We start from the raw sequence: 237,602 nt of genomic DNA on the forward strand, positions 1-237,602 counted from the left end.
ATGTTTGCCCTTCATTCTTTTGTTAAATTTTTTTAAAATTTACAGCAATGGGGTTAAGTGACACAGCTAGGTCATTATTAAGTGTCTGAGGCTGGATTTGAACTCAGGTCCTCCTGACTCCAGGGCCGGTGCTCTAACCACTGCGCCACCTAGCTGCCCCTTGTCCTTCATTCTCTTTTGGGGGGGCTTTATAAACTTGAGATGATAAAATTTAGTGGCATTATTTTCGCTACCTTCAAATAACAGAAGGGTTGTAATGTGGAAAGTTAAATCATAAAATTAGAACATTGTTTCTTTTTTCTTTAAGATTTTATTTATTTTGAGTTTTACAATTTTCCCCCCAATCTTGCTCCCCCCCCCCCCCCCCCCCCGCAGAAGGCCTTTACTTTGGTTCCACGTTGTACATTGATCTCAGATGAAAGTGTTGAGAGAGAAATCAGATCCTTAAGGCTGAACAAACTGTTCCCCAGTGGAAGGCTAGTCCTTCATTCTTTTTTGTTTTTTAGTTTTTGCAAGGCAAATGGGGTTAAGTGGCTTGCCCAAGGCCACACATTATTAAGTGTCTGAGACCGGATTTGAACCCAGGTCCTCCTGACTCCAGGGCCAGTGCTTCGTCCACTGCGCCACCTAGCCGCCCCCTTGTCCTTCATTCTTGAAGAAGACCCCGACATCAGGGAGGGGAGGCCATGACAAGAACCTGAACTGGATCTGAGGAGGGGAGGGGGCTGTGCTAGGTCACCAGCCTCACTTTCTCCTCCAGAATCATCTGGATCTGTGGTCAGGCCTGGAGATGGCCCCGGATGTGGAGTCTTCAGGGTGAAGTGACCTGCCCAAGTACTTGGCAAGTATCTGAGTCTGCATTTGAACTCAGGTCCTGCTGCTTTCAAGACAAAGAATGGGTTGAATCGGATTTAAGCTGGCTCTCCAGGGAGACCAGGAGATGGAAATGCAGCACAGCAGCCCCAATCTCTCTCTGGAACAGCCTAAGGCTCACGTCTCTCACCAGGTCTTCCTTTTACAATTGTCTCAAAGAGAATCTCTTCCTTAAGGCCAGCCCTGATTGCAGCCCGCCCCCACCAGGCTGTCCACCAATGGATCCCCTGCACCCCTCCCCCTCTCCAAAGCCTCTCCCACGATGAGAAAGACGCTCCAGACCTGGCTGGCCTTGGTTCCATCCTCCCTTCCTTTAGACTCCCCCAGCAGAGGACCCACAGGACCATTGCCTTTTCTGAGAAAACAGAAGGTCCCTTCCCCAGGGAGCTTGGCCTTCCCAGGTTTCTTTCTTCCTCTCCAAGGCCTCAGCAGCTGATTCAGGGACCCTGAACCCCTCGGGTTCCCCCCCCTCAATTCCCCTCCTTGGGTCCTTCCCGACTCAGTTCACAGCTTTCCCTCTATTGGGGGCTCCCATAGACTGGAGGCGCCTTGAAGGCAGGGGCTGGGCCTCAGACTGGGTAAAAGGTTCAGATGCTTCCCAGAGGAGAGACTTGGAAATGACTTCATGTCCCCCGCCCCTGCCCCATTGCCTCAGTGTCCAGCTTTGAAATGAGATGGGAGGGAGGGAGAACAAACTGAACTTCAGAACTGAGGAGTCAAATCCCAGCCCCCGGCGTGGGGGGACCTACTCTAGGCCTTCCTGCCCTCAGGTGCGAATTGGGAGGAATTAGAGGACTGGATTAAGAGGAAGGCGTGGGCCAGCTAATCCCCCAGGTTCCCCCCACCCCCAGCCCAATCCAGCCGGGGAATTGTGCTTCCTTCCCAGGCGGGTCACCTTCGGCTCCAGGCCTGAGTCTCCTCCTTCCAGGATCCTCCCTGGCCCTTCCCTCCTGCAGGGGGATTGGCTCCCACTCCCCCCTGGGCTGGCCTGGTGGGACCCTGACCCAAGGGACAGGGAGCTCATGGGAGTCTTCCTGGCTTTTTAACTTGCCCTCCAGCCGATGGACAGAGCCACCTGGACTGCAGCAGATGGCCTCCACTCCAGGAAAGGTAGGCAAGGTGGGCAGCCTGGACCCGAGGGGTTGGAACGGGGTCTCTCTGCCCAGGTTGGGCCAACGGGACTGGGCCTTTTCTCGGACAGGTTACTGCTCTGGAGCTTTTGAGGATGACCTCTTCCCCAACAAAGTCCATCAAAAGAAAACTTAGTCTCAACTCCAAATTTGTCTTGGAAGGTCAGTATGGCTTCACTGTGGATTCAAGGAGGTGCCCAACCATGATCTGACCTGGCTGGACTCTGACCCCCAGGGCAGCCTATGGCCTCCCCCAAGCCCTGCCCTCAGGATGGGGCTGCAGCCCAGACAGGCTGCTAGAAAGGGTCCCCAGGATAGAAGCCAGGGAGTCAGGGTGTCCTCCAACAGTAATGTAGACAGAATTGTTTGACTTTGACTGGTGGCGCAGTGGTTGTGGCTCCCTGTTCCAGGGGACTAATGACATCCCAGGGCCAGATCCTATCCCTGTCCCCCAATCTTGGATGGGCCTGCTCCTGGTCATCCAGGAAGAGCTGGTGGCTCTTCTGGCCCCTTCACTGGCCCCCTCTGCTTGAGGGAGGGAGGCTGAAGAAATGTCCCAGTAAAGGCAAGGAGCTGTATATTGGGTGGGGGGTGAGGGAGACCTGGGGGGAGAGAGCCTTAGCCTATTGCAGGAAAGGGGGGCTGAGAGGCTCCTGCAGAGGGAAGGAGGCGTCCTCTGGACAGGCGAAGACTGTGGCAACAAAAGCCCAAAGATGTGGGGGCCTTTTGCATGGCGGGGCAGCATTTGGTGGCCTGGAATCAGGAAGACTCATCTGTCTGACTTCAAATCCAACTATGTGACCCTGGGCTGGACGGGTCACTTCACCCTGTTGACCTTCATGTCTTCCTCTGTAAAATGAGCTGGAGAAAGAAATGGCCAACCCAGAAAATCTCCCAAAGACTCAGACAGGACTGAACTTGCCTGGAGGGCAGCAGCTGGGGGGGGCAAGAAGGGTCCCTTTTGGCCCCATCCCAAAGGACAGGAAGCAGGTGATGGGGTCCTTTAGAGTGGGGGACAGAGACAGGTGGCCTGGACAGAGGGCCATGACTTCTCAGCCTTCCTTCAGCGGAACTGAACCAACCTCTGTTTCCTCCCAGATGATGTCCTCTACTACCAGGGCAAAGGGAAGTTTCAGAAAGTTCTCTTCACCGCTGAGAAGAAGCGGAAAGCCTTTGAGGAGTCCCACATCATCTCCAAGGACAGGCACCATGGCATCCGGGCCACAGGGGTCAACATCACCAAGTCTTACTACTGGCCAAGAATCACCCTCGATGCCAGGCAATGGGTAAGTGGGGCTGGCTGAGGGGCTGGGGGGAGGAGGGGCCCAAAGGGACCCTTGGTTCACTTAGAGCTGGCATGTCTAGGCCTGCTTTGAACCATAGAACACCCCTGAGGGGTGGGAATGAGCCCCATTTATAGATGAGGAAACTGAGCTGGACAGCATCCCATCCAATGAGATGGACTGGGAGATCAAGAGGAATCTCCATTGCAAGAGAGACTGTTTCCTGAGGGGAGGAAATCTTGGGGAAGGGGGACGAGTTAGGGATGGAGGGGGGGCTCCAAGCATCTAGGAGGGCATCTCAGCTCTTCCCTCTCATGGGGGTTCCACTCTTCTTCTCCATGCCCTTGCTCCTCTCACACAACACTTGCCCTCTGGGGCCTCCCCAGATTGTCCCCAGGCTGTCCACCAAGCCCCCAAGGCCTCCTTGGCTAGGAGGAAGGCTTTGCTGGCTGGTTTCCTTCCCCTAGCCCCCCACCCAAGTTTCTTTCCTCTCTATTCTGTTGGTATGTGACTTTTTTCTATTATTCTCAGCACCCAGCTAGCACATGGTAGTCACTTGTTGATTGGTTGGATATTTGGTGGTTTCGCATCCAGAACATGAAAGGATTGGACTCTCCTATTCTTGGGTTCAGCAGCCCTAACCCTTCCATTCCAGCAGCCCTCTGCTGTTTTAATGGGGGAGGGGGGAGGGGAAGACTGGTCAGCATGGACCTCCTCATGCTATGTCCAGACCTCCTTTGACCCAGGTCATATTGTAAGGCAAGTAAGGATTGGGCCTTGTTAGTCCCAAGCACCTCTAGAGAGTTCATCTGCTTTCCTAAAAAGAATGATTGGGAAAGGGACAAGGGGTCCAAGGGGTGGCTGAGGGCATCTCAGGAGCCCACCTCCCTCCATCCAACTTGGCTTTTTCCATCTCCAGGTGAAGGAATGTAAAAAATGCCAGAAGGACAGATTAGCAGAGTTGGAAGCTCAGAAGGCCCTGGTAAAGACGGTGGGACAATTGTGCAGGGCAGAGGATGGGAAACCAGGGCCCCCTGGACTGCCCCCAAATCTTGGGAAGAGGGTTGGGACTTCATCTTTCTAGGTTGTGCGGGCATCACCACAGAGGTCTCCATTTCTTTCCCAGTTTAGAACAAAGCAGCCTAAGAGGAAATGGGGCCAGGAGCCTTGGGAGGCCCAGCCCCTGGCCCCCCAGGTCACCAGGAAGCCTTCCATATCCCCCAAGATGAAACTCCCACCCCCTGGTTTGGGAAAACCCAAGAAAACATCAATGGCCAAGGTACTTGGTTGAGCCCCCAGTTTCTTCAGTGAGTAGGGTCTGGCCAGTCTTCCATCTGACAGTCAGCAGGGGAGAAGAGAGGCCTTAGACTTGGCCAGGGATTCTGCACCTCAGAGGAAATCCATCACGAGAGGGCTGAAGACCAGTGAAGGCTGGCAGAGGGTGGGAGGACACAAAGCAGGCAGCAGTTCTCACCTTTGTCCCAGAAATTAGACAGCCTGGGGAAGAGGGTACAAGGTGAGGGGGGAGGACAAGGCAACACCACCTGGTTCTTTTCTTGGGCCCTTCTCCCACAGTCCTTTCTCAGGTCATGGGGATGGTTTTCCTTCAGGCCAATAAGTCAGAAAATCCTCCTGGGTATCATCCTCAACCCAACATGGGCAGCTGAAAAATGGAGACTTGGCACATTTTGTTTTTTGCAAGGCAATGGGGTTGAGTGACTTGCCCAAGGTCACATAGCCAGGTGTTTGATACTGGATTTGAACTCAGATTCTCCTGACTCCAGGGCCAGTGCTCTATCCACTGTGCCACCTGACTGAACCCAGCTTGGCACATTTTGTTCTGAGGTTGGCAGGGCCCAGTTCACTGGCTGACTGTAACTGCAGTAGGACCAGGGTTCTTGAGGTTCACTTTTCTTTTGAGCTGGGGCTCTGTTCCTAAGGCCTTGCTAATGCTACCACTTTGTAGTCCAGTATTCAGACAGGAATCTGAAACCATTGTGGGGAGTCTTCTTCAAGGTCATGGGGAGACAGATCATGAGACTGGCACCCAAACTTCCTGCCTCCCAGCCTCTACTCTTCTCTTTTTTTGTTTTTTGCTTTTCCAACTACATGCAGAGGTAGTTTTCAACATTCATTTTTTGGGCAGTTTTGAGTTTTACATTATTCTCCCTCCCGCCTCCCCTTGTTGGAAAGCCATCTTACCTACGCTCTATATTTATAATCAAATTGATCATGTTATGAAAGAAAAATCAAATGCAAATGGAAGAAAAAAAACTTTAGAGTGGAATAAAGTGCCATAATCCCTAAGACAACTCTTAGAAATTGAAGATAGTCCGCTTTGGGCTTCGGTGTTTTCCATCACAAGTCTTTTAGAATTATCTTTGGTTATTGAGTCCGTAAAGTGAATGTGTCCATCATGGTTGACCATCGCCCCATGTAGTTGTCGTGTAGAACGATCTTCTGGTTCTCTGTCCGTGCAGTTGACTGAGGCTTCTCTCTGTCCACTTGCCCCCAGACCCCCCAGGCCAGAGGTCTGTTCCACCTCATTGGCCTTCAGCTCGTGGGGCCCATGCAGCTGACACCCAGAGGGGCTCGCTTCATCTTCCTGGTGGTGGACCACTTCACTCGATGGGTTGAGGCTGCTCCCATGAAGACCTGCACCCCCAAGGAGACAGCGGAGCAGGTCCTCAAGTTGGTCCATCGATTTGGCTTCCCAGAAAGGATCATCTGTACCCGGAGTGGCGAGTTTGTCCGTCAGGTAGGTATCGCCCATTGGCACTGCCCAGCCCAGAGCTTCTGGAGGACTTAGCACAGTGTCAAGGCCTTTGGGTACCCAGGTATAAAGAGGACCAGAAGGAAGTGGCCACCCTTGGTAGGAGATGAGGTGGACTGGTTGGTCAGGATCAGCCTCAGGTAAAGCAAAGATGGGGATTTGGGGGAGACTTGGAAGAGGTTGCAGAGGAGGAGGATGGAGAGGCAAGAGGAAGAGAAGCATGTGAGCAAAGGCTTGGAGACAACTTGGGGAAGCCCTGACAGCATTTTCTGGGTTCTAGACATGGAAGGGACCTTAGAGATATTTCATTTCAGTAAAACCTCTTCACTTTGCAGAGGAACAAAGGGAGAAGATACTTGCCCCGGGCCCAGTGCCCTGCAGTTGTTATCTGGGAGCCCAGTTTGGACCTGCACTGAGGTGGCCTCACAGGGGTGGCTTTGGTGTCTCCCTTCCCACCCTCCCATTTCTCCTCCCCCATCTCTTACAGCTCAATCAGATTTTGAGAAAGGAGACAAATCTTCAGTGTGACCTTGTGGCTGCCTATCTTCCCCAAGCGCATGGGCTCCTGGAAGAGACCAATGCCTTTGTGAAGAGGTGAGCAGCTGGCATGGCCTGGGCAGAGCACTGCTGGGCACCAGAGGATGCCCTCCTCCTTCAAGCTTGGCCTTGGTCTGGCTGGCCCTGGTTGACCCTAGGGAAAATTGTGGCTACAGGACATAGCTGGCTACTCCACCTTCAGGCTGTGTCTTTGGTTTAAGAGGTTTACTTGAGGGCAGCTAGGTGGTGCTAAACATTGGTCCTGAGTTCAAATGGGCCTGCAATATTTAGTAGCTCTCTGTGACCTTGGGTACGTCACTTAACCCTGATTCCCCACCACAATCACCAGAAAAAGAGAGACCTAACCCAGGTTCTAGGGTTGAATCCTTAAATGACTTGGTCCTCCCTTCTAAAGAAATTTTACAGACCATTTGAGGAAAGTAGAGACAAGTGCCTGGAAGACAGACACACACACACACACACACATACACACACACACACACACACACACACACACACACCCTTACGCTGGGTCTCAGTTTAACTTGTAAAAATGAAGGACTTGGACGAGGTCTTTCTCGTCTCTTCTGATTCTCAATCTGGGATTCAATTATGAGGTGACTAAGGGTGTCATGCCCCGGTCCTGTGAGGGGCAATGCTCTTCTCCCATGGATACTGAGGCTCAGACAGTGGGTGTATGACCTCCCCACTCTATAGAAATGACTCATTGGCCCTCAACCTTGAAATCTTAACTTCTGAGAGACCCACCTTTGGCTGTCTACAAGAAGTCTGTTTGTTGTGCCCCAAGTCTAAAGGAAGGGCAACTGAACTATAGGAAGGGAGGATGCTCCCCCCCCACTGCTTCCTTTCCCCACTTCTGTGGAACCCCACCAGCTTTGGTTTTTAGGTTGCTCACCATGGTGGTGGAAAGAAGCACCGAGAATTGGGACCTCCAGCTACCAAATATTCTCTTCCTGCAGAAGCAGGTAAGGGCCTCCTCCTGCCTGGGCATCCATCCATTCATCCTCTGTCCATTGATCTGCCCATCTGCCATCTATCTGTCTGTCTACCTGTCCATCCTCCTTTCTTCCACCATCCATATATTTGTCTGTCCATCTTTTTCTCACCTCTCTTGGGAGAAGGTCTTTGCTGCTGGGTGCTGCTTGGGGACAGTCTGCAGCAGAGAGAGGTGAGTGCCAAAGGAATGGTGGAATGGTGGGCTCAGCTAGCCAGAGATAAGCTCCCTGCCATAGCAGTAGGAGTCCCAGAGTTCCTGCCTGTCCTCAGCTCTATGTTCTTCCTGCACCTGGGGTGAGGTGGTGTGGCATGGGGTGGGGTGGCATGACTGGGCCTGGGCAGGGGAGGCTTCCCAGGAGAGGAGAGAGAGATTGGCTTTGGATCTCCTTTAGTATTCTTGGGGCACTCGGGTCTGCCCTTTGCCATGGCACAGTCTGTTGGCTAAATGGAAGGTTGCTTTGCCTGGAGCTGAATGGACTTAGCAACAGGCCTAGGACTCCTCTGGTCAATGGGGTTCTATTAGGAAGGAAGGGCACTGAGAAGTCAATCATCATCGGACCAGGAGAAAGACTATGTTCTTGTGACAATCAAGAGGCTTAGTTGAAAGACCAAGAATCACTGAGCCCAGGACCAGAGGGGCTAGGATAGCCATCTTCAAAGCCATAGAGATGTCCGTCTGCCGTTGGTTGTGGGGCAAGTGGGTCGAACTCAGGACTCAGAATCAGGAAGACTGAGTTCAAAGTCCCTGCCTCCGACTCTCTTAGTTTTGGGGAGTCACTTTACTTCTCTGCCTCAGTTTCTTCATTTGTCAAATGGGGATAACAGCAACCACTTCTCAGGGTTGTGGGGATTAAATGAAACTTCAGCCATCATGGGGCTGTTACTTGAAAACATGTGGAAAAAACATGTGTCGATCCCTTGATGCTATGGAAAAGACAGGACCACCCCAAAATGATCATCTTTCACCAGAGATTGCTGAAAACCCACTTTTCTGCCTACCAGTTGGAATACAAAGCCTTATTTCTGATAATAGCACTTTTTGAATGCTCTATCACATAGCCCAAACAACTCAATATACAAAATAAAAGTGATAATCTACACAATCTTTTTTCTTGGTTCTAATTCTCTCGAATTCTGAGACCTCCTGTGCCAACATCTCAATAAACATTGATTTCAGGCAATATTCCCTTTTGTTAACAAATGGAATCTCCAATACCCTACATACTGTAGGGCAAATAGATTTCTTAAAACGACATTTTTGAATGAGTCTTACCTTCCACTGTATTAGATGGTAGTGTGAGAGCATTGAATGACATGTCCAGTCTCCTACTGAAAAAACCTCTCTATCTTGGCCGTCCTCTGAAAACTAAGAGTGAGGTCATGGGGCCGGCAGTTGTTGCTGCTGGAAGATGCAGAAGGTGTGGTGGTGAGGTCTCCCCGTCATGGTTGGTAGATGGTGTTGGAGACTGGGAAGGAAGTGCCTATTGTTTTTGCAGATATAACCAAACCAGATCCATGGCCAACGGCGACGGCAGCTGTAAGTTCTGGCTCAGGGGCCAAAGGCCTGTACTATGCTTTGGGGGTGTCATTGCAACACAAAACTGGATTTTTAGAGACAATGAAATTATGCGATGATTGTGCCATAGCTCTTTAGAACAGGCCAGCAAACAAGGACAGGGGACATTTGCGTGTAGCCCTTCCCATTTCTTCTCTACTGAAGCTCGTGCAGTGGCACCAATGTGACAGTGAAATGAGGCTACTGGAGAAGCTGGGCAATTCGTGATGGTAATGGAAGGTCAAAGCCAGAATGTTGAGGATTGACCAGATTTCTAAAGTTTGCAAAGCAACTGCCCAGCTCTAGGAAGGCCAGCTGTTATTATGGGCACATAGGATTCGAAGGGGCCTTAGAACATGCTCCAGGGCCTCGAGGAGATGAAGCAAAGGGAAGTTTAGTGGGTGACCTGACTGAGTCATTAGAGGTAAATCTAGAGGCACAGGTGCAGACTTATCGCAGAGGCATGGAACCCCAAGCAAGGCAGCTCTGCCCTGGTCTGGTGGGTAATGGGGAGCCGTGGTGGGGTTTCTCACTAAGGACACATGAACAAAGGGATGATGCAGGAAAGTGCAGTGTTGGCTGGGGGAGTCCTCAAGGCCAGGTGTGGGGCAGTGGCAGCAGGAAGAGGAATGGGACAGCGGTAGAAGAAAGATCAAAGGAAAGGAAGCCTTTTGGGGGGACCAGGAGAACCAACAAAGGGGCACAGGCGGGGGGCCTGCCTGTGGGCAATGCTGATTCCAGGGCTTGGGGTTTTGCACTTCTAGGTGGAGGATGAGGCTGAAGAAGAGGACCTTAGCTCAGAGGATGAGTCAGAAGAAGACTGGGACAGTGATGAAAGCTTGCCCCAGGCTCCCTTTCCCACAGCTTCCTTAGAGCTGCCTCCAGAGGAGTCTGAGCGCATCACAGCGACCCTCCTCAGCCTGGAGGACATTTGTCCGTACTGTAACCAGCTCCCTGACAAGGGGAACAGTGATCTTTTCACCATGGTGAGTCAGTGCCTTTACTTCCCTTGTTTTCCTGGTGGCCCCCTGCCTTGGGGGGGGCCTTCCCTTTTCCTCCCATCCCAGGATGCTCTGCCCCTAACTGGATAGTAGCAACAACCTGGAGAGCTACCAATCTCCAGGTATGTGGAAGGTCAATGATGGAGACTTAGATGAAGCTTGTCCTGTTCGACCCTGAATTCAGAATTGGGAGTGATGGGGGAAAGGGACAAACTTGGCCCACGAATCTGGAACCTTAGCTTGGAGTTGTCCCAAGGTTGGGTGGGCTTCAGGCAGTGGCCAGGATGTCACTGAGTTGGGGGGAGGCTCCTTTCACATATACCATATAGCATCTTTCTGGGCTCCATTCTATGACTCAAACAAGAAGACTCCCTGGTGTTAGACCAAAAGGAGTTAGGCTTGGGGGGGGGGGGGGTCTGGCAGCAGCTGGGAACTGGGGAACAGAGCTTAATTGCTAATTTTTCTTGACTAGAGAGGAATAACACCCAACTTAATTCAGTCCACATTTATTAAGTGCTTACTGCCTACCGGCGCACCTGCCCTCAGGTAGCTTACCATCTAACAGGATTTGGGGTTTCCAGCTGCAGTGCCTGGGATGTGGGGTCTGGGCCCACCAGACCTGTGTGAAGCAGTGGCAGAGAAACGAAGACTGCAAAACCAGGTTCCAATGCAAAACCTGCTTCCCTGGACAGTGATGGAGTACCCCAGGTCAGCGCTGAGCATGGGGAGTGACTCTACTGGTCATACTCTGGTCAGATCATCAAACACCCAAGTGATGGCCTGCCTTTGTTCTTCTCCTCCTCCTCTCTGAATTTTCCTTTGCTCTGGAAGTTGGCCCTCCAATGGCCCTAGAATTCTCTCTGGCTGAGGGGACTCTGGAAAATGGGGCTGACCCTGGGATTGTCATGCCATCCTGAGCTCTCAGAGTAACCTCCATCGAGGCCTCTCCTGCGGTCCAGAGGGAAGTCCAAGCTGTATCTCTCTGGTTCCCTGCCCTTGGCCATCACACCTCCCAGGATGGGCCACCTTTCCCTGGATTCAACTTTGGGCCTGGGCCTGGCCACTTCCCCTCACCTTCTGGAAATTTTTTAAGTTAACAAACATCCACATTCAAACAAAGAGGATTGATTTATATGAAACTGTGAACTTGGGTTAGAAACAGGTTTTTAAAAAATTGTGTAGTTTTTTCCAAAGGAACAGAATCAGCTAGTTGGTTTTCAAGCCCCCTCTGAACCTTTCTGGGTGAATGGTTTGGTTACATTGATGGGTTTTTTTTTTTGATCCAGCAACTATTTTTTATTGACATGAATATTAAAGATCCCTGAACATAAGTGGCTACCACTTAAAGGAAGAATGGAATTGATATTCACAGTGATATCACTTTATACATAGCCTTTGTGATTAGAGTTAGGGTTAGTTACAATGCATTAACGATACACTTTTAAAATGAAATTAATCAGTGAATGCCTTATTAAAAATAAAGGAAGTCACAGACTTACACACACTTTGACAAACATCTGCCACAGTTTTGATCTGTTCTCCACATCAGTGGAGGTCCTGATGACAGAGAAAGAATTTGAAATGTTTAGAGAAGCTGAGTTCAAAAACAGAGTAAGTGTAGAAGTTCTAGAACAGGTGTGTCCAACCCATGGTCCACTGGTCACATGTGGCCCTAAAAGCCCCCATTATATTACATTATTACATTTTATTACTGTATTGGTCACATGGGTTGCATTGTAGTCATAAATAAATATTAAATTCTTAAATTCTAGTTTTTGTTGGGCAATGAGGCCTGGAAGACTAAAAAGGTTGGACACCCATGCTCTGGAACATCTTAGAAGAGCTAACACTGGAGCAATATTTCCAAAATCCCCTACTTCAACCCCCTTCCCAAAACAGTAATCAATTTCTGCAATGTCCCATACGAGTGATCTTCCAACCTCTGTGACTAATTCCAGTAACAAGACATTAATAAATTCAAAAGATAGTCCGTTCCATTTTCTGACAATTCTTTAGGAAATTCTTTTCGTTGTTGATAAATCCTCCTCCCTCTAATTTCCACCAACTCATTCCTGGGCTACATGATTCTCTTTCCAGATGTTTGTTTTTTAAAAACGTGTCCTTTCTCATTAACTCATTTCACTCCATTATTCCAAGTAAGTCCAGTCTCCCCAAACTGAGCAGTTTACTGACTCTGAATGAAAAGTGGGGTCATTTTGCTCCTGGTCCCTCCTGCCGAGGATGCCGATTCCATCTGGAGACGTCTGGGGTCTCACATTGCTGGCAGCAGGGTCCGGCGGCCTTCTGAAGTCTTTTTGAGGTAGCCTCTGCTCAGTTTCCATGCTACTCCTTGCTACCTCAAAAGTCAATAAACTGCACTTATTGAACTGTGTTCTAGTGGAAAGGCAAAAATGAGACAGTTGGGGACTGGGAAAGGGCGAAGGGAGGCCCATCCTTTAAAAACAAGCAAATCTAAGATATTTAGAGAAAGAAGCGAGACTACGGAGAGCTTCCCCTAGCTGGTGTCACCTGAGCTGAGGCCTTGAAGAAGAAACGGTGTGGAGGGAGGCATTCCAGGTGGAGGAAAAGTACTGGAGATGGGAGATGGCCAACTTCTATGAAGAATGGGGGGGGGGGGGCAGGTAGGTGGCGCAGTGGTTAGAATACCAGCCCTGGAGTCAAAAGGACCCGAATTCAAAGGCTGCCTCAGATACTTAATAATGACCTAGCTGTGTGACCTTGGGCAAGTCACTTAACCCCAATCCCTTGCAAAAAAAAAAAAAGAATTGAGGCAGGGCTGTTTGGTGGAAAGTGAACCATGATCTGCTGAAGCCAGATGGAGGAGGGCTTGAAATGTGAGACTAAGTTCTGACTGTTCAAAGTAGCCAGAGGAAGCTGCTAAACATTTATAACTGGGTACTGCCGTATGTCCAGGCTTGAGTTTGGGAAGCTGATTTTGGAAGTAGGATTGGTGATAGAAGAGCTCAAAAGGGAAACAGAGAGACCTAGGAGGAGGCTTTCCCCAGAGGGGAGAAGGGTCTGCACCAGGTGGGGAGGGAAGGGAGCAATGCATGGGAGGCATGGCGTGGAGGCTGAATGATTTCCCTGAATCTTGTAAAGAGTTGTGGGGCTTCCACTGACCTTGGGGGATGAGGCTTTAGACCCTAAGTTTAACACTTTCACTGCTGTTTTCAGCAGGGGGCTAATGGAGCCCCATCAGTTTAGATTCCTCATGTCCCAGCAGTTTCTTTAAAGTTACCCATTGTGTCCACACCAGAAACAAGAAAAGGGAACTCTGAATGTGGGTTATTTTACTGTGGAATTAGCATTGTGATTACTGGGGGGGGGGGGGGACTGCAGCTTTGCCAGGGGAAAAGAACTACCCAGCCCCATCCCAAAGTCCTCAATGCAAAGTTGTGAATTTCTAGGCAGAGTTTATGAAAATTAGGCGGCAGCCCAAGTGGGCCTCTGTTTCCTCCATTGTGAAATGGAGGAATAACACCTCCCTCCCAGGATCGTTGTAAGGAACAAATGAGATATTTGTAAAAGGCTTAGCCTCTTTGGGGTACATATTAGATGCCCATATTAGAGACGATTATAATAGAGGTTCATATTGGAGACCATCATATTAAAGGCGATCATATTGATTAGAGATGATCATACTAGAGACGCTCACATTAGAGATGCTCATATTGGAGTGACCATATCAGAGGCTCATATTAGAAATAATTAACAATGTTGGTTTTGGACAAGCTGAATTTTAAGCCACCAGCTGAATGAGTGTGAGGAGCCATTTGGAGATGTGAGGAGGTCCAAAGAGTCGATGAAGATGAAGTCAATTTGTGAATCATTCACAGAGAGAGGCCAAGTGAATCTGGGGGGGGCTGAGGTGCCCCCCACCCCCCAGGTGAGGGAGGTTTAAGGCAGAGCTCTGGGGGACGCCCTATGCAAGTGGGGGGGTGGCTTGGATAGAGATGCAGCAAAGGAGCCTGAGAGGATTCAGTCACATACCGGGAGTTGTGGAGGCTTTGTGAGTCGGGGTGTAGGGGGCAGTTCTACTCCAGCAGGCAGTCCTTCCCACCCCCATCTCCTCTGGGACAGCAGGAGCTGCAGAGGGGCCCCGTGACAGCAGACTCCTGCCTTTCCCCAGGAGGATCAAAAAATCCCAGCCTCAGAAATAGGAGACCCTGGTCTTGTCCCCTCCTTGGGGCTCTGGGGACCCAGGAGTCACCTTCCATTGGCCCTGGGGGGACCAGGATCTGCCTTTCCAGCTTCTTCCTTCTGCTTTTCTCTTTGGTCATTTCTTCAGGAGGTTGCCCCCCCCAATCCCTGCTTAGTTTCCCAATGAACTGGATGGAAGTGGGCAGAGCGGGGGATGGCCCTGGAGGCAGGGAATGGCCTTGGCCTCTTCCAGTCCCACTCAGTTGGGAGCTCCTCAATGAATTGTTCTCCACCCCCTCCGCAGGGGTTCCCCGGGCATCTGTAGCCTCTGGGGGTGATTCTTTTCCTCGGGGCTCTCTGGCTTTTTGTCTGCCAGATGCCCACCCAAACCTCCATAGCAAGGCAAGTCCCGAGTCCCAGGCCCCCAGAAACAGGAAAGGGGGGGAATGGTGGGGAGGGGGGAGGGGGAGGCCCATGGGGCGGGGCTGCTGAGGGTCTGGAGGCAGCCCTTGGGCTTAAATAGAGCCTGGCCCTGCCTCTCCTGAGTTCTCTCCTCATTTCCGGAGGGTGAAGGTTCCCGAAGGATGGAGTCCCTGAGGAGGGAGCGGCAGGTGAGCCCCCCCAGCCCAGCCAGCCCAGCCCAGCCAGCCCAGCCCAGCCCTCAGTGACTCTGGACTCCTTTCCCTTGCCAGGCCACAGCTCTGCAGCTTCTGAAGACCGGATCTTCCCCAGAGGACCTGAGAAGGCAGCTTCTTCAAAAGGCCAATTTCTTTCTAGAAGGTCGGTATTTTTTCCCAGATCTCCATCTTTTGGGGGGGCTGCTGACTTCCCACATTGGAGCCCTGGCCTGCTTCCTCCCAACCCTAAGAACCCCAGACCTTGACTTTAGAAGAGTTTCCACTGGATCATAGGCCCCCCCCCCAGGGGCTGATCCTGAATTTGGGGGACCACAACCCCACAGTGACTACCTCAGGAATTCTATTAAAGTGGCTGATTTTATTAACTTGATTAAGGTCACAGGAAGCTGGCATCATGGCTGCGGGACATCCCAGATTACCTCCTCCAGGCCCTTGCCTTTGTGCTTTTACCGCCCCAGTTCAGCTGCTTTCCATTCCTCAGTTGTACAAAGATGGAACTGGTTGCTAAAAAATGAGTACTAGGGGCTGTCTCCCCAAAACTGGCTGTGGTGAACCTCCTGAAGGGGCTGGAGGTAGATGAAATGTACCAAGCTCATAAGGGGGCTTGTGATGTGCCAGGGACTGGGATGGGCATGGGCAGTAGAGAGACCAAAGTGAAGTGCCTATGCTCATTGTGTTTGGGGGTCAGTTTAGAATGTGACCCCCCAGAATATATGCTAGGAGCTCCGGGGTGGGTCAGGAAAGCAAAGGGAACAATGCAGGAAGGGTGGGAGAGACCCGAGATGGCACAGCCTGGGCCAAGCCAGGGAAGGTTGCCCCAGAGGCCCACTGAGGTTGGGCCCTAGGTTGGAAGGGCTGCGATGGTCAAGCTGGGGGCTCCTATTAGACCCCAAAAGGAGCCCCTGAAATAGAGCTGGGCTGGAGCAGAGTTAGGATTCCTTTTGGTGGAAGCAGTGGCCTTGAGGGAGGCTGGTGTGGTGGACTCTGGGGGTGTCCAGAGAGGAAAGGGAGGCTGGGGGGCAGTCACTAGGGTTGGAGTGGAGAGAGATGGCAACATTCTCCTCATGGTGAGTGTGAGGGTTCTAGGTAGATGAGGAGGTGGGGGGGGTTATTTGTAGAGGTGTGCGGGCAGGTTGAGTGTGAGGGTGGGCCCGTGTGTTGGGAGATGACATACCCCCTGTCACAGGCCAAGAGGACTTTTCAACTGTTCAAAAGCCAGCTGACCCTTCTGTGGGTGAGAGGAGAGCCAGGGAGGGTCCGAAGTCTAGGTGCTATCTCTGGCCACTAGCCTCTGGTACATCCCGCAGCAGGGAGCCCCTGGAGTTTACTCAGTGGGGAGGTGGGTCAGAGATCCCCCCCATCCTTGAAGCCTCGGAGTGGAGGGTGGATGGGGGAGAGGGACCAAGGAGAAAACTATTGAAATAATTCAGAAGAGAAGTGATACAGCTACCACCAATCTGGTGACCCTGGAAGTGGAGAGGAGGGGGGCCCTAGAAATGGGGGGGATGGAGTCAGTAAGGAGCCCGAGGTCCAGACCTGGGTATTTGGGGTCGGGGCCCCCCTCCAGAAATGAGGAATAGGAGTGGAGAAGAATAAATGGGAGGAAGGAAAATGAGTTTCTGGAAAGGGCGTTCCAGTGGACGGGCAAGGTGGAGAAGCAGACACTAAACTTGGGTTCTCCATGCTTCTTACCCCTCCCCTGCTGGGGTGCAGGAGGGTGGGCTGCTCTCTGGCCTCTGCTCAGTCCAGACTGGCATGGCCAGCCTCCCAGCACCTTGGCTCACACTTCTCTCTTCCCTCCCCTTCACATAAAGGCCCTGAAGGACAGACCCGGCAGTTAAATATGGAATCAAAGGATGGGGGGAAGCTGCTAGGTGATAAAGAATCTGGGGGGCATCTGGTCCCCAGTCAGAGTGAATGAATGCGATCCAAGGGATCCACTCTCACAGACACATGTGAACACATATGTACCTGTGAACACGTGTGAACACATACATTTCTGGTAAATGCACCTAGCTTTGCTTTGGTTTTTCTCCTTCCTTTGCAAGGAAATCACCTTTATTACAAGGGCAGAGGGAAAAAACAGAAGATTCTTTTTACCCTTGAGGAGAAGAGAAAAGCCTTCCTGGAAGCCCACATCTCCGAGGAGGGCCACCTGGGCATCCGCAAGACTGGGGGCAATGTCACCAAGTCCTACTACTGGCCCGGTGTGGTTTATGACTCCCGAAAATGGGTAACGAGTTCGGATTTAGAGCTAGACTTCCCAGGGATTCAGTTGTCAGGGGGCAGGCCTGGGGCTGACTGGGGGATTTCTGGGCCTTCTCAAATGCCAATTGACATGGTCTGGACTTCAAATGGGGCGCTTCCTTTTCCAGAAGGCTTTGGCCTTCCTCCCCCTGCCCCCCTTGTTTATTATACAAATATAAGGGGGGGGTGGGGTAGGGGAAGCCCAGCACTTTTTTTTTTCAGGTTTTTGCAAGGCAATGGGGTTAAGTGGCTTGCCCAAGGTCACACAGCTAGGGAATTATTAAGTTTCTGAGATCTGATTTGGACCTAGCCGCCCCCCAGCACTCTTTATAAATCAAATCCCATCTTATTAGACTCTTCAAAGACCTCATTCCAGATGGAGATTCTTCTTGCATTTCCTTGCATCTTGTTTCTGAGGGTGGCCTGCCATTTCAACTCTGAGGCTGCCTTCCCTGGCCAGTGTCTCTGCCTACCCCAGCCCTTTTTTGGGTTTCATCTCACTTAGTGGAGTCAATTATTGCTGTGTGACCTTGGTCAAGTCACTTAACTTGAGACTCTGACCTTGTCTATTCTAAATTGATCCTTGGGAAGATTTGTTTTCCTTGGAAATTCTCTATGTGGGGGTGGATTTTAGCAGTTTCTTCTGAGAAGGGTCCCTAGGCTTCCTCACAATGATGACCAAGGAAGGGCAGTGACCCCAGAACAGTGAAGGATGACTTCCTCCTTCCCTTACTGTCCCTCCCTCCTGGTAGTTTGCCTCTTTTTAAAAATAACTCAGAAAATAGGTTCCCCATCCTTTGTTTTGTGCTGCAGTTCAATCTGGACTGCAGCCCCCACCCCCTTTGGTGTCCTGAGTCCAGAACATTCTTTCCCTCTCTCTACCCCACCCTGCTTGGTCCTGGCTGAGATGGTTTTTGCTCCCCTTTCCCTTTTTGTCCACCTGGATGGACCAGTTAGAATCTTGCCTCCAGTTTTTAAAGGGAGATTGTGGGGCTGGAGGGAAGGCTAAAATGTCTCCTTTTAAACAATGCCTTATCACTGTAAGGGCTTTCTTTGAAAAGCCTTCAGGTGACCAGCATTCCTTCCCTGGAGGTGTCCAGGGCCTACCTTTGTTTCCTTTTACCTGCCAAGAGCCGGTGCTTCCTATTTAAAATTTAAATGGGCCCGAGCTGAGGCAGTTTTAGAATAACAACTGCTCCACCCAGCTGAGGAGGCTGATACAAAATCCCACTATCTGCTGCTGAAACTGGGACCCTTCAAACCCTTCCTCCTGATGGAGGTTTTCTCTCCAGCCTCACTTGGAAGGCGATTTTTGAAGCTAGAATACCTGGAGCTTCCAGCTTTTAATGCAATCAGAATCCCTCCTTACTTGCAGGCTTCCCCGACAGAGAAACCAGGAGAAGGTGGGAGGCAGGCAGAGGCAGGAGGTCCTCATCTAATACTTCTGTCCCCTTAATATCTCCTGTCTTCTAGCTTAATCTCTGCTTACGCTGCTTGCCCTGCTGCCTTCTGCTCTCCGGCCTGCCTGCTGCTTGCCCTCCTTATGTCTGCCCTTCAACTCCACTGCCCCCCCCCCCTTGCCTGCCCACCTACCCGCTCCCTGCCCTCCTTGGGAGGAGATAACTGTCCTCCCAGGTTGTTTCCCAGTTAATGTGTGATACTGTTTGTCACTCATATCATATCCTTCCTCCCAAACTGAGGAGAGTCTGGAGGGGATCCTTCTGGGTCACAGGGTCTTTGAGGCTCCTCAAGTTTCTTTGGAGAGTCCAGTTATTCTCTTAAGAGTTTTTATTTGGGTTATCTCTAACGACCATATGAGAGGTTAAAAACATTTACATTATTATGGATCCTTTTTTGTTTTGTTTATGCAAGGCAATGGATTTAAGTGACTTGCCCAAGGTCACATAGCTAGCAATAAGTGCTTGAGGTTGCATTTGAACTCAGGTCCTCAGTGCTCTATCCACTGCTTCACCTGGCTGCCCCATTGACATTAGTAAGAAATGTTCGAGGAACAGCTAGGTGGCGCAGTGGACAGAGCAACGGGCCCTGGAGTCAGGAGTACCTGGGTTCAAATCCGGTCTCAGACACTTAATAATGACCTAGCTGTGTGGCCTTGGGCAAGCCACTTAACCCCATTTGCCTTGCAAAAAAACCCCCCCAAGAATTACCTAGCTATGTGACCTTGGGCAAGTCACTTAACCCCACTGCCTTGCCAAAAAAAAAAATTCTAGCTGACAGAATCCTGGAGAGGTTCTTAGGACCCACCTGGAGCATCCTTTGAGAACTGTAGGGCTAGGGTAACCCCTGCATCTGTGGAAGGATATTTGAGGTTTGGAGCAGGCCAGTGACCTCCCCAGGATGCCTAGCTGACAGTGGGGCTGTTGGGACTTCTCTCCAGGCACACAAGCTCATGGGCTGCCGAGGACATTTCAGTTTTAAGCATCTTTTTGCCCATTCCCCTGGGAAAGATGCCGGCGGGTACACCCAACACCTTCATAGGGAGAGTCCTGTGAGCTGGGTTGGGGTGTTGGGGTACAGACTGGGTGCCACCCTGATGGGCAGCCTGGACTGGAGCCACCTTGCTGTGGAGTGATCTTGGGTGAATCACTTAATTTCTGTGACCCTCAGTTTTTTCAGCTATAAATGGGATCATCAATGCCTGTGCAGGTCTACCAGGCTTTTCTATATATACCCTCAGACCTTTTAAAACGTGACTTAGTGTTTTTTACAAGTCGCTTCAATAAACAGCCTGGGTAAATGTCTAAGAAACAAAGGAGAGCAAAGCTCTAGAGAGGAGGGGGTGAGGGGAAAGGTTGAGCCTCCTTCTCCTCCCTGGTCTTCTCCCTTCTTCCAGGTCAAGGAGTGTAAGAAATGCCAGAAGGACAAGTTAGGAGAGAAGGAGAACCGAGGGAAACGGGTAAGTGGGTGTCCTCCAGCTCTTGCCTTGGGGCTCCATTCATACCCGCTCCCACATCTGTACCCTCCAGGGGCTCAAAGCTTGAATGGTCCCTTCTTAAGACTGACATGGCATAGCATGGCATTCTTTAACCCATGGGAGGGCTGAGGCCAGCCTTGTACTCTGTCTTCACAGACTGGGGAAACTGAGTCCTTCAAGAAAGTCAAGCCGACCCGTGCTCCCAAGAAAGAAGGCACCAGAGCAGGTCTTAAGGCAGACCCACCCTTGCCACTGAAGGCCAAGAAGGAGCTTGTCCAATCCCGAAGGGAGCTCCCTGCAGCCCAGGTATTGGCTCTTCCTTGGGATCAAGGTATACTATATAGAACCTCCTGAACCAAAAAGGAATGGGGGTCCCTCCCCCAACCTTTCCATTGGGTCCCTTTGTCTGGGATATGCTCTCCTCCACTCACTTCTTTGGTTCTCATTCCTCTGATAGAGAGGTCTTACTTTGGGTCCCCATTTTCAGGTATGCAATTGAAAGGGAGACTTCCAGAATTCAGAAACCATTCATTTTCTATGAGTCTGCATAGCACCCACTGGGGGGTGGGGGTGGGGACCCAGCACCAGTCTGAGGACCTGACCCAGGACAGCACTTTGGAGGAGTTTACATGTGAATTATTAGATGGGCATGGGACAGAGGTGTCTATCCCTGTCTGTGCTAAGGAGAAGAGGACAGACCAGGATGGTTGGAAGGTCATTGATTGGTCAAGGGGACTGACCTGTCTGGTAAGCTTGGAAAGGAAGGCAGGAGCTGGAACAAGGCAGCCAGATGGGGAGCCCTGGGCACTCAGGAGGCTGGCCACCCAGGGTTCTGGAGCCCTTGGCACCCTCCTCTTGAGGCACGGGCTAATACTACCATTCAGTGGTGCCAGGTGGGGTGTTCAGATGAGGAAACCTGAGACCATTAGAGGGAAGGCTTCCTGCAGGCCAGCTTGACCCTTCTGATCTTCTGGGCATGATCTACCTGCTGGTCATGCAAGGCTGACTGGTTGTCTCCACTCAACCATGGCCATTGTGCCCTCCAGGCGAGAGGTCTGTTCCACCTCATCGGCCTTCAGCTCGTGGGGCCCATGAAGCAGACGGCAAGGGGGGCTCGCTTCATCTTTGTGGTGGTAGACCACTTCACCCGATGGGTCGAGGCTGCCCCCATGAAGACCTGCACCCCTGAGGAGACAGCGGAGCAGGTCCTCAAGTTGGTCCATCGATTCGGCTTCCCGGAAAGGATCGTCAGTACCCAATGCAGCGGCTTTGTCCAACAGGTAGGGAGGTGTCCTTTGGCACTGATTAGTTAGGTGCAGCTGAGGCATAGGTGTGACAGGGTGAAGATGGAGCTGAATGAATCCAAAGACCCGGCCTTTGTGAGGGATACACATTGGGCATAGTCTTTGCTCAACACTCCCTCTACCAGGTGCTGGGGGAAGGATTGGGAGATGAGATCTTGCCAGGTCTGGGGACTTGAGGGGTGGGCAGCGTGGGCTTGGTTCCTCAAGCTAAGACAGAAAGGGAGGTGGAGGATGGGAGCAAGGTCTTGGAGATGGGACTGTGTCCACCATGCTCTGGAGATGGTAATGACATCTAGGGGTGCTGTCTCATCCCCTTCCCTTTGCAGTGGAACAAATGAAGCCCATGAAAGGGAAGTGTGTTTAGGGTTACATAGAGAAGTGCAAGAGCTCAGAGGCCAAGCCAGTTCTGAATGTCTGGGGCCCCTGCCTCACAAATGCCCAAGACTCACTCCTGCCTCCATCTTTAACTTCCATGGCCCCTTTGCTTCTCCCCCTACAAACTCTTGCAGCTCAATCAAATTTTGAGAGCAGAAACAAAAATCAAGTGTGACCTGATTGTTGTCTATCATCCCCAAACACATGGGCTTCTAGAGAAGACCAACTCCTTTGTGAGGAGGTAAGATTGGGAGCAGATCTGGGGGAGGAGCTAGCACCTTCTAGCTTTCCCCCCTTCTTCCCTTCCTTGGGCTAGCCCCTCACCCCAACATGGTTCTGTTAGCCCATGGGTGACCTTGGGTGAAATCAGGGAGAGGGAGGGATCCAGCCCCAGACCTGGCTGGAAGCTGGGGCCAGTGGGGCCATGGAGGGAGGTGGCTTTCAAAGAGCTTTCTTAGTCTAGCTGGGGGAATACTTGACTGGATGAGTGGCCTTGGACAAGTGACCTGTCTTTTGGGTCTTGGTTTTTCCTTGAACACCAAAGGCTTGTGAAGTATTTCTCTACAGAATCTGGTGAAGCTCCACCAGCTCAGGGGTCTCATTTCCCCCACTTCACAGATAAAAGAAGTGGAAGGGCAAGGATCTGTTGTGCAGTCAATGATGAAGCCACAATTCAAAATTAGGGACCTCCAGTTCTGGCTTATTGGCATCAGTTCTGTCTGGAAAGCCTTCAGATTGGAGTCTAGTGTTCTTCAGGGGCTTTTCCCCTTGGGGAGATGGAGGCAAGGTCCAGGGCCAGGACTGGGTGAGCCAAAGGTAGGAGAAGGGAGGAAGAAGAGGCTGGGAGCAGTCCCTTGAGGCTGCCTGCCCTGCCTGGGCCCAGGCTAGCTCATTCTGGGTGGGTCTCATGCTGGTGTGTTAGGGTCCCCTCAGCAATGGCTCTTGCCTTTGTAGCCTGCTCTCCCTGGTGGTGAATCTAAACCAGGTAGACTGGGACCAGCAGCTCCAGAAGATTCTCTTTCTGCAGAACCGAGACTCCTACAATGTAAGTGATCTGGCCTGGCACCTTCTATGGGGGGAGGGTTTCCCCTTTCACCGAGTTTCATGGTCAACTGACTCCTTCATTTGCCAAGTTCTGTCTGCAGATGTGAACAGAAAAGGGGGTGATGGATAAGCTGGCTCAGCTGGTCAACCAGAAGCTTGCCTTGTTGGGTCTGCCATGGCATTCGGCATCCTCCTTTGTCCTGTTTCCATCTGCTTTGTCATGCCGCTCTCCTGTCCTCTTCAGATGATCTGGATGCCACATAATCTGCCCTCCCCCACTTCCTTCTTTGTATTCTCCACCCTCTAACACATGGGTTGGCCTGCAGATAACGGCCATGGGGTTTCCCCCTCACCCAGGACCTGCCACTGTCTTGACCACTTCTAATGGTGGTAGGGGTGAGGTAGGGTTGTTATAACAATTCAACTTGATATTTTTAAAGCACGGTGCCCAGAACATGCGATTGTTATACAAGACAGTTTAGAAAGCAATGTATGAAATTGATTCTATAGTTTTGGGGTTTTTTCTGCAAGGCAATGGGGTTAGGCGGCTTGCCCAAGGCCACACAGCTAGGTAATTATGAAGTGTCTGAGGCTGTATTTGAACTCAGCTCCTCCTGACTTCAGGGCCAGTGCTCTATCACCTTGCCACCTAGTTTCCCCTTGATTCTCTACTTTTAAAAAACTAAGGGGTATTAAATGGAACTTTATGGTTGAATATCAAATCCTTTTTTTGTTTTGCTTTTCTTGTGTATGTGTAAAGGCTATTACTATTTTTTTTTGGTGTTTTAAGTTCAGGATAGAAAATGAGATTGAGTTGGGGGGGGGTTCTTGGTCTCTTCCTTTCTACACCTAGGATGATGAAGATGAAGATGAAGAGTACCTGGACAGCCTGGAGGAATCCACCGAAGAGGACTCAGACACGGATATCTGGCCAACCTTCGTTAGCCTTCCAGAAGCTCTGGACAACACTCAGGAACATGACAAGGACAAGGGTCCGGCGGTAACCGTCAGCATGGATGACACGTGTTCCTACTGTAACAGACTCACAGATGAGGGCAACAGTGATGTGTTCACCATGGTAAGGATGCCCCAGGAGTGCTGGCTTCCATCCCATCCTTCCCTAGGGACATTTCCACTATTTCTCTTTTGCCTTCCTACCCAGCCTGATAACTGGGGTTTGAAAGGCTTAAGGGGGAGTAAGTGGGTAGGTGGGTGAGGCAGAGGGGGTTGTTCCTGTATGTGTGAAGGAAATGGGGAGAAGAAAAGGTGAAGGGACATGAGAGCTGTCTGCTATTGGGCAGAATAATGGGAGGGAAGAGGGAAATGCTGCCCCAAAGGACAGCTTAGGAAGGTGGGGAGCAGCTCCCCATCACGCAGGGCTTCGTTGAGCACTTGGACTTTGGGTTACTTGTGCACTGACCATTATTTTGTGGTTCCAGGTAGAAAAATCAAGTTGCTTGGCCCTTTCTGGAGGCTTTTAAAGCCCTTCCCTTTCCTCTTGGGTGGAAGGACTTGGGGAAGGGGCCAGGTAGCTGTTTCTCCTGAACAGTTTCAGTGGCCCCTACCTGTGCTCCTTGGTGATACCTTTATCTGCCCCTCCCCTCCCCTGTTTGTGCTTCCCAGTTGCAGTGCGAATCCTGTCGGGGCTGGGTTCATCACATGTGTGTGAGGAGAGAGCATGATGATGAAAACTGGAAAACTCGATTCCAGTGCCGCCTCTGCCTACCAGGAACCTCGGCACCCTCATCCCGAATGATGGAAAAAGAGTAGTGGGGGGGGGGGGGAGGCCCCAGCTGGGTTGGATTGGACCTCTGGGAAGGGTGGAGCCCCCAACACCTGGGGGCAGAATTCCCTGCTTTGAAAGGCCTTGTTCCTGTCCCCCATGCCAGTCACAATCTAATGGATCCATTGGTCCCCATACATTTCCCCCACCTGCTCATATTTTTCTCCCCTTTTTACTTTCTTGATTTTTCTTTTCTTTTTTTGTTTTATTAAAGTTTTTATTTTGAGTTTTATAATTTCCCCCCCCAATCCCTGCCCATTATACTATCACCTTGGGCAAGGGCAAAGGAGAAGGTCCAGACCCTGGGCTAATTAGAAATAGGTGGGGCAGACCTGGCCTAGTCTTGGTTTTTGATCAGATGGAGGCCAACTGCTCACAAGACACCAAGATGGACAGAGCCCAGTTGTTGTAATATAAACCAACACCCCCACATTCCTCATCATCTGGGTGCACAGGCTTGAAGGGAGAAGCAGAGACCCACTGAGGTGTCTGTGGTAACCCAAGTGGGGGCAATGATGGGAATCTGCTGTGAGCAGAGAAGGGTCAGGGGAGAAATGGGGAGAAACAGGGTAGGATGTGTCAACAGACTGACTGGGGGAAGGGAGGAGGCAGGAAGGCCTTGGGATAATTAAAGGCCTTTTAAGAATGGGGAGTATTCTGGTGAAAGAGAAAATTGAGTTTGAGAGGTTTGAGGCCCTGAAGCTTTCCAGAGTCACCACTGGGTTTTGACTATGTAGAGAGTTGACCCCATGGGAGCAGATGGGCTTCCTCAGAAAGTGTGGGTTGGAAGAGGACAGATCCCCAGTTAGGGGTCTCCTAGATACTGGCAAGTCCTGAACTAAAGCAAAATCATGTCAAGGAAGAAGGGATCTTTAGTTGAGAGAATGGGTGGCGGGGGGGAAAGCTGCCACTTGGGGGGGATATCCTGTGAGTGCAGAGATTTGTGAAAAGTGCCTCATAGGGGTACCCCTGGAGCTACCCACCCTGGAGACATTAGGACTCGAGTACAAATCCAACATCCTACACTTGACATACTATGTGACTTTAACTCTAGTTAGGAAATACTCTAGGGAATATCCTGTGAGTGCAGAGATTTGTGAAAAGTGCCCTGGAACTACCCACCCTGGAGACATTAGTACAAATCCAACATCCTACATTTGACGTACTATGTAACTTAACTCTAGTTAGGGAATAAAGCAAACCCCAGACTTCCCAAACAAATTCTTTATACTCTGTGAATGAGTCAGTAGAAGGTAACAAGGCCTGGTCACGAGATTGTCCCTGGCAGTCAGTCTACCTTTCTTGTTTTGCCCTTCAGGAGGACATTGGAAGCTTCACCTTGGTTCATTTACAAAATCTGGTTGGATAGGGAGGTGGGGTGTGGGGGAGCTCAACCCATTGGAGAATTACTATCCTAAGAGTGTAGACATAACTGAAATTCTGACCCTAGGAGGAAATTAAGTCCATGTTGCATTTGATAGTAACAATTTCTGTCATACCAACCATGTTCCTGACAATACAGACCGTGCAAGCAGACTTGGGAGGGATGGTCTGATTGCATATCAGGACAGAGTATTGTCATGGAAACTGGGAGAGGAGAGCCAGCCCCAGGGTTATCTGCTGAGTATTGGGAGGGTGAGAATGGAGAAGAGGGCACTAGATTTGTCCACTAGGAGACCTCTTGGGAAACAGCCTTGGAGAGATTGGCTTCAACTGAGCCCATTGAGGTCAGAAGATGGATAGCAAAGGGTTCCAATGAGAGATGTGGAGGCAGAAGTGTAAATTATTGGCTGAGACAGGGAAGTGGCTAGGTCTAGAGAAAGCCAGAGAAAGGACCAGGAACTAGGAGAGACTGAAGGCTGGGATGGGGGCTGAGAGGGGGTGCAATATGCTGTTGAGGAAGGAGAGGGGATCCCCTGAACACAGGGATAGATAGCCACTGCTAAACTCTGGAGGAGGGCTTGCCAGACTGGAGATTTAGGGCCAGAAGAGACCTTCCCTTTGTCACCTGACAGGTAAGAACATCGAAAGTGGCAGAGTAAATTAGTCAGAGGCACAAGGTGGCAACAACACCAGGGCCAGGATTTGAATCCAGATCTTTGACTCAAACTCTACTGCTTGATAGTGAAGAGTGGATAATAATTGAGGGCTGGCTGAATGAACTTGGAGACCTGGCCTGGATGCCTCAGGAGGAACACTGCCTGCCTGTGTGGCCTTGGCTTGGTTTATGCCAGAGGGAAATCCTGGGGCAGTGGCTGCAGGTGTGGTGGAAGGGTGGTGGTTGGGAGAGCCCAGGCTGGAGGAAGACCTACTACGTAGGCTGAAGTGGATACTACTGGCCTGTCAGGTGTACATGAGCCTCAGTAACTGCCCAGTTCCCTCCCAGCTCTGATGCTGGGATTCTTCCAAAGTACCTTGAATGTGCCCTGAATCCATGTCTGGGCTCTGCTTGGGGGTGAAGCCAGGTAGGCAGGGAGAATTAGGATTAGCTTAACACCTTAGAAAGATAAATAGGAATAAATTCGGTGGGATAGTATGACTGCATCCATTTTGTGATTGAACTTGGGGATCAGAATGGTATGTTCCAGCCTTGGTTCTCCTTAAACAGAATAATCAGAAGACCCAGAGCAGAGAACTAAAAGGAGTTCATTTTATTTGCTATTCAAGAAGAGGGCACAAGCTCCATGACATGAGTTACAGCTCTAGGAGTGTGGAGGAGCCAAGCCCACTTTTACCCTAGGTCACCATGCAGTCCCCTTCCCTGGTGCTACCTGTTGGTGCAATCGTTCCTCCAGTCTCTAGCTCATCCTTGCAAAGCATTTCAAGTCCGGTTTGTATAATTATTCAGATCCAGTTTCACCCAATCAGCACGATAATTCTGTACCTTCCAAATATGGGGTCATTCAGCAGTGCTGCACCTGACCTTGGGGATGTAGAAACTTTGCAACCCTTGTGGATTTGGAACACCAAGGAGGCTTCACTCAGGTACAGTCCTACTCATTGTTTTGAGTGAAGTGTTTTTCTTTTTTCTATCTTAATAGCATTTCACCCCCCCATTACATTTGGAGATGGTTTTCAACATTTATTTTTGTACAATTTTCCTTTTCTCCTTTCCTTCCCCCTCCCCAAGGCAGGAAACAATGTCATAGGCTAAGCATGCACAATCCTAATACCCATTTGTATATTCACTCTTTAAAAGAATCAGAACAAAAGGAGAGAATTGCTTTCCAGAAATATAAGCACTAAGAACTGAAACACTTGTAGGTTCATGTGGGTTCCAACAGCCACCAAGGAACAAAAGCACCAGAAACAACTTCACCAGTAGCTTACGAATTAAGGAACTACCACTAATTTAACGGAGTGCCATTCAAATTGCAAGCCACTTGGGAACCTAGTGGCGTGCTTGGCTATGAATGAACCAGTCTTTCCTGACTCCAACAGTCCAAAGTTCCTGGGTGAGGATTGACTGGACTTGCCCTTGCCCAAAAGGGAACCCTGGATGGAAGATGCAGCTGGAACTCTAAGAGGAGACTTAGGAGGGCTGCTGGTTATTTTTTTTGCAAGGATCTGTATTAGTAAATCAGTTATAAGCAAGGCCTGAAAGCTAATTCTAGAAGGAGACTCCTTCCAAGTCTTCCATTTATCCTATTCTCTATCCCATAGGTCTCTACCCCAGGAGGCAGATTCCTTCAAGATTCTTTGTAAGCCCAGGTGCTGGTTAGGAAGGCTGGCCGGAAGTTACTGTAGACATCCTGAAGTCCAGAAAAGCAAATGTGTTCTGAATCCAAATTCAGGCAGCAAATGCCCCTTAATAGTTCCCCCTCCCCCCATTCACCGATCCCACTGTGGACACTAACCATCCAAAGAGCTGTTATGATGCTCTGGAGGCTGCTTAGGGGCCAAAGACCATGAGCTACTCAGTGCTGATGGATCTACATTGACTGGAGATGGGGACATGGTCCTAGAGCTGGCTCGGCTCACTTCAATAGTGTTCTCAACAGGACCTGTGCCTGTCCATCTGCCCTGAGTTGAAGTTCTAACGAAGACTTTGAATGTCATTCACCCTTTCAAGTGTCAAAGCACCAGGTGTTGCCTGAAAGGGGTGGCTAGGTGGTGCAGTGGATAGAGCACAGGCCCTGGATCATGACCTACCTGTGTGGCCGCATTGCCTTGTAAAAACCTTTAAAAAAAAGTTGCTGGAGAGGTTCCAGGTTATATATGACAAGGGGAGGTTATCCCCTGGGAATTCAGGGAAGGGTCTGCCTTGTGCAATCACAGGGTGTTTCTCTCTTAGTCACTGCTGGTAAGATTCCTGCTCAGAAGGCTGGTCCTTCACCTGGAAAACGGTCGCTAGTATGACCTCGGAAAGGGCCGAGCAGTCACTATGGTGTCTGCTGCCTGACCACGCTGGGGCAAGAGCAGGACGGGGGTCTGTACGCAATGTTTGCGACCGAGGGCCCTTGGTACCGTCACTGCTGTGGGCGTGTGTTAATATCATGGGAAAGGTCAGTTTGGCTGCCCAAAGTGTGTGTCAGTTTTATGACAAATGCGGCCTCGGGCACTCGCCGCTTCCTAGCTGTGTGGCCTTGGGCAAGTCACCTAACCCTGACTGCGTCGCACCCCGGCCAGGCTCCGGGGGTCCTGGAGAAGGGGGGCCGGTGGCTGGGCGCAGCCCCCCATCTAGGTCACGGGCTTGTCCCGCCGGCACCCCCCGGCCTCCTCTCTCACCCGGGGGCTCTCTCCAGGCGCTTGGGGCCCGGCTCGGACGGCCAGGCCGGCCCGGCCTTCGTCACGCGGGCCCCTCACGGGCCCTCGTGGGCGAGGGTCCCCCGGGCCCATGGGCTCCTCCGGCTGCTTTACGGCTGCGACCCGGGGCCCCCCGGCCGGCCAGGCCCCAGGCCCCGGGCCCCCTCCCCCTCCAGGCCCCCCGCCCGCCCCGGGCCTCCCCGCCCCCTCCGGACCCCCCGCCCGCCCCGGGCCTCCCCGCCCCCTCCGGACCCCCGCCCCCTCCGGGCCCCGGCGCTTTTTAAGAAATGTTTTATTTCCCGCCAGGATCCGCAGGGCTTGCCCCGTCACGTGGCGAGGGCGGAAGCGGCCTGGGCGGGGGCGCGCGGGGGCGGAAGGGGCGGAGCCTCGGCCGCGGGTCACGGCCCGGAAGCAGTTCCCGGGCGGGAAGCGCCCGCCCCCCGGCTCCTCCGGCGAAGGATGCAGCTGCCGCCGGGGCTGCGGGGCCGCCTGGGCCCGGCCCCCGCCGCGGCGCCCCCGCTGCCCGTCCGCCGCCCCCCGGCCGCCGGGGCCGCCCCCTTCCGCTTCTCGCCGTGCGCGCGGCGCCTGCCCCGGGGACACCCGTTGTTCGAGGTCACGCGGGGGGCGGGCGGGGCGGGCGGGGGCGGGGCCTGCGGGCGGGGCGGGGCCTGTGGATGGAGGCGGGACCTGCGGGCGGGGCGGGGCCACCGGCAGGGGGCGGGGCCGGCGGCGGGGCGGGGCCGGCGGGAGCCCCGCCCCTGAGCCCGCCTCCCTCCGCAGGACGGGGACGTGCAGCGCCACGCCTACCTGCAGGACGCGGTCACGCAGGTGTCCCGGCCGCCCGAGCGCCCCCGCGTGGCCGCGTTCGGCTGCCACGTGGCGGGCTGCCGCCAGGAGTTCTCGGGCCTGGACGCCTTCGAGCACCACTACCGCACGCTGCACACGCACGTCTGCTCCGTGTGCCGCCGCGCCTTCCCCTCGGCGCGCCTGCTGGACGTGCACGTGCTCGAGTGGCACGACTCGCTGTTCCAGCTGCTGGCCGAGAGGCGGCGCATGCTGCAGTGCCTGGTGGAGGGCTGCGCGGACACCTTCGGCAGCAGCCGCGAGCGCAAGGAGCACCTGGTGCGCGCGCACCGCTACCCGCCCGACTTCCGCTTCGACCAGCCCCGGAAGGCCCGGCCCGCGGCGGCGGCGGCGGCGGCGGCGGCGGCGGGCTGCGCCTGCGCGGGCGAGGCCCCGGAGGCCTGCGCCTGCGCCGGGGAGGCCTGCGCCGGGGAGGCCTGCGCCTGCGCGGGCGAGGCCATGGAGATCTGCCCGGCCGAGGCCCCGCCCCCGGCCCCGGCCCCGCCCCCCGCGGGCCGCCGCGTCCCCTCCTCCATCTGCTTCGGCCCCGGCGCCACGCGGGGGTTCAAAAGGACGAAGAAGAGGGGCGCGCGGCCCTGAGGCCCCCCCAGCCCCGCGGGGCCGCCCCCAATAAAGTGTACACCGAAGGCTGAAGGCGGAGGGCGCTTTATTTCACTGACCGAGCGGAAAGGAGCCTCCGGGGCGGGGGGCAGGCCGGGGCCCCGGGGCCGCACAGAGTCCGCAGAAGGCTTCCTGGAGGGCAGGGCCGGACCCCGCGGCCCAGCTGCGCAGGGACACCCCCCCCGGCCGGGGGCCCCGGGAGGCCCGGGCGCGGGGCGCGGGGCCGGGGTGGCCGGGGGTCCCTGGGGGCCGCCCCGAGCGGCCCCGGGCCGGGCCGGCCACAAAGTGCACAGTAAGCTACATTTGGCTTCAGCGGTTCGGGCCCCGGGCCCCCACGGGGGTGGGGGCGCCCCCGGAGCGCCTCTACTTCCAGACGTAGTTGATGAAGAGCTGGCAGGTGAGGAACACGCAGAGCAGGAACCAGCAGCGGGAGCTGCGCAGGAAGCCTCCGGGGCCCCTCCTGGGCAGGGGCCTGGTGCTGAGGGCCCTGAGGTTCCTGCGAGGCAGAGGGGCGGCGTGAGCGGGCCCCGCACCCCGGGGCCCCCCTTCCCATCCCCTGCCTAAGGGACCAAGGAGCCCAGACCCAAGGCTCCCTGGGGGACGGGGACAGGGCCCTCCCCGGCCCCAGGCTCATCCTCTCCCCCTAGGGCAGTCAGCCTGAGGAAGGTCGTGGCTCCACAGGCGGCACCCTTCCTCTCCCCCGGCTGGCCTAGCTGACCCCGGCCTGCATTTGGAGTAACTGGCTCCATTGTGAGATTTTCAGGTGAGCATTTACACCTGTGAGCCGACGTCGCCAGGCTTGGCTTATTATCCGTGGAGGGAAAGGCTCAGTCAAGTGGAGTATGTTTGGGTGGGCACAGAGACCTCCACTGCTGTGTGTGGCCACTCACCTGTGGATGTCCTGCTGGGCCTTCTGCAGGGACAGCACCGCAGTGTGAATCTCTCTCAGATGCTGACTCTCCTTCCCACAGTGGATGCAGGAACTTTCACAGTCTGGGACCACAGAGCAAGAAGGGTTATTTCTCCCGGTTAAGGCTTCCAAAGAGAGTGGATTGGCGGAGCTCCCCTCCCCATTCAATCAAGGCAGGAAGCGGAGGAGAATGGGGAAGGGGAAAGGGAAGAGGAGGAGAGGGGAGGTGAAGGGCCCAGAATCTCAGTGCTGGGGAAGCTAGAAGCTCTCTAGGGCATCCCAGAAAGTGACCTTCGGCTCTGCCTTGAAGACCCCTGGTGAGGGGGAGCCCATTCCACTGAGGGACAGCCTCCTCACACGGAGTGCATCTCTACCTTGGCAGCTTTCTGGCAGACAGACCCCCCCAGGGCCAAGCAGATGCCCCAGAATCTCCAAGTCAGATGGGCTGTGCACCTGAGGGAAGTGAGCAGGAAGCTGGCAGGCTTTTGTCCCTGTAAAGGCCAGGGGCAGAGATTCAGAGTTGTGTTTAGCAAGCAGGCCAGTTAAGGGCAGCCAGGACAGGCAGGGCTTGGCATCCCAGGCCAAGGGAATGCCAGGGGCTTAGCGGAGAGAAGAGAACACTGGGCAGACCCTGACAGCTGCCTTGGGCTGGCTCTGGGGGGCTACAGTGGGACAGAGCTCTCTAGCCCTCAGCCTGGGCTGAGGAGCTTCCTATGATCCCAGGTCAATGATTCTCTGATTCAAAGCCACTGGATTCCATGAGTCTGGACAAGATTTCCCTCTATGATAACAGGCTAGCAATATTCTGATTAGCAGAAAAAGGGACCTCCTTATAGAGCCAGCTGGTGGCACAGGAGCTACCAGCTTCCCCTCAGGAGCTCTCCAGAGCCTGGGTGCTGATCTGCATCCAGCAGAAATAGAGAATGTCTGTCCTTCATCCTCAAGAACCTGACATCAGGGAGGTGATGCCATGGCAAGCATGTGCACTGGAGTTGAGTGAGGGCGGCTGAGCAAAGTTCCCAGCCTCATTTTCTCTTCCAGAGCCAGATAGAAATCCAGTTGACTGGAGACAACGCTGAATGTGAGACAGTCTGGGTGAAGTAACTTGCCCAAGGTCACACAGTCTGAGGTTACATTTGAACTCAGATCCTCCTGAATCCAAGGCCAGTGCTCTATCCACTGCACCATGGAGCTGCCCCACATCCAGTGCTCCTTCTACCTAGGCAGGAAGTTCCCTTCCTCCTCAATTTTACCTCCAGGCTTGAAGTCTTAGCTCAAACCCTGTCTTCTATCCTGAGCCTTTCCTCTGAGCTAGCCTCCAGTTTACCCAGGAGGCCTGTGTTTGCTCATTGTCTCCCAGTAGATAGAGAGGTCCTCAAGGACGTAGTCTTTGAAATAAATGATTGTTGACTGGACTCATGGATTCTCTTTCCTCTGAAGTCTTCAGGCAGAAGCTGCATGGTCATTTGCCATTCTTCATGCATGATGCATGCATGCTCCCCTTCTTCATGTTGATGACTTAGAATTCCTGGTGGGATGAATTCCTCATTTCAGTGATTCTCTGACTTCAAGACTTCTCTCTAAGGCCACCTTTGGCATTTAGGCCTTTCCTGGATCTCCCAGTGCTCTCCCCAGGCTATCCTCTTTCTACTCTGTACATCCTAAGTGAACTGCATGCTGTCCCTCCCTTTGGAATGTAAACTTGAAGGCAGACAGGACTGAAGCACAGTGTTTGGCATACCAGAGGCCCTTAATAAATGCTTACTGATTAATTGTTGCTCAGGAGAGGACTCCTTTTGAGGTATACATTGGCCTAACTTGTCCCTAAGTCCCTCCTAGCTTGAGTTATTATGAATAATACAAATAATGCTAGCTAACATTTATATGGCAGCCAGGTCTTTTATATATATACTGACTCATTTATTGTGAGAAATCTGCGGTAATTAGGTTCTCAAGATCTCAGAATGGCTAAGTGTATTTGAACTTTGAACTTCAGGAGAAGAGTGAGCTCTCTGGTGTGAGGTCTGTCAAAACCTTTTCAGGGCTGCTTTCTGAATCACCTAGCTCTTACCTGTGGCTCCAAGGAGCTGTAGCTTGCACAGTGGCCATACCCCAGTAGACTGTTTTGGCTGGCAGCCGGCTAAACCTTTGAGGGTAACAGGGAATTTCAAACTCCTTGGTGAGCTGATGGGAGTGTCAGCCCCAAATATGTGAAGTCTTTCATGAGTGAAATGGGCAGATGGGACCACTTCCTGCCAACACCATGAAGACAGCTGAAACATGCTGTGGAGATCTTAGAGCTTAGACAGACATCGAAGACACCAGGATCATCCACAGCATCTGGAGCCATCACCAGTTGTCTTGACTGCCTTGCCAGTGGATCATGATGGCATTGGAAGAGAGAGTGAGGCTGACAACTTCAAGCAACTCTTGCCTCACTTAAATCCAATTTATGCTTGAATCAGAAGACATCTTTTGATACTATACCACTTTACCATTCCTATCTCAAAGTCCTGAGGCGACAGATAAGTGATGAAGCAGCAAGTGCAGACACACTGGGAGATGCAGTTGTCTCAGTGGAGACAACCCTGAATGTTGAGGTAGTCGGGGTGAAGTGACTTGCCCAAGGTCACACAGTCTGAGGTTACATTTGAACTCAGATCGTCCTGAATCCAAGGCCAGTGCTCTATCCACTGCACCATGGAGATGTCTCCGCCTGCACACAGGCGGCCCAGGTCATAGGGTATTTCTCCACTGAAAGCAGCAGGGAGCTTCGGCAGCCCCTTGGGTGACTGAGCAGCACTTTTAAGCATCGCACTGTCCACCTCCTGATGTGAGGAAGGGGCTAGAAAAGGTGCCCTAAAAATTGCTTATCCACCCGTGGTCTAATTATTTCAGCAAGTAGGGATCCCACAGTGTGGTTGAGACACAAAAAAACCTACAAAGCTTCTTCAAAGAAGATTCCATTCACCTTCAGAGCATGGAATGTGTGCACACTCATAGACAACACATGATCTAATAGAACAGCGCTTATTGCAAGAGAACTCAACAGGCATCACATCCAAATAGCAGGCCTCAGTGAAACAAGGCTGGCAAATGAAGGCCAGATTCCTGAGGTCAGAGCTGGATACATGTTTTTCTGGAGTGACCGCAGTGAAGTCACCATAAAACTGGGGAAGGTTTTGCAATCAAAACTTAGTCCACAAGTTTGAATGCCTACCAAAAGGAGGGAATGGCAGGCTCATGACAATGAGATTGCCACTTCCAGGAAAATGCCATGCCACTATCATCAGTGGCTATGCTCCTACCATGATGAACCCTGATGAAGTCAAAGAAAAGTTTCTGAAGACTTGGAAGACCCTTATCATCAATGTACCAAAAGAGGACAAACTTAGAATTCTGGGTAACTTTAATGCTATTGTAGACTCAGATTAACAGCCATGGCAGGGAGTCCTTGGGAAGAATGGAGCTGGAAACAGTAACATCAATGGTTATCTACCACTGAAGACTTGGGCATCTCAAGACCTCATAACAAACACTGTCTCCCATTTACCTAAATGCAATAAAACTTTCCAGATGAACTCTCGTAGTAAACATTAGCATCTAATAGATTATGTGATTGTGAGGTGAAGAGACAGATGTGAGAGTGACCAAGGCAATGTGGGGTGCAAAATGTGGAACTGATCAAAGCTGTCACACCAAGACAAAATGAGTAGTAGAAGAGAATGTCAAGAGATTAGAGCATCTCTCTCTGAGAGGGAACAGTTGTTAACTTGGAGGGAAACTGAGCCAATATGCAGTTGGCAACAGTGGAATAGAAAAGGAGGGGGCAGCTTTTAGAGATCTGGTGTACAGCACTGCATTTACTTCTCTGGGCCAGAAAACTCACAAACACCAAGACTAAAAGAAAAATGACAACTCCACAGGGTTAATGGATACCAGCAGGATAGTTCATCCATTTCTGTGAAGGTGGCATTTAGTTCCATTAAAAGCAAAGCCCAGGAGCAGCTAGGTGGCGCAGTGGATAGAGCACTGGCCTTGGAGTCAGGAGTACCTGAGTTCAAATCCGGCCTCAGACACTTAATAATTACCTAGCTGTGTGGCTTTGGTCAAGCCACTTAACCCCATTGCCTTGCAAAAAAAAAAAAAAGCAAAGCCCAGGAGCAGCTAGGTGGCACAGTGGATAGAGCACCTGCCCTGGAGTCAGGAGGACCCGAGTTCAAATTTGACCTCAGACACTTGATAATTGCCTAGCTGTGTGACCTTGGGCAAGCCACTTAACCCCATTCCCTTAAATAAATTTTTTAAAAAAAGTAAAGCCCAAGGGAAGCATAGAGAGATACAGGACTTTTGGCTTAGTAAGAAAGAAGCTGAGATTTAGTTTTATGTAGATAGTAATAATCCAAGTGCTGTTATGATGCCTTGGAGGCTGTTTGTGGGCCAAAGATAAATGGTGCATCTCAGCTACTCAGTGCTGATGGATCCACATTGATTAAATGGGGACATGATCCTAGAGAGATGGGCTGAACAGACCATCTTAACAGACCATCATTCATCAGTGCAGAAGCCAGTGACCATTTACCTCAAGTTGAAGTCAATCTTTCCCTGACTGTAGTTCCAACTGAAGAAGAGGTGTGAATGCCATTCATTCTGTGAAGTGACAAAGCACCTGGGGCTGATTCTATTCTAGTTGAGATCTTCAAGGTGGGGGAGGGGGTCCATCCAAAAACTGACTGAAATGTTTCAGGTTATATGACAAGAGGTGGTTATCCTCCAGGAATTCAAAGAATTGTCCATCTCTCTAAAGGTAAAGGGGATAGTCTGTTCTGTGACAGAGGGAGATTTCTCTTTTATTCATTGCTGGAAAGATTCTTGCCAGAGTCCTTTCTTAATTGGCAGATCCTTCACCTGGAAGATGGTCACCTCCCTGTGAGTCAGTATGGCTTTAGAAAGGGTCTAAGAGCAGGCAGTGTGGTGTTTGCTGCCCAGCCACTCCAGGAAAAATACCAGGAACAGAACAGAGGTCTGTACACAATGTTTGCAGATCTGACCAAGGTCTTTGATCCTGTCAGTTATGAGGGTTTATGGAAAATTATATGAAAATTGGGTTGCCTGGAGTTAATCAGTATTGTATGTCATCTCATAGCAGTGTACTTGCCTGGGTTCTGGATAGTGGGTCATGTTCCTGGTCACCAATGGGGTCAAACAAAGATGTATCCTTGCTCTCCAGGCTTTTTAGTATGATGTTTTCAGCCATGGTATCAAGCATCTTCAGCTACCACAATGATGACAGGTTCTTCAACTGGAGAAGGCTACAAGCCAAGGCCAAAGTAGAGGGAGTGTTGGTACAGGATCTTCTGTTTGCAGATGATTGTGCCCTCAATGCAGCCTCTGAAGCGGAGATGCAACAAAGTAGGGATCGATTCTCTGCTGCTTCTGCTAATTTTGGTTTTACTATGAACACCAAGAAAACCCAAGTGCTCTATCAGCCAGCACGACACCATCCATATGTGGAACTAGCAAATGGAGAAGTTGTAAGGCCTGTGGACAAGTTCACTTACCTTGGCAGGGTTCTTTCCAGGGAGCTACACATTGACACTGAGGTTAACACGTTGCCAGAGCTAGTATTTGGAAGACTCCAGAAGAAAGTGTGGGAGAGAAGTAGTATTAGGCTGACTGCCAAACTGAAGATATACAGATCCAGTGGGCTGTCCTTATTGCTAAATGCTTGTGAAACCTGGACAGTCTACCAGTGCCATGTCAGGAAACTTCCATTTAAATTGTCTTAGGAAGACCCTGAAGATCACCTGGCAGGAGAAGATACCAGACCCTGAGGTCCTTTCTCGATTAAACTGCCTAGCATTCCAACATTGCTACAGAGAGAGTGACTACGATGGTCCAAACATGTTGTTAGGATGCCAGGTGTTCCCTTGCCAAAAAAACAAACCAAGCAAAACTATTTTATGGATAACTCCCACAGGGCAAGCACTCACAAGGAGGTCGGAAGAGACCCCCTAAAGGTCTCATTGCAGAACTTGAGTGTGAATCGTACAGCATGGGAGACACTAGCACAGGACCGCTCAGCATGGCTTGCCCTTATCAGTGAGGGGGCTGCCCTCTATGAGGGAGGCAGAATAAAAGCAGCTCATAGGAAACTTGGCATCAGTAAGTTTAGAGTACCCCGACCTGTGGTAGAGCATTCCAAGCTCATATTGGTCTGATCAGCCCCAATTGGACACATTGCAATTTGTCTCAAACACAGTGATGTCACTTTGGTCTTCTTTGACAAAGAAGGACAAGAACCAATTAACCAAACAGTATTTATTTTGTCAGACCCTAGACTAAGCCCTAAGGAAAAAAAAGGCAAGTCAAAAGTGGCGCCTGCCTTCAGGGAGCTCAAAGTCTAATGAGAAATAGCCATGTACAAAAAGTGAGGTCAGAAGAAGTGAGTTAGCAAGGATCTGAAGGAAGCTGGCCCAAGTTTGGGGGTGGGGGGAGTAGGGGCATAGGGGATAGGGGTGACAATGGAGGGTGGGAGTTGGGGGAAGGGTGGAGGTGGTCTCCTTACCTTCCTCCCCTTCCTCATCAGACAGGTCCTGCACAGACTCTGGGGTAGAGCAGCTGCTTTCTGTGTTCTGGCTGTGGTTGGAGGGTTGATCACTGGCTTTTCGGTGCCGACAGTCCTTTCCTGACCTCTGTGGGAAGACAGTCATCATTGAAAGCCAGAGTCACTAATGTTTCTAAGTGGCTTCAGATGGTGAAGGCTTCTATAAGTGTTGGAGCTTCAGGCCTCTGAAGGCAGGTTCCCAAAGACATCCAAAAGCATTGTGGGTATTATGGAAATAGTAGACAGGTGGGAGCTGAGGCCCTGTTAAGACCAGTGGCCCAGCCACAAGTTGGGGAAATTGAGCATAGCCTGGCTTTCTTTCTTTCTTTCTTTCTTTCTTTCTTTCTTTCTTTCTTTCTTTCTTTTTGCAAGGCAAATGGGGTTAAGCGGCTTGCCCAAGGCCACACCCCTAGGTAATTATTAAGTGTCTGAGGCCGGATTTGAACCCAGGTCCTCCTGACTCCAGGGCCAGTGCTTTATCCACTAGCCACCCCCTCTTTTCTTTTTAAATAATTTATTTATTTAGAATTCCACAACCTTTTCCCAGATCTTGCTGCCCCCTCCTCCACAGAAGGCAGCCCTACTCTTTACATTGTTTCTACGGTATGCATTGATCAAAGTTGAATGTGATGAAAAAGAAATCACATGGCCATTAAAAGTAAATTGAGGGGTGGCTAGGTGGTGCAGTGGATAGAGCACCGGCCCTGGAGTCAGGAGTATCTGAGTTCAAATCCGGTCTCAGATACTTAATAATTACCTAGCTGTGTGACCTTGGGCAAGCTGCTTAACCCCATTTGCCTTGCAAAAACTTTAAAAAAAAAAGGTAAATTGAAGGGGGAGCTAGGTAGCTCAGTGGACAGAGCACTGACCCTGGAATCCTCCAGCCTCAGGCACTTGATACTTAATAGCTAGCTGTGTGACCTTGGACAAGTCACTTAACCCCACTGCTTTGAAAAAAAATACAAACCAAAAAGCAAACTGGAGAATCTCATGAACTTGGGAGAATTCTGATTAAGGGGTTGAAGCTAGCCATGGATGAGAAGGGCTATTTTACTTGAGAGATTTAGCTTTATCATCATCATCATCATCTTCATTAGCAGTAATCTAGTGCGTTAGCACTTTACAAAGAATTCCATTACTCCTCTCTACAACTCTGAGAGGTGCAATTTTCTTCATTTTACAGCTGAGAGAACTGAAGCAAACAAAATGAAGTGACTTGCCCAGGGGCAGGCAACGGATATGGCTGAGGCTGGATTGGAGCTAAGATCTATCCTGACTCCAAGTCTAGACTAGGCTTCTAGAATAGTGGGGACAATCCGCTGAGCTGAGCAGTGCGAGTAGCTAGATTGCCATCTGATGGCCAAACCATGGAATGCATCCCCTGATGGGTGGGCCCAAAAGTTCAAGTTCAGACTCTAACAGATTTTAGGGGATAGTCAGAAAGAGGCCTGGGTCTTCTGAGTTAGAGGAAGACACAAAATGTGCACAATGTCCAGCCCTCCCTCTCCCCCAATATCTCTGAAAAGGACTCTCAGAGAAATGCACATTAAAGCTTCTCTGAGGTACCACCACCCACCTCTCAGACTGGCCAATATGACCAGAAAGGACAATGATCAATGTTGGAAGGGATGTGGGAAATCTGGGACACTATTACACTGTTGGTGGAGCTGTGAACTCCAACCTTTCAGGAGAGCAATTTGGAATGATGCCCAAAGGGCAACAAAAATGTGCATCCCCTTTGATCCAGCAATACCACTACTGGGTCTATACTCTGAAGAGATGATGAAAAAGGGTAAAAACATCACTTGTACAAAAATACTCATAGCAGCCCTGTTTGTGGTGGCAAAGAATTGGAAATCAAGTCAATGTCCTTCAATTGGGGAATAGCTTAGCAAACTGTGGTACATGTATGTCATGGAACACTATTGTTCTATTAGAAACCAGGAGGGAGGGGAACTCAGAGAAGCCTGGAGGGATTTGCATGAACTGATACTGAGTGAGATGAGTAGAACCAGAAAAACACTGTACACCCTAACAGCAACATGGGGGTGATGATCAACCTTGATGGATTCGCTCATTCCATCAATGCAACAATCAGGGACAATTGGGGGCTTTAATTTGGGGGAAAACCCTGATATCTTATTGTCTGATCTTGCTATCTGTTATACTTTATGTTTCATCCTTAAGGATATGATTTCTCTCTCATCACATTCAATTTAGATCAATGTAAAGACAGGCAAATTGCCTTCTGCGAGGGTGGGGGGAGGGAAGTAAGATTAGGGGGAAAGTTGTAAAACTCAAAATAAAATCTTTAAAATATGAAAAAAAAGGACTCTCAGATAAGTCAGGGATGAAGAAACAGAATTAAGCCTTCCTTCAGTCCCCAACCACTTAGAGGGATAGGGGTCACCCAGCACCTGCCTCTTCTAGAACAGCACACACTCTGAGAAATGGCCCTTTCGGTGATGAAGAAGGGGAATGATGGTCCCAGAGTTATCAGGCACTCTTGTGGGAAATCCAAGTCAGTCAAAACTCTGATCATGGAGGCCCTGGTCTATTGGAACCAAAGCAGGGGATGGTCTCAGTCAGCTATTGGTCACTGTACAGGGTTACAGAATTCCCAAGATCCCCCAAGACCAGGGGATAATTCAACATCCAACTGAGGCCTGTTAGGGCAATAACATCGAATGGAACCAAGGAAAAGGAAACTAAGATGGAAGAGGCCAACATCCTCAGGATACTATGAAGAGACTGAGACTGAAGTCATGGCTTGTGGTAAAGGTGGGGGAAATAGCATTGGTTACCCCAATCAGAGGCAGAGTCATCCAGGCCACAGAGGGGGTAGAACCAAGCAAGACCTGCCCATCCTATCTCAGCCCTGTCAAACATTCCAATTCAAGACTGGAGGCTAGTAATAATAAAGAATGAATGAAAACACCCAGCACAATGAAGGAGTTTTCTAGGTGAAGCCCAAGAGGTAGACACAGAGGGAGAGACTAATTCTACAAAAAGCAGAGACTCTGATAAAAAAAGAATGGCTTGGGTCGTCAGGACTGCAAGCATAGATGGAAGAAAAGAAGGAAAACAAAGTATCATGAAACTAGAACTGAAATAAGAACTCCAGATTGGGGAGGGGGAGAAGGAAGAGAGGGAGGAAAACTTATCATCCAAGCAGTGGATGAAACAAACAAACAAATAATAAACAAACAAACAAACAAATAAAATGAACTAATCAGAGCTCGATGACTCCACGAGGTAACAGGAAATATTAGAGTCAAAAGGTTGGAAAAAAAAGGAATAGATGGAAATGTCAAGTGACTAGTATCACAAAGAATTGGCCTACAAAATGCATGGAGGGCAGAGAATTTCAGACCCACAGGATTCCCTGAAAAAGATGACCAAGCAAAACAATCCAGATTCCATATGTCAAGAGACCAGAAAGGGTAAGGCCCAGATCTATGAGAACAGAAGGTAAATGGAAACAGAATCCACAATCACCTCTTAGAAGAAACCCCAAACTGCAAACACCCACAAACATCGACTTCCAAGTGACAGGGAAAAACCCCCCAAATTGCAGTGGTGGGGGGAAAGAGTTCAGGTCCTGCATCATAGTCATGGCCAAGGCCACACCAGGCCACTACCACTGCTTCACTGTTAAAAAAAATTCTGGAATACAAAACACCAAAGGGAAAACAGATAAAAATAAAAGCCAACAATCTGAGAACACTTTACCCTTCAATACTGAGCGTAATCCTCAGGGTTGGGGTAGGGGGAGAAATGGACCTTTAGTAGACTAATTGGTGGGGTCAAACTCAAATAGGGACAAAACACAGGCCAGTCACTGTATAATAAGGATCCCTGAAGGCTGTTGAAGAATTTAATTTAAATTTTAATTGATTTAATTAAAAACCTAATATTCACTTGATTGTATTTTTATTCATTTTAATATTTCTAAATTGTATTTTAATTTGGTTCAGGCAGTGAAGTAGTATGTTGCCAGCTGTGTGGAGCCTGCAAGGTTGCCTGGCTGATTGTCAAGCATGTCTGGCCAGAGGAGGGGAAGGCAAACACAGAAACCTAGAAACCTAGAGAGATAAGGTCATTTGAGAGCTCTAAAGGGAGGACAAAGGGTGTGCATCCTAACTGGGGAGATGACTCCAGTGTCTTCAGATTCTCATCCCGGAAGGTATGAAATCCCACACAAACATGGGTCTGGTGGTGGTATGGTTCTGGTTCTTTGCTTTAAGGGAAGAAGGAAAGGGAGTGAAAGAAGTTTTCTATGGAAGAAATGGGGGAGGAATTGCCTATTCTGCATAATTGAGGTAGGAGAGAAGAATATGCAGCATGAAGGAAAGGGAGAGGGCAATCCCAAGCACAGCTCATTTCTCTCGGACCAGGAAGGTTTTACACACACACACACACACACACACACACTGGATTATATGGAGATTATATGGATCAGGAAAGCCATGAAGAAGATCTGGGCCCAAGTTTCTTCTCTGTGATCTTTAGCTTCTTTGTGACTCAATGATAAATTGAGGTTGGACTTGATAGCCCTCTAGAACCCTTTGAGTTTTAAATTCATGATCTGAGCAAGAGGTCACAACTCTAAAATACTGAGGGAGACTAGATAACACTTGGCAGTGGACTGATTTGGTAGTGGGAGAGATTGTGACAAGTGAGGGAAGAGACTGGGGTTTCCGGGCTGGATCACTGGGAGGAGCAGGGGGATGGCCTTGACAAAGGAATGTTAGGAAGGGAGGAGGAGGAGGACTTTGGGAGAAAGAAGCTGAGTCCAGTTTTGGATGTGCTGAGTTTGAAGTGTCCATAGGCAGTTGGAGAAATGGGACTGGAGCTCAGGAGAGAAGCTGTGGCTGGACAGATAGATCTGGGGGTCATCTGCGAAGAGATGAGGAAGGAACTCATGGAAGCTAAGAGTTCACAGAGAGGATATGGAGAGAAGAGAAGCAAACTCAGGAGCAGTCAGACCATGGGAGAGAAGTCAGCAAAGCAGCCTAAGGAACCCCCATCAGAAGGGCAGGCGGGGACCCAAGAAAGAGTGATGTCACAAAAGCCAAAAGGAGGGGTCAGTCATCGAAGTCCAAAGCAGAGAGAGGTCAAGAAGGTGAGGGCTGGGAAAAGGTCACCAGATTTGGCCACTGGGTCCCTGGTAACTTTGGAGAGACATCGAAGTGTGGTTGGGGTTGGATGGCAAGGAGTAAGAGTGAAGGAGGCAGGGGCAGAGTGTGGAAAGCTTTTTCTAGAAGTTTTGTTAAGAAAGGGAAGTGAGCTAGCTGTGTGGCCTTGGGCAAGCCACTTAACCCCATTTGCCTAGCAAAAACTTAAAAAAAAAAAAAAGGGAAGTGAGATTGAGGATGAGGGGACAGGGCAGGTTAGACACACCCATAACCCTCTTCCTGTGGCTCGTTTCTACCCCACCATCCAAGCACCCATTTGAGGAGAATTTCACAACTTACAATAACTTTTCCTTTTACGTTTTTTTGTTCTATATGCTGTCCCCTCACATTGAGTCAATTTTTTTTTTAGGTTTTGGCAAGGCAATGGGGTTAAGTGGCTTGCCCAAGGCCACACAGCTAGGTCATTATTAAGTGTCTGAGGCCGGATTTGAACCCAGGTACTCCTGACTCCAAGGCCGGTGCTTTATCCACTACGCCACCTAGCCGCCCCAACTTACAATTTTCTTAAAGTTTCCTGAAAATCTTATCAAAAGGGCTCTCCCTTTTCATCTGAAATGACTTTATATGGACTTCTCTGGGTGCATGGTGCCCTCCAAGGGTAGATTGTTTCACCTTTTCGTGTGTTCAGCAGGTACTGGAGGCTATGGAACCTTATACTTATTTCTCTTCCTAGACTCTCCTGTCTCTGAGGACTCTTTTTTACTTATGTTTCTTTCCTAGTTTTGGGACTTGGCATCTGTGTTTCTTGGGGCAAGGCATTTCCCCATGTCTGAGTCTCAATTTCTCCATCTGTAAAATGGAGATAATCATACTTGTGTCCATCTCCCTTACAGATAGGGACTGGTTGTGAGTTCTTTGGTGGAGGGGACCCCAGGGCAGGAAAGTCTCTCTTCCAATGCAGGTCAGCATTCCCTCTACAGCCTGGTCTTATGGTGTTGCCTGGGAGCAATGAAGGGTCAAGTCATCTGCCAGGCTGGAATCCATAGTATCACCATAAGGAAGACTTGAACCCAGGTCTTCTGACTTCAAGACAAGCTCTCTATCCACTGAGCTGCCTTGCCTTTACTGGGGAAAAAGTGTTGCAAATGACAGAGCTCTTGAACCTTAGAATGACCGGTCATTTTGGATGGCGGTGCCATCTACCACTGCAAAGTCAGGGAGCTCTGGCCCATTTAATTATTCTCAATGGAAAGGGCCTAGACAGGGGCACTGATGGCCTGGCAGGAGCGAAGGAAGATGCGCAGCCCGCCATCTTGTGCCCAAGTGGGTCTAGGATGTGTGGATTTAGTAAAGTGCCCTCCCTTCATGAATGGTGGCCCTGTCTTTAGACATTGCAGTCGTGCAATGGAGAGGGTCTCACCCCACTGGGTAGAACCACCTCACCGAGGATCAAGAGAGAGGTGAGGTGTAAAGCACCCAACAAATCACTGCATGATCAGGATCAGAGAACACCTTATAACTCTGGGGGTCCCAGGAGTGGGGCCTGGGAGGCCTCCTGGTCCCAGATTGGGGGTGGTATAAAGCAGGAAGGATGGCACTCTGGACAGCCCCTCCTGTCCCCCAAACATGCTGCCTCCCATCGAAGTTGGATTTTGTATGTGGTTTGCTTCTCAGCTTTCCTTGAGGAAAGTCAACAAGACACAGGGGAAAGAGCCATGGTTCTGAGGCCCAGGACCTGGGTTCAAATTCTGTCTTTTGTGATCTCTCTAGGCCTCAATTTCTTCATCTATCAAATGAGGGGACTGGGCATGACAGCTGCTAAGATCCTGCCAGCTTCACATTTATGTCCTCATTTTATCTCTCTGGACCTCAGTTTCTTCATTTGTAAGATGTAGGAGCACTAGATGGTCTCTGAGGTCCCTTATGACCCTTCATCCTTTCACATGGGGAGCTGGGGCTTGGTCCTGGACATCACCCCCTTGGGCTCAGAATCCCCTGAATGAAAGTGGAAGTGAGGTGAGACTGAGGACACAGAGGCGGGCAGAGGTGGCAGGACCTGGAGCCAGGAGGTGTGAGCTCCAATTCGGCTTCAGACCTTTACTAGATACTAGCTGGGGGACTCTGGGCAAGTTACCTCCCTGCTGTCTGCCTCAGTTTCCCCAACTGTACAAGGGATAGCCACAGCTCCTACTTTCCAGGGTTATTGTGAGGATCCAGTGAGGGCAGAGGTACAAAGTGCACACAGTAGGTGCTTAATGAAAGTTTATTCTCTTCCCTCTCAGCCACTGTGTAAGCTACCTGAGGACACTGGATTGCGTCCCTCTTTTGGGGGGTTTTCTCATGACTCAGCCTTGACCGCTGGCCACAGGGTGGGCTGGCAGATGGGTCAGATTTGGCTTGGGTGCCTCTGAGTGAGTGTGTGTGATATGTGTATATGGGGAGAGGAAGGAGAGAAGAGGAGAGACAGAGACTCAGAGACAGAGAGGGAGAGAAAAGGAGAAAGAAAGCCAAGAGAGACAGTCAAGAGATCCAGAGAGAGGGAGAGCAGGGAGAAGCTGGGTCCTGCATTTCAAGTCTTGACGGGAGGGCTCCTGGGAGGGCTGGGCCCCTCTGGCCATTATCTATGATGCTATGACCAGAGTTCACTGGAGCCTCCTGCTGTGGGCGGTGGGGACCCACCAAGGAGCTCTTGGTTCTGGCCCCTGTCCCGACTATCCTGACCGCCGCCTCACCAAGGGGGCCCTGCTGAGAGGTGCTCAGCATACAGAAGGTGCTTCAGAAATGCTCTGGACAGAACCAGCCAAGGGCGGGTTGGCAGCAGCTCACCTTGTGCCGGGCCGCTGGTTTCCGAGTGGTCAGCCTCAGGGGTGTGCGCCGGCCCATCGTCTGCAATCTGCCGTCCTGCTCAAACTGGGCGATGTCTGTTAAAGGGTCCCAAGGCCTGAGGCTGAAGGAGGGGAAAGGGACTCAGGAGGCTGTTCCATGTGCCCTGCAACATGGGCAGCCCCCCTTGGCATCTGTCCCCCATCCAGAGCTTGCCTGGCACGCCAGGGCCGGCAGGCTGCCCTCAGTCATTGGTGGCCTCACTGTGACCCTGCTCACCTGGTAGACCCCGTGTTTAGAGTCGGAGTCTGACCCATCAGGGACATGGGTGTGTGGCCCAGTCACTGTCTGGAGAGCTGCCCACCAGGGTCTGAGAGACCCCCCATGCCCTTGGCTGGCCATCCCAGGTCCACCCACTCACTCCTCGTATTTGTAATGCCACTCCTGGGAGCTCAGGTCTTGGAGGAAAAGCAGCGGCTTCCAGTCTAGAAAGGCCTCCTGCCTCTCCCGGGCCTGTCTCCTCTGTTCTTCCTCCAGCACGAACTTCTCCTGGGTCGCCTTCACTTGATCACCTTTGTTGATGGCGCTGGTCACGTGTTGCCAGAGTCTGTGGGGATGGGGTTGGCCTCAGCCTCTTGCACCCGGGGCTGGGCGGGCTGAGAGGGCCCTGGCCCTGCCTAGCCTCTGCTGAACCTGCGGGGTGACTTGGGGCACGTCTCCTATCTCTTCCAGGCCTCCCCTCTCCGCAGCTGCGTCCTGGGGGGGGGGGCGCTCACGGAGGACCCTCGTCCTGAGCCTTCCCTGACTCAGGGGGAGGCCCCTGCCCTGGGGGACAGCTCAGACGCTCAGTCCACAGTGAGTGGTCCTGCTTCTGCCCTCTGAGGACAAGCAAATGTCCACCTCATCGGCCCTTCCTCAGCCCCCTCCCCACCAACACTGATCTCCTCTCCATCCTCTATTTCCCAGACTAAAAGCCCCTGGTCTGGGACAACTTCAGGACCCTAGTTCCAGCCTTCCTTCCCTCCTTGGGGGAGATCTGCCTCAAGGGAAAAGCATCCCGTGGCTAGGAATGGCAGGGGTGAGGGACAGGGCGCTCTGCCACCAGTGGCCCGAGAAGCCCTGGCCCAGGTCCTCCCCCACTGTGGGCCTCAGTTTCCTCTTTTTCAAAATGGCAACAGGTGGGAGGCCTTCACATGTTCCAGGCCACGATCCTGCCCGTCTCAACCAGAGACTATGGAGAGACTACGGTGGAGCCTCTGAGAGCTGGGATGCGGGTCTTAGCCCCCTGCCCCCCGCCCCGGGGGCACTCACCTCTCTGATTCCAGCTCTGTCTGCTCCTCAAACAGCACAATGTGGCGCTTGAGCCTCTGCCTCCGGATGTCTGCTGTGGGATTCCAGAAGACGTTGGTGGTGCTGCCCTTTGGATCATTGATGTACACCTCCCTGTCCTGTCCAGGAAGACCAAAGGAGATGCTGGGAGATGGGGCAGCTCAGCCTCAAGGCCTCCCCACCTCGGCCCCAGGCTGAGATGGCCCCATTCCAGCCAGCTGGGGCCCCTCCCATCCCCCCTTCTTCCTGAGGCCACCGGGAGGCGTCTGTCCACAGGGATTTGTCCAGCCCTGAGTTGTGGGGGAGAAAAGCTGAGTTAGCCTTCTAGGGATCTGCTGCCCAGAGTTCCCTGGGACCCGCTAGGAGCGATCAATCCTATACAGAGCCAGTCTCATGGCCCATCGGGGTCAGCAGATGCCCAACCTGTTTTATTTTTCTGCTCCGGCCAGGCCTGGTGTCCAGTGCATTCTCATTCCCACCTCCACACCTTTGTTCAGTCTGTTCCCCCTGCCTTCAAGGCCTCCCTCCCTCCTTTCTAGCCCAAAGGCCTGGCTGAGGCCGCCTCCACTAAGCAGCCCACCCTGGTCCCAGCCTATGTCAGTCTCTGTGTGGCTTAGGTTATGTGCCCCCTTGCCCCCCAGTGGGGCCTGGCACCCAGGACAGTCCCACAACATTAACGAGTGTCTCCTGTGGGTTCTACCTGTAGGTCCAGGGCCTCGGTCATTGGAGGGGGGACTTCCTTACCCAGTGTCCTTCAAGGCTTGCTAGAACGTCCTCTCCAGACTTAATCTTCCCAGAGATCTGGTTAAGACCGGAGTTGCCTCCGAAGAAAGGCTGCAGGGAACAGATGGGCCCAGTCAGAACCCTTGGGATTAGGGTGTGGGAAAGAATGACCATAGCCTCAGGTCAGGGGCAGGGTGGGCCCAAGCTTGGAGAGCTCTGGAAGGTGCCTCTCCCCTTTCCCCCAGGCTGCCATTCTGGGGACTCTCAGGAAGTTCACAGAAAAGTGGGGAGACCTGGGGGGGGTCCTCACAGCTTGGTCACTCGTGTGCTGTGTGACCCTGGACTAAGCTTCCCTATCTGGGCCTTAATATCCTCCACCATCAGATGGGGGCAATCAGAACTGCCAACCTCTTCTCCAAGCCCAGGTGGAAAAGGCTCTGGGGGCATCAGTACAAGGCAGAAGCCAGGCAGGGGATGCCTTGGCCATTGCCTCCTCAGCCTCAGGAGAAAAGGGCCCAGGGTGGGGGTGAGGCTCTCAGGAAGTGGAGAACGCTCCAGTCAAGAGCCGAATGTCAGCAGGGATCACACTGTGCCTGGGATTTTTGGGGGACAAGGAGCTTGTGTGTGTGGGGGTAATCCCTCCCCCCAAGGGAGGCCTTTTAATGTACGGCTCTAGAGACAGAATGGGCCAGAGTACGGACAGGCTCTGTGTCCGCCCAGGGATTTGCCATCAGGATGCATTGTGGGAGCGAGGGAGCTCATGGTCCTTAGGCAACAGCCCTCACTGTACAGGGCTGGGGGTGCGGGGGCGCTGAGGCCTTCCCCAGGGTCACAAAGGTCTTAAGCCCTGGGGGCAGAATTCACCAGTAGTCCCCTTGGGTCAAGCAGCCCTCCTCCTCGTCAGCTTCATTGCTACCCCCTGTCCTAATGGACTAAGTGGTCTTGGGGGGCTTCCTTCTGCTCTCTAATATCCCTCCCATCTCAGAGATGCCCTCTGTTCCAAGGTCCCTCCTGGCTCTGACCCCGTACACCATTCCAAGAAGGGTCAATTTAAGATAAAATCAACATTTCTTCAGATCCCTCTCCTGGGTCAGCCTCTTTGGGTGACACTCAGTGGTCTCCCCAGAGTCTCCTAAGTGGCCCAAGGATCCCAGGCTCTGAGCTGAAGGGTCTTTTAGACCACTCCTTAAAGAAGGGACTGGCCCAGAGGCACCATGGTAGGAGAGCTAGGACAAGGACTCCATCCCTAGTGGCCGTGGGCTGCCTTTCCCTGGGGGAGGGTTCCCAGCATCCTCCGGGGCCCACGGAGGATGTGGGAGAGCTCTCACCTTGAGCTTAAACTCCAGTTCTGCTTGGTAGTTGTTCTTCTCACACTCGATGGTCACTTTGCCACCCAGCTCCATCGTCATGGTGCCATATAAAATTCCTGAAGAGAAATCACCGGACAAGCTGGGATGTAGGCAGGCGGCTTCGTGGGGGGCTCCTCGTCCCTCAAACCACTCCCCTCTTCAAGTGAGGGAGGGCTCCTCCTCCCTCTACACCCCTCACCCATCGGTGTTTGTAGACAAAACTGACTCTTCTATCCGATTTTCTCTTGCTATTTACATTATTTCTATGTCCCCAATGAAATGCTTTTGCCGTTGGATTGGAAACTCTTGTCTGGTCCACTGAATCGTGTTATAAGGGATGTGCGCTTAGGACTGGCCAGGGCTGTCTCACCGCTCTGGTCACCTCGAACCTGGGAAAGGCAGCAAGGTTTGAGGCCGTGGAGCCTTGAGGAACATTTACATCTGTCTTGTGGGGTTCTCCAGGGATAGCCTTGTGGCTATCACAAGGATGATTAGGTAGAAGCCCCTGAGGTCAGGCACTGCTACCGTTTTGGTCCTGGTATCCCCAGCACTTGGGCATACAGCAGGTGTTTAATAAATGCCTGTGTTGATTGATTAAGACTATTTATGGTGGATTGGGCTAAACTGAAACTGTGTTTGAATATTGCAGGAATCCATGGATAATGTGTTTGTTTATTCTAGTGCAGTCTTCAGGGTTCCTTGTAGGAGTCTTAGCAGCGGCCAAAGGGCCTCTTGTCTATATGGCACATCCAAGTGGCCCCATCTCTTCCCATTATGCATTTTCCCCACGGGAGAGAATTTAGTGTCATGGAAAAGACCAGAATAACTGAGACCAGAGATGAGAAAACAGCACCACAGAGGACCCCGAACCCCTCCTTGAACAGACTCATGAACTGCCCCTCTTCCAGCCTCAGCACAATCTTCTTTTAATGTTTTTATTTATTTGTTTTTCCAACTACATCCAACAGTAGTTTTCACCGATCATTTTTTTTGCAAGGTTTTGAATTTTACATTTTTCTTCCTCCTTCCCTTCCCTCCCCTCTTCCCAACAGAAAGCAATCTAACAGAGGCCATACATGTGTACTTATACTTAACATGTGTTCATATTACACATGCCGCTGCACATTCATTCTTAAGGACCTGAGAGTCAACAGTCCCTTCCTGTGGCCTCTCCAAGCCCGGCACTTAAAGATGGGGATGAAGGCCTCATCAAGGCCCGGGTGCCCCAGGACCCCCGCCTAATGACCTAGGCATAATCCATCCCCATGCATCTCAGGGCCTCTTCTCCTATTCCTCCCTGCTATGGGCCCCTGCTCTAGCTGGGTTACTTGGGCTAGTGGTCCTGCCTTTGCCCAGGCTGGGGCCTCTGCTGTGAAGACCCTCCCACCGTTTTCCCCAGTCCTAATCCTGCCCTGGAAGATCCAGTAGAAATCTGCCTCCTCTACTTGGAGGCTTTTCTGATCCCTCCAGTTCAGGAGAATCCTGCTTTGCTTTGGGCCCAGATTCAGAATGACAGGACTTTTGGGGACAGAAGGGACCTTGTCCTCTACACTGTGCTTGGAGACTGTTAGTGATGGGACGCTCCATATTCCACCATCTTTGGCGGCTCGACTCCTCTAAGAGGGGCCCCAAAGCCCTGAACACATCCTGGTGGACACTTGTTGGCCTGAGCCCTCCCTCCTCCCAATTCTGCTGGGCGGTGGACAGAGGCTCCCAGCTCTAGTGTGGCCTCCCCGGCCCATGGGGTGACCTCTTACCTTTGCAGTGTGCGTAGGGCATTGTAATGATGTAGTCTTCCCCTCTACTTAGAAATGTCAGCGTGGCTTTGCCATCGAGTAAGGCTGAGAGGGAATTTCCTGGAGCCACAAGGAAAGATGATGACAATGAGGTCACCAGCCAGCTAGACCCCTTCCAGAATCTGTCCCCCCAACCTCCTTCAAGAAATTCCTCTAAAACTGCTTTCTTATTGTCTGATCTCGCTATCTCTTATACTTGATGTTTCTTCCTTAAGGATCTGATTTCTCTCATCACACTCAATTTGGATCAGTGTACAACAATGGAAACAATGGAAAGACTGGCAAATTGTCTTCTGTGGGGGGTGGGGGAGGGAAGTTGGATTGGGGGAAAAATCGTAAAACAAAATAAATAAAATCTTAAAAAAAAAAGGAATTCCTCTAAATCGACTCTTTCTCTAATGACACAAGTGAGCTAAGTGTGATAGCCCCTTACTAGTGGGACAGTGGCTGCAATAAAACAACCCAGGAGGAGAAATCTTTAAACACCGCCCCTTCCCCCTCCTCCGGGACAAGAGACCCAGCCCTCCTTACCCCATTCCCTTCAGGGTTGAGTCTCTATCTACACTGACTGCACAAACCCCCTTCCTTTAGCCTCTCACAGGACTCACGAGTCCATCAAGAACACAAATGTAGATGGGGGTGCTGGAGAAACAGTTCCCACCCAACCTCAGCTTGGACTGGACGGCTGCTACAAAGTCTCGTCCCTGTATTTCTGGTCTGTGTCCCTTACTCCCTGAGTGCATGCATGTATGGACACACATGTAGACACGTGTGTGTAAGTATCCAGAGCATGTAGGAACCTGCCCTGACCTGCTAGAACTTTCCCAAACTGATTTTCCTGAAGTCTTGCAAATCGAATCATAAGCATCTTGAATGAAAAGGGAAACAGGAGACACAAACCGCCTGGAAATCTCCACTGAGCGCCATCCATTAAGAGTAACAAGTAGTAGGGGGGTTAGCACTACGTGTTGGCTGTAACTTCACAGGCAGCAGCCATCTAAGGAAGGAGCTGGGAACAACCCCCCAAGGGTTCGGATGATTCTACAGAGGCAGACAAAGGATGGCGAACAGTGCATGGGGGAACCCACCCCAGGAGGTCAATGGGGCTTGAAGGGCAGGCACGCAGCTCCCGGGGAGGTGACCGAGTCATCACACTATTGTCACAATCAGCTGAAGAACTGAGGGTAATTTGGCAGAAAGAAGACTGCAGCAGAGACCTGGGAGATGATCTCAGACATTCGTGGGAGAGGGCTTAGTTTTCTCCTGCTTGGTCCTGGAGGGCAGAGTCAGGTGCTACAGGTGGAGGTTATAGGGAGGCAGATTTATTAAAAAGTGCAATGGGGGTGCTGGGTCTCCCTCCTCGGGGGCTCTCAGCAAGTGCTGGAAATCTGTTCAGATATAAGCTAGATGTCATGATCTCTGAGGTTCCCTGGCCCCCAATGCCCCCTGATGGTTTGTCTTTCCCCTTTCCAGCCTTCAGTCCGTGGGACATGACTCAGTTGGCTGAAATGATGGCTAAAATTCCTTTCATTCTATAAGACTTCTATGATTCTGTTGCTTCAGCACAAGCAATGGAAATTGTCTTTGTTGATTCTCAAAGGATTTTTAAAATAAACAATCAGCAAATTTGGACAATTTTTGTCTTTTTTTTGGGGGGGAAGTATAAGAAATTATCTTTTTTTTTTTTTTGCAAGGCATTGGGGGTGTTAAGTGACTTGCCCAAAGTCACACAGCTAAGTATCCTGTTTCTGATCTCAAATTTGAACTCAGGTCCTCCTCACTCCAGGGCTCTATCCACTGGGCCACCTAGCTGCCCCTCATGAAAGTGTCTCAAAGAATATAGGAAAGGGGAGGAAGAACACCAATACCCAGCATTTATTGGGACCGAGAGTCAGGGAGCCTAGGTTCGGATCCTTGTTCTCCCATGTGCTGATGAGGTAACCTTGGGCAGCTCGGCCAAAAAGATGTCAGTACCATGGCCAGTTCTGCCCCCCACTCCCAGGTGGTAAGGAATGTAATCTGTAACCTCAAAATACTTTTTAACTAGGACTTGATTTTCTGTTTAATAGGATTTATCTCATGGTGTTATTTAATTTTGTATCATTTTTGGTCCTGTTCCCTCCACAGTGGTGTTTGGGGACAGAGGACCTGGGCTCAGATCTGTGGACATGGGCCATTCCCTTTCCACATCTGAACTTCAGTTTTCCCTTCTGCACAATGGGGACGTGGATTAGATGATCTTCCAGCTGTTAAACTGTGTGAGATTCCATAGCTAGACCCTGCTCACTGAGCACACTCCTTGAGGGTTGGGGTGAATCAAATACAATCCCTCTTAAAAAGAATGAATGCACAACGGAATAGGGGATGGTGGTGGGGTGGGGTAGAGAGGGGGGAACCCTCACTGACCCCATGAGCAATGGGCAGCAGCTACGTCTCAGCTCAATTACAAGCACTGATTCAATGTCCCATGGTGCTAGGAGAGGAGAGATGGAGGAAAGGCTCAGACCTGCCTCCCAAGACATGACCCAGCACTTGATTTGTTTTTCATGACTATACCTGTTTATTAAAAGGGAGGGATTCCTCCTGGGGAGAGGGGGAAGGCAGGCTGGTGGGGAGTGAGAGATGAGGGTGGGAAGCATTTCTATAGAGGAAAGACAGGGAGGTGGAGAAGGGGGCAAATGGAGACCATGTTTACTACCGGGTTCCCTTAATATTAATTCTTCTTCTCCTGATCCCCTCCTTCCCCACTGTACATGGCAGACATTCCACATTTCTGATCCAGTGAATGCTCTATCAGGGCATGGGACTTTAATGGTTGGTGAGTTCCCAACAAAACGGCAAACGAGAGTCCCCGGCCTCAATGAGCTTGCCATCTATTGCGGAGAATTAACCATGTGCACAGAAAAGTAAATGCAAAATTATTATTATGGAGAACAATAATTAAAGTCTGGACCCATGATTTAAATGATGAAGGGGATTGGTCTTCCCAGTATGGTGATTGACAAAAGCAAGTAATATTGAGAGATGGATGGTTGACTGGGTAAATTCTCCCCCTCCCCTGCCCTGGCCTTACCATAGAATTTGGACTTGGCCAGGATGCTCCCAGTGATGCAGAAGCCATCCTTCCTATTGCTTACATGGAAAGCAGACACAGGGGGATGATGGGAGACCTGTGAGGTAGAACAGAAATTGGGGTGAAAGTCTTTTTGAACCTTGGGGGCCTGGCTGGGCTCAGACCCAGGGCTCCACCTGATCTGGGAGCTTGGGGTCAAGTCTGCTTTTAGGTCATTCCAAGTCAGGGCCACATTCTGAAGCTCTGCCTTCATTCCTTCTCTGGAAGGCTTGGGAAAGATTTTCTCCTTCCCAGGTAACATGGTGGCCTCCAAGGTCTCTAGAAGCCTCTGCCTGGTCTCCCTTGCATTCCTCTTGTCATCACTCCTCCACTAGCTGTAAGCTGGACAGATACAGTTGAAGAATATCTTTGGACCTTGGTACTACTAACTGCCTTTCACATAGTAGGTGTTCAATGAATGGGAGCAAAGTGGGAGTCCTTTAACTATTCTCCCTTTCAGGTCATCTTTTACAAAACATCAATGACCCTGGGAGGCCCTTCCAGAAGCACACAAGGGTAGAGTGTTCCTACAAATTTCTGCTTCCAGAGAGGAGGGCCCAGGGCAGTCTGGGAGGGCAAGAAGGTTGTGCTGGCTGAAATTCTCTCAGCTCCCTCCCTGATTGGGCTAGGCTTGGGGAATCCTCTCTTCCTACTGGCAATTTTCCCCATAGCCTGGGCTATCAAGTTCTCCTGAACATTCTCTCAGCTTAACCCTGGGCAGCTATCTCAGCCACAAGGCCTAGACTGGCAAGGGTTATGGGGAGGGGAGAGAAAAACATAGTCACAGCCAGGGAGAAGAGTGTCTTCGATTGGTCCCTATTTTCAAAGCAGACAGTGAGAAATCCAAGGGCTGGACCCCACACTTCAGGTCTGGCAAACCTTGGGGGGCACTGTCCCTGGGCAGAGATTCTCTGCTTCCTCTTAGCACCAAAAGACAGACAGAAGTAGAGGGGTTGGCTCTTGGCACCCATTCACGGAATAGAATTAGAGGCCAATCTCCCTCAGGAAAATAAATCTCATTTTCAATGGGTCTGTGGCCTAAACTCTGTCTCATGGCCAGAGAGATTTGTCAGACAGTTCTGTGTGCGGACAGACTCCCTGAAGAGAGAAAGGAAGGCTCTGCTTGCCCAGACAAGGCCCAGACAAGAAAATCTTGTTGGGAAGCCATTCTTCCTTCAGCTGGGCTTTGAGGGTCACCCGCAGGACAGCCCTGAAGCCGGCTTCAGGGTCAAGCCACTTGAAGACTGGGGTGTTTAGGGGCAAGGTTAGGAGGGACTTGCCTGTTCAGCAATGTAGAAGGTATGGCTGTTGGTCTGTGGGTGGTACCAGCAGCAGCGAAAAGTCTCTCCAAGGATGGGATTGTAAGGCTTCTTAATTCCCTATTAGAGGAAAAGGAAGCTTTGTTTCAGAGAGTGCAGTTGGAGCTAGAGCCCACCCCCCCCCCAGCAGGCTCGAACTCAGGGTGCTCCATGAGCCCCCATTGCCAGCTTCACTTGTTGGCTGTAAGCTGGACAGATTCACCTAACTGCTTTTGATCCACTCCCTTATTTTGGATGAAGGCAAAAGATGCTAAAATCAGAGTTGAAGCTGGAAGGGGGGGCTGTGGCTCTCATCTTCTCCCTTCTCCGGAAGGGAACAGATGACCCACAAGACTTGACAATCACATGGGACAACGGTATTTTGGCTGTTAGCTCTACATTGATCTTTGCGTGAGTGGACTAAGAGGTGGAAGGGGTCAAAGTTCAATTCAAAGTTTTCCCCAGTGGGAAGGGGAGAATTCCGGATGCCCTCCTCTGTAGTCCCCAGGGCCCCTTGAGGGGTTTAAGGCTTTCTGCTAATGGGTCACCACATCAGGAAATGAGGAAAACATGTCACCTCCTAGTTTAATATACTCTAAGGGAGATAGCCTATCTCTCTCGTCCATGGGAGGATCCTCCTGTGTACTGGGGTCTAGTTTTGGAGTTGGGTTGGTGGGAAGATGGGGGGAGAAAATTGTAGTGGTATTGAGGGTCTTGGTTGTAACTGGATTGTCCTGATCATGAATCATGCGGTTCTTTTTACCTTTGGTTTCTTGTAGAAGCCAGACAGATACCATCGCACAACTTGCTTCATACGACTTAAGGGATCTTCTTCCAGGACAGCTCTGGCAAAAGAAGAAGGGAGAAGAAGAAACTCATTTAAATAGGAGAGGGGTTCCATGAGTTGTCCATTTCCCAGCCATCCCATGCATCCAGAACTGTGGGAATACCTCATTAATAGGGCTCTGGCCACTCTGCAGAGTCCATTGGCACAGTCCTGGCAGATGTACTCAGGTAAGGAAGCCAAACTCAATTAGAATGTGAAGGGGTCACTACCCACACAGAAAGACCTCTGCCAACAGAGGCAGAGTCAGAGTCAGAAAACCCCAGATCACCATTATCTATGCTCTACTGCAGAGTTGCCCAATTACACTTTCATCTGGTTTGGGCAGCACTTGGAGAACTGAGGGATTATTTCTGCAGATGGTGTTTTAACTCCTTTGGTATAGAGGATAGAATACTAGATTTGGGTTGAGGATATCCTGGAATGGAATCCCACCTCACATTCTTGCTAGCTAGGGAACTTTGGGCATGTCAAACCAGCTCATCATGCCTCACTTTCTTGGACATGATGGCCTTTCAGGCCCCTTCTGTCCCTAAATTTTTGGTCCTCTGATCAGTTTATGTAGCAAATATAGACTTTCCCATGAGCCTTCCCAACGGCTACCTGGTCCTGCTTGACTGTAACGGGTAGAACCAGGAGTAACTGGGTGAGTAGGTAGAGTCAGAGGAAGATTTAAGAAAATGCCAACAATGAGAGCTTGGTGCAACTGGAATGTTGATAATTTGGCTGACTGAAGGAAGATGGAATATGGAGACTGGAGAAGAGAAAATTCAGGGTGGGACATAAGAGTGGTATTAAATTATTATTTTTTAAAATTATATAAATATTTCATTTGTTTTCTAATTAGATAAAATAGTAGTTTCTACCAATCATTTTTTGGTAAGGTTTTGAATTTTACAATTCCTCCCCTTCCCTCCCTCCCACAGAAGGCAGTCTGATAATCTTTACATTATTTCCATGATATGCATAGATCAAAATTGCATGTGTCGAGAGAAAAAAACATATCCTTGAGGAAGAAATAAAATATTAGAGCTAGCAAATTTATGTAGTACATAAGATACTTTTTAAAAAAAACCGAAGGTGATAATCTTTGGTCTTTCCCTGGATACAGATAGTATTCTCCATCACAAATTCCCTAAAATTATGCCTGATTGTTGTACTGATGGAATGAGAGAGTCCATCAAGGTTGATCACCACCCCCATGCTGGTATTAGGGTGGAAATTGTTCTTCTGGTTCTGCTCATCTCGCTCAGCATCAGTTCATGCAAATCCCTCCAGGCTTCTCTGAATTCCCATCCCTCTTGGTTTCTAATAGAACCATAGTGTTCCACCACAGATATAAATGGTGTTGCATTATAAGGAGGGCTGTCCTGTGGAAGAATGATAGACTTCTTCCATTTGCTTCTGGATGGGAGAACTTGGAACAATGAGGAAAAACTGCCAAAGATAAAACTTAGATTTAAAATGACTAAGTTGCCTTAGGAGGTAGTTTGGTTCACCTCTTTGAAATCCTTTGAAGACTAGATAGCGACCTTTGAGGGGAGAGGTTGAGGAGATTATGGCTCAGAGATGTTGTCAAGCACAGATTCCTGGGTCACTCTACTGGAGACTTCCTTCTACACTGGTATCCAACAGCTTATGACTACCCTGTGAAGGGCATTCAGCAAGGTCTTTATCTACTTAATTGTACTCTATTGAGCTGCATGAGAGACTTGCTGAAATCCTTCCTTGTAACTGTCAGCCAATCAGATCCAATAAAACTGGTCTGGCCCAACCTGTTTTTGAGGAAGCCATGATACCTCTCTGTGATCAAGATTTTTTTCTCTAGATATTTCCTGTAGGGAACTCTGTAATTTTGCCAGCAATCAGCATTTTCTCTAGTCTCTAATTTTCCTTTTCCTTTCTTTGAAACCTGGTACAAAGATGACCTTTATCAGAACTGTCCAGCCACGGACTTAGGAGGCTAATGAGCTACAAGGTCTGCAAGCAGCGTGTCAGGAAAGCCCCTCAGGGATCTTAGGGTGGGTTACACATCCCACAATCTCTGAGCTGGATGGGACCTTGGAGTCTGAGTCCAACTGGGGCCTGAGTAAAACATCCCTCTACCACAGAGAAAGGCCCCAGTGGATGGGTGAGGTCATGGCAAAGGGTTCTTTCATGGCTGAGATTCTCTGCTCTCTTCAAAGTCCCATGGGACTAAGTGGAGAGGAGCATTAGTCCTAGTTAATCCATTAGACTTTGCTTTAGGCTGCCCACTAAATTGGAATCCCTGAGGCCCTCTGAGAACTGGCACTGTGTCTTTCCAACTTTATATTCCGTGCCTCCTCTCTGGCCACCAAGTGAATCACAGCTTTCTCTGCCCTTTTTCTCCATGTTTCCCCCGTTTTGTGGAGTGCCTCATCATCCTTTAAAGTTCACATCTAAAATTTGCTCCACTGAAAGGATCTTGACACTGGAGCTGGAAGTAGAGCTGGACTTTTACCCCAAGACTCTGGACGATACACATTTGCACTTTCTATCAGAGTAGAACACTGGGCTGGAGTCAGAAAGTCACATCTTCCCGAGTTCAAATCCAGCCTCAGACACTTTCTAACTGTATGACCTGGGCAAGTCATGTTGCCTTGGCTGCCTCAGTTTCCCCATCTACAAGGTGAACCGTTGAAGGAAATGGTAAACCACTCCAGACTCTTTGCCAAGAAAGCCCTAAATGGGGTTATGACACAACTGAAATGATCTAGCAACAATAACACCACCAAGCATAGGGTTCTGCATATCACAGGTGACTAATAAATGTTTGAAGACTAATTAGATTGACTTGAAACTTCAAAACTAATCCAATTCAAGTCCTCGGGCCCTTCCTACCCAGCCCATCCTACCTTTAAACCTCAGCCTTAGTTTTCTCCATTTTTCTGCAAACTGGTGAAATGGTCCTAGGTGCTGCTCCTCACCCATGATGCTTCATCCATCTCTCTCTCTTCTCTGGGAGCTTTTGCTGGCTATTCCCCACGCCATAGTTCTCTCCATCCTCATCTCTGTCTCCTAGCTTCCCCAGTTTCCTTCAAGTCCCAGCCCAAATCCCTCTTAAGGCTGGAGCCCTCCCTCTGGGATTGCCTCCATATTATCCCATCTGTGGTTTGTTGGTACATACTTGTTTGCATATCATCTCCCCATTAGAATGTGAGTTCCTTGTGGGCAGAGGCTGCCTTTCTATGTATCTCCAACCCACAGCATAGTGCTCAGTATACAGCAAGCATTTAATAAATGCTGGTTGATGACTAAAAATAGAACTTTCTTCTGGTGGATGACTAAAAATAGAACTTCCTGCTCTCATGTTTGTTGTAGGCTGGCCAGGTCCTCAGGGATGACTAGCTACAGACCTTCCACATCTTGAAAACTGTAGAAAATGGTGGCAGATTCCTGTGCCCCCTTACTTAGGGACATGTCCCTTTTGATTGCTCTTGTTCCAGATCAGTTCTTTCTCATACCCAGTAGTTTAGATGCTCACTCTGGACCATGCCCTATATGTGTTTAATGGTCTGAACGGTGGATCCGTGAAAACCACCAGCCCAGCTCCCTCTAGAATGTATGGGCATCTCAGTGCCTGAGCCCCCAGTGGCCTCCAGAGACAACGACACCTACAAACAGGCCAGAGAAGAGAGACCTTGAAGACTCCCACAGGCCTGGCAAGGAAATCTCCCTCAGCTTTCTTATATCTCTTGTCCATTTTCCCATGTAGCTTTGCAGATGGCACTCCTGTCTGATACATTAGACACCATTTTCTTCACCTCACCAGCATCCCAAACCCTCTGCTCAGTGACTGGGTGAGAGCCATTTCCCATTCCCGATTTACCTTCACCTTGCCTTGGTGGTTTCTGATTACTAGTTACTAAAAACAATCCTCCTTCATGCCCCCTCACAGAACTTTTGCTCCAGCCCTTGGTTAAAGACTGAGCCTCAGCCCTCAGTGCTTGGGCTGATACACTATACTCCACAAAGTCACAATCCACAGCCTGTGAGTTCCAGAATCTGAAATCTAAGAGCTTCCATTCTTGAACACCAATCTACCTAACCCACCAGATGACCGCTCAGACAAAAGAAGGCTAGAGAGAGGGAACAATGCTCCTTCCCACCTCACATCCACCCTCAGTTCATGCATAGCAGGAATTAAGAGCTTTGAGGGACCCCAAAGATCACTGAGCCCAACCCCCTAATTTCATTACTCCCCCCACAATCTCAAGGGAAGTGAATGGCAGAGGTGAGATTCAAACCTAGAGATTCTCCTATGAATCTAGGCTTTCCAGCCTCTCTGAGGTGGCTGTGACCTCCAAACATGTTGGAAAAGGGTTTTCCATGTCTTCAGGCTGGGATGCCTGGGTCAGGAAGCACACAGAGGTATAAGCCTCTGGGGCCTAGGACCCTTCTAGGCTCCACTGGGTCCCAAGGCCCAGATCCCAGATCCCATCCCTCCCATGCTTGAAAATCCTCTATCATCTTTGTGCTACCTCTGGGATAAAACCCAACTGGCTCATCCTGGGATCCTCTCTCCATCCAAGTGGGCTCCTCCCTATCTTTTTTTTTTAGTTTTTTTTAACAAGGCAATGGAGAGTTAAGTGACTTGCCCAAGGTCACACAGCTAGGCAATTATTAAGTGTCTGAGGTTGGATTTGAACTCAGGTCCTCCTGACTTCAGGGCCAGTGTCCTCCCTATCTTTGAAGCATTGTTTCACATCACTCTCAGCCCAGCTCAGTTCAGCATTTATTAAGCTATCGCTATGTGTGCAAGTCCCTGGGGTGGTGGCAAGAAAAACAAAACAAGGCAGAGTCTCTACTCCCATTGGAGGGTGACAAGAGGGGTATTCTTCTCCTGACTCAGGTCCCCAGAAACGTTACCTCGGCTGCAGGTCAAGTACCTTACTCACAAGCCCCCACCCATGTGTCCACTTTTACTAATTAGCCAGAACATCAGTGATTCAATAAGAAAAGTCGCAATTCCCCCAACTCCTGGGGGGACACTTCCTCCCTGCCCCAGACCTTGAGTTCCCTTCATGAATTATTGGTCCAATACACTAGCTTGTTTGTGGTTATCCAAAGGCAAGATGTCATCTTTTGTCTTGGAGCTTTCACAGCGCTCTCCTTCGCCTACCCCTGCCTGGAGCCTAGTCCCTCCAGGCCTCGGCCCCAGGACTGGGTTCAGCTCCGTTCTCTCTTGGGATGTGACTATAAGCTCCTTGAGGGTAAGGACTAGCATCCTCAGCATCCAGAACAACCCTGGGCCCCCAGAAGGTCCTAGGCCCTTGGACACTTACTGAGAGAGCAGGTCTGCATGATAGTAGTAGTCGGAGAGCTTGTTGAGGAAGGAGCGAGGTTCCAGGATGAATGTGGGCAGCACCACCCGGGACAGATCCATCCCTGGGCGCAGCTGCTTCAGGAGGATCCAGATGAGGCTCTTGTTTTCATCTGAGACAGTCTCAGTCTGTGATGACTCTCCTGTCTGAGAACAGAAGAGAAACTCCAGTCAAAGGGGCAGGAGTCAGAAGAGGAGGATGGACTGACTCTGGATTTTGCCAAAGGGGACACCCTCATTTCTGCAGGTGAGCCCTCAGGAAAGGGCTGGGTGGGACAAGAGGCCTCCCAGCTTCATGAGCTCCATGCCTCTGTCCATGGTAGAGGTGGTGCAGTGTATAAAGTCCTGGACCTTGGGTTAGGAAGACTTGACTTTATATTCTATCTCAGACCCATCATCTCAGTGTGCCTCTGTTTCCCTATCTGTAAAATGTGAATAATAATAGCAGCCACCTCCTAGGGGCATGGAGATTGAATGAGGGAACATATAGAAAATGTTTTTGCCAACTTTTAAGAGTTCTATGGTTGCCAGCTGTTATTACTGGAGCAAGACAGGAATGTTCAGGGCCATTGATCTAATAGATCTCTTAAATCAAAAACTTACTGACTACACAAAGGGCCTTTGAGGATAAGTGGGAATCCTTTGCCACAATAAGAGGGTGGCTGACATTGGAAAGTCCAGGGAGGGGGCAGCTAAGTGGCACAGCAGATAGAGCACCCGCCCTGGAGTAGGAGCACCTGAGTTCAAATCCGATCTCAGACACTTAATTATCTAGCTGTGTGACCTTGGGCAAGTCACTTAACCCAACTGTCTTGCAAATACCCCCCCCCAAAAAAAAACAAACAAAAAAGTCTAGGGAGAAGAAGCCCAGAGTCTGCCACATAGAAAGGTTTTAGTGGAAGCATTTAATAGACTTGCTGAAGGGACTTGAACCAGTCTAGTCAGTCACTCTCTGTAGACCTCCTCAGCCCAGAACTGCATCACTTCTAGGTCTGCAGGGTTTGAGCCTAGATCCAAATCAAATCACCAGAGGGCTAGAGTGAATGAGACTGGGGTTTTAGACGGCAGGGACCACATGGAACCAACACTGGAAAAGGAGGCAGTGTGGGGCTAGGGAGGTAATGGTTAAGAGCATAGGGTTGGGGTGGGGCTGGAGACTGGCTCTGCCACTCTCTGACTTGTGGCCTTGGGTGTGATCTTCCTTTGGCAAGGAGGGAATAGCAGAGTCCCTTGGGGGAAAGCCCACCCCCAAATCAAACCACAAGGGAAGGGCAGAATGATAATGGCAGCTGACACTTATGTAGAGCCTTAAGGTTTGTGAAAAGCTTTGGACTCCTGATTTCATTTAATCAGAGGCTACCAATCAAACAACCAACCAAGTCAAGGGAGTGTGGAGAGTGGAAATAAGCAGAGGCTTGGGATCGCCCTTTCCCCCAGAGCTTCTTTCTTTTGTGGTCGGTCATTTATATCTAAAAGTTTGGATGATATAGGACATGGTGTGAGGTGGGGGAGAGGAAGACTGGAAGCTGGGGTGGGGTCAGGAAAGACCTCACACAGAACCAAAGCTTGTGTTAAAGGAAGCCAGAGATGACTAGGGGGATGGAGAGCTGGACTGTTACCTATGAGGGACAGGATGAAGCCAATTTGGCTGGACTGTCCAGTTGGGAAAGGGGAGGAATGTGTGAGGAGGCTGGAGGTTGGGCCACACTTGTCACAAGCAGTGAGGTCTTAGGTTGAGCCTCTTGCCTGACACTGGCAGAAGGCTGGGACCAAGGATAAGTCCCTTTGCCTTCATCAGCCTCACTTTGCTCATCCAGAAAGTGAGGACAATCCCATCTCTCTCAGGGAGGTGGCCCTAAGACAGCGTGCCGACCATAGTCTAGGCCCAGACCTCCCTCTCCTACCTCCCCAAACTCCTCGTAGATCTGCTCGATGTATGTGGTCCCTTTTTTCTCCTGACTGAGCTCCCCGGGGGTCTCTGATTGGTCACTCTCACTGTCATTGGTCTTTCGACTGTTTTCTCTGGTGTCATTCTCTGACTCCTCGATGGTATCCTTTTCCGACCTGTCTGAAAAGGCATCGTTCTCCAGCTGGTGGTTCTCCAGGGAGGTCTCATTCAGTCTGAAACACAGAGGGAGGCCTCAGGTTCTCCATCAGAGGCCTGGGCCATGCTGCCTACCCCCAAGAAGCTCCTTCCATTGGCCAATGCACTCCTAGACCAGACTTGGGGGGGCCAACATTCTCTGGTCACAAAGACCTCCCTCTCTTCTGGCTTTGGGCAGAACAAAGGAGAAGAGGAGGAGAGCAGGCCTCACTTGTAAACAGTCATTTATAGACATGATATGAGCATGGGAACAGAATTCAGTCTTTGGAGGGACAGAGGGAGAAGAAATGCATCAGAGAGAGAGAGAGAGAGAGAGAGAGCACGAGCATTCCCTGCCTCCCCCAGATATACCCCATCCAACTTTTCTAGTAGAGTATGCTGGGTCTGAAAGATCTGAGTTCAGATCCTGTCTCAGCTACTAGCTGGGGGACCATGGATAAATCACTTCACTGGCCTCTGCCTCTGTTTGCTCCCATGTCAAATGAGGAGACTGGACTCAATGGCTTCTAAATACCCCTGCAGCCCTAAATCTAAGGTGCTGTGATCTTCTGTCATCCTCTGTCCCTCCCCTCCCCCCCACCATTCACATTGGTCTCATCCTTCAGGGATTCATACACAGGATTCATACTCAGCTGAGCTAAGGGGAAGGTCTGCCCCTTAGTCAACCTTGGGCCATTCCCCACAGTGGTGCCTCCAGTCACTAACCAAACACAGTACTTAGTGTCCCCTCTCCCCTCCAGCCAGGAGGCAGGGGCCCTGCTGTTTGGCTCCCTATCCTCAGCCCTTCAGTACTACCTTGGAAGCCTGAAGGCTAATGAAATCTTTTGTGTTCCTTATCTCAATGAAGTCTCCTCATGATGCTATGAGGCCATGTAACCCATGAGACAACAGAGGTTCAGAGCAAGGGTCAAGAGGCAGGCTTTGAAACAGGGAGAGCAGGAGGGCTTCTCTGGGATCAGCTCTCCCACCATATTTCAGGCTGGGGTTTCTGAGGCCTATGACTGAGTTTCTCATATCCTCCAAAGTAGGATTCTCGATTGAGGTATCTCAGGTGCCAGAAGTGGGGGAATACAGTATAGCACAAGAGGGGAAGGCTGGGGAAGACAAGTGGCTGTTGCTGAATCACTCAGGGAAGTCTAGTTGGCACAGACCCACTCTGTGGACAATGGAACCCACAACACAGACCCCTCTCCCCCTGTATTTACACCAGAGAATTTGACTCACACACCATTCAGAGAGGGCAGTGCTTGGGTAAAGTGAGGCACAAATGCAAGAAGAGAATGGGGGGGAAGCAACTGGTGTGGACAACAGTCTCTCCACCCCCCCGATGAGTCTCAAGCTGGCTCTCTTTCCTGCCCTGTCTGGCCTATGCTTACTGAAAGAGATCCTGGTCTGAGATGGTCCCACCATGCAGCAACCCATCCAGGGGAATCTGGGAGGAATCCAGCTGGCCAATCAGCTCTCCATCCTTCCCCTGTTTGGAGGCACTGAGTCGAAAGAGGCTGGAGCAGCGAAGGGCCAACTCCAGAGCATCCAGCCAGCAGCGGCCTGGGTGGGGAGAAAGAACAAGGGGGACTCAGGTGTCTATCCTGCTGGAAGGTTAATCACATGTTGTCCTAAACCTTGGTCAAACATCCCCAAGAAGGGTCTGATATCCAAGACACACTTTAAAACTTATCCTCAGTGGATAAGTGGTCAAAGTAACAAACAGGACTCAAAAAACTACCCCCCCAAACCAAACCCAAACAATCTCAAACTATTAGCAATTATATGGAAGACTAATTACAGGAAGAATCCAAATGGTCACAACTCTGAGGCTACAACATACCTAATGCATTGGGCAAAGATAATTCAAAATAGAAAGGGTCAGTGTAGGAGGGAGTCGGTATGGAAGGACAGGGTGGTTAACCCATTGTTGGTGGAGCTGTGAATTGGTTTAATCCTGAAGAAAGCAATTTGGAATTCTGTAGAAAGACTGATTAAAATAATTTCTTTAAAACATTAAAAGTGGTCTTACTGACCCAGAGACACCACTGCTAGGTACACACCCAAAGAGGTCAGGGTCAGAAAGACAGACACCATAAACACCCAAATACTGGTAGCAGCCCGTTTGGCGATCTGGAAGCAGAATTGGAGCTCACCGACTGGGGAATGGTTGAAGAAGCTGCAGAGCATGACTGGAGTGACATTATGTGCATTCTCTGGGGGGATACAGAGGGAGGCGATCTCTGTCCTCCAGCAGCCCGCGCCAGGGTGCCGGAGGGAACCATGAACAAAATGACTACGAAGAAGCTTTGGAAGACTTGGACCGACTGATGCAGCTCTGAGAAAGGAGCAAAGCCACAAGCTAGCTACAGCCACCGCAACAATGTAACGAGGAGGGACACAAGGAAACATTGTAGCGGGGAAACAGGGGAGGAGGGAGGGGCTGGGAGTGTGAAGGCCGGGCAGGGTGGCCTTTCCCGGGGGCCCGATTCCTTGGACCTCTCTCCCTTCTTTACAAGGGGCAGAGTGGGGAGAGAAGGAAGCTTTGGAAAATGGAGGGGATGTAAGAGCTGAAGGCAAAATGAAGATTTTATTGAAGGAAAGCTCTTTGAGGCCAGGGGCCAGCTTGTGTCTATGCCTAGCACTTGGCCGAGTCTGGAATCAATGATCATCAGTGTGTTAATGCTTAATGCTTTTTTCATTTATGAGTTAAAAAAAATAAAGTGTCTTCCTCACAGGAAGGACATACGGTTTTAATATGTAAATGAGAGAATATATATTTTCTATAAACTAAATACAAATATAAAACACACACACATACTCCCCCAATTATATATTATTAAGATGACTTATTTTAACATTTAGATTTTTTTTAAAGTTTAGAGTTCCAAATGTCCTTCCTGCTTCCCCGCTCCTTCCCTGAGATAGTAAGCATCACACAGAGGCTAGCCTTACAAAATCGAGTAAAACATTTCTGTATTAGCCATTTGAAACAAGCCTACCATGTGTCAGCATACTGCCCTAAGTGATACCATCTCTTTACAGCCTCACAACCACCCTGAGAAGCAAGTAGGTTATTATTATTCTGATTTTATAGTTGAGAAAATCGAGGCAGACGGTGGTTAAATGACTTCTCCAGGGTCAGAGGGTTAGCAGGGATAATTAGTCCTTTGACTGATCATCAACTCCAAGATCATATCACTTTGTTTCTTCCCCTCTCTCTCTCTGCCTCGGTTTTCTCCTTTGTCAAATGACAGTTTGGGATCAGGGGCTTTCCTTCCGAATTCTCATCTGGTGAGATCCTGGATGTTGAACTCTGAAGCAGCCTGGCTGTTTCCTCCAGGTTCTTCTGTTTGCAGGGGTCCCCTAGATCCTCTCTGCCCTCCCCCTCCCCTACTATGTTCTTGTTGGACACACATTCCTAGGAACCCAACCAGGGTCTGGTTGCTGTGGAGAGTGAGTCTGGTGGTCGGAGGGCTAAGGCAGCTGCCAATATTCCCACATTACTCCAAGAGCTGGGATGAGGGGTGGGGTGGTGGGGGAGAGGAGGGGAAATTTTTTTGATTGAGTCAGAAAAGTCATCATCTCAATTCATGTCAGGCCAATTTTTCAAAAGGGAAAGAAATGGCTTTTCAATCAATCAATCAATAAATTAACATTTATTAAGCACCTACAGTGTGCTTTGCACTTTGCTAAGACCTGGGGATCTAAAAAGAGGCAAGAGACAGGCCCTGCCCTCAAGGAGTTTATAATTAAATCATCTGGGAGACACCACAGGAATAAAGGACTAGGAAAATGGGAAACAATTATTGGGGAAGGCATTGGAATTGAGAAATCTTGGGAAGGCTGGCACTTATAGGAGCCAGGGGGGCCCTGGGACTGTTTGATTTGGGGTGCTGGACAAGGGAGAGGGACATCATTCTCTTTCTGTTAAGCAAGGTCACTTCCCCCTTATGGTTGTGCTATTCTTCAAACCACCACAGGAGGGTGCTGAGAGCAAAGTTATTTGCTTTGATTTTGGGGGGGGGGGGTGTGGATCCAAGAGTGACCTGAATAGGAGCAGAGACTCGGAGGCTGGGGGGCTTGGGTTCTAGAAATAGAAGGGGGCCCAGGGAGAGGCCTTGGAGTACATCTCATCATCTCATCCAACTCCCTTATGTTACAGGGGGGAAATTAAGGTCCAAAGAAAAGACCCAGAGATCGCCTTGTGAGGCCACATGATTTGGCGCTCTCTTCTCCAGGTCATTTGATTCTCTCAGGGAGGTCCAGGAAGAGCCACTAGGGGAGCATGGGCTATGTGGCCATGAAAGTGATGTCCATGAGGATGACCATTGGGGTCACCCCAGATAGTCCAAGTCCTGGGGGGAAGTACCTTGATGGACCTCATGTTCTTACATACTACCTAGAAAATGACCTGGTGGTTCTGGGTCTCTAGTCTAGAACCCACTGCTTGAATAGAGAAGCTGTTTAGTAAATGTTGGTTGACTGACCACCCGACCGACTCCTGCCCTCAAGTGTGAGATGCGGACAATTGGCAGCCCAGGAAACATGGCCCCCCTCTCTGCTGGGTTGGACCTGCCAGAAGCTGCTGGAAGGTAAGCCCCAGGAGAGCAGAGGCTGTTGTAGTTTTGGATCCATATGCAATGGCCCCGGGGCAGAAGGTGCTGGATTAATGCTTGTTGACTAACTGTAGGGTCTGGAGAGAGTGAGAGCCAGATAGCTGAGCCAACCACCCTTGTGGCCCTGGCAAGGCCTCAGTTTCCCTGTCTGCAAAATGATGAGGTTAAAGGACTATTACCTTTAATTTAGGGAAAAAACCCTGCTCTCTTATTGTCTGATCTTGCTACCTCTTATACCCTCTGTTTCTTCCTTAAGGATCTAATTTCTCTCTCATCACATTCAATTTGGATCATTGTGTACCATGGAAACAATGGAAAGACTGACAAATTGCCTTCTGTGGGGGGTGGGGGAGGGAAGTAAGATTAGGGGGGAAATTGTAAAACTCAAAATTAATAAAATGTTTAATTAAAAAAAATGATGAGCTTGAATTGCATTCTGTCAAGAGTCTGCCCTGGCTACAAAGTTGAAGGTGCTGAGGTGTTCAGAAGGCACTTAAATGCTTGTGGTGGTGGGGAAACTGAGTCAAGCCTGACCCGTGGAGAGCACCAACACCTAGTAGAATGGCTGCTGGGTGGTCCAGGGGCTGGATGTCTCAGGAGGGGAAGTCTGGGGTTTCCCAGATGAGGCTGGAGGGGCCCAGAGAGACTCCTGCTATGGTACAAGCTGGCACGACTGGGATGCTGAGAGGTGTGTCTGGCAGCGTTTTAAACCGACCCAGAAGGAAGTTAGGTGTAGGCAGGCCAGGGGACTTACCGTCAGACTCAGAGGGTGCCCTGAAGATCAGGTAGCTGCTGGGGAGGGGCTGGGTGATGGAGCCCACGTTCTCACCTTTTGGACCCTTTGGAAGCAGACACACAAAGCAGAGTGTGAAGGAGCTGAGGAGCCTGGCACCACCCCCTCCCATCATCTGAGGATCAGGTGGAGCCCTCGGTCTGTGGGAGGGACAGACCATAGTGGCATCTGGCCAAGCACCTCCCAAGCCTCCTGCTAGGGAGGCACCTAGCTGGACTTGCCTAGCACCCATGTCACCTGGAGGATAGTGAGACCCCTCAGACCTTGGCAGCTGGGTGGGACAGAGGACAGAGTTCTGGGTTGAGTTAGGAACACCTGTATCCAAGTGGACCTCAGGAACTAACTCACTGTCAGCTTTAGTTTATCACTTCATCTGTTTGCCTCGATTTCCTCAACTGTAAAGTGGGGCAAATAATAGCTTTGACCTCCCCAGGCAGTTGTGAGATCTGAGATGATCTTTACCAAGGGTCTAGCACAAGGTAGACACTGTATAAATGTAGCTATCATCATCATCATCCTCATCTACCCGGTGGTTGAGTGACTGTCCTGAGTCACTGTGGCATGGCTGCCACATGGAGGCCCTGCCAGCTGGGAGATTCTGGGATCTGCGAAGGCTGCTACTCCAGGGTCCAGGGGACTGACTGGGCATCAGTCAAATTGAGCTTCTGTTCAACCTTACATGCTGTGTGACCTTGGACAAGTTCCTGCCCCTCTCTGCTTCTGTTTCCTTCCCTGTAAAATGAAGGTGCTGACCTTGATGATCTCTAGGATCCCTTCCAGCTCAAGAGTCTATGAGAAGTGGCAGCTAGGTGGTGTAGTGGATAGAGCACCGGCCCTGGAGGACCTGAGTTCAAATATGGCCTCAGACACTTAATAATTGCCTAGCTGAGTGACCTTGGGCAAGTCACTTAACCCCATTGCCTTGCCAAAAAAAACCCCAAACCAACCCCCCCCCTGAAAAAATGTCTGAGAAGCTATAGGACCTGGCCTAGTGACGATGACTCCAGAAGGCTGTGCCAGGATCTCACCAGCCTTGAGGACCTTGTCTGCCTGGACACCCCATGTGGCCCCATCTTTGAGCTTCTTCGGGACAGGCTTGCACTCACCTTCATGGGAGCAGCTAGAGGTCACAGGAGGGAGACAGACTATGCCTAAGCTCACAGCAGGAGCCCCCAGAGGCTAGGATGAGCGTGCTTACTAGTGTGCTTGCCTACCCAGGAAGGATGGGGAGGCTCAAAGATGGGGCCAGGTGGGGGCACTTAGAAAAATAAGGTGTCAGCTCAAAGTTCTGCCCCCCAGAGTTGGGGAAACTGAGGCCCTTGGGAAGCCCTCGACTCATCAGTAGGAGGGTGCGGACGAGGTGGTTGCCTTGAATAGTCTCCTGCCCCTCAGAGTCTCAGGAGTGACCCAGCTGGGAGAGGAAGGTGAGGAGAAGGGGTGGATGGGGGACCAGAGGGGGGAGAGGAAGAGGAAGGTAAGGCAAGAGATTCGATTAAAGAGGCCCAAAAGGATGCATGGAGAGAATAAAGAGGAGAGAGGACTCAGAAACTCCTAGAATATCAGAGCTGAGGGGCAGCTGCCACAACAGAACAAGAAACATTAGAACGGGGTGGGGGGGGGCGGAGAATGTCAGAACCTGGAGGGAGCTCAGCAATTAGAATGGGAAGGAGAACACAGAATGCCTCAGAGCAGCTCCAGGGCTTAGGACAGCAGAGCGCTAGGGTCCTGTGCCCTGGGACCTCAGGCCCTCTTGTTGGGCCCTCCATTTGGAGGTCTGGTGCCAAAATGTTTTTCCCCAGGCCCTGACTTCCTCATGTCCACAGCACTCAGCTGCTGCCTAGTCCCTGGCCTCACCAGTCAGGATGAGGTGGGGACCTGGCTGACCTTAAGGCCCGAGGGGAAATCCTGGCCTTTGGAGTCCCCAGGGATGGAGACTAAGAATGGGAAGGGGACCAGGGGGTCTGTCTCCAACGAGACCCAGTTAAAAAGTGAGGGGAGGATGACAGTGGGGCAGCTGGAGGGTGGCCACCCTCCTGCTGAGAGATTAGGAGACAGGGACCCCTTCCCTGGAGGTTCTGCAGAACAGCTAGGGCAGCTAGGGGCCTGAGGGTAGTCTGTGCAGGCCCGCCACAGGCCTCCTGCCTCTCCAAGCCATTCTCCCCTTAGAGCCTTGAGAAGATCCAGGAGGGCTGGGTGGGAGGATTCCTTCCATTATACAGATGAGGAAACTGAGGCCTGACTATCCAATGAGCTCTCTCTTCCAGGGGCTCTCCCTCCTTCCCTTTTGGGGTTGTTTGGCCCCTACCCTCTGGCCAGACCTGCTTGGCCTTGGGTTTTAGACTCTGGCTGGTTGCCTGGGCCCGGGGATCTGGCTATCTCTCCCTGGCTGCTAGCCCCTCTTGGGGCCTTCCCCAGGGCCTTCCTTACCTTCACAGCCCAGATGGACTGGTCCAGGGGGTGAAAGAGCTTAAAACAGAAGCCGTCCTTCTTGGAGGGTCTCTCAATGAGCTCACAGGAATGGAGCAGGATGGTGCCCACCCACTGGCCCACTTTGGGCGTCTTGTACACCAGGAGCACCCCCGGCTTCAGAATGCACCAGAGCTTGGTCCAGCTCTTCAGAGTCCCCCGGATCTGAGCCATGGAAAGGAGGAAGAGGATCAGGGTGACATCTCCTCACGACCCCCATTATCATCCCATTATACAGATGAGGAAGCTGAGGCTCAGTGCGGCTTAAGGGCAATCCAGAAGAACTTCTCCCAACACTCTCCCTTGTCCTGATACTTCCTGATTCGTGCCCATGCTGTGCTATTTTTATTTTTATTTTTTTTAGGTTTTTGCAAGGCAAAGGGGGTTAAGTAGCTTGCCCAAGGCCACACAGCTAGGTCATTATTGAGTGTCTGAGACCGGATTTGAACCCAGGTCCTCTTGACTCCAGGGTCTGTGCTTTATCCACTGCACCACCTAGCCGCTCCATGTGTTATTTTTCTAGGCGATTAATGTATGCTTACTGAAGATGTGGATGATCTTTTTTTTTATACATGGGTCAGTTCTTATCTCTGGGGGTTTCCTATCACCTCCCAAGGAGAATTCTGCTCCTCTGCCAGGCCCTAGCCTTACCCATAATTAACCACCTCTAGATACTTAAGCTCCAGCCAAGTGGGATGTCTCTTCTCATTCCCCAGAGACAGCCTTGGCTTGCAGTGTTCCTTGGGCCTAGACTTGACCACCCCCTTCCCCCTTCCTTCTACCAATGCTGTCTCAGCTGTTAGAGTCCAGCTTGGATGCCACTTCTTCCAGGGAGCCCTCCCTGCTGCCCTCAGCCAGGAGTGGCCTTTTCTTTGGCCAAAGGGTTGAGCCTGGTTCTTCCTAACCCCCTTGGCACATCCTACCCAATGCCCAGTTCTCTGGATCAGGGTCTGACACCTTGACTGGCTGGAAGGTGCTGTCCCATCTGCCCATCCCCATTGGTGTCCTAACTCTGGGAGCCCCATGTTGGCTCATGGAGTAGCCCATTTGAGGGGGAGAGTGTTGTCCCTCCCCTTCCACAGCCCCTTCTCTCCCTTTCCCTTACTCCCAGAGCAGAGTAAGGTCCATTCTGTTTCAAATGACAAGCTAATGGCACCCAGCACCTGACTGAATTTCTTGGTGCCAGCAGAGGCAGCCTGGCTTGGGGGGGGCCTGTCCCCAGAAGGTTCTGGTGCCCCAGACTCTTGGAAGAACCCATTTAAATTATTTTGGAAGGGGGGAGCTAGGTGGCGCAGTGGATAGAGCAGCGGCTCTGGAGTCAGGAGGACCTGAGTTCAAATCTGACCTCAGACACTTAATAATGACCTAGGTGTGTGGCCTTGGGCAAGCCACTTAACCCCATTGCCTTGCAAAATAAATAAATAAATGAACAAATAAACAAACAAACAAACAAACAAATTATTTTGGGGTTGGGTCCTCAGGGGGTATCCTGGTCTCTACTAGCCCCCAAGTGACCACCACAGTGACATGGTGGCCCAACTTCCCTGGGGCTGGAGAGAGAGTGGACCTATGGCCCTCTTGATTGATCAGTGCTGACCACTCCCCTTCAGAAAGCCATAGCTATTTTGGCTGTTCCTCACAACTCTCCCACTCTCGTCTCTGGGTGGATTGGAGGGCGGCTGCAAGGCCCAGCCTGGTCCTCCTAAGCCATGATGTATAAGGCCCATGTGACTCCCATGAGAGGCCTTTCCTGATCCCCCCGCCCCAGCTGTCTCCCCTCTTTAGATTTAGTTTGTCTATCTCTTTTGATAAGAATGTAATCCCATTGAGGGCAGGGACCAGCTCAGTTTTCTTTATTAGGCAATTATTAAGAGTATGATGAAAGATTTGAACTCAGGTCCTCCTGATTCGAGGTGTTCTATCCTCTGTGCCACTGCTCAGTTTTCTCCTCCATAAAATGAGGGGCTTGGTCCAGAGGCCCTTGAAGTATCTCACCAAATCTTGGTCCTAAGAACCTGGGGCTGATGTCGAGAATCCCGTACCTTCAGCCAGTCAGCCATGATCACCACGCTGGGGTCCTTCAGCGCACTGAACAGCTGTTGGGTGGCCCGCTTCTTCTCCTGGCGGTAATTCCTCTTTTGGACCTAATGGGAGAGGAGGCTCAGGGTTAGTCATGTTAGGGTTTGGAGGGAAGAAAAGGGAGAAACGGGAGAGCTGATGAAGAGGAGAAAGTGGAAGAGAGGAAGAGGAGGAAGAAGCAAGAAAAGGAGTAAGGAAGGTGGAGAGATGGGGTCAAAGGGGGGGGACCCGCTTCAGGGGAGTCTCCCAGCCATCTGTCTCGGAACCCTAGTTTCACCCTTCCCCTCCCTTGGGGCTGATGTCAGAGGAAAGAATAGGGAGAGGCCTCAAGTGCCCAGAAAAGCCCCCCAGGAGCCCTCCCCCCCCCAAATTGCCTGGTCTCCCTTACCTTGAGAGTCTCTTTCTTGGTGACTTTGGCCGTTGGGGATAAGGATTCTCTGTCAGATCCATTGCAAAGCCTGTAGTCATTATTCTGTACAGAGGGGAGACACAGAGAGTGGTCAGAGCGTGAGGTGCCGCCAACCTCTGGGGACCTGGGCCCCTCCTTAGGAGGAAGTGGCCTCTGGGGCAGGATGGGCAGGGACATTCCTTTATCTTTTCCTGGCTTAAAAAATTGGTGGTTTTATTACTTGAAAACGAGAACTGGAAACAGTTCTGACAGCTCGGTTCCAACGGATTTCCCTGAAGTCCTCCTGCTGCTCTTTGCAGACACAAGGACACTATTTTAAGGCAGGACCGAAGGGTGGGGCTGCTTGATTTGGAACAAAAAGCCCCATGGAAGACGCAGACCCATTTGTCTCTGGATGTTGGGCCCCAGCTGGGCTCCATTAAATGACAAGGTAGAACTTCTGACCCCAATGCAGAGACCTTCTGGATCCTCCAACTTGGAGGAGGGACCTTCTGGATCCTGAGCACCATCGTCCTCATCTCTGCCACTGCAGCCATGGCCTCTGGCCTGGGGCTCTCATAGCTTCTTGCTTGTATCTCTTTTTTCTTTTAGGTCTTTTTTGCAAGGCAATAGGGTTAAGTGGCTTGCCCAAGGCCACACAGCTAGGTAATTATTAAGTGTCTGAGACTAGATTTGAACTCAGGGACTCCTGACTCCAGGGCTAGTGCTTTATCCACTGTGCCACCTAGCTGCCCCTTCTTGCCTGTATTTCTCAAAGGATGGGAACAATGGCCAGGATCTAGATTTTTCTCATGTTTGATCTGTGAGCAGAAAGGGCTTTCCGAATGACAGTATCTTTGGGCTAGAAGGGGTTGCTTCCTTACCCAATGGAGGCATTTTCTGCAGAGCAGGGGTGGTGAATATCTGTGGAGAAATCTTTTGGCCTGGTGCTGCCATGCCACCACATGCAGGACTCAAAATTCCATACATCTAGGAGCTTTTTAGGGGTGAATTAGTTCAATGTTTAGCAGGCTCATTTTTAAATTGATAATTTTGTCCAGTCCAAAAATGATGGTATCAAAATCCAAATGGCCTTTTTAAACTAAGTATTACGTGTCTGAGACTGGATTTGAATGCAGGTCCTCTTGACTCTAGGAACAGTGCTCTATCCACTGCACCATCTGGCTGCCCCAAAATGCTCTTTGGCAGAAAAAAAGGTTGCTCATCCCTGCTCTAGAGGGACTGCCCAGCCTTGACTTGAGGACTTCCCATGACAGGGAGCTCACTACTTCTCTCCCAAGGTTTCTGTTGCTCAGGCAGCATGCCACCACCTGCCCCTGATCCTCCACTCTTTCTCTGGCTGCTACATCACTCGTGCTCCATGTGGCCCATCCATGGTGTGTCCAACCCAGGAACCGGGACATCCTGCCCCCCCACATCCTCCACCCCCCCATACACCACCTATACACATATACACATACCACCCCCACACACCCTACATACACTCCCCCCTCACATATACCACACCCACATTGCAACTCCATCTGGGGAGACTTATTCAGCACATCCCATGCCCTTGGCCTAGGTGTTTGGAGAAGGGGGCAGCCTGAGAGCTCTGAGCTTGGCTGGCAAAGAGTCGGAGACAAAGGCAGCACCAGGCTGGGGGCTGAAGCTCCCAGTACTGGAGGCGGCTGGAGCCAAGTAAATGACGCCAGGCTCCTGAGGCCCAGCCCAAACCTGGCACTCTGTCGGTGAATCACGGCTCAGGTGGCTAGGGAGGGGAGGAGGAGGAGGAGGAGGAGATGCCAGTCTGCCAGAGACATTGAGGGCCTCCACCTCCCCCAAGCAGTGACTGCAGAAGCTGACCCAGGAGAGTGATAAGAAGGGAAGAAAGGCTGAAGAGAGGGAAGGAGAGGTGTGGGGGATGAAGGAAAGTGAAGGGCAGGGGGCTAGAAAGGAGGCGATGGAGGGAGTGAGGAAAGACAAAAGAAAGGGAGAAAAAAGGAGGGAGTGAGGGAGAGAACGGAGTGAAGGAGAACAGAAGGGACAAACGAGAGAGGGGAACAAAGGGAAAGAGGGAGGCAATAAAGGAAAGAAAAAAAGGCAAGGAGTATAAGGAGAGGGAGGGAGAGAAGTGGACAAGGAAGGAGATGGGAAAAGAAGGGGTAGATGTGGACAGCTCCACCCAGTCCACAGAGCCTTGCATCATCTGGAGGGTCTTGCCCCAGGACCTGGGCCCTCCCAGCTGGGTTAGTCATTTCCTATAGCTGGGTTACACAAAACTCTACCCCCCCCACCTGATTCACAATCTCACATATGCTTCCTAACTACTGTATGAGGCCCTGGGTCTGGCTCCATAGGTAAGGGAGGGCCCGGCTTCTGCCCCTCTAGGGGGTGGGAGGAGGGGAGAACATACACACACAGAGCTCGGCCACCTACTTCTTGTGTGACTTTGGACAAGTCCCTTCCCTCTCCAGGCCTCCATTTCTCCCTCTGTTAAGCTGAGGGTTGGTCCATCCAAGCTCTGCAGCCTCTGCCCTGCTCTAGCCTGGCTTTGTGGCTCCATGAGCCTAGAGTGACCATCTCTGCCTGGCTCAAAAGCCACAGGGTCCCAGTCACCCTGTTGGGCCCCACTCTGCTCTCAGTGCACGAAGGGGTAACCTGGGTTTGAAGCCCCTGGGCTGGGTGGGCTCCGAGATCTGTGTCTCCTCAGGATGGGGTCTGGAGGCATCCAGGAGCCCTTTCCCAACAAGGCTCCTGGCTGCCCCCTTCTGTCTCCCATCCCGGCTTCCTCTAGGTGATGGGAGCCAGCTGGAGTCAAGGACGAACAAAACATCCTCTCTGACTGAAAGCCTGAACTCAACCAAGCCTCCACGTTTCCCAGACTTGCTGATAAGGAACCTAGGAGAGCTTGGCATCGCTGTCCTTTGAGGGGGACACAGGTCACGTGAGGTGATTCCTCCCAGCTTGGTCCTCCCTGCTCCACATCCTAAGGTCATGGCCATGACTAGCTTTGGGTTAAGGCCTCTTCTGGTTCTGATGGTCCATGTTCCAAGGTCCCTCCCAGCTTGACTTTCCATGTTCTAAGGTCCCCCCAGATTGGACCACTCCTGTTTGAAAGGAAGGCCGTCTCCACTCTGACATTCTCTAATCTCTAGTTTTTTGGTTTTTTGTTTTTGTTTGTTTTTAGTTTTTTCAAGGCAAATGGGGTTAAGTGGCTTGGCCAAGGCCACACAGCTAGGTCATTATTAAGTGTCTGAGGCTAGATTTGAACTCAGGTCCTCCTGACTCCAGGGCTGGTGCTCCATCCACTGTGCCACCTAGCCACCCCTAGTCTCTAGTTTTTCCTAAGCCCTCTCCACCCCCAAGCTGTGATGTTCTGAGCTTGGTCTCCCCCCTTCCCCTAAAGACAGTTGCTAAGGTGCCAGAGGCAAGGTTGACTCAGAAGGCGACTCACAAGCTCTGGGCTTCCCGATTCTGTCTAGAACTGGCAGGTGCGTCAGAGAACCCCCAATGGCCCCACGTTGTAGAAGGGGACCCTGAGGCTGAGAGGAGGGAAGTTCCCAAGGTCCTTCACACCAACAGACTTCAGCAGCCCTGTGAGCTAGGCAGGCCCAGGAGTACCATCCCTTTGACTTGGGACAAGGGGAGGGTCAGATCCCAGGGTCCCGGCTCCCAATTATGGGGAGCTGACAAGCTCTCTTGCCCCTGGCCCTCTCTCATCCTAGTCCCATCCCCTGACTCACTGGGGCTGCCTGTCCTCTCCATTCTCAAGAGAGTCTGACTGGGTCCCCTTCCCTGCAGCTGGGTCAGTCCTTTAGGAGTCAGTAAGCCAGGCCAGCTCTGGGTCCATCCCTGAATGTTGGTGGGATGGGGTTTGGGGGCTTCTGACAGCCTTGAGATTCTGGGGCCTGTTGCCTCTCTGTGATCGCCCCTCCCCCATCTGCCATCTGGCTAGTTTTGGGTGAGTTGTGGCCGCAGGCTTGGTCAGGGCCTTACCTGAAGGGCTCTGCTCATGGACACCGGGGTCTGAGGTACTTCGTCCTTCAACAGGGGCACCCCATTGCTGCCTTCCATGTCTTTTCCTGCAACACAGCAGCAGTGAGCGAAGGAGCCGTGTTCTTGGATAGAGGAGGTCTCCCCCATTCCCCCTTTCCTCTTCCTCTCCTCTCAGCCAGGCAGGTACTCACATTGCCCATTAGTGGGGAATCTTGGGGAAGGAATTAGGACTCGAACCCAGGGCTCTTGCCTCCCAGACCAGGGCCACCCCTCTATGCCTCTGGCCTTAAGCCACTTGAATTCTCATCCTATCATTGTTGCTGTCACAGCTGTACCCATAGCTGAACATTCCATGAACCAGCTTCATTACCCCCATTTGACAGAGCAGTAAACTAAGGCAGCTTTGAAGTATCGCAGTCAGGATTTGGATCCAAGTCTTCCCAACTCTATGCCCATTGGGAATTGCCCTTGGGCATCAGAGATGATTTACTGATAATCAGAGATTTACTCATTTACAACTTGGTCTGACTCAGTGAATCATTCAAAGGCAGAGGGGAAGAGAGTGTGTGTGTGTGTGTGTGTGGGTGTGTGAGAATATGTGTGTGTGTGTGTGTGTGTGAAAGAGAACATGTGGAAGGAGCTCATTTCTGGTTCCTTCCTTCCCACAGACAGGCATTTCCTAAAGGCCTCCTGCACTGGGGACCCAGAGGCCTGTGGCCATCCACTGTGAATGAAGCGTAGCTGCTCTGCCCAAGATCATCACTGAGTCAGGATTCACATCTAGCTGGACCTTAAGATCCTCCTCTGTCAAAGACAGGATGGGACCCGATGACTTCTCAGGTCCCTTCCATCTCTGGGTCTGAGACTATGACACTGGATAGAAGTGCTTCCTGAACCCCAAATCCCATTTCTTTAAAATGAGAGACTAGACTACATGGCCTCTCAGGTCTGACCATGGAGCTTTAGAGCTACGATCCAATGAGGGTGATGCTCTCAGTGAACATAGGCAGATCGTGTTTCTCTTAGCACCTCAGTTTCCTCTTTAAGTCAGAGAGATAATGCATAATGGAGTGACTAGGGCACTGTGTTTGAAATTAGGAAAGTCTAGCTTTGAATTCCAATTTGGATACTGAAAAGTTGTATCACCCTGGGCAAGTCACTCACACCTGCCTCAGGTCCTCTAATCTGTAAAATGAAGGGGGGTAAACTTGATGGTGGCAACACCTCCCTTCCTTTTTTGGATTGTGAACCTCCACACTTTTGAGAGAGATGTCACTGAACTGGCACCAGAACCCGAGGTCTCTGGTACTTCATCCTGGGGCTCTTCCCCTCAGTAGCCATGTGTGTGTGTGTGTGTGTGTGTGTGTGTGTGTGTGTGTGTGTATGCTCTGTTCCCCCCCCCCCCCCGGTGGTGGGAGGCCGTGTCCTCCCACTCCCCCCTTGGATGATCCTGTGTCTTCCCGGCTAGGACTGACCTGGGCTGAGAGGATAGATCTCATGGTCTCCACTGAAGAACAGGTTCCTGGTCAGTTTCCGAGGGTCAATCTTCTGAGGGGTGGAGGAAGGTGGGCAGAGGGAAAACCTGCGCCGGAGGAAGTTCTCCTCCTTCATGGCGTGAGTTGTGGGGGTTCTCTGAAATGAAACAACACAGCAGTTCATATCGAGGGCAGGAAACCTAGAGGAAGTTCTTGTGCTTTCTGAATCCAAGCTCCCAGAACCTGATATCCCTAGAATCTCACATGGCCAGAAAGAACTTGGGCTTTCCCACAGAGAAAGAAAGAGAAGCGGACAAGGCCTCGAGTGGCTTCTAGGGGCAAAAAGCTCCATTCAGTTGGGAACGCATCCAACCCAGCCCCCTATGCTATATCCAACTCCAGGATGGGAGAGCTGGGACTTGTGCTCCCCATGGTCACCCCGGAGGTCCTGTGAGATTTGGAGATGTCTGTTGGATCCAAGAAAAATTGAATTTCCTACAAGAGACTACAAAGAGATCTTTATTGTATTTTAATGTACTTTTAATGTTCCCCAAATCTGCACATAGTTAGCCACATAACTTCTGATCAGCCTACACCCTGACTATGACAAGATGCTTAACCTCATTAAGAGCAAGTCATGACCTCTGTGGGGGGCCCCAACACACCACAATCAAAACTTCCTGAGAAGATATAAACCAGAGAAAAATTCTCACTGGACCTCTGATGTGTCTGCAGAGAAGGTGGCTCAGCAAGTCTCTTCACGGGCCTGCTGGTCCACCTTCATAGTTCCTGTCTCGACAAAAGTGCTAAGGAAGAAGGCTGGACTTACTTTAATTACTTTTGGGGGAGAAGATGCAGAGAACCTACATGTGTCTCCCAGTAGCTGCCCATGGCTGTCTCATGGACCCTGTCAGATCCTGCTACCTTCCCTCAGCCACCCAGGTCTCCTCCCCTGCCCACTCCCCTTGGACCTTTCTTTTTCTCTATGCTCCCTATCCCTGAGTCTTCTAGATTCTACACCTAAGATGCATCACAGTCAACATTCAATCAAAAAAAAAATTAAGAGCTTATTCTAAAGAAGAGATAGAAAGAGAAATTCCATTCAAATTAACTGTAGATAATATAAACTATTTGGCAATCTACCTCTCAAGGTAAACCAAGAAACTATACGAACACAAAACACTTTTCATACAAATAAAGTCAGACCTAAACAACTAGAAAAAAGTCAATTGCTCATGGTTATACTGAGCTAATATAATAATGAAAATGATCATTTTACCTAAATTAAATTATTCAGGGTTATACTAATCAAACTACCAAAAATTATTTTACAGGGCTAGGAAAAATAGTAACAAATTCATCTGGAGGGGAAAAAGGTCAAGAAAATCAATGAAATTAATGGAAAAAATGCAAAGGCAGGTGACTTAAAAACTGCTGGATAACTGGAAGATAGTATGGCAGAAACTAGGCATAGACCCATATTCCACACTCCATACTAAAATAAAAGTCAAAGTGGGTACAAAATTTAGACATAAAGGTTGATAGAGAATTTAGGAGAACAAGAAATAAGTCTGTCAGATCTATGGAACAGGGAGAAGTTTATGACCAAAGAAAATAGAGAACATAATACATTGCAAAATATATAATTTCAATAAATTAAAAAAGTTTTTGCACAAACAAAACCAATGTAACCACAATTAGAAAGAATGCAGCAAGATGGGAAAGGTGTTACAGTGTTTCTGATACAGGACTCATTTCTAATATATACAATGAAAAATGATTGAAATTTATAAGGATACAAGTCATTCTTCATGTGATAAATGATCAAAGGATGTGACTAGATAGCTTTCAGATGAAGAAATTAAAACTATCTAGAGTCATGAAAAAATGCTCCAAATCATTGATTAAAGAAATACAAGTCAAAACAATTTTGAGGCATCACCTATCAAATTGACTAAAATGACAAAAAACAAGGAAAATGACCAATGTTGAAAAATAAGGACACTAATGCACCATTGGTGGAGTTATGAACTGATCCAACCATTCTGTAGAACAATTTGGAACTCTGCCCAAAAAGCAATAAAACTGTGTGTACACTTTGATCCAGCAAAACCACCTCTAGTGTGTATCCCAGAGAGAGCATAAAAATGGAGAAAAGACCCACATGTACAAGAATATTTCTTTGGTGGCAAAGAATTGGAAATTAAGGGGATGCCCATCAACTGGGGAATGGCTGAACAAGTTATGGTATAGGAATGTTATGGAGTACTATTGTTCTGAAAGAAATCATGAGTGGCCAGACTTTAGAGATGCACAGAAAGACCTGCATGAACCGATGCTGAGTGAAGTAAGTGGAACCAAGAGGTTATCCACATCAACAACATTGTGAGATCATCAATTAGGATAGATGTAGCTCCTTTCAGCAGGTCAGTGAAAAAAGACAATCCTGAAAAGCCTGTAATGGAAAATTCCATCCATATCCAGAAAGGGCTCTATGTAGCCTGAATTCAGACCAAAACATACTATGTTCACTTTTTAAAACTTGTGTGGTGGTTTTCCTTTCTTATTGCTTTTCCCCCTTAATTCTAAATCTTCTTTCATAACATGACTAATATGGAAATATTTTAAACACAATTGTACACATACAACAGATTGCTGCCATGGGGAAGGAGGTGAGAAGCTTGCAAAAAGATAAATGTTGAAAACCATCTTTGTGTGTAATTGAGAAAAAAATTGTTTGGAATCATTTTTTTAAAAAAAGATCTTAATATCTGCTTCCTCCTTCCCATTCTCCATCATCCCCACCGTGAATCCAGGTCTTCCTGCTTCAGTCAATCTGAACTGGAGGACTCCTCTTCCTAAAAGCATTTTCACCTTTAGTTTGCTTGTTCCAAAGCTGCCAAGAGCTTCTTCTGCAATTTCTCCAGCTCAGCCCCCATTGTTGGGGTCCTTCTATCAGTCTAACCCTCCATTCAGTCCTGTTTGCTTTGATCCGCACTCTGCTTGGAAGCCACGGTGGACATTCCAGGTGTCATACTCAGGGCTGGGATATAGAGATGGAAACTTAGATGGTGCCTTGAGGAGGTTACTGAGGGATTCAGGACTCCTATGCAAATCAAGTGTGAAGGGGGCAAGGAGAGGGCCAGCTCCCAGAAAATCAAAGAAGGGAGTTTTCACCTTCTTCCCTCCATCCCATTTCCTCTAGGCCAGTCAGTGCCCTGCCTGAACCATGCTCCTGGTACCAGAGGCTTCTCCATTCATTAAGCTCTGACTTTTCTATCTTCTCCAAATCCCACCAATTCTTCAAGGTCCACTTACAAGTCATTCTCCCCTCCAAGAAGCCACCCACACATCAGCAGGGACCGAATTCTTCTTCTCAGTCTCCCCCAGGCTAGCCAAGTCAAGGGTGGATTGGGTAGGTAATACAATAAGGCCCAGGAGAAAATTGTGTCAATCAACCCAGACTGAGTCTGAATGTGGCAAAATCAATGTGGGAAACCACGATCTGAACCACTGTAGGGCATGACATCAGAAAAGCATCAGTGTTGAAGAGGAACATTAGCCCCAGTTGGCATATTCCAGATGGTGGAATGAGGCCCATGCTGGGAATCATGCAGCTACAGAGTGGTAAATGAAAGAAGCTCCCTAATTGTTGGAGTTATGGCAAATCGGAACAGATTTACATTTCTATAAGGGAGTGAGCTCCCCATCACTAGCAGTCTTCAAGCAGAAGCTTTGTACTGAAGACTCAAAATCAACTAGGCTAGGTGATTAATACATTAAATATGAAATACCTACTATGTGTTAAATAGCTACCACTTATAACACAAGTATGCTCTTTGCTAGGGGAAATGTCATGGACCAGAGGGTCTCTAGGACACTGACCAGGAAAGATGATGTAAAAAGTAAGGGTCTGAGGGAGGGCTTCTGACCTGTTCTACGTCTTCCTTATGAGAGTAGGAGAAGCTTGGTTTAGGCTGAGCAGGTCATACCATCAGAGTCCAGCTGAGAAGGATGCCCCACACCTAGGCCACAGCCCCTGCTGGCTTTATTGCTGATCCTTTGATAGAGGTTGGTTTGTCACATGGAGCACCTTAGGGACCACACGTGGCTCTGAGGGGTGAGAGCTAGAGCTAGAGAAGTCATCATCCTCAAAGACCCCCCAGGCTCTCCCAAGCTGGTACTCTATGATGATCATGAGCTCCTCCCTCAGTCCACAATGGGAAGAACCTTGAAAGGCATGAGAAGAGAGGAGTCCTTGCTCTAGGCCAGACCTTGCTCTGTAACCCACTGGGCCATCACATCCTCTCACTAGGCCTTGGTTTCCCCATCTGGGAAAGGAAAGAATTTTTTAACATCTATCCCCCACACCTGCACCTGGCTCCATGTTTTCCAAAGTGCCCTCACATCAATTCTTTCATCATGTGCCCAACAACCCTGAAAAGGAGGCAGGGCAGGTAGGGGTCATTATTCCTATTTAGCAGATGAGCAAATTGGGGCCCTCTGAGGGAAGATGGCCTTTGGCCAAGGCAAAGACCAATGGACTTAATGGGGAAAAAAATAAAAGTCCTGCACTTGGGTTTAAAAAGCCAAGTTTCACTAGGTCAGGATATGGGGTAGTGAGCTTACTGTTTTTGGAAAGAAGCTCTGGGGGTTTTAGGGGATTGTCCAGTCCAACAAAATCAACAATAATGCAATAGGGTAGTCCAGAAAAGAACATGAGAGCTTAAACCATAGGCTGTGCAAGTCCAGGAAGGGCAGAATCCTCTGCCCTAGGTCCAAGTCTTGGTGTCTTTGTTTTCTTTTTTAGGAAGGACATCGATGAGCTGAAGACCATCCAGAGGAGGGAGATAAGAATGGGGAAGGATTATGAGTCTGCTTCATGAGACCCAGGTAAGGGCAAGGGTATTTCTCAACTGGAGAAGAGAAAGCTAAGGGTGGGTAGTGGTGGTGGTGGATTAAGTATCTCGTGGTCTGTCAGGTGGAAGAGGGATCTTTAAGATGGTTATACTGCTTGACCCAACAGGGTGAGGGGAATGGCAGAGAGTCAGATTTTGGCTTGATGGAGAGATCGACATCCTAACAATGAGAGTGAACGATGCCCAAGTGAGCTGGGCAGCTTCACTGGAGGTCTTCTGGCAGAGATTGGTGATCTATTTGTTGGGTAGATCATGGCAGGAATTCTTGTTCAGGCATTGGAATTGGGCGGGTCCCTCCAGCTTCTCCAGCATTTGGAGACTGCCTCTCCTCATTGCTTGCATCATCAACATGATTGAGGGCTGATGGACCCAGATCCATGAATATGTGGAAAGGTGACCCTGTGTGGGCTGAGCAAAAAGGGCCAGTAACTGGTCCAAGTCCAGGTCCTGGGCCTGCTTCATCTCCTTCCAGGTCTATCCACCCATCCTTCAGGGCTAACGCCAAAAGTCTCTTGACTCTCCATTTAGCATGGAGGAAGAGAAGCTAGAGGTGGCTCTAGATTCTCCGGGGCCCTCCTCAGGCTCCTGGTGCCAGTGTGACTTTCTACCTCTTTGTGACATTATCCCATCCACTGCCAGCTCCTTTGTTATCAGCTGCTTTGTGATATTCTGGGATCCCGGGCTCTGCTGTCATCCTCTCCACTGGGCTGGCAGCCCAGCAGCTATTGGAAAAAGAAGGTGTGTGGTTCCAATTTCCTCCTTTCATGGAGGAGGTGAAGGAAGAGAGGGTCCAGGCTCTGGGTAGACAGGTGATGCTGTTGACTCAGAGGGGTGGACTGGGGAGACTGGGCAGCTCCCAGCTTTGAGGGGCAGCGGCCAGCTCCGCTGGCAGGTCTGAAGTGGTAGGAATTCTCAGATCATGAAGCATAATCCTGTACCTTCCCAAGACAAAGGGCATTGCACACTCGCCTGCTGGATGGCCCTGCTCTCCATTGCAGATGATGGAGATTGGATGCTCATTTTCCACAGTATGAAGTGGTTGGGGCCACTGAGGCAGTGGCACAGAACCAGCCCTGGATTTAGGGCCAAAAGACACAAGTTCAAATATTGGCTTTGCTACTCCTCCTCCCAGAAATAAGGAAATGGACTAAGATGGGTTCTGAGAATCTAAATCATCTGAATTGTTTCTATCCCCACTGAGGCATGACCCTTTCTTTAGTGCCTTTGCATGGAGAAGGTCCTCATATACTGTGGAAAGGAACAGAGGGAAGGATAAAGGTATGGAAGAAGAAAGAAGGGAGAAGGGAGGGAGGGAAGAAAGGAAGAAAAAAGGGAGAGGGAGGGTAGGGAGGGAAAAGAGAGGGAAGAGAGAAGGTAGGGAAAAAAGCAAGGTGAGGGAGGGAGGGAAGGAAAGGGAGGGAGGGAAGGAAAGGGAGAAGGGAGGGAGGGAAGAAAGGAAGAAGGAAGGGAAAAAAGGAAGGAAAAGTAGAAAGGGAGAGGAGGAGGAGGGAGGAAAAAAGAAAGGAAGGAATGAAGAAAAGGAAGAAAGAAGGCAGAAAAGGAAAGAGGGAGGGCCATTATGGCAAGAGCTGAGCCTACCTGCAGCCCAGTCTAGATGAGAAATGATTGAAGCTGGTCAACCGAGGCTCATCTCTGGTCACAGACAAGATAGCATTTGACCAATGGCCTTCTTCAAAGTTGGGGGATGGGCCCTTTTGGCCCTCTCCAGTTGCCCCTTGATCATATTTTGCCCAGGTCCCATTTCTCTTTCAACTCCTGGCCAATCCAAAGGGAAAAGGGTAGCTGAGGTCATAATGGTGAGCCCCAGAGACAGAACTAACCCTTTGGGGCTGGTTGTGCAGAGGTGGAGGCTGAGCAAGGAAGCTTGGGTTCCAGTTCTGATTGGCTGGATGACAATCTATGGGACCCTTAGGTTACAGTTCCCTCCCTGGGATCATTTTCCTATTGGACAAGACTATGGCCTCCAGAAGCCCTCCCAGCTAGGTTATTCTGTGGTCCCGAGAGGGAGGGAAGAGCTGGGGGGCAGGTGTGGGGAGGGGGGACCTGCTGACTGTGAGCTGACTCAGGAGGGCTGAAAAGGCAGGAGTCTGGGGCAGGATAGGGGCTGGGGACTGGGGTTTGGAAGAGATGAGGGACAAAGGAACCTGTAAGGGACAGCCAAGGGGGAGGGATGATGAGGTGGACAGGAGAGGAGAGGGGAGTGGGAGGGGGGCGAGGTCAAGCTTGGGCTTGGGGAATCATGGGATGAAGAGGGAAACAGGAGGAAGAAATCAGAGTGAGCAAGAGGAAACATGGTGAAGAGGTAGATGAGCATATGTGCGAGTGTGTGTGCACGTGTGGCCCTGCCTCAGAAGAGGGGGCTGCCTGGGTGTAGCGAGGAGCACCAGGAAAACCTCCGCTTGGCTAAATCCATCTCCCTGTCTGTCACAATGGCTAAAGGTCCACCATTAGTGATTCTTCATTCTTTTGCCTCAGAAGACTTTATGGTTCAGGTTCCCTGGTAAAATACAAGAGTGGCCCTTAATAGGGAGGAGACCACCAGACTCTTTCCTCCTGGGGCAACATGTGGAAGGGTTGGATGGATGGCATCCAGGCTGGCCCTGGGGTGGAGCCCAGGAGGCAGAGGGGGCTGAGAAGCTACCCAACATGGACTTTGTTGCATGGAGAGATTCAGACCCCCTGTCTGTGGGTCATTCGGAACCGATTGATGTCTAATGGTGGGAAGGGGCTAGTTTTAGAGGGGCCAGCCAGGACTGGCCCAATACTCTCTCTGAAGACTCCTCTGGATTCTACTGCTGCTTCTCTGCCCAGGAGTCAGGCAGACAGTGGCTGCCCAACAGGAAGGTCCTCAATCTTGCCAATTTAGCAATCTGAAGCCCACCAACTAAGGCCAGGCAGCTCCAGCACCCCCAACACAGAGGGCTGTGGCTAGGGAAGGGGAGCCCACCAGACCGCCCATCCCTCTGGTCAGGCCCTACCTGGTGCTCACTACTCAGAGCTCTCACATCCCGGCTTGGGGGCTTCAACCCCATCACCTTCCCTTTTGGCCTGGTGAGATGAGGTACCAGTAAGTGGGCCTCAGGCCTACCTCCCCCACCTCTGAGCCCCGGCATGGTCACCTCTAAGGAACCTCATTTTCTAGGGCTACAAAGGGCTCCCCACATCAACTCTGTAAGGGCCAGAGCTCAGTTAATGTTCTTAAATAGACTCTGCAGATGAGCAAATAGAGGCCCAGAGGTGGGCCAGTGAACTCGCCAGGGGTCACCTAGGATGACTCCAAAGTCTTGGTGTGGCCTTAAGGCTAGCCCCCCAAGGCCCAGACTCAACTCAAATCTGGGGTTTTTAAGTCGTTTCATTGTAAACTCAGCCACTCACAAATATTCTGACCCCCATGGACATGTCTGTACACGTGTGTGCTCTGTGTGTGTGTGTGTGTGTGTGTGTGTGTGTACACGTACTTGTCTACTCTGGGGACAGAGTTGAGAAGGCTCCTCCATGAGTTCACATCTGAACTCAGATATGAACTGGACGAGTCACTTCATCTTGTCTGCCTTGGTTTCCCCATCTATAAAATGAGCTGGAGGGGGCGGCTAGGTGGCGCAGTGGATAAAGAACGGGCCCTGGAGTCAGGAGTACCTGGGTTCAAATCCGGTCTCAGACACTTAATAATAACCTAGCTGTGTGGCCTTGGGCAAGTCACTTAACCCCATTTGCCTTGCAAAAGCCTAAAAAAAAAAAGAGCTGGAGAAGGACATGGCAGACCGCTCCAGGCTCTCTGCCCAACAGGAAGGACCGATGGGGCCACTGAGACTCGGACAAGGCTGAAATGACTGAGACACTGCACGGAATGTGCGCATGTGCTACAGGGACATGTACGAGTATGTCTGTATAGGAGGTGTGTGATATATACGACCTGTGCACATGTCATGGGGGTACAGGGATGTGCATGCACACGTGTACAGATCTGTGAAGGCATGTAAGCATCTACACGTGCACTTTACAGTGCTGATATACAGGCATTTGCACAAGAATGGGGTGTGGCACATGTGCGTGTGTGTCAGGCGTGTGCGTGTGTGTGGAGCATTGGAGTATGGTACATCCACCACACATGGAGAGACGCAAACTGAGGAACACAAAGGAAGGTTGATAAAACTACACTATGACAAAGAACCTTCATAAAACTGAATAAGACATTAGCGAAGTCGAGGTGGCTGTGTGGCGCAGTGGATAGAGCAACGGCCCTGCAGTCAGGAAAACCTGGGTTCAAGTCCGGCCTCAGACACTTCCTAATGACCCAGCTATATGACCTTGGGCAGGTCACTTAACCCCACTGCCTCACAAAAACCAAAACCCCACAGTCATTAGCCAAGTTGCCCTATCTGTGCCTCTTCCGGGAGGCCTATGTCTGTCTCCTGCTCCTCTCCCCACATTCACTAAATCCCCAGCAGCTCTCGCCTCCCTATCCCAGTCATGGTGACCCTGGAGCCCTCTCCACTGAGCTACACTCCCTCCCTGCAGACCAGCCTTTAAGGTCCTGGACTGGGGGATTTAAAATGCTCTGGGCCGGAAACCAGGAGCAGGGAAAGTATGAAGGGAGAAAGGGAGAGGAGGAAGAGGGAGAGGACTATTAGGGATGGGAGAAGAGAGAGTCTTCCTGGAGTGGGAGTGTCCTGGCACTGGATGGGCCCCAGAGAGCACTTTCCTCTCTCCTGGGGCCAGGCAGATAGAATCCAGCTGTTTCCTGAAAAAAAAAAAAGCCTCCCTGGGCCAGCCAGATACCTCCTTTTTTCCCTCTCCTCTGCAGATTTTAGAATATTCTGGTCCTTTCTCCTGGCATCTGTGTCCATGTGGCACTCAGAGCTGGGGCTGGGCATGCCTGGGTTCACCCAGGGGTCCATCTGGGCAGTGTGAGAACCAGGATGGGCCCCAGGCAGATTCTTGGGGCTGAGATCACTGACCCGCAGCCTTTTAGTTGTTCGGGGGCCCCCAGGAATCACCTCACTGAGACTCCAGACCCAAATGGCCAGCACAGGGAGGCCATTTGAGTCTTAGTGGGTAGACAGTGGTGAAGTGACTCACCACACAGAGAGTATCTGAGGCTAGATTTGAACTTGGGTCAACTGACTCCAAGCCCGCCCCTCTGTGGGTACCTCTTAGTCCACTGCCAAGTCATACTGACCCCTTGGGGTCACGACCTCTCCAAGTTTAAAGTTGAACCATGACATCCCACCACTTGGGTTGCAAAAGTTGATTTTCTGAACCTGTGGGGGACTTGACCTTTCTTCTGATCAAATTTCCTCTTATGCTATTCAGCTCAGCAAGGGGAACCTGTCAAGGTCTCCTGGAATCTGACCCCACCCCCACAGCAGGAGAGCGATGCTTTTATCCGGACTGTAAAAGCTCCACAAGCCAAGGATACTTTTCCTGAGGAGCTGACACCCTTTAATAACTTCTAGGGAGTTCATTCACACACCCTTAGCCTTCGTGTGGAGAGGCTTGGAGGAGAGACCAGAGCTAAGATGCGACACCTTCCCCTGGGAGCTCCCAGTCTAGGTGGGGAACAGATCCCCACCCACCCATCCAGACACACAGATAATCAGAGTATTTCTAGAAAAATGTCTCTGAGTTACAAAGTGTGGCATGAGGTTTGAGGGAAGGAGGCAGACTTACCACAGGGGGGCAACAAGCTAGGGGGGAGGGAGAGGCCAAACTCTGGAGGAGGGTGCAGAGTCAAGATTTCATTAAAAGCAGACCTCACCTGCCCATCTATGGGAGGGTAAGGCGGTCTCCCCAGCAGACCGGGTCATCTCACTCTACCTACTGGCTCCCCGCCCCTTCCTCCTCCAGGGGAGATCTGGGAGGCAGAGGATGGAGGCTGGAGGTAGGATCTGACCGGCTTGTCTCACCTGCTCCTACCATACCTCCTTAAAGGCCACAGACACTATTTTCCCATTTTACAGAAGTGGAAACTGAGGCCTTGAATAGTGACCTGGTCAGGGGGACCAACCTGTCTGTGCAAAGCACTCCCTCTTCACTCTTAGCCCAGAGCCTGATGATCCAAAGGTGGTGTGTTAATTAATGTTCATCGTCTGCTGGCCTGCCCCGCTACCTGGCCCTTCCTGGGAAGGCAGTTGGAGCTGGGCCAGCCTTGGCACTGCACGCCTCTCTACCTGGGCATCCCTGTTCCTATTTCTAAGGCTGGGACAAGGATGGTTGCTGAGGATAATGAACAGAAGGCTGGCTGTCCATTGTGGTGGGGGGCTCCAACACAGTGAAAAATACTGATGAGAAGGGGAGGAGGTGCCAGGATTCATGAACAGACTCCATTCTCCACGTCTGGCCGTGCTCCCTGGACTCCTCCCACATCCTGGAAGTGTTCAGTAAAGCTAATGAAAGAGGAAAAATGGCTGCGCTGCCTGGGGGGGTGGGGGGTGGGAAGGAGGAGGGAGAAGAGCTGCCCTTCAGTCCGGGCTCCCTGGCCCATGAGGCCCGGTCCCTCGAGGCCACCTCGGACCCAGGCCCAAAGATGCAATCACCCGGTGTGAAAAGAGCTCAGGAGTGGAGGACCCCTGCTCTACTGAAAGCCTGCTGGTGATGGGGAACTCACCACCTGGGAGCAGCCCATTCCGCGGTTGGGACAAGCTTTTCTTGTATTGAGCCAAAATAAACTTGCGACATTCCCCCACCTCTCTCTTCCCTCCCTCTGAGGCCAAAATCAAGTTGAATCAGGCAGCCGTGCAGACAGCGCAGAGCAGGGCTGGCATTCAAACCCGGCTGTCCGGGGCTTCGGGCCATTACGCCAGGCCGCCATCTTGGGTGAGAAAGAGGGTGGAAGGTATCTGGTTTGCCCAGTACCCGAAGCAGCAGCTCCTGTGTTTACTTGCTGAAGGCACCAATCCATGTCGGCAAATGTCTGCCAAGAATAATCCACGTGGCCCCGAGGGGAGCTCAAGACCCCCCTCATCTGTGAGATGCGCCAGGACCCTGGGGCCAACGTCTCAGCCCCTTCCTTCGGCTAGTTGGCGTCCTCCTCTGGGATTCCAGATTCTGAAGAGGACTTGTCTGAGGTCAGAGGAGGACGTGGCAGAGACCGAGCCAAGAGCCAGGCCTCCTGAATTCTCTCCTCTCCACCACTGAGGACGATGCTCCCCGGGTTGCCCAGGCTCGGAGTCCAAGCTGCCCACTTCTAAAGAACAAGAGCCCCATTTTTCCAGAACTGAAAGTCCATCAGAGAGAGGGGACTTGTGGGAAGATTGGAATCCTAACCAAGGGTGGTTCTGGGCTCAGTGCTGGCAAGACCGGCTCTGCCCTCCCCTTGCCTGTGTGGCCCAGAGAGCTGGGTTTGGCATTGGGTAAAGAAGGCTCTCGGTGATCTTTCTCCTGGAGCCTTAGCTCCACAGTGGGGAATAGGGATAATAGCCCCTTCCCTTGACCTGGCCCCCAGGGACTGCGTGATGAATGAGGCGGGTCTGGCAGCCCCATCTGGTGAGAATCATAAAGCGCCGGAGGCCTGTAGGTGTTAACATGTCATTAGCTATGTTTGGAACCTGTCATTGGACCAAGGCAAAAGGGTGGGGGAATGGCCAGTGCAACAATGCCCTACTCCCACAGCAGACTGGGCCAAGAGCCGGAGGGCAGAACGCCGGCCAAGAGCTCTGGGCCCTGGGTCAGGATGGCCTGGGCATGGTGGTCACTGGGTGGCTCCTCCGGGACAAACACAGGGAAGTGGGTAGATGGATGAGGAAAGGAGCTAGTGAGGAGCCCCAGAGACTAACTCCCTAGCCTGTCCCTTGCCAATAAAGAAATGGAGGCGCAGAGAGGCAAGGGGTTCCCCCCATCTCCATGAGGGGGGTTAGTGGTGGGCCAAGCCTGGAATCCAGGTCTTCTGACTCCACAGAGGCGGGGGCACCCTCCTGGCTGCCCAGTGTGACTGTCCTCCCCTGGGGCACAAGCCCCTGCCCTTCCCAGGATTCCCCTAATGGGCTCACAGGAGTGACTGGATTGGGGTGGACTTGCTGGGTCCAAGTCGGTCTGGTACCTAGGAAGCGCTCACTATGCGCTGGCTGGCCCACCTAGCCCTGCCTCCACGCAGCTGCCCAGTCTGGACCAGCTCAGCCCAGTCTTGTCCTCAGTCCTTGACTACTCTCTCTTGGACTTGGTTTCTCCAGGGAGGAGGGCGGCGGGTTGAGTGACCATTTTTCTGTCTGGCCCCTGTCCCAAATCACAGAGCAGGAGTCAGGTGGTCGGGGAGGGAGGCCGAGATCCAGCCTCAAGTTGGTTGTGGCGTACTTCCATTCTGGAGGCGCTGCTGGACCACAGGCAGGGCCTGGGGCTCCTACCTGGCTCTGTGGGGGGATGGGCACCTAGGCCTGGCAGGGGGGGAGGGTCTGTCTCTGCCCACAGGAGGTGGCCAGCTGCTGGCACTACTTTCAGGGTGATGTCACCTGGCTCAGCGAATGAAGCCACAAACCAAGGAGGTGGTCCTGGGCCACAAAGGTCCCTGGCTAGGCAGCCCCTTCCCTTCCTACTGGGAAAAGATTCCTAGACATGGGAGGACAAGCAGCTTCTCCTCTGCTCTAATGGCAAGTCCTCCCTGATCCCCCTCCCCTCCCCTCCCTTGTCTCTGTGTCCATCTGTCCGTCTGTCTCTACATTTCTCTCTCTTCCCCCAGTGTCCTTCATCTCCGGCCTCCCAGGGAATGACCAGAGATGCCACTTCCAAGAGGCTGAGACCTCGGGGGCTCAGGGGGGAAACCTGTGCTCTCCAAATGCCCATCAGACATCTACCCTGCCTCCAGTCGGGCTCCAGACCCCTGCCAGCTCCCACTCTGGACCTGGATGACCTTGGCCATGGACACGGTCCAGAAGGCATTTGCTCTAATGACAGTGATGGCTGGGCCACCAAATAGTCATCAAGGGCATCAGACAACACTTCCCAGACAGGAAACTTCTCCTAAACCCCCAGGCCCAAGGGGGAGGGACCCCCAGGTCACCCCAGGAAATGCCCCTCTGCCACCTTGGGTTCTCCTCAGCCTGCTCACTGTGGCCTGACAGGTCTGTTTCCTGCCAAGTGCAGTGGAGTTGGGTCATCAAGCAGGAGGTGAGGGGGTGCCAGGTGGGTGCAGGCTCCCAGTGACAGCATAATACCCCCAATGAGAATTGGGCATGACCTGGGCTTTGTTATTGGACCCCCTTGCCCTATTCTAGTAGGGAACTAGCCCTTGGGACTGTAAACTTGGGTAGGGCCCAGGTCTTCCCTTGAAGCTGAGCTAGGGCTGGACAGACGGGGGTGAGATCAAGGCCGGCCAGAGAACCAGTTACATGAGGGGTTTTCCTGGGAACAGAGGAGGGGGTCTGGGGCACTACCTCGGAGGGGACCTGTCCAGGCTGATGCAGCAGCTCCACCAGGCCGGAAGCCTGAACAGATGGCACCCCAAGAGCCAGCCTCACCCACCCTGGGAAGCTCCTCCTTCCCAAAGACTGATGGAAACACGCCTTCTTGGCTGCAGCCCAGGCGGGGGATGTTTTCCTGTGACCCACCCATGGGGAACAGAGCAATTTCCCTCCTCTGCCCAGAGGCGAGGAGGGCGGGCTACTAGGAGGAATTGGACAGGATCAGGCTCCCTTCTGTTGTGAGGGAAGCCGGGCAAGCTTGGGGACCCCCGAGGGTACAGATCACTGGCCCCTTTTTTAGGAAGGGAGAGCTGGAAAGGGTGGGGAGAGAGGCGGACTCTGCTGTCCGGGGCCCAGCCCCCTCAGTGGGGCAGAGACCCCAAGGAGAGCATCGTGCCCCGTGATCAGACCAGGCCTGACCCTGGAAGGCCAGCTGGCGATCACGTGCTGCTGGTCAGGGGGGTGGACAGATGGCTCGGTGCAGGCCCTCCCACCTCTGGAAAGGCTCCAAGCCCAAGCCCACTAGTCCAGGCCGCTCCTCTCCCCGGGGGTCTCTGCCTGCACCCTGGGTGGGTCTGTTCCCTCCATGTCAGTTCCTTTTCCTTTCTCAGTGTTTAGAAACAAGAACCTCTGGAAACACTTGTGGGGAAAAGCTGGGCCAGTCTGGGGCTGGTTCCAAGCCCAGCCCCTCCCCCCAGGCAGGGCCCCCCTTCTCCTTCTTCCAGGCCCCTTTGGGCCAGCTCAGTGGCCCCTTCCAAAAAGCCCCCTCCTCCACATTGGAGTGAAGCTGGGGGGGAGGGCAGCTAGCTCTCTGCCAGGCCCCCAACACTGAGGGGGGGCAACAGCAGGAAAAGCACCCTAATTTCCAAAGTGGCTGAGAACTTTGCCTTCCACTACGTGGCTCCCAGCTTCCTTTCCTCAGCAAAAGTTTGGCCAAGATTCCTGTCAAAAATTCACCAACGAAACCTCTACGGATGAAACCTGGGGGGTGGGGAGCCCTGGGTGCTAGGAGTCCTGTTCGGGGGGACCTGGGGCCTGAGCTGCTTGTCTCTACTTTGGGCCAGGCAGCCCTGAGCTGGGGATGGGGGCGAGAGAAACAAAACACAAAGGAGTCCCTGACCTCCTGGGGGAGGGGGAGGCCAGATGAGAGCAGCCATCCTCTTCCTCTCCAAGAATATCTGAAGAGGGAATTGGCTCTGAGCAAGGGGAGGCACAGGGGAGGGACCCCACTGCGATGCGGCGGGTCCCAGGACGTTGGGTGTGCTGAGAGATTCTGGGAGAAGCTGCCAGGACCGTCGTCCCATCTGCCTTCCCCTCTTAAAGGGCTCGGGCCGGGCCTGCCAGCCCTCCCCCTGGGCTCAGGTGAGGAACGTGGTCCTTGGACAGACCCTTGCCAAGGGCAGGGCTGAAGCTGGGCCCCAAGAAGTCAAGAATGAACATCACCAACAACCATGGACTCCAGTCCTTAGCCAATGATGCAGTGGCCTTGAGGGGACGGCAGCCTCATCCCCTCTCAACACGGGTGCCAAGGCCCTCAACCTGGTTAGCTAGAATGGTCAGAGACCTGGCCAGGGCCAGGTCTGACCAGTCAGGGGCTGGCCGAGCTCCTCTCCCCTGGCCCCTTGGCCAAGCAGACGGCTGGAGGGGAGAGGCCGGGGAAGAACCAAGGTCCAGCCTGGGGCCCTCCGTGACCTGAGGGAGGGGGAGGGAATGCCTGGTGCCAGCTTCTCCTGCCTCACCCTACATCGATCCTCTGTCCCACCAGCAGCCCTGGCTTTGCCACCTGCTTCTGGTGGGCACAGCTGAGCTTGGGGGCAACCGCAAAGCTCACCATCTGCTGGGGAGGGTCTGGAGCCAGGGGAACAGACAATGACTGGGAGACTCTCCCCTTGTTCTGAGCTCCCTCCAGTCCTACAACCAGGCTGCAGCTAGTCACTCTGCCAACTGGGACCACCAAGGCAGGACCAAGGCCTGGAAGGACCCTCTCATCCAATCCCCTGATTTACAGACACCTTGGGTGGATTGAAGAGACTATGGATTTGTCCCTTGACCCCAGGACGTTGGACTTCCAACTGGGTACTTCCATCCACTGCTCTTTGAAGACCCCCCACCCCCACCCCCACCCCCACCCCAGGCCTACTCTCTCTGGACTGGGCCAGCCTGTGCCACCCTCCTGCTCAGTTCTCAGAAAAGGGGGTAAGAAGGCCTGGCCTGGGCTCCAGCCAGCCTGGCCACTCCCCAGGGCGGTCCCAGGCTTGCACAGTCCCAGGGCTTTTGGAATGTTATCCCTTCTCCAAACAACAAGAAATAACGTAGGTCTTGTCAGAGAAGGTCACTGGGACTGAGCTGGGGGGGGGGGGGTAGTGGCTAAAGGCCAGGGCTGAGCCTGCAACTGGGAGAGAAGGACCCTCTGGGCTGGGGTCTTCTGGCTGGCTTGGCCTGGCAGTGGTTGAGCAACAAGACCGGGCATGAGGAAGTCACAGCCCCACCCTCCAGCCAGGTGCAGGGGTAGAGTCGGGTCTGGGCAGCCAGGGGAGGTGGGGGCTGCCCTGGAGACCCTGGAAGGAGGAAGGCCATTGAGCTGGACCCTCCGAAGGTTGCAGGTCTCCCCAGGCTCAGAGGCTGGGCAGGAAGGGTGGCATCCCCTGAGGGATGGTCGGGGCTCCCCACCCACATGGGACAGTCCTCAAGGACTCCATAAAGTCCTGCCCTAGAAGGGCATGTCCATCCAATCCTTCCTTCAGACAGTTATCTTTTGTGTCCAAGGCCCTGTTCTGAGTTCGGGGAGAGTCCCTGGGCTTAGAGAAGACAGCCGAGGAGAGTCCTGGGCTGCCCGATGACACGGACCGCTCGAGGGCCCTGAGCAGAGCTGGGGGGCGGTGGCAGGCTGGCCCACAGTAGGCATGCTCTTGGCCAGGGCTTGGCTCCATGACTGCTGAGGCTACTCCCAGGTCTGTCCTAAGACAGCAACATGGACCCTGGAATCCTGGATCTGGATCAGGAGGCCCCTCGGAGGCCAGAGGCCAGTCGAGGTCCAGGGAAGCAGTTTTTGCACCTGGCACCCTGGGATCCAGAGTCATTTTTTCTTTCTTTCCCTGAACCAGGCTGATTCTTCAACATAAAAGATCATGCAGTCCACTTCAATGTGACCAGTCTTGTGGTAGTCTAGGGAGAAGGGTGGAAACCCTGGATTTGGAGTCAGGAAGACTTGAGTTCAAATCTGACCTCAGACTTGACTAGCTTGGGCAGGTTGCTTCACCCCGGCCTCATCTGCCACATCTGCCTCATCTGCCTCATCAGTAGAATGCTAATACTAACAGGATAGTTTGCAGAATGCTCTGCAGACCTTCACACACTGGCTATCATCATCCTTGCCCCACCCAGGCCCTGAAGGCCCTGCCCTTGGACCACAATGGAAGGAGACATAGCTTTCCTGTCCTGGGGCCCGAGACCCACTGGACCCTAACCCCCTGTTCCAGGCTTTCCTAAGAAACCCGTCCAGGCACCACAGCCAGTTAGAGGCAAAGTAGGCATTCCAGAAACCTTGGTCTAAGTGAGGGTGGGCAAGCAAGATGATGAAGGGTCTGGGCACGATGCCCTAAGAAGAAATCCAGAGGAAGAGTCCAGCCAAGGGCAGAAGACAGAGAGACAGGACAGGGAGATACCTGGGGGGGGGGGGTGAAGGAGGACAGTGAGATGGGGGGAGGGGGTTGGAGGTGGGCTTCTTTGGTGCAATAGGAGGAAATACCTTCTGAGACTCAGAACCCCCAAAATGCACCAGGCTACTTTATGAAAAGCAGACAAGGGCTGGGAGACTACCGGGGTGGGGGGACAGGGAGGCATCCAGGCCATCATGGAGACCCAAGAGACTGAGGGGGAGGATAGGAGGAGCCTGGGGGACTAAGGGGGTCTATGGGCTCCTGGTCTGGAGGGTCAGGCAGGCCACATGGTCTGGGTGCTCAGGGAGACTGCTGCCTTTATGGAAATGAGGGAGCGTGGCAGAGGGGGGGAGGTAGCCCAAAGTCCAAGGTTCCTTCTGGCCGTAGACTTGGGAAGAGCCCCCCTATCCCAGAGGGGAGGAAGAACCAACTGGCAGTGGGGGAAGGCGTCCTCACAGCAGCTACTGGAAGGCCTCCCTTGGCCCTCCATCTCCAAGGGTGGCTCTGGAGGAGACATGCCAAGAGGCAGCTCCCTCCGGGTCTTGGGAGGCAGGGTGTGGGTCGGGGTGTGGACCTTGGGGCGAGGGTGTGGACCGGCTCCCTAGCCATCAGACCAGTCATTGTGTTTTGTTTCACTGTTCTTTGTTCCAGAGGCTCCCTGGGGAGGGGGTGGGGGTGGGGGGTGGGAATGTAGTCCATGGAGTAGACAAAAGAGATCCAGTCCAGGCCAAGAAGTGGCCAAAGACCCGGCCCTGGAATGCAGGGGAAGAAAGCCTCCAAATCGCTCCGAATGGGGGAGAGGTCCCCACTCTCACCCATCAGGTGGGTTAAGATGCCCCAAAGAGAAAAGGGGCTCTGGGGGACCTTTGCTGGCACAATGGCTGGAAGGGAGGGCCAAAAGTCAGAAAGACTCGAGTTCAAATCCAGCCTCAGACACTTCTGACCCTGGGCAAGTCCCTTAGGCCCTGCTAGCCCCAGTTTCCTCATCTATAAGATGGGAATGGTAACAGCACCTCCTTCTCATAATTGTGAAGATCTGATGCTCCTACCACAGTGCCTGGTAAACAGTCGGTACCATATAAATGTTGTCTCTTATTAGTGTGGGAGGGGGCAGAGCCAAGACAGAGTAAAGCAGGGAGATGAACAAGGTCTTCCAAATCCCCCCTCAAACAACCTTAAAGCAATGCCTCAAAATGAATTCACTGAACCAGCAAGAGGACCCCAAAGGGCAATCATTGAGCTCTACTCTCATATCGATCTAAGAGGGGGGCAACATCCATACTCGGGTATAGAAATCTATCTTACCCTCCATGTGTAGGAAAGTGGGGAGAGGGAAAGAAACGGGGGCTCTGATAGAAAGGAGGGTGGATGGGGGAGGTGGTGGTCAGAAGCAAACAGGGTGAAGGGGGAGAGAGACAGAGACAGAGAGACACACACACAGACGACGGACAGACAGATGGGGAAAGAGCAGGATGGAGGTAAATAGGGTGAGAAATTTGAGGCTAGGAGAGGACACTCCCAGCATCTCTGGGAAGCTGTTAGACCAGCCTAGAGCCAAGGCAGAGCTCCTGGTCATGCATTCGGCTGAAAAGGCCCCAGGTTACCCGCAGGCATGTGGAGGTAAAACAAAGGGCAAGGTGACCAAAGAAATGACCCGGACCGTCACCCCTCCCGAAGTGGTTTTAGCTGGGGGTGGCCAAAAACTGGCTCAGACCAGTCAGGCGATGACCCAGGATCTCTGACCCGGCAAGCACCCCTCTCACTGAGGTCCATGCACAGTGCTGTATTCCCCCCTTGGGTGACTGTGGCTCATCGCAATCAGGGCAGGTCAAAGAGGTTAAAGGGGTGTCATGAGGCGGGTGTATCTTTAAGACTGTACCCCCAGTGGTGGGGACCCATCAGGACTCAGAGGAGAGGGAAACAAAAGCCACCCTCTCTAAGGCTGGACAGTGTCACAGGCCAATCCTGCAGGGATGCTATTAATGGAAGCCATTCATTCACTCTGGACCACTTAAAACAATAATCACAACTACGAATGTGACTGGAATTAGAAATCAGAATCCAGGATACGGCAGCTAGAGCATCATCGGCCCGGCGTCAGGAGACCCTCGATCCTAGATGCTTATTAGCCGTGTGACCCTGGGTAAGTCACTTAGCCCTCCAAAACAACACCAGAATCCAACAATTTGCTATTTACAAGAGACACACTTAAAGTGGAAAGGCCTTCACAAAGTTAGCGCGGAATATGCTCCAACTGAACGTAAAAAAGGGGGTGGGGTGGGCAAACATGATCTCAGTCAAAGCAAAGCAATCTAATTAAAAGAGATAACAGGGAACCGCATTTTGTGAGAAGGCACAACAGACAACCAAGCAATGTCAGCACTAAACCATCTGTGCATCGGGTGCAGAGTATAAGTGACCTCCCCAATAAAACCAAGAGAAATCATAGGGTTATCTCAATAGATGCAGAAAAAAACACTGAAAAGCAGAGGAAGAAATGGAGCGGCCTTTGTAATGGAGATAAGCTAGAAACCTTCCCACTAAGGCCAGAGCCAGGCAAGGCCACCAACACTGCCGCTCTTCTTTAACAATGCCCTGGAAGTGCTTTCCCGGGGCCCCTCCTCCAGGAATATTGTCTCAGCCAGGTTGTGGTTGCTTCTCTAGGATTCTCCCCCTATGCCAGTCATCTACAATGACAGTACGTGTTTTTTGTCTGTTTTAATTCCTTCCATTTCTTTTTCTTCCCTTGTTGCCTTGCCAGCTCTTCCCAATGAGGGGGAGGGGAGGGAAGAAAGGGAATGTTAAATTGCAAGTCAGCCTCTCTGGCCATCAGTCTCTTCCTCTGCACTGGGTGGCTGGGTGGTCTCTCTAAATGTGGACTCTTTCTACCTGATGACCCCTGGTGAGCTTAGCCCTGATTCACCATAATTCACCCAGAGAAGCCCAGGGCCAGGGAGATACAACTTTCCTCCTTCCATCTCCCATCTCTGGATGTAAAGGGAGCCCACACAAGGACAGGAAGATGCCAGCCAAGCCCCCCTGGAGCTTCTCTGTCCTGGGAGAGGACTCTCAGCAATCTCCCCCAGCCATCCTTCACTGACATCCCCTAGTCTCCTTCAGTTTTGGGGGTGGGGGCTCCCCAGATCATCCTCAGGGTCCCATGTTCTTTTTGTTTTGTAAGACAGTGGGGTTAAGTGACTTGTCCAAGGTCACACAGCTAGGCAATTCAGTGCCTGAGGTTGGATTTGAACTCAAGTCCTTCTGACTCCAGGGTCAGTGCTCTATCCACCATGCCATCTAACCACCCCTGCCCCATGTTCTTTCAACAGGACTGCCCTGGCCCATACATGGGGCACCAGAGGGGGGAATTCCTGGGCTGTCCCCGCTGACTCCTGAGCCACAGGACCGTGGGCCAGCCTGCCCTCTTCCCCAGAGGAAGCCGAGGATGTCAATGCCCCCCAGCCCAGGTCTTTTTTTTTTATTTTGCAAGGCAAACGGGGTTAAGTGGCTTGCCCAAGGCCACACAGCTAGGTAATTATTAGTGTCTGAGACCGGATTTGAACCCAGGTCCTCCTGACTCCAGGGCCGGTGCTCTATCTACTACACCACCTAGCCGCCCCCCAGCCCAGGTCTTCATGGGGCTCCCTGGCTTCTTCATTTGGTCCTTCAGACTTCCTGGGACCCTCCCCCCAACTTCCAACCTGCCTGTTTCTCCCTGCCCTAACAAGCTGCCCCTGTTGCCCTCTCATTGGCCCCTTCCCTACATTACAGAGTTCTGGGGGGCAAGGGGCAGAGATGGGGAAGAGACCCCCACTCCCACACAGGCACGTACTGTTTTCCCTAAAACCCCTCCCACTTGCTGCTCAGAAGGAATTTTAACAAAAGCTTGTCGCTGCCCACTAAGTGACAGGCTTGAGGGTCACCCCCTGCTCAGACACCTTTGGTGACTCCCCTCATCCTGCCTGGTATCTGGGGGCATCCACACTTGGGCTCTATGGGACCCTTCCAATCCTGGTTCAAACCCCTTCCCAACAAAGTCTGCAGGGCCTTGATCAGCAGGCTGCCAGGAGAAGCTGGGAGGGGGTCTTCTGGGTGGCCAAGTGGGGAAGGGCAGAGTCATCTCAGAAAACTGCCTTGATGCTGCCAGGCTGGTGTGTGTGTGTGTGTGTGTGTGTGTGTGTGTGTGTGTGTGTGTGTGTGTGTGTGTAAGATTTGCAAAAGACCTCCTCCCCGCCTTCCCTGGGGGCTTCTCCAGCTTCGCCAGGACTCCTTGGCCCCTCCCCCATGCCAAAGCCCCCGGGGCGCCTGTGCCCACAGAGCCCCCTCCCCTTATGCAGCTTCGGCCTGTGGCTTCTCTAGCGTCTCTGTTGCAGCCCCTGGGATGGGACCCGGGGACCCCAGAGATGTTGGATGGAGCTGGGAGGGGGAGCCGCCCCTGGGGGGGCTGGGCCAGGTCCTGGAGGCTCTCTGCTCAATGGGAGGCCTGGCGGAGATGCTCATTGCCCACTTCCTGCCTGGCCAAGGGATGGTGGTGGAGTCTGTGACCAGATTTAGATAAAAAGCCCTGATTTTCCTTTTTTCCACTGGGGAGAGGAAGCCGCTGAGGAATCTTAAAAGAGAATGGTCAACAGGGAGAAGTGAGGAGGGGACGGCTCTGAGAGTGCCAGCCTGGGGGCTCGTCAGAGGCCCGTGGGGGCCTGGCATAGCCCTCCCAGCCTGAAGACAGTGCCTGGTCTATCCGGCAAGGGGCTCAGTAACAAATGAAACCTGACACTAAACCAAACCCCATTCAGTGGGTCACTATTCAGCCCACCCCCCAGAACTCTAGAGTCAAGGGGATGTGGGACCGAAGGGGGCTGGGCCAGCCACGCCACGGAGCCACGGGGAACTTTTAGACTCCTGCATGGGAGAAAGTGAGGCCTGTGCCTCCTGGTGGGTGGCCCCAGGGGGACCTCAGGGGCCGAGCGAGGGCTGCCAGGACGAGCCGGCCAGGATGGCTGGAATCTACCCTGGGCAGGAGGGACGCTGAGAGTCGAATAAATGCAAAGTTTCCCAAGGTTCAAAAAGTCAATCGACAAGTGTGAGGTGGGAGCAGTGGTAGCGCCGTCACAGGCCATGAGTTGGGAGTGACGTGGCAGCCGGGGGGGCCCAGTGCCCGGGCTGGGGAGATATCTGTCCTGAAGGGTCACCTCTCCAGGCAGGACTGGGCACGGGTCTCCCTCCTGCAAGGACAGAGATGATCACAGGAGGCATCCAAGGAGACGGCCTTGGAGTCCCTCCACCTGGGATGAAGGGGAACATGGGGGCCACCTTCAACTGAGAGACTCCAACTTCAACTCCAGAGAGACATTTGACTCATTTTGGGGAGATTTTGGGGCCCAATGGGTGGCAATGGGTGGATGGTTCAGAGAGGGTCAGCTTGCTAGTCTTTCAGCAGGTGGAACAGATGGCGTGGAAGACAGCACAGTGCCCCCGCTTTTCCAGGAGCCCCAACCACTTGTGGGGGGCCTCTAAGAAGATGCTTTATTTATGAATTTCATAGTTCTCAGCCAACACCAAGGTACCAAGATGTGACCAAGAACAAAGCCGGCCGGCTGTGAGTGTGGGCTTCTCCCGACATGACCTGCGTTTATGGAAATCTATTAAATTTAACGAGGGATGAACAAAACCGACCAGTTTGTATCCGAAGGGGACAGATTCTTTTCGGCATATGTGGGACCAGAGGATGCTCTCGAGACCTCCAAGGATGTTCCTGCTGCTCCCCGGCCTGAACTCGGCTCTCCTGAGCAGCCCCTCCCCCATATTGGGGATATTGGAATCGTTGATCCGTGGTGCCTTGCCTTGGGATGGCGTGGTTCTTGGGTTCTGCCCTATTAAAGCCGCCCCCCCCAGCTTGGCCAAGTGCTGGCCCAGCCTGAGGGATCAGTCGGGTCCTGGGAGCTACAAGATCCCTGATCAGCAGGTCCCACGGGCACCTGATGAACAACCCTCCACTCCTCAGTTCCTCAGCTCTACGATGGGCATGGCCCCCTGGCTCCCTCAGGCACATGTGGCCTGATCTCCAAAGCCCCATCAACCAGGTGTGCGTGCCACAGAGAAGCCAAGGCAAGGTCCAGACAGGGGCGGGCTGACAGGAGCTTGGACAGCAAGCCTTCGACTGACTTGTGCTGGGATGCCAGGGCATTGGGATGCCGGGGCCTGGGCCTAGTCCAGGTGGGGGAGCCCTGCCATCCCCCTTCTCCATACCTCACAAAAGGCAAATGCTCTCTCAAGTCCTGATGGGAGAGGGCTGGTCATTGGCTGCTGGCAAAGTCAGGGTGGTTCCCTCCTTGGACAGTTTGGAGACCTCTTGCTGATTCCGAGGGGGCCCTGGTGGTCCAACTGATGCTGCACAAGCAGGCTGGTTGGCTCCGGCCCCCAGACCTTTCTTGGCATTAGGTTGTCTTGCGTTGGCCTCCCCCTGCCTTGTTGGGGCTGGATCCATGGCCACAGAGCAGCCAGGGCAGGGACTGTCTCCTTTGTTTCATGTTCTTAGGGTGTGGTGCCCCCTCCCCCTGGTCTGCAATCAGAAGGGTAGGCTCTGCCAGCTGAGTGCCAGAGGCCCCCAGGCTTTCAGCACCTGGAAGACCCCTCAGAACATGCTTGCCGCTCAACCACGCAGGCGCCAGGGGCCAGGAATGCGCTTCATTTCTGTTTCTCATCCTTGGGCCCTGGTGTCCGGAGAAAAGAACCCTGTGGCCCTGGGGTCTGGTGCAGCTCCCCCTGGCCTGGGTGCTCAAGGGTCTGCCTCCTGCCTTTCTGTACCCCATGGAAGGGGGTGAATAATGCTCATGGCCTGGATGCTGAAGAGGCAGGTGGTGGGCATAGCAATGGGGGTACGGGTCAGAGCGCCAGACTCTGCTCTGGGGTCAGTTGTGAGGACCACCGAAGGGGACACTGAGAGACTGTGCCCAACTATGGGGTGTTAACAAAAACACACAGTAAACACGACCCGAGGGGGACCCAACACAGGGACCGCTTCCACTCCAGAGGGATACATGCCTCTAAGAAGGGGTCACCTAGAGAAGACCAACAGCCCTCACGCACCCCTCGCCCAGCTCCCCTCCCCCTCCAGCTGCCCTGGACAGCCGAGGCCTCGTCTCTGGCCATTACAGACGGCCCCCAGCCCCAACTCTGGAGTCTGGGCCTGCGCCAAACCTTCACAGAGTACCCCCCACCCCGGCTTCCTAGCCCTTGAGGAGTTTTAGCCCCTAAATCAGAGGAGAAGAAATGAAATTCTCTCTATAAAGCCCTCAGCTGGAACCTGGTGCATCAAAGGTGCTCACTGAAGGCTCTGGCACACAGTAGGTGCTCAGCGAAGGCTCATTCCAGACCCCTCCCCTTGAGCATTGTGGTCACCTTTCTGAGATGTGGGGGGGAGGTGCTCACAGCCTTGGCCCAGCCCACAGCCAGTCACCAGCTGGACCAGACCCCTTGCCAAGCGGCCCAAGGGGAAGTTGGAACAAGCCATGAAGGTTCAAGTACAAAACCGGGTCTTTCTCCCAAGCCCCAGAGTAACTCTCTCCTGGGGGGGGGGCTATGCCCACGTGCCCTCCATCCCCCCATCCTAGTTTGGAATCAGGGGCAGCCCCCCCAGCTGGGTTCCCAAAACCCTCAAGCCTGTTTTCTTGGCTCTCAGCAAGTCTGCTTCAAGGTCCCTGGGGGCTTCAGAAGCTGCCTCCCCCTTAGCCTGAGGGAGGACATGCACCAGAGAGAAGGGCAAGGGCGGCTCTGGCTAAAGGCACAACTCGGGGACTAGGGCGGACACATCACTTGGGATTGGGGGTCTCTGCCCCAACTGAAATTCCCCACTGCACCAGGACCCCGCCCCCCTTAGGGCTCCAACCCCACTTTCCCAGAGTCCTCTGTCCTTGCCCTTTCTCCCCTTCCTGGAGGTTAAGTTCCATTGGAGGAAAAAAGGGGGAGGGGAGGGGAGGGATGAGAGAAGGGGGAGGGGTGGTCTGTGGCTGAAGCCCCCCCATGTCAAAACTTGGAACATATAGAAGCCGCAGCAGTGACAAAGGAGGAGGGGGGACAGCTGCCCCTGCGGAGTCGGGCTGCCAGAGAAAGGTGACTCCTGGGCAGGGGCTGGCACTGGGTTCGAAAGGGACATAGAACCAGTATTCTCCCACCAGGCGGATGGACAAGGATCCGGCGCCGCTCCCCAGGAGGTGGCTGCTAAGACTCCACTCACGCCCAAGTGGCCAAAAGGCTAAAATGGAGGGCGACCTCTGGGAAGGCCCAGGAGGATGCTGCGCCCTTGTGCGTTGCAGGACGGGTCCCTAGCACCGGCCTCACCTCCACAGGGATGACGAGAGTCGTCTTCACCTCCTTCTCTAAGGGTTACCCGGGATGCCGTCAAGCTGAATGCTCACTATCATTATCCCCATTGACAGATGAGGAAACAGGCTCATGGGGTGAAGTGAATGACCCACGGCCCCCCCCCCCCCGCTGGTGCCCGGCACCAGACGTGAACTCGGGTCTTTCTAAATCCAGCTGCCCCATCACCCCCTACGATGCCCACTGATCTCTTTGTCCCCCTCTATGTGCTCTTCCTCCATCCTCCTCCTCTTCCTAAGGCTTGAGAGAAGAGGACCCTCATCATCATGGCCGGCGCTGGCTCTGAGGTCCTGGGGAGACCAGGGCGCACCTCCCTTTCACCAGTGACCCCATGGCTCCTTGGCTTCTAACGCCCACCATTCGCAGCACACTGGCTGAGAGGGGTTCAGAGAGCTGGGCCGAGGGTCAGTAGAAGCCGGCATCATCCCTGTTTTATCAAGGGCCGGCCTCTCCTGAGCCCCAGGCCCGATCCCCCAAGAGTAACTGGGCGGTGGGTTGCCAGCTTCTCTGGGACCCCGGGAGCTCTGCTGGGACCGCTGGGGCAGGCCCATCCTGCCTCTCACCTCCCCCTCCTCGGGCCGCAGATGGCACAGAGCTGGCGAGAGGCAGGACGCAGGCTCAGGACCACCAACACCGGTGGGAGGCCTCTTGTGCAAGGGCAGGAGATGGGACAGTGTGAGAGGGGTTTGACTGGAGTGGGCTGCGGGAGAACTGAGGGAGGGAGGGGGCCGCAGCAAGGCACAGGCCTAATGAAGAGAAGGGCTAATTTTTCTTATGGGCAAAGTCAAGTCTTGGAAGAGGAATGAGGAGGCCTCTGACCCTGACTTAGTCTGTGGATCCCTGCCTCTGCCTGGGCCTCAGTTTCCCCTTTGCTACATTGGGGGGCGTCTTCTCTCCCTGTGACAGTCCAGTTTCCGAGTCAGGAATGATCCACCGGGCTCAGCCCTTTCGGGGCTGGTGGGAGCCTCCTGGGAAGCCCCCGCCCCACCCTCTCACCAGTCAGCCTTGAGGTGAACACAGGGCTGGCGGGTGCACCCTGGGAGGGCTCACCAGCGTTTCTTTTCTGCCAAACATCAAGAGGACGGGGATCAAGCAGCAGCCCGGCTCCTCCCACCTGGCAGCGGTCTCCTGCCTGTCCTGCAAATGCTCCACCCCGCCAGGATCAGTCCGGGGACCCCCAATTCTCTGACCTTCGGCCAGGGGCAGGTTGGCTCCGGTTCCCACCCTGCCGGGGAGCAGAGCAGGCTGTGGGTCGGGAGGGTGGGCCCCCAGAGTTGACAGGCCAGGTTCCTTTCCCACTCCTTCAGAGGTCAAGGCATAAAGGAGAAGATGGGGAGCCCACTGACTCCAAGGATCCCTAGCAGGAGCCCCACCCCGTGAAGGGGCCCTCCTGGCAGCCCGCTGCCTCTCACCTGGGGCCGACTCCTTTCTCTTTGGTGACCCAATGGGCAGATGGGGCACCCAGGGGTTTCCCTGCCTGCCGACCCTCTGCTGGAAAACGGCTCGTGAAAATCATTCTGAAACTCCCCAGAGTTCCCCTGGGGTCCTCATGGTTGACAAAGGGAGCCTGAGCCCCGACACCCCAGCATCGGATGCCTGCCCCTCCCCCCGACTGCACACTGGCTCAGATCCAACAGGGAGGGGGAGGGGGACAGGCCCCCCCCCCACCCCAAGGCCAGCTGGAGCAAAGGTGTTCTGCCGAGGCCCTGCTAGAACATTCTGTACCTCAAATGTTCCTGTCCCAGAGTTGGAGTTGCCTTGGGCTGGATGGGCCAGGTCAAGTGAGCAGACATTTTACTCAGCCCAGGAAATGAAGAGAAAGCCCCAACCTGCCCCTCCACCCCCCAAGTCGTTCATAATCTAATGGGAGAGACACCAAACGACCGTACTAATGAGACAGCGCCGGGTCAGGCGGGACCTCTTGGGGGGGGCTCCCTGCAGAAGCAGAGATTTCAAGGAAGCCAAAAAGTGGGGGGAGGGAAAGCCAGAGAAGATGGGAGACGGGGGTCGGGGGGCCAAGGAGGGAAGGAGGAAGGAGGGGTCGGGAAGGGATCCAACGGCCAGGTGGAGGCGCCAGGGGGCCGTGGGGGGTCACCGAGGAAGGGTGGGGTCACGCTTTGGTGCCTGAATGAAGGAGTGGGGGGACTGTGCGGGTCGGGGGGGCAGGCCAGAGGAGTTTAGGAAGACAGGACTCCAGGCTGCCTTCACATCCAAGAGCAAAATGCTTATTTCAGTCACGAGGATTTAAGTTTTTATTACTGTTCTTTTTAAAATATTTGGGAACATTTCAAAAAATGAATTTACTACAGACATATCTAAGTGACGACAAAAATGATTTGCCATAAATGATAAACTGTTCACGGCAGAAAATGAAAGGCGGCCGACACCTGGCTCCCCCAGTTTGAGGCTGCCTCCTCTTGAGGAGCCGCTGCCAACGGCCACAAATGGGGTACACCTGCGGAGGCCAATGGGGCGGGGCAGCCCAGGGGTCAGAGCGCCGCCTTTGGAGGCAGGGGGCCCTCTCGGCCTCCCCATCACCACCATCGCCAGGCGCACCGGTGGCCTCTGATGAGCGAGGCCCATGACTGCGCAGCCTCTGGCCGAGTCAAGGCGTCATCGGGATGCCACCGGAGCTCTGGAAGTGGAGGACAGCCAACGACCCATGACAACCGGACCAGTAATAAGTATCCAGTGAGATAGACCAGACCTCAGGCTTTTCTCAGTTTCCCACCCACCCATCTCTCCTTCAACACGATACAAGCTCAGTTCTGGGTTCAAATCCTCTGTCTGACAATTACTGCCTGGGCAACCTTGGAACAGACTGTGGCACTGCCCGGTCCCCTTTGGGTCCTCACATTCTCTGACGTGTTATCACTACTCATCAGGGCAATGGACAAATGGCCAGGGGGATGGAGGGGCTACTGCTGGGTGTGCCCACAGTTGGGTGAAGATGGCACAGCAGAACCCACCCTCCTTGGCAGGAGCCCCTCTGGATGCAGCATAACGGCCTCTCGTGTTGGCCGGAAAAGAGGAAAGCTGATTGGACTGCGCTCTCCAGCCTTCCTGTCTGGGCTTCCTCCCCATCCAAAGGGCTCTGCAGCAGCACTGGACGGTGGCCAGCATCTGGGCTGCCAGGCAGCCCTGGCGCTGCATGTCCGAGGGGAGAGCTGAGGCCTGGTCAACGCTCACCCATTAATCTGGCACAGCGTGAGGGTGGTGCCTTCATTCAGTTTGGCATCCTGGGCTGACTGACACCCAAATGTACCCTCCCCAGTCCTCCCTGAGGGGTACAGGAAACGGCTGTCCCCCAGAACCAGAGGGGTCTGTCAAGCCAGCCCGTCTCACTCCATCCCACTGGTACAAGCAAGAACCATTTGCCAAGGGAATGGCTTGTGCCCATACTTCCCAGCACAGCACCTGGCATGCACGATATGACCTCCTCCCCGGAGCTGGCTGGGCTCGATCCTAGTCTGGCAGCCTCTGGCCTCCTGAGCCCTCCTACCCAAAGGCATCGTATCCAATGCCCTCTTGAACAACACACCCCTCTGTCTGTGTTCCAAGAGCATTAGTCAAGGGGGGCTTTTCTTGCCTGGATGAGGACTCCCCCTCCCCGGAATAAGTTCTCACAACTCCTTGGCCAGGGCTTGGACCCTCACTGCCCCCTGTCCCCCGAGACGTCACTTCCAGGCCCCATGGGGCTGTCTGTTGCTCAGACATGGTTCTTAACCTCACCGGACCAATCTTGTCACAATATGGGCGGCTGCTGCGCCGGGCCAGTGGAGGGGATGGAGAAGCCCTTGGGAGGGGCTCTGCCTGGCTTCTGGCTTCTCCCCTTGACCAGCTGTGGGGAACAGGACAGCCAAAAGCTTCCTCAGGTCCTGGCTACCTGATGTTTCAGTTGAGGGCTGAGCATCCCTCGCAGCCCTCTAGAACCAACCCACATAGGAGGGCATGCAAGGCCCTGGGATGGCATTCAAGGCCCTGGAATGGCACACAAGGCTCTGGGATGGCCCCCAGCCTCAAAAGTCTCGACACCAGATCTCCAGTTAAATGAAGAGGGCTTTGTCTAGCCTTATGCCACGCTGACACATGGCCAGCCCCAGTCTACAGGCGACAGGGGCGAGGCTTGGGGATGTGCCCACCTCACCCACAGAGGGCATCTGGCCAGGGACATTTTACATCAAGTCTAACCCTGTTCATGTTGGGAAGATCGGACCCATTTGACAGGTGAGGAGATGTCTGGGGCCACCAGTGGTGAGGACTCCCAGACCCGACCAAGGCTGGGGGTAGGGCAGCTTCTAGACTCGGGGGTAAAGGTGAGCAGTGTCAATCATAGCCACGGGCTGGCTGCTGTGGCAGAGGGAGATGCCATCTTTACCCTGACCCCGGAGGGTGAGTGGGGGGGCTGGATGACCAGTCGGCACCTCAGACTCTTCCACCTGGATGCAGCCATCTTGACCGGTGCTGTCTCCAGGCCGATCTCATTCCTATAAGGAAGGCCAGTGACTTGCTCAGGGACCCATGGCGGGCAGCAGCTGGGCCGGGCTTCCCAGCCAGAGTCCGATTCTAAGCTGAATGTTCCGGATTGCTGGGGGGGGGCGCCTGATACACTCAGAGACCAGAGGGAGCTGCGAGCCACTCTGGGGAAGGGGAGGCAGGAAGCAAGAAGCACCCTTGAGGTCTGGGCGGTCCATCCTGGCACCAACTCCGGAATGAGGCGCCCTCGCAAAGGAGGAAACTGAGCCAGGTGGGGGGTATGAGTCGAATCCGGGTCTTCCCAACTGTATTGCGTGGCCTCATTATCAAATCTGAAGTCACAGATCCCCTGGGAAGCTGAAGGGCGACCTCTGCCCAAGCTTCATGAACCCCTTAGCCCGGGCTCCGATGGTGTACAACGTGGATGAAGGGAGGAGAGGACTAAGACTCCGAAGGAGGACGTCGCTTGTTCCAGGCCACAGGGAGGGTAGTGAAGGAGAACCCGGGGTCCTGACCCTGTGGTCCCCACTTCTCTGGAGTCGGCTCCTCCCCCAGACCAGCTTGGACACTGGTGGAGCCCCCTTTCTGGTCTGGGTGTCTGCGGTCACTTTGGGAATGACCCCTTATTCCCCCAAATTGTGCTTCAAGAGGAAACTCCGGGGTGGGCGGAGCAGCCCTTGGAGCACAGATGGCGCAGAGAGCCGACAGCCACGCCCGGGCAGCCGAGGCAGAGGGAAGCACCCTGCCAGCCAAATCTCGGTCACCAGGCCACGATCTAGAAGACGCTTCAAGCCTGGCTGGTCTGGCACCCAGCCAGTGGGGCGAGGGAGGGGTGGAGGGCTCCCCACCTCTGACAGCTCACATTGCTAGAAGGCGACCTCCCAGGGACCACCTCCATTTACCAGGTGTGGGGATGCCACCCCACCTTAGACATGAGGAAACTGAGTCTTGGAGAGGAAGTGTGGGGTAGGATTCAAACTCAGATATCCTGATTGTCTTCCCCCACCGCCCCTCAGGAATAACAAGAACGGCCGCTGGTCACTATGGACTACACGTAGAGCCTATAGGAGATTGCGTCTGTCAGGGGAGGGGAAAACATAAAACTCAGAACCCTAAAAAAAAAGATTGGTGAAAACTACTGCTGCCTGTAGCTGAAAAATAAATAAAATGTTTAAGTTTAAATAAAGTCCTTTACAAGTGGCTCGTTCTAGACCTGGGAGTTTACCGGACTGAATTTGGGGATGTCTTGGGGGACACCAAGGCAGGAGGAGTGGGTTGCTCCGATGGTGCCGTGTCTCACTCCTGAGTCAACTTGGAAAAGTCACTGTCCAAGCCAGGAGTCCTCCTCTGACCATCTTCTGAACCTGATGCCTGAGCCCTCTGGCACTTTTTGTAAAATGCCAGTCAACAGGTCCCGAGGGAGCCCGGGAGCTCTGCGTGGGTTGAGGGCCCGCTGGCGCAGCCAGGCATCTCAAGGCGACCTCCCAGAGGAGAGAAGAACTGGGAGCCTTGGGCTTGGGTTGCCTGGGCTCAAGGTAAGGACCGATCAGTGGGGTTCCCTTATTCCAGTCGTGGCTGACTCTGACTCCATTTGGAGTTTTCCTGGCAAACGTAGGGTGGTTTGTTATTTTCTTCTCATTTTGCAGACGAGGAAACTGAGGCAAACCTAAGTGACCTGCTCAGGGTCACACTGCTGGTGTCGGAAGTTGGAGTTGAACTCGGGTCTTCCTGACTCCAGGTCTCCTGCGCTTCCTCTGGAGGTCGCCATTCCCTCCTCCCTGGACGGCGCATTGTGTTCGGGGGGAGCAGCCCTGGAGGTCCTTCTCCACCCCAAACCCCTGCCTCATTTACTCAGAAACTCCTACTAGAAAGTGAGCCCCGGGCTCATCTGAGGGAGTCGCCAAGACCACCCTGACATAGAGAAAGATGCCCCAGGGAACGAGGGGAATGGGCTGGGGGGCTGGGGCTCAGGCCTTGGGGCACCTTTACTGCCTTTCCACTGACTCCCACCAGACCCTTGAGGGCAAGTAATGGGATGAGACAACAGAGCCACATTGATGGAGAAAGCACAAAGAGCAGGGGCAGTGGTGAGAGACCAACAGGCTGGGACTGACCCTGGGGAGCCCGGGGCCTCCCAAGCCTGTGGCCATTCCCCCGGGAGGCCTGTGGAAAGGGACCTGGAGGAGAGCTACCCAAACACGGGGGGCCCTGCTGCACTCTGCCCTCCCCTCCCCTCCCCCAGTGACTCGGCACCCCAGCTCCCCCAGGGTCTCTTCGGCCTCCCTCCCCAAGAGAGACGAAATGCAGGGGGGACCAGGAGTGGGGGGCTCTGTGGCTCACAGACCATCTCAATTCATCTCAACTGCCATTTCTGAAACGCCTCCTCTACGCAAAGCTGAGCCTTCATTTTGTCAAGGCTGCCCAGGGCCTCGGGCCTGGAGCCTGCCTCTACTGTCCGAGCTCCACCTCCCCCCATGCCCCCTGGCCCTGCCAGGCCAGCCTCCTGCCTGGCAGTTCCTCTTGCCATGCCGGCCTCCCAGTAGGGCCTGAAGGCGTGGGCTCTCTCACAGGGTGGCATAAGCCCTCTGGGGCCACTGCCCAGCCTGGCGGAAAGAGACGCTGCTTGTGCCTGCGGCCCCCACCTCCCTGCCCCGACACTAGGTACTCCCTCATCCCCGGCCCCGGTCATTCTCTTTATTACTCTGGGTCTCTGCATCAAGTGAGCAGAATGGCCAGTCAGACAAAGGAGAGTCTCTGGGGCGGTGGCCGGCTGGGCCCCAGCACCCTGACAAAGGGCGGTCTGGGCAAGGTCACCCCACAAAGCAGGGCTGAGGAGATGAGGCAGAGGGAAGGAGGAATGGACTCTGGAGGTTCTTAGGGGAGGTCCAAGCTGGCAGCTTCCCAGGAACCAGGCGGTAAAGCCCTGCCCAGGCCAGATGGCAAAACTGTGGGCATGAGACGGCTGGCCAGGAGGTCTGGTCAGCAGTCGTTGGCTTTCTCAGTGCTCCCTTCACCACCCCCAGGGCTTCATCCTCAACAGAATAAAGGGGTGCAGCAGCCCAGAGACCCTGCACCCTCCCTGCTCCCCTACCCATGCCAGCTGACACTGCTGGCCAACAGGACGCCTCTTTCGTCAGCCTGGAAGGATGCCACCCGAGTCCCTTCCTCCTTCCCCTCTTGCTGATAACCAGGCTCCATTTCCACAGCACTCGGAAGGGGTTCGAGGCTGGTGGGCAGAATGGGGTGACTCATTCCATTTTATGGACGCCGCTAAGAAGGGGAGCCCCCCAGGGTGTGTCGTGCCAGCCACTAAGTCGCCGAGGCTCTCCTCCTGCATTCCAAGGCCCACACAGCTAGCCAGCTCCTTGGGGGGAGCGCCCTGACTCATCTGGAACCCCACTGGGGGCCCAGAAGGGCATCTAGGGGCCAGTGGGAGGCTGCCTGTGAAATTTTCCAACAACAGTAACGAGAAACAATAATGTAAACAAGGGGCGCTGCAGCCAGAGACACACCAACTCCAACCTAGATGGAGGGCTGGGAGCCAAGGACCCCCAGTCTCGCCTCTCTTCCCCTGCCCCCTCCTTCGTGTCCCATCCTGAGGCAGGAGCGACCCAGACGTAGTGACCTACCCACAACAGCGGGTGTCTGCCCGCTCTACCGACAGCCTTGCCCCACTGGGGACAGGTCCTCATCGCCTTCCGTCAGGACCACCGCAGGAGCCGCTGGGGGCTTCTCTCCCCCTCAGGTCTGTCCTCCACCAGCTGCCAGAGGCACTTCTGAACTTCAGGTCTGACTGGGTCCAGAAGCTCCAGTGGCTCCCTGTTACCTCCAGGATTGGGACAGATCAAAGGCACTTAATCAGAAGTTGGGTGCCAGAGGAGCCCCGACGGGCATCGAACGTCTCAGAGCCACGAGCAAGACTTGGACAAAGGAATCAGAAGCTGAGGTCTTGGGGGTCCTCCCAGGAGACAAATCCCCTCACAGTGGGCAGCTAGCCTCTGTCTGAAGGCTTCCAGGGGTGCTGGACCCCTGGCCCAGAGGTGTGGATGGACTCCAGAACAACCCCTGGGTTGATGTCGATGGGTCCAAGACAGAACAGTACAGCCTGCCTTATCAATGTGAGCCTGCCGGAGGCCTGGCCCGGCCCAGGCCCCCTCCCCTTGCCCATGCCCTTCTCTTCTGCTCCTGGAAGTCTGAGTCTGGCGCCTCCAGGAGGGAGGGATGAGGGGGAAGGGGAGGGGGCAGAAGCCGGTCCTGTTCTGCTCGGGGATGCCAAGCCGAGCCCTTCCTCACTCCGAGACTGGCTCCCCGCGAGGCAGCTGCTGAGCTTAGTGGGAAAAGCCGAACGAGGGAAGGTCCACGGTCTCCAGAGAGGCTGGTTGGCCTCTGTGCCATCAGCAGCACCAACAACCCCCCTGGAAGCAGCGCTATTGCTTTTGTCCCCAAGCCAGATGCCTGGGTCCCTTATCCAGAGCCCCCCTGCTAGGGGAGGGCCAGGCTTGGAACCAGGCAGGGCGAGCCGGAGAGCAGGTGGCATCTGCAACATCAGACAGCGGTGGCCTTCCACGGCTGGGCGCCACTCTGCCCTCCACACTAGGGCTGCAAAGATGGTGGAAGTCATCTGACTTAGGAAAGAAGGCCCAGGCTCCAGAGGCTGCTGAAGGGCCCGTCTTTGAAGAATGGAGGCCTCGCTGTTAAAAGGAGGGTCTTCTGCCATGCCCACTTGAGGGTCCCACAAAAGACCCCTGGGCCTGACCACCCTGATCACAGCCCAACTGAGGAAGTCTTCAAGGGCTGTGAGCCTCCAGAAAGGCTGCTTGAGATTGGCCAAGGCAAGGCAGACGTGCAGCGTCCCCTGACTGATAGAAGTTGGGCCTTGTCCAAGGCAGCTACTCAGTGAGGGGCTCCTGGCCCACCCCAGGGATCTCTGGCTGCCGGCAGTGGCAGCCCACGGCCCTCCCTCAGAAGGGCCAGGGAGCCGGCGGCTGTTCTTCCTTCCTGGACGAGGTTGGCCCTGGCCCCGGGGGCCTCAGGTGAAGCCACCGGTGACTCCTCCAAATCTGGGCTTCTCTCAAGACTCTGTGAGCCCCTCCACGTGGGCCTCAGTGCACTGATGGCAACACCATGGGAAGGGTCTGCAGCTGTGTGGCTGTGGACAAGCCCCTTCCCCACTCTGGGTCTCCGTGTCTCTCCTCCACATTAGGAGGGGACTGGATGGTCTCTGAAGACCCTTGTGGTCCTTGTCTTCAATAAATCCATGGTGGGGGGGAGGGGAGAGTATAGGGAGAACCTCTTTCCAGTGCTTAAACTTGTCCTGAGCAGACTGGTGTGGAAGCCCCCCCCCCAGTCTTGGCAGGGAAGGGGACGGCCTGACCTTCCAGATGGGCCTGTCCCTGCGTGGATCAGTCCCATCAGCCCATCCTGGGGGGGTGGGAGGGGGAGGAGGGGCTCGAGGAGCGGGAGCCAATGATGGGGAGAAAGACCAAGGCCTCCGTCAGAGGACAAAGATGGGGGGGGGGAGAGAAGGGGGCACTGAGGGCTAATCTCGATTCCACCACAAGGTCATGGTTTCCTCCCTGCACCTTTTTTCATGTACCTTAGAAGGGGGGTGTCTGCTGAAGGTTGCGGGTTAATAATACAAGAAAAAATGAAAAAGGGCTCAGCGCAGGGGCAGGGGCATGTATGTTGTCCTGGGCCGCTGGCGCCCTCCCCAGTCCTGTGACCCCTCCGGCTCTGGCCCCCTGCTCTTCTACTCATAGTGGCGAGGAGGAGTGAAAGGAGATGCAGAGCCAGGGTGGGCAGGGAACAAGGAGAGATAAGAAACAGTGAATGGGAAGGGAGGGGGAAAGTCTGACTCTGCTCCCGGCCAATGAGTATTTAGTTTTGGTTTTTTCCAAGGCAATGCGGTTAAGTGACTTGCCCAAGGCCACACAGCTAGGTAATTATTAAGTGTCTGAGGTCGCATTTGAACTCAGGTCCTCCTGACTCCAGGGCCAGCTCTATCCACCATGCCACCTAGCTGCCCCATCTTAAGGACCCTACATGCCAGCATCTCTGGGATAGAGTCAAGGGGGCTGTGTCCCCATGGCCAGGGCGGGCCTTGGGAAGCCCAGGTCTTCCAGCCAGTCCAAAGAACTCTGATGGGTCTGGCCTCCCTCACATGGTCCAGCAGCTGCCAGACCGCAGAAAGTGGGCCCTTTGAGGTATTAGGTTTTACTGGCAACAGGTGAGATGGCAGGGGTCTGATACCAGAAGGAAGGGTCTGGTCCAGTGAAATTTAGGGAAACTGAGGAGAGGGAGAGAGGCCACGAGTGGGGGGGGGCCCTGGCCCCGTCTCCTCTCCACCGGTGAGGATGGGGGCTGGGCAAGGAAGAAATCAGTTTCTATTCCTGGTTCCCCCAGTTATCACAGGGTGGCCCAGGCGGGAGCTGGCAGGGTTGGCAGAACCTTAGGCCTGTCTGGTGACATTCCCTCCAGGAGTCTTTGCTCTTCTCTTCTCCATCGCTTCTGGCTCTCTAGGTGCCATATTCATTTCTAGGCAGAGTACCCCCATCCCTGCCTCCCCCCCAAACACAACAGAAGGAGCCACAGCCCTTTCCTCAGACGCTGTATACAGCATGCAGAGCCCCTTGCTCCCACCTCTCCAGTCAGAAGGCAGTACGTTTCATTGTCACTCTTTTCTAGATTTATCATGGGATTCCCACCCCCCACCCTGTACAGTTCCCTCATTTTCTAGAAGAGGACTCCAAGGCCTCTGTTGGAAAAGGAGCAGCGCTACCCACTGAGCTTCCCTGTGCCTCGGGGCTATCTCATGGACAAAATAAGGGTTTGGAAGAGCCTCGGGAGCCCCCCTCCAGACTCAGGTGTGTGTGTGTGGGGGGGTTCAGGTCTTCCTCCCGCCTGCTGAGCCCTCCCCAGGTGCCCCCCCCCCCCCCAGCCCTGGTCATTGGACTCTTCCCTCCCCAGCTGGCGTCCAGCTGCTAAGTCTTTGCCCAGGCCTGGAGGGTGTGTTCTCTTCACCTCCAACCAGCAACCCTCCACGTCCTCTAAGGATCTGGACCTGCTTCCAATCCCCTTCGGTTTCTTCTCTCCCCTCCGCTCCTAGCTCCCAATGGACAGAGGAACTCTTGGCTGTCTTTGCACGCCTGATGCTAGCCAGCCACTGAACTGGCCGGGATAAGAGGCGAACCCAGTCATTGGAACCAAGGATTCAGTTTCAGATGACGAGACGGAGACCGGGGGCACTGAGGACCTGCTCAGGGTTGCCCTTGCCATGTCATGGCTCCCCCGTCCATGAGTGACCTCTGCAGTCCCTTGGCTTTCTAGACTCTAGAATCCAAGATCTCAGGACTGGGACCTGAGTCAGGAACTTGGGGCTTCGGCCCCAGAGCCCCAGTGACTCCTTACTGCCTTCCCTACACCCTGAGAGACAGAGGCCTGTGGTGAACTTGCAGCGGGTAGACCCTCCAGAGGTGGAAGGACCCTCGAGGGGGGAACCATCTGCTCTGGCTCTCAAGGTAGGACTTAACTGGGGAGAGACGATGAGGCCCCGACATCCCACGTTCTATGTCTCCTCCACCCTCAGTCTTGGAGCCAGCCCAGCCTCAGCACGGTCCCTAACCAGAGAGAACTACCTGGCCCAGGGACCAGGACAGTGGGAGGTTGGAGTCCTTCCTTCTCCAAGAAGATCATGCCGTCAGGGAGCTGATGCCATGACAAGAGGTGAGTTGGGTTTTGGGGGGGCTGTGCTCAGTCACCAGTCTACTCCAAGGCCATCTAGGTCCAGTGTCCAGAGAGGGATCAGGACGACTGGTGATGGCCCTGGATCGGGGGAGACCTTGGCTTTTTAAAGCTAGGTCTTTGGGGCTCCCCCATCAGAAGCCTGGGGAATCTCTGGGGCTATGAAAGCCCACTCTTGAATTGCCTTGGAAAATGGGGGTTCAGCACCGGCTGGGGGAGGCATACAGGCTGGGGCTGCAAGCTGCTTCCTAGCCTGGGCAGGTATCTTGGAGAAGGAGGGTTGGATTTCACCGGAATTTCTTTTGGTGAGACAAAGTCACTCTCCTTGCTTCTCATTCTGGCCCCCTTCCCAGGACCCCCAGACTCATCTGACAGTCTTGGGCTCCTGACTCAGACCCAGTCTCTTGGTCTTGGGCAGGGACCAGCTCCCCAAACCTCTCCCTGAAAACCTGAGCCTTGAAGGGAATTCAGTCAATAAACCAATAAATGTTGATGAAGCTCCTACGATTCACCAGGCCCTTTGCTTTGGAACACCACTCATTGGGTTGAGAGTCATTGACATCGGGGGTCCTCGGGGTCATCTCTGCAGGGTAAGAAGGAGCCTCTCTGATTGAGCTACGTGAGGCCTTCCAGAGCTTAGTCTGGGTTGGTGCCCCATCTCTCGCCTGGGCCCAGGCCGAGGGGTGAATCCCACTCTGACCCGGGTCAGGGCCATCATCTTGGCCTGGGGTGAAGGGGGGAGGAAGGACTGTAGAGGAGAGGGTGCCGTGGAGCACCCCAAGATTCTACATGGACTCCCCAGCTCCCCCAGGGCCAGGTGAGTCAAGCCCTGGGTCTCCTGATACAACAAGAGCCAAAGCCACTGGCATTGTTTAGCAAGGTCAGAAAGAGGTGGACCAAAACCACCCCAGAGTCCAGCCTTGGGCATTATCATGGAAGCATCCAGAAGGGGGGGCCCAGGATCAGAGCGCGAGTTTGTGGGGGCCACAAAGGAAGGAAATAAACCTTACTAAGTGCCTACTACTACTTTACGAACATTGTCTCCCTGCTCCTCTCAATGGTTCTGGGAGGGAGGTGCTGCTGCACCCTCATTTTAAGGTTGAGGAAACTGAGGCAGTGGCAGTAAAGTGACTCGCCCAGGGTCACCCTGCTAGTTTGTGTCTGAGGCCAAATTTGAACTTGGGTCCAGCTGACTCCTGCCCACCAGCTGCTTATCATCTGATACATAGGATGGTTTTAGAGCTTGAGCTTAACCAAAGGGCTTGGGGTGGGGGTGAGGGCCTTACCCCCCAAGGAGTGGGGCTGCAGCTAGCTGCAGGCGTCTGATGTGACTTCTCTAGAACCAATGGGCTGGTCCCGAGGCGCGGTCTGTCCTGAAGTCACTGCATGCCCTGGACGTGGCTGAGAGGTTCAGGCTGGAGCAGCTGCGTCACAGGGCAGGCCCAAGATGCCAGGAGATCAGGGATAGGCCGGTGACGCCCTCCCCTGGGGAATCCACCGGGAGGATGACGCTCTCTTTGGGTGCCACGCTTTAGGATGGAGCCTGAAGATGAGCTGGGGTGTCCAGGCTAGAGAAGGGCCTCGTGGTGGGGATGCCGCTTCCGCTGGGTCCGTGGGGCATGGCCGAGAGAAGACTGGAAGAAGGCATCCGAGGCCTGGGGGGCAGAGCCCGCTTCTGATTGGCCCGGGTGGTCCGGGCAGTGAGGAGTGCCGGGTGTCCCCCGAGGGGGCTTCGGCATCTGTCACGGATAGTGGTGAAATGACCAGCGGTCCCATGAGGGGCTGGGGGGCTCCTGCCCCACCCTCCTGGTTTGACTTGGCTGAGACGGCCTGCCCGGGCGGAGGTGAGCTGTGAAGGCTGGCACTGCATCTCACAGCGGAAAGTGCCACAGACGCTTAAAAATATCTGTGAATTTTTAAAACCTAGGGAGATATTTTTGCAGCATGCCATATTGGCAACCTCCTCCTCTGTTATGCAGGACCGGCCCCGAGCCTGTGGGCGCCTCTTCCGGTGGGTGGGAGCAAGTGTGAGAAACTCTCCCGGGATGACTTCACTATCCTCCTTCCTCTCCAGCCTGCATGTGAAGGAGGAGGACGGGGGAAGCACCGATGGGGGCCATCTGGCACCTCCTCCTTGCCAGGGAGGACCAGGAGGCCTGAGGTGGAGGCCCCTTGTTTTTGAACCAGGGCACCGGTGCAGGTGATAAACGCGCCGGCTCCAGAGTCAGCAAGCCCTGAGTTCAAATCCAGCTTCCCACACTCACCAGGCCTGTGGGCCCCGACAGTCCTTTCCCTCAAACTCCTCCCCCACCCTGAGGATCAGAGGCGATGAGTCCAGTTCCTATATAAAGGCCAGCTATCATCATCACCATCATCATCATCATCACACCAGCTGTGTCACCCTGGCCAAGTCCCCTCACCCTCGCTGCCTCAGTTTCCCTGTATGTAAAATGAGCTGGAGGAGGAGAGGGTGGACGGCTCCAGAATCTCTGCCAAGAAAACCCCAAATGGGATCCCTGAGAGTCCAACCCGACTGAAGAGCAACCTCCTCCCCAGCTGAGCCCCCTGGAGACCATGGCTTAGAGGGGGGTTGAATAGAGTCTGCCCCATGTGCCAAGACCACGGAAGCCGCGGGAGGTCCGGGCTGCAGAGGCAGAAATGAATGTTCTCCAGAAGCTCATGGGGTCGGGGAGACCTTCCCTCTGGCGGGCCTGGCTTCTCCAAAGACACGGGAGAAGCCAACGGGGTCCAGACCAGACCGGAGGCCGATGCAAAGAGGAGTGAGGGAAGGGAAGCTGGGGAAGGGCTGCCTCTGGTCTGCACCCCACCAAGAGGACAGGGCACACCCTGGATGGCCTTCATCTGTCCAGGGTCTAAAGGGAACCCTCCCTCTTTTCTGACTGGGACAATTCCTTCTTTTCTGCCCTTCCTCCGCTGCCCCCCATCCCCACTCCCCCCAACTGTCTGGTTCTGGGAGTTCCTTCTACTCTGGGACTCAGAGAACAGACCCTGCCATCCTCTCTCCTCGGGTCCCCCCTTCCACTGGGGGTTCACACAGACAAGATCAAAATGCCCACTTCTTTAGCAGCTCGGGGGAGAGGGTCCCAAGTTTTCCCAAAGGAGGTCCTGGGCACTTTTCAGTCTCCCACGTGGCTTCTCCCCAACTCTCATCTCCCTGGCTCCTGGGTCCAGGCCCGACTGGGCCCCCCAACTCTGCCTTAAATGAAATCTTCCTCGGGGGTAGCTGCCCCTTCTCTCCAACTGGCCTGGAAGCTCCCCCAGCCTCACCGGGCAGAGCTTTGCCAAACGCCGGCCTAGGGCCGGAAGGGGGGCCCAGGGTCTGGCCCGTGGGGTCACCGACTTGAGGAAAGCGCTACCAAGGGAAGCGGGCACCTCCTCGGAAGCTCGGAGATGCGGGGGCCTGGGGTGAGCATCACTGAACCCGGGATTGCATAGGAGAGGGCAAAAACAGGATTTGAACCCAAGTCTTTGGGGCTGGAGGCCAGCTGTCGGACTCGACTCTCAGGGGAGACCTGATAGTCCCACAGCTAGCGCCTATTAGCATGGCGGGGTCCTCACCTCCCAAGCCTCGGCTTCCCATCTCTAAAGTGAAGGCAGGTTCACTCTTAGCCGGCTCTGCGAGCCTCGGGGGCTCCTTTCCGCGGACCCCTCACCCACTGAAGCGGCTGCCCGGGGCTGGGCCCAGCCCCTAGGACTGGCTAGGACTGGTGCAGGGTGTGTGGCGCGGCCCCCCAGCGGGGAGAAGAGGCTGCGCCAGGCTCGGGGCCCAAAGGAGCCCAGGGCCCGGAGGGAAGTTTTCTGGGCCAGTTCTAAATCCTTCAGAGAAGGCCCCAGCAGGGGGGTCAAGGTCAGGGCCAGGGACCATCTGGGGGCCGGGGAGAGGCTCCGCGTGGTTAGTGGGGGGGCACGGGGGGACAATGGGCCAAGCGGCTGGTCATGGGGGCCAGCGGGAGGCGCCCCCACGGGTGAGCGACCCCCCCACTGTCCGGTTCTGGGCGTAACTCCTCTCCGGGAGGACCCCGCCGGGGGTGCCCGGGCCCCTCCCCTGACGACCCCCAGACTCACAGCTGGCCAGTGCCCCGGCCTCCGCCCAGCAGCAGCTCGCTCGGCCCGGGGGGGTAGGGTCCCCCCGTCCATGGGCTCTCCAGGCCGAGCCCCCCCTTCCAGAACCCTGGGGCGTCTTTTGTGCTCTGTATACAGCAGGCGCCTAAAAGGAGCATCTGCGGGGGGCTGGAGACTCTGGGGGTGTCGGGGGCGGGGCCGGCGCTGCCCCGCGCCCCCCGGCGCCCCCCACTCACCCGCCCCTGCACGCTCAGGCTCTGTCCGGCCGCGGGACACAAGGAGCCCCCCGGGCCGCCCCCTCGGCGCCCCGCTCTGGGGGGGCTCCCCACTTCCCCTCTCTGCGCCCCCCACGCCGGGCCCGGCCCCGCCCCCCCGCCGGCGGGCCGGGGGCTCCGGGGCCCAGGCGGGTCCCGGGGGTCGGCGATGGGGACCCCCCGCCCCGCCCCGCCGCCGCCGCCGCCTTACCCTGCCGCAGAGCCGCGCGGGTCCGGGTCCGGGTCCGGGTCCGGGGGCCCGGGGGGCCCGGGGGGTCGGGGGGGGGGTCCGGGGTCGGGCGGGGCCTGTGGGAGGCTGCGCTGCGGGCGCCCCTGCAGGAAATGCCGGAGGAGGGGGGAGGGGCGGAGGGGCGGGGCGGGGGCGGGGCGGGGCGGGGCCGGGCGGGGGAAAACCCGGCGCGGAGCCGCGCGGCGCGGAGCGGGGCGGGGCGGGGCCTGACCCAGTTACCGGCCGGGCGGGGCCGGCGCGCTGACGTCACGGCCCTGGGCCCGGCCCCCCCCCCCGGCTGGGCGCCCCCGCCTCCCCCCCCCCGCGGGCCCGGACTCGGGGCCCCCCAGCTCCTCATGTGACACGCAGCCTCTCCCCACTTCCTTCCCGCGTCCCCAAGGGGCAGCGCCCCCCCAAGCCTGACTATTCCAGGACCCTCTGGCCGGAGCCGGGCCCAGGAAGCCTCCGAGAAGAGCCTCTGGGCCCCCCCGAGACCCCCTCCGGGTCCCCGGTCTGTCCCTGCCGGGCCCTATGAGGGGGTGCCCCCTGGCCCGCTCCTCGGCCCCACGCCGCCCCTCCCTCCCCTGGGCCCTTTTGCCATCCTCTTGCGCGGAGGGAGGAAGAGTTCCTTGGTGTCCCCCCAGTTTGTGTGGGGCGATTAGCTCCCACCAGCCCCCAAGGCCGGCCCGGGGCCCGGGGCTTCCTGGCCTTGCCCGGGGCTGCGAAGGGATCGGCAGCAGCCTGGCCCGGCCGCCCCCGGCACCCCTGGGCCCGACAGCAGCCCGGGCCCCTGGCCGGCGCCCCCCGCAGAGGACCCCGACCCGTCCACGCAGTCCCCGCCGATCTCTTGGGGATGCGGGGAAGCCCAAACTGTAGGAACGATCCGAGGGCCCAAAGGAACCTGGGAGGCCATCGAGTCCAACCCCCACCTGAACAGGCGGCCCCCCGAGTGCTCCTCTAACCTCCACGAGGCTGAGCCCCCCGAGTTGGCCAAACCCATGCAGAATGGCTCCAGACACTGGAAGGGCCGCTCCTTAAGGGTACGCCACCCGGGAGGCAGGGGAAGAAGGTGGGCGCAGCCTGGCTCATCCAGCCGATGCCCCCCGGGGAGGCCGAGCCAAGGCTCCACTCCCATTCGGCTCCCGCCCTTCCTCAACAGTCCCCTCACTTTACTTTCCCTTCACAGAAGGTCGTGAGCCCGGGGCCTGGCTGCCCTCTGCCCCGGGCCTCGCCGTCCTCTGCCCCGGGCCTGGCCGCCCTCTGTCTACAGGGTCATGGGCCACACGGCTGGAGGCCCTGTCCTTCCCTTATCTAAGCCTTGGTCTCCTTCTCCCTGCAGGGGTTGGGCTGGATGCTGTCCCAGGACCGTCCCTCCCCAACCCGTTCTATAGGTCACTTGTCACCTTTCGGCGCCTTCTGATGCAGAACTGGTCCGATAGAATGCTCAGAGCCATGGCCGGACCGGCTGCCGTTCCACCCCGGAGGCGGGCACCGGGGGGCTCCCCGGCAACTGGATGCCAGCCCAAGTTTGCTGGATTATTCTGTGTCTCGGAAAAAAAGGCTCCTTAATTGTAGGGTTGCTGGGACAACTTTGGAGAAGCAGGGAGACAAACAAGGCTGAGCATTTCCCCTAGGCCCCGGCCTCCGGGGACAAAGAAAGGGAGGAAACTTTGCAGAGAGCCATGGGGAAGCCTGGGCCCCATCTCTTCCAAGGCAATGGCATCTTAGAGCCAGAGCAGGAGGGGGGAGTTCCTGGGGAGATTTGCCAACCTCGTGTTCCCAGTTGGCTGGGGCGCCACCAAGCAGCGACGGGGGAAAAGAGGCCTGGGAGCCCGATGAGAGAGAAGGCGGCTCTCCTGCCGCGGACTACCATGACTTAGCAAGTGGGGTCCCCTCTCTGCAACAGAAAAGGAGCATGCCTCCCCAAATCGCCCCTGCTCCAATCGATCCAATTCAGCAAATGTTCATGAAGGGCCGACCAGAAACCAGAAAATGAACCCAGGCCTCCCTGCCCCCACCCCAGAATTACAGCAGAAAGGAAGAAGACAACACACACACACACAGAGTAAGGAACTATGAACATGTGGAAGCAAACACAAATGCAAAAATGGGGGTGGGGTGGGGTGAGAGGCCCTTCCTAAGGGGTAGAGCCACCTAAGGGTGGCATGGCAGCCTTGGGTCCCAGGCTTGGAGCTGCAGTCCAGGGAGGAAGAGGATGAGGCCCAGGGAAGCTGGGATTGCATCTGAGATAGATGGTCTCTCCACACTGGGTCATCTCTGGGCTTACAAGTAGAAATGCTTTACTTGGGACCTCACTAAGGTCTCTGCAATGGGTCAACAGCAATAATAACTCTTCTATTGACAATTCTCATCTCCCTCAATCCTCACAAAGACCCTTGGAGGGAGGGGCTGTAGTTACCCCCATTTTACAGATGAGGAACTGAGGCAAATAGAGGCTAAATGACTTGTCTAGGGTCACAGTTCCTAGGTAGAACCTGAGGCCACATTTGAACTGGAGTCTTCCCGATTCCAGGTTCTACCCCTCTGTCACATCAGCACCTCCGGGAGAAGATGGGGGCAGAGGGGAGTGGATTCTGGGGATGGAGGTGGGAGGGCATGCCAGTTGATGGGTTTCAGTAAAGGCTGACTTCAGGCCCCCCGCCCCTGGTCAGCCCTCAGTGGACCTCTCTGATACCCCTGGCAGATCCCTTTGTTCTCTTGGTAGGGTTGGGGTTTGGCTTCAAGCTCTGCTGGTTGGCCCTGATCCAATCCAATCCTGCAGGTCTCAGTGAAGTGTGACTGGATTGAGAAGCGCCTGCTTCAAGGTGTCATCATTAACCTCTAACAACTTCCCCCCTGCTCCAGGCCCAGACGCCGGCTCTATTGCAAATCATGGTTCGTGTGAAAGTGGGGCGTTGAGGTTTGCTAAGCACTTTCCAGGCTTTCTCACCGCACCCTGGGGAGGTCAGGGCTATTGCCTTTCACTCTGGTCTTCATATCCCTAACATAGCCTGAAGAAATGCTGGGTGAATTAAATTGGATTTTACAGATGGGGAAATTAAGGCCAAGATACTCAGTGACTTGAACCAGGTCCTTTGGGCAGGGAAGGAAGAGCTGAAATGACCTGAAGAATTTGCCTTTTGAACTCTCCTTGTTTCACTTATTAGTAATGGAGAAGACAGAGAGAGGTGGGCTAGGGCAGGTTATGATGTCATCATGTTGTCACTGGGAGCAGAACCCTCGTGGTTACAGGATCAGATCTGACCCTGGGCCAGTCCCACTTTTATCTTTGATTTCTGTGAGTCCACAGGTTTCATCAAGTGGCAACTTTGAGAGGGAGAGGAAAGACTTGGGTGACACATCTCAATATGGCAAAAATGGGGGTCAGATGTCATAAGATGAAATGGAATGGGGATCAATGCACAGTTCTCATTTGGGAAAGACTGAGAGGCTGGAGAGCTTCCAGCCCTGGGGAAATGCAATGATCAGATGACCAAACCAATGATCACTGCAGCTGGGGTGGAAAAGATTGGACTGGGGGGAGGGACACAGTTGATGTTGAGAAACAGAATCATGCAAGGGAAAGAGCTAGGTGGAACTCCTACCTTTGATCTGTGTGATCCTGGAAAAGTTCCTTAACTTGGGTGAAACTCTCCTCTTCTGTGAAATGGAGTTGCCAGACTTAGTGATCTCTAATGTCCCTTCCAACTTAAAATCCAAAGAGTTTATGAAGTATTTATTCAAAGGTCACATGAAAATGAATGAGCTCGGTTCTCTTTGGCCCCAAGAACAGAATTAGAAACAGTGGGCGGAAGTCCCGGAGAAACAGATTATTTCTTAATATCAGGAAAACCTCCTAACAAAGGGATCAGTCCCAGATTAGACTAGGCTGCCCCCTCCCTGGAGAGCTTCAAGAGGAGGCTGGATGACCAGTTGTGGGAGAGGGGATTTTTAGTCAAGTTCAGGCTTGGACTAGATGCTTCTGGCTCCCTTCCAACCACCATCTTTAGAGCTTCTCTCTTCCCTCTTTGGAGAAGATTGTCTTACCACAGGGCCCAGTCATTTGTCTTTATGGGAAAGTCCACTCACACATTTCTCTTTTTTCTAAAGGTGAGCAAGAAGGGGAACTCGCTGAGGACGTGACAAGGACAGAGAGATTGTCTCTAAGTGATGACTCTATTGCCATTGTTCTCTGTCTCATGCTCTGAAATTATGTTTTGTAGGAGATCATGATATCAGGGAGGTGATGCCCATGACAAGCACATAAATTGGATTTGAGTAAGGGGGGGCTGTGCTAAGTCACCAGCCTCACTTACTCCTCCAGAATCATCTGAGTCTAGTGGCCGATATGAAACAAGATGACTGGAGGTGGCCCTGGGTGGGAGGCAGTCAAGGTTAAATGATTTGCTCGTGGTCACACAGCTAGAAGAATCAAGTGTTTGAGGTGGGATTCAAACTCCTGTCCTCCTGACTTTGAGGTCAATGCTCTAACCACTGGGCCTCCTAGCTGTCCTGAAATAGGTAAGCCTTGGAAGGAGGAAAAGGAAGGGAAGGAGGCAGGAAAGATGAGGAAGGAAAAAAAGAAGTGAGTGGAACCTCTTGAGGATGACCTCGAGTCCCTTTGCTGGGTCACTTTGCCCCTTGGCAGCATCTAGAGAAACTTGTGACTGACTCAACCCCATCAGGTCAAAGATGTCCTTCTCCACTCCAAGAATTTCACTGGGTCATCTCACCCCAATTTGAAATGTCCACATTCCTAATGCGTCATCATTTAGTCAGGAGTAAAAAGGCTCTTAATTTGGGTCATACTTAAAAAAATTGAGTTCTGGGTGGGGTGAATTGGATTTTACAGATGGGGAAATTAAGGTCAAGATATTAAGAAACTTGAACCAAGTCCCATGGGTGATGAATAAGGAAGAGCTGAGATATCTTGAAGGATTTGATTTTGAACTCTCCTTGCTTGGATTGCTATAGAAAGGATCATCGCTGCCATTTTGGGTGGTTTTACAATCTACTTTTCTATTTCTGCTTTTAAAATAAATGAATGTAATCACAGAAGGCATGGACACCTCAATTGGATCAAAACCACTAGTAAATTTGGACGGATTATAGTTTTGACCATTGGATGGAGACACATGATCCCACACATGAAAATATCATGTGACGAATTGAGGAATATGCTTCTGGGACTAGGTATAAAAATAGCAGCAAACTGAGTGACAAACCAGTGTAATGTTGGAAGTCAAGTCCGAGGGAGGGAATCTCTCAACACCCTACTATGTTGCTGGAGACCGCTGGGGAATCAGCAGGAGATGACTTTCAGCTACCCAAAGAAGTGAAGTTTTAGGGAGCATGACACATCATAACAGAGAGATAAGTAGGCTGTGGGCTATTCAAAAGTATTAACCCTCACAGCCTAGCAGAGAGATTTTCCTACTAAAAACTTTATGAGGACTTTATGAAAGAATAGAACTTTCAGTCACTAGATGGTGGGAGTCGTTCCTTTATCACATGTTCTCGGTAAAGATGCCTCACTATGTATTTTAAGTTTTTGGTCACTTTTCCTGTAGCTGCGGAGTTGTGGGTGAGAATGCCCCCAAATTTTGAGTGGGATGTTTTTGCCACCATTGTTCTTGCCCAACTGTTTCGTAATGGCTTTTCTAAAACGTTGGCTAAGTGGAAGCACACTAGTGGGGGCTTATGGACAACAGTGCTAGAAAACTGGCCCTCAAGGTTATTGTTATTTAGTTGTAGATGACTTTTTAGGACTGCATTTGGGGGGTGGCTAGGTGGTGCAGTGGATAGAGCACCGGCCCTGGAGTCAGGAGGACCTGAGTTCAAATCTGGCCTCAGACACTTCATAATGACCTAGCTGTGTGGCCTTGGGCAAGCCACTTAACCCCATTGCCTTACAAAAACTAAAAGAAAAAAAAAGACTCCATTTGGGGTGTTCTTGGCAAAGATACTAGAGTGACTTGCCATTTCTTTCTCTAGCTCTTTTTTTTTTAACAACTGAGGATCTAAGGCACACAGGATAAAGTGACTTGCTCAGGGTCACACAGCTAGTAAGTATCAAGTCAGATTTGAACTTAAGAAGATGGATCTTCCTGACTCCAAGTTTGGTGATTTATCCACTGTGCTCAACGTTATTGCTTGAGTCCTAAGAGGAATATGCAGCCGTTCACTGGGACCTGGACTTCCAATGCAATTGGGAGTTGGGAAAATAGCCCCCGAAGGGATACGACCTTAGAAACTATGTACAACAAAAAGTCTGCAATGTCCTTACTATATACACTCTCTTCCTCTCATGGGATAACAGCTCTCCAAAACTTTGGAGAGAGTGGCTGAGGGAGGCCATTCAAAGACAGCCAGTCAGGTGATGAGCATCTCCAAACCTCACTAGGTTGCTTTTTGGATGTGTCCCTGGTCTGTTGACTACTGGGTCAGGTTCTGACCGCCCTCTGATGCCTTTTACCGAACTCATTCTCCAGAAGTCTTAGACCGGGGCAGAGGACAACAGAATTGTCATATCCTCAGTCCTGGGGTGCCCTGCTACTTTTGGTAGCATTTGCTTTCTTGGCTTCAGTATCACATGACTGCCTGACCTGGAACTTTAATTTTGGACTAGCCTGGTGATTTCATGGATGTTGGGAAATCCCAGTGAAGAAACCTAACTGCCAGTGCAGATGAGTTCCAGAGAATCATAGCCCACATAAAAGTCCCCAGTCTCACACTGAACTTGGGATGTAGATTTCTTGACCAATACAGAATTAAGTTGGAAGAGAGTAGGATGGACGGCTTCTGAGAAACTCTACAATCCACCGCCTGCTGCCGAAGCCTGACTTTTCAACATCGGGATTTTCCTAGAGATCATTGGTCACTGCTGATTGGGGAACGCCAGTCTCAGAAGAACCTTAGCTGTGGGTGGATCAGAGAGGAGCACCTACGGGGGCAGCAGGTTAATAATGAAAAGTAGTACTGAAGATCACACAGGATTCCAGGGAAATATTGAGAGACCCAGCAGAAAGGGCAGTGCTGATCGCCTGGGTCCTATATACAAGGGTCTATGAAATGATGTGGCCAAAGAATCCCATAGGAGGACAAGGGAGGGTAAGCTGGGCTTTGCCACAGTGGAGAAAATACCCAAGAAGCCCAAAGAATCAGTCAATATTTTTAAAGTGCCTGCTCTGTACAAGGTGCTAGAGATAGAGATAAAAGCCAAAATAGGTCCTCCCTGCCCTCAGGAAGTGTACACTCTGATGAGGAAGACAAGGAAATATACAGAATATTTGAGATGAATAAATACAAATGCCTCCAAATCTCCTATTCACCCAATCCAATCCAGAAATGTTTAAAGGAGAGGAACATGAAGTTTTTGATTTTCATTTTAGTTAGGGAGAGAGGAAAGAAAGAAGAAAATATATTAAGCACCTACTATATGCCAAATCCTGGGTTAAGTTTACATTACATAACATCTCTGAGAGGACCGTGCTAGGACCCTCATTTTATATTCAAGGAAACTGAGGGAGAGGTGAAATGACTTGCCCAGGGTAACACAGCTAAGCACACATCTGAGGGCAGATTTCAATTGAGGTCTTCCTGACTTCACACCCTAGGGCACTACCTTCTGCCTCTATGTTGTGGGGATCTGGAAAGGCTTCCTAGGAGAAGGTGAAAATTTGAGCAACATCTTTAGGTGACAGAGGAATTTGGTGAGATTGAGTTGAGGAAGGTGTATACTCATTCCAGGTGTGGGGAGGGAGATTAGTACCCAGGAGAGAGGCGAATGTGGTGAGTGTGAGGAAGAGAGATCCAAACAAAGGTTGGAGCCAGGTTGGGGGAAGGGCTCCCCTAACATGAGAGGGTCCATTTGCTCCTTGGGGCCCAGTAGACTGAGAAGCAGAATGACACGATCGGACCCATACCTGAGGACAAGCACTGGCAGCGAGGGCACAGAATGTAGGATGAAGTAGAATGGGGAGAGTGGAGGCAGGGAGACCAGTTAGGAGACTGTCCACAATAATCTGGGTGAAAGGCGATAATCGTCGTGGCTAGGGCTGTTGTTGGGTGATGAGATCCAGAACCCCGGAGGAAGTTGGGAAGCAGGGAACGGGGGTGGGGGGGGTGGGGGAGATTCCCTAGAAGAGATTGTGAAGATGGAAATGATAAGACTCAGCAACTGATTGGTTAGCTCAAGGAAGGGAGGAACTGAGGAGGATGCTGAGGATCTGGTCTACCCCATAGTGAGGACTGTGGTGGCTTGGCAAGGGCTCCGAGGAGAAAACAGTTCAGTTTGGTGCATTCTGAGTGTAAGATGTCTCAGATGTGTGCATTGGGCAGCTGCTGATGCTGGGAGCGTAGTGGGTACTTCATCCGACATTATAGAGGCGCTTTGGTGATTAATCGCTTCAGTGTAACTCTCTGTGCCCCGTTTGGGGTTTTCTTGGCAGAGACTTGGAGGGGTGTGCCATTTCCTTTTCCAGCTCATTTTACAAATGAGGAAGTTGAGGCAAACAGGGTGAAGAGACATGCCCAGAATCACACAGCTAGTAAATGCCTGAGGCTAGATTTGAACTCACAAAGATGAGTCTTCCTGACCCCAGAACCAGGACTTTTTCCACTTGGTGCTACCCGGCTGCCAATATAACAACTGGGTGACAAACTTGTACCTACACACACTTGTGCCATATAGGGACCCAACACTTCCCTCCTGTGACATCATGAAGGGTCAGAAGCTAACCGGTTCCCATGGGGGGCTGGGTGTATGGATATGGAAGTGACAAAGTATCCAAGTCTCCCTGATCAATGAGACCTAATGGATCACTTCACCTCAAGGTCCTCTTCCCTAGCCCCTGTTTTGCTCTGCTCTTGGCCTTGGGGGTTCATTTTAGGCCTCAAGACTTCCTTTTTCTGGGATAAATGCACCCTCTAATCAAAGACTCTCAGTAATGGTTCTTTGTTATCTCCGCCTCTTTGAATAAAACCTTCCTAAGTCCTAAAATGACAAAGGCTACAGTCAATTTTGTTATTCCAACTATTTTGTCAAACTGTGGTCTATTGTTCTGTCCAGTCACCATCCTCTTTCTCTTCCTCCTTCCTTTGCTCACTGCATCCCTTCTCACTATTCCCCCTGGGGAGGAAAGAGTGAGGCTACCTGGGTAAGTGCTCTCAGCCCTTTCTGCATTTCCTCGGCTTCAGAGAAAAAACAGATACTGATGGGACCCCTCCAAGGTCTTGACTGTTTGGCAAGTTGCCCTCGCTGTCTCCTGAGCTGAATGAATCATCATTCCAGGTGTGCAAACAACTAAGCTGAAGAGATGGCTGTTATTCTGTCTTCTGTCTAAGGGAAACAGGCTCACCTCTTCATTCAGAACTCCCTAAAGGCCTAGACATTCCCCAGGATACCTGGAGGCCATATTCTGAGCCTGGGAACCCGAGAGCCCTGGCTAACTTACACCACAATGAGCCTTTCTTGGGTCAGGAGCAGATTGTGGCCCAGCAGGACTGAAATGGAGTCCTCACTAGAAGGCTAAAGGAAAGAAAGAGAACCTGAACCACCCTCCCTGCTCTAGAGTGCCCTGGGCTTTTGTGGGAGCCCTCTGAGACTTACTGGAGAGGAAGTGAGGATGACATGTTTTAGTACCAAACCTCCATGTGATGCACGATGAGACAGTAGCCAACCCAGGGGCCAGGGGGAGAAGGCCTCCTCAGTCTGCTGAGAAGGGTGGCAGAGAGGGAGTTATCCCTCTAAACTGTCAGGTCTTACTTCCCCTCAGTTTCACCCCTTTCTGGGGCATGTACAAAATCCTTTGCATTTCAATAAGTAGTGACCTACATTTGTCATGGTCAGACAGGGAGGGCAAGACTAGAAGCTCCCACTCAGGGAAGATAAGTTGAATATGGAAATAACGCTGAAGTAGAGAATACTAGAATGTGGAGGAAAGTGTCCAGAGATTGGGACTGGAGTTCTAAATGGGCAAAATTCCATTGACATGGCCCATCTCACTTCAACTGTATCAGAAGGTTGGACTAAACACTCTTCCAAAAGCTCTTCAGGACCTGAATGCAGCATTCTAACACTTGTGTATACTCGATGGCCTTCCGTCCTTCCCTACCCCCCAATCTACCCCTTGCTTTTTATCCATTGATACAAATACCCTCCTAGTCACCCAAGGTCAAAACCTCTGAATCATACTTTGACTCCTCCAATCCTCAGATCAGCTGTGAAGTCCTCTCATTTCTACCACTATACTCTCCCTCCTCTCTGTCCTTCCATCCATCTGTCTATCTTGATAGCAGCCTCCATCCTAGTTCAGACACTCATTGCCTCATGCCTGAATTCTTACAACAGCCTTTTGGTTAGTTTCCTTGACTCAAGTCTCCCCTCACTCCAATCCATTTTCTTTGAAGCTGCCAAGGAGAAAAGCATAAGTGTGATCACTAACTTTCAGTGACCCCTGTTATAGTTTATTCCCATAGGATAAACTATAAGCTAAAACCATGACAATCTTTTATCCACCTAACTTTCTAGGTTTCCCAAAGGGAGCAAAGGATTCCACGAGGTGGAGGGAAGGAGGGAATGCATTCTAGGCCTGGGCAAGTGTTTGCTAAAAGGCCAGGAGATCAAAGATAGCATAACATATGTGAGGAACAACAAGAGGGTGAGTTTGGGAGGGATGTAGAATGAAGATAAAAAAACCAGGGACTCACCTGATCTCTTGCAATTCCCTTCTAAACAACTTTAAATATTGCCTCAGAATGAATTCTGGAGTGGCAGAAACTGCAAAAGAATGGAGTGAAACAATTTTTTTCAGTCCAAGACAACTTAGAAAGTCATCAGGAAAGGTTTGCTGCACTAGGGTGTGTCCCAGCAAATAAGTGGGTGACTGTGGAGGCTTCCAGAACTCTCAACCCACAGACCATAAGGTGGTTAGACAACTATTCAGAAGGAGGTTATGGCAGTCCCTTTGCTGGCACTGGGCTCTGTTGCATTGCCTAGACACAGTTCTGGGATAGAGTCTAGGCAAGGAAGAACACTAGCATGGCAGAGCTTGTAGTTACAGGGAAACAAGGAACTTGGTCACAGTTCCAGGGTGGAAAACAGTGCATAGACTAGAGCACAGGTCAGAAGAGTAGTAAGCATACCTCTTCTTAGGGCATACCACCTTGGAGGAATGAAAACTTGCAGAGCCCCCGGCACTCACTTGAAAAACAGCTGTGTGAAAAACCTGAAGCTTGGCACAGTTCCTCTGCCTCCAAAGGAGCAAAGCTAACTTAACACAAGAGAGCAAATAACACAAAAGCCAGGAGAGCAAACAGCAAAAAAGAGCAAATAGCAAAGAGTCCCAAAATTACTATACTGACAAGGGAGATCAAAATAGAAACTCAGAACAAGAAAATAAAATCGAAACAGCAAAGCCTCAAAGAAAAACGTGAATTGGTCTTAGGTTCCCCCCAAAAGATTTTCTAAAAGAGTTCAAAAAGAATTTTAAAATCAATTAAGAGAGGTAGAGAAAAATTGGAAAAGAAATGAGAGTGATGCAGGAAAGTCATGAAAAAAGAAACAACTTGGTAAAGGAGACACAAAAAATACTGACAAAAATAACACTTAAAAAACCCAGAATACTCCAAATGGTAAAACAAGCACAAAAATTCCGTAAAGAGAAGAATTCCTTAAAAAACAGACCTGGCCAAATGGAAAAAGATACAAAAATTCACTGAAGACAAGAATGCCTTAAAAATTAGAATTGTTCAAATGGAAAAAGAGACACAAAAATTTATTGGAGAACTTAAAACACAGATGTGATCAAATGCAAAAAGAGGCACAAAAGTTCACTGAAGAAAATGGTTCCTTAGAAATTAGAATTGGGCAAGTGGAAGTTAATGACTTCATGAAACATCAAGAAATAAAACAAAAAGGGCTAGTTAGGTGGCTCAGTGGATAGAGCGCTGGCCCTGGAGTCAGGAGTACCTGAGTTCAAATCCGGCCTTAGAAACTTAATAATTACCCAGTTGTGTGGCCTTGGGCAAGTCACTTAACCCCGTTGCCTTGAAAAAACTGAAAAAAAAAGAAATAAAACAAAAAAAAGAATAGAAGAAAATGTGAACTATCTCACTGGAAAAGAAACTGACCTGGAAAATACATTGAGGAGAGATAATTTAAGAATCATGGGACTAACAGAAAGCCATGATCAAAAAAAAGAGCTTAGACATAATTTTCTAGGAAATTATCAAGGAAAACTTCTTTGATTTCTAGAACTAGATGGTAAAATAGAAATTGAAAGACTACACTGACCATCTCCTGAAAGATATCCCCGAATGACAACTCCCAGGAATATTATAGCCAAAGTCCAAAGAGAAAATATTGCAAACAGCTAGAAAGAAATGATTCAAATATTGAGGATCCACAGTCAGAATAAAAAGTTTTATCAGTTTATACATCAGAGGAAAAGAGGCCTTGGAATAAGATTCTCAAGGGCAAATAAGTTAGAATTACAATGGAAAAATCACCTACCCAGCAAAACTGAGCTTAATAAGAAAAATGGTTATTTAATGAAATAGAGGACTTTCAAACTTTCCTGATGAAAAGACCAGAATTGAATCAAAAGTTTGACTTTCAAATATAAGTCTCAAGGGAAGCATAAAAGGGTAGACAGGAAAGAGAAATCATAAAAGATTTAATAAGGTTTAGCTCTTTATATTCCTACATGGGAAAAATGTTATTTGTAACTCCTAAAACTTTCTCATTATTAGGGCAGTTAGAAGGCATCTGTATAGACAGAGGCCATGAATGTGAGTTGAATATGATGGGATGGTATCTAGAAAAATAAAATTAAGTGGTGAGAAAGAAGAACGTGCTGAGAGAAGGGGAAAAGAAGAGGTACAATGGAGTATATTGTCTCACACAAAAGAGGTGCAAAAGAGCTTTTAAAGTGAAGGGAAGATGGGGGAAATGGAAACTGGTGCTTAAATCATCTTCTCATTGGAACTGACCCAAAGAGGCAATTAGGTATAGAAATCTATCTCATCCTGTAGGAAAATAGAAAGGGAAGTGGATAAGAGAAAGAAGGGGCACTGATAGAAGGGAGATCAAATTGGAGGAGGCGCTAATCCGAAGCAAAAACACTTTTAAAGATGGACAGGTGAAAAAGAGAGATTAGGATAAATTGGGGGAAGTAAAATAGAAGAAAATACAGAGAGTTCAAAACTGAAAAAATTTTGACAGCAAATTTCTCTGATAAAGGCTTCATTTCTCAAATATGTAGAGTACTGAGTCAAATTTATAATGATGCAATTTGAATTTCCCAACTGATAAATGATCAAATGAATTTTTAGATGAAATAATTAAAGTTATAGTCATAAGAAAACATCCTGTAATGATTAGAGAAATGAAAGTTAAAACATCTTAGGTACCTTCCCATACCAATCAAATGAATTAAAATAAAAAAGGAAAATGATAAATGTGAGAAAACTGGGACTCTAATGGTATATGGAGTTGTGAACTGATCCAACCATTCTGGAAAGCAATTTGGAACTATGTCCAGAGAGCTATAAACCTCTGACCCAGCAATATCATTTTATGTATCCCAAAGTGATAAAAAAAAAACAAATAGGAAAAAGACCTACATGTACAAAAACATTTATAGTAACTTTTTGTAGTATCAAAGAACTGGAATTAAAGGGATGCTCATCAATCAGGAAATGTGTGTTATGTTATATGACTGTGATGGAATTCTATAAGAATGATGAGCAGAACCAGGAGAACATAGGTTTTTTTTCCCCTTCTTGCTGTAAATAGTATTTTTTAAAATTAAAATTTTAAATTAAAAAATTAAAATTAAAAAAGTACTTGCTATTAAAATTTTAAAATTAAAAAATTAATTTTTTAGACTTTTTTTTAGCAAGGCAATGGGGGTTAAGTGGCTTGCTCAAGGCCGCACAGCTAGTTAATTATTAAGTGTCTGAGGCTAGATTTGAACTCAGGTCCTCCTGACTCCAGGGCTGGTGCTCTATCCACTGTACCACCTAGCTGCCCCCAATTTTTTAAAATTTTAAAATTGAAAAAAAAATTTAAATAAAAAGCATTTTTGGCATTCATTTTTAAAATAAGTTCTGCATTTTTCTCATTTCCTTCCCCTGTCCCCAAGATGGCACGCAATCCAATATAAATTCTACAGGTAATTATGTTAAACATTTGTCTGTCTTAATCATGCTGTGGGAAAAAAAGAATAGTGGGGGAAAAAACACAAAAAGTGAAAACAGTTTGCTTTGATCTGCACTCATCCTCTCTAGTTCTTTCTCTGAATGTGGATGGCATTTTCCATCATGAATCTTTTGGAATTGTTTCAGATCATTGTGTGGCTGAGAAGAGCTAAGTTTATAAACGTGGATCATTTCACAATATTGCTGTTACTGTGGATAATGTTCTCCTGATTCTACTCACTTCACTCAGCATTAGTTCATGTAAGTCTTTCTAGGTTTTTCTGAAATCTACCCACTCATCATTTCTTATACCATAATAGTCTTCCATCACATTCATATACCAAAACTTGTTCAGCCATTCCCTAAAGGATGAGCATTCCTTCAGTTTTCGATTCCTTGTCACAACAAAAAGAGCTGCTATGAATATTTTTGAGCTTGTAAATCCTTTTCCCTTTTTAATGATGTCTTTGATGTCATGGTGGTATTGGCCAGGAGAAGAGTATCTATAGTAAGCGTGATATAGTATGATAATCAACTCTGAATGACTTTGCTATTCTCAGCAATACAGTGCTCTAAGACAGTCTCAAAGGACTCATTATGAAAAAATGCTCGCCACCTCCAGAGAACTGATGTCATGTGAATGCAGATTGAAACATACTTTAAATTTTTTCTTTTTCCTTTTTTTTGATGGGGGATGTGTTTTCTCTTTCGCAACATGACTAATATGAAAATATGTTTTACGTGACTGAACAGGTATAACCTGTATCAAATTGCTTGCCTTCTCAATAAGGGAGAGGGATGGGAAGGAGAACAATTGGAATTCAAAAAAATTGAAAAAAACATATTAAAAATTGTTTTCACATGTAATTGGGGAAAAATAAACTATTACATATTTTTTAAAAGAGAGGAAAAAAAGATGAATTTGACTGGAGTAATGTATAATAAAGCCAGCAGGGTAGGCGGGAGCAAAGTTGCTTCCCCTTTCAGATCTTAGTTTCCCTATTTAGCAAATGAGGGTGATAAACTATTATACAGAACACAGGATCATAGAATTTCAGATTGCCTCTTAAACAAATTCCCTCAACTTACCTCATTGAAACTGAAAACAGTAGACTACTCATTGTCTAACTGTAGATAATTTCTAACCTTCAATACTTCTTTATCTAGTGTTTGATACTTACTCTGTAAGCTAAGATCCTTAGGTACTTTTGTTTTTGTTTTTGTTTCTGCAAAGCAAGGGAGTTAAGTGACTTGCCTCACACAGCTATGCAATTATTTATTAAGTGTCTGAGGTCAAATTTGAACTCAGGTCTTCCTGACTCCAGGGCTGGTGCTCTACCCACTTCACCACCTAGCTGCCCCTGATACTTTCTATATAATCCTTACTATCTAACATTCTGTACTTACTAGTTCTGTAATTGTAAACCCTTTGTTTCGCATTTCTTTATCTGTAAACTGAATGGGATTGGATTTGATGACCTGTTTAAAATTTATGATCCTATGCATCTTTTTTTCTGATCAGAAATAACATTGGGTCTTAAAGTCCCCAAACTGCTCTGGATCTTTCCCTCTTCCCCGTTGCCATCCTCTTGCCTAGTTTTCGCCTTACCCTCTCCAGGAATTTTCCACTCTTGAGCTTGCTTTTTCCCTATTGGGCTCATCAACTGTTGTTTGGCATCTCTATGCTGCTAATACATGAGATGGAAAGTCAGCCAAGTGTACCTGGGTGTGAACCTGCCTCTTCTCTAATGAAGTCCATGAGTGTTCCACCAGCCCTGATGGGGAATAGGGAAGGACCTAGGGGTGAACCCATTAGATGTGGAAGGGAGGTAGAGCTTGGATGTGTTGGGTCTGAGGACTCTATCTAGGAAGGGCCATTTCTGATTGCCCAGCCTTCTTCTTTCCTGTTGTGGCCTGAGGATCCAAGGCTTGGAGACCCCGTCTAGTCACTGACATTGAGTCTACAGACCTTTTTGGTGAGAGAGACCAGGAGGCATCCATGGTCCTGAAATCCTCCATTCTGTTGGCTCCCTGGCCATCCTGCTATCCTGCCCCTAAGAACTGGTTGTAGGCCTTGGACCTTCTTCTTTTTCAAAACACCTCAAGTTTTATGCATTAGTAGCTTTTCTGTCTCCTGGCAAATCTCTAATGAAGCCCTAAATTGTGTAATGGCCTTGACCAAGGCCCTTTTCCATCCTGCCAGAACCTGGGAGCCTTCTGACACTATCCAGCAGTATCTCCTTGGACACATGACAGTGCCTTTACTGAAGAGGTAACTGCTTTTTCTTATAAATAAAAGATTTAAATTGTCTTATCTCTTCTGTGAGACTGTACTTTCTCAGGACAACTCATCATTCCATCTTCTCCAACTGACAGCTCCATTTCTCTGCAGCTGTGCTGGTGACCAAGCCTCCAAACAATCCCTAGCATGGTTTGTATTATGCTTTTCTTGGAAACTGAGCCCAGGAATACTCTGCTTGCTCAGATCAGCCAATTAGTCAGTAGATATTTATTGAGCACCTTCAGTGTGTCCTGCATCAGGGATAAAAAATATCTTTAAGGAAGGCAAAAATCAGTCTCTGCCTTCAAGGATCTCCCAGTTGAATGAGGGAGATAACATGCCCACAAACTACATAGCAACAAGATTTAGGCAGGGTCTTTTGGAGATAGTCGCCAGAGGGAAGGGAAGGGGTAGGGAAAGTTTCCTTTTAAAATTTTTTTTTTATTTATGGCAATGGGGTTAAGTGACTTGCCCAAGGTCACTTGGTCAATTATTGTCTGAGGTCTGATTGGAACTCAGGTCCTCCTGACTCCAGGCTGATGCTCTATCCACTGCACCACCTAGCTGCCTGGTATGGAAAGTTTCTTGCAGAAGGTAGGATTTTTAGCTGGGACTTGAAGGAAGTCAAGGAAGCTGAGGAGGCTGAGATAAGGGAAAATTCCAGGCTTGGGGGACAGTCAATGAAACCTGGAGAGAGCATGTCTTGTTGGAGAAATAACCAGGAGGCTGGAGTCGTCGCAAACTGTGTGGAGGTGACTGAGGTGTAAGGACCATGGTAATGTGGTGGTTGAGTCTCATGAAGATTAGGGATGCTAAACAGGATACGTCACAGCTGATCTTGGAGGAGATGGGAGTCATGGCTTTATTGACTAAGTGGATGGTGTGTGCTTTAGGAAGAACACGTGGAAAACTGAGAGGAGGAGAGACTGGAATACAGAGAGGCCACTCAGAGAGACCAATCAGTAGGCTGGTCCAATAGCCTAGTCAAGAGACCTTCGGCAGGCTAGTGTCAGCGTTAGAGGAAAGGAGGAGGTCTTTACAGGAGATGTTACAAAAGCAGAATCAGGAGGCCATGACAACTGATCTGATATGTGGGAATGAGGGGCTGCTAGATGGTACTGCAGGGATTAGAGCACTGACCTTGGAGTCAGGAGAATCTGAGTTCAAATAGGCTGCAGACGCTCATTAATTGTATGACCCTGGGCAAATCACTTCACCCCAATTGTCTTAAAAATTATTTTTAAAATGCCTTTCGTGAATGCCTTTTGTGGTTATGCCAAAACCTCCTACATCCATATCAAACTCTTCCTTTGTGATAAAGAAAATCAAACCATCCAATAAGGAGGCCATACCTGTGCTGTCCTAATAGAACCCTACGTCTTTGTCAGGAGGTAGAGATGTATTTCTTCCCTGTAGCTGTGGGACATTTACAGGTTTTCATCTTACCTCTAGAGAGCTTTTCATTTGCCTTGTTGTAAATGTATATTTGTGTTTATCAGTTTCTTTCCCGTCTTTATTTTGTTCCATATCAGTTCATATAAATATTCCCACGTTTCTCTAAATTTCTTCTATTCGCCATTTCTGACCACAGCTAGGTCATATCACTGACAAAGCATCAGCTCCGGAGTCAGGAGGACCTGAGTTCAAACCTGGCCTTAGACTCTTTTTTTTAATGTTTTTTTTATTCTCATTTCGTACAAATGTTTTTTTTTTACATTAATAAAATATACTTGTTTACAAGTAAACAAAATACCCCTCCCCCCATGAATATAGATAGACTTGCTTGGGCGAAAAAGTAAAGGGGAGAGAAAAAAAATTAAAATAAAAAAATAATAGTAATAATTGTAGGTATGGCCAGGTGGTGCAATGGACAAAGCACCAGCCCTGGAGCCACGAGCACCTGAGTCCACATCCAGCCCCGTAAACCCAATAATCGCCCAGCCATGTGACATGCAAGCCACCTGATCCCCACTGCCCTGCAAAAACCAAAAAGAAGAAAGAAAAAAAAAAGACCCAAAGTAAAATAAAATAGTAATAATAGTAGGGGTGGCGGGGTGGCAGACAGAGCATTGGCCCTTGAGCCAGGAGCACCTGGGTCCTAATCTGGCCTCAGACACCCAAAGATCATTCTGCTATGTGGCTCCAGGCAGGCCACCCAGCCCCACTTGCCCTGCACCCTCCCCCAAATAATAATAACAAAAAATGTGCTTCAGTCTTTGTTCCAACACCATCAACTCTGTCGTGAGTGAATCACATTCTTTATGATAAGTCCATCACAAAAGTTACTTCCATATTTTTCCAACGTTGCCATTGCTGATCACAACTCCCTCCTTTCTTATTTATTCCACTACCGTGTACTATATTTTCTCTCTCCTTTCATTCTGACTCTGCTGTAGGGTCACTGAGTGGCGCAGCAGACAGATCCCTGGTCCTGGGGCCAAGAAGCCCTGAGCCCCCATACCACCCCTTAGGCCCAGAATCCACCTGGCCCTATGGTCCTGGGCAGGCCTTCCAATCCCAGCCCCTTGCAAGAAGTAAAAAAGAAAATGTGTTATATCTGAACACTGTCCCTCCATGGTCCATCCTCTCCTCCTTTATTCACATCCCCACCCCTTCCCCCTGCTCCCCCTTCCTTCTTACTCCAGATGTCTATACCCCATTGAGTATATTTGCTGTTTCCTCTTCTAGCCATCTCTGATGAGAGCAAAGGTTCCCTCATTCCCCCTTGCCTCCCGCCTTCCATATGATTGCAATAGCTCATTGTAATAAAAAAAATCTTATTATGTGAAATATCTTGGACTATTCCCCCTCTCCTTTTTCTTTCTCCCTTTCCATTTCCCTTTTTTTCCTGTTGACTCCATTTTTACACCATATTTTATCTTCAAATTCAGCTTTCTCCTGTGCTTCAACTATAAAAGCTCCCTCTACCTGCTCTATTAACTGAGATGGTTCATATGAATATTATCAGTATCATTTTTCTATACATGCAGTTCATCCTCATTAAGTCCCTCATATTTCCCCCCTCTCCTCCAATCTCCATGCTTCACCTGAGTCCTGTATCTGAAGATCAAACCTTCTGTTCAGCTCTGGCCATTCCAGAAGGAACCTTTGAAATTCCCCTGGTTCATTGAAAGTCCACCTTTTGCCCTGGAAGAGGACATTCAGCCTTGCTGGGTAGTTCATTCTCGGCTGCATTCTAAGCTCTTTTGCCTTCCGGTATATTGTATTCCAAGCCCTACAAGCTTCCAATGTAGCTGCTGCTAAGTCCTGTGTGATCCTGACAGCAGCTCCACGATATTTGAACTGCATCCTTCTGGCTGCTTGTAATATTTTCTCTTTGACTTGGGAGTTCTGGAACTTGGCTATAATATTCCTAGGGGTTGGTTTTTTGGGATCTCTTTCTCTGGGGGATTGGTGGATTCTCTCCGTTTCTATTTTGCCCTCTGCTTCTAGAATATCAGGGCAATTTTCCTGTAGTAATTCTTTGAAAATGATGTCAAGGCTCTTTTCCTGATCATGACTTTCAGGTATTCCAATAATTTTCAAATTACCTTTCCTAAGTCTGTTTTCCATATCAGTTGTTTTTTCAATGAGATATTTCACATTTTCTTCTAATTTTTCATTTTTTTTGGTTTTGAAGTATTGATTCCTGATTTCTGTTAAATTCATCAATCTCCCTGAATTCTATTCTTTGTCTGAAGGATTTGTTCTCCTCAGAGAGTTTTCTTATCTCTTTTTCCATCTGGTCAATTTTGCTTTTTAAAGCATTCTTCTCCTCAATAACTTTTTTGAACTGTCTTATCCATTTGGCCTAAGCTGTTTTTTAGCATGCTATTTTCTTCAGCATTTTTTTGGATTTCCTTGACTAAGCTGCTGACTTCATTTTCATGTTTTTCCTGCATCTCTCTCCTTTCTTTTCCCAGTTTTTCTTCCAACTCCCTCATTTGATTTTCAAAGTCTTTTTTGAGCTCTATCATAGCCTGAGCCCAATTTCTGTTTTTCTTGGAGTCTGTAGATGCAGGAGCTTGTGCTTCCTCATCTTCAGACTGAGTATTTTGATCCTTCTTGGGCTCATTTGCAAAATATTTCTCAATGGTCTTCTTATTTCTTTGCTTGTTCATTTTCCCAGCCTAAGCCTGTTTTTGGGGGGTGCTTCCTGAGCTTTTGGGACACTCCCACAAGGGTCTCAGTGTGTGAGGCTCTGTCCTCCCTCCTGGTCTGTGAATAAACATAAGCGCCCCCCTCTGCCATGGGGCTGAGGTGGGGGGGCCCTGTTGTTCTATGGGGGGGCCTAGACTGGGATCAGGATCTGAATGTGGTCAGAGCCCCAGAGTCCCACTCCAGCGGCAGAGGACAGAGCTCTGCAGTCTCTCTCTCTTCACTCTCCTCCCTCAGCTCAATGGGCTCATGCCCTGGGGGCTCCTGCTTACTGGCTCTGCCTGCTTCTGTTTCCTGCATCAGGGCTGGGGAAAGACCATGCTGCTTGCTGTGTGCCCTGAGGGCTGGTATCCACGTGCTCGCTCTGGCAGAGGTCCCCCGCTGTTCCTCCACTTTGTGCCGGTGCTCCCCGGGGTGCAGCTCAGGAGACTCCCCTGCTGCTGTGAGCCACGGCTCCCAGCACCCTGGAGCTGCCTCCGGGAGGCTGAAGTTCTTTGGCTCTAGTGGGCCACCCCTCTGGTGGGCTGCCCCTCCAACCCCGGGGAGCAGAGCCTTTCTGCTCTTTTCCAGATTACCTTGAGTAGGAGAACTGCCTCACTGGGTCCCTTTGTGGGTTCTGTCTCTCGAAAGTTTAGTTAGAGTCCTTAGTTTATGAGTTTTTATCAGAGAGCTCCTAAGACTGGATCCCTTCATGTCGCCATCTTGGCTCCACCCCGGCCTTAGACTCTTGATACTACTAGCTGGGTGACCCTGGGCAAATCACTTAACCCGGATTGCCTCACATCCAGGGCCATCTTCAGTCATCCTGATTTATATCTGGCCACTGGACCCTGAAGCCCCAGAGGAGAATGTGAGGCAAACTTAGCACAGTAGCCCCTCACTAAAATCCAACCCATGCGCATGCCATGGCATCACCTCCCTGATGTCATGATCTTCTTTGAGAAAGAACAAACAAAAACAGTTAATTGGCCTGATAACTCCATTGCATTCATCCTGTCCAACCATTTAGCATGTCACTATGTGCTGGCAGTGTGCTTAGAGTTGTAGATACAAAGAGAAGCAAAAGCTAGAACCTGCCCTCTTGGAGTTTGCAGTCCAATGAGATCTACTATACTTTGTTCATTCATTCTCACTCTGATTCCAATGCTTTGCTATCACAAAGTCTCTTGTTTTTCATAGTAGGAAACTGGGGGGGGGGGTAAAGGGAAGCACCTAAGTTAACTCAATTTATAAGGAGAAAAGCTGCAATCCCAACCCATATCTCCTGCTTCTAGACACCCCCATCCCCTACCCCCCCAGGTTATTCCCACTGGGAATTGTACATTTGAATGATATTCCATTAACTCCAAAAAAACTGGACTAAGGGCAGAGAGCCCTGGTGGTTTGGGAGCTTGACTATCATATCATTTCCCTCTCCAACCTCACTAACACGATCCTTTCCTGAGTCTGATTCCCTTGTGTTCTCTGTGAGTCCCTGGTGTTGCTCTATAATCTGAGAACCTGATCTATGTTGATGAGGAAGGCAAAGGGGCCCCTGCTGGCATTTCAGCACAGCCTTGAGGATTTAGTTTCCTCCATGCCTTCATGGTCTAATTCATTTGTGACTCTGAGGTTGGGAATTCCAGGTCAGGGAGGAAGGGAGGGTGGTGGCTTCATACTTTGGTGGTAAAGATATTTCTGTGCTTTGCCATTTGCCTTACATCTTTGATTATCCACCTACTCAGGGACCAACCCTGCTCCATGGGTCTCCACAGTCATCTTTTAGTCTTGTGCCCCATCTTCTCCCCAACCCTTCCCTGTACCTCTCTAGGGTAGAGAAATAGCAAAAGATGGATGATATGTTTGCTTATCTTTTTTCTTTTCTTTTTTTTTGGGGGGGGGGTTTGCAAGTCAATGGGGTTGAGTGACTTTCCCAAGGCCACACAGCTAGGTAATTATTAAGTGTCTGAGGTCGTATTTGAACTCAGGTCCTCCTGACTCCAGGGCTGGTGCTCTATCCACTGTGCCACCTAGCTGCCCCAATAAATTCTTACAGACAGATCATCTTGGGAGTCAAGAAGACTTGGCATGCTAGTCTGGCTTTGCTACTTATTAATTGTGAAATTTGGGCAAGTTACCCTTGCAGCCTCAGTTGCCCAATCTGAAAAATGGGGATAATAACATTTCTGTAATTTACTTCACAATATCAATGGGAGGATACAATGACCTAATATCTAATAGGGCATGTACTATTATCATCATAATGGGGAATCTAGTTTGACTCGTTGAATGTGATGTTTTTCCCATGCTTAGGGATCTTGATGATATTTGATAAAGATTGTGGCCTGTAAGGTCAACCTGAGTCAGGTGTGAACTATGGCAGTGAAAGAGCTCAATGTTTGTTACCTTGAATTTCATGAAGAGAAACATGGTTTCCAGGACCAAAAAAATTTTGTTCTTAACATCCTCTGCCCTGGTCAGATTATGGATGTCGTAATCTTTAGGAAGGAAAGAAATCTTTATTAAACACTAACTATGCAGAGCACTTACATACATTAACCCATCTGATCCTCCCAGTAACTCTATAGGTGTTTGTTATTTCCCACACTCTACAATTGAGGAAAGAGATAGAGATGAGAGGTGTCTTGTTCAGTTGTGAGTGTCTGAGGCTGGATTTGAGCTTGGGTCTTCCTGATTACAGTCTTTCTTCTCTCTGCCCAGTATTCCCAGTTGCCTAACAGAAGCTAGCATTGTTCTGGGTGTTGCAGTGTAGGATTGAGGGAATATTTCTCTACTCCTTTTTCCTCCCTTAAGGGAGGAGGCAAAGACTGATATGAGCTTCTGGGTGCCAGTCAACATCAGTGGCTGACTCTTTCCACCTTGGTCAACATGAAATATGTGGCTCTGTGGAAGTTTCTTTCCCTGTTGTATTTTTATCTTGGTTGTATTTATCCCTTCCTGTCTTTGATGAAGGAGTTGGTGGTTTTCCTTGAGGCTTGAGGACCAAAATGACATCACCATGTTGGGGACAAGGCACAGTATATTCAACTGTGACCAGTCATACAAATATGGGCTTGGAAGGCTCTCACCAATCAGGCACCAATAGTCCCCATAAACATGGGGAGTGGAGATAGATGGCCCTAAATTTGTACATCTCACATTGCTTTTAAGATACTGAAGTTTTACTTTGCCTAGAGAGCCAGATCCTTCTTTGATGCAGGCAAGTCATGCTGGGTGGTCCCCTGTTTGGTATCTCCCATACCTTACTATCAATACCAGAGTTCTTCAGAGAGAGGTTGCACTGCTTCTTCTGACCTCCATGCGTGTGCTTGCTTTGTGTGAGTTTTCTATAAAGTAGTCCTGTAGGTAGATAGCCATTTGGCATTGGCATAATGTGCCAGCCCATTGGAGTTTGTGGTAGAGTCTGAATACTTGTCTGAAAGCTTCTCCTGCCAGGTGATTTTTCAGGATCTTCCTAGTCTTCTGCACATGGAGCTGGTAGACTGTTGAGGTTTCCCAGGCATACAACAACAAAGTCAGCCCAGTGTAGACCTTCAGATAACCTAATACCTCTTCTCTCCTACACTTTGCTTCTAAGCCTCCCAGAATCTGAACTAGTTTTAGCACTAGGTGCGTCAACCTCATCATCTATGTGAACATCCTTGGTAAGTATATTGTAAAGTAAGCAATTCAGCATTTCTCCATTTGCTGTAACTGATGATTCCATACATCTGGATGGAGTGATGCTGGTTGGTGGAGAACCTTTGTTTTCTTGGTGTTTATTGTCAGGCCAAAATTAGCACAAGCAACAGAGAATCAATCTACACTCTGCTGTCTCTTAGCCTCAGAGGCCGATTTGAGGACACAAGTATCTGTGAGCAAAAAAAGTCACATCCCAGCTCTCCCTCCACTTTAGTCTAGGCTTATAGCCTTTTAAAGTTAATTAATTTACCCTCAGTGTGGTAACTTACTTTGATACCAATTTTATCCTCATTGTTGAAGCACTGTGCTAAAGTGCTTCATGTATGACAACACCTCTGAAAACATCATGGCAAAAAGCATTGGAGTAGCACATATCCCTACTTCACTGTATTACTGGAGACAGAATCTACCAGGCTGGGAAGGTCCAAAGGTTGGATGAGTCGTTAAGAGTGACTCTATATTGCTCACATTAGAGTTTGCAGAAGGCTAAACCTGGTCAGGAGCACTCTTCTCAAGAGTCCCATGACCCTGGTCAAGCTGTGAATTGACCCCAGATGCTAAATCCTATAAGAAGGTGGTTCCTCTGTCATATGCTATGTATGCCACATTCAGAAATGAACTTGGTAGGGTAAATGATTTGTAATCAATTACTTAAGATTGAACCCAATGTCTCCAGGTGGTATCAGGTAGTGTGTTCCTGGGTGTTGGGCTAAAACTTCTGTTCTTGCTATATCTTTGTGATTGATATCCTTTCATAAGAACTAATTGATCTTAATGGCAATAGTATTAGAGACCTATAGAGAGGGAGAGATTAAAGACAGGAGAGGGGTTGATCAAAGGAGCAAGCTCTCAGTGGAGATGGAATCAGACTCGAGTAGAGGGCTTGTCATACTGAGAGAAGCAGCACCTCTGTGAGAGAATGGAGCAGATCGGGAAAGAATGAGAGACAAAGTTGAAAGCTTTGAGAAACTGAATGGTAGAGACAAGAGTTCAGGACCCATTGTCTTAGGTTTCTCAGTGAAGTCAGAGATGAAGTATTTTTTATGAGGATGGTATAAGAAGGGTTGTTTTGGAATAGACACTAGGAGGAGTGTGAAGAATAATTGGGAAGAATAAATGATTTTCCGGCGGCTAGGTGGCACAGTGGATAGAGCACTGGCCCTGGAATCAGGAGTACCTGAGTTCAAATCTGGCCTCAGTCATTTAATACTGACCTAGCTGTGTGGCCTTAGACAAGCCACTTAACCCCATTTGCCTTGCAAAAACCTTAAAAAAAAGAATAAAAGATTTTCTGGGTAGCAGGGAAGTCTCAGGCAAGCTTAGATAACATAACTTTATCAGACTAAGGCTTGGTTCCTGACTATTTTCAAGAAAGAGGGAAGGAGGATAGTGTAGGTAAACTCTGAGATGAGGTTTAGAAAGCCTGAGTAGGGACTTTGTAATGGAGAGAGATTTACTTGTCGTTAGACTTAGGTTGAGATGGAGGAGAGAAGAAGGCTCAGTTTGCATGCCTAGCCCAAACCCTGCCGTGGCTCTCTATTGACTGACTTAGGGATAATTGCCAAGTCATGGGAATTGGGGAAGCTGCTGAACATCCCCTCCTGGCTGCTGCTGCTACCAAGGCACGTGGATGAGTTTATGGGAACCAGGGACCAACCATCCCGATAGCTAAAGTGTCCAAAGAGGTTTTGTCTCAAAGGTACGAGGAAAACAAAGCAAAAGGGAGAGTTCCAAGAAAAGCAAATATACTGGGGTTGTTGGCCCCTTCTCATCCCATCGAGTCGCAGCCAGTCCTTGTCCCTAGACTGCCACCTGCTGGGGAGAATGGAATCGTGACTCCTTTAGCCAGTTGTTTTCAACCAGGGCTCCCATCTATGCACGTCCAGCATCCTTAGGAGCCGCAGCTTTGGACTCGAATCCAGAGCACTCGCACTGCTTCCTCGAGAAGGAGCCCTGGGAGGCCTCCTCAATCCATCCTCACGGGGCTCCTGCCTGTCTTGGGCAGACCATTTGGGCAGACTCAGACCACTTGTCTGCTCTCTGAAGCTCCTCCTTCAGAAAGGGCCATCAGAGATGGCCACGGATCAATTTAATACAAAGCAGAGAGGAAGCAGCGAGTGAAAAAAGAAATGAATGAAAAATCATTTACTAAAAGCTTACCACAGATATGGCTTATTGGTGTCGTGCTCACATTCTTTTTTATTACATAAATATTTGACTTGTTTTGGAATTCTGTACAACAGTAGTTTCTATTGTTTTTGCTAAGGTTTTGAATTTTACACCCCCCTCTCTCCCCCTCCCCCCAGAAGGCAGTCTGATCATCTTTACATTATTTCCATGCTATGCATTGATCAAAATTGAGTGTGTGGAGAGAAAAAGCATATCCTTGAGGCAAAAATAACGTATCAGAGCTAACTTGCTCACCTGCTGCACGTCTGATGGGAAATTCTATGGTCCGTAGAGAGGAGGTCAGGGTAGGTGGTGAGGTAGCTTTTTAACTGCAGTTTTCACTCATAAAATCACATCCAATTCTGATGTCAAAATATTTGCCAGCGCCAATGATATTAGTGGTAAGTACTTTCTTTTCAGTGTCTTCAGTAGCTGTGATTGAATTACCCGAGGAAGCAGTGACCAGGCCCCATCTTCCTGAGAGATGATGTCTGGGTTGATTACTTCAGGGGCTTCTCTAGAAGCAGGGCCAATGGAATGGAGGGACATTGCCACTGTCAGTGTTCTTGGCTTCGGGGTCTTGGTATATCTCCACTGGCATTTGAGAGTTGGCAGCATTGGTGGTTTGATGGCTCATGTTCCCTTCTGTTTCTTCCTTGGAGTGCCTTTCTGTTTCAGCTAGGTTGGATTGTTTGCCCCATAGGTGGGAGTTGGGAAGCACCTGGCAGGAATGGCTGGCCCCATCTTCACAGGACCTGCTTCCCTGGGTGATGGCTATAGGATTATAATAATAAAAAACAGGCAGCTATTTGAATGACAGACTTCCTTGGATCCATTTCAGGCTGGGCTGCCAAAACTTATAATCAATCAATCAGGGAACAAAAATTGTCTAAAGTGGGAAGGTCTTTTATGTGCTAGGTACTTTTTTAGAGTCTGGATAATAGTTTGATGTCTGATCAATCTAAGATTTAAAACCACTGGGAATAATTCATTATTCAACAAAAGCTATAGGAAAAATTAGACAGCAATTTAGTAGAAAGTAGAATTAGACTGAGATTTCACATCCAAACAATGAATTACAAATGAATCCTTTCTTCCAAAGTGAAGGGTGAGACCAGTAATAAACTTGGTCAATCAAGCACATCTGGGCTGCCACACTGTGATTGTTTGGATTATCCCCATTGCTTAAGAGCCTTCATGGGGTGGGGACTCTCCTGACTTGGGGATTTGGTGGCCTATTCACACTCATTAAACATGGCTGAGGGAAGCTTGGGATGATTTAGGCTGGACAGACTATGGAAGAAAGATACCATTCCTTAAACTGTTGAGTTGACCAGCATAACTCTGGGCCAATTTCTCAGCACCAGGTTAGAGATCTTGGCCCTAAGGACTTGATCCTCTTAACCAAGATTGCAAACTGATGGCTGTGAGCTTGATTTTTTTCCTTATTTGCATTTCAATACCAGTGACTTCCTTTGTAATGCTATGTTTATTTTATATACTTAAAACTTAATCTGAGGGGTGGCTAGGTGGTGCAGTGGATAGAGCACCAGCCCTGGAGTCAGGAGGACCTGAGTTCAAATCTGGCCTCAGACACTTAAAAATTGCCTAGCTGTGTGACCTTGGGCAAGTCACTTAACCCCACTGCCTTGCAAGCAAAAAAAAAACAACTTTAAAAGAAAAAAAAACTTAGTTTGAGAAGGGGCCTCTAGGCTTTAAACAGATGCCAAAGGAATCCATGACACAAAGTTAATCTGTTCTAAGCTCTAGAACTCTGCTTTCAGGCCCTTTAGGTCTGACTGATGAGTGAATCCTCTGGCCCACCAGTTGAGACCCATCCTCAGCAATACGGCATCTTCTTGCCAGCCCAGGGACATCCATTGCCATGCTTCCTCCTGTCCCAGTTCTTGAAACATAACCAAATCACGACTGCCACTGGAAAAGGTCCATCAATATATTCCCCAAACGTTCAACTCACCATCCCTGGAATTTTCCAAGCTGAAATTCTCCTTTCTGGCCACCACTCTCCTATATTTTCTCTTTTGTCATTAGAATACAAATTCATTGGGGGAAGGAATTTTGATTATCACAATTCTTGAAATAGAGTTGTCATTAATGAATGCTTTATTCATGCATGTCCACATAAATATTTTTAAAATATAAGATACTGCAATACTTTCCTATAGGAATTATGTAGAGCAGCGAGAAGTCTTAGTTACTTAACATACGGAAGAAATGATGATATAAAATAGATGGATTTGATTATATAAACTGTGGAGGTTTTGCACACCAAGAAGTAATATATCCAGAGTCAAAAATGGAAGGAAACAAATTGGAGAAAACATTCTCTCAGTATTCCTGGTAGAAGTCTGATACCCAAACTCTACAAAAAGCTGACATAAATTTGGGATCACTGGTTGCATGACCGCTTCTGTAAGGGAAGTTGAGAAATCTAGAAAAAGGGAAGGGTAGCTAGGATCCAGGAGATTATATCTAGTAGTGGTGAGAGGATCACGTGCAGACATCCATGGAGTGAGTTCTTGGGAGGCCTCAGGAGACACCTGGTGCGCTCCCTGCGCTCCCCAAGGCTTCAGTCACATTCTCTTGAGTCTTCATTCAGTCATTCAATCACCATGGTGACTGAGCAGGAAGGGTTCAGGGGTACTTGTGTCTGTCCAGCCATAGCTTAGGGTTACAACGTATAACAGAATTGAGGTGAAAATGGTGGGAGAGCTACCAGGGTCTGGGGGAGGGGTGTTCAGCTTAGACTCAGTTGTATTCTAGATCTACCTGGGCAAGGATGGGCAAGTCCCTTCCCCTTTCTGGGCTGATCTACTGGTCTCTATGGTGTCTTACAACTCTATGAAAACTCCACCTTAGAGCTGCCAATATATGAATCACAGTAGATTGCTCCCAATTCTCCATTCTTAAAGAAGGGTGCCCAGCTGCAGATGGAGACATTTACAGCAGTCACTGAGCACAGGCCATGTGCCAGGCCCATCACTGGGAATCTCAGCCCCGAGGACTTCGCAGTTCACAAGCTGACCAGGGGACACCCACCATTACGATCCAAAGCCGACAAAGACTGCCAATGCAGAAACCACCATAGATTATGCTCTAAGTGATGAACTTGGAGTCAGGAAGAGTTAACATTCTGTCTCCAACAATTACTTGATCATGGCAAACCACAGTCTCTCCGAGTCTCACTGTCTCATTTGGTTTTACTCCTAATTGATATTTTATTTTTCCAGTTACATGTTAGGAAAGTTTTCCCAACATTCATTCACATGCAGATGCACATTCATGTTACATAATTGTCTTCTACCTTCCCTTCCCATTCCTCTTGCCTCAATGGCCAGCCGTCTGGTGAACATTACATTTGTGTATAATATGACAGATGAGTCATTTTCTGTATAAGGAATTAAGATGAAGGGAAAAGAAAGAAAACCAAGAGATAGGAAAGAAAAATATAAGAGAAAATTTAAAAAAGTGAACATACTGTTCATTCAAATTTTGTAGGTTTTTCTTTGGTTTGTTTTGTTTTTCTTCCTCTGCATGTGGGTAGCATTGTTCATAACAGTCTTCCAGGGTTGTCCTAGGTCTCTGAGAGGAGTTGTATCGATCAAGGTTGATCAATTCACAGTGTTGTTGATAATGTTTACAATATTCTCTTGGTTCTGCTCCCATTGCTCACCGTCAGTTCTTGTAATTCTTTCCATGCTTCTCTAGAGTCTGACCATTCATGGTTTCTTATAGAACAATAGTACTCCATAACATTCATATATCCTAACTGGTTCAGCCATTCCCCAATAGATGGACATCCCCTCAATCTCCAATTCTTTACCACCACAAAAAAGAGCGAATATTTTGGAACATGGGGGACTTTTCCTATTTTTGATGATTTCTTCTGGATATAGGCCTAATATTGGTATTGTTTTATTTTCTCATTTGTAAGGTGAGTACAGCCATCACTCTTACGAGCCCTAGAGAGCTAGGACCCTCCCCTCTCCCACTAAAGTCTTTAGAAATTGTAAGAAGAGGAGGTAGGAGTTGTCTCTCCCTTCAAGAGTCACTTCCTCCTATCCAAGGGGCTCACTGTTTTGATCTTTGAGGCAATTGGCATTTAGCAACTTGCCCAGGATCATACAGCTAATAAGTGTTGTATCTGAGGTTGGTTTTGAACTCAGGTCCTTCTGACTTTGGGGTTGGTACTCTGTCTTTTGTGCTACCTAACTGTTCTCATTTTGGGGGGGGTGGCAGGGGTGGCACTACTTTTTAATGTGGGTTCCCTGGGCTACTGTCATGGAGACCCATGATTCAACAAGGTGGCAACTATACTGTTCCAGAGCATAAATCCCCGAAGACCCACAGTGAAAAATCAGTCAAGAATTTATTAAGCTTTTATCCCTGCTTAGAATGTACCTAGTGCTGCACATACAGAAAAAGGCAAAAATATGGTTCTTGCTCTTGAGTCATTCTATTGGGGAGACATCCTGCAAACAATAAGGCACGTGTAAAATGCGTACAGCATAACTGGAGGTGATCTTAGAGGGGGAGACTCCAATAATGGGGAGAGTGTGACTGTATGCATGAACGTAAGTGTGCATGGATGAAGAATTGGAGTGAGGAAGACCTTGGGTCAAGTTGTCTCAGATATTTGCTAATTTTATGGCAAGTTGTGTAACTTTTATGGGCCTCAGTTTCCTCATCTGTAAATGAGCTGGAGAATGAATTGGCAAACTCCTCCAGTGTCTTTGCCAAGAAAACCTCAACCTGGGGTCCCAAAGAGTTGGGCATAGCAACAACAATAGCAACCAAGATGCTTAAAGTTCTGAATCTCTGATTCATGATCCCAAGTGGGGGTCTAAGGGGGGGCTAGCAGTGCTCTCCCCCCTTCTACCCTGCAGCCTTTCCTCATACAGCCTCCATGGAGGGTCCTCCAATCTAACTTATGATCATAACCATAATAGTAATAATCATTCTTATTTAGCATTTCTGTAGAACTTCGAGGTTTTAAAAGCACTTTCCAAAAATGATTTCTGTTCATCCTCATGACAACTGTGGGAGGTGTTATTTGTTGATGAGGAAAGTAAGGATAAGAGAGCTCCTGTGACCCATCTGGGAACACACATGTAGCCAGTGTCCAACTGAGTGTGAACTCATCTTCCTGCGTCCGGGTTCAGTGTTCCATCTAAGAAGCCACCCGTCACACAGAGGGCTGTTGTCTATCTCAGATGAAATGATGAGAAAAGCCCTTGGTAAACATTTAAGTGCTAGTCCCTTCCTAGGCCATTCCTCTTGTTTTCTCCCATGATCCTTCACCATTGGATGATGAGTTGAGTTTTGGGAGGGGGTTAGAATCATAGTAATGGAGGCCAGATGATAAAGGTAATCTGAGAAAAGAGACAAATGCCCAAATCCCTAAGTCACAGACTCACAGAAGAGTTGGCAGAGATGTCATCTACCATCCAGATCAACCTTGTTCCATCAAAGACTCTCCACTGTAGTAGCTCTGGAAAATGGCGATCCAGATTTTACTTGGAGACTTCCAGGGACACTGCCTCCCAGTACCACCCCTTCTACTTATGGAAAGCTCTTTTTGTCAGGATAATTTTCTGTATCTCAAGTCAAATCTACCTTTCTATATATCTCTAGCTCTTCCCTATCTCACATGAATGATTCCTGATTTTCCCCTTTGGGGTCAGACAAAACAAAATCATATATTTTTCTCCCTGCCAGTCTTTCATATACCAAATACACCAATCACTCCCTCCTATCTCACTCTCACTCAGTAACCATTGCACTGTACTGTCAAAATTGAGATAATGTCTACCTCCAAGAGCTTTCTTTCTACTTGGGGGTAAGAGGACACTGGGAATCAAGTCCAAGTCACTCTGATGATTTGAGAAATGGGAGAGGACATTAACAGCTAGTGTGAAAGAGGATGAAGAAGGGAGGGACCTGGTCCTTGGTCTCAGGCTCAATGGAAGAAAAGGATTCTGAGAGGTGGAAATGAGGAGGGAGTGCTCCAGGGTTAGGGGATGATATATTCAACTGAGTTGGTTGTTCAACTAAAAGTTAAAGGAATAATTTTGTCGAAGGAATCCTGGACTGGGACCAGGGCTGCTGGGTTTCTCATTTAGATTTCCTGACCTTGAACAAGTCATCTCACTTCTTTCATTCTCATCCATAAAATGATGCTCTCCAGCTTGTAAATTCTCTTCTTAAAATGTGTCCCAAACTGAAGCCAATACTCCATGTGTGGTTGAACTAGGGACGCTGTGTATTAGGACTAATCATCCTCCTCATTCCTGGAAACTTGGCCTCTCTCAGCTTTTCTGGCTACTGGAGCACACTGCTGACTCATCTGGAGCTTCCAGTCCACTGAAATCTAGCCTAGATTTTTGCCAAGAGTCAAAGTTAAGCTCACTTGTCGATTATTTACAGATTCCATCTTCTTTCCCTTTTTGAAAATCAGGTCATCTCTAGTCCTTCTCCAGCCCTACGATCCCTGTCTTGTTCTCTTGATCTCTCAGATATCACCGACAGGGTGTCGGTCAGCATGCCTGCCAGTCCTTGAATTCATCAAAGGCTGCCAGGTCTCTCTTACGATCTCCCTATTTATCTTGGATAGTCTCTCCACACTAGTCCTTTTGTTGTTTTGCATTTTCCAGTCCAAAGGTCATTTTCCTTTGCTGAGAAAACACAAAATAACCCCAATCAAGCGGTTCTGTTTTCTCTCTGTCAGCAGTCCTTGTCCCATGCACCCCATGCAATGCTCTTATAGCATCTCTGATCTTTTTCTTTTCCCCAATGTAGCTCAAAAATCCCCCAAACCTCCCCAGTGTTGCCTTTGGCTTTCCTAAGCGGCTACAGTTTACACTGAGCTCTCAGTGTCCTGATGATGTTCTTCCCAGGACATGAATGTTCGGCCTTTGTTTCCCTCCCTTTTGTTAAGGAACCAAAAAAACCCCTTCAGTTCTTTGGGAAACTCTCTGCATCACTCCAATTGATCTCTTTAGACCTCTCCAAATTTTCTCCTCATTTGAATTGGGTGTCTTCAGACTTTTCTTATTCAAACAAACAAAAATGAGACATCAAGTCCTGAATAATTAAACTAAATTAAATCAAACTTGGTCCTGGAATGAGATAAGAAATGCACCCCACCCCTTCTTCCTTGCAAAGAAGACCTCATCCCGTCAGGCCTGTCTGATGCACTGGTTAGTTTTAGAGGATTGCCTTTTCCTAGCTCTTTTATTATTTTTTTCTTATAAGGGATGATTCACAGGGGAGAGAAATAGAGGGGAAAAGGAAGTCCTGGAAAATAAAGGTACAAATAAAAGAAATCCATTTTTAAAATTTTAAAAGAAAAAAATTCATTCTTAAGAATTTCTCTTCATCCTAGATTGACTTTCCTTGGAAAGATTCTGTCCATGGGAAGTGAGTGGTGTGGTCTTTTGAGAAGGGAGAGAATGATACTAGTCTTGTGTTTACATGAGTTCTTGAGATCTGAGAGCTGAATTTGAGGTTAAAGTTTTGTTTATTCTTTGGGCCTTAATTCAGTCCAAACCACTATCAATTATAGAGACAAGATGAGTAGATGGTGCCTGGAGGAAGGTAACTAGGAAGGAACTTGAAACCACATCCTGAAAGCATCTGATGAAGGAATTGGAGATAATTAGAGACTTGGGGGAGAGGGAAAAGGATCAGCTTTATTCAGAAATCTGTAGGGTAGTCGGTTCTCTGGAGGTCTGTACATAGAGCTTACCATCAGGGATATGAGAGAGAGAGAGAGAGAGAGAGAGAGAGAGAGAGAGAGAGAGAGAGAGAGAGAGAGAGAGACAGAGAGAGAGAGAGAGAGAGACAGAGAGACAGAGAGACAGAGAGAGGGAGGGAGGAAGGGAAGGAGAAAGAGAGAGAGAGGGGCAGACAGAGAGAGAGATAGAGAGACAAAAATGAGAGAGGGGAGAGAGAGAGATAGACACATACACACACATGCAGAGAGACAGAGACAGAGAGAGAGAGAGAGAGAGAGAGAGAGAGAGAGAGAGAGAGAGAGAGAGAGATTGGGCTAGATGACCTTTAAATTATCTTTCTAAATCTAGATTATGTAACTTCAGATTCTGAGACTTAATTCAAGTTGGAATGAATTTTTGAATTTGTTAATTTTTTTTTTTTTAGTTTTTGCAAGGCAGTGGGGTTAAATGACTTGCCCAAGGCCACACAGCTAGGTAATTATTAAGTGTCTGAGGCTGGATTTGAACTCAGGTACTCCTGACTCCAGGGCCAGTGCTCTATCCACTGTGCCACCTAGCCACCCTGAATTTGTTCATTCTTGAAGAGATGAAGGGACACTAATAAAGCAACTCAAACACTTTTTTGTTCCCCTTAGGAACAGACTTTGGGGAAGAAAGATCCTATCTGTCCCTTGGCCAGGTCATGATTAGAGATGACAACCCTCTACAGCCAGGGCCTTTCCCTGTAGCAGAGCAGGCCATGGAGTATATATGAATAAACATTCTCTCTTCATCATTCCTTACCTCTGGATGTATGAATGATTAGATAAAATCATCCTCAGAGGAAAATCCAAATGGAGAAATAACCTAGTAGATGAAAACATCTTATGTCAGAGATAAGTTTACTACACAAAATTACTTGGGAAGTGCAGTAGAGAGGGGTCATACAAAATATTAGATCAGGCCCCAAAGCAGATGTTATTGGGTGGGGAGAACAAGAATGTTTTGTGGAGAAGGGGAGATATAACTTGACCTTGACCTTGTGTTTCAAATTTGGTCATGTTCACGATCACCCCTCCTCTTTTATTGAACGTAAAATAAAAGTGGAATCAAAGATTCAGAGCTGGGTGGGGTGTGGGGGAACCTTGGCAAAGCAAGTTTGATCTCTTCATTATACAGACAAGGACACAAAGGAAACACAACATGATTGACCTGTGGACATATTGGCAATAAGGAGCAAGGGTGGAATGTGAACCTCAGTGGTTCCAGATGCAGAGGTCTTTGGACTCCAGCCTATAGAGTGCATCCAGTCTGGAAGGAAGGAAGGAATTGCAGACAAGAGTGATGGAGCTATGAAATTAGAGGGGTGGAAATTGTCAGCAGCACAGAGTCAGAAAAGTTGGACAAGGTTTATTTGAACCAGTTAGACACAGAGACTTCTATGGCAGGAAGAGCTGCTGTGATCTTTCTTTGTACTTTATACAAACCTGACAGGGAGTGGCTAAAATTAGTTCTCTTGGTGACTTCCCAGGGTCCTTGGAAAAGTAGCTTTCTCTATTCAGGAGTCAGAAAACTCAGATGAGTCGGTTCCAGGATGATAACTCATCAGCTCAGGACAGTCCAGGGCATTTCTGGAACCGTTGCTATCACTATTCTCCATATCAACCTGGAAGTCCTTCAGTGTGGATTGGTTAACAACCCAAGAGATATTAAAGATGGAGTCTCAGTGCTTAGCACAGTGTCTGACATATGGTAGGCACCTAATAAATGTGTATTAATGGGTGGGTTGAATCCTTTTGTACTTGGGGCGCCTCTAGTTCTGATAACATCCCATTCATTGGAATCTTCTTCCCTACCCTGCCTACCCAGGGTCTCTGTCCAGGGTCTGCAGATGGGCTGTCTCAGAGCAGGGAGGAGACAATTTGACCCTGAGCAAGTCTAGGATATGGATTGAGCTGAGAAGAGAGATGGCCCCCTCTAGGGAGGCCCAGAAGGCCAGGGATCCAGTCAGGGCTACCCAGGTCATGGTTGCTAGAGAGATTGGATGGAAATTCTGAACTAGGTATTTTTACTATCGAGGCTCAAAGTTGAATGGTTTCTGTCCGCAGCAGTGCAGTGTGGTCAGGGACTTCTCAGCATCGACTCTTTGCAGTGGAGTTTTTGCTCTTCATCCCTAGTTAGCATTCTGGCCAGGCTAAATGAGTGCTTGGGGGCTGAGCAGCCCCATCAGGACATGGACAGGAAAAGAGAGAGGATTAAGGGAAATGAAGTCATTTGGTGGCCCTGTAACACGGTCCTTCCATATGTCTTTGACTGGGGCTGGTTTGCTGGACCACCCTTGGGAAGCTCTGCTCCTTCCCTCCCCTTTTTTCTCTCTAGAGAGAATCCCTCCTCCTTCCTGGAGCTCCTTACCCTGATACTCCTCATTCTTCTCCCCTTCCCTTCTCATTTTAATTTTCTCTTCTCACATAAGAGAAAAGGATATGAAACATTTTATATTTTCATCAGCCCAATTAATAGTCTTCTCTGCCTCTTCTGCAGAACTGAAACAACGAGACTCCAACAAGAGGCAACAAGAGGCAAGACCTCTTGTTGGATGTTACTGGCTAGGAGAATCAGGAAATCAGGGAAAGTTTGGTGGAGAAGGGGAGATGTGAGTTGGCTTGGGCATTTTGCATCTAATTGGATCATTTTCAAGCTCATCCCTCCTTTTTTATTGGAGAAAGGTGTCCTTTGAATCTAGCCTAGGGAGCTGCTGGCATGTTGGCATGCTCCAATGGGTCCAGAGGACCCAGCTTCTGTGGGACCTGGAAGGGAGACTGGGCTGGGGGAACTTGTGGGGAATTTGGATTGTGCTGAATTCATCCCCTCTTCCTTGGACAGTCACTTGGGGGGGCTCTGAGTTTGAGGTCTTTTCACTCTCACTGAGACTCTGGGACACTGTGATTGCTGAGTTCAGTCAGGCTCCTCTAAGCAGATGTACAGAAAGGAGACCTGGGGGTGGGACTCAGGCTCCTTGAGGGGAACTCCTGGATCCTACAGAAGGGGAAAGGAATGGAAAACACCTCCAGACAATGGGTTCTCTTGTTTGCAGATAGAGTCATCAGATCTAGGCTACCCTAAAGAAATTCTGCCGGTTTGCATTTCTTATGCTAATGTGAGTACCTTTTGGGGTTACTGCAGCAACTTCTGCAGCAACTACACTGGCAGGAACCCCCAGTTAGAAAGGAAGCCAACTCAAGTCTACTGCATGGACCTGCATGCTCAAATCCATCCTTCTCTCCCCTCTGCCCCCACTAAGGCAATGGCCTTGAGTCTGCCACATGGAAGGGTCTCATAAAGTCACATGGACAGCATGACTAGGCAGAGGAGTGTCCCGGGGCTCCAAAAATATCTATTTCAGGGAAGAGAAATGACTTGTCTCTTTCTCTCTGTCATCCCGCCCTGATGCAACCAGGGCTTTTAACAGCCAATCTATCTGCCAGGTGTTTGGGAAGCTATTGTTCCCTGGAGTCTCCTGCATTTGGGAGTGATGACTCTCCATAGCACCAAGTCTGGAGTTTGGAAGACCTGAGTCTGACTGCAGATACTTACTAGATATGTGACCTGGGCAAGTCACTTAACCTATTTGCCTCAGTTTTCTCTACGGTAAGTTGGGGATAATCACAGCATTGCTGTGAGAATCAAATAAGATAAATTTATAAAGTCCTAAGGCCACGGTCTGGCCCATAGGAGGCATTCTATAACTGCTGATTCCCTTCCCATTTCCCCTTAGTCAATACTATCTACACACACACACACACACACACACACACACACACACACACACACACACACACGTCTCCTCTCAAATGAAGAATAGCTGCTGGTCTCTAACCTACAGGCAACTCTCCCTTCCCAGAGAATATCAATGCTCCTAGATTCCCTCTAAGTCTGCTCCCAACCTCTGCTGTTAGATTGGCATAAAGTTCTCCCAGGGCCCTCTTTGTGGAAGCACATATCTGAATAACCCACAGGAATAGGCTTTGGGAAAAAACTATGATCTCGAAGACATTTGGGGGAGAGAGGTCTCAGTTCCGGAGCAAGCTCACTGAGGTCTTGGACACAAAGAATGGGAAAGAAAGAAATGATTTAGGACCTTAGCGTATCAGATCTAGGAAAGATGGTAGAACATAAAACATGAAAGGTCAGAACTAGAAGGGACAATAGAATATGAAATATTAGAGCCAAAGGTGGGAGCTGGGGTTATAAAGCATAGAATATCAGAGGAATCGAAGAGCATAGACTATTGGAACTCAAAGAGACATTAGAACATTGTCTCTCATAAATGTGAGGGACCTTGGAATACAGAACATAGAACATTGGAACTGGAAGGGTCTTTGGAACACAGAAGGTCAGATGTGAGAGGGCCTTTGGCACCCAGAAGGTTAGAAGTCAGGGTTGGGAGGGCCTCTGGAACATAGAAGATGAGAACTGGGAGGGTCGCCCAGAACCTGTGGGTGCTGATTCTGAGGGTAGTCTCTCCAGGGAACTCTCTTCTTGCTGCAGTTTGGTTCTGGTGACTTCTTTCTACAGGGGCTGTGATCACAGTGTAGCCATCATTCTCCCCCAACCCCTTTTCTTGGTGGCTCTGTGATCCTTTGTTGCCCTAAAGCTCTGGGATGTAAGTAGAAGATGTTCTGTCACTTTGTGCATTGTGGGATCGTCTGGTTCTTTGAGAAACACTTATTCAATGTCAGTTAGATGGGACTTTCAAACCAGATCCAAATAATGTTAGTGATGCCAAAGGGCCAGAGTTGGGAGACCAAAATACCCAACCGACAGTGCCAGAAGATGGTGGCAGCCCTGTCTGAGAACATCACATCTATCTGCTCTCCTTTGTGCCCCACCATTTTTACAAAACACAAATATGGGGCTTCTGAGACAGGAAGGGATTTGCTCAAAGACTGACCGGCTCATGGGTGACCAGACTCTCAGGTCAGTTCCTTAATCCCTTCTCCTTCAGATTTCCTGACTGCATCGCTGACAATCTACCTACTACCATACCAGGCTGGGAGAGGGTGAAGTCAATACCACTTTCCACCCACCCTAGCTGTTCCCATGATGCCTCAGGTCATCCCCATGGGACCCATGCTTGGAGAGTGTTTGTTCATTGGCTGCAAAGACAACAGTCAGTGTCTCTGTATTGGAAACAGATGATAAAGAAGTATTTAGAACGGGATTTTGTTGGTGGTCAAAGGGCCAGTTGCCCTGAATTAAACTTGCAGAGCACAGGGAAGGACAGTAAAGGAGAATGGGGGAAATGGAGGCACAAATCCTGGCCAATAGCTACATTCAGTGGAATGGCTGAGGCATCCTACTGAAATCACAAAGGAAAACACAATTCAAATTAAGGAGGAATTCATTGAGCCAAAGGTGAACCAGGAGAGAGGTCTCATTTCCCAACCACTTTTACTCTCCTGATCAGGACCTCCAGGATCAAAAGTCATGCTGCCCTGGGGGCCATGCAGCACTGCAGATCTGTTCCCCCAGACCAGGCTCTTCCTCAGCCCCGACCTTGAACCTGGCAATGCCAGAGTGCTTTGCTGATGCCTTAGAATCACACCCTGCAGGCTGCTGTTACTTCCTCTGCCTATGTCTAGGGAGGGATGTGTATTTTCCCTTGCAGCTCTGGAGTCCCTGGAGCTGCATGTTTGCACTTGAGAGCATATGCTGAGCCATGGAACATCCTTATCATAAGAACCTAGGAACTGCTGGGAAGGCCCATGGGGTTCTGTAACAGAACAGAAATTGGGAGCTGCTTGGGGTGGGATGAGGCCACACAAAGCTGGGAGCTCTGACTTCTCTCCGACCAGATGGGAGTCCCTCTGCCTCTGGAGTTATTGTGGCTGAAGGTCCTGGAAAGGCATTTCCTACCTATGGCTGAATGTGGCCTGCGAGGCAGTCACTTTCCAGTGGTCTCCTGGCTTCCGACAAGGTGAACTAAGTTCCCTATTAAGAGAACTAGAGAGGGGTGGCTAGGTGGCATAGGAGTACCTGGGTTCAAATCCGACCTCAGACACTTAATAATGACCTAGCTGTGTGGCCTTGGGCAAGCCGCTTAACCCCATTTGCTTTGCAAAAACAAAAAGAAAGAGAACTAGAGTGAGGGAGGCAGGAAATATGCTGATCTTTCCTGGGAAATGCACTAAACCTTGGGTCAGGGTCAGGGGCTTTCCCAAGCCTCCTGACATCAGAGGTGTCCAAGCTCGCCCTTCTTTTTAGTTTTTAGTTTTTATTTTTGCAAGGCAATGGGGTTAAATGACTTGCCCAGGGTCACACAGCTAGGTTTGCATCTGAGGCTGCATTTGACCTCAGGTTCTCCTGACTCCACCTAGCTGCCCCTCGACTTACTTTTTGGAAGAAGACGCCAAGGTTTGAGATGAGGGGGAATGTAATGGAGCAGGGCTCCTTGAGAAAAACCCTCAGTAGCCTGGCAGCTTCTGGGGAGACTAGGCTCACCCTGATCCAAGATGCCGTTTGCCCCTGCATCATTGGCCACGGAAGGAGGCCACTTCGTTGCCACATATAACTTGTGGACGTCAGTTCCTCCTACCCTGCCCTCTGCCTCTGCAGATGCCTGGGAATGCAGCACATTGGGGAGGAGCTCCTATGAGATGCACCTCTGGGATTATCACTTCATTTTTTGTCCTTAAAAGCGTCCTGACTGGTAGCTACGGTAGTGACAACATCGAATTCCTAAGAGTAGCTCTAAAAAGAGAGGAACTAAAGCGGTTGGGCAAAACAAGTCGAGTCCCTGTGCCCCAGCAGGAAGGTTGGAAAGGACCTCAGCGGGAGGATCCCCTCCTTTCCTGTGTCAGGAAACTGAGGCCCAGAGAAGAGAAGGGACTTAGTCAAGGTCACCCAGACAGCAATTGGTTCCTCCGTCTGACTCCAGACTGGCACCCAGATCGATGCCCATCTTCACAAGGATGGGAGGGAGAGGGCTGTCCTTTCTCAGGACTGTTTGTAAGAGGCGGCACTCTCTCTCCATTAGCCCCCCCCCCCCCCCCCAGGAGCGCCCAGCGCACCTCCTAGAGGTCAGACCTGCTTTGGCCGTTGGAAGGTCTGGGTTCCGATCCCGCGTCTGGCGGGTGCCATCTGTGAGCCCAGGTCGCCAACGAGGAGCTGATCGATCATTTAAGCATCGGAGAGAGGACGGCCCCCGACGCACCGCCAGCGCTGGGGGTGCCCTGCTCCAGGCCCCAGGCGGGAGGACCCCCGAGCAGATGCAGCCAGGCTTCTGGGAAGCCACAGCCCAGCGTTGCTCTCAGGGGTCCCAGGGGTCCCGTCCCGCTCCCGGGGGGGGCCCTTGCCTTGTCCTGAGGGAGCCCCATCTGTCCTCTTCTTGGGAGGGCTGGCTGGACAGATGGATGGGTGCCGGCCCTGGGCGGGGCGGACATGGGGGGAGCGGGCATGGGGGTGGCAGCCGGCGGCCGCGGCTGGGCAGAGCCGGGCGCGCTTTGCCCGCAGCCGCCGCTTTGGGGAGCGCAATGCAGCAGCCCGGCCGCCAAGTCGGGGAGGCAGGCGTCGGGCCCCCCCAGTGTCCCGGGGGATGCGGGCTCCCGTCGGGCTGGGGGACACCTGCGGGACCCAAACACTGGCGGCGGCAGCCCGGGACCGGCAGGGAGAGGGAAGCGGAGGGCGAGGGGAGCCTGCCCCCCACTGTCTCTCCGCCCTCCCCCAGTCCCTCCAGGCTCCCCCCCCCCCAGGGAGCCCCTAGCTCTCCCGCCCTGGATCAGGGCGCAGACCCCCCCCCCCCCCCCCCCAGGCACTCACCGTACAGCAAGGCATGAGGCTGCTCTGGCCGGGGCGGCCGAGCCCTCCTTCAGCCGCAGCTCCCCGGGCAGCCCCGGGCCGGCCTCCTTCCTCTGGCACTCGTCGCCTCCCAGCCCGCCGGGCAGGGGGCTGTTCCGCAGACACACGGGCCTGGGACCCCGGGCGGGGTGGGCGCCTGGCGGAGCCTCCTGCCCTGGGCCGGCCGGCCGGGGGATGCGGTTAGTCGGGGAAGTGCGGGAGCAGGTGTTTCGAGGACCGAGCAAGGCAGTGCCAGGTTGGCCCCGGAGGCAGGAGGCAGGGTGCGCCGGGCTGGGCTCCAAGAGGTGGGGCTGGCTGCCCAAGGCTGCACCAGAGCAAAGATTCAGAGTCCACACTGCACCCCTGCTTGGGGTCAGCTGGCCCCTTCCCCACATCCAAAGAGCAGCTGACTCTGTTCTTGGCACAGCCCTGAGAATGGGAAGGGGGCATGAAGGGAGGCTCTGCCCAGGGGTGGGCATCCTGAGGGGCCTGAAGAAAAGCTCTGCCCAGGGGTGGGCATCCTGAGGGGACTGAAGGGAGGCTCTGCCCAGGGGTTGGCATCCTCAGGGGACTGAAGAAAAGCTCTGCCCAGGGGTGGGCATCCTGAGGGGCCTGAAGGGAGGCTCTGCCCAGGGGTGGGCATCCTGAGGGGCCTGAAGAAAAGCTCTGCCCAGGGGTGGGCATCCTGAGGGGACTGAAGGGAGGCTCTGCCCAGGGGTTGGCATCCTCAGGGGACTGAAGAAAAGCTCTGCCCAGGGGTGGGCATCCTAAGGGGACTGAAGGAAGGCTCTGCCCAGGGGTGGGCATCCTGAGGGAGCCTGAAGGGAGGCTCTGCCCAGGGGTGGGCATCCTGAGGGAGCCTGAAGGGAGGCTCTGCCCAGGGGTGGGCATCCTAAGGGGACTGAAGGGAGGCTCTGCCAAAGGGTGGGCATCCTGAGGGGACTGAAGGAAGGCTCTGACCAGTGGTGGGCATCCTAAGGGGACTGAAGGGAGGCTCTGCCAAAGGGTGGGCATCCTGAGGGGACTGAAGGAAGGCTCTGCCCAGTGGTGGGCATCCTAAGGGGACTGAAGGGAGGCTCTGCCCAGGGGTGGGCATCCTGAGGGGACTGAAGGAAAGCTCTGCCCAGGGGTGGGCATCTTGAGGGAGCCTGAAGGGAGGCTCTGCCTAGGGGTGGGCATCCTGAGGGGACTGAAGAAAAGCTCTGCCCAGGGGTGGGCATCCTAAGGGGACTGAAGGAAGGTTCTGCCCAGGGGTGGGCATCCTGAGGGAGCCTGAAGGGAGGCTCTGCCCAGGGGTGGGCATCCTAAGGGGACTGAAGGGAGGCTCTGCCCAGGGGTGGGCATCCTGAGGGGACTGAAGGAAAGCTCTGCCCAGGGGTGGGCATCTGAGGGGGCCTGAAGAGAGGCTCTGCCCAGGGGTGGGCATCCTGAGGGGACTGAAGAAAAGCTCTGCCCAGGGGTGGGCATCCTAAGGGGACTGAAGGAAGGTTCTGCCCAGGGGTGGGCATCCTGAGGGAGCCTGAAGGGAGGCTCTGCCCAGGGGTGGGCATCCTAAGGGGACCGAAGGGAGGCTCTGCCAAAGGGTGGGCATCCTGAGGGGACTGAAGGAAGGCTCTGCCCAGTGGTGGGCATCCTAAGGGGACTGAAGGGAGGCTCTGCCCAGGGGTGGGCATCCTGAGGGGACTGAAGGAAAGCTCTGCCCAGGGGTGGGCATCTTGAGAGAGCCTGAAGGGAGGCTCTGCCTAGAGGTGGGCATCCTAAGGGGACTGAAGAAAAGCTCTGCCCAGGGGTGGGCATCTGAGGGGGCCTGAAGGGAGGCTTTGCCAAAGGGTGGGCATCCTGAGGGGACTGAAGAAAAGCTCTGCCTAAGGGTGGGCATCCTGAGGGGACTGAAGGAAGGCTCTGCCCAGTGGTGGGCATCCTAAGGGGACTGAAGGGAGGCTCTGCCCAGGGGTGGGCATCCTGAGGGGACTGAAGGAAAGCTCTGCCCAGGGGTGGGCATCTTGAGAGAGCCTGAAGGGAGGCTCTGCCTAGAGGTGGGCATCCTAAGGGGACTGAAGAAAAGCTCTGCCCAGGGGTGGGCATCTGAGGGGGCCTGAAGGGAGGCTTTGCCAAAGGGTGGGCATCCTGAGGGGACTGAAGAAAAGCTCTGCCTAAGGGTGGGCATCCTGAGGGGACTGAAGGAAGGCTCTGCCCAGGGGTTGGCATCCTCAGGGGACTGAAGAAAAGCTCTGCCCAGGGGTGGGCATCTTGAGGGAGCCTGAAGGGAGGCTCTGCCCAGGGGTGGGCATCCTGAGGGAGCCTGCATGGACAACTTTGCCTAATGGTGGGCATCCTAAGGGGGTATGAAGGGAGGCTCTGCCCAGAGGTGGGCATCCTGAGGGCATATGAAGGAATGGTTCTGCCCAGAAGTGGACATCCTGAGGGACTTGAAGGGAAGACTGTTCAGAGGTGGGCATCCTACAACTTGCTCAGGTGCTTCTGTGTCTTGGCACGATAGTCACATAGTCACCCCTAACATTTACTGCAGACATGTGTCACCTGAATCTCTATTAGCTTAGTGAATCTGAATTTGGAGTCAGGAGGCTGGAGTTGTGTGATTTGAACTCATCCACTTAACCTTTCTGGGTCTCAGTTTCCATCTTTGTAAATGAGATTATATTTGGTTATTTTTTTTATACAATTTAAAAAATTATTTATTTAAGGCAATGGGATTAAGTGACTGAGACTGGATTTGAACTCAGGCCCTCCTGACTCCAGGGCCAGTGCTCTATCCACTGTGTCACCTAACTGCCCCTATATTTGGTTGTTTCTAAAGTCCCTTCCTAGGCAGTTAGATGGCTCAATGGATAGAGCCTGGAATCAGGAAGAAAATGGAAAAGCACTCTATTACCCTTGCCAAGAAGGCCCCATGGGCAGTGTCATGGGGCCATGAAGAGTCTGACATGACTGAAGAAATGGAAACCAACAGTAACGTCTTTCCCAGCTCTAAGCCTTATGGTTCCTTGCTTCACAAATAATAACATATCCCTGGTGCCCCTCCCTACTGCGATGAAGAAGAGGAGGGGGAGAGAGGAAGCTGGGGCCACCCAGGGACTCTGCTTCCCAGCCTGCTTGGAGCTATGCTTCTAGAGTTGGGTGGCTCAGAGCTGAGGGATTGCTGTCTGACCCAGCTCTGCGTTCTGGGCCCCTGGGAGTCTCTAAGCTCTGTGGATCAGGGTCCAAAATTGTGCTGAACAGAAACAGGTAGAAGAAGAAGGAGAGAAAGAGGGAGAAAAAGAGGAAATGAAAATGGAGGAAAAGAGGCTCAGGGGGAGAGCAGGGAAGGCCGTTCTCGAGTAGAGTCTACAAACATTTATCAAATCTTCTCATGGCAGATGCTGTGCCAAGAGATGAGTCTGGAACTCAGGAAGAGAACTTCCTCTCCTCACCCCTTCATCTTCCCCTTGCCCAAACTGTCTTAGGACCCCAGAGAGAGGATCTGTTTGCTCCTCCAGAAGCCAGTGGCATCTGAAACCTTCAGCTCTTAGGACAGAGGAGGCTGTGGCAGACTGGGAGCTTAAAGTCTGGCTCAAATGAGGCCACAGGTTCCACTGGGAACCAAGGAGCTGCTTCATGCTCACAGACTGCATTGCTAGCAGTGTAGAGTCATGGGAAAAATCCCGGGATTCTGTTGGAAGACTCAAACCCTCATATCAGCTTTGTCCTCCTCTTGTGTGAAACCAGGGTTTCTTCCTAAAGAACGAAAGGAATGGGACAGAGGTCCCTTTAGGGCCAAGTCGGTGGTGCTTCTCCTAGGCTGGGGAAGGCCCATCCTTACCGCTAAGGAAGAAAAGACAACCCCAGACTAAATATCTTACTGATTTGTGGTCCAGGAGGGATATGGAGAAGAAAACAACGAAACCCACCAGCAAGCAATTAATGAGAACCTACTTTGTGACACTGGGACGATGATAAAATAATGTGGACCCGATTTTAGGAGACAGCAGAAGCCATTGTCGACGTTACAGGATGGGGGTTGGGGAGGAGGCATCCATGTGCTTCTCAGAGGATTGGAATTATCTTTTTTTAAAAAATGTATTTAAGGCAACGGGGTCAAGTGACTTGTCCAAGACCACAGTTAGGCAATTATCAAGTGTTTGAGGCTACATTTGAACTCAGGTCCTCCTGACTCCAGGGCCGGTGCTCTATCCACTGTGCCACCTGGCTGGCCCTTGGAATTATTTTTAATGAAATATTGCTTGGAATGAGGGTGTCCCTAATTAGACATTTTTTTCTGTGGTATGGAGATTTGGGTTGTATTGAGGGGCTCTGGGAAGCCCTGTGGAGAAGCTTTGGGCTAAGGTGCTGACTTAGTGTAGTGCCAGGACACCAGATAAGCTGCCTCCAAGGTAACCTGAGCTAAAAGTTTTCTCATTGACCAGGATGCTGGGAGGGAAAGGAAGGGAGGAAGGGGGGGGATTTGTGATAGAAGAGGGACAATTAGAAGAGATGGGGATCTTGGGGGTGCACAGGAAGGCAACCCTTTCTGTGTGTCTTCTTAAATAGATGCTAATGAGAGGAAGACTTTGCCAAGCCTGGGTCACTGGCTCTACAGTGGTGACCTTGTCCATCTGTCTCCAGCAGGGCCACTTTCCTCTGTCTGGACCTAAGCCCAGAGTCTCTTAGCAGGAATCCAACACTTCTTAATTGTTCCAGGGACCTGCAGACTCCACTGCCTTCCAGCCATCTGATCCCTGGTCTTCATGTGCTTGGCCATCTGTCTTCCCCTTCCAGGAGGGATTGATAAACCCACTGTTCCAAGGACACTGGACAGCACTGTTCTCAAATCTCCTGAATCAGCTGAAGCATAGTGCTGAGAACAAATGGGCAGCAAGTTAGCAGTCCCCCTGCCCACATCTGCATGCCGACTTGGCCCACTCCGGACACCTTATTGGGAAAGGCAAATAACCATCATCCAGAAGGGTTGGATATCAGACCATAACAGGACTGGTTTAATAACTGGGGAGGTGAAGCTATCAAATAGGGGGAACAGGACAGTTGTGTTCATGGATCCAAAGGGCTGACATAGGGAAGAAATATTAGTCTCGGGTATCAATTAGAATTGGAATGTTCTTTTTGGGAGTTGTTGCTGATCCTTAGAGGTCTCTAAGGTAAAACTGAATGAGGACTTGCCTGTCAGTAATGGCACAGAGAGGACTCTTGGTCAGGTATAGAATGATGGTGGGGTCTCTTCTAGTTATATGATTCTCCAGTTCTAAATCCTATGTCCTAGGAAGTTGTTGCGGCAGATGGGGAGGTGCCTTTGTGGTATGGTGGAAAGAGAACCAAGGCCCTACACCTAAACCTTAGCTCTGTTGTGATCATAAATCCTAGAACCAAACCAGAAGGAAACTCAGAGGCCTTTCAGTCCAGTCCCAAGGAAACCACAGCTCATGTGGAAGAAGTGACCTGCCAAAGGTCAATCTGGCAGTGAGTGGCAGGAGCAGGATTTGAACTGAGATCCTTGGTTCTAGTTTCAGTGCCAAGCTGCCTCTCACCCACTCTAGACTCAACAATCGACTTTGGACAAGCCAGCTCTTTTCTGGGGTTTTGCATTTGTAGAGTAAGAAGGTTGTACTAAATGAACTCTCAGTCTCTGCCAGGCTATTCTTCCTCCTCTCTAAGCCTTAGTGGTCTCATCTGTAAAATGAGTATACAGTGCATTGGTTTGTTATGAAAACTATGGCTTTGCCCAGAGAAATTAAAGCTGTTATTATTATTATTATTTGGTATTCAGTTGTGTCTGAATCTTTGTAACCTCCATGGACCATAGCTGACCAGGCCCTCCTAGCCTCCACTAGCTCTCATACATTGTTCCTGTGTATGAAATAGCCCTCTTTGTGTATAAAACTTTTTTAAATTGAAATTTGATTTTATTTTTCCAATTGCATGCAAGAGTAGTTTTTCAACATTCATCCAATTGCAAATTTATGAGTTCCACACTTTTCTACTCCCCTTTCTTCTCTCCCCTCTCCTCAAGTCCTTGAACAATCTGATAAAAGTTGCACATGTACATTGGGCTTAACATATTAATCTTGTTGTGAAAGAAGATTCAGAACTAAGGGGAAAGGGAAAAAAAAAACATGAGAAAGGAAGAAAAAGCATAAAAGGGAAAGGAAGGAAAAACATAAAAGAAAATTTAAAAATGTGAACAAAGCATGCACTCAGACTCCGTGGTTTTTTCCCTTTGGATGTGGATGGCCTTATCTGGATGGCAGGACTCTCAGGGTTGTCTTTGAACTTTGAACTGCTGAGAGGAGCTGCACCTCATAGTTGTTCATCTCACAATGTTGCTGTTAATGTGTACAATGTTCTCCTGGTTCTGCTCCCTTCACTCATTTTCAGTTCTGTAAGTCTTTCCATGCTTCTCTAGAGTCCGATCTTTCATGGCTTCTTATAGAACAAGATTACTCTATAATATTCATACACTATCACTTGTTCAATTATTCCCCAATTGATGGGCATCTCCTCAGTTTCCAATTCTTTGACACTACAAGAAGAGCTGCTCTAAGTATTTTTGAACATGTGAGACTTTCCCCATTTTTTTTTTATGATTTTGTGGAATATAGACCTAGTAGTGGTATTGTGGTCAAACAGTATGATCAGTTTTTTTGCTCTTTGGGTATAGTTCCAGATTGCTCTTCAGAATGGCTGGAGTGGATAAAAATTTTAAAAATTTGCTCCATGGAATGGGTAGTTAGTGATCTCAAGCCATCTCCCTATGAATCATCTCTCTGGGCCTCAGTTTCTCCAATTATAATCTGAAAGAATTCTAGGCTCCCTTTAACACAGGAATGCTATGTTCTTCAGTTTAAATTCTGTTCTCTGAGTGAACTCAGTGTTAAAATAGAGTCTTTTACCTTTCCTTTGAGCTGATCCTCATCACCAGGTGGGAAGATCAACCAGCTAGGACTCAGACACCAATACACCAGACAAGACCAAGGGGAGAGACAAGAATGAGATGAAGTCCTCTCAGGGTGGAGGTATCCATTATTTTTCCCATGGAAACTTCATGACTATGATATGTGACTCTCTCTCAACAGTTATCGTCATTCTAACCAATATCCCAGGAAAATCCAATTATATTTTGAGAAAGCTCATATGTTCATCCTCTTTTTTTCTTTCCTTTACCCTCCCCTTCCATGATTGGGGAGAGAGTTGGTAGAAATGACAGTAGACATTTGTTCCAAGACTGAGGTAATATATCTCTCAGGGTGGAAGGGGGAGGGACTGAAAACTACCTGGAATGTGAATGAAACCAGACCAGGAGACTATAGTTGATTGGGTGATATTTTTATCAAATGAGCGTCTGAACTTGGGGAGAAAGACAATTGATCTGAGGGATCAGGGAATAGTCATCCTGCTGAGGACATCCATGGCCCTTCCCACCCTGAAACTGTTTCATTGTGAGCTGCTTCAGAGAAGGGACTGTCTTGCCTTTCTTTGTATTTCCAGTGGGTGCTTAATAAATGTGGATTAAAATCAGCATCCCATCTACAATAAAAGAGACTGAGGCAGAGCTCTGAGCCAATGGCACTTTATCAAAAGGTACATAGTCCCCTCCAGTGAAGTGGATCTGAGATCTTGTGATTTAAGATGCTCTTCCAGGGCCCTACTTTTATAATTTAGTCATAGGATAATTTTATTGTTTGACCTATGATGCATAGGTTAAAATAAGCAAACAATATGTCCTTCCTGCGGGGGTCCAGCCTCCGTGGGGTCCTTGGAACTCGACAGGAGGGATAGAGTCGGCGAAATGAGTTGAGTCAACAAGTGGGTATAGGCAGGAGCAGGTTGACGGACTGTCAGCTGCTTAGATTTATTTTTATAGTCTCAGAATCATATGAAACAAGCAAACTAAAATCATTTCCTTGGTTACAAAAGTGTACAATTTTCATCATTAATCACATAGTTCATATGGTTACAAGTTTGATCATGTGGTTACAGGTGTGATTATCAATCATGTCGTTAATTTTCTTGTCCCTGCTCAGACCGTGATGACCTCAACCTTGCCTGTTGCCTAGTTTGTTGCTGCATAGTAAAGCTATTAATTAAACAGAACTTTCCTTAGAATAATCTTTGATATAATTTGTTTAATGGAATGCTTTTACGTTTTTGTACCGCATATGTAATGTTTTCGATATGCTCCCTTGACAACCTATAGCGAGGGTAGTTCTGTTTGTCCACCTGTCCGTTGACTCCTTCAATAACTAATTTTCCTTTCAGCCATTGTTGGTAGACGCTACGGTTTCTATGACTTTTTCTTCTTTCCCAATAAACTAAGGCTGTTAGAGTTCACATATCGGTTACCTATACTAACTATTCTCTCACCATCTTTACCATATATTCCTGTGTATGATAAGGGGGGCAAAACTGTTAATTTCCCTGGAATTCTACCTGATCCATCTTGTATCTGTTTTCCCTGTATATATTCTGACATCTCCCTGGAACTCCCAGTGCTGTGTCTTCCAAAGATTTCATAATGCTGAAGCCTTTTGTATGTCTCAGGGAGAGGCAGTCTTGTTAAATCTGGACAGAGTTCACAATCTGTTTTATTCAAGGAATTTCTCTGAAATCCTTCCTTTATAGTCATTCCACTATTAGGATAAGTAAGTTTTGCAATCAATAATAGACCTATAAATATGGGTATACGTGGAATCCCTATATATATATTGAAGAAGGAAATGTTGTTCCATCAGGCAGTGTGACTGCCCTGAGTCTTCTTGCCTCGACTGTGTCAAACAGCTTAGAGACCCTGGCTCCCAACAGTCAACAAGGCCATCATTGGCCAGGGCAAAAACATCTCCACTGGCTAGATGATCACAAAATGGATAGGCCACTTCTTGGGAGGGCGGGGGTAGCACGCTATACATGCTGACTAAGATGGTCACTTGCATATGATGGACAAGAGAGAATGGTCTAGAGGTTCAAAAACAAATTGGAGAACTTTCCATGCAATTGAGTCTCCTCTTTCACTGGGCTTTGTCACAGAGACAAGGAAAAACAAAAGAGGGCTTCTAGCCAGTTCCTGTGATTGTGTAAGTGATCTTACCATCTGTACTTCACAGCTCTGGGACCTTAATATATGGAGCTTATAATCACATCAGATTGATTGGTATTGAAAAGCAAGGAAATCACTGACTTCTGGGCTGAGACTGGGATCATCTACTACATTAGACTGTTGAGATGAAGAGAGTCAGGGGAGACCTCTTTGGCTCTGGAGTCTTCTTATTCAAGTGGTTTCCATGTTTGTAGATGTTTGCATTTGTCTCTGTTGTGAATGTCTCTGGGGGAAAGTCTTGTGTTTTGGATTGTACTGGTTTTTGTTTGGGTTCAATAGCTCCCTAGAGGTTCCGGCAAATATAAAAAAATATAAAATCCTCTGCTTGGCATTTAAGACCCTTCATGACCTGGTGCCTCCCCTTCTCCTGCCCTCTCAGTCTTCTCCCACCTTAGTTTCTCTCACCTTCTCTTTGGCCTTCTTGTTGTTCCATGAACAAGACTCTTCATTTCCTGCCGCTAGGCTTTCCTACTGGTGGTACTTCAAGATTTGGGACCAGCTAGGTGGTACAGCGGGTAGAACACTGATCTTCCAGTCAGGAGGATGGGAATTTGAATACAGCCCCAGACACTTGACTAGCTGTGGGACCTTGGGCAAATCACTGAACCCTGATTGTCTTGGGCCATCTCCAGTCACCCTGACCTATATCTGGCCACTGGATCCAGATGACTCCAGAGGAGAAAGTGAAGCTGGTGACTAAGCACATCCCCTCCCCCCCATTCACATGCTCATCATGTCATCATCTCCGGAGGTTGTGGCCTTCTTCTAGAATGAAGGACAAACAATGATTACCTCTAGGCTGGAATGCTCTCCCTACTCATCTCTATCACCCAAATTTCCTGATTGCCTTAAACTACAATCCCACCTGCTAGAGGGAGCTTTTCTTGATGCCTCTTAGAAGCTTTTCTCTCTTGGTTAATCCCTATTTATCCTGTATATAGCATCTTTATACTTAGCTACTAGCTTGTCACCTCCCCATTTGACTGTGAGCTCCTGGAAGGGAGCTGTTTTTCATTTTCTTTTTATCTATATTGACTGATCGACTTTTATCCACAACAGTTGAAGTCTGGACATTGATACTGTGGCAGAAAGTCCCTGAAAGGTGAATTTTGTTGTTGTTGTTGCAAGGCTATGGGGATAAGTGATTTGCCCAAGGTCACCTAGCTAGGCAATTATTGTGTCTGAGGCTGGATTTGAACTCAGGTCCTCCTGATTTCAGGGCCAGGAATCTACCTATAACATCATCTAACTGCCCCCTTGAAAATCGAATTTTTGACATTCTCTGAGATGTTTTGTTTTCTTAGGAAAGGCTGTCTTCCAGTTAGCAGGATGATAATAGGTAGCCTCCCCATGAGAGCTCTCTGCCAATATCCAACCTGGGCCTCTTCATCCCTAGAGGGTAGGTCAAGTCTTAGAGCAAAGCAGACTTCTAGGAGAAGTTAGGTTTGAAGCATTTGAATTCTATTCATATTTAGAAAGCACCTGAATCTCCAGATTAGTACTGAGGGATGCCAAAGATGACCAACCCTGGCTTTGAGACCTCACTGCAAAGAGCAGCCGTGCTTTGCTTGGGTGAGATAACCCGTGGTAACGACCACCACACCTCCTCCTTCTTGGGTTTGGAGAACATCTTAGCTAGTGACAAAGGCAATGGCAGAGTGTTCAACTGGCCTCAGGAAGAGCTGAGACTAAAACCTGTGTCAGACACTAGTACAGTGGCCTGGGCTAAGTGCCTCCAAAACTTAGCATCTATTCCAGCCTGCTTCCTGCCATTGCTGGCTGGGGTGGGTGGGGGGTACTTCTCTCAGAGATTCCCTCCCATTTGTACTCTTTGGTCTATGTTTGCATGTTGGTTTTTTTCTCCCATTAGACTGGGGGCTCCTTGAGGGTAGAGACCATGGTTATATTTCTCTTTGTATTCCCAGGGCTTAGCATGGGGTCTGGCACACCGTAGACACTTCATAAATGCTTGTTGACTAAATTACTTCACCTCTCTCAGCCTCAGTTTCCTCATCTGTAAAACGGGGCCAATAATGGCATAGGCTTCCCAGGATTATTGTGAGGATCAATTGAGATAATATTATATATATATATATATATATACACACACATATATATACATATATATATATTATATGTATAAAGTGTTCCACAAACCTTCAAGTTCCATATAAATGGCAGTTCTTTCTCCTTCTCCTTTTTCTCCTCCTCTCCTCCTCCTGCTCTCTTCCTCTTCCTCTTTCCCCTCTAAATAGGAATGGGAATATTATGGCCCCATTGAATAGATTAGAAAACTAAGACTCGAATGGCTTGAATGACTCGACTGGGCTCAGACAGCTGTAAGCAGCAGAAATTGGATTTACATCAGCATCCCTTGGTTTGAATTTAGAGTTTTTCTTCGCTTTTTAACTTGAGTTTTATTTTCAGTTCCAAATGATTTTTCTCCTTGCCATTGCTTTTTTCTGCATCGTGTCGAGGAACAAGATCATCAGCAACAAGTAGGAGTTGCTTTTTAGTTTTCCATCCCTTTTGGGGGTGCAGGGGGCCCCAACAGTGGGTAGAGGGAGAGCTGTTAATTCCAACCCTTTTAGGGGGAGCTTGGCCTGTCTCTCCAGAGTTTCAGCTGCAGGCAGTTTTAGGAAATGAGGCCAAACAGCTGTGATGAATCACCTTCCAGATTCCTCATTGGCTGAGATCCAGGGATTGTTTTTGATTATGAACAAATCACTGACGTGTAACTTCACTTTTCCCTTTCTTTCCCCCCTCATTGGGCCTAGGAAAAAGGTTCAGTACAGTAGAAGGTGTTGGCAGGATCCCCCATTTCTACAACCCTCTACCCAGTCCCATCCCAAGGCTTCTGGCAAAGAAGCCAGGAGCCAGCCTTCCACTATCCCAGACATCCTTGGGACTTGGGAACCCAACAACAGGATTAGATGATTAGGGGTGATCCTGAATGCAGAGATGGAGAACTGGAAAAACGTTTAGGTTTTCCACATAATTGAGCTCCCTCCTTTTACAGAAGATGGAAACTGAGGCCAGGAGAGGATGTATGACCTTTTTCAAGATCCTAGAGGTAATAAATATCAAAGACCAAATTTGAACTCAAGCTCCTTTATGTTTCCTTTCCCCCAGTATTCATACCTAAGATCCTCTCTCCATACTCATCCCTCTGTCTTGATATTTCTTGCTCAAGCTTCTTTTATTTATTTACTTTTATTTAAGGCAATGGGTTTAAGTGGCTTGCCCAAGGCCACACAGTTAGGTAATTGTTAAGTGTCTGAGTCCGGGTTGGAACCCAGGTACTCCTGAGTCCAGGGCCGGTGCTCTATCCACTGCGTCACCTAGCTGCCCCCCCATGCTTCTTGATAATATATGTCTTATACTTTTGATCTTGTTTGTTTTTAATTTCATTTTTAAATATAATCATAAGGGATTGCAACAAATTTTGGTTCTTAGTCTAATGGGGATGGATTTCAAGGCCCCAGGTTCATAGTGATTCTGTCCTGCAAGAGGAATTACATCATGAAGCCTCTAGTTAGAGAGAGTGAACTCTCCAACCATGGGCTGGGAGACTGGATTCCCAAGCTCACCCTAGGAGAGGTCACTGTCTCATTTGTGATTCCCAGAGCTGACCCATACCTCAGGCCACAGACAAAGGGACACAAGGAAAGGCATGGCCAACCTCAGGTACTTGGGAGGAACAAGAAGAGATCAACCACAGGGGTCTCTAGCAGAACAAAAAACCACCTCAGAAGCTCAGAGGTAGCAGATGAAGCAGGAAAGGGGAAGAGGGAGAAGGTCCAGAAATGCCTCTGGGGAGTTTCTCCTCCCTGTTCTAGGCATCTACATGAACATCTATAGCAGCAGTGGCAACAATTGCCCACAGTCTTGATACAGCCCACAGCTGGAGGACTAAGTCTTTGGAAGGATGCAGCAATGCCTTTACTGGCCCAAGGAGGGGTGGGGAAGGGAGTGGGCTGCTTCCTCCATGGACTTCTTAGGCACGGATAGGGAGGCTCAGCATTCTTTATTCCAGAATCCTGCTTCCATATGGCAGCTAGAAGAGAACTTAGTTGAGTGAACTTGAACCTGGATCTGTGGTCATTCGTCCTACTTTGTCCTTCTTTGCTGATTAGTCAGTGACCAAGGGGCGATCTTGAGCTGGACAAGTCCAGTCTTGGAGGCAACTTTCGAAGGGAGAGGTCTGGAGATCCTAGATCTCCCTGGGGGCAGAAGCAGTTTCTGTGCTGGAGAGGATGCCCATTCACAGGAGGAGCAGCTCAGGCCCTGGCTGTCTGGCCAGTCTAAAGGAGGAATGGGAAATGGCTATTCTACCATCTCCCAGACTGCCCTGCACCCTGATATTTTCAGTATTAAGCTCCCAGCAATGTGTGGCTTTGCAGATGCTACTTCTACTCTACTGTTTCTTCAGGTTCCTTCTCTGCACACGTATGAGTCTTGGGTGCTAAGCATCTGTTTTGTGGAGAAGAAACATGCGGTTGCAACCTACCTTCTTTCTACTCTTCCACAGGCATGAGGCCAAATTTACGCCTTAAGTAGTTTGTCCTTGGGCTTTGAGGTAAAGGGTGTGAAGAGTATCAGGAGAGGAGCGGAATCCTTTTCTGTAGAAGCTAGATTCCCAGGATCTAACCTGGCCACTGTGTGTGGCTTTGGAGAATAGAGGTCCCTAGGAGAAAGGGAGAAGGCTTAGCACTCCGGCCTCTGGAACCCAGGGGTGATTACGATCATTTCCCCCATCTTCTTCCCTCCCTCTCTCCCTCTCTGTCTGGCTGTCTGTCTGACTTGAATGCCTTGACCTATTCTGGATAGAGCTGGTCCATCATGGACTGAGAACTCAGTGACCCATCTTTGCAAAGAGAAGCTGCTGCCTAGAGCCCTGACATCCCTTTTCTTGATAAACTCTGAGGGTGGGAGCCCTTTGTTCCTACAGTTGCTTTGTTCCTCATTCCTTGTCACCACCCTCAACCAAATCCTAATCTCCAGGGTGGGGCTACTAGAAACTGGGTCTACAACTCCCTGAATTCTATTTCCAGTAAAGTCTTCAGTCTTAGAAAGCATAAAGCCAGAGGCAGGCAGGACTTCCCTCCTCTAATGGCACAGAGAAATAGGGTCATCTTGAGAGTCAAGAGCCCTTCCTTCCCTCCTTTCCCCTTTCCCAACAGTTTGTCTCAATGCTTTCTTCTCCTTCCTTCTCCCCTAGCAGGGACCTCTTCCTTTTGTGAGCCCTCTCTATGGACTCCATCAATGACAGCCTCAAGTTTATGCTATGCTCTATGACTCTGGCCATTGTCCTTCCCAGGACCAGTTTGTGTATCCTGTATTACGGGCCCTGACTTCCAGCTCCCAGGCACAGTTTTTGCCAGCTGTGTTGGCCGATGAGCACCCTGGATCTTCCCATCCCATCTCCCTAAGCAGCCCCTGGTTTCTTCTTCCATTTGAGTCTTCATTCTTGAAAACTCTCCTTCCCCTCTGGGTTGCTTTCCCTTCTATAGCGTCAGTCATGGATCTCTCTCTCTCTCTCTGCCCTTTTTCTGAAACCCACTTTCTGTATAGTTATAGCACAAGTGAACGGATATAAAGCAGGTCCACATGACCTCTTTGACAGAGGGGCTGATCTTTTTCTGTAACAGCCACCAACCTCTTTGTATGATAAGTTTAAATCCAGAATTCCAGGGCTCCCATCATACCTTCAACCATTTGGAGAATGAAATGAAAAAAGTTGATGCCTTTTTGTAGGCTTTAGAATGTGAAGATATCTGAGTTCTAGGCCAGTCATCTGACTTCACAAATGAAGAAACTGAGCCATGTGGAGGGAACATGATCTGTCAAAGCCCCCTTTGAACTGAACCTTGAAGGATGGGTAGGGTTCATTCATTCATTCATTCACTCAGGGAACATTGATCAAGTATGTATTGCACCCAAAATATGGTATTAGGTGCTATGGCTACCATACTAAAAAGAAGCCAACCCCACGCACAGCTCAGTCTTTGTCCTCAAGAAAATTACATTTTAATGCTTTGATCCAATAACACTAGATTTTAAGTGATGAGGGAAGTCAAACAAGGTACATGGAATCATTGCATTAGGTTCTGTGGAGATGGAAAAAAGACACAATCTCTGTTTTTAGGAAAGGTATTCTCTTTTTTTTTTGGTTTGACAGTGAGGTTAAGTGACTTGCCCAAGGCCACACAGCTAGGTCATTATTAAGTGTCTGAGACCAGATTTGAGAACTTGGGTACTCCTGACTCCAGGGCAGGTGCTCTATCCACTGCACCACCTAGTTACTCCCCAGGAAAGGTAACCTCTATTGGTTGGTTGCAACACAGACACATACATCAGATGGGAAGTGATGGAACAGAGGAGAGATCAGACCAAGCTCTTTAGAACTAATTGAACAGGGGAAGACACTGGGGTGTGGGAGAGAGGATGGTTGCTGAGGAAGAGGGGAGGCTTGAACTGAGCTTGGAAGGAAGAGAAATGGTCTGAGGGGAGAAGGAGAGGCATGATGGAGATCCTAAGCAGGAGGGAGGAGGAAAAAGTGTGGAGGCTCCAGGAAGAGCCTAGCTGTAGGGGAGAGAGTGACGAGCTTGTGTTCCTTCCTCTAATCAAACTTTCTTATATTGTGGTCCAGGAACTTAAGCTTTAAGTAATTTGCCTCTGGGTTTTGAGGCAGAGAGTATAAAGAGTATTCCCTCCCTGCTTCACAATATATTTCAATGTAATTGGTTTCTTTTGTAATCCTGTATATTTTATTTTATGCATTTGAAAAGCACAATTCTGAGAACTACTTCATCAACTTCACTAGACTTCCAAAGGGTCATGCCACAAAATAGGGGCCAGAAGCTTGCTCTAGTATAGCCATCTCAAACCTGGGGGTTGGGTGGGCACAGAGTTATTTTCAATATAACTCATCATTAAAACTGAAAAACAATGCTTTGTATATGGAGTGGGATTTAAAAAGTGTATAACCCATGAAGGTCAGAGTCTCCTCTTGAATCTTGTGTTGCATTCATAACTTGAGATTTTTTTTTTTGCAAGGCAAACGGGGTTAAGTGGCTTGCCCAAGGCAACACAGCTAGGTAATTATTAAGTGTCTGAGCCCAGATTTGAACCCAGGTACTCCTGACTCCAAGGCTGGTGCTTTATCCACTACACTACCTAGCTGCTCCTAGGGGCTCTTTTTTTAAGAAAGATTTTATTTATTCTGAGTTTTACAATTTTCCCCCCATTCCTGCTTCCCTCCCCCACCCCCACAGAAGGCATTCTTTGAATGTGATGAGAGAGAAATCATGTCCTTAAGGAAGAAAAATAAAGTATGAGATAGCAAAATTACATAATAAGATAACTTTTTTTTTCTAATTTGATGGTAATAGTCTTTGGTCTTTGTTCAAAGGCCATAATTCTTTCTCTGGATACAGACATTATTCTCCATCACAGATAGTCCAAAATTGTCCCTAGTTGTTGCACTGATGGAATGAGCAAGTCCATCAAGGTTGATCATCACCCCCTCATGTTGCTGTTAGGGTGTACAGTGTTTTCCTGGTTCTGCTCATCTCACTCAGCATCAGTTCATGCAAATCACCTCCAGGCTTCCCTGAATTCCCACACCTCCTGGTTTCTAATAGAACAATAGTGTTCCATGACATACATAGACCACAGTTTGCTAAGCCATTCCCCAAATGAAGGACATTCACTTAATTTCCAATTCTTTGCCACCACAAACAAGGCTGCTATGAACATTCTTGTACAAGTGATGTTTTTCCCCTTTTTCATCATCTCTTCAGGGTCTAGACCCAGTAGTGGTATTGCTGGGTCAAAGGGTATGCACATTTTTGTTGCCTTTTGGGTGTAGTTCCAAATTTGTCTCCAGAAAGGTTGGATGAGTTCACAGCCCCACCAACAATGTAATGGTGTCCCAGATTTCCCACAACTCTTCCATCAGTGATTATTGTCCTTTCTGGTCATATTGGCCAGTCTGAGATGTGGGTGGTGTTACCTCAGAGAAGCTTTAATTTGCATTTCTCTAATAAGTCATGATTTGGAGCAATTTTTCTTGTGACTGTGGATTGCTTTGATCTCCTCAGCTGTAAATTGTCAGGCTAGGTGCTCTTATGACATGAAATAGCATTTTATTCCTGCCTGAATTCCCAAGAACTTATTGTCATTGTCAGCACATAGTTTCTTAATGAATGGAAGCTACTAGGACAACTTCACTTGCATGTGTGGGGAAGCTGACAACTTTTTTGGCATGAATAGTTGGCCTCATCTTTTTCTGGCATCAAGGCACCAAGAGGTTGAGCCTATAGCAGCTCAGGGCCCCTGTGCCTCCTTATTCTGTACCCAAGCATTGCAGCTTCAGTTCTCTCACACGTTGACTTATTACCAGATCTCAACAGAGCTAAACTGGAGACTCACTTCCTTATGACTCAATGGAAAAGAGCATTTAATTGCCAATAGAATCAGGTATAGGTCAGCTAATTTATTCTTACACAAAAAAGAATGACAGTGCACATTACAAGAAGGATTTCAACAGGATTCAGTAACTTATAATTATTATTACATTCTGCTGATAGGCTGGAAGTCATAGGTTCTTCAGGTCATGAAAACAATTTGAAAGGCTACTAGTTAGTCATTTGTCATTTTACCTCAGCCTGTCAGTGTTTGGATCTAATATTCATGTTTGGGTCAATTTTCTGTCTGGTGGCTGCCTTTTCTGAGATCCAGGACTCCTCTCCTGCTGCTGCCACTGTCACCAGAAGGGCTGGTGGATACTGCTACTTTCATGCACAGATTGCTAGAACTTTTTTTATTCCTCTAAGAAAGGAAATAGAAACAAGACACAGGCTGTCCAGGATCTAGAACCAAGTTCACCTTGCTTTGTCCCCTGTCAATAGCAATCATATGGGTAGGATCATCATGATATTGCACTAGGGAATGATCTTGTTTTTGCCTCATCCTAGCCTAGAGACTTATCTTGCCATCTGAGGAACTTCAACCAAGAGCTGGAAGATTTATCTTTTAAGAGAAGCTCCCTTGCTGCTGTCAGTGGGTATGGGTGGGTTGCTTCTTATCCTTCATTTTTGAAGACCAAAATGATGTCACTGTGTTTGAGACAAATGACAGTGTGTCTGACTGTGACTGATTAGACCAATACAAACTTGGAATGAGTCCATGTAGTGGGGCCTATTGTGGCATATGCAAACTCCAAGGACATTTAGCAGTAAGTCATCACTTGACCAACAGCATTCCTTGACCGGAATCAGACAGGGTATCATGGTCTATGTAATGGTGCTCATTCCATTTGAGAAGGTTGAGTCACTGGTCTGTATTCCCTTCTCTTAGGTTATCTTTGATTTTCCCTATGGTATGTCCCCTTGTCCAGTGGCTTTCCTTGGGGCATCAGGAGGTTCTGATCACTCTCTCATGATAGAACACACGCACACCAGTGCTTAACCCAGTGGCTGGGGTTAATAAATGTTTATTGAAGTGATCGGCCAGTCAACAAGGTTTCTAGAATCTTACCACACTGGAGAAGTAGGCACAACACTTTGGATGATAGAACTGGGAGTCATTGTTTATGAACGACTTCTACACCCATGACCTTCTTTGACTACTAAACAACCCTAGGGGGAAGGGTGTAAAATATTTGTGTTGTTTGTATTCTACCAATGAGGAAAGTGTATTTCTGAGAAGGGAATTGATTTGCCCAAAGGCATGCTTCTAATCAGTGGTAGTCCCACAATTATGACCCTATTCACTGATTCACTCAAAGAATATTTATGAAATGCTTTCTGTGAGCCAGGGACTATGCTAAGTTCTGGACTTATGGCTACAAGAAGTAAGACAGCCCTTGTCCTTAAAAAAATATTTTAATAGAGATAGATGCCTCATACAAAGCAGTGGCATTTTAGTCTCCACTCCCAAGGGCAGTGCATAAAGGCACAAGAGAATTGATTGATCAATTATTTCTTGACATTTGATTAATCAGAGAAAGAGGTGGCAAAGGAGATGGGGAGGGTGTTATAGGAGAGGAAGATGATGATCAGGGTACTCTGGTAGCTTGGCTGCTACTTAGATATGTTGCTCTCTCACCAGTCAAGAAGCAGGGTCAGAGGCTGAGGTCATGGAAAGGTGGAAGATGATGATCAGTGGTTTACTAGTACAGTTCACTTACATACTATCTCTTAATCCTCTCCCTCTACCCCATTATTTCAGCCAGAGAAGGTATAGCTGATGGCACAATAGATAGAGTACACAGCACTTTATTAGCTGTGTGGCCTTAGGCAAATCACCTAACCCAGATGGCCTCCCATCCAGGACCATCTCCAGTTGTCCTGATCCATATCTGGTTCTGGAGGAGAAAGTGAGGCTGGGAACTTAGTAAAGTACCCCCTGACTCAAATCTAATTCATGTGCTTGTCATGCCATCACCTCCCTGATATCGCGGTCTTCTTTGAGAATGAAGGACCAACGTTATTTATTATTATTATTATTATTTTCAGTCAGGGAAATAAGGAAATAGTATAGCTTGGACATTGGTGAGGTCTTTTCAGGCAAGTCAGCTACGAGGCAAGCAAAAATCTCCCAGTAGCAATGGACAGTGGCATTTTCTACCTCCATTCTTGTCCAAATAGAGCTCATCCCTGCAGACCTTAGTACAGCATATGGCCTTCCTGAATTGCATTGGCTGGAGATTTTACCCCTTGATGATACACATAGAGTTGAAGCTGCTGGTCAGATGGACTTTGGACCATGGACAAACCATTCTGTTGTCTCTTGGCACTGCTTGAAGTCTTGCCAGCTTCAGTTCCATGACATGGCCTTCATGGGTCAAGAGTTTTCTCCCAAGGGGAGAAAAACTGTAAAGAGGAGGAAAGTCAGGCCCTGTACCAAAGTGCACAGTGGGGAGAAGACTGGCCTGGCCTCAGTGTATGATTAAGTATGGTCTTGCCAGGAAGCTTCCTGGTTAGATCATCAGCTCTCAGGGGTTCTATTATCATCTCTAATCACCAGACTGGTGTTCTGCCCAGTGTTGCTGAAATGCCAATGTGCTTTCTGATATGGAAGGGATCTACATCCATAAGGCCAAGTACTCCCACAGCATTCAGACCATTCCCTGTTTCCTATTAAATCAGGTCATGAGGTGAAGATGGTTCTAGAAGAGGCAGGGAGAAGGAGTTTGTACAACCCCCCCCCCCACCAATCAACTGCATGTCATGCCATCATTCATTTGATGTCCTCTGTCTTCTTTGATTACAAAGGACAGCAACAAAGCATGATGTTCAGCTCTACTTGTCCAGTCATATACTGTCTGCTGACCTCAAGAAATCTGGAAATGACTGTCTATCACCACTGGAAGAAGTCTTCACACTCTCCAGTGACCTGAATCAAGTCTCTCTCCATACTTTATTCAACTGTCAAAGGGATTTTTCCATTTTTCCAATGGCTCTGACATTACCACCCTACTCAATTAATTCCAGTGGCTCTCTAACTAGGATTAAATATACACTCCTCTGATGAGACTTCAGAGAAGCTTGGAAAGACTTGCTGAGCTGATGCTAAGTGAAGTGAGCAGAACCAAAAGAACACTGTATATACTAGCAGCAACATTGGGTGATGATCCACTATGATGGACTTGGTTTTCTCAGCAGTACAATAATCAAGGACAGTTCTAAAGTATTTGTGATGAAAAATACCATACATATCTTTTTTTATAATTAAAATTTTTTTATTTACTTAAGGCAATGGGAGTAAGGCATTCTAGGCACCATTCTAGGCCAGTTCAAATGAGCAGAGATGAGAGCTGGAACATCCAGCATGAGGTTAGTATAGTTAGTGTAGTATTTAAGGCAAAAGGGAGTAAGGCAATGGGGTTAAGTGACTTGGCCAGGGTCACACAAACTAGGTAATTATTATTATTATTTTTTTAGGGTTTTTTTTTTTGCAAGGCAAATGGGGTTAAGTGGCTTGCCCAAGGCCACACAGCTAGGTCATTATTAAGTGTCTGAGGCCGGATTTGAACCCAGGTCCTCCTGACTCCATGGCCGGTGCTTTATCCACTACACCACCTAGCTGTCCCTACCATCCATATCTAGAGAAGGAACTACAATGTCTGAATGCAGACCAAAGTCTACTATTTTCAATTTTTAAAATTTGTTTTCTGTTTTTTACTCTCGAGGTTTTTTCTTTTTTGTTCTGATTATTCTTTCACAAAATGATTAATATGGATATATGTTTAACATAGTTTTTACACGCATAACTTAAATTCGATTGTTTTCTATCAAGGGGGTTCTTATCCTGCATTATTGAAGAAGACCAAAATGACATCACTATGTTTGAGACAAATGATAGTGTGTCAAAATGTGACTGAGTAGACCAATACCAACTCAGAATGCTCTACCACAGGTGGGGCACAAATAGCCCATGTGAACCCCTGGGGTGGGTATTCTAAACTTACAGATGTCATGTTTCTTTGAGCTGCTTCCATTCTGCCTTCAGAGAGCACAGCCCCCTCCCTGATGAGGGCATGCCATGTTGGGTGGTCCTGGGCCAGGGTCTCCCATGATGAACAATCAATTCTAAAGTTCTTCGAAGAGAACTTCAGGGTGTCCCTGTATCACTTCTTCTGACCCCCCTCATGAGCACTTGCCCTGGGTGAGTTCTCTATAAAATAGTTTTTTGGGAAATCATGCATTTGGCATTCTAACAACATGGCCAGTGCATCGTAGTTGTGCTCTTTGTAGTAATGTCTGAATGCTCAGCAATTTAGCTTGAGAAAGGCCCTCAGTGTCTGGGATCTTCTCCTGCCAGGGGATCTTCAGAATCTTCCTAAGACAATTTAAATGGAAGAGATTCAATTTCCTGACATGGCACTGCTAGACTGTCCAGGTTTCACAGCCATATAGCAATGAGGTCAGCACAATGGCTCTAAGACCTTCAGTTTGTTAGTCAGTCTAATGCCTCTTCTCTGCCACATTTTCTTTTGGAGTCTCCCAAATGCTGAGCTAGCTCTGGCAATGTGAGTGTCAACCTCATTGTCAATATGTACCTCCCTGGAAAGGACACTGCCAAGGGAAGTGAACTTGTCCACAGGACTCACAACTCCATTTGCTGGAACTGATGGCTCCACATCTGGATGGTGTGGAGCTGGCTGATGGAGCCTCTGAGTTTTCTTGGCGTTCATTGTCAGACCAAAATGAGCACAAGCAGCAGAGCATCGATCCCTACTCTGTTGCATCTCAGCTTCAGAGACTGCACTGAGGGGACTCATCTGCAAACAGAAGATCATGCACCAACCCTCCCTGCACTTTGATCTTGGCTTGTAGCTTTTTCAAATTGAAGAATTTACCATCAGTGCAATAGATCTTGAGACTGTGTTCATCCTCAGTGAAGGAGTTTGATAAAATGGCTGAAAACATCAAGCTCAAAAGGGAGTAAGGAAACAGCCTTGTTTCACTCTATAGATGGCTGGGAAATCTCAAGTCCACTATGCAGAACCTGGGCAAGCATGCCATCATGAGATTGACATACAATACCGATGAACTCTGTGCAATCAAATTTTGACATAATTTTCCATAAACCCTTGTTGATGGTATAAAAAACCTTGGTCAGTCCTACAAATGTCTGTTCCTGACATTTTTCCTGGAGTTGTTGGGCAGCAAACACCAGGGTATTTACCAGGGTAGGAGGCAGGGAAAGAAGGGAGAGAGAAAAATGTGACACTTAAAACCTTACCAAAAAATGATTGTTGAAAACTGTCTTTACATGTAGGTGAAAACTAAATTTACAACCCCCCTCCCTCTGGCACTCAAAGCCTTTCATAACACAATAACCCCAACTTTTCCAGTTTTCTCCGCAGGCAGTGATGCAACTACACTAACCTCATGCCGGATGTTCCAGCTCTCATCTCTGCTCATTGGAACTGGCTATCCTTGGTGCCTAGAATGCTACCCCTCCGCCCCATCTTGTCTTCCTGGCTTCCCTAACTTCCCTCCTAGGACAAGGACAAGGTGGCACAATGGTAGAACGCTGGCCTTGGGTCAGGAGGAGCCAAGTTCAAATCTGCCTCAAAGATTTGACACATACTGGCTGTGAGACCTCGGGTAAGTCACTTAACTCCGATTGTTTCACATCCAGGGTCGTCTCCAGACTTCCTGATCCAGAGCTGGCTACTGAACCCAGGTAGATCTGGAGGAGAAACTGAGGCACAGCATCTCCTCACTCAAATCCCATTCACGTGTATGTCAGGGCATCACTTCCCTGGTGTCTTCTTCAAGAATGAAGAACAAAATAACAACCAAGACTTTTCCTGTGCCTCCCCTCCTCCCACTACTAGGTCTCCCCTGTGGGGTAACTGGCCATGGACTCTGTATATTCAGGATGCACAGTTACGGCCATTTTGCCCTCTCCTTTAGAATGTGGACTTCTTTTTTAAATTTTTTTCTTTTTTTTCTTAGAATGTGGGATTCTTGAGGGAAAAGAGCATATTTTTTGCCCTCCCTTGTGTCCTCAGAGCTGGGCAGGGTTAGACATGAAATTAGGGTTAAACGAATTGAATAATTGAATGGACGACTCTCAGTAGAAAGAAAGGTCTTTGGAGTCTGTGGGGGAGCATCTCCCTCCTGTGGCTATGGCTGGTATTGTGGTTTCTGATCTTGTCCCCTGTCTTTGCAATTTGATGGTGATTCCTGAACCTGCAGCCAGATGTCCTGAAGAGCAGAGGGTCCTTATTCTGAGCTAGAAAGGACCTTTCAGGCCAGCTAGTGTGCAATCTGCTCATTTTGCAGAAGAACCAAGTGAGGTCTGGGGAGGGAAAGTTGCTGGGCCATAGATGCATCAATAGGAATTGTCCAGGTAGGATTGGAACGGGCCAACTGGCCATCCATGGAGTGAAACAAGGCTGTTTCCTTGCTCCCATACTTTTGAGCATGATGTTTTCAGTCATTTTATCAAACTCCTTCACTGAGGATGAACATGGTCTCAAGGTCAGCTACCACACTGATGGCAAATTCTTCAATTTGAGTTAACACTTTCCAGTAGGTTGCAAAGCCAGACTGGTCGAATTTCTCATTCTTCTGATTTTGTTCAAATGTAACGGGGATTGATGTCCTTTTTAAAATTAGAAATGAGGCTATTGGATAAGGTCAAGGCAAGAGGCACAACTCATATTTGGAGGGAACAGGCCATTCATGGCAGAGGACATGGGCTGGTTAGTGTGATGGGTGGGGGCAGGGAATGGGGTGCAGAGATATTGATAAGATTCAGGGCACTGTGTGAGGTAAACATTGGGGAGGAGATGGAGGGGCCTTTCTAGAGCCCCTTATTTACGGAAACATCATCTAGGCCTTCTCCTGCCCATAGAAAAGGCCAAGTAGCTCCTAGGAGTTCATATTCTTGCTCTGGACGAGGAGTGTGGAAGGTCACTAGTGGGGATGGCTTTAGTTAGAGGCAGGACACATTTTCTTTTGGTCAGAAAGGTCAGGGATCTGCTAGAGAAGTGGCCCAGGATGTACCTTAATAAGATGGAGCAGTGGGCTGCTATGAAATTAGCCTGCCTTTGAATCTTGCCTCTGCTACTTGCTGCCCAGACAAACTTTTTGACCTTTTAGTTTCCTCATCTCTTAAATGAGACTCTTGGATTAGATGACTTCTGGAGCTACTCTAAGGCTATGGTCTGCCATGGCTGTAGAGTCTGGGCTTCAGATCAAAGAAAGACCATGAAGCCTTTGATGTTGGGAGGGTTAGCCCCAGAGGAACCTTACTTAAAGCTTTCCAAGAGGGTCCAATGCCTTCATTTTTCAGGTAGAGAAACTGGGGCCCAGAGACTGGCAGGGACTGGTCCAAGGTAAGTCAAATCAGTACACATTTATTAAGCATCTACTGGGGGTCAAGCCCATAACACAGGAATACAGTGAAAGGCAAGGAAAATCCCTGGCCTCAAGGAGCTTGCAATCTAATGGGAGAGACAGCAAGAGAACAAATATATACCAAACAAGCTATTGGCCATGAGATTTTAAGAAGGATTGGAAAAGTCTTCTTGCAAAGCTGGAATTTTAGTGGCAATTTGAGGCAAACTGGGAAGCCAGAAAGTAGAGATGGAGAGAGAACATCAGATATGAAGGCCTTCCAGGGAAAAGGTCTGGAGGTAAGAGATGCAATGGGAGGCTTGTGGCACTGGATCCAAGAGTAAGGAGAGGAAGGACATGAGGTGTAAGAAGATTGGAAAGGCATGGGGAAATAAATTGTATAAATCAGGACTTTCTATTCCATCCAGGACGTGATAGGGAGTCCCAGGAATTGATGAAATGGGCCTGGAAGTCTGCCCCACACTTTAGAAATATCAATTTGCCAGTTAAGCAGCAGACCCACCAGGTGAGGCAGTACTTGCTGCCAGGAGACCAAGTGGAAGGCTCTTGTGATGGCCTTGGTGTGAGGTGACAAAGGTTTGCCCCAAGGGGGTGGTGTCAGAAGAGAGAAGGTCAGATGCAGAGATAACAAAGAGATAACTGACAACTTTTGCCTATAGACTGGACATGGTGGGGTGTGAAGAAAGATTGAGGAGTTCTGGGTGACACTTAGATTGTCAGACTAGAAGGATGGGAAGATGGTGGGACTCTTGAGAGCAGTGGGGATGTTAGGAAGACAGGAAAGTTTGGGGGAGAGAGAATGAGTTCAGTTGGATTTAAGGTGTTGACAGGTTATCCTTTTGAGATGTCTATGAAGCATCTGGAAGTCTGCAGAGAGGTTAGGGCTGGATGAAAAGGCCCCTGGATCCAACATGGAACTGAACTGAGCAAGAATCCCCCTCTGCAAGATCACAGACAATGGGAAAGCTGCCTCCTCTAAAATTCTACGGGGGGGGGGGGGTGACTGGTCTCCTAGTAAGTCTCTCCTCCTCTGGCCAGTCTTCTATCTACCCCTCTTAATTCTGCTCCTGGGTCCAGGCAGAACCAGCTCCCTCCCTTTGAATCTTTGAATTTGAATCTTTCATCCATTAAACCAAAATGTCTCTTGGTCTGGGATGAGTTATTCAATAAGGATTTCCGATGAGGGACCTTTTTAAGTTAAGTTATATCCTGAGGAGGGATGAGCAGGCTTTGTCCCAGAAAGGGGCTACAGGCTCAGCTGGGTTAGCATCAAGGGCCCAGGTAAGATCTGGCCCAATAAATACCTGAATGTCACTGGGAGCTGTAAGGAAAACAGGGACTTGGGGAAGAGTTTGGGCAAAACAAGGAACTCTTCTGGGGCTTCACTCACTATCCTCACATTTCCAAAATAACCCACCTTGGCCTCCACCAAGTGCTGTCTTGGTTCCCCCATTAAATTGCAAATTTCTGGGGGGCAGAGGCTGCTTTCATTTTTTTGTGATTGGCAGAAGTTGGCACAGACTACATTTAAGTGCTCAATGAATGTCATTCATTTCAGATGGATGGACTTTTAAACAAGGGGTGAAGATGAGAAGATAGAACAAGAATAAGGGAAAGGAAAGAAAGGAAAGGAGGAAGTACATGGGGGCCTCTTTGGAGATCCATGGGAAGAAGGAGGAGAATGGGGAGAGAGAGAGAGAGAGAGAGAGAGAGAGAGAAGAGAAGAGAAGAGAAGAGAAGAGAAGAGAAGAGAAGAGAAGAGAGAGGAAGTAACATTCAGTGAAATTAAGGGAGGAAAAAGGGTAAAAAAGAGACCATGGGCCCACCACCAAAGGATCCAAGAGAGTCTAAGAGAGAGAGAAATACAGGAAGAAAGGAAATGGTCATGGAACTGAGAAAAGGGGAAGGGGAGGAAGCAGGAGTCAAAGGAAGAGGAAACAAGGGAGGGGACAGGTTTGTGTGAAATCACAGTGAAGAGGAGGAGCAAGTTAAATCCAGAGCAGAAGAATAGGCAGGGTCTGTGAAGTTCTGAAGGGAGAACTAGGGAGACAGAGGAAGGAGCAGGATGTAGGTTTGGGGGAGGCAGGCTAGATGGCCTCAAACATCCCTCCTGACACAGTTTCTTAGATCCTCTTTATTGGTTCTCATTAGCCAATACCCTGTTCTCTAACCACCCCCGCCCATGTCCCTCAAAGATCCCATTCCAGTCCATGTCACTTTGCTTTCTTTGCAGACTGAGAGAGACCCAAGGTTTTGCATCCGATCAGCGTTCAGGCAGAGTAGCTGATGATGACCTTGGGTGAAGGCAAGGATGATGAGCACAGTCTGGCAGCCCAGGAAGAGGAAGTCGGCCCCCACCAGGTGGAGGATGGAGATGGAGAAAGGGTTCCCTTCACTTTGAAGCCCTGGAGCCAGAGCACGAGGCCATTCCCCACCAGCCCACCCAGACCAATGAGCACCACGAGGGAGAGGATGACGTAGAATGGACTGTGATAACCATCAAGATGATGCCCGGTTCTTTTTTTTTTTAAATCTTTAAAATTTTTTTATTTATTTAAAGCAATGGGGTTAAGTGACTTGCCCAAGGTCACATAGCTAGGCAATTACTAAGTGTCTGAGGCCGGATTTGAACCCAAGTCCTCCTGACTCCAGGATTGGTGCTCTATCCACAGTACCTCCTAGCTGCCCACAATGATGCCCATTTTGAGAAATCCTTCAGGCTCAGAACCACTGAGCAAGTGAGGGAGTAAATTATCTCCATGTGAAAGAAGCCCAAAGGGGAAGTGACTTATCTAAGGACATATAGCTCATACATTTTGGGGTCAAGATTGGAGGCCAGGCCCAACTGCTTTTGAAAAGTTTTTTAAGGAAAGTGGAAATTTCCTCCAAGCTTTTAATTCAATTCATTTCAAATTCTAGCATTTGAGATTCAGAGATGGATGGAACTAGGCTGACCCCCCTCATTTTTTGTTGTAGTTGTTCAGACATTTTCAGTCGTATTTGACTCCTCATAATGCCATTTGGGGTTTTCTTGGCAGAGATCAAGCAGAGATTTAACATTTCCTTCTCCAACTCATTTTACAGATGAGGAAACTAAGCCAAATGGGATTAAGTGACTTGCCCAGGGTCACAGGGCATTTCCAGCTAGGAAATGTCTGAGACCAGATTTGAACTTAGGTCTTCCAGACTCCTGTCTAGGCACTCTATCCACTGTACCACCTAACTACTCTCAGTTTGCAGTTGAGGCGACTGAGGCAAACAGGGTTAAGTGACTTTCCCAAGCACACAGCTAGGAAGCGTCTGAGGCCAGATTTGAACTCAGGAAGGTGAGTCTTCCTGACTCCAGACCTGCCACTATATCTCTAGCTGCCTCACTTTACAGTTGAGGAAACTGAGTCCCAGAGAGCTTAAATGATTACCCCAAGGTCACACAGGCACTCTAACTTCAAAGCCAGGCCTTTTCTACATTCCCACAACCCAATCCAACTCAATTCACTTCACCCATTCTCAGTGTTGGCAGGGCCCTCATTAGTGATCCACTCTAACCTGGACCTGAGCAGAATCTCTGTGGACAGTAAGACACAACAAGTGTCTACTCAGTCTGTCTCCCCTCACTGAGGGGAAGGTCCCTACCTCTGGAGGCTGCCTCTTCCACTGGGAAGGGCTGGGAAGTTTATCCTTGTATCAATCTAAAACTCAATTCAACTCAACTCAATTTGATCAAGTGATCCACATTTATTAGGTCTAACCATGTCCCAGGTGACATTTCAAGTCTTGGAGATACAAAGACAAAATCAAGCCTATCCCTGCCCTCAAGGAGCTTACATTCTAATCTCAGTTAGGCCATCATCCAGCACACTTCTGCCACAGAGAATTGGGTCAATGCGCCTGGGGCTCAGACAGTCATCTCCAGGGCCTCTGCCAACCTGCCTTTTCCTCCCCTGGCCCAGGCCCTTTGGAGCTCCCGCCTATGGTTGGCATTACAGAAGTAAATGACGGGCTTGGTGCCACTGTTCACACAGGCCAGAAGTTCAACGATGGACAAGAAAAAAGAAAAAAAATATAAGAGGGAACCCATGGTGTTCTTTAAAGTCCAGTAGATGAGGAAGGGCAAGCCACAGAAGAAGAACAAGGGGACCATCTGGAGAAGGAAGCAGTAGAATGGGGGCCTCTGCACATTTTGGGAGCAGCATTGCACCCGGACCAACAGGATGAAGCTGGACACACAGAGAAGAGAGAAGAGGAGGAACATGCAAATGATGCTCACCATGTGGTATCGGAAACATGAAAACCATGAGCTGCCACTATTCAGTAAGCCACAGGCTTGACTGGGCACCAAGACCAGAGGCAGGGACAGCACCCACACCAGGGCGCAGGTGCAGGCAGACATATGCTTGGGCCGGCAGTGGCTCCACTTGGTGAAGAGGACCGTCAGGCACTGCTCTAGAGCTAGGGCCACCAGTAGACCCAGGCCAACGATGAACCAGAAGAAGGTGACCACCAGGTAGAGTGACTGATCACCTTGGGTGAAGGTAAGGATGGCAAACACAGTCTGGCAGCCCAGGAAGAGGAAGTCGGCCCCTGCCAGGTGGAGGATGTAGACGGAGAAGCGATTCCTCTTCACTTTGAAGCCCTGGAGCCAGAGTATGAGGCCGTTCCCCACCAGCCCACCCAGACCAATGAGCACCATGAGGGAGAGGACAATGGTGTAGAAAGTTCTTCCACTGATGATATCCCACAAACTCAACATTATGACAGTGGTGTCTTCTTTAGACTGGGGAGGTAATGGGAAGATTTCTGAGTAGCCGGGTTGTCTTCAGACAAACTCCACTGGACACTATTGGCCCTAGGGACATCTGTGAACAGAATGACATGGAAGGGCACTCAATCATTCACTCATTCATTATATTAACTAGCATTTACAGGTTTGCAAAGAGCCCTCTCAAATGAGATAATATTTGGAAAAAGCACTTAGTGTAGTGTCTGACAAGCAGTAAGTACTACATAAAGGTTTATTCCCTTCCCCTTACAAAGATTTTCCTCAATTTAGTTTCTTCTTTTTCTTCTTCTTCTTCTTCTTCTTTTTTTGCAAAGCAATGGGGTTAAGTGGCTTGCCCAAGGCCACATGGCTAGGTAATTATTAAGTGTCTGAGACTGGATTTGAACCCAGGTCCTCCTGACTCCAGGGCCGGTGCTCTATCTACTGTGCCAACTAGCTGCCCCCCCGCCCTGTTGATTTTTCACCACCATCCTGGGGAGTAGGTGTTATTTTTATGCCCATTTAACAAATGAGGAAACTGAAGTAGAGACTAAGTGACTTTCTCAAGCTCACATAACTAGGATTTGAAATCAGTTTTGAGGTAAAATTTGGATTCCAGATTTCCTGATTCCAGGGCCAGCACTCTTTATAGATTTCTTCATGAAGTACTGGTTCAAGAACTTGGGCAAGAGTTTATTAAGCCCCTGCTGTATAAGGCCCTGAGTGTGCAAGGAGAGCAAGGAAACAGCCCCTGCTGTCAGGAAGGCTGCGTTCTCATGGGCCACGTACCTACGTAGTCATTTGGGAACTCTTGGAAAGTCAGGACTGTTCCATTTTGGGGTCTTCATGTCCTCAGCCCCCAGTACCCAGGAGGGCATTTCATTTATTTATTTTTTTAGTTTTTTTGCAAGGCAATGGGGTTAAATGACTTGTCCAAGGCCACACAGCTAGGTAATTATTAGGTGTCTGAGGCTGAATTTGAACTTGCTCTATCCACTGCACCATCTAGCTGCCTCGCAAAGTCATTTAAAAGGAGAGTGTGCCCACACGTGGGGGAACCAGGAATGGTCCTGGTTGGAGATGGCTTCTGGACTGCTCTTTGTAGGACTACAAAGAATCTGGAAGCACCCGTTATGCCCTTTGGACCGAGCCAGATGCTGAGGGGATATAGGGAAGGAAAAGCCCCAGTGACTACCCTCAGTTCAGCTCAGGGGCCCCTGGAACTAGTTCACAAAAATGCAAGATGGTGGATGTGTAGAATATGGGAGGCGATATGACATGTACAGAACTATCAGAAGAGAGAGCTCCTGGGAAGGGTTGGGCTTGGAAGGGGAAATGCCCTGGAGCCACCCTGCTTGTGGGAATCCCAGTCGGAGTGGTGGAAGGGAGGTCTCTTATGGGTAAGGAAATGGAGGCTCTGAAAGGTTAGGGGATTTACCCAAGGTCCTGCAGGTAGAAAGTAGCAGTTGGGTCCTCAAATCCAGCTGTCTTTCCTCCACACTACATATGCCGTCTGCTTCTCCCACCTTCTGTGCTCCATAATGTTTTTAATATAAGCTCATTTAATTCTGGTATATAGAATTTTACATGAACAAGAAAGGGACAGAAATATTTCAAGAGTATTAGAAAATCACTAGTTTAACAGTTTAAGTGTCCCAAAGCTTATGTAACTCTCGATGGATTGGGATTTATGTGACCAAAACTGGGAACAGAAAAAGGCAGTGAAAGTTCTCCTTTGCTTTCACATTTTTGTAAATGTCAAATGACATCAGTTTACCATGGACCTAATTTGACGTATGGTCAAAGATTAAAATGAAATAAAGCAAAAACCCAAAACCTTAGGAATAGCAGAATTTCTTTTTAAAAAATTGAAAATTACTGAGCATCTTAGGGTAATAGGCCAACAGACCTTTAGGTTGCTCAGTGAGTTCTGTCCAGTTCCTATCATAAACTGTTCAGTGGCCTCCATTGTACAGCATTCACTTCATTGTTTGAAATTTTATGTAGATAAAGGTTTCATTCATCATTTTTTCTACATCATTAAAGTAACAGAGAGGAGTTAACCTCAACTATAGACTTTTTCTTTTTAGGTTTTTTTTGCAAGATAATGGGGTTAAGTGGCTTGCCCAAGGCCACACAGCTAGGTCATTATGAAGTGTCTCAGTCTGGATTTGAACTCAGGTCCTCCTGACTCCAGGGCCGGTGCTCTATCCACTGCACCACCTAGCTGCCCATTATACTTATTTTTAAAACAAGTTGATAGTTCTTTCTTTAGAAAACCCAACTGCTCCATATTGTTAAATGAGATAATATTTGTAGAAAGGTCTTAGAAATATAGAAATGCTTCTGTTTTCCTCTCTCCCTCCCCATAGCCTCTGTTCCAGCCTGATCAGACTTTTTCTTGCTAACACTCTCACCTCTAGGCTTTCCTCTGGCCCTCTCCCTCCCCTAGTACACCCCAATTCTTCACCTTCTCTTCTCTATTTATTGTCTTTCTGGATGGCCTTTCGGGGGCTGATCATGTCCCACCCCTTCAGTGCCAGAGATTTTTAAAGTCTTACTTATCAAGATGGAGCACCAGGAGAGCTGGGCTTTCTATCTTTTATTTCTCTATGATCAAATTCCTAGCCTGGTTTATATGTCCCTTGCAGACAGGAGTTCAGCCTAATTCAGGGTCTCTTGACCTGAAGTATGTGAAATTGTTCTTAAAATATTCTAACACGGCTGCATTCGAATAGAATATTTTCCCCCTTTGCAATCCTCTTATTTATTGTGTGGATTCAAAAACATGATTCTGAGGAGTTCCCTGGGCTTCTCCAGACTACTACCATAGTAAAGGGGAAAGGGTCCCACCAAATCCTTCATCTGTGCCTAGCATGCCATTCTATGTAGAACAGAGGGTGGCATAGGTCAGAGAGGGCTGCTTGTGGCATCAGGGAGATCTGTTAAAACTGAACTTCTCTGCTCATTAACTCAGTGAGTGGGGGTCTCAGTTTCATGATCTCTAGTGGGTGAACTCTCAGATTTGTTCCAGCTCTAAATTTATGGTCCTTGGACCCAGTTTCCTTGTAAAGTGATTTGTAAGCATGAAAGGACCATGTGAAAAGTCAGTGATTATTCAATCTGAATTGCTGCTATTACTTTGAGGAAGTGTGTGATAGAGAGCCCAGAATTCAGCCAGAAGAAACCCTAATTTATCTTCTGACTGACACTCACCGACTGAGAGACCTTGTGCAAGTCACTACCTCCAAGCTGGTGCTCTCCTTCTGGGAATGGGTGAGAGTCACGCCGGGGTCCGCCTCGAGGACAGCTCAGGAAGGAGGAAGGTGACAGCAGCTTCTGCTCCTCCCTTGGCTGCTGGCACCTGCTTGGCCTCTCACCTCTCCAAATTCCAGACCTCGGGAAAGGGGCTTCTGCCCCTGGGAGACATAGGAGGTGGACAGCGGCTGGTACTGATGTCACTGGGCGCAGTCGCTGAGGAATCCTTCCAAGCTTTACATCATTGGATCCCACTGCTTCCTGGGGAGGGAGGAACAGTGCGAGCATCAGGAGAGGAGCTTGACTTGGGATTTGGCTGCCCTGGGGAAGGCCTGGGTCTCTCAGTTCAGCTTAACCTTCCTGCCACCTACCAACCGAGCACTGTTACTTAGCCGGTGGCAGTGAATCCTTGGCTCTGAGGCGGGCTCTCTGTCCACTTTCTGTACAACGATTCTCTCCCTCTTCCTTCCCCTTTCCTCCTCCCTTTTTCCTTTGTAAGGGAACTGCAGCAGAGGAAGTTCAAATGCCTTTCCAAGAACAGCCTTAGTGGAAGAAGCAGGATTCCTCCTCAGGAGTCCTGGAAGAACGTAAGTTCTAGTCTGGTCTCTCCCCCTGGCTTTGACTCTGATATGTTTCCTACTCTGGCTCTTGGTTTTCCCCACCTATAAAATGAAGGAGTTGGACTAGATAGAGACTCATTGAGAGTCCTTCCAGATTGAAAGCACGGGGTGAGCAGGATTCTGTGCTAGGAGAGTTGTTGGAGGAAGGACCAAGTTGACTGCGTTCTGGGGTGGGGGGGGGGAAGGAACCCTGACTCTGTTGTTCTCTGTAGACTCCTATTGATGGTCATGGAATTTCTGCTAGGTGGCACAGTGGATAGAGCACTGGCTTTGGAGTCAGGAGGACTGGAGTTCAAATCTTGCCTCAGGCATTTGATACTTGCTATGTGACTTTGGGTGAGTCATTCAACCCTAGTTGCCTCATATCCAGGGTAGTCTCCAGTCATCCTGATTCCTATCTGGCCACTGAACCAGATGACTCTGGAGGAGAAAGTGAGGCTGGTGACTTAGCACAGCCCCCCCTCACTCAAATCCAGTTCACATGCTTGTCATGGCATCACCTCCCTGATGTCATGGTCTTCTTAAAAGATGAAGGACAAACATTATTGTTATCACCCTAAGGAAAACCAACAGAAGGGCAATCTGTGCATTTCTTAGTGACAATTTGGATTTTATCCTGACAGAAGGCAGAAAGCTAGGTATGATGATCTCATGTGGTCCCATGTGACTCCAAACTGGATTACACCTAGATGTTTGAGGGCAAAGGAAAAGTGGAAGCAGAGAGGTGCAGTTTGGTGATGCAGTGAATGCAGACTGTGCCTAGCTGTATGACCTTGAGCAAGTCACTTCATCTCTTTTGGGCTCAGTTTCTCCATCTTTAAAATATAGTAATAATAGCACCTACCTCACATGGTTTTTGTGAAGATCAAATGAGATAACATCTGCTGTATGTTTTATAAAAATGAAAGTGCTGTTAGTTGTTAATTTGCAAGGCATCTACAGAGAATCTTTAAGCATAAACCCAAAATATAGTCAGACCAAGGTTCATATATGCACCCCCCCCAGGAACATATATCGTATGTCTTTCACTCCCTTCCCTTTTCGTCTCCATCCACAATGATTGTCATGAAACTCCTCACTATTGAGAAAATCTCAAGATGAGAGAAGATGGTAAAGAGTTCCCTGAGAAGCAGATGAAGTGATTATAGATGGTTGGATGGAAAGGGGCCCTCCTGGAGCACTCTTAAATCTGTCATCAGGACTGAGATGCCTAGTACAGGCAGGGAGTCATCTGGGCAGAGAAGGCAGAGAAGTAGAGCATTGGGGGGGGGGGTTGTCTGCAAGCAGACATCTCTTCTCACCAACACCTCCCAGGTGTGCTGTAAGAGTTCAGTTGGGTTGTGAGTCTGCACCTCCGGGTTGTTCTGACCCACTGGAGCCAGTTTCCACCTTGGTCCTGTTGGGAAGCACCTTGTCTTCTCCTGAGGAGTTCAGGCTCAGAGCTGAGGTTGGGGAAGCTCCTGCAGGCTCTAAAATCTCTTCAATCACATGATGCTAGGCTGGGTTGGCACCCCAGCCTTTGAGTTCTTAGGAAAAGGAGTTCCCCAGAGTCAACTCGGTGGAGATGTTGTTGGAACATTTATTCTTGAGCTTATCGTCCAGCACTGTTTAACAAGGGGAATATTTCCCAGTTTTTAAAAACCCTCATTATTAGCTATCCTTGGCTGTCAGGAAGATTTTTTTTTTTTAGTTTTTTTGCAAGGCAAATGGGGTTAAGTGGCTTGCTCAAGGCCACACAGCTAGGTAATTATGAAGTGTCTGAGACCGGATTTGAACCCAGGTACTCCTGACTCCAAGGCCGGTGCTTTATCCACTGCCACCTAGCCACCCCCAGTCAGGAAGATTAAAGAAAAAATTCAACTTAGCAAGCAAGAACCCATTAGGTCATCTTCTGACCATTCATATGATTGCACCTATTAAGTATTTCCATTGTTTGGTGGATGTCCTAACATTTTGAGGATAGAAAGGAATGCTAGGGAGGTCTGCTGCCCCCAGATATCTGCTTAATACATTGATATGATCCATGGAATTCCACCATCAAAAATCCACTTTTTTGGTCACAGGAATTGCTTCTATAATATCTTATTTTGAAATGCAGATAAGAATGAAAAGGCAAGAGTACTTAGGAAGCACAAACAGTCCTTTAATATTTCCAGGATCATTGAATTCCTCAGTGTAGACCCTCTCTCCATTCCCCTCCCCTGGGATTACTCTTTCATATGCCAATGGGGAATATGGCAAATCCCCTGTTCTGCAAAGTAACTCAAAATGGAACTGTCACATATTCAAAAAAGTAAGTCCCTCTTCTTCCTCTCTGAATTGTAATAATTCCAAATCACAGGTTACCTGGGTAAAAATCCCCTTTCCTTTCTGCACTCATTCAAACCCTTCAAAATCCAATTCCATTATGACTTCTCTCTCATCACATTCAATTTGGACCAATGTCTATTATGGAAACAATGGAAAGACTAAGACCGCCTTCTGTTGGGGGGTGGGGGAGGGAAGTAAGATCAGGGGAAAAACTGTAAAACTCAAAATAAATAAAATCTTTAAAAAAGAAAAAAAAAGAATGTTTATCACCAAATTTGCAAAAGAAATCCAATTCCATCTTGCTCTTCCAGAATTCCTTCCAATTTCTCTAACTCCAGCTTCTAAAGACTAATGAGATGGTTCCAAGAAGGAAGGAAATATATACATAAAATAAATAATAAAACTTCTAAATTTCTTTGACAGGAAATGGGAGAGAGCTCCAGCAACTGGAGGTATTAGGAAAGGTCTCATGCAGGAGGTGGCTGGGAAACTGAACCTTAAATGACACTCCAGAGGAGGGGATGAAGACTCAATGCATTATAGGCTTCAGGCAAAAGATCTCATTCACAGGAAACCCCAGATGGGACAATTTGTCTTTAATCAATAGATTAGTCAATTAGAAAGTATTTCTAGGCACTATATGAGGTTTTGGAGGATGAAATGATGCCTAGGTAGCCTCTCCTGCAAGTTTCAAGAGAGGGTGTCTCATAGCTCTACTGTTGGGAATAAGAGGGTATGGGATTGTGAACTCCTTCCTACTGGGAACCATCTCATTAGTTTCTAGAAGCTGGAGTTAGAGAAAGGGGAAAGAACTCTAGAAAGGCAGGATGGAATTGGATTTTGAAGGATTTAAATAAGGAAAGGGGATTTTTACCTGGGCAACCTGTGACTTGGAATTATTACAATTCAGAGAGGAAGAAGAGGGAGTTAGCTTGGTACAGGGTGGTTGATTTTCCTCCTTTTCTCCAACATCTTGGCAGGTTCCTCCCCAGACTGAGCAGGTTGATGGGTAACGGTGGACTGAGATTAGATTGATTTCTCACTCTTAGTGATTTCTCACCTGTGTTTGAGACGACAAGGATTATATATCAGCTCCATTATGAGTTACATTGAAGAACAGGGGTCTTGTCTTATTCCCCATTGGCATATGACAGAGTAATCCCAGGTCCTGTAGGTGAACCTGTACCTAGACTTCAGTCCACTTTTTTGCATTTCTTCTTTCTTGAACTTAGGTGAATTATCATCCTACAATGAAAGTATGAAGACTTTGAGAGTTAGAGAGTGAGGGATCCTTTTGGGTGGAATTGATGGGCCTCAAAATGACTATAGGGCTCTTGGAGAAAGAATAGAAGATGGGTCCACGTCTGGCAGAAGGCATAACATTTGAGGAATACAGTGCAGGACCAGGGTGAAATGGTGGCCCAATGGCTTCATGTTTAGTTGGGTTTAAGAATCAAGCTTTGGGGGCAGCTAGGTGGCACAGTGGATAGAGCACCGGCCCTGGAGTCAGGAGGACCTGAGTTCAAATCCAGCCTCAGACACTTAATAATTACCTGTTGTCGGGCGGGGCTCTTCTCTCTGCGGAACCTCAGGGACTGCCGAAGAAAGACAACTCACACAGGCGATCAGGGGGCAAGTCCAATTTATTTCTGCTTCTGTAAGCTTATATACTATATTCTATATGCGGAAGCAGGGTATGGGAGGATCTCCTGAAGTCTATATCAGATTGGCCTGAGCCTCTTGCATTGCCTTAGTCGACTGTCTCTATGCAGAAATTTGTCAAGCGAGGGATGGGTGAAATAGGGAAGTAGATGGGTAGATATGGGGGGGGTAGATATGGGGGCGCCTCCCAGTTTCCTTGTGGCTGAGGATTTGAGGCAACCAAGGTTTGCCTTAGCCTGTATCCCGGAGTTTGCTCTACAGGACTTCATTTCATGTCCTGCAAGGCCAGTAGGTATGCTGTGGGGTGGCCTCCTACAATTACCTAGCAGTGTGACCTTGGGAAAATCACTTAGCCCCATCGCCCAGCCAAAAACCTAAAAAAAAAAAGAAAGAAAGAAAAAGAAGAATCAAGCCTCAGACAGAGTTCAACTGAGGTCATTATTGCTGCCAGTTTAAGGTTCCTATCAAACACTTGTCAGCATTCTGGGTTTCACATTTCTTTTGTATATAAAACACAAATAGCGGTCCTGTTTCAGATTCAGGTTGTACACTGAGTAACTGGGCCTAAGTCCCAGCCTAAGCCCTAAATAAGTTCTCTCTAGAATGTGAGGGATATCATGAGCCAATGTGAGGAAAGAGAACTTTCCCTCTTTTATTTGAGACCAGACTCTGCCAACACTGAGTCAGGTCCAGACTACATAGAAGGGTGCAGCAAGATGGGATCCTCAGTGAGAGAGGAAATATGTTGGTGCCCTTGCCCTTTGGACCTAGTATCATCTATTTATTGCTAGACTTTGCTCATTTAATGAAAGGACACCATTAAATGAGCATTATCTGAGGAGCTGGGTGACACACAGCAGTGAAGGTTCCTGGGATGCCAAAGAGAAATATAAATCTTCTTGGGGCTGGGAAGGAGATAATTTGTGGATAGGGAGCTAGGATAAACTCTCTTTTCCTGAAGCCCAGTCTTTAATGGAGGTGATAAGGGAGGGTTAGTGACCTCTGAAGAATCTTTTTTTTTTTTTTTTAGTAATACAAATTAATTTTAATAGGGAAAGAACATTAACAATTATAACCATCAGAAATGTGTTGTGTTGGAGTCTTGAAAGTTAAGAAATATTAACTGTATCCTTCCTCCAAAGAAATGAGGGAAGAATAGATTCATCAGTGAAGATAACGACAAGGAAATATAAAAACAGTTTAAGAGCACTACTTTTTTTTTTACATTTGCCAAGGTTGAAAGGGCTTTAATTCATTTGTTTTTTGTTGTTGTTGTTTTTTTTATTAAAGATATTATTTGAATTTTACAATTTTCCCCCAATCTTGCTTCCCTCCCCCCACCCCCACCCCACAAATAGCACTCCGTCAGTCTTTACTTTGTTTCCATGTTGTACCTTGATCCAAATTGGGTGTGATGAGAGAGAAATCATATCCTTAAAGAGGAGTCTAAGAGGTAACAAGCTCAGACAATAAGCGATCTGTTTTTTTTCCAAATTAAAGGGAATAGTCCTTGTACTTTGTTCAAACTCCACAGTTCCTTATCTAGATACAGATGGTACTACTCTCCTTTGCAGACAGCCCCAAATTGTTCCCGATTGTTGCACTGATGGAATGAGCGAGTCCTTCAAGGTTGAACATCACTCCCATGTTGCTGTTAGGGTATACAGTGTTTTTCTGGTTCTGCTCATCTCACTCAGCATCAGTTCATCCAAATCCCTCCAAGTTTCCCTGAAATCCTGTCCCTCCTGGTTTCTAATAGAACAGTAGTGTTCCATGACATACATATACCACAGTTTGCTAAGCCATTCCCCAATTGAAGGGCATTTACTGGATTTCCAATTCTTTACCACCACAAACAGGGCTGCTATAAATATTTTTGTACAAGTAATATTTTTACCCTTTTTCCTCATCTCTTCAGGGTATAGACCCAGTAGTGGTATTGCTGGGTCAAAGGGTATGCACATTTTTGTTGCCCTTTGGGCATAGTTCTAAATAGCTCTCCAGAAGGGTTGGATGAGTTCACAGCTCCACGAACAGTGTAATAATGTCCCAGATTTCCCACATCCCTTCCAACAATGATCATTATCCTTCCTGGTCATACTGGCCAATCTGAGAGGTGTGAGGTGGTACCTCAGAGGAGCTTTAATTTGCATTTCTCTAATAATTAATGCTTTAGAGCATTTTTTCATATGGCTATGGGTTGCTTTGATCTCCCCATCTGTAAATTGCCTTTGCATATCCTTTGACCATTTGTCAATTGGGGAATGGCTTTTTGTTTTAAAAATATGACTCAGTCCTCTGTATATTTTAGAAATGAGTCCTTTGTCAGAATCATTAATTGTAAAAATTGTTTCCCAATTTACTACTTTTCTTTTGATCTTGATTACATTGGTTTTATCTGTGCAAAAGCTTTTTAATTTAATGTAATCAAAATCATCTAATTGGTTTTTAGTGATGTTCTCCAACTCTTCCTTAGTCATAAACTATTCCCCTTTCCATCGATCTGACAGGTAGACTAGTCCTTGATCTTCTAATTTGCTTATAGTATTGTTTTTTTATGTCTATGTCCTGTAACCATTTGGATCTTATCTTGCTATAGGGTGTGAGGTGTTGGTCTAATCTAAGTTTCTTCCCTACTAACTTCCAATTATCCCAGCAGTTTTTATCAAAAAGGGAGTTTTTATCCCAGTGGCTGGACTCTTTGGGTTTATCAAACAGCAGATTACTATAATCCTCTCCTGCTTTTATACCTAGTCTATTCCACTGGTCCACCACTCTATTTCTTAGCCAATACCAAACAGTTTTGATGACTGATAACATAATTTTAGATTGGGTAGTGCTAAGCCACCTTCGTCTGCATTTTTTTCATTAAGCTCCTGGCAATTCTTGACTTTTTATTTCTCCATATGAATTTACTTACAATTTTTTTCTAACTCATTAAAGTAATTTTTTGGAATTTTGATTGGTAGGGCACTAAACAGATAGTTTAGTTTTGGTAGAATTGTCATTTTTATTATATTAGCTCTGCCTATCCATGAACAGTTGATATTTGCCCAGTTATTTAAATCTGATTTAATTTGTGTGAGAAGTGTTTTATAATTGTTTTCAAAAAAGATTCTGAGTCTGTCTTGGCAAATAGACTCCCAAACATTTTATACACTGTCTGAGGTTACTTTGCATGGGATTTCTCTTTCTAGCTCTTCCTGCTGTTTCTTGCTAGACATATATAGAAAAGTTGAGGATTTATGGGGGTTTATTTTATAACCTGCCACTTTGCTAAAATTGCTAATTGTTTCCAGTAGTTTTTTAGATGATTTCTTGGGATTCTCTAGGTAGACCATCATGTCATCTGCGAAGAGTGACAGTTTTGTCTCTTCCTTCCCAATTCTAATTCCTTCAATTTCTTTTTCTTCTCTAATTGCTGATGCTAACATTTCTAATACAATATTGAATAGTAGTGGTGATAATGGGCACCCTTGTTTAACCCCTGATCTTATTGGGAATGGCTCTAGCCTCTCCCCATTGAATATAATGCTTGTTGATGGTTTCAGATAGATACTGCTAATTATTTTAAGGAACAGTCCATTTATTCCTACACTCTCTAGTGTTTTTAATAGGAATGGATGCTGTATTTTGTCAAAAGCTTTTTCAGCATCTATGGATATGACAATATGATTTCTGATAGGTTTGTTGTTGATATAATTGAGTATACTAACAGTTTTCCTAATATTGAACCATCCCTGCATTCCTGGAATAAATCCTACTTGATCATAATGTATTATTCTAGTGATGACTTGTTGTAGTTGTTTTGCTAAGATTTTATTTAGGATTTTTGCATCTATATTCATCAGGGAGATAGGTCTATAATTTTCTTTCTCTGTTTTAACACTTTCTGGTTTAGGTAACAGTAACATATTGGTTTCATAGAAAGAGTTAGGCAGAGTTCCATCTTTCCCTATCTTTCCAAAGAGTTTATATAGGATTGGAACCAATTGTTCCTTAAATATTTGGTAGAATTCACTTGTGAATCCATCAGGCCCTGGAGATTTTTTTTAAAGGGAGTTCAATAATGGCTTGTTGAATTTGTTTTTCTGAGATAGGGTTGTTTAAGTATTTAATCTCTTCTTCATTTAACCTGGGCAACTTATATTTTTGTAAATATTCATCCATTTCACTTAGATTATCAAGTTTATTGACATAGAGTTGGGCAAAATAATTTTGAATTATTACTTTAATTTCCTCCTCATTGGTGGTGAATTCACCTTTTTCATTTATAATACTAGCAATTTGTTTTTCTTCTTTCTTTTTTAAATCAAATTGAATCAAATTGACCAGAGGTTTATCAATTTTATTGGTTTTTTCATAATACCAACTTTTGGTTTTATTTATTAATTCAATAGTTTTTTTGCTTTCAATTTTATTAATTTCTCCTTTAATTTTTAAAATTTCCAATTTGGTATTTGATTGGGGATTTTTGATTTGTTCTTTCTCTAATTTTTTTAGTTGCATGTTTAGTTCATCGATTTCCTCTTTCTCCAATTTATTCATATAAGCATTTAGAGCTATAATATATCCCCTGAGAGTCACTTTGAATGAATTCCATAGGTTTTGGTATGTTGTTTCATTATTATCAATATCTAGGATAAAATGGTTAATTCTTTCTATAATTTGATTTTTGGCCCACTCATTTTTAAAATGAGGTTATTCAGTTTCCAATTTGCTCTGGGTCTATATCTCCTTGGCCCAGTATTGCATATGACTTTTATTGCATTGTGATCTGAGAAAGATGTATTCGCTATTTTTGCCTTTCTGCAGTTGATCATTAGGTTTTTATGTCCTAGTACATGGTCAATTTTTGTATAAGTTCCATGTACTGCAGAGAAAAAGGTATATTCCTTTCTATCCCCATTCAGTTTCCTCCATAAGTCTACCATATCTAATTTTTCTAACAATCTATTTACCTCCCTAATTTCTTTCTTGTTTGTTTTATGATTTGATTTATCTAGATCTGATAGCGGGAGGTTGAGGTCTCCTATAGTAGAGTTTTGCTGTCTATGTCTTCCTGTAATTCTTTCAGTTTCTCCTCTAAGAATTTGGGTGCATATACATTCAATATTGAAATGACTTTATTGTCTATGGTACCTTTTAGGAGGATAAAGTTTCCTTCCTTATCTCTTTTAATGCTATCTATTTTTGCTGCTGCTTTGTCTGAGATAAGGATTGCTATCCCTGCTTTTTTTACTTCAGCTGAAGCAAAATATATTTTGCTCCAACCTTTTACCTTTACTCTATATGTATCTCTCTGCTTCAAATGAGTTTCTTGTAAGCAGCATATTGTAGGATTCTGGTTTTTAATCTACTCTGCTATTTGCTTACGTTTTAAGGGAGAGTTCATCCCATTCACATTCAAGGTTATGATTACTAATTCTTTATTGCCCTCTGTGCTATCTTCCCTCTGTTTGTATTTTTCCCCCTTTCCCCCCCCTTATCCATATTTCCCAGTATTTTGTTTTTGAATACCACCTCCTTCAGTATGTTTGCCCTCCTATATCACACCCTCTCCTTTCTTTCCCCTTTACCTTTTTCCCTTTTCCCTTCCCTTCCTTTTGTTATTTCCCCTTATTTCCCCTGCTGCCCTTCCCTTTCTCCATCCCCCCCTCCCCTTTTCCCCTTTAAATACTTGAAAGGTTAGATGTTTTATAAGTTAACTGAGTATGTGTAGGTTGATTTTAAGCCAAGTCTAATGACAAGAAGATTCAGGTGTTTCTCCTCTGCTCCCTTCTTCCCCTCTATTACCATAGGTTTTTTGTACCTGTTAGTGTAATGAGATTTGTCCCATTCAATCCCCTCCCTCCTCCTGTCTCTTTCCTGTCCCCTTTTTTAGGGAGGTAGTGTATTTTTTTTAGATCATTCTATTTAGGTCATAAAAAACTCTGAGTGTCTGTTCCTTCTAGTTCAGTATATTCTATTGGATAGAGTCAAAATTCCTGAGAGTTATTAGAGTCTTTCTCCCAAGTGGGGTTAAAGCCAGTTACATCCCATTAGATAGCAGTCTCATGGATAGGTCATGGATGTCCATCATTTCTGGCTAGGTGTATTCTCTCTGTTAGAGTTACATTTCTCAGGATTTATGAGAGTCTCTTCCCCCACCCCACCCCATGCTGGGATATAGCCAGTTTCAACTTACTGGATTGTATTTTTTTTCTTTTTACCGCCCCCCCCTTTTTTTTTTTACCTTTTCATGTGTCTCTTGAACCTCCTGTTTGATATCCAAATTTTCTTTTTAGCTCTGGTCTTTTCATCAGAAATTTTTGGAATTCTTCCATTTCGTTAAATGTCCATCTTTTTCCCTGGAAGAGAAGGCTCAGCTTTGCAGGAAAGTAGATTCTTGGCTGCATTCCAAGCTCCTGTGCTCTTCGAAATATCTCGTTCCAGGCCCTTCGATCCCTTAAAGTTGATGCAGCCAGGTCCTGCATGATCCTTACTGTGGCTCCTTGATATTTAAATTACTTCTTTCTGGCTGCTTGCAGCATTTTCTCTTTAATCTGATAGTTCTGCAGTTTGGCCACAACATTCCTTGGTGTTTTCATTTTAGGATCTTTTTCTGGTGGGGATCGATGTACTCTTTCAATAACTACTTTGCCCTCTGATTCCATGATGTCAGGGCAGTTTTCCATCACTAGATCCTGTAATATTAAGTCCAGGCTTTTTTTTCTCTTCAATGTTTTCAGGAAGTCCTATAATTTTCAGGTTGCCCCTCCTCAATCTATTCTCAAGGTCAGTGGTTTTGTTGATGAGGTATTTTACATTTGCTTCTATTTTTTCTATTTTTTGATTTTGTTTAACTGACTCTTGCTGTCTCATGGAGTCATTAGTTTCTGTAGACTCTGTTCTTTTTTTGGGGGGGGAGGAGTTTTCTTCATTAACCTTTTGCAACTCCTTTTCCCATTGGTCAATTCTACTTTTGAAAGAGCTTTCCATTTGACCAATTGAGATTTTGAGAGAATTAATTTCTTTTTGCATTTGCTCATTTGAGGATCTGAGAGATTTATTCTCCTTTTGTGTTTGTCCAATTGTACTTTCTAAGGTTTTGTTTTCTTGTTGCAAGGTATTAATTGTCTCTCCCAAATTTTTAAGCTCCTTCCTTATTTCTTCAAGGAAGTCTTTCTGTGCTGGAAACCAGATTGTATTCTCCTCAGAGGTTCCAGGTCTCTATGAGTTGGGGTCTTTCCCTTCCAGGAATTTTTCTATGGATCCACCTTTCCGCTGACCCTTCTTCATTATGCTAAGATCTTGAGTTGGGGGGGGGCTGGTTCACCTGGGCTTGGGATCGCTAAAGGCTTTACTGATTTTAGTTTCTCTGGCTGGCCAGTAGGAGGTGCTGGTTGCCCTCTCTGGAGTGTCTGTGACCTTGGTTGGGAGGCCTTCTCCCTTTGCCCAAAGGGAGGCATTGGAACTATTGAATTCTTTTGTCTTCAATCAATGGTGGGTTTTACCCTGGCCTGAGGTCATTCCTCAGCTGGGCTGGTTCTTCTGCTCACACACCTGGGCCTGAGGCAGAAGTAGTTTGCATTTGTTTGGGAGGAGGCCTCTGTGCAATGGATGCGTGGACTCAGAGTTTCTTAGACCTGAGGAGCCCAGGGATGGCATCCGCAGCTCTCCTGCACCAGACCTCTCCCCGCAGCCCCTTCCCCAAGCTCCAGGGGGACAGCCCCAACACCAGCGCCTCTGCTTCCCCGCGGACCCAAGCCCTCTTCATACAGCCCTACCGCTGATCCAGCAGGTCCGGCTCTCGGGCCCTCAGACTCCTGGTTCCAATTCAGCTGTTAATCTGGCTGATCCTGGGCTGATCTTCCTTCGGAGCCCAGACTTACCTGCCGGTATTCAGCCAAGGATGCTGCGGAAGACAAATCCTGAGGTAGATTTTCCTCTCCTGGATTTTCTTTCTGGGTTTCCTGGTTCAGAATTCTTTTAAGAGGTTTGTTTCATGTGATAGATGGGGAAGAGATCAGGAGACTTTAGAACTGTGCCTGTCTTCTCTCCGCCATCTTGGCCCTGAAGAATCTTAATTTTAAAAACACATATTAAATTTTGGGCCAGGGAACATTATTAAAAACTGATTAAGTAGTTGCAATGTTCAGGTCCCAGTACTTTGAACTGGGCATAAGAAGATGAAAGATGACATTTGCCTTAGCTTTCATAGAGCTTATAGTCTATGGGTGAGGTGTGGGGAAAGACATGAACATTGATAGAGGGTAGGCTGGGGGCAGCTAGGAGACACAGTGGGTAGAGCACTGGCCCTGAAATCAGGAGGACCTGAGTTCAAATCCAGCCTCAGACACTTAATAATTACCTAGCTGTGTAGCCTTGGGCAAGCCACTTAACCCCATTGCCTTAAAATAAATAAAATTTAAAAACATAGAGGGTAGGTTGGGTAGACAGGAGCACATGGTTCAATCTTTCTGCAAGTCTATGCATGAATAAATGATACAAGCTTGGGCAGCTAGGCACAGTGAATAGAGCACTGACCTCAGAGTCAGGAGGACAGGAGTTTAAATCCAGTGTCAGACACTTGACATGAACTAGCTGTGTGACCTTAGGCAAGTCACTTAACCTGACTGCCTCACATCCAGGGCCATCTCCAGTTGTCCTGATTCTTATCTGAACTCTGATGGAGGAGAAAGTGAGGTCGGTGACTTAGTACAATCTCCCTCACTCAAATCCAATTCATGTGCTTGTCATGGTCTCACCTCCCTGATGTCATGGACACCCATCATCTTCATTATGATACAAGCTAAAATAACATCTCTGAAACTCAGCTTCTTCATTTGCATAAGGAGAATAATAATGACAGCTAGCATTTACAAAGTGCCTAAGGTTCTCATTCTATCTTCTCACAACCCTGGGAGTGCTATCATTATCTCCACTTTATAGATGAGGAAACTGAGGAAGACTGAAGTTAAGTAACTTGCCTAAGGTCACATAATGAGTTGGTTTTGAAGTCTTCTAGGTGCAATGCTCTGTCCACTGTTCCACTAGTGGCCTCTAACCCTAGTAGAATTCTATTTACATAGTTTTCAGAGCATTGTCTTTAGAGCCAGAGTCTGAGATGGATACTGGGCATTTCTGTTTACTTGTCTGTGTGGCTTTGGGCAAATGTCTTTCCATCTCTGGGCTTCAGCCCCCTCTCCCATAGCATATTGTTAGGCTGTGGCACCTTCAAATTCCCCCTGCCACCTTGGGAGGGTGGTGGGAGGGAGCCATAGAGAGCTACAGCTCAAGGTTCTAGCCTAAGGCTCACCATCGCATCAATTCATCCATCTGATCCCAACACTCCTTTGATTAATGAAAGCCTCACTCTCTATTTCTCTGTGCACAAGCAGCATCCCTTTCATAGAATCTGCTTCTTTATACTGAGTCCCTAAGTCAGTGAGGGACATCCAATAGGGGTCCAATAAATGCTTATTAAATTAAACTGAATTGAAATGTCTCCTAGTTCCTTTGGAAGGTGGCATTATGGAGCCGCCCTCCCATCCTAGCAGGGCCTGGAGAGATGATGTAGTGTAATTTTAAGTGGAACTTCCTCTAGTAGGAGTGTTCTCTCCTTCCATCATCCCTACTGAGGAAATTGGGGGAATTGAGGGTGTTAGGAAAGCAGATGATTAATTATGAGAACTGAGTGAAGCACGCACTCAGTTCTCGAGCTAGCTCAGTTCTCTTTCTATTCAGTTATAGGTCTAGTCCAAATTCTGTCCTGGGAGAAAAGCTGATTCAATTGTGGGTCTGGGGAGAAAATCTTATTGTTTGAACACTGACCTGAAAGCTACCTCTACCTGCTCCTTAGAGAACCTTCACCAAGGACCTAGGTTGTGCTGACCACAAACTGGGTCAGTTCTTAAGACTGATGCAAGTTTTCCCATAATTGTTCATCTCAAGGAGCCCCTGTGTCTTATCTGAAAAGTGGTCCCATACTCATCAATCAATGACGGTTTCCATATTCTTTTGATTGGTTAAAGACATTTGAGAGGAGAGGGACACCTCTTTCTCTGATTTCAGGGAATGATACTTGTTCATTCTCCCCTTCCCAACTTGGAAAGTCCCCAATCTTTCCTCCAACTAGAAACCAGATTATCCAATGCTGCATTGTTTCCTTTTAATTACTCGATCCCATCGATAGATTGTTTTGAATGGATAAAGTCTGTCTCTCCTAGATTTAGAGTCCAGTGTCAAAGCTGAGGAAGGGGCCTGGTCCCTATCTGTTCGGTTATGGCTTAGGACATTGAAATGCTCGAACGATTAAAACTCGATTTCCTCACTCACTTCATCTTTCACCTGCCCCATGACTCTTGTTTGTCTTCAGTCTCTCTGCATTCACTGACTCCTTTCCTACTGTCTGTGCCCATGCCACCCCATTCTCAAGAAGCCTCTACTTGTCCCATCCTTCTCTGCTGTCACCTAGACTTCTCTTCCCTTTTGTGGAGGAGACTGATGACGACGGACGCCTCTACTTTATTTTCTCATACTCTTTTCTTAACAACTGAAGTCTGGTTTCTGTCCTCACCGTCCAACTGAAACTATTAGCTCCAAAATTACTTAATTGCCAAATCCATTGGCCTTTACTCAGTCCTCATTCTTTTTGAAGACAGCAGGTTTTTTGTTGTTTTTTTTGGCAAGGCAATGGGGCTAAGTGACTTGCTAAAGTCACACAACTAGGAAGCATCAAATATTTGAGATTGGATTTGAACTCAGGTCCTCCTGACTCCAGGGCCAGTGCTTATCCACTGTGCTACCTAGCTGTTCCTGTCCTCATTCTTGGCATTTCTGCAGCCTTGGACACTGGTTTTTTTTTTTTTTAGGATTTTTCAAGGCAAATGGAGTTAAGTGACTTGCCCAAGGCCACACAGCTAGGTCATTATGAAGTGTCTGAGGCTGGATGTGAACTCAGGTCCTCCTGACTCCAGGGCTGGTGCTCTATCCACTGTGTCACTTAGCCACCCCACAGCGCCAGCTAGCCACCCCCTTGGACACTGTTGATCACCCTCCTGGTTTTCCCCCTATCTATCTGACTCTACTTGCTCTATCTTTGCTGGAGCTTTATCCAGGTCATGCTTTCTAATGGCAGGTATCCCAAAGGCTTCTGTCCTGGACTCTCTTCTCTTTTCCTTCTACCTTGGTGATCTTATCAACTCTCATAGATTCAGTTATCTACCTATTGAACCCTAACTTTTATCCTACCACCAGATTCACATCTCCAAATGCATATTGGACATCTTGTGCTTGATGTCCCATAGACATCTTGAACTCAATACGGAGTTGTTACCCTCCCCAAGCCTGCCATCCTCCTGGTCGCCTACGCTTATAATTTAGGTATTTTCTTTGAGTCTTCTCTCACTCACTTCCACCCCTCACATATCTAATCTTTTACCCGGTTCTGTCAGTTTTACCTTCATAACGCCTCTTGCACATCCACTCTTCCCTCCCTCTGCCACTGCCACCCCCTTGGTGCAAGCTATTATTACTCTTCCTCTGTTGCTTTTGGTCTACAAAATTGGTCTCCTTGTCCCAAGTCTCCCCAACTCCGGTTCATTCTCTATTCAGTATTCTTTATTAAGTTCAGGTCTGATTATTTCACCCTCCAAGTCACTGAACTTCAGTGGCTCCTTGTCACCTCCAGAATCAAATCTAAAACTCTCCATTTGATGTTCAAAGCTTTTCATGACCTCTCTCTTCCAGTCTTCTTACATTTTTTTTTATTTTCATGTATTCTAAGATTCAGTGATGCTGCCTTCCTCACTTCTCCTCAAGAAAGACATTTCATCTCTTCACTCTGGGACTTTTTGCTCCTTGTCTCCCATGACTGGAATTCTCTCCCTTCTCATCTCTGCTACCTGGTTTTCCTGAATTCCTTCAAGTCCTGACTAAAATTCTCATGAAGCCTTTTCTAATTCCTCTGAAAGCTAGTTCCTTTTTTTTAAGGTTTTTTTTTGGCAAGGCAATGGGGTTAAATGGCTTGCCCAAGGCCACACAGCTAGGTCATTAAGAAGTGTCTGAGGCTGGATTTGAACTCAGGTCCTCCTGACTCCAGGGCCGGTGCTCTATTCACTGTGCCACCTAGCCACCCCACTAGTCCCTTTTCTCTGAGATCATCTCTAACTTGTCCTGTCTACTTCTCATTTGTATGTAGTTGCTTGTGTGTTGTGTCCTCCATTAGACTATGGGCTTCTTTTGCCTTTCTTTGTGTGTCCCCAATACTTGGCACAGTGACTAGCACATAGTAGGCACTTCATAAATGCTTTTTGATTGACACTCCATTAATATATAATTAAAGATGGCAAAACCGAGGCTTCACAAATATTGCTTTCATTGTCCAAAGAATTTGGGGAACTTTGGGGAGAATTCCTTTTAGAGTGAGTTTAAGGGGCAGCTAGGTGGTACAGTTGATAGAGCTGGGGATGTCTGCTCCCCCCAGGATAGACATGCACACATGATTCAATCTTTCTGCAGGTCTATGCATGAATAAATATAATACAAGCATGGAACTAGGTAACACAGGGAATGGAGTACTGGCTGTGGAGTCAGGAGGACCTGAGTTCAAATCTGACTTCAGATCCTTGACACTTACTAGTTGTGTGACCCTGGGCAAGTTCTTAAGCCCAATTGCCTTACTTAAAGAAAGTAGAGTGAGTTTAAGCCAGAAGTTGCCTCAATCTTTGCCTTAAGAGTCATGCCCCATTTGTGATGATAAGACAACCCTGGACAATCTTACTTCCCCTTGTACCCATTAGATGAAGTCAGGCTGTTTCCATCCTTAAAGGAGCATTGAGTTTTCTGTGGAGGATATTTAAAAGCAGGTAGTTTGGGTTCTGAAGACAGTTTTGTACAGAAAGAGAAGGCCTCCAGTGGCCCCAGTCATGGCAGCCTTCCTGGTATAATGATTGATAATAAAATATCACAATTATTCAACTTTAGGGTTGGCAAAGTGTTTCAGACATTACTCCATTTTATCTCCTGCTTGGAATCAGTGACCCAACCCCGCTTACTCCCACCTCCTATAGCTGATTTAGATTTATGTTAGTCTGGGACTTGGACCCTGCTTTTGTGTAGACCCTGCTACAGGTAGACGCACAAACATAAATGGATGCATGCATTTTGTACTCTCAGAGTTGGGGTAGGGAGCAGGACTATAAAACAGAACCACGATGCAGAGGGGCACTTTCAGCCCAGGTAGGATTCTTTCTGCCCTGATTCCGGAGCAGCCCCAAAGAGTAGGTCCAGTCTGAAGGCCTAAGGGATCAGAAGACAAGAGGAACCAGGGTGTGGTGCTTGAGGCTTGAAAAGAGACCTAATGGAGATACCAAAGGAGAAAGATCAGAAGTTATCTGAGGGCTTCCAGGAATTATTTGGCATTCCCAGGCAGTGACGCCCTTGTTTCTGTCGAACATTCCCCTGCCAGAAAGTGACCCATCCTGACCCATGGATGGGCAGAGCTCTAAGGCTGGTCTCAGTGCAGAACTGAAGCAGGCTTTGATCCCAGACATTACAGCTGACAGTCTCCAGGAGACCCTTTTGTCCAGGCCCCAAAGCCTCTTACCTTACCTTCCTGGGGACCACTATACTGTTAAATCCCTGACTGAGCTCAAGTTTACAAAATGAATTTCACAAAGGGTTGAAGCTGGCTCATGCATAGGGGTCGCTGGGTCATTTCTCTGGAAAACCGAGGGTGGAGCTGGAAATGAAGAGCCAAAGACTGGAATAGAATTGTGGAACTAGGGGTGGGGTTTGCATAGGCTGCTATGTAGCTCTAGTGGGAGGTTCAGAGGAGGCAGCCCCAAGGAGGCTGGGCTTGAAGGTCAGGGCTAGCTGTAGCAGCCATGCTCAGGCAGATTTGACAAAAATTTGGTCCCTTCTGCTGCCTTTCATGTCTCATGGCTCAGAGCTGCCTTGGCAGTCTCACCCTACCTAGCTGGTCTCCTTTACCCAGGGTTTTTACTCATTGATGATAAGATCCACTTCAGGTCATTTTATCTTGATTCAAATAGGGCGCCAAGATAAGAATGTGAGAGCTCAAGAGTCCTTGAGTTGGACCTTTCAGCTTCCTCTTTGCCATTGTTTGTTATTGACAGGTGGAAGGGGGTGGACTGTCTAAGTGACAATAATTGGAAGACTGGCATTTAGTCCTCCAGTCTCTTACCCACATCCACCCTCCCCGAACAATTCTCCAATCTCCTCAGTGCTGGTCTCTCCGAGGAGCCTTCTAGAAGAAAGTCTTCCATTATCCCATTATCACAGACCACCTTGGATATTGCTCTTAAGATGTCGGGGCCTGATGCCTCAAGCATTCTTGTTTCAACAAATATTAAGTGCATTAAAAAAGTGACTCCTTCTTAAGAGGTGTTTGTACCTCTGCCCAGGTCTTCCTTCTGGGCTTCTGGACATCACTCATCCCTGGCATGGACCCACCAAAAACAACACTCTCAGCTCCCTTGGGTTGGTGCTGCTTCTCCATTGGACCATAGGTCTATTTCTTAATGTTTGGGGTTATATTCAGTATAGATTTGTATAGACCTACATGTTTACTCAAATGCATATACATAGATTCATGTTTATGTTGGTATCACCATGAATCTCTCAGATATTATGAGCTCTTGGTGGGTACTGGATGGGGCAGCAGCACCATTCTCCCCAAACACGGGGAGGTCATGGGTATCTTCTGTCCTGGGAGGAACAGAGGCCATTGTCAGTGATAGGAAATGTCTTGTTTTAGTGTGTGGAGGGCACAGGTAAGTGTCAGAGGCCTGACAGTGTCGGAGCAGAGTGGGAGCTGTTACCCAGACTCCAGGGGGTGGGGCACTGTTTTACCTAGAAAGCTCCAGTGATGGAAGATTCAAGGCTCAATCACATTAAGAATTCAGTTTAATATGTTTATATTGAAGAAATGAGCTGGGAGTTTCAGATGGACAATATACAAGTAGTTTAATAATCAAAATGAGAGGCATTTTGGGGTAGCTGTGAGAGGACGATCATGGATCCCTGCACGAACACCCCCAAATTTCTGTTAATTACAGAAGAGACAAAACCAGGAAGAGCTGCAAAGTGTGGCAGGGCAGATTGGCTGATATTTGGGGGTTTCCTAGACCCCTGGGGGCCATATCAGTTCTACTGTGGCTGGAGTCTTGGCAGGCTGGTCACACCCTGGTTGTGCCCTGGTCATCACACTTTCCTTTGGCTTCTATTAATCTTGCTTTACAATTCTTTAAGAGGAACTCTTTGTTATTTTATTATGACCTTCACCGATAGAAACTTTTTCTGGGAACTCAGATTATGAACTTACTAGCAGAGACTTTTGCTAAGAAACCCACATCATGATTTCCCCTACTCAGTGGGATCCATACTATGATAGCTTTTATAGCTTAATGAATCCACAAGCCAGGTTTTCAACCTACGGGGATCCTATAGGTACACACAGGAGAATGGTTCAATTCTCTTTAATAAATAAACAAGCAGCATCTGCTTGTCGGGAACATTCAGTAACCTCAGCCTGTGACCCCAATCTACCCCCTGGGTCTCCCACCCTCTCTCGTTTTGTCCCAGGGAAGGCAGTGGCTTCAAATGAGATCATAGAAGTAAAAGCTCTGGGACAAAAACAGTGGTTACAGAGACATAGGAAAGGGAGCCAATTTTTGCCACTTTCTTCCCACTAACAATGAAGTAATGATGGAACCATTAGCCAGCTCACAAGGCTTGCATTTATAATATACCTAAAAATTTCAGTGATTTTTTTTTGGAAACTGCAAATTGAAATATTTTCTAAAATGCTTGGAGGGCGGTGATGATGTTCCTGGGAGCCATCTTTCTGGCCTTGTCAGACCATATCTGGTGGATTGGGATCCCCTCTGGGACCCCATTTTCAGGAGAGCCTGGATAAGTTACAGAGCAGGTGGAGGAGGAGGACGATTCTAGAGATGATGGCCTATGAATCTGAGGAGAGAACTTAGGGAGGTAAATCTGGAGAAGAGACAGAGAGGGGCCGTGACAGCTACCAGGGCAGGTTCTTCAAGGCTAGGCAAGGACAAACACATTTCCAAAGGTGGGGAGAGAATGGATCCTGCTTATCCAAAGCTTTAAGCACAAATGATAGTCCCAGCAATATTCTAGAAGGATACTTAAGAAGAGTGTCAGGGAACAGCTAGGAAAGGAGTAGAAATTGCCAGAAGCCTTCAGGGCTTAATAAAGCATCAATCGTGCCCAGATCATCTATTTTTGAGGATAACTAGACAGATAATTCACGGCAATGCTGCAGATGGGTATAACCCAGGTTTCAGCAAAGCACTGGACAAAATCTCTCATGCTGTTCTTATAGGAATGCTGAAGAGTTATGGGTGAGGCATTACACAGTCGGGGGATTGTGCTTGAATGACCAGACTCCAGAGGTCATGAATGGCAGCATTTTCCTATGGATGTTGATCTCCAGTGGAGTGTCTCAGGATCTGGTTGACCCTGTGACATTTAATACTTTTATCAATGACATGGACAAAAGAACCATGATAATCTAAAACCATGTTGAATTTCTTTGGTCTGAGACTCATGGACCTCTATGCCCACAGGTCACCTGTGCTCTAGGGTCCTATCTCTTTCTACTTGCATTTTCTGGAAATTTTAATGTCCCATGATGGAAATTTCCATGCTGCGTGTAGGACCACAGATCTTACCAGTCGATTCCTTGCCTTTGCCTGTGGCAAAAGAGATAGAAAAATGGTTGATGTGTAGAGGGAATGTTGAACTCAGGCCCGTACTGGTTTGCATCCTTCTGGGGACTGAGACCCGTAATGGCTTGTAACCTATTTTTTCCTTCCACTACTCCCACCATGCCCCTGTTCCTGGTGGTTTTCATGTATTCCAAGGGTTGTCCAGGGAAAGAACTTGTCTTTTCCTCCAACCCCCCTCCCTCTTCCAGAGCATTGTGGGAAGAGTCAGAGAAACATGGTTAGTGCTTCTGACTACTTAGTGAGTAGTAAGAGTGTGTGGGGGGTCACCTAAGTGCTTAATTCATAGTAAGCTCTTACCAGAATGATGCTTGTTGCCTCTTGGCAGCCTTTTGGAGTCTCAGGTTCCTCTAAGGTTAGGTGACCTCCCAAGCCCCTGCAAACTCTAAATCTCTGATCTCCATCAAGTCTGACCTTGACGAGAGGAGATCCCAGCCAGGAGAGCCAACAGAAGGGGCTGTCCAAAGAGACTGCCCCTTCCCACCGAATCCTGAAACCCAGGCTGGTCAGCTGTGTGAGTGAGAAGTGGAGAGCAGAGGTCTCTGGGTGAGAGATGGGGAACCTCTGGTAGAAGGTGGCTGCCATCTCAAGTCTTCCTTCACCTCTGAATCTTTGAACTTTAGATGGGCTCTCACAGAGGATCTGGGACCTACCCTATGAGGGATTCATCCTGTCAGTTCTCATCATTTGGATGACATTGCTCCCTTTCCCCTTTTGGCGGTAAGATTTCTTAATGATCCATTAAAATTTTGTGGTCAGTGTTTTGGTCCTCGGTGAGAGGCCAGGATCATGAACCCATAATAGAAAAATCTCATTTACTGATCCCTGGGCTGTGCCACTTTGATGTGGGGGTGGGAGAGGAATACAGGGAGCACCTGTGAGTTTGCCTAAGAGAAAAGGAACAACACAGCTTCTCAGCCTTGGGGAACTGGAAAGATTGTGGGGAGAGACACTGGCCTTCTGACTATTAGGACCCATGAAGTGAGATATCCCGGACACTGCTTCATGGCAGGGATGATGGGGAGGGGATGGAGACCTTGGGGCTCCTGGAAAAAGGAGTGCTCCTGGGGTGCAGCTATCTGAGGACAGGGATTCCTGTTAACTAGGTCCTCAGTTCAGTTATTGCCTTCAGCAGTCTCTCCATTTCAAGCCTCTGCTTTCAGGCACCTAGTCCTAGGGAAGAACGAATTGGGATTTCCATGACAGGGAATGGGAAGCCTCACCTTCCCTCTCTCTAGTCCAGGGCGGGAGGCTCATACTGCAACAAGTCAGTCCAGGCCTCGGCTGTCCCCAGGAATCCTGGGGTGATCCCAAGAGAGGGCAGCATCCTGTCTCATTGGCAGGGGCAGGGGAGTGGCTACAGCTAGATCTAGACTGAAGGAAATGAAGAGGCATCCTGAGGGGCACCCAGGGGCAGAAGCCTACACCTCTACGGGTCCTGTGTCCAGTATCTCTCCTCCCTCACCCAGCTCTTCCTCGTCCCCCAGGGCCCTCAGGAGAACAGCCTTGAAGGGCTCCCGGAATCTGAGCCGCCTGAGCTTGCCCACACATAAGTAGATGGGTGGTTTGGCTGAGCTATTCACACAGGCCATCAGAATACTGAGGCAATAGTAGTGGGGAGGGATCTTCATCCAATTTAGGGAGAGCCTGTAGATGCCAAACGGGAGGCCACAGAAGAGGAAGGTGAGGACAGAGAACAGCGTAATCAGGTAGAATTGCTGGGGCCAGCGGCGCTGGGAGCCACACTCCACCCTGAGGAGCAGGACCAGACTGGATACACACATCATGACTAAGAGGAAGCAGAGCAAGGCCACCCGGGCCAAGCCAATCTGGCTGCACACTATCCCTGCATTGCCCCCAGACAGTTCTCCACAGGTCCCATAAGACAGGAAGTGCAGCAGAAGGCAGAGGGCCCAAAGCAGGGCACACACGATGGCTGATGTGTGGGGGGGCCGGTGACGGTGGTAGCATGAAGGCCAGAGAGTGGCAGCACACTGCTCCATGCTGATGGCCCCCAGGAGGCTCAGGCCCACTGTGTAGAAGAAGAACCTCAGGGCCAGGAGGCTGTCGTAGACATAATGGGGAAAGCTAAAGTGTTGCTGAAGGGTTTCGGGAATGACGATCACCAAGTGGCAGCAAAGAAAGAGGAAGTCGGCGCTGGCCAAGTCGAGGAAGTAGATGGAGAAGTTGTTCCGATGGATCCGGCTGCTTAGGAGCCCCAGGATGATGCCGTTCCCGACCAGCCCCACCAGCCCCACCAGCTCTGTCAGAGTGAGGATGATAATGCTGAAGACAAACCCTTCATCCTTGCTCCTACTCATGATGGGATGACTCATGGCCTGGGTCCAGTTACCATCACCACGATTCCAGGCTGAGACTATGGGACCCTGTTTTCCAACACCTGTATCCAGGCTCGGGAATCCTCTGTGGGACTCTGCTGCCACCCAATGTCTTGTGTCCTGTGAACACAAGGTCACCATGGAGATGCATCAGGAATTCTGGGTGTGGCCAGGGTGGACTCTTTCCATGAGTTCCTCCCCAGTCTTGGACTCAAACCCTCCGTGACATCCAGGGGAGATAAGACATGTGGAGGTCAGGGTTGTGGTTCAAGAAGCCTTTTCCCCCATGGAATGATTCAACATTCCATCAATGATGTAATCGCCTGGAATGACCAGCCCCTTCACTTTCCAAGGCAGCAGGGGACAAAAGCCCGTCACCAGGCAAAATATCTAATTGCAGAAGGCTGGAAAGTCTCAGCCTACTTGAGAGTTAATGCATGGAAAAACTGAAAGGGCTTTTAATGAGCAGCTCAGAGAAGCTTCTCTCAGCTTGGAACTGAGTGGAGACTCTGGGGCACCATTGCTCAAAGAGGGATGCATTCTGCTTTTCTAGGATGCAGGCTGCAATTAAAATTTGGAATCATTGGGAAATGAGAATTTCACTTTAGAGCCAATTGGGAAGTAGCTTTTAGAGAAAAGCTAGGCAATTATTGTTTGGTGCTCCTTAGTGGGTTAGGAAGGGGCACCCCTCTGAAAGAGATATTTGAACCATTGCATCCTTTTCTCTCCTTTTCAATTTCCTGTTGAGTTTTCTCTGGGTAGATGGGGGTGTGCTCTTTTTGGGGTAGAAAGGAAGGAGGCTTTTCTTGCTTGACTTTCAGGGTTTGCTCATATCCTGGCTATCATCAAGAATCACTGGACTTCTCTGAAGTGGCAGTGACCTGGGAACTGAAAGGAGGGTAGTGGCATGCTTGGGCAACCAAAAGTTTTCTTCACCTTTACCCTGCCCATAGTCCTAGTCTGCCCCCTTTGACTTTTCTGAAGTTCAGAAAGGCTGCAGATTAGATCCTAGATGTGCCCTTGCATAGTTAGGACCTTATGAGGGAGGGGAAAATGTTTATTAAACAAGTAAACTTAGAAGTAGTTTTAATCCCTCTTCTCCTCTCTCCCCCGGGCCATCTTGTTACCAAAGAAAACTTAAGCTCCATTTTTTCAGGAACTTCTTCCTAAGTTCTCTTGCTACCCTTTCTTCCCAGTTCCTCTGGACTTTGCTCAAGGGACTGCCACCCAGGTCCTGGTCCTCAGGGCTAATCTTTCGCTTTCTGAGCCATCTATTCACTCCATCTTGCAGAACCCCATCAATGACTTCAGAATGTACCTTGAGGAAGTTCTACTCCAGCTGACCCCCTAAGTAGCCAAGTAGAAAAACCTGGATCTGGCATCATCAAATTCCATGAGGTCTGAGGTGGAAGGGACCTCAGAGACCCTGTGGACCAACCTATGTGCTCTGGGCAGAAATCAAATGAATTCCTGAGCATGGACCTGAGTGCCACAAACCAGGAGAATGTGTTCTCTGACAGATTAGGGATCATGAAACCAACATCTTTGTGCCTTCAGTGCCAACCTATGGGAGATCTGACTTAGGGTGAATTGTAGCTGGTGAGGACCCTCCCTCCCTCCCTCCTCCTTTCTCTCCTTTCTCACCCCTCCCTCCATCCTGGATTTTTGAAGGTCTCCAGTGTATGCGCTACACCACCTCCAAAGGAGGCTTATTCTACTTTCAGATACCCTTAATTTTTAAGAATTTCTTATTTCAGGGAACCTGGATTCAAATCCTGTTACTTTTTATAGCCAATATGAATGTTGGTAAAACACATATCCTTTATAGGGTTTTAGGCTGCCCCTCGATAAAATAAACGAGGTTAGATTAGATAATATCTAAGACACAATCCACATGAAGGCCTTTTACTCTATTTCCCCAACCCAATTGGTGCTTGATATCTCCCAAAGATTCTCCCTCCCTTTTCTCTCTGTCCAAACCTCTCATACCTTGTGACTTCCTACCTGGTACTTGCCCCCCCCCCCCCCCACTTAGGAAGTGAGGTTGGAATTGCAGGACTAAGGTACCAACAATCACCCCTCCCCTTCCCACCCCATCCCTGGAAGTATAAGTGACCATGGGAGACATTAAGGAAGAGATGAGGAACTAGGAAAAAGATAAGGGAAAAGGAGATAGACTAAAGAAGGAAATTGAGATGCTCACCCTTGCCTTGTCCCTGCCCCAGGGCAGGGTGCATTGGCTCCCACAACAGTTCTCCACCTCCCCAGAGGTTCCCTGGGCTGCACCATCAGCTTAACAGCCTAAGCCCCAGGAAGGACCCAACATTGTGGAGCAAAAATGGTCTAGTCAGGGAGTCTTGGGGGTTGGGAAATGGTTGAGGAGAGAAGAAAACCAAATAGGTGTCCAGAGAGGACAGGACTTGCGTCTAGGGGAGCTCTGTGTCATATGCATGGAGGAAAAGAACTTGCCTACCCCTTGGGCAGTCAAGGATCCTAGAGAGCCTCTTCTGTCAGCCCAGTGGCTTCGGGCAGCACCCAGCTCTGTCTTGGGCTCCATCCACCTGTAGTAGGAAATCAGGAGGGAGAACCCAGGGGCCTCAGCTTTCCCAAAGTTAGTCCAGGGGAAAAAATGATTTCTTCCACCTTCCTTGGTGGTCTAAGGGGAGTGGGGGTGATTTCATTAGTGCCCTTCAGGGCAATGGGAAGGTCAGGGGGGAAGAGGATGTCTGCCTAATAGCCATTTAGAGGGCCCATGGGGAACAGTTGATCATCGGTCCAGAGCCCAGAACTCAAGGAAGTGAGCTCATGTTGCAGCATGAGAGATGGGAATAGACCGAAGTCCAATTCAGGAACAACAGATGCTCAATGAGGAGGGAACCGTGGCCAAGCCAAGCAGAAAACCGTCTCAAGGCTGTTTAGATTGGAGCTGTGGCTAGGTCTGGGGGTCCAGGAGGGGACCCCAGCAACACTCCCCCCCCAACACTCCCCCCCACACTCCCCCCTAACACTCCCCCCCACCAACACTCCCCCCCACTCCCCCCCACTCCCCCCCACTCCCCCCAACACTCCCCCCAACACTCCCCCCCCACACTCCCCCCCCACACTCCCCCCCCCACTCCCCCCAACACTCCCCCCACACTCCCCCCCACCAACACTCCCCCCCAACACTCCCCCCCCCAACACTCCCCCCCACACTCCCCCCAACACTCCTCCCCACCAACACTCCCCCTCACACTCCCCCCCCACACTCCCCCCAACACTCCCCCCGCAACACTCCCCCCACACTCCCCCCATACTCCCCCCCCACTCCCCCCCCACTCCCCCCCAACACTCCCCCCCCACACTCCCCCCCAACACCCCCCCCCCCCAGCTTCTTTTCTCGGAGGCCCTATGCCCAGTGCCTTCCTCCCATACACTTTTCCCAGTAGACAGGAGCCAGAAAGCTCTGGGGTGGCCCCTCCACGTCCCGCCCCCCACCACGGGGGGCTCAGGCCCTTGCTCTCCTCCGCCCCTGGCTGGGTGCAGGGGGCTCTGAACCTCACCTGGGGGAGCTGCGGCGGCGCGACGAGGGCGGCTCCCGGCCGGCGGCTTGCAGGCGGATGGGGAGAGGGGCAGGGGGCCGTCACGTGGTGCGGGTTCACGGTCACGGGCTCCAGGGCTGCCTCCGCCTCTCCCTCCGCCCCTGGGGCGCCCCTCCCCTTGCAGCCCCAGGACTGGGGCCCGCGCCGCCGCCGCCTTTCCAGAACCATCTGCTGTTTCTTCCAGCTGGCTCCCGAGGGGCCCAGAAGTGGCAGGGAGGTCTGCCTGGGGGTCTGCACCCCAGAGTCTGACAGGCCCTCCTGCCTTTGGACCGACCCACTCTCTGAGCTCCGGGTACCTCCTGTTCCTCACCACGCTCCCATGATGGGGATGGGGAATCGGACCGGCAGGTCGCACGTTCCCAGGTGAGGACACTGAGGCAGCCTCACACAGCTCAAGCGTCCCCAAAGGCGAGCCCAGGTTTGTCCTGGCCTTAGGCTCCCGACAATCATCCTTTCCAAAGAATCCTCAGGATTCTCCCCTTCCCCCCCCCAGTCCTGGACCCCCCCCCCCCCCACCAGTTCACTTCAGCGCACTGAGGGTTCCCGATGGAATCTGGCCGGAAGCCAGGGGATCGCAACAAATTCCTCCACACATCCAGCGTGGGGGCTCTGGGCAAGAGGTGGGAGCTGACCTTGGTCCTGAGAGCTCGTCCCCTTCCCTTCCTTCCCGCCTCCTCCTCTCACTTTGGTTTTGTGCAGCTGCTAGAGATTCTGGGAGTGGGGCACAGCGGCCCTGCTGTCCCCCCCCCCCCCGCTCAGCCAGTCTTTTTTAAGCACCCACTGCACCCCAGAGGCTCTGCTAGCACGTTGCCGGCACTCACTGCCTCTAACACCTGCTATCTGCCCCCCCTCCCCTCCCAGCGGACCCCCCTCCCCTTCTCTTGGAGGGCGGGCTTGATAGAAGTCTTCAATCATGTGATGGAAGACAATTAGAGTAACTCCTTTGGGCCTCAGACGAAAGAGCTGGGGGCAGTGAGGGGCGTTGTGAGGCAAAACTCGCTATTGAGAGTATCTCCGTGTGGACTGAGCTATCTGGGCCGGCCGGGAGTGGGGGCGGCGTTCCCTTTCCAGGGAAGCTTTTCTGGCAAATGATGGATGACTACCGGAGAAAGGCTTTCTCTTTCAAAGGTCTCTTTCAGCTCTGATTCTGTGATTTAAAAATAGTGAGGCTATGGACCAGCTAGACTGCACCTTGGAGATTATTTATTACCGTCTCCGTCTCCTCATTTTCCTGAAGGCTCCTTAGGCCTGAAGAAGGCAAGTGACTGGCCCAGGGTCCTCCATGATGAAGCCAGTCTCCAACCCTCAGTTCTCAGATTAAACAAGTAGCTTATCTCTGTAGTACTCCATGGGAAAATGTCTTAGGAGCTTCAAAATAGCACCAAAAATGTTTAGAAGGAAAGGAGGAATTGGTCCCTCTCCAGCATGAAGTCATGGCGGGTAAAGGCTTCGACATGGTGAACTCATTTAACTACTGTCAATGCATAAATTATAGAAGTTCAAAGCCTAGGTGTTATTATGCTTGCACACAGGTTCTGGAGGTAGGAAAAAGAAACCTGAAGCCTGATAAGGATTCTCAGTCTTCTTATGCATAAAATTAGATTAAGAGGCAGGGAGCAAATTATTTTACACATTGTAGTCTCCTCATCCTCAGACTGTAAAAGTAAAAAAAAAGCAGATCCATACTCATGTTTCCTTCAGTGTCAGAAAAGTTAAAGAAATTTAGTCAAGCAGGCTCCTGATTTCATGTATTCCTGAAAGAAACAACCCTAATTAAAGGTAAATTAAGTCAGGTTATAGATTTAGTTAGATTTAGAGGGGTCCTAAATGGGCTAATTGAGGGGGAAGGGCTTTAATGTCACCATGCTAATGAAGAAGTTGGGGACATGTGGGATTCTTCTTTAAGTAAGTTACTTCACCTTGGCTCCCCTTTGGCTTCAATCAGGGGAATGTCTAATAGTCTTCTTAACTTTACATTATTATTTCATGAATCATGTTTTAATAAGGTAAAATTAATATAATAGAACACAGTTAATAAAAAGCTGCAGAAGGAATGACCCTGAGGCTAGAATAATAAAAACTAATAGAAAAGAACAAAAAAAATTAAAAAAAATTCCCACCACCATTTTTGTAGTTTTGATCAGAGAGGTCTGCAACACCCCTCCTTGATCACTCACTTATAAATGCACCTGACCATATGAAAATGTGGACACATACCCCTGGAAGCAAATATAAACACCAGGAAACTTTCAAGCAAGATCAATACAAGAATGATCATCAATGTTAGATAATATGAGGTCTCCTTGATCTATCTGGTTCTTGGTAACCCAATCCAATTAGTCATTTAGGCAGCATATTCCAACTCGATCATTTAGCTGTCCTGTGAGATGTCTGGCCCTTGGAAACATTTTTCCCTTGGAGATTCTGGAATAGGCCTTATTCCCAAGGCAATTCTGGACAGGCATTTCTTCTCCTAGATCCACTTTCTTGGTTCCAAGTCACTTGAAGAAGTTCCCTAGGTAATACTGTTAAAGCCTGCTAAAGATAACACAACACAAATTAGTAAGACATGACACAATCTCTTACTTTTTTTTCATTCATTAATTAGTTCATGTGATTAAAACCAGTACAAATCTGGGACAGCTAGGTGGCGCAGTGGATAGAGCACTGGCCCTGGAGTCAGGAGTACCTGGGTTCAAATCCGGTCTCAGACATTTAATTCCCTAGCTGTGTGGCCTTGGGCAAGCCACTTAACCCCATTTACCTTGCAAAAACCTAAACAAAAAAAAACCCCAGTACAAATCTTTTAGTGCTTATAGCTTGTCAAGAATTATGATTTTGATTAATTATATATATGTATATATATGAAATGAATTTAATAATAATAATTTAATTTCTAGAGACCTTTTTTCCCAGGCAGGCTCCGGACCTAGGAAACAGTGAAAACAAAGAAGCTGAGGGTAATCGGTTTCTTCTTTGTCATTCAGTTGTAACTCTTTGTTACCCCATGGACTTGTCCATGATCTTTTCTTGATAAAGATACAGAAGTGGTTTGCTTTTCCTTCTCTAGTGTGCCCCCATTTTACAAATGAAGAACTGAAGGAAATAGGGGGTTAAATGACTTGCCCAGGGATATACATCTTCTAAGTATTTGAGGCCAGATTTGAAAGATTTTTCATACTTGTATCTTATTATCCTATGACAGTAACTCAGAGATATATGGGTATTGCAACAAGATTCATAATCTTAAAAAAATGTTTATACGTATCCTGGTTTTTAGAAATTTGCTATGGAAAGGAAAGAGTAGTATGATTATAATAATGTTAAGATTGTTCCCTTATGGTCACCAAATTCCTTTTTTTTCTTTTCTTTTTTTAGGTTTTTGCAAGGCTAATGGGTTAAGTGACTTGCCCAAGGCCACACAGCTAGGTAATTATTAAATGTCTGAGACCGGATTTGAACCCAGGTACTCCTGATTCCAGGGCCAGTGCTTTATCCACTGCGCCACCTAGCCACCCTTACCAGATTCCTTATGGAATAAATATCTCCTTTTTGAGGTAACTGCAACCAAAATAGTTCTACTATGATGCATAAATTATGAAGGCAAAAACCTAGGCATTATTTTGCTTAAGTACTGGTCCGGGACATAGAAAAAAAAAACTTGAACCCTTGATTAGGATTCTAACAAGATTTCTTATAAGTAATTTTACATTGGAGAGAGAGAATGAATACTTCTACATATTTCAATCTCATATACTCTCTTAGGTTATAAGTTTAAAAAGGGTAGAGTCATAATCCCATGCTTTCTTCAATGTCATAAACGTTGAACAAATTTAATTCAACAGATTCCTGATGTCATACATGCTGGACTACCATCAAAAGTTTTATCTTTTGTCTTGTCACTGGACTCCTATAACTTTGCCTCACTTAAAACCAATTCATGATGTCTTTGATATCCTTCAAACAACTAACTGGGGACTCAACTTTTTCTTTCTTCTTCTTTTCCTCCTCCCCATTCTTTCTCCTCCTCCTCCTATTCCTCTTCCCCCTTCTTTCTCCTCTTTCAGAGAAATACAATTTTTTAGTCACATATATATATATTTAGATTTTTCAAGGCAATGGGGTTAAGTGGCTTGCCCAAGGTCACACGGCTAGGTAATTATTAAATGTCTGAGGTTGGATTTGAACCCAGGTACTCCTGACTCCAAGGCCTGTGCTCTATCCACTGCACCACCTAGATGCCCCAGTCACATATTTTTTAAGAAAGATTTTATTTATTTTGAATTTTACAATTTTTCCCCCAATCTTGCTTCCCTCCCTCCCTCCCTCCCTCCCCAAGAAGGCAGTCTGTTAGTTTTTACATTGTTTCCATGGTATACATTGATCTAAGTTGAAAATGATGTGAGAGAAATCATATCCTTTTTTTTAGGTTTTTTTTTTTTTGCAAAGCAATGGGGTTAAGTGACTCGCCCAAGGCCACATAGCTAGGTAATTATTAAGTGTCTGAGGTTGGATTTGAACCCAGGTACTCCTGACTCCAGGGCTGGTACTCTATCCACTGCACCACCTAGAGGCCCAAGAAATCATATCCTTAAGGAAAAAAATAAAATATAAGAGATAGCAAAATTACATAATAAGATAATTTTTTTTTTTAAATTAAAGGTCTTTGTTCAAACTCCACGGTTCTTTCTCTGGATACAGATGGCATTCTCCATCACAGACAGCCCCAAATTGTCCCTGATTGTTGCACTGTAGTCATATATTTTTGTAAGATATCTTGGGGTTTGGGATTAGATTAGAAAAAACCTATTTACTTCATCATTAATTTTTTTAAAAAATGGGAAAATTAACTCTTTGTCTTGCACAGTTTTAATTTATGATTTCTTAAAATATAGTGCTGGAAAATAGTGAGCTACTTGACTATGACTTTAAACCCAAATCACTGATTTTCATTGAATGGTCAGTAATAGGTCCCAGGGCAAGCCTCAGACAAACTGAGGACTGGCAAAGACCTTAATTTAGAAAGGTTGGAGTCACCCACTATATTCTGAGTCATCACCAGCTGTCTCTTCTTTGGTCTTGTCACTGGACTGATGGCTCTGGATGAAAGAGTGAGACTGATGACTTTACACAACTCACAAATCCAATTCACAAGCAAGTCATCAGTCTCATGCTGTCATTGGTCCTCTTTGAGAACAAAAGAACAGCAACAACCACCTCAAACATCTCCTAAGGAAACCAACCTAGTTAAACAGACCCTTTCAACAAGTTAGATTATAGATTCAACTATTTTTAGATGATCAGTGATTGGAGGGAAGGAATTTACATGTCCCAAAATAAACAAAGAATTGGGAACAGTTGGAATTCTTTGAATAACATATCACATTGGTTTCTACCTCTAGGTGTCTTTTTTCTCACTCTGAAATTAATTAAACTTCTCCTTGTTTCCTGACTCTCTTGTCTCAAGTCTGTTCTGTCTTGGCTCCAGTCACCCATAGGTTAGAGGTTAGTCCTGGTGTGGTTGACAGAAGCCACTGGAATACTTCCAGGGTATCTATTTGTTAGCCCTACAACTTACCTTGGGTTCTTCCCCAAAAGATATGTCACCTGTTTTTGTGCAAGTAAGGGAGTTTTTAATCTCTTCTAAGAAGACAGCAAGCCAGTAGTTTTGATCCTCTAGCAAAGATTACAAGATGCAGATAAAAGATAAAACAATGAACATTTCTTAATTGTCAGAAAGGGCTGTTTTTGGTCTCATCTGAATGCCAGCCCATATTTCTTAGTATAGCCATCATGATTTTCTATGCCTACCAAGACCCCTGATTTGTTGTGTGTCAATAAAGAAGGTCTCCTCCTTCCTCTGAGGGGTCACTGACCTTATTGAGGTTGCCAGGCTGAGTCACTTTGTTAATACTTCCATATATCACTATTAATAAACTAATTTTGCTCAGAATGCTGTATCTCAGTTTATCTTTAGTAATTTTTTGCCACATGTCCATGAAGTCAACTTCCCCAGTTCAAGATATAGGGACATGGCTAGACATCAATTCATCTGGGAGAAAACACTTCTGAGTCAATAGTGTGAGATCCCACCAAAAAGCTGTTGTAATGTGAGGCTACATTACAGAGGTATTGTTTCAGGAACAAGGAGGGGATTAAATCACATTATGGTTCTCTTGGGAGATCTCTCCTGAAATATTGTGTTGAATTTTGGGATACCTGATTTTAGAAGGAAATTGATAAACTGGCATGTGGTCAGAGAATAACCTCCCCCCCCCCCCCCAGGATGAGGAAAGACCTTGTATAATTGCAGGATGAAGAATGGCTAAATATTTAGGCAGGGGAGGGTGATGAAAGTAGATGCCTTCATTAATCTGAAATGTCAGCATTTTACGTGGAAGCACTTAATAGAACAGAAATCAGGGGAAATATTTAAAAAACACAAAAGAGGTACATAGATTCAGAGAGACAAATTTAAGTTTGAATCAAGGAAAGTAAATTCTTAACAGTTAGAACTGGGTGACCTCTTGTTGGAAGTGTTATATAGGGGATTCCTGATCAGGATTAGGTTGAAGAAGATACTTTGAGATGCCATTCTGCCTTACATTCTGTGATTCAGAGGGGTCTTTTAGTTGTCTAAGTTTACTGTCTTTTATTCCATATTTTGGATCAAAAGGTGGTTTCTCAATCCCTAATTAGGGTTTGTAAGTCTGGATGTTCACCTCTGACCTCCTCATGGTTTGGGTCTCTATAGATATAAATCTGACAGCAGACTCTGTCTATTTCCCCTGATTACACATGCAAGCTTGCAAGTTTGTCTTTCATAGCTGTATAGACAATCAGCTATAAAGACCATCCTGAGTGAGTAGGAACTGGTCTGCTTATCCCAGAATAGGAGCCAATAATCTTCCTTTTAACTGAATCCTTATTGGTTTTCTTAGAATAGAATAGACCTTGTGAATAGGTTGTAAGTCAAATTGGTGACATCTTTATGTACTAATGAATACCCTGATTGGTTGGTCACCAAAATTTTTATGTCTCTTTGTCTTTTCTGTATAAATAAATAAAACATTTCGTATAAGGATTTATGTCTTTAATGATGTCATCCATTCATGAGTTCAGTAAGACCCTAAAGAATGAAATTTCATAGATAAACTACCTTTTTGTTATTTAATTTTTAGCCTAAGACAATTAAACTGGATGACTCAGACAATTAGAAAGGTGTGGTCTGATGTAGGATGCTGTCTGCAAGAGCCTTCATATCTCATTCTGTTTTGTTTTTATCAAGGGTCTCCTATGTTTGGGCAGAATTTCCTGAAAGATTATGTCTGTGAAAGTAGACCTACGAGGCAATATTCTCTCAATCACCTTTGGGTAGTAATTGGCAGGGATGCTCCCCCCAAACTTTTGGCTTATTTCTATTTTTTAATTTGAGATGAACCTCACAAACATGTTTCCTCCAATATGGATCTCTTTTGTGAAAACTGACTCTGATTCAGGTCTTGATAAGCCATTTTTACTGCTTTCCCTCAAGGTATTTGAGTCCTAGTGTGACCCTGCTGTCACAGATGGTGGAATTTGTTACAATGCTCTCGGCAGATCTTTTCCAAAAAGCAGTGAATGGAATCCTGGGCTGGAGATCAGGAGGATTCAAATCTTGCATGTGGCACGATCTAGTCCTCTGTGGGCAAATCACGGCTTCTCTCTGAGTCTGCTATGTTGTCATTTGGAAAAGCAGCCTCCTCATGTCGACAGGCGGAGAGCAGGTCGTTTTCAAAGTTCTGTCTACAAAGGCAAGTTTATCGGCGATGTGATGAGAGCCCTTCAACGCCAGGTGGCAGGATCGAGCTGTTGAAGTTCCCAGGTTCTCAGAGCCAGTGGATGTCCCTCTCCTCTTGCTCTGCCTCTGCCAGTGGAGTGGTGGTCTCCAGAGGTTCTAAAGTATGTAAAGCACAATAATTTCTCAAAGCCATATATCCTGATAAAAGACTGATTTATTTAATGACTGCTCAGTCTTCACAGATCAGTTAATAAGAAATAAAAAAACTCCTAAGAATGTCTCCCTTATTAATTCCAAACGTAGGAGGACAATGATGAGAATGCTAGGAGGCCGTCCTGCCAGGAAGAGACAACAAGAGACCAGATAGTATAGCACAAGGGTGATAGTCTTTGAGGAGCACTTTTGGGCCGAGACCTTGTGCCGCTATCATGGTTTTAGGCTACAAGTAGGTCAATAATTTCCCCTATTCTGTTTCTTGAATCTTTTCCAGTGCAAAGAGTGGTCATTTTCTGAGAGCTTCCACCTTGAGAGTTAGAAGTAATATCTTCGAGAACAAAACTTAAACATTTTAATCTAGATTTTCCCTCACTTTATTCTAGCCCTATATTTTAAAGGTTCTTGCAGTTTTAGAGTTGACATGTAGGGTGTGTCTGTATTCTCTAGTCAAATCTATCAGCTCGTCTGCTCCTGTCCAACTGATGAGGTTCTTATTATTTCTCTGGAGGTCACTTTTTTTTGGGGGGGTTTTTGCAAGGCAATGGGGTTAAGTGGCTTTTCCAAGGCCACACAGCTAGGTAATTATTAAGTGTCTGAGACTGGATTTGAACCCAGGTCCTCCTGACTCCAGGGCCGGTGCTCTATCCACTGCCACCTAGCTGTCCCCCCTCATTGATTGTTAACCAATCAGAGTAGATTCTCTCCCCCTCCCCCTCCCCCTCCCCCTCTTCATCAAGGCACATTCCCTTGTCCAAAGACTTTTTATAAAAACATTCTATACTCTCTATTATTTTATAGCCATAGCTAATAAATGATCAATCACCCAGAAATGAAGTCTCTTGGAATTTTTGTTAGTCCCATTCATTGTGTGAATCATTTAACATGTCTCCCCAGGTTCCTCAACTGTAAGATGAGACCTATAGTAGCTCCAACCTCACAGGATATTTGAGAAGATCAAATCAGATAGCACTTGGAACATGTTTGTCACTGTGCCTGTCACAGACTAGGCCCTTTATAAAACCCCTCTTTTTCATTTTTGCCTTTTCCCCTTTCTCTTGTCATCATGTGGCAGTTGAAGTACAATATTAATATTTGTGTAATCCCTGTATAAAAGGGGGCCTCAACACCTTTCTGGGCCCTGAGAAACTCCTCAGCAATATGAACTTAGCTAGGCGCCTTTGGGCCTGAGAAAATTCTGACAGGACCCAAATGTTTGACCCTGGGGTCACGAGATAGACCATCGATTTGTCTGAGACTCAGAATGCTCTTGTTAACCTACTCCTTTTCACTGTATCTTCAAAACCACCCAAACTGCCCCCCCTTCCCCAGATGCAACTGGAACCGTGACATAGTAAACGTCACTCTACTCCCTATGTCACGGGAAACACGTTACACATCTAACTGCCATCTTTGCTTCTGTATCCTGTTTGCTCACAATACCCCCCCCCATACTATAAAAACCTTGTTCCCTGGACACTCAGTGCTATGTGCTTTGTGGATGTAACCCCACATACTCATTGGTAATAAACTCTACTTTCCAAAATTCATAGCTTGGTCTCCATCTCACTCTTTGGGTTCAACACAGCGAGCTATAGAAAGGAGGCTTCTGGAGAAGACTGGGGGTAAACTTGTTCTTTCTTCTCTGACCACACCCAACCCACCCTTCATTTTCCTCTTTCTTTATTATCTCCCTTAAATATATGGAGGTTTGACGTCTATAACCTCTGTGGACATGGGCTGAACCACTTAATTCAATGCCTCAGACACTTGCTCATTCGTTTAAAGTCTATGTATGCAATGGTCTCCTTTTATTATTCATAAATTCACCCCTCCAGGTATTTATATCTTGAAATTTCTACCAACTGTCCCTTGTACATAATTTTTTGTTCTATTTACTGTGCCCCCACATAGTCAATTTTTAAAATTAAATAAAGAAGAGAAAAACTATTTCAGCACAATGAACCATCCTAAGACCTAAGTTCAACTGGCTGCTATTCAGTGCTTCCCCATCCATAGTCACTCACCTCTGGAAAGGAGGGAAGGCAGTGCAGTTATCTCTTATTTGCTTTTCTGTGCCACAGCACAATTTTCATTTGCTTCACACTTTCTGTTTTGAGATTCTGACCCAGAATAATTTTCAGTACTGGACCTGGTCCTGGAAATACTAAGGCAATGGCACTGTCCCTGCTCAGGACAAGCTAATGTTCTGCTGAGAGAAATAGCACCAGGTGTTCCCCACTGCTAAACCAGGGAACTGACCAGCACAGACTAGCTGCAGCTGTTTGGATCATTATTGCTGGGCCTTCTGGCTCTTTTTTAAGTTGACAATTGAAGTGCTTTAGGCACAAAAGTTTTGGAAAGAGTGGGGCTATTAATGCAGATCGAAAATAGGTGAAAATCGGGGAGCCTGTGCCTGGAGGGTTGGGAACAAGAGCTTTCATACCCTGGGACTGTAGGGGCTTCTGAAACTCCAAATAAAACTCTAACACCCTGATGGCATCATATTAAAAAGGGTCTGAAGGTTGGAGGTGCTCCTGCCTCCAGGGGGAAAAACCATTAGAACCTAGCAGCATATCCTTCTGCTGCTCCCCATTTCCCAGACTGACTAGTTTCCCAGCTGTTCAGATAGAGGGGCTTAATTAAATGTATAAAGACAGGATTACACTTACAGAGAAATCTTCAATAGATCAAAAGATGACAAGGAATTACTAGGAAAGGTCTCAGAGGGAGAACTTTCCTTTTTCCTCTCCAGATTTCTGATGATTCCTGTGCCTTGGTCCTGCTGTTGATGCCTGCACCTCTCTTCCTCAGGAATCTCCTGGCCAGATAATGGGGCAAGAAGAAAGAGAGAGAAGCAAGATCAGGATAGTTCCTCTCTTACCCTTATATTCTTGACTCTCTTCTTCCAATCATATAATAGGTATAGCAAAAAAGATTTTCTATTTGCTTTTAGGCACCAAGGATAAAGATTTGCCCAACACTGGCCTCAGGAAATGAATCCCCATAGCCTTCAAGTCCAGATAAAGTTTCATATATTGTCTTTCTCTAGTAAAGACCCAGTCTTTCTAAACACCAATATGTCCGCAAGTACATTAGAGGAGGAAGTACTGTTAAATTGGAGTTTTCCATTATCCCTAATTCAGTGATCTTTCCCATTATCCTTGCATACAACTAACAGAAGAAATATCCCTTTTGGCTTATCTGTTTCATTAGTTTACTTTCTATCTCTCACAGGACTTTGATGAACAGGAACTTAGCTATTCTCCTGTTGACTCAGTTGTCCATGGATGCTATCAGTGGCTCATAATTATAAATGCCTAGTCCAAAGTGATTAAAATAGCTTTTATTAACTTCTCTGTAAAGGAGGGCCATCTCTCCTAGTGAGAAAAGGCAGTGAATTACAACAATGTACAGTCTTGTTCCTTCCCTTCAGGCCAATCATTGGTTGGATTTACAATCTAATTAGCCCATACAATTCTCTAATAATGTTTTCTCCATCCTGGTCAATAAATATGTCTGAACTTCATTGAGCAGGCGCAAAGGAAAAAGACACAGATCTTAGGTTGAGCCTGACTAGTTGAAGTTAGTTTTTGGCCTCCACATGGATAAGGAGTTTAATGTTGGATAAAGGGACTTCACTCAGCTGAATGATTGCTCAGGGTCATATTTTTTGGTCTTACACTCACGTACCTGTACAGAGACTCCAGTCTTTGGAATGTAAACTAACACTCTCCCCTTATATTCTGTGGAAACCAAACACCTCACATTCCTTACAATGGAAATCCAAGAGCATCAGATTTTCCTAGTAGGGATAGGAATGAGGCTTGGACTGATGAGAGACCTGGATTTTAAAGTTTTAATAGGGAAAAATTTATATATGTACAGATGAAAGAGAGCACTAGACATGATGAGAACCAACAAGAAGCAGATCTGGCTGTGCTGCTGTGGGTGTAGAGTGGAGGGTGATGGGCAAGGCTGCAAAGTACGTTCTGGCTTGGTTACTAATCCCAAATGAGGAAGTTCATGTTGGATCCTGGTCAAGAGAGGGCACCATTGGAGTTT

At 49.1% G+C, this 237,602-nt stretch overlaps 4 protein-coding genes across 9 annotated transcripts; 1 reads left to right on the forward strand and 3 right to left on the reverse strand.

Annotated features, from left to right (window-relative positions):
- Nucleotides 1–29,797: 29,797 nt before the first annotated feature.
- LOC141518637 (zinc finger protein 511-like) lies at nucleotides 29,798–31,014 on the forward strand. Its single transcript, XM_074230831.1, has 2 exons — nucleotides 29,798–30,014; nucleotides 30,183–31,014. The coding sequence occupies exons 1-2, from the start codon at nucleotides 29,862–29,864 to the stop codon at nucleotides 30,843–30,845; spliced, it is 816 nt and encodes a 271-aa protein (XP_074086932.1). The 5' UTR covers nucleotides 29,798–29,861; the 3' UTR covers nucleotides 30,846–31,014.
- On the reverse strand, nucleotides 30,896–165,321 carry OSBPL5 (oxysterol binding protein like 5). Of its 6 annotated transcripts, none has more exons than XM_074230827.1 (22): nucleotides 165,245–165,321; nucleotides 80,048–80,204; nucleotides 78,573–78,658; nucleotides 74,574–74,657; nucleotides 74,149–74,250; nucleotides 72,068–72,271; nucleotides 69,602–69,686; nucleotides 65,620–65,791; nucleotides 64,044–64,260; nucleotides 62,102–62,286; nucleotides 56,715–56,796; nucleotides 55,934–56,032; nucleotides 54,615–54,711; nucleotides 51,503–51,601; nucleotides 49,725–49,822; nucleotides 48,418–48,507; nucleotides 47,656–47,792; nucleotides 46,766–46,951; nucleotides 46,348–46,468; nucleotides 38,345–38,471; nucleotides 31,757–31,859; nucleotides 30,896–31,362 (listed from the first exon to the last, which is right to left on the reverse strand). In XM_074230827.1, the coding sequence occupies exons 1-22, from the start codon at nucleotides 165,257–165,259 to the stop codon at nucleotides 31,230–31,232; spliced, it is 2,679 nt and encodes an 892-aa protein (XP_074086928.1). In that variant the 5' UTR covers nucleotides 165,260–165,321; the 3' UTR covers nucleotides 30,896–31,229. The 6 variants fall into 6 exon arrangements, with proteins under 6 accessions (XP_074086928.1, XP_074086926.1, XP_074086930.1 ...); XM_074230825.1 differs by lacking the exon at nucleotides 165,245–165,321 and adding an exon at nucleotides 124,603–124,926; XM_074230829.1 differs by lacking the exon at nucleotides 165,245–165,321 and adding an exon at nucleotides 123,182–123,264.
- A 28,661-nt stretch (nucleotides 165,322–193,982) lies between these two features.
- MRGPRG (MAS related GPR family member G) lies at nucleotides 193,983–200,299 on the reverse strand. The gene is made up of 3 exons (XM_074227606.1): nucleotides 200,191–200,299; nucleotides 198,228–198,530; nucleotides 193,983–195,108 (listed from the first exon to the last, which is right to left on the reverse strand). Exon 3 carries the CDS (start codon nucleotides 195,000–195,002, stop codon nucleotides 194,148–194,150), a length of 855 nt encoding a protein of 284 aa, XP_074083707.1. The 5' UTR covers nucleotides 195,003–195,108; nucleotides 198,228–198,530; nucleotides 200,191–200,299; the 3' UTR covers nucleotides 193,983–194,147.
- Nucleotides 200,300–218,643: 18,344 nt separating this feature from the next.
- MRGPRE (MAS related GPR family member E) lies at nucleotides 218,644–222,034 on the reverse strand. The gene has a single exon (XM_074227607.1). The coding sequence runs from the start codon at nucleotides 221,958–221,960 to the stop codon at nucleotides 221,046–221,048; it is 915 nt and encodes a 304-aa protein (XP_074083708.1). The 5' UTR covers nucleotides 221,961–222,034; the 3' UTR covers nucleotides 218,644–221,045.
- Between the last annotated feature and the right edge of the window lie 15,568 nt (nucleotides 222,035–237,602).

The sequence above is a fragment of the Macrotis lagotis genome, chromosome 3 (genome assembly GCF_037893015.1).
Source record: "Macrotis lagotis isolate mMagLag1 chromosome 3, bilby.v1.9.chrom.fasta, whole genome shotgun sequence".
Lineage (NCBI taxonomy): Eukaryota > Metazoa > Chordata > Mammalia > Peramelemorphia > Peramelidae > Macrotis > Macrotis lagotis.

What these genes read in the sequence shown, in the direction of transcription:
- OSBPL5 (XM_074230825.1), bottom strand. Translation starts at nt 124,653, where the DNA reads ATGGCTCTGAGCATTCTATCGGACCAGTTCTGCATCAGAAGGCGCCGA. An exon ending in GCTTCTACAAGAAACCAAAG is followed by an intron (nt 56,033 to 56,714) that starts GTAAAAAGAACC and finishes TTCCTCTAATAG; the next exon opens with GGAATTAAGAAGCCTTACAA. An exon ending in GGCCAAGTCCAAATTCTATG is followed by an intron (nt 51,602 to 54,614) that starts GTAAGGCCAGGG and finishes TTGTGGCTCCAG; the next exon opens with GAAATTCCCTCTCAGCCTTA.
- MRGPRG (XM_074227606.1), bottom strand. Translation starts at nt 195,002, where the DNA reads ATGTTGAGTTTGTGGGATATCATCAGTGGAAGAACTTTCTACACCATT.
- LOC141518637 (XM_074230831.1), top strand. Translation starts at nt 29,862, where the DNA reads ATGCAGCTGCCGCCGGGGCTGCGGGGCCGCCTGGGCCCGGCCCCCGCC. An exon ending in GGGGACACCCGTTGTTCGAG is followed by an intron (nt 30,015 to 30,182) that starts GTCACGCGGGGG and finishes CTCCCTCCGCAG; the next exon opens with GACGGGGACGTGCAGCGCCA.
- MRGPRE (XM_074227607.1), bottom strand. Translation starts at nt 221,960, where the DNA reads ATGAGTCATCCCATCATGAGTAGGAGCAAGGATGAAGGGTTTGTCTTC.